The sequence below is a fragment of the Squalius cephalus genome (assembly GCF_949319135.1).
Source record: "Squalius cephalus genome assembly, chromosome: 13".
Taxonomy (NCBI): domain Eukaryota; kingdom Metazoa; phylum Chordata; class Actinopteri; order Cypriniformes; family Leuciscidae; genus Squalius; species Squalius cephalus.
Genome location: NC_137134.1, coordinates 36467371 through 36716432, shown reverse-complemented (window position 1 = coordinate 36716432; position 249062 = coordinate 36467371). Strand labels below are relative to the sequence as shown.

The window sequence follows — 249062 nt, the reverse complement described above, 5'->3', positions numbered from 1 at the left end:
TGCTCTTGATATGCCATTTTGCTGGAGCTGTCAAGGTAGCCTATCATGCCAGTGACGTCACGGACCGCTGAAGCTCAAAATGGCGGCACCCTAGTAACAAAACAACAAACTAAAGGGCCGTACACACCGGGACGAATATCGGCACGCGTTATTCGCCAGCGTTTTTCAGCGCGTTTTTTGTGTTCACACCCAAGCGATTTTCGCTGACGATGAGCCGAGTGAACATGCAAATTCATTCCCTGACATTAGATGGCGCTTAATGTAAAACAGAAACCACTCCATAACAGTTCTCTTTTATCAAGATGTTTGTAGTCGCTGTCGCGTTTGTCATATAGTTCATGTTCCGACATCAACGAGACCAGCAGCTCTACAATCATCTTGCCTTGCATCTTCCTCGTCTTATTTCTTCCCGGCAGTGTACTTCATAGATATCATATAAAGGCTAGATGTCTCGTGCGCGCTGCTGGCCAATGGAGCTCGACATCCGCACACGGCGGCCATCTTACGACAGGATGCTCGCTCACTCATAACATGGTGCATGTACTTTTAAATAACCATAACTTGCTCAATTTTCTACCGATTTTCAAACGGTTTGGTTTGTTATAAACGTCAGAGATGTAGCTATTATACTGCATACATATGAATAATTATGTTCAAAATGTTTAAGCATTCAGAATTATAGCCACGTTAATAACGTTTGTAAGAAACCAAACCGTTTGTAAATCTGTCCAGATTTCAGCGAGATAAGAGGATTTGTGTGCGTGCTGCTCACTCACCTTAATTCACAGAGTCCTGTCCTAAGATGGCCGCCGGTGATGCCGGAAGTGACTCCGCCTTAAGACATCTAGCCTTTATATGATATCAGAGCCCGTCTACGGAGAGCCTGCCCACTCCCTATTAAGCTCTATTGTACCGAATTTTGGTTGTAGTACCACCAGAGTTCCACTGGGGGCGATCGCCATGAGTGCAAAATGAATGGGAGTCAATGGGGCTAGACGGCTAAATTTGTCTCTTTCACCCGATTGCCGTTGAGAAATCTCAGATCTGATTGTAGATTTTGCAAGTTCAACATGGGTTTTAGGTCGAAAGTTGAATGAACGAGTACTTATGTCCTTTTGATTTCTTACAGGTTGAGTTGTTGTTGCCCATAACACGCTAGCATTCTGCTAATGAACGCTGATTGGTCAGTGAAGGACTGATTACGACCAGAGATACCGCTTGATGGCATCGTGTCATCCGCAGCGGGACCAGAAACAAACAAAACAAAAACTCTTCTAGCACGTGTATTTACCTGTGTCAGCTGTGTTGTCGATGCCTCGAGAGAAAAGAAAGTGCAGAGCGCGAACGCACCAGAGTGAGTGAAGGATTGCCGTGAAGCAGTATCTCTGGTCGTACATGTGTATGGCGTCATTGACACTTTAAAAGACTTTTTAAAGCAAATAAGTGACTCAAAAAAATCTAACACCCAGCAATTTGTAATTTATTTGCATCTCCTTTCGAATACAACATTCAAATTACTAGACAAAAAATTATATCCTGAGAAAAGTGGATTTTTATTGGTATAGCTCCATAGACCTCCATTCATTCTGCACTCGTCCTGTGAGCGCCCTCATTTGGAATCAGAGAGGAACTGCAACTAGTTCAGAAGCCGGAAGTTTACTGAGAGTGAAACTTCTCGCCATATTAGACATTCTCTGATGATATCTATGGTGTACTTGGTGTATATCTTCTTCTCCGTTACGTATGTGTGCTCGGCAAGACCGTTTTGTGTTTGAGCGCCCCCAAGTTGTGTTTTACTGTAACTTCAGAAGCTCCAGACACGTGAACAAAAGCGCCAATCTCATTGGTCGGATAGTTTTTGACGCAGCGCGTCAAACCAAAAAAACTAACCCGAGGCGTTTTTAAAAAAATGACGCTTTTACGCGTGCCGTTTTTCGCGCCGGTGTGCACACTCACATTGGCGCCCTTTGTTTAGTCACGAGGCGTTAAACGTCGGCGAATATTGCAAGCGAAATTCATCCCGGTGTGAACAGGCCTTAACATCACTGTTTTCTATGGAAGCTTGTTTTCGCCACTGAATAATAAATAAATAATAATAATTGCGACTTTTTATCTCACAATTCTGACTTTTTTTCTCACAATTGCAATATATCAAGTCAAAATTGTGACATTTTTTTTCTCAGAATTGCGAGATAATAAAGTCGCAATTGCGAGATATAAAGTCACAATTCTGAGGAATAAAGTCGCAATTGCGAGATATAAAGTCGCAATTCTGAGAAATAAAGTCGCAATTGCGAGATATAAAGTCGCAATTCTGAGAGAAATAAAGTCGCAGTTGGGAGATATAAAGTCATAATTGCATGATATAAAGTCGCAATTGCGTGTTATAAAGTCAGAATTGTGAGATATAAACTATTCTGAGGTAAAAAAAAAAAAAAGTCCATCTTTTTTTCCTTAGAATTGGACTTTATATCTCACAATTCTGAGAAAATATGTCAGAATTGTGAGATATAAACTCGCAATTATGTGTTATAAAGTCAGAATTGCGTGATATAAAGTCGCAATTGCGAGAAAAAAAGTCAGAATTCTGACTTTATAACACGCAATTGCAACTTTATTTCACGCAATTCTGACTTTATATCTCGCAATCCTGAGAAATAAAGTCAGAATTGCGAGATGTAAACTCGCAATTGTGAGATAAAAAGTCGCAATTATCTTTTAAAATATTTTATTTTGTGGCGGAAACAAGCTTCCATAGTTTTCCCCTCTTGTAACTACTTCAGCAGTTTTAAGTGTCCTACCACAAATAACAATAACACATCTGTTATATCACCTTCACTTCCTATCTCGTTTCAGTTCCCCTTTAATAGTTTAATCAATTACTTCAACATTATTTTAAACATCATTTGTAAATTTTTACATTATAATTAAACTCATTATTTTATTGTACAAAAATAATATTTGTATTAATTATTACTATTCTTTTTTATTTTTCTACTTCTAAGATGTTTGGAGCAAAACACACAAGGGTAAAACAAACTTGGGGGGGAAAAAGGTATTTGTTTTGTTGTATTTTGTATGTTTTATCTGTGTCACACAGTGAGAAATAATACTATATTATCAGTGTTCAAGTAAGACCAAAAATAAATCATTCTCAGGACAACAGTTTCATAATGACTTTCAATTTTACAATGCGTATAGCTCCAAAAGTTGGACCCTTAGAAACTTTTTATTGTCTGTTGATTCTACTTGTCTTAAGAAATGATCAATTCATAATTTTGGGTAACTCTGAAAGCCATTAACTATTATGATTGCTATTGGTCTTTCCATGTTTTAAATGTAATGATAATTAAAACCTTTAAATAAATCCTTGAACTGTCTAATATATTATTTTTTAACCTACACATAACTGAGATTAAATTATTGTTTACATGAACTTTAAGCGTATGTTATGAATGTTATTTTGTATAAATAGTTGTTAGCGATATTTGGCGCGTTTATTTGGCATCACCGCACAGACGTCATCAGTAGTTCCCTTCCTCGTTCGGCGCGTTTGTTGTGTCTTCTGAGGTGAGTTCTGCAGTTCAGATATTTCGCGTATTTACACACCCATGAAATACACTTTACACAGTTTGTTTCAGCAACATTTGCAGGGTTATTTCTGAACTGTTTTCATCGGATAAAGCGCTAAATGTGCGTCTTTTCTGGCGTCTGTAGACTGATTTAGTTCAGCACGAAACGAACATCTGAGGAAAATGTTGAAATCATTCAAACATCAACGATTTTGTCATATGTTTCATTTTGAGAGTGATAATGTTAGTGTTATTAAATGTATAATCTCAAACTTTTGTAAGTTTTGATCTGTGAGGAAATTTCATAGGGATAGAAACATTAATTGCTGTCTTGGTCTTTAATGTGGCAATAATTTTAATGATGGACATAATCAGTTATGTAATGTTAATGACAGGAATCAGAAAAAAAAAAACTCTAAAAATGGGTGTTATATAGGTAGTTTGTATGTTTGTGTTAGATGTGAAAAGTAATACTACAATCTTTTAAATAGAGATGATTTATAATATTTAGCGTTATATTCTGGCTGTCTGAACTCACGTTTTCTTTTTACCACAGAGACCCAAAATGACCACAGAATAACTATAATGCCCAAAGTTTACAGTGCAAATACAAACAATAATGTCAAGATATGAATGAAACGCGCTGCCGTTTCTCATGTTTTTTAACGGAATTATTATTTTACTAATGCTCTCATCAGTTCACAAATAAATGATAGAATATTCCCATAAGCCTTCAATATACCTCATCTGTGGTATCAATTAATAAAAATGCACTAAAACTATTATTTTTATTTTCATTTCAGGCCTGATGGAGGAAAATGAGGAGATTGAAGAGGAGAATCATCATGTCAAAACTGAAGAAGAAACTCCCTCACAGACTGAAAGTATTTATTTGAAAATGAGAGACAAGAAATATTTCATCTGCCATCAGTGTCTGAGTAGTTTCACACGACAAGAAACCCTTCAGGAACACATGATCAGCCACACTGTTGAGAAACTGCATGAATGTGATCAATGTGGTAAAACATTTTTGTGTGCTTCATCCCTAAAGAGCCACCTGAGAGTTCATTCACAGGAGAAACCACATTTATGTTCTTTGTGTGGAAAGAGTTTTAAATACAAACTAAGTCTTGAGACTCACACAAGGGTCCACACTGGAGAGAAACCGTTCATATGTGATCAGTGCGGGAAGAGTTTTAATCGATCATCAAACCTTCAGGAACACATGAACATCCACACTGGAGAGAAACCGTATGAATGTGATCAGTGTGGCAGAGGATTTTCGAGGGCTACAGGCCTGAACAACCACATGTTAGTTCATTCACAGGAGAAACCACATTCATGTTCTTTGTGTGGAAAAAGTTTTTCACATCTGCACAGTTTAAAACTTCATCATAAAACACATACTGGTGAAAAAGCTCATGAGTGCATGGAGTGTGGGAAGTGTTTTATTACCGCTATATATTTGAAACTGCACTGGAGGACTCACACTGGAGAGAAACCTTACAAGTGTTCACACTGCGACAAGAGATTCCGTCGGTCAGATCATGTGAAGACACACGAGAGGATCCACACTGGAGAGAAACCGTATCACTGCACTCCATGTGGGAAGAGCTTCACTCAGATATCTTCTCTACTCAGTCACAATAAATACAATCACAGAAAGTAGATCATCTTCAGATCCAGCTCTTTCAGGTCTAATGCCGCATCCTCACCAAACGTGACACAATAACACCGTCAAGCAATAACATCTCTTCAAAATCTGTCCTAACCAGCCACAACGAGCAACAGGACAAAAAACATCATCTAAATTTGTCACAATAAATAAAGTTCATCTTCAAGACCAGCAGTTTCTACTGAGATTCAGATCAAAGAACATCATCCAGATGTTTCATTCTTGTATATAATTTTGCTTCATGGTATAAATAAATATCGTTGTACGATATTATGAGTTAAATGTTATGTCCATTTTTTATGATGCATTTTTATCGTAGTTTATTTATACTTTTATGAAGGAAAAAATGTTTTTTTTTTACAGTTTCAAACTGTTCTTGTTATTTTTTTTGTAGATATGTCACATTTGTGTACTCTTTGTATTTTACAAGCTAACTTTCATCGTTAATTTTTTGTCTACTTGTTCTTCTTGCATCAAGAACAAATAATTTCACAATTTTAGTTACATTTAAGCCATTAAAATATCGTGATTGCTTTGGGCTTCAAATTTCACGATAAAGCTTTTAAATGTCTAATATATTTCATGACTGAGATTGAACGGACTGCTGTCTGTCTACGTCTGTAACCGTTTTTAATTTTTGTTTGATAATGTTTTATTGATGTCTTGCTGTTTTATACAGTATTTGGCGAGTTTTTGATAATCTAACGTTGATTTCAACTCGCGGTGATGACGACATCACCAGCGCGCGCTCCTTCAGTCAGTCAGTGGAGTCGAGTCTTCTGAGGTGAACAGTTCGCGCGCTTTCGTGTTACGCAGTTTAAAGGGGAACTGAAACTAACAAAATATAATTCTATAACGTGGTTATAAAAATTGTAAATAAATTAATTCAAAAATAATATTAAAAACAAAACATATATGAAGTTTTTCCCAATACTGAAATTTACATTTGTTGTTACCAGAGCGCAGCCGTGTTTGATGACGTCACTGGCATGGCACCACTGTAGGCTACTAACGTTATGACAGGCTACTCTGACTGAACTGATTGATTTTAACAGTATGGTAATACAGATTAACTGTACAAGTTAACACTAAAAACAGCATTTAAGTAAGAAATTGAATCCTCAAATGAAATAATAAAACTGCATATTTTTCACTGTATGAATGACACCTATACTGATTCTTATATTGGATAGCATCCTGGATGTCAGATTAATTTAGCTAGGTGATCTACGGTGAAGGTGAACATCTTGATAACAACTAAGGGGTGAGTGGAACTTGTTTATGTGAGTGGAAGGTGTTATATTCGCTTGTTGGACAGATCACAATGCAATAAGATCCCCTCTCGATCTGTTATGCTCTTGATATGCCATTTTGCTGGAGCTGTCAAGGTAGCCTATCATGCCAGTGACGTCACGGACCGTTGAAGCTCAAAATGGCAGCGCCCTAGTAACAAAACAACAAACTAACATCACTGTTTTCCACCCTTGTAACTACTTCAGCAGTTTTAAGTGTCCTACCACAAATAACAACGATAACACATTTGTCATATCACCTTCACTTCCTATCTCGTTTCAGTTCCCCTTTAATAGTTTAATCAATTACTTAAACATTTGTTTTGTTGTATTTTGTATGTTTTATCTGTGTCACATAGTGAGAAATAATACTATATTATCAGTGTTCAAGTAAGACCAAAAATCATTTTCAGGACAACAGTTTCAGAATGACTTTCAATTTTACAATGTGTATAGCTCCAAAAGTTGGACACTTAGAAACTTTTTATTGTCTGTTGATTCTACTTGTGTTAAGAAATGATCAATTCATAATTTTGGGTAACTCTGAAAGCCATTAACTATTATGATTGCTATTGGTCTTTCCCTGTATTAAATGTAATGATAAATAAAACCTTTAAATAAATCCTTGAACTGTCTAATAAAATAAACCTACACATGACTGAGATTGAATTATTGTTAAACATGAACTGTAAGCGTTATTTTAGTGTATGTTATGAATGTTATTTTGTATAAATAGGTGTTAGCAATATTTGGCGCGTTTATTTGGCATCAGCGCGCTGACGTCATCAGTAGTGTCCTTCCTCGTTCGGCGCGTTTGTTGTGTCTTCTGAGGTGAGTTCTGCAGTTCAGATATTTCGCGTATTTACACACCCATAAAATACACTTTACACAGTTTGTTTCAGCAACATTTACAGGGTTATTTCTGAACTGTTTTCATCGGATAAAGCGCTAAATGTGCGTCTTTTCTGGCGTCTGTAGACTGATTTAGTTCAGCACGAAACGAACATCTGAGGAAAATGTTGAAATCATTCAAACATGAACGATCTTGTCATATGTTTCATTTTGAGAGTGATAATGTAGTGTTATTGAATGTATAATCTCAAACTTTTGTAAGTTTTGATCTGTGAGGAAATTTCATGGGGATAGAAACATAATTGCTGTCTTGGTCTTTAATGTGGCAATAATTTTAATGATGGACATAATCAGTTATGTAATGTTAATGACAGGAGTCAGAAAAAAAAAAACTCTAAAAATGGGTGTTATATAGGTAGTTTGTATGTTTGTGTCAGATGTGAAAAGTAATACTATAATCTTTTAAATATAGAATATTTAAGGGTAGAGATGCACCGATTACATTTTTCTAGGCCGATTCCTATTTTTCATTGCGTTTGACCTGCCGATACCGATTTTAGCCGATTCCGATTTATTTTTTTCTAACCACTTTACAGCACACACAAATATTTATTTTCGATCTTTTCTTTAACCCTTTCGTAAGTTTAAAATATTCTAACTGACGCCCCACCCCACCCCCAGAGTGAGTTTTTTCAAGGCGAACGTTCCCTTTAATGTTTCCATGGCGACGCGTCACGCGATACACAGCCACAATAATACTGTATACATACAACCGGCGTAGCGTCATAGAACGTCTCTGAAAAGGTTCACGCCCACTTTTAGGGGAAAACAATCCGGCGAGCGCCATACACAGTATCGGATTGAGGACGTGTACTAACCCTTACAAACATGTAATTTGTATTTAAACATTTTTTTTCCACACAGTAGGCTACCCCTATTATGTATTTGTATTTAATTAAATTTTTCCACACAGTATTTTGTATTTTTATTTTATTTTAAATACATTTCCATGTATTTATGCCCATCTCTGCCTGCCATCATCATCAATATCTTGCTGTTATGGAAATATCATGAATTACGGATGATGCTATCGAAAGCTAAATCAGGCTAGTTGTATGGCTGGACAGAAAAGTGCACTCAGTAGCTACTCTAAATATAAAGACATAATATTATACATTTAAAGATGTTTACTTCTTAAAACCGTAGTAAAATCATTCACTGGCTACCTGGTGACTCGATGAGGTACGAGTAAATTTCCGGGTAATACACTTCTGGCCAATGGGTGGGGTTGTTAGACCAATTTGACGCTGATAGAATGAAAGGGACATGTTTTTAAGTTGCCCAAATTAAGTTTATAAATGTATCGTTCACGCTCTATGGAAGGCAGGGTGGACATATAATTACTCAACATATTTCATCTAAGTGATTTCGGAAGTTATACACGTCTGCCGGCTGTGTACGGACGTTGTTTTGTGCCGCTATTTTGTATTGAAGTCTATGGGAAGTCTGGCTTGTTTTCCCCTAAAAAGGGGCGGTTACGAAATTGACAGTAAGGTTCCCGGATGTGCCGGTTGTATGTATGATAGATGTGTCGCTTTTATTTAGCTTTTCCTTTTTTATTCAAAATATTCACAAACTTGCTTACCATGTAATCAACTAGCCTATCTGATATTCCGATTGTCAAACACGTGTAAGTGAGTGTGTTTGGTCGTTTAAAAACCTTTATAAATAATCTTGATCTATAACATGAGATTGGCGCCGCAATGTTGTCCTGTCAGTCGTATTTACAGCACGTGAATTCATCAGTTTCTCCCGAAATAAATGCAAGAAAGTGGCCGGTGAACTGAGAAGAATAGAGTAAACTTTATAGTTACTTCCACTATGTCTGTCTGATATGAATAACACGTCGGCAAATTACATTTGAATAGATTGTTATTGCTGCTTCCACAGACATCAGTGTGTATTTTACCAACTGCAAATGTATTGTTTTACTCGTGCTTATGTGTATTTAAATATCTGAAACCTAAAATAAACATTATGAGATTGAAAACACTGCTTAGTTGTGATATATGACAGCGCTGAACACGTCCGACTCTGGCTCAGCGCCAGCAAACGCGCGAAAGCACAGTTTGAATCTGGCAGTTATGCGACGTCACTGAACATTCTAAATGTGGGGCCGTACTCTCAGGGGCACAGACATAAAAATCCTAAATATGAGACCGTACCGCTCAAAAGGTTAATCATGCGGCGCCCGAGTGTATTTGACCGGCATAAAATCGGCAAATATCAGACTAAACATGTGAAAATCGGCCAATTCCGGTCACCAGCCGATCAATCGGTGCATCTCTATTTAAGGGTATATTCTGACTCCATCTGAGTGGTATTTTTACCACAGAGACCCAAAATTACTAGCCTGGATGCCAGCCGAACTTAGCCCCGCCCACAACATTTTTAGGTCGGGAAGTTCGGTCTGGACTCGATCCGTTGAGGAGCTATTATGCCTGAACAAAAATTGTTCGGACCAATCAAATTGTCAGGGCGGGCTTTATACGATGATGGACAGATGAGCAACGGTAACGTAATCATCCACGTCATCAACAAGCGCTTGGGTTGAATTCAAATGACTGCCGCTGGAGAACTGAGATTTCACGAGTTCACGCTTACAAATAAGTCAGATCGAATAAATGCTTATTTGGCGTGCTGTCTGAGGAGAGGGCTCGGTATTCGGCCCAAACCCAAAGTACTCCCCCCGTATTCCTGGCTGTGGAAGAACAAGCCGAGAGTGAGTGAAGGGATGCTGAAAACTGTCAAGGAATGTTTGGTGAGTTGACAGTGAATATATGCTTCCTCTCATGCTGATAGTGTAGACCGTAGACGGTTGATTGGATTGATTATTTGAATGTGCTCCTCCTGAACTTTGTTTATGAAACATCATGTGTAGATTCCGCCATCGCGTCTGTTATAGAAGATGTCGATAGCGCATTAATTTTAAAAGAGGAACAGAGAACCGCGATCAAGGCATTTGTCGATCGGAAACATGAATGAAAAACATACGTCACTTACTCCGTTGCTCTGATTGGTTGTAGGTCTATTCATGAGTGCAGAGGCATTTTCTTTCCTGGTTCAGTTGAAACACGCCCAATAATCAAAGCTCAATGGAGCAGTATCAGACTCACATTCTGACTAGAATCTGAGTATGACGACGTCAGGCTACAAAATTACTACAGAATGAGTATAATGCTCACATCAGTTAACAATTAAATGCTGGAATATTCCCATAAGCATATAATATACCTCATTTGTATAAATTATTTTATAAAAATTAGGGGTGTAACGATACACAAAACTGACGGTTCGGTACGCCCCACGGTTTTGACATCTCTGTTCTGTTCGGTTCGATTCGATGGGGTCCCCCAAAAATTGCTTTTTTTCTTTCTTTTTTTTTTTTACAGTGGTTTAATGAACAAATTATGTCTTTAAATTAATTCAATTACAATGAAACTTTTCGCAAGGATAAAAAAAAAAAAGATCTGCTAATGCTGTAAACTATATAGGGAGCCCACACATTACTATAACCTTAACCCTCTGAGGTCGGCAATCACGCCGGCGTGATCTGCTCGCTTTTTTTCTTATCAGTTGAATTGAGACCCGAAATACTCTTTTGACTTTGATTTTACAAACAAGTTTCATACATCAATCGATTCTGTTAAATGTGTATTATTTTTGTGTATACTCACAATAAAAACAAAGTGTTGTGCTTTTTGCCAAATTAAGGCACAGCTCGCAAAAAGACAGTTTAAATTTAAATCGCGTGTGTGAATGAATGATGATGTTTTAGCAAACTGTATTGCTATACTGAGATGAGTAAAAATCGACTGAAATATGTTGAAATAAAATGTAGGCTATTTGTATAAGCAATGTATTAAACTGCAAATTAACATTTATATGCCCTAATATTTCATAAAAACAACGTTACAGTCAGGCGAAATATGAAAGACAACATTTTGTTGACTAGATTTGGGTACAGTTTTTACTGTAGAATATACTGTAAGATTACACTTGAATTGTTGTTGTAATTGTAACCTTTTTAATAAAAAAATATATTTACAAGGTAGATGTAAACAAACTATTAAAAGGTAAATATAATTTTTTTCTTTTAATAATTTGTATTGTGTTTTATTAGTAACAAATTTGGGGAGAGGATAAATATTCCAAAACTGAAAATACAGTATGATAATTAACTGCACAATTACTAGACATGTTTACCTTGGATATTATACAATTTGCAAGCACAATTTGTGAAAAAAAAAAAAAGTATATAAAAAAATATAAATAAAATTTATATTTGTGTATAAATATATACACATATATATATATATATATATGTGTGTGTGTATGCATGCATATATATATATATATATATATATATATATATATATATATATTAGTGCTGTCAATCGATTAAAAACTTTAACTAGATTAATCACACATTTTTTCTGTGATTAATCGCAATTAATCGCACTAAAAAGAAATGTTTTTGTACGTTTTTAATATATTTTATAATGTAATAATTTCACAGTTAATCAAATGAATGTAGAAACAACATAAAGACAGTATATTTTAAATACTTGTTTAATGGCATCTTTTTATGAATGAAGGCCAGTATTACTGATATTAATACAGCTACTGATTTTTTTTTTTTTCACATTTATTAGGCTTCAAAAATATAACAGTAGTTTTTCATTTAAGTGAACTTAAAACAATGCTAACATAAACCCATAATAAATGTCATATTTACTCGTGCCCTTCCTGTCTTAACAGTTAGGAAATATACAGAAATGTAATAAAGTTATCAGTTATATGCAGTCTGCTCTGCATAAATTATAAATTAAATAGTTAACTTTTGTAGCTTTAATAAGGATTATTTAGTCAAGAGCAGTGAGTCATATTCTCTGTTCCCTTTGTTCTTTAACTTTACTGACAGGAAGCTTTATTGGCTGCTGTCCCTTTAAGAGCAGACAGACACGCGGATCTCACCGTTTATATACTGTCTATGGATCTCACACGCGCCTCATTCTCTCACAACTCTTTTTGTTCATTTTAGACTTTATATAAATCATTTAAAGGAGAACTTGGTAACTTTTTTAACTAAATAAAACTGTCTAGAATTCATTTGGATGGTTAAACAACCTTTTCTGGTGATATTGGTGACTTTCCCCGCTCCCCCCAGCGTTCCCAGGCGGAAAACCAACCTTGCAACTTGGGGACTACCGTCCCGGCAAGATAGAAATTGGAAGTCTCGTGAGAAGCTAGAACGAGAACGAGAACGAGCGCGAAACACGAATTGCTTTACGGCAATTCGACATAAACACACACGCATGTATGAAGTATTACCCACCTCGGTAGACATAGCTCCACACGATACAGTTGGCTTGCTCCGATCAAAACAAACGCACATGAGCAGCGGTGGAGAGGGGGAGGAGGCCGCCACAAGTGAGTTTTTTACGACCGTGTTGTGAAATATACGTCCCCCCACAGCTGTAGGGGGAGCTCGTGGGGAAAACATGCGACAACAAAAGGAAAAATCAGCGAAGAAGTGACTAGAGTTCGCTAGAGTTGCCGAGTTCTCCTTTAAGACTGCTCTTCTGAGGATAATCGACAAAACTGACATTTTGGGATTGTTATTGTTAGTTCAAGCGCGAAAGAGAACTGGATTCTGGCGCCCTGTCTATGCATTGTGTGTGTGTGTGTGTGTGTCTGTGTGTGTGTGTGTCACATAAAGACATTCACAGACAGCGCATTCTCTTTTGTCTTGCCACGCTTGAAATGTTTAAAAGCATTTAAATGAATAAGAGCGTGATCATATCATGTAAATCTAGCCAACGGATGGCAGAAAAGACGGATGCTGCGTTAAATATTTTAACACGTTAAACCAGACAAAAATTAATCGCATGCGTTAACGCGTAAACGTTGACAGCACTAATATATATATATATATATATATATATATATATATATATATATATATACAGGGTGCGATTTGCCGGGGGGGATGCGTGGGATTTCCCCCTTTCTGGTCAATGTATCCCTGCCTCTGCTTACTTATTTTTATCCCCGGTGGGGATAAATTTATCCCCCCCTCAAAGTGATCAGTGCTACTACATAGTGGCGAGGCGGATCACAAAACTTATCACGGGTGACGGATCCGTGGTTTGATTAAAGTCCATTTTATTTAAAAATGCGCTACTTTGGCTGGCTCCGCAGCCTCTCTGTAATCACCACTCTGCAGACTTGCTCAATCTCAATGTCCCGCCCACGGCGCTGGTTACACCTCACGAGTAATAGCCTATCAACACTTGCGAGACGGTTGCAGGTCTTTTTTACGCCGCATATCAACATATTACTTAAGCGGGAATAAACATCACAATCTGTTTCTATGATGACGAGCAGAGTTAGTGTCCCAGTCACACCACTGAGAATGGCCGAAGTTACACACGGTGTTTTACTCAATTGAGGCTAAAGCAAAGTTTTTTTTTATTACTCACTCACTTCTGAGTGTCTGGCGCGAGTGATTTCAATCAATGTAAAGACGCGTTTACGCGAGTCTAGAGGTCCTGCGGCGCGAAGGCGTTTCGCGCGGCGCGGTATCGCGAAGCCCGAATGAGGCGAATTGACTTTGTCGGTCCGGCCCGACACATTAACTGTAATCATGAGCCCGAGCCCGATTTAAACACGACCATTTTTTAAATACGTGGGCCGTTATAACCAGGGGTACGTGGCGCCAGGGAAGGAGAGATGAAGCAAAGATGAAGTTGACGATCGCCATCTCCGTGAATGCGCATATATGGAGAAATGCATGGATTACATCAGAGTGTTGCATATTTCTTTTCGTTTAGAATTGTTTCGTTTAAAGACATTTCAAGCTTTCTTTAGATATAGCCTATTTCTTAATATTCTCTGTTAATTTATGATGAGATGCACTCCAGTTAACGTGCAGTGCAAGTGACCGCGGCGCGCCTCCATGATTATAGCCTATTGTCTGCTATATTTGCTTCTTATTTATTAAATACATGCAATTCGTTGATGAAACATGTATTAAAATTAAGATACAATTTATACAAAACGAAATTCACTTTAAAGAAAGGCTTTCTGCAAAACAAAACTTAATGAAGTGGTCAAAATCATGTCTGACTAGAGCCCTGCATTTCAGCCCGAGCCCGACGGGCCCCGACTTTTTTACGCCCCTAGGGCCGGGCTTCGGGCCAATTTTCACGTCATAGTTCACATGCGGGCCGGGCCTCGGGCCTTTTTTGAGTTATCCTTCTTTTTATATTTTTAGACATTAATAAAAAAAAATATGAGAAATTGACGTCGATGATAGAAAAACAAACATAGAAAGACATTTAATAACCTCATAACTTTAATAATCTTATAATTATTTACACTGACATATGATTGACATGACAGTCGCACGCACGCACGCGCGCGCACACACAAGTGTTTTCCCGTCAGCGCAACCAACGATTCACCTCATGTGCAAATAATGGAGAATATTAAGAGAAAAATCGCGAGTGATAAAAGAGAGGACTGGGTTCAAATCTTCCACTGTGGATGCTATTATTTTTCTCCACGATGCTCTGTAAGAGACTATTCTAAATTTTCGTTTGATTGGACTTTATTTTCGTTTAACTGTTGGAAACTTCTGATGTTTTTCGTTTTTCGTTCATTGGACTTTATTTTCGTTTAACTGTTGGAAACTACTGGAAAAAAGAATGGCCATGTTCTGTGGTGCATTTTTGAGGTAAGATAACCTGCAAGTTTGTTTTTTATTTATTTTACTTTATTTGTTTAGATTGACTATTGCTCATTTCGTTTGTGAGCGCTGTTGCGAGCAGCCTGAGCCTGCCTCAGTATTTCAAAAAAAAATTACTCACTGTGGTTTAATAAATAAACATTAAACTAACTGTCTGTGTGATATGCTTGAAGTGCTTTACATCTATGGATTTTATTGTAGCTGAGTAAAGTATTAGCGTTGATTTGAGAGGCTAAATTGATCAAACATGTTTTACTCGCTGTTGGCTCGGCTGCTTGGTCGTCATTTTTTTTTTAAATGCTCCCAACATTTGTCTAAATTAGCTTAATAAAGAAATGAAAAGAAAAGAAACATAACTAACAAAACGAACATATTTTAATGGCAGTCTGCCGCTGTGAAGAAAAAAAAAAAAAAACGGGCTCGGGTCGGACTCGGGCTGATAATTCTGATGAGCTGTCGGACACGGGTCGGGCTAGGGCCTGAGCGTCTCGGGCCAGGGCCGGGCTCGGGCCTAGATTTGAGGCCCGTGCAGGGCTCTATGTCTGACTAGTCTGACAAGTCTCCTGATATACTGCACATCTTATCTTACTCGTGCTGTTCACTTTTCATAAATCAACATAGATGGAAAAAAAAAAAACATTATAATATTTTAACAAATATTAAACTAAATTAGCTTATTTAATGGCTACAACACATAGGCCTACAGAATCTGAAAGGCAGAAGTTGAAAGGCAATTGTGCATAGTAAAACATATACATTTATCAAGTTCACGGGTAATTGAGCGTGCATTTATTAATTATTATCTTAATGAATAATGCAACCAGGACAAATCATGTAAACTGCCTTGTTTGTTTATTCAGAATGAAATGGATCGCAAATGGGTCCGAATGAAGAAACGTAAAAAAAAAAAAAACGTGAACAATGATGAACACAGAAAATGAACAAGAATGAACTTTGGATGGCCAAGTAGGCTACAACTCTAATTTAATTCAACAAGGTTTTAGAATATAGAATAATTTTTAAACAAAATAAATATTTTTAAAGTTTATTATCCCGGGCCGGTGTGATGCGTGCGAGTGGAGGAGACGCTCGCTGAGCATGACACGTGACGTGTTGCATTTTGTAACACAAGTGCTCGATCAAGGGCCCGGCCCGGGTGAAGTTCGGGCTCGGCCAGAGAATCTAAGCTCTGATTTATCTGATCCTGTCCATTAGCTTTGATCCATGTACGGCTTTTCAGAATGCCACCAAGTACAAATATTTATGTATTTTTTCAGCGCGAAAACTAGCTAGCTAGCTGGGAACAATGACATATAGGTGACACACCTGAATGAATGGCTCATTAAGTATGCAGGGGCATTGTCTCATCAGGTGTGAACTACTAAATAGGCATGATCGTTTACGCCCCATCCGCATATTGCCTTTCCAAACTAAAAGTGTTTCACAAAACTTAAATCAATGTATCGTTTTATGTGAATGATTAGGCAGGATGATTTTCACATCATTTTGAAGAAAAAACTCTAGGCGACGACATCCATTAGTCAAAAGTCTTATTGACATATATTTAGTATGTGTTTTGTGGCCTTATTTCAGAAACTTTCATTTTTAGTTTTTTCAATAACCATGCATAAACATTATTCTCTCAAAAATGAAAACATGTACATACATGTGGCTCACATATCATGGTAGTCCTGTTTGTGCCAAATAGAGTGTAATTTTTTTTGCCATTGATATGTTTATAAGCAACTGAAAAAAGCACAAATGTCAGGGCATGTCAGAACATCTCAAGGACCCCAAAAACACCCCAGACCTCAGAGGGTTAAAGGTTAACAACAGAGCCTAGACTTTTAGCCTAATTTCAGATACTATTTATTTTTAGATATAATAATCAACACTCAACACATTGTATGAAAACATGTAAACTGCACATAAGGCAGTTTTCTCATTAACTTATGTTTTGTACTCTAATTTGTTATTGAAATATAGATATTTACACAGTTGCTGTCATTTTCATGACAGATATTTAAAACATAAGCTACATTAAATAATCAAGATATCAATCATTAACATGTTAAGTAAAATATATTATATAGGCTAATATAGTGCATTTATTTAGTGCAAGAGTTCATTTAGGAACCAACAAGCTGTGGGCACTGAATGACTTGCCTGAGGTAACTATAAGGCTATGTGACAAACTAAGACGTTTTATTGGCGTCTTTCCGCCAAAGAGCGCCAAAACGGCATTTATTGTTTGAATTTAGTGATCAAATAGACAGAATTTTAAAGATTACACCTTGCTTATTATCGAAAGTAACAAAATACGGAGCTTGCTATTATAGGGTGTTAATGGTGGTTAGGCTATAACGCTGTATTCGTTGTGTACTCATAAGGCATGAGGTCCATTGAGCCGGGGCGTGGGTGGTGTATCGCGTTTTTTCGGTTTGGTTTGAATATCGTTACACCCCTAATAAAAATGCATTAAAATTAGGATTTTTATTTTCATTTCAGGCCCGATGGAGGAAAATGAGGAGAGTAAAGAGGAGAAACATCATCATGTCAAAACTGAAGAAGAAACTTGCTCACAGACTGAAAGTATTTCTTCACTGAAAAGAAGAGACAAGAAATATTTCATCTGCCATCAGTGTGGGAAGAGTTTCACACAACAAGCAAGCCTTAAGAATCACATGAACATCCACACTGGAGAGAAACTGCACGAATGTGATCAATGTGGTAAAACATTTTTGTGGGCTTCAGCCCTGAAGAGCCACCTGAGAGTTCATTCACAGGAGAAACCACATTCATGTTCTTTGTGTGGAAAGAGTTTAAAATACAAACAGAGTCTCGAGCTTCACATGAGGATCCACACTGGAGAGAAACCGTTCACATGTGATCAGTGTGGGAAGAGTTTTAGACAATCATCAAACCTTCAGGAACACATGAACATCCACACTGGAGAAAAGCTGCACGAATGTGATCAATGTGGCAGAATATTTTCCAGGGCTTCGGGCCTGAAGAGCCACATGTTAGTTCATTCACAGGAGAAACCACATTCATGTACTTTGTGTGGAAAAAGTTTTTCACATCTGCACAATTTAAGACTTCATCAGAAAACACACACTGGTGAAAAAGCTCATGAGTGCTTTGAGTGTGGGAAAAGTTTTATTACAACTGAACGTTTGAAACTGCACTGGAGGACTCACACTGGAGAGAAACCTTACAAGTGTTCACACTGCGACAAGAGATTCCGTCGGTCAGGACATCTGAAAACACACGAGAGGATCCACACTGGAGAGAAACCGTATCACTGCACTGCATGTGGGAAGAGCTTCACTCAGATATCTTCTCTACGCAGTCACAATAAATACAATCACAGCAAGTAGATCATCTTCAGATCCAGCTCTTTCAGGTCTAATGCCGCATCCTCACCAAACGTGACACAATAAAACCATCAAGCAATAAGATCTCTTCAAAATCTGTCCTAACCAGCCACAACGAGCGACAGACAAAGAAACATCTAAATTTGTCACAGTGAATAAAGTTCATTTTCAAGACCAGCAGTTTCTACTGTGAGATTCAGATCAACTCAAAGATGGAGTTCCTCCCCAAAGAACATCTAGACTTTTTATTCATGAATATAATTTTGCTTCGTGGTATAAATAAATATCATTATACTTTATTATAAGTTCAATATTATGTTAATTTCTTTTATGCATATGTATCACTTGTAGTTTTTCGTACTTTTATGAAGGAAAATATTTTTTTTGCAGGTCCAAACTGTTTTATTAAACTGCTTGTGTTTGTGTTTTTGTTGTTGTGTAGATCCGTCTAGCTTAATTACATTTTGTATTTGCTCCACCAGTTAACTTTTACTATCCATGTATCTATTGTCTACTTATTCTTGCATCAAGAATAGATAATTTAATCATTTTAGCTACATTTAAAAGTCATTAAAATATATTGTGATTGCTTTGGGCTTTACATTTTTCGATAAAGCTTTTAAATGCCTATAACATCTTTCACCCCACATATGACTGAGATTGGATGAGACGGCTGTCTCTCTACACCAGTAACTGTTTTATCCTTATTTTTGTTTAGATTTTTTATACAGATATTATAGTTTTTGGTTTGTACCGTTGATCTCGTCTCGCGGCGATGACGTCATCATTCGCGCGCTCCCTGCACTCGATTCTTCTGAGGTAAACAGTTCACGCTATCAAGTAATTGTTAAATACTCTTTACACAGTTTAAATAACATTTTACACGGTCATTTCTGAATGGCTTCTCTTCGTGTGTCTGCTAACTAAAACACTTGAAGAACACGATATGTGTGTTTCTCACGTACAAAACGGTAGGATGCAAGCGAACGGGTTTGTTATGAATGTAATTATTAGGAAATCGAACTATATTTAGATTCATATCGGCGAATTACAATGATAAAGTTGAGTGTCAGTGGTGTCTTGTCTTTATATTCCTACAATTGTACGGTAGCATTTGAGAAATAAGTTTAATATTAGAGCACTTTTAGCATTTATTCTTTTTAGCAGCAAATACTTATAATAAAGTGAGATGATCTGCTGATCCTGAATGGCTTGTTGAATGAGTATTGATAGTCTATGGCTCATCATTATTATCAGAGCAGCTGAAAAGCCTCTTTATTTCATGTCAATAGATCCTGTTTTCTCCTCATTCATTATGCTGATGTCTTCAGATCTGTAAATTGACACATTAAGCTCATTTTATTGTCAACAGATTTGAGCAAACGACACGATCAGCTATTGTGACATCTGCGAGATATAGGTAAGTTTCATTTATTTCAGTAATCTGTGATAAACCATGTTCCATAAAACAAGTTAAGTCAGACTCAGTTGGTGGATCGTTTGTTTCTGTCACATTTGTACATTTGCTTTTCTACGTTTTTTTCTTCATTTTTTATTTATATTTGGTATCTGTTCGTTGTTGTACTTATTTTTTTTTCTATAATCCAATATGTTAATGAGAGGTAAGATCCTAGGAATAAAGGATGAAATTCTTAAAAACAAAAAGGTAAACACTTTGCCATGGTTTGCCTAGTCCAAGACTAAAATACATTTTTGAGCTGTTTTAACTGAAAGCAACTTGAACTGACATCATAAAATATGTCAGTGCCATTGTTTTGTTTCAAGATGCACATCAGTAATGTTTTTTTTTTCTTCTTCTAAGATTTGTTTTTAAAGGGCCTTTACAAAAACCCACACTTGCAGTCTTTGCACTTGACCACTTGTCTACTTGCACAATGTAGGTATTTCCTCTATTTGGCCCAAGTGTTCAAGTAGGCGTGAAGACTGTGTGTAGCCTAGAACTTTTGATTACCCGATGGTACACACTTATAGTGATACAAAAATGCAAGTGTTTATAGATTTTCAATTCTTTGCATTTTAAAATAAACAAGTGTCTGGTTAGTAGTCCCTATGTAACAGAAGACACAATTTAAAATGATGGTGCTTCTAATTAAGTGCTTTAAAAAGCAGTTGCAAATGTACAAAATACACATAGCCTACTCATCTTTGCACTAGGGATGTTAACCGATGACCGTTTGACCTATGGTTGACCGTATCAACGTTAACCGATCAAAGTTGTCTGTAGTCGGTTAAAAAAAAATTAGGCTATTATAGACAGTGGACTAAACGCTACTACAGTTAGCCATCTCATTCCAAGATCTTTTTGTGTGAAGTGAACAAATCCCTCACTCTCAATTTTTCATAACTCGCCTGTTTGTACTTAATAAACCAATAAAAACATTTGCAGGGTGTCCGCGCGGTAGTAAAAAGAATCTACCAAAATTAAGGCCCTTGAAAGGTAGTAAAAGGTAGGCTAACAAACGCAATTTGACTTGGTAGTAAATTTTTCATCACCACCTCAATATATGAGTTTCCATTTTTCGATATATTTTTGAAATGCGATATGGAATTAGACCATATCGCATATATCGATATAGTTCAAACGCGCTGTGATCCTTGCTCCCCGCGCCCCTCCTTTTCCACTCTGCGTGCTTGTTTAGAGCGTTATGTTATGAGAGGCGAATCATGACTACTTCAGAAAACCCAGCACAATAGGAACTACCAAAGTCTTTCACCTCAGAAAAACGGACTTTCTTGTCCTGTCAGCCGTTATCCTGTTCTCGGAGCGCACACTCAATTGCACGCGCAAATGCGGCGGCGCGCGCTGTGTATCGCCTCACTGTATATAAAGTGCAAAAGAAACTACGAGCATGCAACGCCGTTACGTTGTAAATTACACGAATTAAAAGTAATGCAGGTATGATTTTCATTCTATTCACCAGGAGCAGTTTCCATGTTTCATTAACAGTTATTGTTACTATTGTGTATTCACCATGGTAACAGTCGTTTCCATATTAACCCCAAAATGACAAATTATTTTTCTTTGTGTTATTTTTTATATTTTTAAATGACTAGTGGCTCATACCAACATTGTATTAACAAAAGCTAGTTTGGGACTGCTATTTAATAGCTTTAGCATAGGCCTAATATTTATTTATTAGTACATAGTCATTACTATTAGTCATATTCTTACAATTTATGTTAAGTAAAGGGGGACAGTACTTGTGTGTGTGTTAACAAATTTTGTGTAAACGTGTTATAATTTGCCTATATATATATATATATATATATATATATATATATATATATATATATATATAGGCAAATTATAACATGTTTACACAAAATTGGTTTATATATATTTAATGTAAACTTTAATAATCATAATTAATAAATCACAATTACAATTCCAAGGGAATAATCAGCAATTATGATTTTTGTCATAATCGTGCAGCCCAAAGGTGAAGAAACCTGTTTATTATTTATTCATTTGATTTTGCAACTGTTCACTGAAATAGCCGATTTCAGTTAAACTACTTGTGACATGTCATATTTGGCTTTGACTTTGACTGAACATTTGCTCTCAGTTTGCGGAAACAATATTGGGATATATATCGTATATCGATATTCAGCCTAAATATATCGGGATATGACTTTTGGTCCATATCGCCCAGCCCTAAAGGTCAGTTGTCGTCGCACCACCTCAGCAGCAAACCAGTGCCACCAGCACCACCACGGCAGCGAGAGCCAGACAGCAGACCTCAGGGCTGAGGTTCTCTGGTGCCTGAACATCGCAGCCAACCATCATTCATATAATTCGAATGAGGGCATTGGGGAATTGTTCGAAAACATGTTCACTGACTCCGATATAGCCAAAAGTTTTGCGTGTGGCAAGGATAAAACTAATATGTATGATGGGTGTGACAGTGTCACACTTATACCTTATAGTAAGTAGTAAGTGGTGCTTTGCATACCCCTCCCACACCCCCCAAAAGAGGGCTGCTGCTTGATGTCGTGTTGGTAGTAAAAAATATTGTGGAGGTAGTAAAAAAGGTAGTAAATTCATCTCTATGATTCCTGCATATACCCTGATTTGGCGTGAGGTCACAGCGTTTGGGTTCGCACGCTCACAAGGTTTGCGAAAAGTAAAGGCTACAAAGGCTACAAATTCCTGGCTTAATCTAAGCCCTGTCTGTGAAACCGGACCTTTGAGATTAATTTACTTAAAAGTTACTTTACTAGATGGATAGGTGAACATAAAAATGTAAAATCTGTGAATTAGTATGAAAACAAACTCAGTAAGTGATTTATTGTTCTGCTCCTCCTCCTTCAGTGAAGCTCCTCCCACTGCAATCCACCAATAAATGCTGGAATATTCCCATCAGCTACAAGTGAAGACGCGCATCAAACCATCAGGAAGAGCTGAAATCTGCAAAGACAGAGTTTATTGAAGGACAGTGAGAACATGAGAGATCCAGAACACTGCCAGAATGAAACACACTGAAGAACAAAGAGGTTGGTGTTTATTCCTGATTCTTCATTAAAGCCACAGTATGTCAGTTTCGCCACTAGAAGTCGCTTATTCAAAACAAAGGCATAGCTTGATGATGCCGTGAATGAGCGTGGAATCATTGGAGGTGTCGTCTTCACTTCCACAGCGGATGTAAAACAATCCGACGGGACTCACGCAGAAATCATGTTAATGAGCTAATGTATTATAGTTTTATTAACATTATGGACCGAGAGCCGAGGCAGCTGGAGCGATTGCTAATCAGAGACACCTGCGCGACACACTGGGCCTTGCGTTCCATTTACAACAGCGGAGCTTTTATTATTAGATTAGATTAATTGTTCCTTTCGTTCATGCATGTGTTGGGTAACAGTGCTGTTTTACATGGTTAAAACAATCATACTAAATACATTTGAGTATGTTGAAACTTATGTTATGTCGTTACTCTGTGCGTTCACTCGGTAGCTGCTATGAGACATTTTCTTTTAAATAAATCGCTTTTTAAGGACTACAACAAACGGCTGGTAGGGACTACACGACATTCCTCCCTAAAATGTACATAAACCCCGCCCCCAGAACGCGAATTATAGACTATCAAGACTAATATGCTAATCAATGACTAGAAGATAACTACACATAAGCTACATAAACTCACCAACTAACAATTCAGAAATTTTGTCTACATGTTGTCACTTATTCTTGAGTCTCTCCATCTTTGTCTGACTCCGGTTTGAACATAAAAGGCTAAAAGTTTTTGAAATTTTCAGTGCGTGTCTGTGTGAGTGCAAGCTGTTGAAGCTCCGCCCCCTGTGCCGGGAGCAGCAACTCATTTGCATTTAAAGGGACAGACACAAAAACGGTGTGTTTTTGCTCACCCTCAAAAAGTAAATTAAAACTTTAACATGCTATATAAAAATATCTGTGGGGTATTTTGAACTAAAACTTCACACACACACTCTGGGGACATCAGAGACTTATTTTACATCTTGTGAAAAGGGCATTATACCACCCTTTTAAAACATGGAGAAAATGCTGTATTAGTTGATTCTACAAATAAAGCTCTTTCCGGTTATGCTATGTTAGTGCTATGTCACTTTTTTATAGGGGCTTTCGCACTGGAGGAACCTTTTCATAGTTCCTAGAACTATTGGTGTGTTCGCACAATTTGAGCTCTAGGAACTCCTTTTGGAGGAACTAATTTACTCCTACTTCAGAGTCGGTCTAAACCATCACTATAGGAACTATCCATGATGTTAGTGTTCGCTGATTGGCCAAACGCACGCGAAACACCAGCACTCGCCATTTTAAAAAAAGGCTGTGTAAACACACAGATTATAGCCTTTATATTTACTCCAGAAACTAACTCTATGAACATGGAAAACAGTGATAGATGAAGCTCTTAATCTTTACGCTGAGGAGAAAATCCAATGCAACTTTGAGGAGACCAAGAGAAACATGATTATGTATTTCTGCTCAGCAACACTGGACATCAAACACACGGCATACGGTAATAACTTTTTACTACTGTCTTCTTTCTATGCATCTATCTATCTAATGACGTATTAGACAGGACCGTTAGAAAGATGATGATCCGATCCTGATCCGAGCACTGTGTGGCTCTGGCGTTCTCAGCGCCGTCAAAATAAAAGCCACAACAAGCGCGGCTTACGTCACTTCAGAGTTCCTACTGGTGCTGCGAATGCAGGAAAACGTTCCCTAGGGCAACCATTAGTTCTCGGGAAAACCATCCTGGTGGCTAGTCCCGAGAACTACCCAGTGCAAAATTCCCTATTGGTGTTGTCTCTAAGGCATGGTAAAAACATGGTACTCGCTGTAATTCAAGAAAACAAGGGATTCAAACGATAAGACTAAACGTTTTGAGCTATTTTTATTTATTTATTTAATCGGGGACAGTTCACAATAATAGTACATAACGATATGTAAAATGCGTCAGATTTAGCCAACACTGGCTAATTTTCATCCATTGTCCCTTTTGCAGGTTGATGTTAAGGACATACACAACACAAGAATAATAATAAAAAAAAAAAACTACCATACCAGAATATCTATAAATGTTCACCATTTTGATTCAACATTAACCATATTTTCAGCTTTTTTGAGAAACCACAATGGCCTGTTATTTGTTTTAATTCTTTATGTGGAGCTATATAACAATGATTAATTTTATGTCAATGAAGTTATCCAAACAGTTGCTCACATGTCTAATCAAACACACAATAATATTAAAGTGTCTTTAGTGTATCCATGGTTTTTGTGAAATTGAGGGTAATGTGGGTATGACATCACTGACATGCGACGAAATGAGAACGGCCGTTACACGAGTTAAAATTGCTGATTTCTCTGGATTTAAACGTTGGAAACATTTGGGATTATGTAAGTACACAAGTAAACAAAGTAGTGTTTTTGGGATAATTTCATCTAAAAATCATGCATATTGTGCCTTTAATGAGGCTGAACAACATTATAGTTATAAAGCAGTTCATCAGATTTAGTATTTGTAGTAGGAAATAAAAACGTAAGAAACGGTTTAATCGATAAATATTATCGGGGAATAAATATCATGTTTACATTTTACTTGTTTTTTTACTCAAACTTCAAACACACCAACATTAAACAATATTGAGAATGGCAGATTTAGCATAAACCAATCATAAATTTCTCTTATAACTTTGGTAACGGAGTTGATGAATGCACTCAACATTACAATGGATTGAGATTATTTTCCCATCATACTCTAGAAAGAGATAAGATGATGTCACTTCCTGGGTCTCGCAATTGTAAGAAATGCTTTGTTTTTAAAAAAGGAAGGGAACTGTGTTGTAACCGTGTTGAGTGAAAAATGTTGGGTAGCTAATTAATAGTTCATTCAACATTGGCTCATAATTAGGACATTTGCATTAAAATAAATTAAATATCCATCTGAGACAGTCAGAACTGTAGCATTATTATATTTGTTTTTTAATGTTAATAATTGTGGAGTTGATGAAATATTAAAAGATCTCACTACAGAAACATGGGGTTTGTGCCTATTAGGTTTTAAAAGTAATAACTGGAAGATGAATGCATGGAAAGAGACGATTTTAACGATTTATTAAAATGTAACTTTCTTTAATCTCAGACGTGATGCTGGAGAATGAGGAGAGTGAAGAGGAGAAACATCATGTCAAAACTAACGATAACATTCACTCGCAGAATGAAAGTATTTCTTTACAAAGAGACAAGAAATGTTTCACTTGCCGTCAGTGCGGAAAGAGTTTCACATGGAAACCGAGTCTCGAGATTCACATGAGGATCCACACTGGAGAGAAACCGTTCTCATGTGATCAGTGCGGAATGAGTTTTACACAACAAGGGACACTTAAGGAACACATGAGGATTCACACCGGAGAGAAACCACATCAATGTGATCAATGTGGCAAAACCTTTTTGAGGGCTTCAGGCCTGAAGATCCACCTGACAGTTCATTCACAGGAGAAACCACATTCATGTTCTTTGTGTGGAAAGAGTTTTTCACTTCTGCACTGTTTAAAACTACATCAGAAAACACATACTGGTGAAAAAACATATGTGTGCTTTGAGTGTGGGAAGAGTTTTGTTAGAGCTGGACATTTGAAACTGCACCAGAGGATCCACACTGGAGAGAAACCTTACAAGTGTTCACACTGCGACAAGAGATTCAATCAGTCAGGAACCCTGAAATCACACGAGAGGATCCACACTGGAGAGAAACCGTATCACTGCACTGCATGTGGGAAGAGTTTCAATCAGTCATCTGCTCTACACAGTCACACAAAAAACAATCACAGTAAGTAGATCATCTTCAGATCCAGCACTTTCAAGTGTGAAGCTTCATCCTCACCAAACGTGACACAGTAACACCTCTGAGCAAAAAGATCTCTTCAGAATCAGGGTATGTTTGCACAACTACAATGTACTAAAACTGAAACATTTTTCTGTGCACATACAGACAAAAATGTTGTCAAAATGATTCCCGTTCACGCGGATCCTCAAAAATGACTAAAAACGCTGTATCCTGCTGCCAGGCCAGTAGTTGGCGATGTCACTTTGTAAAGAAACACTACGCATCTATAGACTGAACACGTGATACGCATGCGCATGACGCTACCGTTTTTCACAGATTCATGGTTTTGTAGTTTACATGGAGGTGATGATGGTATTATTTTAAAAACTTGCACTTTAAAAAAAAGAAAAGTTTGTTTCATGCCCCCAAAACACCGTTGTCATGTAAATGAACGGCTAAAACGCATTAAAAGTGTTTAGTTGAAACGATGTCGGGTAAATGACCCCTTAATCCGCCCTAACCAGCCACAATGATCGACAGGTGAATAAAGTTCAAATTCAAGACCAGCAGTTTCAACTGTGAGATTCAGATCAACTCAAAGATTTATTTTTGTGTATTAGTCTTTGTTTACACTTTTATAAATCTCTTCCGTTACCTCATAGGGAAAAAAATGTTTCCTTTTCCTTGAATCCCTCCATTGTCTGGCTTATGCTACTCAAAGCAATGTCTGAAACTTTGTATTTTGAACACTTTACTTCTTTGCCTTTTCATGATGACTCTATTCCTCATTTGTAAGTCGCTTTGGATAAAGGCGTCTGCTAAATGACTAAATGTAAATGAAAGTAGAAGGTTTTTACAGGTTCAAACTGTTCTTGCACAAGAAGCTGAAGAAGAGGCTGATTTATTTTTAACTTGTTGTTCATCGTTTGTAAACCAACTAGTTATTCTTCCTGTTAGTGTATTTAGAAAACACAGATGTAAGAAATACTGTCATGTCGGTTTGAAACTGGCCTTCACCTTTGTTCTCTTGAGATGCTATGCTATCGTGTTAGTCAATAGAAATCTGTGTCGTTTGTATCCAATTTTACTTTTTGTATTTGCTTCACCAAGTATAAAACTTTTGTTGTCAATCTAAATCTAAAATCCATGTATTATAATTTCTTTTGGGGCTTTTTTAAAATGTCTCTATAAAGCTTTTAAATGCCTAATAAAATATTTCACCCCACACATGACTGAGATCGCTGTCTGTCTACATCAGCAACTGTTTTACCCTTACCCTTATTAAACAGCGTTTATTTAATCTGTGATAAACCATGTTCCATATAAAAAACAAGTAGTTAAGTCAAACTCAATGGGTGGGTTATTTGTTTCTTGCAAATTTGTACATTTTTCATTAATAATATTATTATTAGTGTTTTTGTTGTTGTTATTAATAATTGCTCAAATACAAAGTATCGTGTGTGTGTGTGTGTGAGAGAGAGAGAGAGAGAGAGAGAGATTATGACTGGTGTTGTTTATTGAAAGTGTTTGTTGCCTTTTTGGACTTGTTGCCTTCCACCTGCACTGTCTCCTCCTCTAATGGATCTACCCTTTTCGGCACCTTCTCTGGGCCAGCATCCTCTAACCTGGCCTTTTTAGGGCACTTTCCTCTCAGGGCGAATGAGAGGATGCTTAATTGCTTTTTACCTGACATCTTTGAAAGACAGATGCAATGATTAATGCATCCATGGCCAGGATATAATTATAAAATATGACATGATTTTAAAAGTGACCTATAACATCGACTATGCAATACACTAATTTATTTAGTGCTAATAAAATTATTAAGCCTATTTGGAGAGAGAGAGAGATGTTTATAATGTGACAATATATCAGTCATCGTGTGATAACGAAAATATGACTAGGCTTAGACTACTTGTTCTGAGCAGGTGTCAGTGAACAGGCTGTAAAACTGTTGGCTAAGTTACAGACACTCACGAAAAACTGATGCTAATTATCTGGGAAACATTCTCTAACAGCAGTCAAGTTGTCACTGTTTGTGTCAAACAAGTTGTGAATTTGTTGTAACATTAAAACAGGAGATCATCATGACTTACTCTGTGCTCGTAGTGATGCTCGGAGCTCCAGTGGTTTCCTCTATGGGTGAACGAAACTTTGAACGAAGACGCTGTAGCAGAATCACGTTAACAATTCCAGGATGTGCTTTTTTTCATTGGTTGTTGCGTTAAATCTTACCCAGATACAATAGTGCTATTTTCTGATTGGCTATTGTGTAGCCCCTTAATTTTTTTTTGATTGGCTGATAAGTGGCAGGCTCAGCTAGGGGAGACGCGCTTGATTCCTGGCTGCCGGTTCCATAGTGAGATCGGCACGGCCAGAGAAATTTTGGGGGCTGCGGCATAAATAGTTTTTCCGCGTGAGAAATACAATGTGTGGCGGGAGTGCGTGACAAAAGACCGAAATGAGTGACTGTCACGCTCAATGCGTGACACTTGAGAGCCCTGGTTTCACCAAAGACAAACTACTGGACATTAAGAAACACATACCAGACAACTTTTTTACAGTTTTTGATTATTCAGACGTTTTGCTGGACATTCTCGTCGCAGGGGCAGCGGTGTTGTTCAAACGCGCGGTCAGACGCAAGCGATGCGGCACGCTGGTTAAACTCTGCGAGCGTGGCCTCCGCACTGCACCCCCCAGTGTTCACCTTGCGAATCTCTGATCTCTTCCTTACAAAACGGACAAACTACTTCTCCTCACCCGCACTAACAAGGATTTTTTAAACTCTGCTTCTCAGTGCTTCACTGACACCTGGCTGAGTGAAGCCATACCGGACAACGCACTACATCTGCCGGGCTTCTAGCTGTTCCTAGTGGATCGCATCGCAGAGCTAATGGGGAAAACAAGAGGTGGTGGATTGTTTCTACGTTAACCTGTTAAGCTGCAACGCCACTTTTGAAAAATCCCCAGAAATGACATACCCAAACTTAAACAGATACAGTTCATGAACCCTTTGTACTAAAAGCACAAGTATGATCTCATTTGAAAGCTGACACCTGCCAGTTTATTGTAAATGTAGAATTAATTATTGTCATAATGAAAAAAATTTGTTATAAATAGCTTCAAAGTTTTGTAAAGTTATTAGAAATTAATTTTTATGAAACATCCTCATGAAAATAAAATTGAAGTTGGCACTGTAGCAATCTAGAAATGCACTACAGCTAAAGCCACATGTCTAAACATTTTATGTTTAAAATCTGAAGATAATAAGTCCAAAACTCTGTATTTAGTTACATGTTTTCCAAGACCATGTCAGATGACTTTATTTTGATTTGACGCTAAAATGCTGCTGATGTTTAGTCATCTTCTAAGTCATCCATTCAGTCTTATTGTCTCTATTGTTTTGTGGTGCAAACGAGCCCAATTCAGTCTCAGTCTCCCCCTGCACACATTCACACCTCTCCAGCCTGGTTATGGCTCGAAATATGCATTTCTTTTGTCTGCATTATAGTTACTAACGACTGGCTATTCACAGGGTTTCAATCCCTAATTTCTTTTATGAAAGTTCTCACTTAACATTTAAAAACTGGATCAAATGCCCTGCTTGAATAATGAAACATTTCAGTAAGCACATTTAGAAAAAAAATCATAAAAGGATAACTGCCAAATGTGGCAGGTGCACCTAGAGCTAGCTAGCATGTTAGCTTAGCACACCATCAATACACGACAATTTATGAGATTAAAACCATGTTTGTGCTTCAAACTTAATTTATAACGCAAGTTGAGTGTTTTAAATAATCTTCTGTGATATAATTTCGCTTCAGATAAAAAAATCAGACAGAATTTTTTTATTTTTTTTTATTCTGCACAATGATAAAGTCTATATCGATTAGCATTACATTATAAATATAATCTATTATTATGGAAATACCTGACATTACTCGAAGAACACAGGTAAACCAAATATCATTTCAATCATGTTTATTGTCTTCAAAATGTCTTTATCTGCATGTTACAGCGATCTCTGATAGCTTTGAATGTGTTCGAGACTTCCTGGAATGTCACATGATCATGGCTCTTCTTCACGTTCCATAAATGGACTATTATTGTGAATGTAGCGCCCTCAGGCTGTTGGTATGGATTGAAAACACAATACATCACAGTATCCAGCGCTCATAATGATTACATCGACGCATTTGGGCATAAATTCAATAAATATTATTCCTGTCTGGAATAAATAAAATATAAATCTGCAAATTTTTGAGCTAAAGCCCTGAAGGACGTTGTTTTGTGTATCGCTGTCATGACGACAGCACGGGAGTTTTTTATGAATGAAAGCGGCTGACGCGCATAATTCATATTAAAGGTATCGACTCATTTTTTCATTTCATAACTCCTGACACAAATTAAGACATAACTGTCACTATAAGTTTCTCAGAATACAATAGTGGTCAAATACTGAAACTTAAGTCTTATAAGTTTTAAGTCTATTGGGGCGGCAGTGGCTCAGTGGTTCATGTAGATTGTCTACAAACCGAAAGGTTGGTGGTTCAATCCCCGGTTCCACCTGACCAAGTGTCGAGGTGTCCATGAGCAAGACACCTAACCCCAGCTGCTCCTGACGAGCTGGATGGCGCCTTGCATGGCTGACACCGCCGTCGGTGTGTGAATGAGTGAGTGAATGGGTGAATGTGAGGCTATGTAAAGCGCTTTGGTGGCCATAGGTCTGTGAAAGCGCTATATAAATGCAGTCCATTTACCATTTATATCTTTTTAATGATGTATAGTTTGTCAATGTATAACATTAAATCTGATAGTAATTTTTAACTAAATAAAAAAAAAAAACGCTTCAGTGCGCCGACGCACTGGTGAAGCTTAACAGGTTAACAGAAGTTGGTGTTCAGATGTAACAACGCTAAAGATGTGCTCTCCTAAAGGCCTGTTCACACCGGGACGTTTAACGCCTCGTGACTAAACAAAGGGCGCCAATGTGAGTGTGCACACCGGCACGAAAAACGCCACGCGTAAAAGCGTCATTTTTTAAAAAACGCCTCGGGTTCGTTTTTTTTGGTTTGACGCACCGCGTCAAAAACTATCCGACCAATGAGATTGGCGCTTTTGTTCATGTGTCTGGAGCTTCTGAAGTTACAGTAAAACACAACTTGGGGGCGCTCAAACACAAAACGGTCTTGCCGAGCACACATACGTAACGGCGAAGAAGATATACATCAAGTAGCGTCTACACTGCCGGGAAGAAATAAGACGAGGAAGATGCAAGGCAAGATGAATGTAGAGACTACAAAAATCTTGATAAAAGAGAACTGTTATGGAGTGGTTTCTGTTTTACATTAAGCGCCATCTAATGTCAGGGAATGAATTTGCATGTTCACTTGGCTCATTGTCAGCGAAAATCGCTTGGATGTGAACACAAAAAATGCGTTGAAAAACGCTGGCGAATAACGCGCGCCGATATTCGTCCCGGTGTGTAGGGCCCTTAATTTAGATGCCCATTTCATAAACTGTAAACCTTTCTACTCGCTGTGGGAGTTTTCCTCTTTCATCCTCGTGAATGTGTACATCCCTCCAGACGCGCGTGTGAGCGCAGCGCTACAACAGCTGGCTGAACAAATAGCTGAAACGGAACAAAGGTACCCAGACTCTCTTTTAATTATTCTTGGGGATTATAACAAAGCAAATCTCTCCCGTGAACTGCCAAAATACAGACAGTACGTTACATGTCCAACCAGAGACAGTAATATACTGGACCACTGTTACATCACAATAAAGAAAGCATCCACGAGCCTTCTTCAGCATCTCCCTAAATACTCAGACCAAGGCAGAAACCTCTTTTCAAATGTAAACATGAGTTCACAGTGGGACCTTTGTACCAGTCGCACTGAGACATTTCAAATGATACCAAAAATACTGTATGATAATTGTTCAGATTAACCCTCTGGGGACCAAGGTGTTTTTGGGGCCCTTGAGATGTTCTGACATGCCTTGACATTTGTGTTTTTTTCAGTTATTTATAAACATGTTAATGGCTAAGGTGTAAATTCACTCTATATAGCACAAACAGGGCTACCATAATATGCGAGCAACTTGTATGTAGATGTTTGTATTTTTAAGAGAATAATGTTTATGCGTGGTTATTGGAAAAAATAAAAAGGAAAGTTGCTGAATTAAGACCACAAAACACATATTAAATATGTGTCCACAAGACTTTTGACTAATGGATGTTGTCCCTTTCAGTTCTAGCTTCAAAATTATGTGAAAATAGTCTTGCTTTATCGTTCACAAAAAAAAATACATTGATTTAAATGGTGTAAAACAGGTTTTGCTTGGAAATCCATTATGCGAGGGGGGCGTGGAGGAGGAGTAGTTTGTCCCACCCACTCTGCATAATGACTCTGCCTAATGCCCATTCATTCAGGTGTGACACTGACTGAGCCACAAGAATAAATGCAAGGACAAAAGATGTATTTAGAAGAAGACTTATATTGACCATTTAAGATTTCGCTTACATCTCTCTTGTAAATATGTTTTGCTATTTTATTAAAAATGTTACAATTACAACAATAATTACAATTTCAACAATATTTCAAGTGTACTCTTTCTTTGTAAAAAAAAAAAAAAAAAAAAGATTATAGGCCTACATTTTATCATATGTATTCATTAGTTTGAATATAGCCAACATTGGAACATCTAACATCTTAGTCTATGACTTTATTTTTGACAAAAATAGTGTATATATATATATATATATATATATATATATATATATATATATATATATATATATATATAATATATAATATATTATATATTATATATTAGTGATGGGGACGAGACCGCCTATGCCGAGTCCGAGTCAAGACCGAGTCTTTGAAGGGTCGAGTCCGAGTCGAGACCGAGTCCGTTGGTTAACATGGGAGGATTTGAACTTGAAACACGGAGTGTACTGACGCCGTGGTTAAAACAACATTGCTTCTTATGTTTGTTCATGTTTATTTGAGGCTATAAATTAACTAGAAGGAAGAGATGATCGGTTCACGAGCAGCTTTAACTGATGCTCTACAGCGATCTGTCACTACACATTTAAGAGCCACAAAACGGTATTTATTGTTTAAATTTCTTTTAAAAAATGACCAAATTTGAAAGGCGAGACTTTGTTTAATATGTTTAATATCAAAAGTAAACGAAAAGTAACCTGGTCTGTCCTGTCTGTCAGCTTGTTGTCAGTCTCCTCTCTGCTCCGCGATGTATTTTTCACTGCATGAGAACATGGTGTGGCGTGAGAACGGCGTAGCTTGTCGGACATAGCGACAGTAACGGCGGCGGCGGCGTCATTATTTAATATTTTAATTATTTAAATATTAAATGACGACAACAAAAAAGGGTTAATTCAATTCAGTTCATTTTTATTGACACGCACATATTTAATTGACAAAACTAAAGTCTAATAACCTTACAGACTAGCTACAAATCTTGCACCCTTTGTTTGGACATTTCATTTTTTGCGGCTTTTTGAAAAAATACTCCAATGCCCTATCATAAGGGAAGGCCTCAGGACAGGGTCCATTGATTGAGATCCTCAAACAAGCAGCCAGGTGTTCTCCTTGCAACTGATTTCTGAGGTCTGTTTTCACCTAAGGACAGAGCAAAAAAAAAAAAATTTACCACAAAATGCACTAAAATAAATAAAATGAATAATTATTTGCTGTGCTTGTCAAAATGAAGTTCTTGCCCTGTTCATTGCTGAAAAATCGCGTTCACAGTTTACACTGGAAACTGGAATTACAAGTGCAATGCCTGCAAGAAGGCTCAGGCAGGGGTTGAGTTTGGCCCACTCATCAATCTCACTCGCCAGCAGTCTTAGGATCTCCTCTTGGTCTTTGTTCTTGAAACAACATTTGGTTTACCATCATGGCATTAGTGTGTTGTGTTGGTGTTGTGAACCATAGTTTAATTTAGTAATCATTTTAATACACCCACCTTGAATGCCCCAGTGAGAACATGATTCTTGAAAGAGAACCACTCCTGCAGTACCTCATTTTCCTGTTCAGGGCAAAATTTCCTGGCAAGAGTCTGCAGCTGAGAGATCTTTATTATTTCATCTTCTGGAGTAGCTCTACCAAGTGGTCCCAAAACACTAAAGGCCCCAAGGATGTCCAGATCATGGAACCGTCTGTCCAGGTGTGTTTCCAGGCCAGTGATGTAAGGGTGGATGACCTACAATGAACAGACCATCAACATCTTTTTAGGAAGAGCCTACACCCACCTTACAGTCATTAAAGGATTAGTTCACTTCAAAATGAATAAGCATTTCTGGATGTTTCTCCACAGAATGGGCTTAAATGGCAACCAAATTGTAGAAGTCCAAATCAATGCAGTTTCAAAGGGTCATCCAGAAATGTTTTCCTACAACAACGTAATTTCTCTACCACTCATATCTGGGTGGCATTGGGGTGAGTAAATGTTTAGGAATTTTTTTTATTTTGAGGTGAACTAATCCTTTAAGGGCCAGGCCATAGAGGACAATTTAGAAGAGGAAAAGGAAAATGTATTAGTTTTAAGGCATTTACCTCTTGCTGGAATCTGGCCCATAGCTCCTCCCTCGACACTTCGTGGACATCTCGCCCTCTCCTTTTCCTCTCCTCCTCATGCTGTATATTGAAGGCTCCAAGTCCTTGTGGATCATCAAGGTCCTGGTGAAGGCGAGACAGGAATGATCCAGGCAGTGGAGTCAGTCCAGCCTCTTTGATGCTCCTGAGTGTCTGAATTGTGACAGGAACCTACATTAAAATAAAAAATAAATAAATAAAAGAGTAGCTTCTGTTTAGTAGACCTGCAAACAACCCTCATTTCAATATATCAAATTAAACTGATTTACAAAAAACATACCTGCTCCTTGATATGTAGAAAGTTGACATGTGCTTTTTGAAAGACTTTGGACAGGCATGCGAGGTGTGGTAAAACATCAGCTTGGAGGTAAACTGCTGCCACAAATCTGTATGTAGCACAGAATGTGTAAAGGCCCTTTGCCCCTGGACATCTTCTCACCTCTGCCTCTTCTGCCAATGCTCCAAGGACTGCGCACAGGTTCCTCTGTAGGGTCTCGATGGCTTTGTGCTGAGAGAGCCAGCGTGTGTCCTTCACTTCCTGGAAACGTTGCAATTAAAGACTGATTATTGGTTATTAATTGACAGAAGTTAACTACAATGGTATCAAATTACTATTACCTTTATTTTCAAATCACTGACACCCAGGGTGGCGGATGCTGCTTTGAGTGTAGCAGTACGATTTGCACTGTTTCTAAAATATAAATGAAGTTCTTGGAGGTGGTCCCTGAAAGTGGCCATGTACCTTACATCATTTGATGAGTCCTTGCAGGCAAGGGCCAATCTGTGGGCAGCACAAGCTACAGACACAATCTTTGGAAAACTGTCTTTAAGTTGCTTTGCAACTCCATTCACACGACCTGAATATAAATAAAATAATTTAGCGAAAATCATGGGATACAAAAAATAAAACAATCTCACATGAGCATCAAATAATTACCTGTCATAACGGCTGCCCCGTCAGTCCCGAGTCCATATAGTTTTTCTGTTGGGAGGCCTTTCTTCAAGATAACATTCTTGACAGCTGCGACAATAGTGTCTGCTTTGCCATCAGCAATAGAGACTAAATCCAGGAAGTGATTAAACACAAGTCCCTCTTTATCTATGGATCTGAGAGAAAGCATAGGCAAGTAGAATTCACAGTTCATTAACAGCACCCAGAATTTATGGGATTTACATCAAACAAAATAAATGTTCCCATACCGGACATGCAAGTCAAGTTGCCTGCCGACTGACACATCTGTAGTCTCATCAACTTCCAGGCTAATTCCCTGTGATGATTTAATCTTGGTGAGAATTGGCTCCTCTATGACCTCTGCTAAGACCTCAAGCATGTCGTCAATAATACGATGAGACCTATAGTTATTCCTCCTGTCAATCTTGACATTGGGAAAAGGGAAAAAATAACTAATTTTTATTTATTAATGTAAAGATTAAATGTAATCTTAAGTAATGCCTAGGTGACCTTTACCTTTAATTTCCTGAAGTAGTTGCACCCTAGAAGCTCAGCCAGGCTCAAAAGTTTTGGATAGTTTGTGTGGTGGGCTAGTTCATTTTTTACGAGCCAGTAAAGGCACTTGAATCCACCAATGACTGCCTCATGCTCCAAAACAATAGTGGGCTCAAACGAGTTTATGACTGAGATGCCTGTGACAAAATTATTATAAAACTATTTGAAAACTAAAAGTTTATACTTGTTTTTGAAATTGGAACCTACCAGAGGCAAGAGATGCCTGGCATCTGATACTGTCCTGGTGGTGCTCCATAGTGATGTGACGTTCCAAGTAGTCTTTTCTGTATATAACAGCTCCAACCTCAACAAAAGCCCTATTTGCGCGGCCTGTCTTAGGCGCAGGCTTGTGTTGTCTGCATAGTCGACAAAACATTCCTTAAAAAAAAAAAAAAAAAAAAAACAGCAGTCAAAGAGTTAAAAATTAATAAAATAATGAAATAAAAATATTATTTTTATTATTGTTTCATGATTACACAAATTATGCAGATATTAAATTTACCATGCTTTGTGAGGTACAGCCAACTCTTAAATTGAGGCATCTTTAGCCACTCTGGATCAAATCCAGTGCCTCTGTGCTTGCTGCTTGTGCTTGCTGTCCTGTCTACAAGTCACAGACAAATAGAAATGGGACTGCTTTTCCTGAAACATCTGCTTTTCTGACCTGCCCTGCTTCTACACCTCCCTGTGTTTGCTGTTAACCTCACCTGTTGCTTCAGCCCTACCTGGCTCACCCACAGCAGCAGCATGTTGGCTGCTGCAGTCCTCCTCTCCTACATCTCTCTCTACAGCTAACGTTCCCTGCGCCTCTCTTGCTGCTTCAGCAGCACTGAATGAAGCCTGGAAATATTCAAAATAAATTAACCGAATAGCTTATCACAAAGGTCGGAATAATGATCTTCCACATGTGTTTCTCTGCTTTGCTATTACCTCTGGTCCAGACTGTATTTGCTCCTCTGGACGAGTCTTTTTAAATCGTTTAAAATAATTTTCAATATTCATCTGGATTGAGGGAGCAAACAGTCGGCGTTATGATTAAATACTTAAACATTAACGTTATGTAGTAAGGGCAGTCGATATTAACAGCTTACAGCGTGTTAACATTATGTATAACTTACATGCTGTAACTGTTATTCTTATGTAAACATAGCTAATTATTAGCTAGGCTCCTTAATGCTTGCTAATGCGTTTCCATTACCCTTCAAATCGCGCAAATTGAAAATTAAGCTCGATGGAAACGTCAATTTCGCAAAAAAGACTCCCATTTATTGCAAAAAGGTTTTACGCTCGCGTGAGGTGGAAATATTTTACAAAACGGCAATGGAAACAGTTTTTGCACATTTACAGTCAACTGACTTGTAAAGCGCGTTTACAAGTTGAGCGCGGTGTGTTTGAACAGATTACAAGACTTCTTTAATTCATAAAAGACAAAATAATTAGAGGAATAACGTTACTGGATTCTAAACCTTAAAGAAATGCCACAATCAAGACCTCCGAGCAGAAATGAGCGAGAAAATACCTCATATGTGCCGCTCACAGTATAAGGGTCTTTCCTTGTCATTAATTAACACGCTTAGGCCTAACTTGCGTCTCTTTACATTAATATTAATATTAATAATGTCTAGTGCGGTGGCTGAGATATATATAAATATAGCAGCTATATAAACCTACCAGCGTCCGTTGCCATGATTTTTGGAACGACTGATCGCGAGATGGAAAAAATTACGTTTTAGTCGCATAACATGGGCCTAACATCAAAATTTTGCGAGAATCTCATGCTGTAATGGAAACGCGACAACTACATAGACTAACTTCTCGGGGGTTATGTTGTGCAAAAGTGTTTATTACTAACCATTCAGCTCCGGATTGATTCTGGAATCTTCGAGCACCGGAAACAATCCGTCCTCCAACGCATGCTTCTTCTTCTTTGGACGTTTGTGCTTTGATTCAGCTCGTGCTCGAAGAGGAGGAGCTATTCGCTGCTCCTCCTCCGTTTGTCAGTTTGTGAGTGAGGGAGAGAAGTGAGCAAGCAGCGCGCAGATCTACAATAAAATACAACTTTACCCATATTAGTAAAAAAAAAACCTGAAAATCAATCCGTGGCGGCCGCGTCGATGCTGTGGCGGGCCGCCACAAATTAATGAACATATGGGAAACCCTGGTTAGATATGAGCAGAAATTGCTAAACAAAAGCTTTTTTGATGTGGCGGTATATTCTACAGTAGCCTAAAAACTGTACCCTAGTCTAGTCAACAAAATGTTGTCTTTCATACTTCGCCTGACTGTAATGTTGTTTTTATGAAATATTAGGGCATATAAATGCTAATTTGCAGTTTAATACGTTGCTTATACAAATACATTTTATTTCAACATATTCCAGTCGATTTTTACTCATCTCAGTAGGCTATAGCAAAGCAGTTTATTATTTTACACACAGACGCGCGATTCATATTTAGGCTAAACAGTCTTTACAAATATGTCCCCTTCATTCATCTCACAGAAAGGCGAGTCATATTATAGAAATGGGATTCATCTTTTTGCGGTTTACATAGGCCTACACTAACGTTATTCCATAACGTTATTCCACACGTGAGAAAAGAAAACAGCCTACCTCACTCCTCAGCGGAATCTGCTCCTCATTTCAGGAGATATTGCTCCTCATCAGCACTGTTCTGAAGAATCTTTTCTCCATAAGGTAGGCTATAATGTCTCACTCGCGAGGAGTCGCGACGCGCTTTGTTTACAGCTGATGTGGGCGTTTCACAGCTCTGAAATAGTTCTCAGAATTTGCGTTTGAATAGCACGCGCTCTCCGGGGCGTGGTCACATTACTGTGAATCATCTCGTAATGAGGTCGACTGGAGTCGCTCTCTTTTTATACAGATTACAGAAGCTGAGAATATTTGTTTTTTATATAAATGACTTCATTTAAAAGATGCGATCTCAAGCTTTATGCCCGTGGGTCTGTTTGCCTGTTTGACTGAATTTTCGCGGAGTTATAGATCATTTTCGAACGCGTTTCAAATGGGAGTTTACTGACAGAGAGAAGGCAGAAATCGCATCATGTTAATTTTTCTTTATTTGTCAAAAAGCAAAACACTTTATTTTTATTGTGAGTATACAGAAAAAAAATAGACACTGAACAGGATCGATTGATGTATTACACGAAAATGAAAGATCAAAATTAACAGAGCATTTAGTGTTTATTTTCATTGCTAAAAAAAAAAAAAACGAGCAAAACGCGCGGGCGCGTTTTTGGTCCCCAGAGGGTTAAAGCATATAGATTTTTGGGTGAATTCATGTAGGAATGGGTCAAGGGAATGATGTGTAAATTGGGAGGTGATCAACTCAAGTGTGATCGTGTCTCGAATGGGGATGGTACTATAGCAAGAGAGTTCAAATGTTAATGTCCTTTGTTTTCTCAGAGAGTTGCCCTCTCTTCCAGTTCTTCCAGTTTCTCAGTCTTACAGTCCCATGGCCCTAAATCACCACAGACCATGAGTGTTCACTCATGCTTTTTAACAAACAACGGTCTCAAAATTGCTGCCAATAAGCTAAATTGATCACCATTATTTACCGCACATGTATCTTATGTATCATGTATGCTTTATATAACCTGTGGAGTTCTTTCTGTGTGTTTAACATTTATTACAGCCTATTCGTATGGTAAATGGACTGCATTTATATAGCGCTTTCACAGACCTATGGCCACCAAAGCGCTTTACATATAGCCTCACATTCACCCATTCACTCACTCATTCATACACCGATGGCGGTGTCAGCCATGCAAGGCGCCATCCAGCTTGTCGGGAGCAGCTGGGGTTAGGTGTCTTGCTCATGGACACCTCAATACTTGGTCAGGTGGAACCAGGGATTGAACCACCAACCTTCTGGTTTGTAAACAACCTACATGAGCCACTGCCGCCCCGTATGCTTTTCTTCCTCAATTATAGGAACTAATCACCAGCATTTGCCTCATATATGTATATCTTTTGTATCATGAATGCTTTATATTAACTGAGTTCTTTCTGTGTGTTAACCCTCTGAGGTCTGAGCTGTTTTCTGGGCCCTGGAGGTGTTCTGACATGCTCTGACATTTCTGGTTATTTCTGTTACTTGTGACATTTTCATGGCTAAAGTCTAATTACACTGTATTCAGCACAAACTCTGCTACAATAATATATCAGCAGCATGTATGTAAAAGTTTGTAGTTTTGAGATAATGACATTTATGCGTGGTTTGTGAAAATACAAAAAAAATTCTCACTGAAATAAGGCCATGAAACCCATACTGATTATTTCTTCACAAGACTTTTGAAAATTGTATGACGTAGCCTAGAATATTTGCTGCAAAACTATGTGAAAATCACTCTGACTGCTCATTCAGAGAAGACAATATATTGATTTAAAAATTTTACGACGTGTTTTGTGTGAAAAAGCTTTATGCGGGAGCTCATTAATATGTAAGCTTTTTACACCTGAGAAAGACAAAGAACCTCCCCTAACGGCCCTATTAGGAGCTATCAGGCCCCTGTCATTCTGAGCAACCTTGCACAATACTGTAAATGAGGAGATTTAAAAAAGAATGGCTTTTAAATTGTTTGGATTTATTTACAACACAACATAATCCAAAGATACACAACAAATGCCAAAAAAGCATTTGAAAGACAGAGACCTTTGTGCCATTCCTAAAAACATTGTACATACCTTTCATTTCCAAGATTTTAACTTTACCATGTTCACGTACATAGACTCATGTGAATGTTGAAGTCCTCAGTGGCATCTGGGCCCTGAAAAAAAAAAAGTGAACTGTAAGAACAATGGGTCGTACATTACTATTAATATTAGCTCAAATGATCTATAGGGAATTTTAATAATTAATCATGAATATGATTAATATTTTGTATGTTACAGTTACATTAATTTATCGCAGCTGAACTAGATTGATATATGAACGATTACCATAACGGGTTATGGTTCGTCATTAATACATCAATTGTTCTTATTTCAGCTCGAAGTTATGGGATAACTTTAATGGAATTAATTTAGTTATCAAACAATCTGTTTGTCCAGCGAACAGATTGTACGTAAGATTAAATTAACTCTCAAGGAAAATTATCCTTCTTACAAACACGAGAAAGAGTATCTTTTCCAGGCCTTGAAAAGACACTCTCGGTGTCTGCAGACTAAAATTAGGTTACTTAAATCGTAGCCTACCAAGATAAAGCATATAGCTAAGATCGAACATTTCAGGGACTAAGTAACATGGGCAATTAAATCAGAGTCAGTCAATATGGAATTTAATAATTGGACCAATACATCGAACTAAGGAATATATCAAACTACACAATACACACGGATTATATGTCTATGTACATAAAATACAGTTAAACAATACAAGATAACGAATAACGAAAATGAGAGAGAGAGAGATAGATAGATAGAGAGAGATCGGAAGATGCGAGAGATGGAGAGGATGAGCGAGCGAAAGTGAAAGCAACCTGTGCGATCAGAGAAAGCACAGTTTTAGGCAGACTCACAGACAGCAACCTTTTGACAGACAACAAGGAATCAGATCACCTTGAAAAAGGGAAGATACAACCTTAAACAGCATTTAGATTTCGAGACTTGCATGTGGTCTGTTGTGGTGCTGAGGCAGGCGCGCGCGCATGGGCCTTTGTTCTCTCATGCGTCTTCAGGTGAGCGCGGCCGCGGGATTTTCAAAAGAGTCTTTTCTTTGAGTTGAAGTTGCTTGCTGCGTTTGCTTCGCTGAGTCCGAATACGAAAGAATGCTCCCTAAAAGGGAGCCATGGGTCTTCTGAAGAAGAGGGTTCGTAAAAGCAGGAGAGAGAGAGAGAGGATTTTCTGAGTCGGTCTTTTATGGACAATATGGGTTGACGCCTCTGTTCGCGCGAACAACCAATGAACGTCCAAAGGTCTGAAGCGGGAAAAATGTCTTTGTCTCTGGGGCCACGCCCACTCGGATGAGTCATGAGGAGATGAGCTTTGAGCTGTTCGGCTCCCGAAATATGAAAAAGTGTGAAATAATGCACATTACTTCATTCTGCTATCGAAATTCGACTCTGTTAGATTGAGAGAATTTCAACGATATCACACACGTCATATGAAGATTAAGAAAATCAAGTTACATAAGATATGCATATTTACAAGCATTTTAAAGTTCGTTACATGTCTAGAAATAAGATTTACCCAAAATGTGTTGTACCCTATAGGGTACAAATGGATATGAAGCTTGAGGAACTAAACACGGTACACACCTGATTTGTCTAACCTTATTACCAAAGTTTACCAGAATACACAAACTACACCACGTAAAAGAAAAATTATGAGATGGGAAATTACATCCATGTTTACATTTCTTCGGTGGTTATGCATATAGAAAATTTAGGATTTAAGTAGAAAATGTAGGATTTAAGTAGGAGTAAAGATTACCACGTTAATTCTGCTCCACTCCTAAAAACCCAGTTGACATTCCATTAGGCAATAAAACAGCAAAGTGGGGGGAAGGCAATTGCCAGAGAATATTGTTGAACATTCTCTAACTAAAACACTATTGATTAAAGAATACATTTCAAAACCACACCTCTATTATAAAGCCAAACTAAATCACACATGCCTAATGTAATTGTACATAAATTAAAGTATATTCTATCCTAATTTAAACACAAAGGGATGTTTGTGTGTGTGTGTGTGTGTGTGTAGAAAGTTTCAAGTTTCGTTATCTCTCTGTGGTCCAGAGAGGGAAAGGGGGGGGTTTGGAGTCCAGAACTTATCCTCCAAGGTGCAATTTAGGTCGTAAAAGTCAATTTGTTCCAGTCTTTATGGAGCCTGGCGTATGATTTGTAATTTCGAAGTCAGGAGGTTACAAGCTCTGATAAGCTTAGCAAAGAACGTTTTGGGCAGGAATGTGCTTAGAAAACACAGAGAGTCCGAATTTGTTAATTCAGAATCAAACGAGCGAATGATTCAAATAGCCAATGTTGTTACAGAACATACTGATATCAAGAGAAAGGCCTGCACGATAAATATTCGATTTTTCTGGTTAAAATTGCTTTTTAAAATTCCTTTTTAAAATTCACAGAATACACACACACACACACACAAATGTTTCCAACAATTATCCGTTATGATGATATGAAATGAGATAATAATAAAAACATGAAGCCGTTTGGTGCGTTTTGCTTTCATCCAAAATATGATACAGTACATTCAAACGCGATCGCGCTGCAAAATATGATACATTCAAACGCGATCGCGCTGCAAAATATGATACATTCAAACGCGATCGCTATCCAAAATATGATACATTCAAACGCGATCGCGCTCAAATATAAAACATTATGGTTACCATATTGAGCAGATATCCACAAACACAGTAACAGTAAACACGGGTCTAAATATTATAATATTCCCCATATATCTAGCAACAGTTCAACTGCAACGTGACATTTATGCAACAATAACAAACTAATATGTAAGAATTTCTTACCTTACATCTTTCTTGTCTTCAAATTGCGCTCTTCTTCTTCTGAGGTAGCCTAAATCCAATGTAAGCTCAGGCACGTCTTTCAAACTCGACGAAAAGTGAAGTAAAGTGTTTTGTTGTTGAGGTAATGAGCGAGTTCGCGTTCCATGTGGAGATTTGCATGTCAATCTCTTTTGCGCGAGTGGGCGTGTTCAAATTAACTGTAATGAGCAAGCGTTTGAGAAGCTGGACATCTTGTTGGTTTTATACAAATTACTTAAACAGAGAATATTTGTTTTCGTTTTGAATCCGATCATTTAAAAGTACACACTTAAATGTTTATAAAGGTATATGGCTCATAAATGTGTGACAAGTATTCGCTGAGTTTTGTTTCAGTTTATAGACGTGCTCAAGAAAAAAAAGTTCACCGCGACGGAGAGGCAGAACGCACACCCTGTTTATTTTCTTTATTTTACAAAAGCACAATGTTTTGATTTGATTGTAAGTGGACACATACAAAAGTAGAAATATCACAGATTCTTTTTTTATATTTCTTTTTTCTGTATGACCATAAATGACGGAGTAATTTAAGTTTATAGTGCTACAATGTGGAGAAAATCCAGCAAAACGCGCCCGCGCGTTCGTCGACCTCAGAGGGTTAAACATTTATCACAGCTAAATCCTTATTACCTCAACTATGGGAAATATGTAATGTTATTTGGTACCTACTTGATAGGCAAATGGTTTCTAGAATATAAAGTAGATTTGTGTAGGATGCACCATATTTAAACTACGAAAGTTGGTTTCTTAAAGTGTTTAACTAAACTCTTAGAAGTTTGGGCTCACGCGATCATGTGGACATTATGCTAATTGCATGCAAGAACAGGAGAACAGGGCGTAGGACCCGCCCAAGACAATATCTGATTGGATGACACCCTCGGAAGGATGGGTCCGATGGATGCGCTATAAACCCAATGACAAGCAGTTTTGCTTTGCTTTTGCAGTGACTTTTGCTCTTGCTTTGATTTGTGCTGACTTTTCCATCGTCCAGCTTGCACGTTAAACTTCCCCAAAGAAAACCCTCTCAGAGTTGCTCCAGCAGCTCATCCAGACTCAGAGGAAACTCACAGTGCGTCCCAATTCGCATACTATCCATCCTAAATAGTATTCAAAGCTACCCGGATGGTCTACTTTTTCCGGTTAGAATCTGAGGTGCAGATCCGTGAACACTCTAATTAATAATATTGTTTACAACCCATTGCGCGTTGAACAAGGATTCGATTAGAACTACAAACACAAGTAAAAAGTGTTGAAAAACTACAGACATGGAGGATGCATTAGTCCGGCAGTTATGTAGAGAGGTTCAGATAAAGGGGTTTGAGTGATTAATTATCAGTATCTATAACCTGACAAAAATGTATTTATTCAATGTTGTCCACATTATATTTCATCTGCAGCAGCATTGTGAACTTTTGTAAAGATACTATTAGCCATTAACTTTTAAATGCATCATTATATTCAAATTTCAAACACACGAGGAGAGTCTCCAGTAATACTATTCAATGAATAGTTGAATAAAAGGCGTTATTTTTGTGTGGTAGAAAAAAAACAACTTGCTTAACAATAGGTGTAATTGTCAAAACATTTGGTAACTAAAAATAATTTTACACAATTTTCACGATTTCAATTCAATTCTTGGGATTTGATTTCAATCTTGATTCAATATTGACTCTTTGGATAAATATTAGGTAGGCTACCGATATAAGAAAGAAAAAATATATCTAACATAATGCTATCAATATAATTTGGTTTTTATTACAATTATGACACAAGTAAAAATATAATACAAATGTAATATAGTGCACATATTTAGCAAAATACTCTATAGCTATTTTTTCTAGTCAACTAACGTGTTGGTCATTAAATGGCTTTCCTGAGGTAAATGTAACATTCTGTGACATAATTGTTGTCCTGCAGTTTTATTGACCTCTGTCCGTGGCTGAAAAACACTGACTGATCGATATTATTTATGAGGCATAAATACATTTTGGTAAGTTGTACTGTATCTTTAAATAAAAAGTAACAGATGATTGATTTACTTGATCTGAGGCGCTACAGCGATCTGTCACGTCACATTTACAACCGCCAAAACGGTATTTATTGTCTGAATTTCATAATAAAATGGACAGAACCTGAGAGCTGAGAATTTTTTTCATATCAAAAGTAACCTGCTCTGTCTAGTCTGTCGGTATCAGTGTCTTTGCTCCGCGATTTTTCTCTGCGTGAGAAAATGGATGTGTGGCGCGAGAGCGTCTGAAAAGTGTCGATTGTGTGAGTCTCACACTGAATGCGTAGAGTTGAGAAGGGGGATAAATCGTCGGCAGTGTTCCTCCTTCTGCCATGCTTCTTCTCCATGTGAGGATTGTTTACATTAGACTAGAGTGCGCACTGTGCCGCATGCACACAGTGCTTCATGTGGGGATTGTTTACATCTATTTTTTACAGTCTGTGGTTTACATCAGAGCGCGCACGTGTTTTGCGCAGTATATATACGCAGTGTTTGTTTAAACGGTTGATGGAAAATAAGCTAATGCGCGTTCTATAAATATAAATTCTGATCTATTATTTTTCACGGTATTTTGAAGTGTCCACGATAACAATATCGTGCATATTCATTACCGCGATTTATCGCATTACCGAATACCGGCACATGTCTAGTCACAAGTCACTGGCAAGTCATACAAACGTTTGATGATTTCACTGAATTTATATATTAAAATAAGTTAAAACTACAGAAGTTGGGTTTCCGGTTCCGCTAGCGAGAAGATGGCGGCTTAATTTGTTATCTCCCGACGGTGTCTTAAAATATACCCCTAAATTACTCTCTTTGCTAATACCTGGGAATTTTTGTCAAGATGGAAAAGGGGGTCTCTACCAGAAGTAGGAAAACCGCAAATTTGGTTGAGGACGAGACCACTTCGAGCCACGTTGACCGAGGCAACTCCCCGGAGTTAAGCCCCCAGGGCGGTGATACACCTGAGCCCAGCCTGCAACGTATCCTGGACGAACTACGTGAATTTAGAAAAGATAATAACGTGCAGCTGACGGACATTAAACAAGAAATACGAGGTGTTAACGACAGACTGGATGAAGCGGAGGGTAGAATAGAAGAAACGGAGACAGTGCTACAGGCGGCATCGATGCTAATTAAGAAGCTAACTCAGCGTCAAGCTAAGTTGGAAGAGAGACTGATAGACCAGGAGGGTCGCGCGCGTAGGGAGAATCTGCGGATTTACGGTATACCAGAAAATAAGGAAGGAGCTGACATGGTTCATTTTCTGGATAATTTGTTTAAAAAAGCGCTAGACCTTTCGGAAGAACGAGACTTGGGAATTGAACGAGCACACCGAGCACTGTCTCAAAAGCCTGACAGTGCGCAGGGGAAGCCACGCTCTATTGTGGCAAAGTTTGGGAGCTACCGCACAAAAGAGGAGGTTCTCCGGAAAACATGGCAGAAAAAAGAAGTATTCTGTGACGATATACGTTTTTTTGTCGACCATGACTTTCCAGTTGAAGTGCTTAAAAAACGCAACGAGTACGCGGGTGCCAAAAAAATACTGAAAAATGAACGTATAAGATTTCAGACCCCTTATCCAGCGAAGATGCGGGTATTTTATGAGGATGGCACTCGTATCTACCAGGATGCAGCAGAAGCAACGAGAGATATGGCAGCTCGCGGGTTCCCTGTTACCGTTGTTCCGTCCGCAGCGGCCCCGAATCAGGAGGAGATTCAACAATTGTCTTCGTGGCAGACGGCGAGAAAACGTCAACAAGTGCGGAGCGGCGTCCAAGAACTCGGTGCAACAGTGGACAATACACAGAAAAGCCATCACGCACGATTCAAGGAAAAGCTCCAGGGATTCAGAAGACCTCATACAACGGAGGACTGATGCTTCAAGGTCACCCTATAAAGTTGGTTAACTTCTAATGGCTTCAGAGGTAATTTAATTAAAGGGTTCCTACTTCCCTCCTCTAGTTAATAAGGAAGGGTCGGGACAAACAAATTTTGAATATGCTTATGTTTTGTTCGGCACAAAATCTTGCTAGTGAGTGGACAACATATAGGGCCCCATCTCCGCGACGAGGTGGGAAATTTCCCTATTTGGGCCTAGACTATTCAGGTCCTTGCAGGGCTCTCTCGATACGAGCCTCAACCTTGGAACGCGTGTTTTATTTTGTTTTCATCATGATAACGTTGTCATTGTTTACTTTGTTCGTTTTTCGTTTAATACATGTTCTATGGGAGAGATTTTGTTTGTGTATAAGCTTTATAAAACTGGACATGGGATATATGGAGGAGGTATTATATACGGATACCGGATAAAAAAAAAATGAATATACAGGACGTTAAGATAGTATCACTTAATGTGAAGGGCATTTCAGACCCAGTTAAGAGAAATAAAATTTTATCAAAAATGAAACGAGAAAATGCCCAGATTGTCCTCTTACAAGAGACACATCTGTCTGTAACTGAACATGAAAAAATGAGAAGAATGGGATATACAAGGGCTTATTATTCTTCCTATAAATCTGGTCGAAGAAGAGGGGTAATAATATTAATCTCACAAAAAATACCTTTTGAGTACATATCGGAAATCTCTGACAAGGAAGGGAGATATATAATGGTTTCTGGAAAGATAAATAATACAATAATAACAGTATGTAATGTTTATGTTCCCCCTGGAAGCAGTTTTGGTCTGTATAGGAGCATGTTCGATTTAATGGTGAAAGCAACAGGACTTGTAATCTGCGGGGGTGACTGGAATCTTCGCCTTAACCCTGAATTAGATGCATCTAAAAAGGTACCTACTACCTCACTATATAAGAAAGTTAACAATCTCATGGGGGAATTGGGCATATTAGATCTTTGGCGGGACTTCTATCCACTAAGACGTGACTACACTTTTTATTCATTCCCTCATAACACATATTCTAGAATAGATTATTTTTTTGTATTTAAAAGAGATCGCTCCAAAATAAGTTTTTGTGATATAGGCACTACAGACCTGTCAGATCATGCATCTGTTTCTTGTGGGGTCCATATCAGTGATAATCCATGTAAAACATTGTGGAGACTGAACACAAGTGTTTTAAACAGTCCATCATTTGTGGCTCAGATGAGAAGGGAAATAAAACAGTTTCTGGAGGAAAACGATAAGGGAGAGGTTGATGCAGTAATAGTGTGGGATGCCTTAAAAGCAGTTATTCGCGGAAAAATTATATCTTGGTGTGCTTACAATAGAAAAAATAAACAACTAAAACTTACAGATCTTAACAAAGAATTAAAAAACCTGGAAGTGCAACATAAAAGGACACCAACCTCTAATTTGCTGACCAAAATTAAGAAAATCAGAAATGAAATTGACCTAATATATACCCAAGAAATAGAAAAAAAGATGATTTTTGTTAAACAAAAATACTACGAATCTGGACCTAGATCGGCTAAAATTCTTGCAAGGAGGTTACAAAAACAAAGAGCAGATAATACCATATACAAGATAAAGCACCCAGCTTCCAATATTTTACAGTATAAACAAGAAGAGCTACAAAAAACATTCGAGAAATACTACAAAAGTCTTTACTCACAACCACCATTAGAGAATGAACAACAAATTGAAGCCTTTTTAGAATCACTTAATTTACCAACTGTCTCAGAAGAACATAATACAATTTTGACTGCTGCAATAACTGAAATCGAATTAAATGGTGCCATCTCTAGGTTAAAGGCAAATAAGTCGCCGGGCCCAGATGGCTTTCCGTCGGATTGGTATAAAGCATTTCGAAATGAGCTGATACCCAGTCTTCTAGGGGCCTGCAATACGGTTCTTAAAGATTCAAAGATGCCGCCCACCTGGAGGGAAGCAGTAATCTCTGTTATTCCTAAAGAGGGAAAGGATCTTTCAGACTGTGGATCATACAGACCTATTTCGGTGCTAAATGTCGATTATAAGTTATTTACGGCTATTTTTGCTAAAAGATTAGAGAAAATATTACCCCAGCTCATACATACTGATCAAGCCGGTTTTATCTTACAAAGACAGACGCATGACAATATTAAACGCTCATTGCATATTATGAATCATATAGAACAGAACAAATTAACAGCCCTTTTGGTAAGCCTTGATGCAGAAAAAGCCTTTGACTCGGTCAGTTGGGCTTTCTTACACAAAGTTCTTGAACGATTTGGCTTTCATTCAAATTTTTCGAATGTCATACGGTCACTCTATGATAAACCATCAGCTCGAATAAAAATTAATGGTATTCTTTCAAACACTATAACATTACACCGAGGGTCGCGACAAGGGTGCCCCATCTCCCCTTTACTCTTCGCTCTCTATATTGAACCCCTTGCACAATGGCTGAGACAGACAGAAAGTATTAGGGGAGTTAGTATAGAAGGGGAGGATCATAAGGTAGCTTTGTATGCAGATGATATCTTGATATATTTAAGTGACCCTTCTAATACATTTCCTGATTTAATGAATCTATTACAAAAATTTGGTAGTTATTCTGGTTATAAATTGAATGTACAAAAGACTCAATTGTTGGCTTTTAATTACTCCCCTCCGACATGTCTTACTGACAATTTTCAGCTAAGTTGGGATAATTGTTCATTGAAATATTTAGGTATACACCTACCAAATAATGTTTCACGGCTTGCAGAAATGAACTATGGTCCACTCTTAATAAAAATTAGAGAAGATATCAAGAGATGGAACTCTGTCTCCTTTCTTAGTCTGAGTCATAGGATTGATTGTGTGAAAATGAATATCCTTCCACGATATCTTTTTTTATTTCAATCCCTTCCAATAGAAATCTCCTTAAAAGAATTTTCGGAAATAGATAAAATCATTTCTAGGTTTATTTGGCAAGGGAAGAAACCTAGGGTTAAATTTAAAACATTGCAGCTCTTGAAGGAAGAGGGGGGAATGGGGTTACCTTATTTTAAAGGATATTACTACGCTGCCCAAATTAGACCCTTTATTAACCTATGTTCTCCAAATTTTCAAGCCAGGTGGAAGGATATTGAACTATCAATCATGAAGGACCCTCCAATTCAAGCACTACTGGCCTGTACGAACCTAGACAAGCTTATAAAAGATACTCAAAATCCGTGGATTAAAACCCAATTAAAAATTTGGAATAAAGTAAAAAGAGAGTATCACTTAAATGATAAAATACAGATAATCCAATGGTGTGCTTTTGACCCTGGTTTCAGGCCAAATTTGACGGATAATCGTTTTAAATCATGGATTTCTAAAGGTATAACAACTTTCTATACACTTACAGAAAATGGGAAATTAAGGGATTTTGAGGATCTGAAAAAGGAATACCATCTTGAAAACTCTGATTTTTTCCGTTACCTGCAAATACGCAATTATTTTGAACACAGTATTAAACCTAAATCAGATCTTAATGACCCAATATTAAAAACAATTTTGGTTGCATACAAAAACGTTTCTGTCAAAGGGGTTATTTCTAAGTTTTATAAAGGTATAATGGTGAAAAATACCCATTCCACAGACTACATAAAAGAAAAATGGGAGAAGGAAAGCAATGTGTCAATATCTAGAGATGATTGGTTAAACATATGTGAGTTTCAATGGAGATGTACAAACTCACATATATGGCGTGAATTTAATTGGAAATGTCTTGTTCGTTTTTTTATAACACCGAAACAAAAAGCGCATTTTGACCCTGGTAGTAGTAAATGCTGGAGGATGTGTGGCGTCTGGGAGGCTGGTCATTGGCATGTGTTTTGGGATTGCCCAAAGATTAAACCATTTTGGGCAGAATTTCACAAGATCTTAAATACTATTCTCAACAGTAGGGTACCTTTAGAATTTTCCTCTCTTTTTTTAGGGAACTGTGAGTTTTTGACCAGAACTGCTGATAAGTATTTATATGCCATTCTTACTTCTGCCTGCAAAAAAGCATTTACAAGACGCTGGCTGCTTCCCGACCCTCCCAAGGTCTCAGAATGGATAGATATTGTAAATGACATATATGTAATGGAGGCAATTACCTTTTCCATTCGTTTAAAGAAAAGTACTTTTGTTAGCTGGTGGTCTAAATGGGTCAAATATGTAAAGCCTTTAAGATTGGACTTTGTTGAGGTGCTGAATTAATGATCCTGTGCTTTATACTATATTTTATTTATCTTTTTATGTCCCAAACATTGTAGTAATTTGCACATTTTGTAATGCACACAATTTTTTTTTTTTTTTTTTTTTTTTCTTTCCTTTCTTCTCTCTCTCCCTAATTGTTGTATATGTTCTGTTAAAAATAACAACAGCAAATTGACAGCTATTGTTACTACTTGTGTACTGTAACTCAATGTTCCTGTTTGAAAATAAAGAATATAAAAAAAAAAAAATAAAAAAAAAAAACTACAGAAGTTGGACTATGGTTTTATTTGCAACATTTGTTTTTAAAGTCGGCATGAAATCAAATTTGACAAATCTTCTTTTTATATGTAATATTGTAGTGTTTATTATAAATGATTTATCTGTGCACTTCATTATTTTTTTAAAATTCATGTACCCTTATAATCTTTAATCAAATACATTACCCTACCATCCCCCCTCGAAACGACCTCTCTTCTCTTTCGGTCACGTGCCATGGCGAAAGGGTGCGGCCAGAGCTGATGAGGGTGCGGCTATCGGTGTCTGTCTCGTTTCTGCACCGCCTCTCAGAGAAACCTCCACAACTGAATGTAAACTGGCATTCAAATCTGCCTCCATTTTGTTTGCAACGCCCAACCTCCAACGATCCAATCAATTCCCGATGGACGAAATCAAGCCCCGCCCTACATTTTTTTCTAATTTCAGAAGCCGTTTCACTCGGATATACGTCACAACAAGGAAAAAAATGACAATCTCAACTTCCGTTTCATGCCGACTTTAAATATGCATTTCCACATACAGCTGAGTGGTTACTACAATAAATAAAAATAAATAAAAAATAAAAATTTCAAACTACATAGCCTAAAATGTAAATGTAACTGAAATTAGGCCAACATTAAAGCGTGAAAAAATAAATATGCCTCAAACATTGCAGAAGACCATTAAAAGGTATTAAACGATTCACAATTCAAGTATAATGGTTCCTATGCCACCAAATGGCATTCTTCAAACTGGCATCCCCTTTTATATACACTCACCGAAAGGATTATTAGGAACACCTGATCAATTTCTCATTAATGCAATTATCTAATCAACCAATCACATGGCAGTTGCTTCAATGCATTTAGGGGTGTGGTCCTGGTCAAGACAATCTCCTGAACTCCAAACTGAATGTCAGAATGGGAAAGAAAGGTGATTTAAGCAATTTTGAGCGTGGCATGGTTGTTGGTGCCAGACGGGCCGGTCTGAGTATTTCACAATCTGCTCAGTTACTGGGATTTTCACGCACAACCATTTCTAGGGTTTACAAAGAATGGTGTGAAAAGGGAAAAACATCCAGTATGCGGCAGTCCTGTGGGCAAAAATGCCTTGTTGATGCTAGAGGCCAGAGAGAAGAATGGGCCGACTGATTCAAGCTGATAGAAGAGCAACTTTGACTGAAATAACCACTCGTTACAACCGAGGTATGAAGCAAAGCATTTGTGAAGCCACAACACGCACAACCTTGAGGCGGATGGGCTACAACAGCAGAAGACCCCACCGGGTACCACTCATCTCCACTACAAATAGGAAAAAGAGGCTACAATTTGCACGAGCTCACCAAAATTGGACAGTTGAAGACTGGAAAAATGTTGCCTGGTGTGGTGGGGTCTTCTTCCAAACTCCTCACAATAGGGAAAAACACAGGCGTAGTCGAAAAATAGTGACGTGCTTTTTATTATGCCGGCCTCCAAAATACAAATAGTGAAAAAAAACTTGCAAGAGGGAAAACATTTTTTTTTGAAAATAAATAAATAACTCACTATAATAAAGTTACAACATCCTCAATAACAAAAAAAACATCCTCAATAACTCTATTTTTCTTTCCTCACGAAAAATGCAAATTACTAGTTGCCTCCTCTGTAACCAGGCCAAGACTGACTTCACAGGCCCAAAGCTGCGACTTTTAAAGCCAGTAGCCCCTCCCTTTAGGCTTAACCATCAATTACACAATATCATCAACACATTGTACTAACTCCAGAAAAGGAATTATATCTATTACACTTCGACATATTTTCAACAATTACAACCATCTCCACAAACATTTTCCTTCCCCTGAAACAGTTACTTGCATCCCAAATTATTATTACAACCCAAAAACCCATAATTATGCAGTTCACGTAACCATGAAAGCGCGCGAGAATCACGCTATTTAAAAGGCGGAAATGTAACGCTTCGGTTCTGCCAAACTGAATGGGAAACAGAGCAAACCTGCGATGCATCTCAGCACATAGTAAGTATTTATGATGTTCGTTTAAATGTATGCTTAAAGAAGAGTAGAACTACCAAGTGTGCACCCTTGATCGCGCTACTTAAACAGTAGAAGAAAAGTACTTAACAGCGAGGTTTATGACCGGCTTAATTAAGGCTGGAAGGGAGCGGGGAGTGAGTATGTGCATATGTGTGTGCGTGTATGTGTGTGTGGCCCGCACTCAGTGACGGAGCCACTCCGTCACACCTGGTCTGATGAGTCTCGATTTCTGTTGAGACATTCAGATGGTAGAGTCAGAATTTGGCGTAAACAGAATGAGAACATGGATCCATCATGCCTTGTTACCACTGTGCAGGCTGGTGGTGGTGGTGTAATGGTGTGGGGGATGTTTTCTTGGCACACTTTAGGCCCCTTAGTGCCAATTGGGCATCGTTTAAATGCCACGGCCTACCTGAGCATTGTTTCTGACCATGTCCATCCCTTTATGACCACCATGTACCCATCCTCTGATGGCTACTTCCAGCAGGATAATGCACCATGTCACAAAGCTCGAATCATTTCAAATTGGTTTCTTGAACATGACAATGAGTTCACTGTACTAAAATGGCCCCCACAGTCACCAGATCTCAACCCAATAGAGCATCTTTGGGATGTGGTGGAACGGGAGCTTCGTGCCCTGGATGTGCATCCCACAAATCTCCATCAACTGCAAGATGCTATCCTATCAATATGGGCCAACATTTCTAAAGAATGCTTTCAGCACCTTGTTGAATCAATGCCACGTAGAATTAAGGCAGTTCTGAAGGCGAAAGGGGGTCAAACACAGTATTAGTATGGTGTTCCTAATAATCCTTTAGGTGAGTGTATATGTATACGGTGATAGGTGTCTTATTCCTATAGGTAGATGTGGATCAGCTGAGAGTCACTGATGCGAGCTTGACTAACGTGACCTGCCAGAACTGACGCTATGCTTGATATGATGATGTTCTTGATGGGAGATTCAGAGACAGACTGAAGCTGGACAATCAAACTGGATCTCTGACCATCACAAACGCCAGAAATGAATATGCTGGAGATTAGGAACCACTGATGGTTTCAGCAGGATTCTCATCAAAAGAATTCAGAGTTTCTATCTATGGTGAGTAAAGATCATTTGTATTGTCCTTCAGATATACTTATTTTATTTTCTATTTACATATTGAATTGATGAATCATTTTATAGTTTGACATGACAGACTGTATAAAAACTCAAATATAAGATAATAATAAATCAGTGTATTGTCCAGCATCAGTGCATCTGATCTCAGCATCAGTCTCTCTCTACCTCTGGAGTTGGAATATCAGGATAAAAACACCTACAGCTGTGTGCTGAACAATCCCATCAGCCACCAGACCACACATCTGGACATCACTCAACTCTGTCACACATGTTCAGGTACGCCAGCGCTGATATTAGTTGATGTGTTCATGTTTTGTTTGTTATGCTCTGTGTAGCATGCGGTTCATGTTTACATCGGCCACATGCTTTCATGTCATGTTTTGTCTTGTGCTGTGTAGCACGTAGCTTGTTTTACACTGGCTGTGTGCTTTCATGTTGTCATTTCTGTGGGAACACGCGGCTTATCAGTTCACATGAGCTGCGTGTTCATGTCTCGGTTTGTGTGAGCACATGGCTTGTGATTGTGCTTGTGTTTTTGTCATGTTTGGTGTGAGCACATGGCTTGTCATGTATGTTTCCTTGTGCCCTCCTGTTGATTGTCTAGTCTAACCCCCCCCCCCCCCCCCCCCCCGATTAACCCATGAGACCCCCTGAAAGCCTCAAAAGCAAAATTTAAGCCTCAAATTTTGTCAAAAAAATAAATGATAAAATATTTTGTCACCAGTGTTAATTCCGTTAACGAAAAAATGTACGTTGATGACCTTTTTCCCCCTGACCAAGACAAGGCGATGAGAGACGACACCCACGTCATTAAACGATAACAGTGACTATATCAACACATGCAATATCGTTGACAAAAAAAGACGAGACTGAAATGTGTTTTTTTGTCAAAAAATGAGCAGACAACACATTACAGACTGTTTTTACGAGCGTTCATGCTTACGGTTGCCAGATTTCAATAATTTAAACCCCAGTCAGAGCTTTTCTGTTAAAAGAGCATGTTTTCTACCCGGCCTTTTCAATAGTATCTGGCAACCAGAGATTCTGGCAACAGTGCTTTCTAGAATCTAGATGATCTGGATGAAGCGCGGATGATCTGAAAAAAAAAAAGCTGGAGTTCCGCGATCTTCATTTGAGAATTTCATTGAAAAGATTTTCTCACAAACCCCCCACCCCCACATATTTTTTCATCGGATTTTCAAGTCTTTATTTTAAGATTTTATTTTATGCTTACTAAAATTACCCTTGCTCTGCATTTGAGTAGGGTTGGGTATCGTTTGGGGGATTTTTTTTATACCGGGGCCAAATATACTTTTAAAACGGTACTGGTGCCTGAACCGATACTTTTAAAAAAGAGAGCCTCAAAATTATGGTAACTTCATTTTCCAGCAGGACTTGGTATCTGCCCACACTGCCAAAAGAACCAAAACCTGGTTCAATGACCATGGGATTACTGTGCTTGTTTGGCCAGCAAACTCGCCTGACCTTAACCCCATAGAGAATCTATGGGGCATTGCCAAGAGAAAGATGAGAGACATGAGACAGAACAATGCAGAAGAGCTGAAGGCCGCTATTGAAGCATCCTGGTCTTCCATAACACCTCAGCAGTGCCACAGGCTGCTAGCATCCATGCCACTCCACACTGAGGCAGTAATTCATGCAAAAGGGCCCCAAACCAAGTACTGAGTACATATGCATGATTATACTTTTCACAGGGCCAACATTTCTGTATTTAAAACCTTTTTTTTTATTATTGATTTCATGTAATATTCTAATTTTCTGAGATTTTGAATCTGGAGTTTTCATAAGCTGTAAGCCATAATCATCAACATTTTAAAAAAATAAAGGCTTGAAATATCTCACTTTGCATGAAATGAGTCTATATAATATATTAGTTTCACCTTTTAAGTTGAATTACTGAAATAAATTAACTTTTGCACAATATTCTAATTTTTCGTGTTTCACCTGTAAGCGGCATCGAAATCTGCGCTTTGATTCGGTCCGATTAGATACCGGTTACTTAGGTACCGGTTCCATATCGGTGAATATTTCGGTACCCAACCCAACATTTGAGTCCTCGCTACTTTCATAAACCCAAACCCTGACAGATATACATTGAAGCAACAGTTGATTCCAGAATCCACTCCCTTCACCAAAGTCTGCATTCAAAAGAAAAGCATCTGATTATGAACTAATTTCTCATCAAATTCTGCCAAGACCAAAACTGTCTGGTAACCAAATGATATTTCTCTAAATGAACGATTACATTTACAGGTTACTGTATGTTTGCATTAATGTTCACTTTTGTTGTAACAACACAGGCAAACATTATACATGTGATTTACTGGCTTTTGAGTCATATGAACCATGTGATGTTTTTCTCTTTTAATGTATCTGTTCCCTCATCTGTGTTTCTGCTTTGATCTGTCGGTGGATAAACAGCTTCTGCTGGATGTTTGTCGTCTCTGTGTGTGTCAGTAGTTTGTGGATGAAGCGTTTCTTCATTTCCTCTCCTGCTAATAAGAAGCTCACAATCTTCCACTCCACACAAAACATCTTTACACTGAAATAAAGTCAATCCATTTAACAGTCAAATAAGAGTCAGAGGTCAAATATGATTGACAGCTCACAGCACTAAATAACACACCAGTAGATACAGATATCTAATCCAATATTTCACTCTTCTGCTATTAGTTTTCATTCAGGGCCAGAATTCATTTGAAAATGTAAGATCAGCAAAAGCTTGTTGATTTTCATGATGTTAAAGGAGACGGATGTGTGAGCGGAAACTAACTGAGGTTGGGGGAGGATTTACACACTAACAGATAAATATCACAGTTCTGTCATGTTTCAAGTCAATCGGAGGGTTTTCAGACATTTTAAGAGTCAATATCGTGGACCTTTCAGTGAACTGATGAAAATGTTTCTCAAATTATTTTTGTTCTGTTTGTGGCGTCTGGTTGGTGAGTTTTAAATGTGTTTTTATGGCTTCACTTGTTTCTGTTCTGATGTGATAAATTACTGGTTAAATTAGACAAGATTAACATTCACTGTTAGTGTCAGCAGCGGTGGTTGTAGTGAAGTGCAATACTCAGGAAATAACTCAAAGAACAGTTTTTAATCTAATAATACACACAACACACAGGAGAATCATGACGAAACGTTGAGTTGTTTCCACGTTGAGGAAATAACTCAACGAACAGTCTTAAATCTAACATTAATCTAAAACTGCTAGAAATTGTAATTGCTTGCTTTAATAAAAATTCACTATGTGACAATAGATCGCTTATTAGATCAAATAAGTAGCAAAAGGCCAATTTTATTTTGCCATTCACATAAAAGAAACCCATTCTGCTCGAGCCTCTCTCGCCGTTCTGATTATGCGCGCGGCTACGGATGAAACACAACGGGCCGGGAGGTTGCCGCTTCAATGAACGTTGGCTTGAAAACAATACATACAAATTATGGTTGAAACGAAGACCGAATCTTCGAGTAGCCTCCTGCAAAGTCTATAAAAAAGACATTCAACTTTTCACCATGGGGGAGTCGGCGCTTTCGAGCAACGTAAAAGGTAAGCCTTGGGGAATTTTCATTACACTTTGTTTGTTTAAGCTAGCTTGCAAATAATAGTACATTTTTGGGAGGGATGTAAAATGTATTAATTTTGCCAGTCAATGAAGAGAGTAAATGTCATTGAGTGTTGATAAACTGAACCTGGTGTCAAAAGAGAAAAAGAAGTTATTCAGCCATTCATTAACAGATATAACTCCACGCATGAACACTAGGAATCACACATGAAATTTGCAGTTGTTGTTCTGTCTTTGTGAGTTCCACCGTACAGGATACACCGTACATTACAGTTCGGCTGTAATGAAAGAATATTTTATTTTCTAATAAATTATGTTTAATATATTATTTAATAGAATATAACATATTTTTAAAAAATTCGAATAATTATATATATATATATATATATATATATATATATATATATATATATATATATATATATAAATTATGTAAAATAAATAAATTTATAATTAAATAAATAAAACTTCTCATATGTAGTTGGTACAGGCAAGGGTTAAAAAAGAAAAAGAAGAAAAATAGGGGAATCCAGAGGCAACATTGTCCCGCTCAAAAACCTCTTATTCATCAGTCTCAACAGTCTGAACCCCAGATGCTGTTCTTTATATTATTGACTGCATTGCATTTTTTTAAGGACTACACAATAACACAAACAGTGACCGAGCTGATTGACAAATATCATTTTAGCATTTTACTGATAATTGGAAATCAAATTGATTTTTTTCTTTTAAATAACACTTTCCTCCTTTTTTTGGAGTAATTATTCAGGGAAGAAGCATCAAGATCTGATGAGAAGACTTGTTAATTCAGGTCCTGCATTGGGGGATTTTTTCAGCAGACAAGCAATGCATCAAGCAGCAACAGAAACTGCTCCTCTACCATCCCCAGGTTTATCTAATCCACACCAGTCAACCAGCAACTCCATAGCAGTCAGAGGAACAGAAACAGGTCTGAATTAATTAACCCTCTGGGTTCTGAGCTGTTTTCTGGGCCCTGGAGGTGTTCTGACATGCTCTGACATTTGTGCTTATTTCTGTTACTTGTGACATTTTCATGGCTAAAGTCTGATTACACTGTATTCAGCACAAACTCTGCTACAATAATATATCAGCAGCAAGTATATAAAAGTTTGTAGTTTTGAGATAATAACATTTATGCGTGGTTTGTGAAAAAACAAAAAACAATTGTCACTGAAATAAGCTCATGAAACCCATACTGATTATTTCTTCATAAGACTTTTGAAAATTGTATGACGTAGCCTAGAATATTTGCTTCAAAACTATGTGAAAATCACCCTGACTGCTCATTCAGAGAAGACAATATATTGATTTAAAAATTTTACGACGTGTTTTGTGTGAAAAAGCTTTAGAGCTCATTAATATGTAAGCTTTTCACACCTGAGAAAGACAAAGACACTCCCTAATGGCCCTATTAGGAGCTTATCAGGCCCTGTCATTCTGAGCAACCTTGCACAAAGAATGAGGAGATTTAAAAAAGAATGGCTTTTAGATTGTTTTTAATTTATTTACAACACAACATAATCCAAAGATACACAAATGACAAAAAAACACATTATTTAACACACTGAACTAAAGACAGAGACTTGAACTGTCACACACCTTTGTGCCATTCCTGAAACATAGTACATACCTTTCATTTCCATGGTGTTTGATTTTTCACTTTAGCATGTTCATGTATGGAGACTTATGTGAATGTTGAAGTCAGCAGGACTTATTCAGTGGCATCTTGTTCCTCTAAAAACAACAACAACAACAAAACAGCTGTGAACATGCTGATATCAAGAGAAACTATACTGCACAATTTGGGGAATACATTTTAGATTTTTCAGGTTAAAATGGCTTTTTAAAATGTACAGAATACACACACACACACACATATATATATATATTAGCCTACGTTTACCATGCTGTGTTTTATTATAGAATATAAAAACATCCTCATGTCGAACATGCATACAAGCACTGAAAGGTTGCCTACCATTTTAGTTCACATTTCATGTTTCTGTCTATATATACATGTACATATATGACATTAGGCTTAGTTCATGTTTTTACTCCAAACTCATTTCATAACATACATTTTAATCTGGCACGACCAGTTTAACATGTCTTACCTTAAAAATCGTCTCATCTTCAAATCGCGTTCTTCTGAGGTAAATCCGAGGTAAATTCAAGGTAAACAGCACAGCACAGCACAGCACAGCTTACAGTCTTCCAACTCGTTGAAAAGCAGAGAGGACTAAGTTACGAAGTCTCTGCTTCTTTGTTTTGAGGTGATGAGGGCGTTTACAGGTCTGCGTTTCTCCGCATGGATCATTTGCATGTCAATCGCTCGTGCGCGCGTGGGTGTGGTCACATTATAGTTAATTAGGACGCGTTTGAGAAACTGTACATGCCGCTGCTTTCGTATGGATTACTTAAAAATATAATATTTGTTTTTTATATAATTTACATACTTTAAAAATAGAGATTCCAAGCGTTGTATAGACATGCGTTTTAAGTCTGTGTGACAAACATTTGCTGAGTTACAGGTCATTTTCTGTCGCGTTTCAGAATGAGTTTCACATTGAGAGAGACGGCAGAACGCGCATCATGTTTATTTTCTTTGTGTTACGAAAAACACAACATTTTGTTTTTATTATGAGTGTACACAAATAAAAGAAGACATTTAACAGCTTTGAATGATGTACAACACAAGTATGTAAAATCAAAATCAACAGAGTATTTTGCACTGATATAAAAAAAAAAACGAGCAGATCACGCCGGCGTGATTGCCGACCTCAGGGGGTTAACTAATGATAGACAGGGTTCATACGGAGCTGGAAATTCGTGAAAATGCTAGATTTTTTTTTTTTTTTTCAAGGTTTGAAAAGTGCTTGTGAATCACGCCCTCTAATTAACCAATCACTGCAGCTGTGTGCTAATTGGTCTTGATTTATAAATATCTGCATTGTTGCACAATAGACTGAGACTTTGGAGCTGCCTGATGCTTGTAACTTGTGTTCATGAGAAATGTAAGTTTATTTTCCTTTGTTTGTGTTGTGTTTTCTTTTTCTTGTGTACTTTGAATAAGATTTATCTTTATTGAAGTGTTTATCATAGACTATGTAAAGTAGTGATGGTGAGATGAAGCCTCATGAAGGCTTTTCAGCCAAGTGGTTCATTTCTCGACGCTTCATTTGCTCACAATACCACCTGGTGGTCAAAGAGTGTAAAGCTAGCATATACATTACAGATGACCTGATATGATCTGTGATACACTGTATTATTCTAAAGTAAAGCCAGTAAAAGCTTAGAAATAACGGTGAAGAAAAAAAAATCAATTTCCACATAGACAAATCTATTTATATGAATATAATGTGTATTTTCTGGTGGTATATAATGGTTGTATAACTTAACTGTGTAATAAACGTATTTGACATGAAATGAATGGGGCATCAAATGTGTGTAAATTAATTATTTGGTCATAATAGGCAGGAGGGGCAAAATTATTATTTAAAACTGAAAAGTGGCTGGTTTTAAACCATGGGTTTATATATCTGTCAAAATGTTGCAATAAGATTCGAACAGCTTCCTGAACCAGTCAGGCCGAAGCAAGGCAATCCCATAATGCCGTTTATGAGTGGGGATCTCACCAATTTGCTGAGGAGTCTAATAGTGAAGTTTATCCCAGTGTCATGAAGAATGAAACTACCACTGTAAAGCTCCTGCAAGTTGAGTGTGCTGACCCAGTCAACCACATGGATGTTCCCAAACTGAGAGTGAGATTTGTCACCGAGAGTCCTGGAGGAGCACATGAAGAAGAACTCGGATGCTGAGAGGATGAGGTTGTAGGTCAGGCAGAACTACAAGCTGTTCAAATATGTTCTTGTGAGAAGCTTGTCTGTTCTGGATCCAAGGGTGTCCCGCAAGAGCAAAGAGGTAAACACCCGAAAACTCTGCAGCTCCTTGTGGAAACATTGAAGAGAAATGCTGAGATGTGATTCTGAGGGAGTTTGATCACTTCTATGAGCTCAACCTGATGTCAGCGTCAGTCAACTTCAACCCAGAAAGTGGAAGGTTAGATGAATTCTACCATGAAAGTTTCTCCAACAAAGCAGTGTGTCGCCATCTATGGGAGGCAGTAAAACTCGTCCTGATCCTTTCACATGGTCAAGCCTCTGTTGAGAGAGGGTTTTCTATCAACCGGGAGGTGATGGTGGAGAACCTCAAAGAGCATTGATTGATTGACCAGCGGGTTATTCATGACCATGTGTTGGAGGGCAGAAAGTATCACCTGCATCTTGATGACCAAAGACGCCTAAAGCAAGATGAGCAGAAGGCACAGAAGAGGAAAGGACTAATGGTGGAGAAAACAGAGGTTAAAGCCAAAAAGAAGAGAATGAAGGATGATGTGAGAGTCTTCAGTCTGCTGATCACAATGCAGAAAAAGCTGAGTCACAAGGAAAACTGACCTTCATTTAAAAGCCCAATTGCCTTCGAAGAGCTGCAAAAGAAAAGGAAAAAAGTCTGGAGGCTTTGGAGAAACAGTTAACTGATAAATTGTAGTGCTGCCACTAATGACTAATTTTCTAACAACTAATCTTTCAACAAATTTTTTGATTAGTCGACTAATCTAAACGTGTGTTCATTTTATTTTGAACTCAGCTGAAGGGCCAAAACATAAAATGTTTTTTTTTTTTTCTTCAAATACATTATTAATTTCGTTTATATAACTTTTGGTTCATCTTTGTTTTTGGACATTTGTTTTCTATTTAAATTGCTGAAGGTCATTTGATTGAAAATATGCGCTGCTTACGCGCTGCTAATGCGTGCAGTGTGAAACTGGCGTAATAATGAATCGCACTGAAGGCAGGCAGGCACGCAGCTATGCTGCTCGTGTTTACACTTGCGTGCATGGCGGGGTTTAACCCTCTGGGGTCGGCAAACGCGCGTTTTGCTGGATTTTCTTCACATAGTAGCACAATAAACTTTAATTACGGGGTTTAAAACATAAACATTACTGCCAAAGTCTAAGAGTTCTCTTCACTCCCACAAGCCATTCTGAATCATCTTCACTCTATGAGACGAGCGGCTCTTCAGTGTGTTGGTGCGACGGCGCGTTCCAGCGAGATTAGCCTTAGCCTGGCGTTCACTTTGTAAACTGTGCTTCCCACTGAGGCCACCTCCCTGCAGCTCCTCCCCTGCGGCTCCTCCCCTGCGGCCCCGGGCAGGAGGAGGTCGCAGGAGGGCAGCACCATTTACAAAGTGAACGCCAGGCTAAGCAGCACTCATGAGACGGGCAGCTTGGAGTTAGGGCTCAGTTCTTCTCAGGAGCTGGTAGCAGGACCACTCCTTCCCCTGGTGGAGGGCCGGGGGAGAATCTTTTGTTTTTAAGAACTGATGCCTCTTCCTCCAAGCCCCCAGAGGTTCCGGATGACAGTGTGTGCCTCGCCTGCTCAGACCCCTGTCAGAGCAGGCCCCCGTGGAATGCCGGTCCTTCTCTGGCCTCCTCTGTCAGGACACAGCAATGACTGTGCCCCCACACCGGGTCGCTACGCCGCCACGTCCGGGCCGGTCATTCTGCTTCGCTGCCCCACTGAGGGTAGGTCTGTGGTTCCCATGACCCTGCTGGTTCAGTTCTTGGGAGCCTGGCTAGAGCTCCCAACCTGTCCTGCTGGGTCGAGAGAACCATCAGGTTCGGCTATGTGATTCAGTTTGCACGATCTCCTCGCCGCTTCCAGGGAGTCCGTTACACTATGGTGGGTGGCAATGCTGGTGGGTGGCTGGCGAAAGGTGCGGTCGAGTTTGTCCCTCCAGCCGCAATGAAGTCCAGGTTCTACAGCCACTACTTCATTGTACCGAAGAAATCCGGTGGGTTACGGCCAATCCTGGACCTGCGCATCTTGAACCGATCCCTCCACAGGCTTCCGTTCAAGATGCTCACGGCCAAATGCATTATCGAATGTGTGCGGCCACAGGATTGGTTTGCAGCGATCGACCTGAAGGACGTCTACTTCCATGTCTCCATTCTTCTTGGACATAAACCGTTCCTATGTTTGCTTTCAAGGGGCGGGCATACCAGTACGCGGTTCTCCCATTCGAGGCAGCCCTTGTTCCCCTACGGGAACACAGGGTTCGCATCCTGAATTATCTCAACGACTGGCTGATCCTAGCTCACTCTCAAGACCAGGTTTGCGAACACAGGGACCTAGTGCTCCGGCACCTAGCCCATCTGGGCCTTCAGGTCAACTGGGAAAAGAGCAAGCTTTGCCCTGTGCAGAGGTTGTGCGACTCAGTCGCTATGTGCGCACAGCTTACGAGCGAGCGCACGCAGTCAATGCTAACTTGCTTGAGACAATTCAAGGGCAAGAGTGCGGTTCCACTGAAACTATTTCAGAGGCTCCTGGGGCATATGGCATCCGCAGCCGCAGCAACGCCGCTCGGATTGCTTCATATGAGACCGCTTCAGCCCTGGCTTTGCGATCGAGTCCTGAGTTGGGCATGGCAACACGGCACCCTCGTCCCGATCTTTGGAACCTCCACGTGTGGCTCCTGGACGGAACGAGGCAAGTTTGAGTACCCTACCACCAGCAGTGGTGGCTACCATCACTTCCGCTAGAGCATTGTCCATGATACATGCCTATGCATTGAAGTGGAACCTCTTCGTCACCTGGTGCTCTTCTCGCCGAGAAGACACCAGGTAATGGCCGCCACCCCCTTTCGAGACCAGGTGGTAAACCTGCAAGTGCTGCCCTTGGAGGAGGCAGACCCAGCCTTGGCACTGCTCTGACCAGTACGTGCCCTCCATGCTTACGTAGACAGAACGCAGTGTTTCAGGACCTCAGACCAGCTCTTTGTTTGTTATGGTGGGAAGCTGAAAGGAAAGGCTTTCTCCAAGCAAAGGTTGTCTCACTGGATAGTGGACGCCATAGCTTTGGCATACCAGCAGCAAGGTCGACCATGCCCCCTTTGTGTGCATGGCGCATGGCGCCTCGCTAACAGACATCTGCAGAGCTGCAGGCTGGGCGACACCCAACACATTTGCGAGATTCTACAATCTCCGAGTGGTGCCAGTTTCTAAAATGTTGAAATTATATTTTTAAGTTATTATTATCAGTGTTCTCCTTTTAGAAATTACAGAACCCAATGGTTCTTGAGGTCAGAAAAGTAATAAAAATGTTAGATTCTCCCTGAAAAACTACACACAAAGCCGCCGCAAAATCAGTCTGTAAGATTAATAAGGGAATTAAGATCAATATAACTCAAAGGGGATTGAATTACAGGAAATAAGAACCGAATTATTATGCAAACTATTCAGAATTAATATTTAACACTTTATCAACTATTCGTCCACCGATAAATTGAGATTAGGGTATTTTACCAATTCTGGACAGAATATTATTCCGTGGCCTACGGTAATAATATCATAAAGTTATGATAACTGATTAATATGAGCAAGGTAGCAAAATCTTCAGTTTAAGGCAGTAACTTGTAAGCACACAGCACAAGACGCTTGTATGTAAAATCAACCAAGACTTTATTGAACTACTCTAATACACACAAACTAAACTAACACAAAAACACACAAACATTCATTCAAACAGTGACAGAGAGTGATGTTATTAACGGAGTGTGAATGGAGTCCCAAATGTCTAGCGTTAGACACTATTTCTTGACCGCAACCTGAGAGAATCAATCTACTAGCACTTTAATCTTAGTTCGTTTTCTTAATAAGATTTGCACCAGTTCAACCAGAATTAGGAGATATTGTGTACTTGCGTTTAGATGCTCCTGAGCGCGTGCGTTCCCTGTGACGAAGTTGCTGGAGAGGGAATCTCTTCGCCGCTGATTGGCTGGCAGTCGGTCGATGATGCGTTCTAAGGGACAGCACTCGATGGTGAGTGGTTGGTTGGCTTTGCCGGGTGGCGCTTCGTTCGCGGGATTTCCTGGATTGCGGGTTGCTATGCAACGGAGTTTCCTCTGAGTCTGGAGCGACTCTGAGAGGGGTTTCTTTGAAGAAGTTCAACGAAGGATCTTACGGAAGAGTTGATGAGTTTTGAGTGAGCTCTTGGTGGTTTGAAGAGTATGTAAGCATACACGCTGGACGATGGAAAGGTCAGCAAGAGCAAAAGTCACTGCAAAAGCGAGGCACAAGGCAGGCAAAAAGCAAGGCAAAAAGCAACTCATAGCTGCTTGTCATTGGGTTATAAGCGTGTCCATCTGACCCGTCCTTCCTAGTGCGACAGCCAATCAGATATTGTCTTGGGCGGGACCTACGCCCCGTTCTCCGGTTCTTGCATGTAATTAGCGTAAAGTCCACATGATCACGTGTGCCCAAACTCCTGAGAGTTTAGTTAAACGCTTTAATAAGTAAACTTAATAGTTTAAATATGGTGCATCCTACACACATCTACTTTATATCAACATTCTAGAAATCATTTACCCATCAAGTAGGTACCAAAATACATATACTTCCCATAGTGGAGGTGGAACTAAATAAGGATTTCGCTGTGATAAGTGTTTAACACACAAAATTAACTTCAGTAATATACAGCATACATACTACAGAGAATACACATGTATGAGGCAACTTCTGGTGATTAGTTCCTATAACTGAGGTAGAAAACCTTACAAATAGGCTGTAATGAAAGTTAAACACACAGAAAGAACTCCACAGGTTACATAAAATATACATGATACTTAAGATATATGTGAGGTAAATACTGGTGATCAATTCAGCTTATTGGAAGCAATTTTGAGATCGTTGTTTGTATTAAACCACAAGTGGGTTAATTTCAGTCTATTGGTTTTGGAGACAAAAGTCTCTGGAATTTACAACTGCAGAAAGGGGGGTGTCCCCTGGTTTAGGGTTTGTGGTGATTCTGGGCCATAAGAATGCTTTAGCATCCTTCGTTTCCTGATAAGGCTGTGGATTTATGCATTGGGGTCACCACAGGGTTCTTGGCCATTTGGTCTTAAGTTTGTGGAACAAAGAGGAATCTTTTCCTGCTGTCCTGGCATCGCTGGTTTGAGATTAGACACACACAACAAGGGAAAGGGGGGTGACATCTCCTTTAGCCATCTCGGCACCATGACTGTGTTTTATGACTTACTAATGATTCACTGGGGAATCGTTCCGAACTGTGGAATGTGGTGTTGGGTTAATATGAAATGGACTGTTCAAGGATAATCCTACAGTCATTTTAACACTAGAACTCCCAAGGCGGTAATTTTGACCGTTTTTAAATTTTACAATGTAATAACTTTGTTAAAATAAAATAAATGTGGCTGTAGGACTCTGACTTTTCCTAAATATGTGGATATTTTATTCTGACACTGTTATTTTATTAAAATCATAAAACACACAACAGTTCTGACTATTTCTACCTAGAACTACCATAATGGTCATTTTGACCGCCCGCTTTATAGATATCATAAGTCCGCTACATTGCAAGTTTCGCAGAGGGACTTCATCATACGACTGGCGAGCGAACTTCACTCCGACCACATGGAAGCAAAAGCCATACAACTGGAGGAACTGCAAACAAAATAAAACCAATGAGATGTATCAAATGTCACAACGTGTGTGGGAGCTGCACGCGAAAGGCGGTGTTTACCTGTGTGGAATGTGCGTAAGCGTCAATGATGCGGTATGTTTGCGCCGTTCAAATGGGCAGTTAACCTGATTTTGTTCGTTAATATTTTTTGTTCACTGAAACTAATCGTTCTGAAGCAGTTCGTTTTCTTGTTTAGCTAATGTTCATGTTTTTTTCTTAGCCTGTTTGCGTGTGTACATTTTCACATTCATTTGAATTAAAATTGTGTGTCCTGTTTATCATTACCTATCATTGTAGATCCATTTATTTTTAGATTTTGTATTGATTATTGAACTTATTTACAAACAGGGCTGTAGGCCTACTAACTGTATGAAGCTTTGACGTTTCCTAACTTTTGTGCGTGTCTATTCACGTGGTGAGTGCGGTGAAAAAAAATATTATTTTGATGCAAAATGTTCCTCAAATAGAGGCAGCACCTGTCGGGGCAATCTTTCTTTTGTGCTTGTTTTAAGGTCTATGACGACAGGAATTAAAAGCTTCATTGGAAAAGAGAAGGTTAACATGTACAATAGATATTACATGACGAAAATGACGTTCAGTACGGCCATATGAACGTCAAAGTATGAACGGTCAGAATGACCGCTATGGTCGTTCTAGTAGTTATGGAATTCCGGTAGTTCTAGTGTTAAGCTGCAAAAATCTGAAAAAAGTCCCGCGAAATCCTGGAAGGACTTATATATATTTTTTGCATATTTCGGAGCCTTTGTGTGCCAACTTTTTTCTGTTTAAAAAAATAAATAAAATAGTATAAATCTGAAGCTCATATACTCAACAGCATTAGTTTTAGTGTGACACTAAACATTAAAGTAAAAGTTTATTTTTTAGTTATTGTTCCATATATAAATCTATTTTTTCTTTATTGCTGCAAAATATTATTAACTTCACATTTAAATGAATAATTATTTAGTGAAGATTCATCAAACATCAAGTGATTTTAAAGCTTTAATCTGTGAAAAATTCTGTTCTTCAGGAGTGTTTGGTGATGATGAACCCTCTTTATGGGAGGGAGATTCAGTCACTTTTAGCTCTCGTCTTACTGAAATGAAGGATGATGACGTGATTCGGTGGAGGTTTGGAGATGAAAACATTTTAATAGCTGAAATCAATAAACGGGCCAACAGAATCACTGCATATGATGATGTTCTTGATGGGAGATTCAGAGACAGACTGAAGCTGGACAAACAAACTGGATCTCTGACCATCACAAACATCACAATTAAACATGCTGGACGTTATAAACTTAAGATCAACAGTGTGAGAAAGAAATTCATTCTCAATGTCTTTGGTGAGTTTAATATCATTTTCACCTGTTTTATATTTTAATCAGCGCAAATATTCAATTATTAATTCAAAGTCAATTTTGCTTCTGTTGTTTAATGATGATATTCATTTCAAATTTAAATTTCAAACCATTTACTTTTGTAAATTATTGTCTTAATCTGTGTTGAACCCCAATTCTGTTTGTTCTTTATGTGTGTGTTTGATGATACAGCTGAAATATCAGTGATGGAGGGAAAGTCAGTCACTCTAAACCCTGATCTTAGTGAAATGAAGGATGGTGACGTGATTCAGTGGAGGTTTGGAGATGAAAACACTTTAATAGCAGAAATCAATGTAACGGCCGACAGAATCACTGTATATGATGATGTTCTTGATGGGAGATTCAGAGACAGAATGAAGCTGGACAAACAAACTGGATCTCTGACCATCACAAACACCACAACTGAACATGTTGGACGTTATGAACTAAAGACCAAATATATTATGGTTTATTTCTCTCTCACTGTCATTGGTGAGTTCAAAAACATTTACACCTGTTTTTTTTTATGTCGAAATTGAAACAAATTCATACACCATTTTGTTTCCTTTTGCTGTTTTATGATATTGTTATTATAATCTGTTTATCTGTGACAAACTGTTTCTGTTTGTTCTGTGTGTTTGATGATTCAGTGTCAGTGACGGAGGGAGATTCAGTCACTCTAAACTCTGAAATGAAGGATGAGGATCTGATTCAGTGGAAGTTTGAAAACACTGTAATAGGTGTAATCAATAAACGGGACGACAGATTCACTGTATATGATGATGTTCTTGATGGGAGATTCAGAGACAGACTGAAGCTGGACAAACAAACTGGATCTCTGACCATCACAAACACCATAATGAAACATGCTGGACGTTATGAACTAGTGATCGACAGAGTTTCTGCCTTTATTGACAAGAGGCCATCTTTATATTATTTTGGTCTCACGGTCTACGGTGAGTTAAATATCAGTTTCACATGTTTTATTTTTTACAGCTAGATCTAAAGAAGTATCTTATCGTGACTTAATTAGACTAATTCCTTTACTCTTCTTTCTTTTTTTTTTACATTAACAGCAGGTTTATATTTAACTTTCTATTCAATAGTTTTAAATGCTCTACTTTTGATCATCTCAGTTCCTCTCAATGTTTCTTCCTCTGCATGAATAACTTCATTCATCCTCATTTATCTTTATTCTCTGATGTTTTCAGCTCGTCTGCCTGTTCCTGTCATCAGAAGTAGCTCTTCACAATGTTTATCATCATCATCAACATCATGTTCATTGGTGTGTTCATCAGTGGTGAATGTGAGTCATGTGACTCTCTCCTGGTACAAAGGAATCAGTGTATTGTCCAGCATCAGTGCATCTGATCTCAGCATCAGTCTCTCTCTACCTCTGGAGGTGGAATATCAGGATAAAAACACCTACAGCTGTGTGCTGAACAATCCCATCAGCAACCAGACCACACATCTGGACATCAACACACTCTGTCACACATGTGCAGGTAATATTAGTTGATGTCGGCGCTGATATTAGTGTTTATTGACTGATCTGATCTCAGTTTGATGTGTTTATTCCTCAGACTCTGTCCACTGGTGTGGTCCTACTGAAGCTGTGATCCGATTGGTCCTCTCTGCTCTGGTGGGCGTGGCTACTGTCATTCTTGTGGTTTATGAGATCAGATCCAGAAGAGCTGAACGAGATCAAGCACATATTCACACATCAGGTACATTATGTCATTTCTCACAAACAGATTTTTCGTGTATTAATATTTGTGAGATTTATTAATTTATCCCTTTATATGTTCATCTTTTTCAGGAAGTGCTTAAATCTAAAGCAGAATGCTGAACTTTAATGGTTCTTCAAGTGTTTTTGTCATAACAAATACTAATTATTATTTGCTTGCTCTTTCTCCTTCAGTATCAGAATCTAAAAATGTCATTTAAAAGGCTTTATTGTTTATACTTCACTACTACAGATATCTATTTATCATATGTATTTGCTTGCCTTTATCAATAAAGTTTTCTCACTCTGAGGTTCAAAGAGTCTCTCCATGTTTTATTACATTTATTATGTCGAGCGACTGCTGGAGGAATAATAACTTTATGTATATTTAAACCATTTCAAATGGCAGTTAATTAAACAAATGACAGTGTGCCACATATAAAGCTTCACATTATAAAAACGTTAAAGTAACTTTGCTTTACTTTTTGCACACTTGTTTAGTCTATTAAAAATAGTCTCTAATGAGCTCCAATGCATATATATTCTTTTAGTTAAAGTTCTTGTAGTTGAGTTGGTGGGTCTCAACCTTTATGACTCCAAAGCCAAAATTAGGCTTCCTAATTTTTCCAAGTTTTTCTAGAAATAATATAAAAAATATCTTGATTTTTAAACTCAGCAGCCACAATGATTCAAATCTACAAACTGATTCTGATGCAAAGGATTAGCTTTTTACACACTGTAACTCTAACGTCTCTCTGGTGATAAAAACTGATACTAATGAATACTTATACATGTGGTTTGAAGTATACAGATAAACAAAAGTTACACAATAACTAGTAGTTACTAAGGCCCTAGTGTGACTTTATATCCTAGTTTAACTGTGTGCTACTGCTGTTCACACTAACCCAGAACCAAGAAAGTATGTAGTAATAATAATAATGCCAAATCACTGATCTTATGATCTGCAGGCTCAATTAGAAACCTCCTGGTGTCGGTGTGTTCCTGTCTTATTTAACTCCTTCAGATCTGATGTCATAAACCACTGCAGTGACAGTAGCCACACCCATCAGAGCAGAGACGACCAATCGGATCACAGCATCTGTAGAACCAAGTATGTAGTAATAATAATAATTGTAGAACCGCATTATCAGCATTTTAACATGTACGTTTATATTCAGTCAAAGTAATACCACAGAAAACTGTTGTTATGTGTCTTTATTTACAACCCTACTTTAACTACCAATTTATACTGGCATAATTTATAATAAATAATTACATTACATTAAAGGTGCAGAAAGCGATTTCTGAAAAACGCTGTTGATATTTAAAATCATCAAACAAACACGCCCTTACCCAAAAGGATCACACCCCTTTCTTGATAGCTCCGCCCCCAATTTCACAAACATGCTATGCGACACAGGCACCTCCCCCCTCATGAGTGGACACACCCCTTACAGCTGATTGGCTACGAGTGTGTTTTGGTGCTCGGCCCGATCCACTTCGACTCAGAAATCCCGTACTGCATCTTTAAATAATTATATTGAAATAGAGATTTTAAACTGTTTCAAACTGCATATTTATTGATTAAAAATAGTCTACGAACAATACAAATTATTTACTAGTACTCACCAAGCTGGATGGGAAAGAAATTATTTCTGATGCCACTTTACACTTCATCACTTAACCCTCAGAGGTCGGAGATCACGCCGGCGTGATCTGCTCGCTTTTTTCCTTATGAGTTGAATTGAGACCCAAAATACTCTTTTGACTTTGATTTTACAAAACAAGTTTCATACATCAATCGATTCTGTTAAATGTGTATTATTTTTGTGTATACTCACAATAAAAACATAGTGTTGTGCTTTTCGACAAATAAAGAAAAATAAACACGAAGCGAGTTCTGCCTTCTCTCTGTCCGTGTAGTCCATTCTGAAACGCGTCCGAAAATGAATCATAACTCAGCGAATACTTCTCACTAGGGGTGTCGCAATATACCGGTATTGACGATAATCGTGATATTCAAAGCATGAAATATCGACATCGTGTTAATTTAGAACAATACAATATACCGGTATTGGCGATATTGACGTTTTCTAGACGCAGCGCTCGTCCGCGCCCGCGCAGCTAGAGTGAAACACTCTGTCCATACCCGAAAAAAGTAAGCTGAGCTCGCCAGTATTAACAACAGAGTTCTTCGGCTTCAAAGAAAACAGCACCTTAGAGGTGGTCACACACCGGACGAGAAGCGCAGCGCCACGTCTTTAAAATTCGAACACATTCTGTATGAGTGTACACACACCGGACGAGAAGCACAGCGCGGTTCTATTCGGCGTCTGTCCGCGGCGCCCAGCAACGGCTCAGGACCTTGTTCAAAATCCTGCCGCGACACAGAGCGCAGAAAAAAGTGTTCAGATCACAGACTCAGCAACTATTGTATTTAATTGTACAGTATAATCATAACATAGTACAGACATTATCTCAATTCCATAATGTCCTTAAACATAATGATATTGCTGGCCATAAACTGAGAAAGTGCGTGTCCGGTGTGCAATACCTCGAGTTGTCATAGACGCGACGCGGCTATTATTTTACTAGTCATCATGGAATGGAAAACGTGACATTAACTGTTAACAGGGGGTTTCTGTGTTCATATATTTAAGGGTGATTATTAAAATTAATAACCCCGGTTTCTTTACTCATCTTGTTTTTGTATTTGTATTTGCACTTGATTTTTTTATTCAAATCTGCTATCTGCATGACTTTATTGGCGCTGGTGCAACAATAGGTTTAAGAGCTTTTCAGTTCTTCAGGAAACCTTCAGGAAACCTTCAGATAGTGTTTGAAACCAGATAAACTTCACATGCTTGTCTTCCTTCACAAAAATTTGCCATAGATTGAGTACGCAAGAAGTAAAAATGCATGTGCCTTGTGTTTATCAGTATCCTTATGTTTGTTGGGTAAAAAAGAAAAACTATATAACCCCCCCCCCCCCCATAGATTCTATAGATATCGTGATATATCGATATCGTGAATTCTTTTGGCCACAATAACCGTGGTGTGAAAAATCTAACATCGTGACAGCCCTACTTCTCACACAGGCACGTGAGATATGTCTTTATGAAGCTTGAAATCTCCTCTTTTAAATGAAGTAATTTATATAAAAAACAAATGTTTTCAACTCATGTAATCCGTTTGAAAGCAAGGAGAGGTACCGTTTTTCCTTCTGCTTCATTATCTCTATAATAAGCTGCGGCCGCCCCGCCCCCGGCGCGATTCACATGTAAATAGTTAGATGATCTAGTATGCATCGCATACGCCCCTCGATCAATGCCATAAAAAGTTTCTTCATCAGACTTACTGATAGTTCATCGCGTTTTGAGTATGAAACGCTTCTCCGGTAATAAAGATGCCCTTCAGATGATTCTGGACGGCGAGGAAGAATGCACCTTTTCCTCAGAGGAAGATTGTAACTCAGACGACAAACGGCAGCATATTGAAGAGCGAATTCCGCCGAGAACACAATTTCGGAGTAAGTTTTACTTAAAAGTCTTTTGTCTTTTATTTTTCGTGTTCGCATTTATGAGGAAAAAACAATATTACGTGACAGTTCTCCATTATGGACGTGAGCGCTCTAAAAAAAGCACTAAAAGACTTTCAAACTTTCACAGAGACCTCAAAACAGAAAGTACAAATCCTTTCTTTAAAACGAATTCCGTTTTGTATCAATTGTATCTTAATTTTAATATTTTTTTCATTAACAAATTTCCTGGATTTAAACTGCAAATTAACATTTATATTTCTTATAATAAAAATGAAAGACCTATGTTACAGACATATGAAAGACAACATTTCGTTGATTAGTTTTGGATAGATTATACATTTTTAATGTAAAATATTTGCCACCTCAAATAAGCTTTTGTTTGCCAATATTTGCTTATGTTAAATATAATATGTTTTGTCAAAAATAAAGTTATCAAATAATCAATCAAATCCTTAACTTTGAAATATGTATGATAAAATGTATACTTTAGTTTTTACAAAGAAAGATTACACTTGAATTGTTGTTGTAATTGTAACCTTTTTAATAAAAATATATATTTATAAGGTAGATGTAAACAAACTATTAAAAGGTAAATATAAGCCTTTTCTTTAAATAACTTTTATTGTGTTTTATTATTGACAAATTTGGGGAGAGCATAAATATTCCAAAACTGAAAATACAGTATGAGAATTAACTGCACAATTACTAGACATGTTTTCCTTGGATATTATAGGCCAAATTGCAAGCACAATATGAGGAAAAATAAAAAAGAATTGAGATGCTTCCAACTGTTGCTCTTGCATTCTTGTGGCTCAGTGACTCACCTGAATGAATGGCTCATTAAGTATGCGGGCCCCATTGTCTCCAGGTGTGAACCACTAAATATGCATGATCGTTGACGCCCACTCCGCATATGGCCTTTCCAAACAGAAAGTGCTTTGCAAAATTCAAATCAATGTATTGTGTTATGTGAATGATAAGGCAGGGTGATTTTCACTTTATTTTGAAGAAAAAACACTAGGCGATGACATCCATTAGACAAAAGTCTTATTGGCACATATTTAGAATGTGTTTTATGGCCTTATTTCAGAAACTTTAGTTTTTAGTTTTTTCAATAACCACGCATAAACATTATTCTCTCAAAAATGCAGACATGTACATTCTTGTTGCTCACATTTCATGGTAGCCCTGTTTGTGCTAAATAGTGTGTAATTTTTTTTTTGCCATTAATATGTTTATAAGCAACTGAAAAAAGCAAAAATGTCAGGGCATGTCAGAACATCTCAAGGACCCCAAAAACACCTTAGACCCCAGAGGGTTAAAGGATTAGTTCACCTTCAAAAAACTGTTTGTGGATAATTTACTCACCCCGATGTCATCCAAGATATCCATGTTTTTCTTTCTTCAGTCGAAAAGAAATGAAGGTTTTTGAGGAAAACATTCCAGGATTTTTCTACACAGAATGGACTTCAATGGCAACCAACTATAGCAATGTTCAAAGAAGGTTCAAATGTCCATCTCAATGCAGCTTCAAAGTCTCGACACGATCCCAGTCGAGAAATACGGGTCTTATCTCGCAAAACGATCGGTCATTTTCTAAAAAAAAAAATAAAATAAAAAATCACAAATGCTCATCGTGTACCATCTCTGAGATGCGCCACGTATTGCGTCATCACGTTGGAAAGGTCACGCGTCGCGTCATCTAAGTTATTTGTCTGTGTGCTCCGGTTCAGAAAGGAAGGGAAGGGCGAAAAATGTCATCTCATTTTCTCCTCCAACTTCAAAATCGTCCGACATCTTTGTTTTAATTTATTATTATTATTATTATTTTTATTTTGTTCGTGACCTTACCAACGGGATGACATAATACGTGGCACATCTCAGAGATGGGACAAGATGGGCATATATATATATATATATATATATATATATATATATATATATATATATATATTACGGGTGGAGCCGAACCCGAATACGGTATTCGGAAAGGTACAAATAATGTGTTTTTTCCGAATACTTATTTCGAACAAATACTTTAAAAATATTTGTATTCGGGAACAAGAAAACCTTTATATCAAAAAGCTGCGTTTCCTCATGAGACATGGCGACCGGCGGTGCTGCTGATGTGGTGGCTGTAAATCCACTTGTTGATAAGAAAGGAGGAAAGAGCCACATATGGAAATATTTTTGGATTAGGCTAATGTCACGTTGTCATAAGCGGGCGTTCACATAGCGCGTTTTTTTTGCGCGTGCAGATTTCAAATGTAGGCGCGCGGCAAGCGCGCTTATAATAGAAGCGAGCGGCGCGCTCGTTTTTCCAGGCGCGCCTATGTCCATGTTGCATAGTAACGACAGACGCCACGAGAGAACAAGTGCTTGTGGAAAGGAGAAAGCGGTGCGAACTGCGCTCTCCATGATGACGAGGAAGTATCAGCAAAGAATTAATTGATTTCTAGCTCTGCATTAGCTTTAGATATATTTATGGAGATGAGAAATTAAATAAAAAGCCGTCATTATGTCATTAATATCAGTCCGCCAGAAAAGCAGTTCTAGGCTTATTCTTGGCTGGATAACTCTAAGCAGGTTTAAAAAGCCCTTTTAAAATTAAATATGAATGCAGTTTTGGATTAAATAAAAGTACAGTCAAGTCAAATAAAACACTCTTTATCTCCTGTATAGTTTGGTAACACTACAATAAGATACCTTTCATTAACATTACTTAATGCGTTATCTAACATCAACACATTGAGTGAACAATATATTTTTACAACATTAATTCATGTTTGTGAATGTTATTTAATACAAACACTTGATTGGTCATGTTTGTTCACTTCATTCATTGTGCATTAAATAATGTTAACATAAACAATGTTAACTTTTAATTTAAAAAAATTATTTTTAAATTAACCCCAAGGAGAATAATTGTGACAGTATATAACTATTGTTTATTGTTAGGTCATTTTATCTAATGTTATCTAACAAATGGAATCTTATTGTAAAGTGTTTTTAATACTACAGTTTCCATCTTTGTAACCGTGATATACACTTTAATATATGTAAATTTAATCTAAATTAAGCTTTGGTACCGAAATTGGTACAGAGAACCGTGGATTTTCACTGATATTGGTACCGAATACTGAAATTTTGGTACCGTGACAACACTAGTTAGCTCTGTTAGCTCGGTAATTTAGACAATAGGCTGTTGACAGAGTAACATTAAGTTCGTAGGTAACGTTCCTTGTTACATGTTCATTGCTGGATTAATGGAAAAACATCAACCAATATTGCATATCCATAATTATTATAATGGATATAATTAAAGAATACTTACACAATAACGTAAATTAGAAGTGTAACGCAAAAAAACTGGATTTTTACACCTATTTTGAATTTTACTCGAAAACAAATACAAATACTTTTCCCCCCTCAACAAATACAAATACAGATACAAATACCGGCTGCTTTGCACACCCCTAATATATATATATATATATATATATATATATATATATATATATTTGTTTTTGGTTTTTTTTGTTTTTTTTTTTAAAATGACCGATCGTTTCGCGAGATAAGACTCTTATTTCTCGACTGGAATCGTGTCGAGACTTTGAAGCTGCATTAAGACGTACATTTGAACCTTCTTTGAACATTGGAATAGTTGGTTGCCATTTAAGTCCATTCTGTGTAGAAAAATCCTGGAATATTTTCCTCAAAAACCTTCATTTCTTTTCGACTGAAGAAAGAAAAACATGGATATCTTGGATGACATCGGGGTGAGTAAATTATCAGCAAACATTTTTTTTTAAAGTGAACTAATCCTTTAAGCAGGTTTTCGTAGTTAACTGAAACTATAACTAAAACCTACAAAATCATGTTATTAGAAAGAATGAAGCTCAAAGTATACTTTGTTTTTATGCGTACCCTAGCATATGCGTATGGTCGAACGCACAGCTTTTCAAAGTATATTCCATTTGATAGTGTTTGTCCGTGGCGTACGCATAAAAAACAAAGTATACTTTGGGCTTTAAGATAAAACTACCAATAGATAATTCATTCACAAGCATAACTTAATAAAAAAAAAAAAAAAATATATATATATATATATATGTTTGGTTCAAAATTACTTGAGTTAGACAATAATCTGTAAAACTGTACAAAAACTCTTTTTTTTGCAATTATTTTACGAATCTATATAAATCAAGAGTTTGCAAAACAGTGGTAAAGGCTACTGTTGTTTGAAGTGTAGACAAGCTTTTTTCGGCAAATTTCATGTTAAAATGTTTAATATTTTTTTATTTATCAGCACTTAATTGTGTTTTGCAAATGCATTCTTAAATTGATGAGATTTGGTTTATTCTATTTTCTCTAAACAGGCCGGAATGAAGATCAGCAGTTTTGGAAGACTAACTTTTTTTTTTTATTGTAGCTATTATTACAATGTGGCATAGTTGCAATGTTTTGTGAAAGTGCCATTTATACACAACCTTGTACTTTTATTTGCAATTATCTTTTTCCCTTAGTCTCCCTCTCTTTTTCATTAGCAAACAGGTCCTAAAGTATAGTGCCACCTAGGGCTGCTCGATTATGGGAAAAATCATAATCACAATAATTTTGGTCAGAATTGAAATCACGATCATGTAACACGATTATTTCACGTGTCTTTGGGAACTTTTGTTAAGACACCTTTCAACAATTCTTTAAAAAAATCTAAATTTTAACATATATTGAGGTGCGGATGTGCGCGTGTCATTCAAAACACAAGACAAAAAAAGAGCGTCCTTGCAAAACAGAATATGGCAAAATAATATTTTTTATTTGATTTTAGTATTTTGGTTATCGTTGGGAATCGAAATCGAAATTCAATTAATTGCACAGCCCTAGTGCCACCTGCTCATTAAATATTTTTGCTATCTATTAAATAATATATTACTTAAGCAGGCTTGACTGTTCTTTGGCTCATAGGTGTTAGAAGAAAATTCACATCTGACAACAGTAGAACAAACTCAACATTTTTACTCAGTGTAACAGGATAAATTACAGTAGACGTCTGATGTGATGAACAGTGTTTTTCGTAACTTTAGGGGTTTGTTGCAACTTAAACCAGTCAAACAGATTTAACGTTTAACCATAATATGTTTTGTGACGGTAAAGTATGGTTTACAAAGAGTCCATATCAGTGCTGTTTTTTATGTCTGTCAGTCTTCAGAAGTTTTTCCCTTGGGCACCCGGAAACGTGCCTTCTTGGAGTAAAGTAGATTCCTGCTGAACAGCAGTGGGATGTTTCCCAAATACAGGAAGAGCGCAAGACTCATGCCTGGAAAATACATGGTGTATGGCATTTAAACAGTAAAATTCATCACATTGACTAAAAAGTTTGAATGCATTATTTGAATACTTGGTATTTTATGAATATTTCTGAAATTTACAAGGACTTACCAATAAGAGGCCCGAGCCAGTAAACGAGAGAATACGCTAAGAAAGAGTGTCCAGGACAGGTGAATGTTAGCGCATAAGCGAGGGACGGATTCACATATCCAGACGTGTAGTTGTTTCCTAGTGTGAGAGAGAAGTTTGTGAGGATGAAGGCATTAAAAATAACACTTCACCAAATCATTGCCATTGTACCTCAAGATGTTCTCCAGAGTAACACAAAACTTTAGTGTGTATTATAAAATATGCAATTTATTTTGTGCTAGCCTCCCCCTAAATAAATGCATTTGAAATCTACAATCCTTATTAAATATCTTCATACTTTTGTAAACTATGCAGTTAAATTGCAGTAACTATTTTATATAATACATGCATTTGAAAGCTACAATCCTTATTAAATATTTGCATTTTAATTGCTGTCATTATTTGATTAATGCATTTGAAATCTACAATTTTTAATGTAATATATGCATTTGTAATCTTCAATATTTAAATTTAAAATGCAATCCTTATTTAACATATGCATTTGAAATCTAAATGTATATATTTTAATATATGCATTTAAAATCTACATTTTTTTATTTAATATATTCCTTGTGTATATAATCCTTGTGTAAAATATGCATTTTAATTGCACAGTCATTATTTTATATATGCATTTTAAATCCACAATTTTTAAATGAATGTGCATTTAAAAATCCTACAAGCTTTATTTAATATATGCATTTTAAATCTACAAATATGTGACCCTGGACCACAAAACCAGTCATAAGTCGCACGGGTATATTTGTGGCAATAGCCAATATTTGTGGCATTGTATGGGTCAAAATTATCGATTTTTCTTTTATGCCAAAAATCATTAGGATATTAAGTAAAGATCATGTTCCATGAAGATATTTTGTAAATTTCCTACTGTAAATATATAAAAAATATATTTTTGTGAGTGAATGCAGCACAATTGCAACAGAATTGAACAACTTTAAAGGCGACTTTCTCAATATTTAGATTTTTTTGCACCCTCAGATTCCAGATTTTCAAATAGTTGTATCTCGGCCAAACCATACATCCATAACAAACCTTACATCAATGGAAAGCTTATTTATTCAGCTTTCAGATGATGTATAAATCTCAATTTAAAAAAAATTTACCCATAAGACTGGTTTTGTGGTCCAGGGTCACATATGCATTTGTATTTAATAGAAATTACAAAATATTTTTTTTAAATATGCATTTTAAATCGACAATTTCTATTTAATACACGCATTTAAATGTACAATATTTGATATATGCATTTTAAATGTAATCATTCCGACCACAACTGTCCGACAGCAAACCCACCTGCGTATGCGATGAACGTCAGCAGCACAGCGAATATTGGAATCGTCAGCAGCTGCGAGCGGCTCTTCAGGACGAGGTAAACCAGGTGAAAGGTCACGGCGCCGAGGGCTTCGGCTAGCGCTCCCTGTAGCGCCGAGACCCGCAGTGACGTACTGCACTCGGACATCATCAGATTCTTGATCATGTGCATGTCAGTCAGCTCCATTTCCCAGTACTTTCCGGCGACTACGAGTGCGAAGTGCGCGCCGAGTAACTGCGCCGCGACGCTGAGGACGCCTGCCACTGCGCCGATGTCTTTCTGGAGGATTCCCATTAACGTCACCGATGGATTTCCACTTACGCCTTGCATGATGATGCCGTGGATAGTGATGGATAGGAAAAGCATAGTGATGGCCACGTCAGGCCCAAGCGCCCCGGCCCACTGACCGACCTCCGCAATGGTGTCCACTTCAAGTCGACATGCGGCGAGCGCGAATGCGGCGATAAACTCGGTCAGGAAAGTCCATCGCAGCCTCGATCGTGCAAGCATCACCCTTCCCACCGCACTCACACCTACTATAGTTATGAAGTAGCCCAGCGAGGCATTAAGCCCTGACATGATGTTTCAAACGGTGTAGTGCACAGCTAGCTGTGCTGAACAGAGAGAAAGACACGAGCTCACTAACGCTGTATTTGCTCACAGCATGTGATAACGTGGCACACGGAGATGCCGTGTTCTTATCAAAAGGGGATTTTTGACACAAACCTTAGGTTGGAAAAACACACTGACCTGTTCAAGGCCACCTTTGAAAAGTGGGCGTTCGCTTTGGCTCCCTCTAGTGGAAGCGCATGGATCTCATTGTTTTAAATTGTTTCTCAAATATTTTTGCACAAACTAGCTTTAGAGATTGTAGTAGATGTGCACATAAATCTATGATGTATAACTGTAGCTGAAATAAAAACTCAGCCTTACCTGATTTAGTTGGAAAATCAGCAGCTCGTGTAACATGAGGAGACACTGCTTACTTGGACATCAGGCCTCGTTGGCGCAGTAGGCAGCGCGTCAGTCTCATAATCTGAAGGTCGTGAGTTCGAGCCTCACACGGGGCAAGATTTTTTGTTTTGCAGAATCAATGAGATTCGCTTATGTTGTTTGATGTTCCAGTCTGTGGAAAATGACCAGAGCAAAATTCTGACATTTCTACTTAAGCATTTGGCATTGTTTTATGGTTTACTGATAAACACTGCCACCTAGTGGCTCTCTTAACTAAAACCATTAAAAAAAAAACACATTTCTGTTACTTGAAATAAAAATAAAATGGTAACACTTCACAATAAGTTTCATTAGTTAACATATTAATTAACATTAATTAACAATGAGCAATACATTTGTTACAGTATTTATTAATATTAAAAATCCAGCTGTTCATAGTGTGTTTTATGTTAGTTCACAGTGCATTAACTAATGTTAACAAATACAACCTTTGATTTTAAAAATGCATTAGTAAATGTTGAAATTAATATTACCTAAGATTAATAAATGCCGTAGAAGTATTGTTTATTCTTAGTTCATGTAAACTAAGGTAGTTAACTAATGTTTTCAAATGAACCTTATTGTAAATTGTAACCAATAAAATATAAAAAAAATATATAATATAAAACTTATTTTATTTTAGCTAACTGCCAAGACAACATATCTCAAAAATACAAATTATTTCTCGAAAATAAAGAAACGTGAAATTAACTAAAACTCATTTCAATTCAAAATATTAATTAATACTAAAGTATATTTATAGTATTTGATAATACTAAAATAGCTCAAATTGAAATAAAAAAATAATAAAAGCTATACAGACAAATCAAAAAACAAAAATGACAAAAACACAACAAAATTATCGAACTCAAAATAAATTAAAACGAAAACAGAAAGCAGAAAATTAAAAATAAAACGAGATTAATAAATGATGTAAAAAATATTTCTCATTATTAGTTTACTGCATTAGCTAATGTTAACAAATAAAACCTTGTAAAGCGTTACTGAGTTTCCAGTAAAATCACACATGACCTGTTCAATTCTACCTCGTATTATTGTAAATGAGAATTTCACAAATCAAAAAGTCGCAGAGACAAAAACACTGGCCAGTACGGGGATCGAACCCGCGACCTTGGCGTTATTAGCACCACGCTCTAACCAACTGAGCTAACCGGCCTGGGAGAACAAACACAAAAATCAGTGGTCAAAAATAACACAGTAGTGTTGTTTTAAACTACTGATGTCCAAATAGGGGTGGGCGATCTGACGATTTTATATGGTGATCGATCTTGAAAGACGCCAACGATCTACTTTTCAAGTGAATCGTAGAGATCACGATCTGATATCTCATCATAATAGCAGGACTTTTATTTTGATGGCGCGTCTGACTTTTATTTTGACGTTGCTGAGCACACAGTGCTCCTATTATCCGTCTTCATTAGCTTATGGTCTCAGTTTTGTCTAATACATTACTGGATAGAACTGTTAAACAAAGAAAGTAAACTATATACGAAAAAGTATTTATTTTATATTATTAGTAACAGAAAGGCAAATGCTATAATACTTTCTAATTTACCATCAGCATTCAGCAAAAGCGTATTTATATAATTAAAATAAATCTTTGAATATCTAATAAACATTTAATTTTACACACCTTGCATCAGATATTCTGAAGTGTGCATTTGTAGCATGCATGAACGTGTTAATCTGTGGAACACACGATGGACAAACTTTAAACTCCTGATTTTAAACTATGCTGCGCTATATTTAGTTGCTATGGAAGCTTGTTTCCGCCACAAAATAAAACATTTTAAAAGATAATTGCGACTTTTTATCTCACAATTGCGAGTGTACATCTCGCAATTCTGACTTTATTTCTCAGAATTGTGAGATATAAAGTCATAATTGCGTGAAATAAAGTCGCAATTGCGTGTTATAAAGTCAGAATTGCGAGATATAAAGTCATAATTGCGTGAAATAAACTCGCAATTGCGTGTTATAAAGTCAGAATTGAGTGTTATAAAGTCAGAATTCTGACTTTTTTTCTCGCAATTGCGACTTTATATCACGCAATTCTGACTTTATAACACATAATTGCGAGTTTATATCTCGCAATTCTGACATCTTTTCTCAGAATTGTGAGATATAAACTCACAATTGTGAGATGTAAAGTCCAATTCTAAGGAAAAAAAGACAGATTTTTTTTTTTACCTCAGAATAGTTTGTATCTCACAATTCTGACTTTATAACACGCAATTGCGACTTTATATCATGCAATTCTGACTTTATATCTCGCAATTGCGACTTTATTTCTCAGAATTGCGACTTTATTTCTCACAATTCTGACTTCATATCTCGCAATTCTGAGAAAAAAAGTCACAATTCTGACTTGATATATCGCAATTGTGAGAAAAAAAGTCAGAATTGTGAGATAAAAAGTCGCAATTATTATTATTTATTTATTATTCAGTGGCGGAAACAAGCTTCCATAAGTTGCCCATTGTCATATTCGTGTAATTTTCCCTGTGCTGAATGTAAAATTAGAGTTACCTTGTCTTTATTTGAAAAAATATGATTCCTGAGTGCCCAGTTGGCTACACTTTCTTTTTATTCATATTTTTTCAAAAAAAAAAAAAAAAAAAAAACAAATTATGAAATATACTATAATACAATTACAGAATCAAGAAGTTACAAGTTACAAGTCTTAGTTTAAAGATTTAATTTGTTTCAGATTATTTAAATATTAATTCATATATATATATATATATATATATATATATATATATATATATATATATATATATATATGTGCAATATAAGTCCATTCGTGAAATTTCCACACTACTAAATATTCCACGGTCAACTGTTAGTGGTATCATAACAAAGTGGAAGCAATTGGGAACAACAGCAACTCGGCCACAAAATGGTAGCAGAAGTGCCAGATTTGCATAATTGGGAAGAATGCGTTTCAGATCGTGGATTGTGATTGTTTCTTATAAGATTGTGATATGAAATTATGGGAAGATCGGCCACCCCATGTCCAAGTACTTTTTTTTTTTGCCTCCCAAGTACTTTTAAAGTTACTTCTTTAAAGTCAGTGGGAAAATTGCTAGAAAAACAAGTCAAGTAAAAGAGTAGCAAGTATCTTTTTCTTTTCTTAAGTAAACTGATCTACTAGTGAGATTTTATCTTTAATGTAAAAATGAAACAATTTGTTATTTTTCAGTGATCGTAGGTTTATATATACAAAGAGAAGTCTAAAAACGAGAGTTCTCCTGTGAATACACATGGAGAAAAAGTGTAATCTCCCCGTCGGGGAATCGAACCCCGGTCTCCCGCGTGACAGGCGGGGATACTTACCACTATACTAACGAGGAGTGATGATGTGAGCTTCACACAGCCCATTTGTTTCAACACTAGGGTTACTGTCTTCAATGTCTGATTTTAACTTGTTTAAAGATTTTGTTGTGATATAAAAAAAAAATAGGCAGAGCAAGTTTTGCAGTGTTATAGTGACAACATAACACTGTTTTAACTCAAATCTTACCTTAAGGTTGTATTGCGGCACTTCTTATGTTGGGGGCTCCTGATCTGAATCTCTTACTTTGAAGCGCTCGTTATTTCTAATCAGGGTCTGAAATAGAAATTAGCACAATATGTAACTTAACATGCAATTTGATCAAATATTTGTTGTTAGAACAGTAAATGTAATGGGATCTCAATAGAAAGTCCCATACAGTGACGTGATTTATGGATTAATGAGCGGTCAGAACATTGACCACTGTTTACAAGTCTCAACACCACACACTTGAACACAAATAAAAAAAGCATTTGTTTTTAAGTGTGTAAAAGATCTTCAAAAAGATCTACTGCATTGGCCGGGAATCGAACCCGGGCCTCCCGCGTGGCAGGCGAGAATTCTACCACTGAACCACCAATGCTCGCATGATGGTCTCTTTTGCGCAACACATTTTGTGTTGTAACAGTATCAGTACTGCATTACTAAAAACATGTTCACTGTATATCCATTACTATAAATCTCAGCAGTCAACGCATGAAGACTAACTAAAAAAATACTCACCTCCAACAGATACTCAATGTCCCAACAGGGAGCTCCCCTTTGAGAAGAGAAAAAATACATGAACAACGTATGAACTTAGGCCTACATGAATGCAACTTATAAAGAATAGCATAATGTCCCTGAACTTAAACACTGGAGTCCCAGACCTATAGACAGTTGTTAAAAACTGTAGCCTAAAGAACAAGTCAAGCTATCTTTACAGAGAAACGTTTTTGGAATGAGTTTGGTATTAAACAACCACTAGGTGGCGCAACAACCCAAAGATTTATAGCCTACCGGTATGTTAATGCTTATAGCACCAATAATTCTATTGGATTAAGGTCATTTTTTACTTTGATTTTGAAACAGTGATTAATTTTTCACTCAATATTAATGGTTTTCACAAACTGACAGAGGTTTTGACAGCTCAAGATCAAGAGTTCTGAGATCAAAGGTTGCAATTTGATCTACTGAGCAAAATAAGCTTTACTTAAACATGCATCAATGCTAATATCCAAGAAAGCCTGCTGTAATAACAATAACTATAACTATATATATATATATATATATATATATATACATACATATATATATATATATATATTAGTAAACGAAAACACATAATTTAGGCTACGTTAAATTAAGGTTGAAAGATGTTTGTGTGCTGGAAACTGCACTTCGGCTGATCTGACAAGGATAATACTGACACCCAAGTTAAAAACTCATCAATTTACATAAGAAAAACAAAAATAAATATTTTTGGTTTGTTGTGTGGGCCTAATGGGATAACTTATCTTGAGATTGAGCTCGCTATTCGACAACTTGCTCAAGAACAAGTAACATAGAAACATAGACATAGAAACTTATCTTAATAAAATAAAGAACGTTTAAGAGTTACTAGTACAGATGACTAAATCGTTAAAACTCAAACTTTAAAAAAGGTCACGACAAATAGGCCTATAACTTAGCGTAGCCTATACCCACCACAGCTTGAGCCGAAATTGAATTTCGTTTTTATGAAATGAAGATGAAAATCTTGGATGAAAGCCTTTGTATAACAGAAAACCCTTTAACTAATAAAACTTTGCCACTTAGTCTTCGAACAAATGTAAAAATTTAACTTAATACGTAGGCTACTCACCAACAAGAAGCGCCCGTAATGATCATGTAGTTCATCTCCACCCAAAAAGCTGTTTTTAACGCCAAATTACTTAAATAACTTTAATGTTTCCTTCAGGAGTGAATTCCAGATCAGAATGGGCAACTTTAAACAGAAATAATCGATGACTTCGATCTTCGCTGGGCTTCGTCATGATGCTCGTCCTCCTGACTGCTTGCGCGACCGTTGAGGTTTGTATTTTTGCGGCGGGAAAGAAAATAGCGCCCCCAAAATGTACACAATTGTGCAGATTTGCTTATAATACTGCTCGTCTGTGTGTGTGTGTGTTTTTTTTTATAGTGTAAAACTTAATAAAGGAATTGCTTATTAACATTAAAATGGATTATTAGCGAATTTCAGCTATTTAGTACCTTTTCATGATCCTATCATGTTTGAATAAATTGGGGTAAAAATATATTTAAATATTTATACATTTGGAAATCATTTTACTTTTCTTTAATTAAAACACAAGTGAATTTAAAATAATTTTGCTTTGAGCAGATGTTTTTAACTAACAAGCTAGGTCCAGATCAACCTCCAGAAAATCTAATAATTTTTGATCGAAAAACAAGTATTGATTTGATGAATTTCCTTATGATTTGTGATAGTTTTTGTCCCACTCTAAAACAGTCCACACCCTGTTAGATGAAATTACATATGTAAAGATATCAAATTCAAAGAAAAGTCAAAAGGGTAAAACACTAAAAATATTAAAGGTTAAAAATAGCTTCTAGTTGACATTCAATTTAACTCTGAAAATCACTCACTAAGCAAATTATTGTGTAAATATGGTCAAGCTTAAGCACTTAAACTTAATGATAGCTTGATTAACATTTCTGAAAGGCTACTAAACCATTTTAAAGAAAAAAATCCTTACATTTCAACACATGCAACATATTCATTTAGTTGGACAAGTCAAAGAGCTCAAATGTTGCTGTATGACAGGAATGACCCCATTAACTCATGAGAAGGTTTAAACAGACTACAAAAGAGCCCTAGAGAGAGTTTATTCTAATCTCAAGTTTCAAGTCCTCTTTTAATGAAGAACAAGAGATGTACACAATGTTGCAATGACTGTACTGTTCACAGAATTTGCAGGAATCCGGCTTTTACTTGCAAAACAAGTGACTGAAAAGCATAAAAATAGTTATCAATTCTTACATCAAGACTTATCGACAACTGCATTTACTTCATAATAAACTGTTAGTTACTAAAACAAACAAGAAAGTGTTCATGTACACAAACATACACATCTAATCTACGTGTCCTGCTTTCGGTTAACTACATCAACTGAAATGCTACGCTTCTTCGAAGTACGTCATATACACATTTCATCACATGAAAGTTTCGTCTCAGGTTAGAGGAAGTTCAATGGCAAAAATCTGCCTCTTTAGACAAAGTATAAAGGTGTTTGCTGGAATAACAACAAAGGCACAAGTGACTACAAAAATCATTCACTGCTCGCAGTTGGTGTGTATTAGTAAGGTGCTCTTCCCTTCGGGTCAAGAACAGGAGTAGGCTTACACAGTTTTCAGTCATGATTCTGGCTACAGAAAGACTAACAAAAGGTCTCCAGCTGGATAAGAAATCACCATAATTGATTTGTGTCATCAATTATGGAGCATATGAGGTCTACAAAAGCCAAAGATTGGAAGAGTTCACACATAAAACAGATAAAGTCCAACAAGAATCTAATGAGAGCAGGAGGACATCTAATACCCCCCAATACCACAGCGGTTTAAAAACAGGCAAAGACCCAAATTAAATGCTTGGAGTTTTGTTTTGGCAACATGGATATGTTGTTGACACTGGTAAAAACACCTGGCACAGATTTCGAGAGTGTTCAGCAGTTCGCGGTGCTTTCGGGCACAGCTCGTTCGTAGCGGGAGGCTAGCGGTTGTTCTTCATGGCGTCCTTGGCAGCCAAAATGAGAGGAGTGAGACTCGAGAGAGGTTTGGCCAACTTCAGGAAGGGATGCTGAGGAGACACAAGGTTTGATCAATCAATAAGTTTACACAAGTCATGCTATTCCTTAATCGCTAGATTCTGCTTATCAATTCCGATTCCTAATTTTGATTCCAATAAGGTAAAAAAAAAAAAACCCCAACAACTTAGATATCATTCACATTGCAAAACATTTAATTGTAACTGAATATCATGAACAAAAACCAACAGGCTAAAGAACACTTACACAAGGAATTTTGCCTATGGTTTAAAAATACCATAGAAAAACAACTAGCCAAACTAATATAAATTTCCAGCATTATTAAATTCAAGTAAACACTCAGTAATTAAAAAAGAACAAGTAAAAAATTAACAAATCGCAAACAAAGTTATAACTGAACAAAGATACGATTGAAATAAACAGTGTTTTAAGATTTTCAGTTATTCAGGTACAGAAACTGTAATCAAATGTAAAATAACACTGTACTTTTTACGTAAAAAATAAATTACAAATATATAGTTACAGAAGTTATTCAATCAAAAACGAGTTAATTTTCTCTTTGTCTTTTGTTGTTTGACTATAGTTATTATAGAGACGGCAACAGGAATATTAGGCTGCTGTCACTTTAAGAGTTGCCCATGGTTACACACGCCTGCAGAACTGAAAACAACACCCGAAACGTCTCGCGATCTTGAATGGTTTAAAATCACATTTTCTTGGACGTGTGTGACGTCCCGCCCTTGAATTGTTTAAAGTCCTTTTGAAATGCTCACAAAGGAATCGATAAGAGGAATAGAAATTTAAATTTTATAACAAGTATCCGATTCCTGACCTCAATTCTGGAATCGATTTTCAATTCCCAAACCTAATCGCTAGTACTATAGTTGCTGGCTGGTTTACCTGCAAAAGCTCTTTGCTTCCACCCCTCTTCTCCACGTCCATTTCCAGACAGCGACTCAGGAAGTCTCTGAAGATGGGCGATAACTTTTCAGGACTCTGCAACTCTGGAGTCCCATTGGTGGCAATCAGATAGAGCGCCTGAGGAAGAAAGAGTTCGAGACTTTAGTAGGGCTGCCCCCTAATAGTCGACTAACCGTTAGTCGACTAGAAGAGGCTTAGTCGACCAAAATTCTATTAGTCGTTTAGTCGCAGAAAACAAACTGAAAAAGTGGCGAAATCACGCAGGCTGTAACGGACAGATCGTTAACGGTAGGAAATCCAAAAATTAATTTATCGACCTCAAATACGGCAAAGACGCTTTGTTGCTGCGTCGATCAAAGTGGAGCGCAGTATTGGCGAGCTCGCGGGCACGCCGCGGTCAAAGTTAAAAATAGTTCAACTTTTGCCGCTGCGCTCAGTGACGATTACCCGCGCTGCCTATAAAAACGGGGCATCCAAACAAGCGCGGAAATCAAAATGAAAACTCCGCCTACTTTTGCTCTGGCCAGCGTAGCGCTAATCGCTCTGTATCTGAAGGGCTACATTTTATTTCTCCATTTAATAAACAAACTATTCAGTCAGATAGGTATTTGTTGTGAAAGAAATACAGTTACAATTTCAAGCATTTTATCCAAAATTTAAGCACTTTTCAAACCATGAAAACACAACATCAAAATTCAAGCATTTTCAAGGATTTCAAGCACCCGTACGAACCCTGTAGGCGATACGTATCATTTGAGTTTAACTTAAAATACTAAATTTTTGGTCATACAGATAAGAGTAATGCAAAGTGTGAAGGGTTTACCTTTATTTTTGTAAACTCACAAAACGTTGTTTTTGTAAAATAATGGTGCTTTCTGTCGATTCGGTCTTGAACTTGAGCACATCACAGGCATGAGAAATAAATCTATAGAAAGCTTGAAATTTTTACATTTGAATGAACATAAATATTCTACGATTATGTAATCCGCATGAAACGTGCATATAGGCACGTCCACCACTGTGGAGATGACGAGGCAGGATCGTCGACTTAATCTCTGCAGCCGAAAACAGAAAACATTACCAATAAATTTGTGCGCTGATTAGGCTATACGTATTTTATATAGGCAACTAAAGGTGCATTATTTTGATTTATGGCTTATTAATGTGAACGAGCGATTAGTCGAATAGTGGCTTAAATGAACGACTAATAGTCGACAAGAAAGATCTTTAGTCGAGGGCAGCCCTAGAAGATTCTAGTTGCATTGTCAATGGACTCAAATCGGCAATTCAAATCGAACCTCAAACAAGTTGTTGGGGAATCAGTGGCACCAACATACCCTCAGTGGGTTCTCGTTGAGGTACGGCGGTTCTCCCTCCACCATCTCGATGGCCATGATGCCCAGGGACCAGATGTCGACTTTGGGTCCGTAGGCTTTGCGCGTCACGACCTCCGGAGCCATCCAATATGGCGTGCCTACCATAGTGCTCCTCTTACTCTGTTCAGGAGTGATCTGGGCACAAAACCCAAAGTCCGCTGCAAAGGAGACAATAGAAAGTTTAGAGACATTTCTAGACCTGGTTTGTGTAATTTCATTGTCTTGAGGATTTCAATATCGTGAGCAAAATCCATTAATTCCTATAGGAACCCTTGCAATCGGGAGTGTCATGTGAGGGCGAAAAAATTCCCCACACGGATTTTGTTCATGTTCAAGTTGGTTCGCTAATCAACAGAAAGCTGCCTGGTTTGAAAGTGACTTTGAGTGAGCAGTGCTTAATGCATCTCTACGCTTTTGACAATGGACCTTTTTTGCATGCTAAATGTCACTAATGCACCTTTAGATGGAACCTATAGACCTTAGTATCAGTAGATGCCATATTTGAAGCCAATAAAAACAAGGATGGGATAGATTGAAGAACAGCTAGTTTAGTAGGTCATACGGTTGCATACTTTGGTGTCGTTGATCAAGATGGTGCAACACCAAAAATACATCATTCCAAAACAATTCCAATGGACTTTGGGAGGGGATAAAACGTTATGGAAACTAGATGTGACCCAAAAACTTAAAGGATTAGTTCACTTCAGAATTAAAATTTCCTGTCTTTCTTTCTTCAGTGGAAAAGAAATGAAGGTTTTTGAGGAAAACATTTCAGGATGTTTCTCCATATAGTGACTTCAATGGGGTCCAACAGGTTGAAGGTCCAAATGTGAGTTTCAGTGCAGCTTCAAAGTCTCGACACGATCCAGCCGAGGAATAAGAGTCTTATCTAGACAAACCATTGCTGATTTAAAAAAAATAAAAAAAAATAAAATTATATTAGGGCTGTTAAACGATTAATCGCATCCAAAATAAAAGTTTGTTTTTACATAATACGTGTGTGTACGGTGTATAATTATTTTCTATATATAAATACGCACACATGCATGTATACATTTAAGAAATATTTGCATGTATATACTGTGTATATATATTTATATTATATATAATTTAAATTATATATAAATATTTTATATATAAATAACACATTTTTCTTAAATATATATGCATGTGTGTGTATTTATATATAGAAAATAATTATACTCCGTACACAGACATAAATTATGTAAACAAACTTTTATTTTGGATGCGATTAATCGCGATTAATCGTTTGACAGCCCTAATTTATATACTTTTTAACCACAAATGCTAGTCTAGCACTGGCTGTGATGCATCACACATTACGTAATCATGTTGAAAGGTCACGCGTGACGTAGGCAGATGAACCGACCTAGTGTTTACAAAGCGAACGTTCAAAGACTAAGACAAACGTTATTTACAAAAAAAAAAAAAAACACGTATAGCAACAATTTCGGACAATTTTACATCACAGCTAGTGCAAGACGAGCATTTGTGGTTAAAAAGTATATAAATGTTTATTTTTTTTAATAAAATGGCGGATGGTTTGTCTAGATAAGACTCTTATTCCTCGGCTGGATCGTGTCGAGACTTTGAAGCTGCACTGAAACTCACATTTGGACCTTCAACCCGTTGGACCCCATTGAAGACACTATATGGAGAAACATCCTGGAATGTTTTCCTCAAAAACCTTCATTTCTTTACGACTGAAGAAAGAAAGACATGAATATCTTGGATGACGTGGGGGGGGGGGGGGGGTAAATTATCAGAAAATTTTAATCCTGAAGTGAACTAATCCTTGAAGGAATACAGTTATCGGCCCCATTTATGAAACATGAGCAAATTGCTCGGAAAACCTGAATTACGTCAATTAAATGGAACAATTGACAAAAATGTTGTTTCATAACAAACTTAGACAGAAGTTTGTTTTGCTTGTTTCATGATTAACAGCTAACAGTCTTGTTTTCATTTGCATCTAATTAAATGCCACCTACCATCAAGCCAATTACAGATTTTATTAGTTTAGGGCTAGTTTGATTCACACTGCATGTCTTGGGTGAAAAACTTCTGAAGAAATGCTGAGATGATGAACATGACGCAGGCGTGCACTAAACATTATCAGCGTACATCAAAATACTATCATCTCTTCACATGCATTTTAAGTGCTGTTGGGTACTTTTTTCACTTGAATATCTGTCATTAGTCTGTTTGTACATCTATAGTTAACAGCCTTCTTTGCCGTTTCTTTAGTCACCTAGTTTTGGCTCACAAGAGCTCTACCGTTCAGAGCGAGCTGCTAAACCAAGCCAAACCAAACATGACGCTTCATGCGTCTGAGAGAGCCATGTGTGAAGGCACCTTTCAGTGAGAGTGTGCCTAACCACAATCAACATCTTTGTTCTGTGTTCTGAACTTCATGCTCACTGCAAAGTCGTAAAAACCGAGAACATACTGAGCTTGACAGAACCGTCCATTCCCAGAAGCACGTTGTCACTCTTGATGTCTCGATGAATGACCTGATTAGCGTGCAGAAACTCCAGTGCTTGCAAACACTGTGAGATAACAGACAAGAGGAAGGTCATTAGTTAAGCGCCTCGGCTACTTCCTGAACACAGCTCAGTTGTGCTTTAATCATCAGGGTTTCCCCCTAAACCATAAGTCGTAAATCTAGCTTCAACGCACCTCTCGGCACACAGCGGCGATCTGAGCCTCGTCCATGCACGTTTCTGTGACGACATCTGTGAGCGAGCCGCCAGCCAAGTACTCCATCACTACAAACAGCTCCTCACCTACCAGAAAACTGGAGCACACACACAATGAACACTCTTAAAACTTCACGGCATCATTAGCGGTTTACATCCAAAGTTACGAATTTAACTTGTGCTAAATCGCATAAAACATTCGTGAGCACTGTTCCCATCCCATGTGTTCAAGAGAACAAAACGATCACTTCCTGGAAAACTAGTGCGAAGTATTAAAAATGGAAGTTTCTGTAGCTCTTTTTTAAGCACGTTATAAAGTACACAATAACAATGCTTTCCTACACAAATTACGCAGTAACATTTTATTCTTGCATAATAAAATTATGCAAAAACGCAACAAGAAACAGAGTTATCCAATCAAAGATGTGTTGAGGTAAAAGGCACATGAGCTTTTGTTTTACATGGAGGAATTTATTCGTTAAAAATAGGGGTGTGACGATCTCTTGTTCCACGAGATCTCGCAATATTAAAAGGTGACGATATTTCTCGTTGATACCAGCATTAGTGAGTTGAGTTTGTGGCAAAACCTTTTACAGTGCTTGCATTATATTATTCTGTCTTTTACTGCATATGAGAAATAAACATATGCGCTGCAGGTTTCAGAGTGAAGCGTGGCGCTTTATTTACATGCCTATATGTTACGCGTTTCTTCCAGCAACCCATTCACAGTAATAATTCTCCACACAAACTCAAGTCTCTGCATTTGCTGTTTGTTTGGGTTTCAAATAACATGCATTTGGGAACTCATATAAAACTCAAGACTGTATATGAGTTTCCAGATGCATGTTATTTGAAACCCAAACAAACAGCAAACACCCTTTTGTGTTTCATAGTTATCATTTTCATGGTTGGAGCGTCTCAAACTCAAACTTGTATAACGTTGATCTGGCGATGCAATGTGTGCCATTTCACCAGATTTGTAAGATAAATAATTTATAAACGTATGCCAACACATCAATATATGTTTCTAAATATGCAAATTAACGCGATTTCAAAATAAAAGTTTAAATTCTTGCTCTAAGTTTGCATGTTTTAATGTCCACACGTTCAAGAAATTACAGTGGCTGTAGCATTTCTATCGTAAAGTGGCAGCCAAATATTAAAGGAACACTCCACCTGGTCGTGTAACTACTCATGTAACTATTTAAATAGGGAAAACGTGGAGGTGTTTGGTCGCTTCTAACTTCATCTCTGTTTGGATCCTAATGAATGAACTGGGCTAAGCTAAGTGCTATCAAAGTGTCGCCGCGCGACAGAGCGATTGAGTGCACGCACTGAGATGAGAGAGGTATGTATCAACTCGTCTTAGTTAAGGGAATAACAGTTTAATATGAAAAAAGAGTGGAGTGTTCCTTTAAAGATTAAGTTAACATTTGATTTAAATGTTGTTTGGCCAATATTAAACAAGGATTCGATCTGCTGTAAAGCGTAACAATCATGGCCGCCGGCGCCCTCTGCAGTATTTGTCATAATACGTGATGCACATAAGATAATTATGTATAATCAGGAAACATTAGCTATTGTTCAAAAGGAGTTTCCAAATGATGAGGTCTGGAGGTCAAGGTCAAGTTGATGTTGTTCCTTGAAGAAGGTTTACCTGTCTAAGAAGTTGACAATGTTTGGGTTTTTCAGCTCCTTCATCACGAGGATTTCATTGATGATTAGCTCTTTCTTGGGCTGCTTCTGCAGGTTGATCTGCTTGATGGCCACCTGAGAGACAAGACACGCATTGCAATGATGAGAATGTGGAAAAACTAAGAAAAACAAATCCATTTCTCTCTCTTTTGCGTTACCTCCTGTCCAGTGGCGACGTCGATGGCGGTGAACACTGTTCCCGAAGCTCTGTGGACAGAAACAATGATTAATTTCCATTCAATGAACATGAACATGAACATGCAAAATTATCGGACCTACCCTTGTCCGATCTTCTCGTATCGTGTATATTTCTTTTTTGGATCTCCAATACTGACGATGGTTCCTGTCGGAGAACAAACAGAGGACACGTGATTTGAGTCTCGCTAAAAAAGTGAAACTGCGCAAATAACTACGTATAAAGTGACGTACTGAGCTTGTCCATGATCTCCTCGTCGGTCATCTTGCCCTTTTTGGGTCTCTGTCGGTCGGTGGCCTTCGACGCGACCTCACTTTCTGGAGACGTCACGGGGGGAGGGAGGGGGTCGATGACCGATGGTCGAGTGTATACCTGAAATCATAAATGTGAATAAAAACAAGAATAGTATTTTAGTGATGCACTAATTTATATTATTAGGGGCTTTTGCACCGGAGGAACCTTTTCATAGATCCTAGAACTATTGGCGGAAGTTCCTGGTTTTTGGCGTGTTCGCGCCGCAGGAACTAGGAACGATTTTAGCTCTAGGAACTCCCTTTGGAGGAACTAATTTACTCCTACTTCAGAGTCGGTCTAAACCAGCACTATAGGAACTATCCATGATGTTAGTGTTCGCTGATTGGCCGAACGCACGTGAAACACCAGCACCCGCCATTTTTAAAAAAGCTGTGTAAACACACGGATTATAGCCTTTATATTTACTCCACAAACTAACTCTATGAACAAAACAGTGATAGACGAAGCTCTTAACCTTTAAGCTGAGGAGAAAATCCAACGCAACTTTGAGGAGACCAAGAGAAACATGATTATGTATTTCTGCTCATCAACACTGGACATCAAACACACATCATACACTAATAACTTTTCATTACAGTCTACTTTCTATGTATAACAGTTCTAATAACGTATCAGACAGGACTGTGAGACAGATCGTAAACTAATGAACACGGAGAATGTGAGCACTCAGTCGTTCTCAGCGCCGTCAAAATAAAAGTCACAACAACAAGGGTGTCTTTCATCACTTCAAAGTTTCTACCAGTTCCTACTGGCGCTGCGAACGCAATCAGGAAAAGTTCTCGGGGAACCACCCTGGTGGCTAGTTCCTATAACCAAGTTCCCAGAACTATCCGGTGCGAAAGCCCCTATAGACTATACTTGTATTTTTAGGTGAACTATTCCTCTAATGGCTTCTTACGCTCTTAGTGTGTTCTGGTCGAGGTGCGACAACAGGCGGTGGCGCCTCCTCATCGTCATCTTCTTCATCATCATCATCCACAGTTTTGATTGGGGACGAAGGCTCTGGTGTTTTTTTGACAGGCTTAGGTTTTAGGGAAGGAAAGCAGTGTAATTATATTCGGAAAGGATCAGGTTTAGTCAAAAAACCTGTAAAAACATTTTTGTTGCTTGAAATAAAATAAACATTACATTAAAATGATTTTTTTTATAATTATTTATTTTATAAACCTAGTTTTTATTTATTTATTTTTAAATTAAATTTAAGTTGATAAGTTCAATTAAAAGTTTAAGTCTAAGGGTTATTATTGTTAACTAAAACAAAATCGTAAAAAAAAAACATTTTGTAGCAGTAAATAAAATAAATGTTATCTGAATTAAAATAAAGTATGAAAAAAATTTTAATTACTTTATTTCAGCTAGTTGCTAACATTGCTAACAACTCGATGTACTAAAATAAATAAAAATGAAATAAAAATGAATAACAACTATAGACAATTATAGTTTAAGTATAAATAAATTTATACATATAAAAATGACCAAAAAAACAACAAAATTACTATACGTTACTTGAAATAAAATAGATATTAAATAAGTGTATATTAGGGTTATCCATAGTTAAATTAAATAAAAAATTGAAATAAACCATAAAACACATTGTTGCTTTAAATAAAATACATTTTAACCAAAAAAAATAAAAAATAAAATTAAACTTACTTTATTTCAGCTAGTTGCCAATATTGTTCATTATTTAGCTTAACGATGTACTAAAATAACTAAAACTGAAATAAAAAAAATGTATAAAAACTAAAGACAATTTAAAAACAAAAAACAACAAAATTACGACACGTTACTTGAAATAAAATAAACATTAACATAAAATGAATAAGAAAAATTAACTGAATTTTTGTTGCTTTAAATAAAATAAACATTAACTGAAATAAAATAAAACGAAATATAAAAAACTTAATTTATACCAGCTAGTTGCCAACATTTTTCATTACTTCGTTTAACTTGTACTAAAATAAAAAAAACTGAAATAAAAATGAATGAAAAATGTATATACATTTATAAAAAAAACAAAAACTTTTGTGACAACAAAATAACAAACTTTAATCAAAATTAAAACGGAAAATATAAAAATAAAAACCAATTCAAAATATTAATAAAAACTATAATAAGATACTAAAATAACACTGGTTTATATTTCAGCCAAAGCAACATTTCACCTTATCATTTAGTTTAACATGACGTGCATAAAAAAAGAAATAATAATAAAAAATGAATAAATAAATGAACGAATAAAAAATTACAAAAAGACACTTTTTGTTACTAAACCTTTAAAATGCAAATGAAAACAGAGAATCCACAACTAAAAACTGAGTGTGACTCTGGATCACAAAACCAGTCACGAGTCGCACTGGTATATTTGTGGCAATAGCCAACAATACATTGAATGGGTCAAAATTATAGATTTTTATATTATAGAGAATTATAGATGCCAAAAATCATTAGGATATTAAGTAAAGATCATGTTCCATGAAGATATTTAGTAAATTTCCTACCGTAAATATATAAAACATTTATTTTTGTGAATGAATGCAGCACAATCGGCAACATAAATGCACAACTTTAAAGGAGATTTTCTCAATGTTTCGATTTTTTTGCACCCTCAGATTCCAGATTTTCAATAGTTGTATCTCGGCCAAATACTGTCCTATCCTAACAAACCATACATCACTGGAAAGCTTATTTATTCAGCTTTTAGATGATGTATAAATCTCAATTTCAAAAAATTGACCCTTGCGACTGGTTTTGTGGTCCAGGGTCAACAAATACAGCATCTCAATGAGTGTAAAACAACATACCGATTGTTCACCAGAGGGAAATCCATCCTTCTCTACACATAAACAAGAGGAGAAAAGCGGGTCAGTACGACATGCCGTGACACTGGAGCTCATATCACCACACACACCGGCGCTCCGGCAGACCTGAGGAGAAGCTGAGGTACTTCTGCCGGCCGTTGCCCGTGGAGTCGTAGAACTTCAGGACGTCCAGAACGGCTTGTGGGTTCTTCTTCTGCTCGGACTTGGTGATGTTGGAGGTCTGCAATAATCTGGCCCACTGCTCCGGCATTCCCTGCGGGACACGGAGAAACCACACTTAAGTCACCATTTATACAGCGCTTCGTCAAAGCAGAGACCAGGAGACGTTGGGATATCTTTCAACAGAAATTGCTCTTTATTGAGAACTCGCTGTGCATTGCTGTAGTCAAGTCAAGTCTAACTCAAACAGTATACATTGTAGTTTATATATATTCCAAGGGGGAGGGATTTACATAAAGGGCGGGGGCATGTAAATGAAGTAGCCTACATGAGTCAGCTCGTTTACAGAGATTTCCTGATCTCATCCGCATAACAGTGTCATTCAAATGATCCAATCAGCCTGACAGTATCACCCATACCTTCACAAAAACGTTATCATCTCCGCGTAAACTTCAAAAACGCGAATCTGCGAAAACACTGACGCACATGCGTATTACGTCTTTAGTCTATAGGAATGTGCGTTTGAATATACACTAACGTTCAAAAGTTTGGGGTCAGTAAGATTTTTTAACGTTTTTAAAAGAAGTCTTCTGCTCACCAAGGCTGCATTTATTTGATAAAAAAAAAAAAAAAAAAAAAATAATATTGTGAAATATTATGACAATTTAAAATGACTGTTTTCTATTTTAATATATTTTAAAGTGTAATTTATTCCTGTGATCAAAGCATCATTACTCCAGTCTTCAGTGTCACATGATCCTTCAGAAATCACTCTAATATGATGATTTGATGCTCAAGAAACATTTATGATTATTATCAATGTTGAAAACAGTTTTTTACATTTTTATTCTTTGATGAACAGAAAGTTCAGAAGAACAGCATTTATTTAAAATAGAATATTTTGTAACATTATAAATGTCTTTACTGTAACGTTTGATCAGTTTAACTCATCCTTGATGAATAAAAGTATTGATTTATTTTATTTATTTTGAACGGTAGTGTTTAATGTTACAAAAGCTTCTATTTCCGATAAATGCTGTTCTTTTGAACTTTCTATTCATCAAAGAATCCTGAAATAAAAATGTAAATAACTGTTTTCAACACTGATAATAATCATAAATGTTTCTTGATCATCAAATCATCATATTAGAGTGATTTCTGAAGGATCATGTGACACTGAAGACTGGAGTAATGATGCTTTGATCACAGGAATAAATTACACTCGACTATATATTCACATAGAAAACAGTTACTTTACATTATAATAATATTTCACAATATTACTGTTTTTGTTTGTATTTTTAATCAAATAAATGCAGCCTTGGTGAGCAGAAGAGACTTCTTTTAAAAACATTAAAAATCTTACTGACCCCAAACTTTTGAAAGCGCAGGCGTGTAGTCTTTCTTTACAAATTGACGAAGTAAAGTGCGGAGGAGGAAACAAACGGGGGCTCGTCCGGGATCTCTCGGGACAATTAACATTGGCACGAACTTTGTGGGATCATATCTTCGCATGAGAATGTCATAGAGACTTGCGGGTGAGCTCATTTGACTCTCCAAGCAAGAAGCCAATAAGCAGTGATGTAACAACGACATAGCCACGCCCTAGCAACCAGTTACAGCACCCTAGCAACCATCCCATAGACTTGAAAAAAGGTGAGGGATAACTCTGGATCAGAACCTGTTTTGACTCAGACTGGCAAGTAGTCTTTAAATATCCAAATACACACCCAGTCTATTAGTTTCAGCAGGGAAACTGTCTAGCCACGCCCTAGCAACCATTTACAGCACCCTAGCAACATGAATAAGCCATATTTCAGCACCAGAGACAGGGATTGGCAGTTTGTTTCTGGATAGGCCTATAAAAATGTTGATAAAATGTAAAGTATTTTCTCGGGCTCTTGTTTTAAATGTTTTTGTACAAGCAGGACGTGGCGGTTGGTCGGTGTGGTATTTGCCCCGCACCTCCTCCACTGTGATTGGACGGCTGGGTAAAAGGTGACAGTGATGCAACGCTCACATTGAAAACAGTTGAAAAAATACGGCCGTAAACTTTGTACAACATTACAATAACAACTATATTGAATCTTTAGGTTTATATTTGATAGAAATAAAACATTACAACATTATAACAACAACAACTACATAAAACCTTTCCGTTTAATATTTGATAGGAATTTTTAAAAAATATATGTTTTTACATTGGGTATATTATTAGATTTTTTTTTATTAAGCTAAAATAAAGAAAAAGAAAAAAACATACAACTACGCATCTTAACAACTACATAAAATCCCTCAAACTCATGTTTAAAAAGCAATCCTAAGAATTTCCACATTGAAACTTTGAACAACCACTAAAAACATTGATTATTGAAATTTCTGAATGAAAATGTTATCTAGCAATAATTAAAGGTGCAGTGTGTAATATTTAGGAGGATATGTTGACAGAAATGCAATATCATATCCATACCTATGCTATGCTTTCAGTGGTGTGTAAAGGCCTTACATAATGAACCGTTATGTGTTTATAAGCTTAGAATGAGCATTTCTCTCTACACACACCACGGGTCCGCTTACATCGACATGTTTCTACGGTGGCCCTGAACGGACAAACGCGTTTCATCACTATGTTGTTCTCCGTGTGAAGAAGGAAGCTAAAGTCAGAGAATAAAACACTGACACAATTAGGGCTGGGTATCGATTCAGATTTTACAAATCGATTCGATTTCGATTCTCAAGCTCTCAATTCGATTCGATTTCGATTCTCGATTCTCGATTCGATTTCCGATTTCGATTCTCGATTCGATTTTGATTCTAAATTCGATTTCGATTCCACTCAATGAATAGCCTATATATTTAATACAAATCCTATATTTATAAAAAAAAAAAAAGAAAAAAAGAAAGTAAAGTGAACATAAGTTTGGAAGTGGTTAATTAATAAAAAGAAATTAAGAGCTACCAACCTGTATATTAAACATACAATAAATAGACAGGGTTTTGATGCAAGATGAAAAATTTATGCTGAAAATTGGACAAGTCAGAACAGTCGCATGCCTTGATCAAACAGGTTAAAAATCCTCATATAAACCCATAAAAAAAACTTGCATATATTTTATCTGTCTAGGTAGGACATATAGGCCTACAGAAATTGAATAAAGTTATCAAACAGTCTGCGATGCATTAATTCTAAAGTATATATAGACTAATCCTTATTAAAGTTACAAAAGTTATTTAGTCAAGAGCAGTGAGTGTTTTTATCTGTTCCCTTTGTTCTTTGATTAACTTTAATGACAGAGATAATTAGTGGCTACTGTGTACTGTCCCTTTAAGAGACCAACTGCTGCTAACAGAGACGCGGATCTCACACGCGCCTCATCATTCACGTTCATCATAAGACTGCTCTTATGTTATGAAGATACTCGACAAAAAGACATTTTGGCATAATTGTGTGTGTTATTGTTCGTTCAAGCACGAAAGAGAACTGTATTCTGGGCTGTCTTGTGCGCACGCACGATATCAGCTCGAGTCTTTCTGTGTCACAGGACATTCGTCATTGCGTAGGCTTGACATCGCGATTGCGATATGATTAATTGTGCAGCACTAGTTGAGGTTATTTTATGATTAAGATAAAACAAACATAAAATCTCACAGCATTAGCTATAAAATGGAGTTTGCAAGCCTATGAACAGTGGAGGAAAACTAATACTGGCTTTTGGGTAATAGATAAATAAATATGGGAAAAAATCGATTCGTGGCGTTTGAGAATCGATTTTGAATCGACCACATTTTAAAAAACGATTAATCGAAAAATCGATTTTTTTGCCCAGCCCTAGACACAATGATGAACAAGAAGCAATTACATATCGATTTACTGAATAATTAAGTAAACCTAGTTTCTTAATTGATCTTTGTAAAGAAACTTCATTGCTGAACTGGCTACGCTCTGCCGTCTCAGACGACGACATCACTTCCTGTCGGCCACCGTAACTTCTGTTGTGTGCAATTCGCAACCTCACCACTAGATGCCGCTAAAAATCACACAGTGCACCTTTAAAGCAGGAATAATGTATAATCAATAAGAAAGTAATTAAATATCAATTAATATAACTCATTATTCAGGCTATATTTGCTGATATAATATGTATACTAACCGTAAACTCGCCAGTAACCGCGTCGAATCCCACGTGGATGGTGTGCTCGAAATCTGAGGGCGGCGAGATCTCCGGCCGCTCTTTATCTCGGTCTTTCCTCCGGCCACCTGTAAAGCCACACACACACACACACACAAACACAGCGTCTCATGAGCATCAGAACTCAGAGATTCACTTTGACCCAGAAAACATGACACGTCTCTGAGATGCGACGCTAATGAAAGTGAGGTGTGAATCGAGGTGATGCATCTCCAGAGACCACGATACGTACAGTAAGATATGAAAGTCAAAGCCAAAGCGTGTCTGTGGGTTTGATGAGCCCTGAGAATGTGACGACGGGGGTAAAAGGCACTTAGAAACGTCTTAATGCAAATGTGTATAATGGTTTATTTAAGAGGAGACAATAAAGAATAAACACACTTAAACTTATTTTCAACATCCACATTTTAGGTTTAAATATTGAGTAATTTAGTTGAAGTTTTGGTGCACTGTCACGTTTTCCAATCATATTTTTGTGACGATTGCATTTTTAAAAGTACAAATGAACTAGGTAAGCCTCTGAAAATTAAAATCAGTTCCTAAAAACTGCATGTATAATATCACGACAAACAATAATGCTGATTATTATTAAAATGCGTCCTAAAGTGACAGCAGCCTAATAAACCTGATGCAGTATGCCATTAATGTTAAACAAGGAACAAAAGAAAAAGAAACAAAACAACTCAATGCTCTTGACTGAATAACTTTTGTAACTTTAATTTTAAATTTAATTTAATTTATAAATTATGCAGTGAAGACTCTGAAGTGTTTGATAACTTATGGATATTTCCTAGCCTGATTAAAACCAGACCATTCTCAGTAGTAACTGAGTTATGGTCTGGCAAAGCTTCATTAATAACTCATTTCCAACGGACGTCGCTCAAATGCCTCTGGGCGCAATTGGATAGACCTAAAACCAATCAGAGCGATCGTCATCGTGTAAAGCCATATGCTGCGTCCCAATTCGCCTAAGTTACACTACGCCATAAAAGTATGTACTCTTTTTGTGAAGAAAAGGTATTTACTTTTGAATGTGTAGCAAAAAAGTAGGCAAGCTTTGGGACATACTACTTCGTCATCTTTATCGGACGGATCTGTCGCGTGCATCCCGTCACGTAAACTGCCCTGTCAATCATCGTGTCACAGTTAAAATCCTCTATTAAATCTAATTTAACTTCCTACCGTTTCGGAGAGAAATGTAGTAGCACGTTCATCTGCCAGTGGGTCTTTCATGGAGACTGTCCTCATGTGTTCGCAATTTGAATATAATAATGCATTTAAAAGTTGAACGGACGTCGCTCAAATGCCTCTGGGCGCAATTGGATAGACCTAAAACCAATTAGAGCAATCGTCATCGTGTAAAGCCCGCCTCAACGTTTCTGATTGGTGCCACGATTTCGACGGCATGGAAATGGGCTTGAATGAGAAGTATCCCTTTAACGTTAGATGCGATTAACAGCAATTAATTACGCCGTGCATCATATCATATGCGGTATGACTTGGAAGTGTTTACGTTTATGCTTTGATACCATAGACTGTAAAAAAATATGTTCGTAGTGTGCGTGACGTCACCCGTAGTGTTTCTGAAGAACGTTTCTGAAGCCTAAAGTAGGCGGAGCCAGCAGCCGCCATCATGGCAGCGCGTCACTCCCGGATAAACGAAAATATGCGGCGAGGCGGATTAGCTGAGGAGACGTGACGCTAACAGCAGACAAACGGCTAGTAGTGACCACCTGTCACTCAAGTGGCCACGCCCTTAATTATGCAGAACTTTAAGGCTTAATATAATTTAAACGGATGAGTTATAAAAAAGCTTCACTGCCCTCAAAGTCGTCATGAAGGGCATTTTCTGCTGTAAAGTTTGGCATTTTAAAAAATTAAGTAACCAAATTGGCCGGTGAGTGAAAAAGTAAATTTTGATACGCACCCTTCTCGGCTCCGGAGAAGATGGAGATGATCTTGTTGCGCTTGCGCTCCTCCGGCACCGAGGGAAGAGGCTTTGAGCTGTGATTGGCTGCGAGCGCGTGGTCCTTCCCGCCGCCGCTGAAGATCGTGCTACTCATCCTCACGGGCGGAGCGGGCGGCTTGTCCTCCAGATCCCCATTATCACACATGGTCCAGGACGAGAGGAGAGGAGGAGAAGAGGAAAGAAAGGAAGAGTGGGAACGTTTGCAGGTGGAGATAAAGAAAAGGAGGAGTTAGAGCTGGAAGAGCAGAGGGAAGCACAACGGAGAGATGAGCGACACACACGCAACACACACTCGACAGCAGCACACAAACACATTCTGCACAGCTGCCCGTTTATACTTGCACGAAAATAATACGTAAAGGAATTAGACATTAAAAATATATATTTTGCTTAAAAAAATGTTCTGATTAATTTTAGGACCATTTTATAAATATAAATAATTAAAAAAACAATAATATTTTGATAGTTTTTTGTACATGCTTGTTGATCATGAAAATAATGTCACAATAAAATAATAATAATAATAATATAATTGTCATAAAATTAACATTATTTAATTAATATTAAATAGTAATAAATTCATATTAATGGAAAAAATGGAAAATAAATTATATTTTGAATAAAGAATTTTCAGATTATTTTTTAAGGACTATCAGATCCATTTTATAAATATTTAATTATCATGAAAATAATGTCACAATAAATTAGTAACTGCGGTAAAAATGAACAATGATTATTACTGTTAAAAATGTATAAACGAATATAAATGGGGAAAAATAAAACAAATAAATTAATATTTTGCATACAAATATTCAGACGATTTTTTAGGATGGGAACCATTTTATGCTTGATATTTATAAAAAAGTGAGGAAAAATTAACAATTGTTGTCCTTAAAATTAACAATAATTAATTAGTACTATTAAATAATAATAATAATAATAATAATATGTAAACCAACTTTAAAAAAAAAGGTTTAATTTATGCAAAATATAATTTCTTGTTTCTTTCACCAGTTTGCTTAATTATAATGAAAATAATAAATAAATATTAAAGGAAAAACATTTTTGGATAAATAATTTTCAGATGGTCATTTTATGCTTATTATTTATCATGAAAAAAATGGCAAAATAAATTAATAATTGTTCTTACACTTAGATGACTTAGCAATGATTATTACTATTAAATAATAATAATAATAATAATAATAATAATAATAATAATAAGTATATATGGGGAAAAAACAAAACAAATAAATTTATATTTTGCATACAAATATTCAGACAATTTTTAGGACCATCAGAACTAATTCTTGTCCTAGTACAAATAAATAATAATAATAATAATAATAATAATATTAAAAATAACAACACAATGTAAACCATAAAATCAACATTAAAATTGAATTCATGAAAAATATATTTGTTTCCTTTAACCAGTTTGCTTAATTATAATGAAAATAATGTCAGAGTAAATTAATAAACTGTCTAAAATGAATAATTATTTCATTAAATAATAATAATAATAATAATAATAATAATAATGACAATAATCTTCCAAATTAAACTATTCTCTTTTTTCCCATTTGTATTTAAATCCTGAAGTAAATCTAATGACATGAAGCCTGGACTCATTAAACCTTCTATATAACTCAGTCTTCAACTCATTAGCACTGTTTAATTATCATATTTAAAGAGATTTTTTGTCTTTATTATTCTTTGCCATGAACAGCCAGGACTGAACCCAGTAAAGCTGAAGCACACACACACAGGCAGAGAGAAACCTGATACAGAAGCAGCAACTGCATTTAAACACACAGACATATGCAGAATATAATAACAGAGGCTTCTCAAACCCTACTGAGCACTGAAGGACACCACTTACACACTCATATCGAGGCTCAAACGAGCTGTCTAGATAGGCAGCACACTAGGCTTTGAGACGCGGCCAGAGAATCTCGGGTTTTGTCGCGACTCACCTGTGAAACTGAAGTCAAACTTCACTTTAAACCGCTCGAACGGGTTCAACAGGAGCGGATTTGTCCGCGTAGAGGCCCGAGGTGACGCGAAAGCCCCGTCTGGCGCTTTCCAGGCTGTTTTCTGCTGTCCACGGGTTTATTTTCTATAGTTTTTTGTGTTGGTTTGGGGAAGGGGAGGCGCCCAGCAGCGTCTCTTTCTGCCCTCGCCTGCAGCAAACAGCCAGAGATCGTTTCCGGTGCGAGTGCATTGTGGGGGAACGACCGACAAAATAAGAGTCTGGCGAATTAAAAATCAATTACTTTTTAATATAACGTAATTAATATATATTGCTATTAACAATTATGTGTATTACAATAATTGATTCATCAGATCAAATACATTAATACGTTAATTTAAGGGTTTATACATGTTTATATTTCAAATAATTAAAGTCTCCCTGTAGTCAATAATTGTAGGCTTTTTAAACTCATCTTTGATCACCAAAATTAGATTTAAGCGTTTGTTTTCCTTGAAAATAGAATAAAATAGCTTTAATGTAACTCGACACGCTTGCCTCATTTTGGTATATGTGGTTCTATGAATATGCAAATGAGCCCCGCCTCCACTCACTCACTCAGCTCAGAGATCCACTGGTTGAAGATCACACGTTGATCTGATTGGTTACAAGGTAGTTTGTGACGTCAGAAACACCAGCGATTTCAAAGCGTGTTTTTGAGACTGTCTTTGGTTCACTGCAGTTTTAAGGAGGAAATACTCAGCAATGCTGTCGACTTATGAATTTACACATGCTTTGTCTTAAAGCATATTAAAAACACCACATAGACACATAAACAACATTAAAAACTGGATTTTCACCACAGAAAAAAATAAATATATATATATATTAGGGCTGTCAAACGATTAATCGCGATTAATCGCATCCAAAATAAAAGTTTGTTTTTACATAATATATGTGTGTGTACGGTGTATAATTATTTTCTATATATAAATACACACACATGCATGTATAAGAAATATTTGCATGTATATACTGTGTATATATATTTATATTATATATAATTTATATTATATATAAATATTTTATATATAAATAACACATTTTTCTTAAATACATATGCATGTGTGTGTATTTATCATAGACTGTAAAAAATATGGACAAAGCGTCTGTGACGTCACCCATAGACTTTCTGAAGAACGGGTTTGAAGCCGTTTATGGGGGGTATGGGCGGCGCCATCTTGGGAAATCCTAACCCCGCCCACCTTCTAACGCAGCGCGCGTCACTCAGCTCGCCTGCCTGCTACTCCGGTTATCTCAGTGTATATTTCAGGCAACGAACTATTTTTTACAGTCTATGGCAACGAAATATGTTATAAAACACCATACTAACTCTTTTCGTTTTCATTTAAAGAAATCTTAAACATTATAGCCACACAAATGTGGTTCAGGCAACGCATATTGATTATATTCAACTGCACATAACGTTTGCCTATTTATGAAAAACAAAACAAAATATAACACAAACCTGCCTCTTTTCATTTTAAATATAATATAAAAATATTAAACATTTTATGGTCCAGGCAATATGTGCATTTGTACTAAACAACAGATTTTGCAGTAAACAACATTACATATCATCTTCGTTGTATTAAAATTTAAAATGACAAAAACTCAACACAGTCTCTTTTTGTTAAATTTCAGTTTTATCAATGTTAGCCATTATAAAAGTATAAGTAAAAGGTATAAGAAGCTATACAAATAAAGCAAACAATTCAATCAAACATACAAAGTCAGCGCGAGTCTATACATCGGTAAAGTTAAATAGCTTATAAAGTTATGAAACTTCCCCTCAGCCAAAACGATTGCCCAGGGAAAAAAATATAGATTCACGAGACCAAAAATCGCCCATTAGATATACACAAGATGAATTATATCTCATGTTTAACCACTACAGAGACGCCAGAGTCCGCGGCATTGGCGGCAAACCTCAGAACGTCAAGCCGATGAAAGACTGCTCCAGGCGGGGTACATCGCGCCGAGCACCCGGTCATCGCTGGATCAACTGGATAAAATTTTCATAAATCTTTAAATAAACCACAGATTTGAGCTTTAAACAACTACATTCTCGCCTGAAAAACTCTTAAAACTACATTTCATGATACAGAAACAGTAGTATTATATGTCAACTGTATTAAAAAATGGCGCTTCTTATGTTGTCATTCTCCGTGGCGCTGCCTTGTCAGCTGTCAATCAAGCTGTCAATCAAAGTTAACCACGCCCTTATTGTCATACATTTTATATCTAAATACGATCTAAACTAACGAGTTAGAAAAAAATTCACTACCCTCACCGTTGTCAGGCACTCGGAACCTATCGAAAAATACAATAAAAGTCCATGGGACCAACCTGTAAAGACATGAATTTATGCTGTGAAAACGGACATTTTAACATGGGGGCTATGGACATTTGCTCCCTTTTGGGACCTTCCCCTAGCGGATTTTCGATGTATTGCAGTTTTTCGCACTTCCGGGTAGGCTTCATTTTTCAGATCAGAATGTTGCCGCTTGGTATTTATATATAGAAAATAATTATACTCCATACACACACATATATTATGTAAACACAAACTTTTATTTTGGATGCGATTAATCGTGATTAATCGTTTGACAGCCCTAATATATATATATAAAATACTAATATACCAATATACTAATATATATTATACATATATATGCTAATAATTATAGATTTATTCACAAAGTATTGATGTAATAACAGACAACAGACAAAATTTTGTAATAAAAGTAATAATCAGTTTTATTCACAAATGCAACAACACGTTTTGCAGTAACAATAATCCACTATGATGACATGAACATTCCCCTAAGATATCGGCCAGTACATCAACAGGAAACAGAGAGAACAGAAAGGCTTGTATCTCAGTATACAGACATCATCAGCGGGTCACATGACGCCGTGAGTCTCGTCTGCAGGGGTTAAAGGTTAAAAGGTGCCGTGTCTCCAGATGGAGCGGAGCAGGAACACACAGCTGAGCGCCGCGGTCAGGACCGTCCCGACACACACACAGAGGGTCATGGAGGAATCTCCCACTGGGATCTCCAGACTCACCGGCCCAGTGTCCTGATGGAGAGACACCTCAATATAATACATGTGGAACAGCAATATTACTATAAATATCACACTACAGTTAAATATTATTAGTTATATATCATTATAAATATTACATTATAATAAAAATATCATAATATCATATGACATGAAATATAATGTATTATTTACTATTATTGTCATTACATTGTTTTATAATATTATAAATATTACACTATATTAAAATATGATTTGATATTATTATTTTTACATTACAAATTTCATATTATAAATATTACTTATATTAAAATATTACTTTTTGCTATTACTATAGTTACATTATGTTATAAATATTACAATTATGTTAAAATTATTTCATATTATTATTCTTATGTTATATATATATAATATTGTTATAAATATCTCATTATATGTAATATTTACTATTTTAATTATATTACATTATATTAGCACTATTATATTATATTAAAATTGTATTTATTGTTGACTTACTATTATTATAATTATATTATATAATATTATAAAAATTACATTATATTTAATATTGATATATAATATTATAATTATTATAGTATTACTATTATATATTTACTATTAATATTATAATTAAATAATATTATAAATATGATATATTAAAATATTACTTATATACTATTATTATATACTATTATTAGAATAATTACATTACATATTTTATAATATTTACTATTGTAATTATAAATATATTATATTATAAATACATTATCTGCAAATATGATTTAATAATATTGTTATTATTACATTAAATATTACTATAAATATTCCGATATTAGAATATGATTATATTATGAATATAACCTTATAAATATCACATTAAATATTTACTATTACTTTTCTTATAATTATATATTACATAAAGTTAACATTTTATTTATCATTTACTACTTTTATTAAAATTACATTATATATTTTATAATATTATAAGTATTACATGATATTAAAATATAATTTAATATTATAATTATTATTACTAACTTATTTATTAGTATAAATACATGATATATATATATATATATATATATATATATATATATATATAACACAATTTATATTATACAATTTACTATTATTGTTATTATTACATTATAATAAAACATGATTTACTATTACTATTATAATCATTATTATTATATTTAATGTTTATTATTATTATTATTATCATAAATATTACATGGTACAGTGCTATGCATAAGTTTAGACACCCATGCTAAAGTTGACTAAAAAGAGGAATAAAAAATCATCTTTTGGAAATTGAACTTAATGCTTTAATTTAAAAAATTAGGAAAAATCCAACCTTTAAGGACACCAATTTTCTTTGTGAATGAATAATGTATCGTAAATAAATAAATGTTCTTCCTTAAAATACAGGGTGCATACGTTTGGACACCCCTATGTTAAATTCCAATAGAGGCAGGCAGATTTTTATTTTATGGTGAAGGCTATGTGATGATGTGGGGCTATTTTAATTCCAAAGGCCAAGGGAACTTTATCAGGATGCATAATATCCTGGATCCATGAAGTAACTGGCCTTTAAAAATAAAAATCTGCCTGCCTCTATGGGAATTTAACATAGGGGTGTACTCACTTATGCACCATGTATTTTAAGGAAGAACATTTATTTATTTACGATACATTATTCATTCACAAAGAAAATTGGTGTCCTTAAAGGTTGGATTTTTCCTAATTTTTTAAATTAAGGCATTAAGTTCAATTTCCAAAAGATGATTTTTTATTCCTCTTTTTAGTCAACTTTAGCATGGGTGTCTAAACTTATGCATAGCACTGTATTTAGATGATAATATGATATTATACTACATTCTATACTATTACAATAAATTCTAGACTCCCCAATAATTAGATTGTGGTTTAAAAATATATTTGTTGAGACATATTTATTGTTTTATACAAATAAACAATCAAAAATTTAGTTAACCCAACTGTTGGGTTACTTTTAACCCAATGCATTGTGTTAAAATAACCCACAAGTTGGGAAGGTGCTATACCACCCCATAGTTGGGTTACTCGTTGGGTTATTTTTAAGCCAACATTATTGAGTACATATTACATGGTATTCAGATATTACTTGATATTCTACTACATTCTATACTATGTTATTTGACTGTTGTACCTCCAGACGCCGGATCTCCAGCCAGGAGCAGATGCTGTGGTTTCTGACGGTACATGGAGCTTCAGTCGCTTCATGATGAGGTAAAACACCTGTAATGGGAGAACACATGAGGTCGAGTTCATTATCTCAGTGTGTTTATCTGCATTTCTCCAGCTGACTTACACTGATCTGATCTGAGGAGGAGCCTGGGCGGCTCGATCTCTACGGTCACCCACTTCTGGCTGGAGTTTGAGGGTCTGTGATATCGGCCGTGAACGGGAACCGTTGCCTCGTGTTTTCCAGAGAGAAAAACCAGTGCGGTGAAACCAGAAGACAAATATTCAGGAGCTTCCAGATCAACCTTCGAGTCCAGAAGAACCTACAAAACATGTTCAGCTTGATCTCACTTAAAGTGTATAGCCAATAACACATTCACATGCAAAATATCAACACTATTATTTTTTTTATTTTTTTATTGAGAACATTTATTTTGAGAATTTTATTCTTGAGAACATGTTTTATTCTTTGTATAAACAAAGAAGGAAACAGACACCATGTAAAAAAAAGGAAAACAAAACAAAAATAGGAACAAGACGTAACATACAGTATCCAATCAGAAAAGATTCTGATGATTTTAAAGCCTTCTTGTTAAACGAGTTAGAGATAGTCCCAAAGTAATGTTGTACTTCAGCAAGTAAAGACATAAAAAAGTGGCTTCTGACCTGAAAATGTACATTTATGTATAATTTTAACACTATGGAAAGCGCTCACCTCCAAACCCGTGTCGTGTTTTAGGGTTTCCAGCTGATATTCATCCATGTAAACTCCACTCGGCATCTTCTGGACCAGTAAAGCTTTTACATCATGATCTACTTTCCCCCATTCAACACTGTATAGGAGATCCCTATAAAACAAAACAACATTGTCAATGACAAAATCATTAACATGAACGAATAAATAAATAAAAAATCTCAAAAGTAAGAGGAGACCTGTGGAATCCTGCTTTGGTAATCTTCATAGACATCGACAATGACTCGAGGAATTCAGATGGAAAACAATGATCTGCTGAATGGGAATGCAGAAGTTTAGTTTAGGTTTATGTCAGTGTTATATTGGTGTTTTTTTTTCCTTATTGATCCTTATTTACCAGCATGTTTTGCATTAAAAATACCTTCTTGCGAGTTTCCATTGTGGATAAAATACAACACAGCTGATAATAAATAAAAAATTATGCATGTTCGATCAGCGCTCATGCTTTAATCCCGATTAGTAGCTCCATTTGCTTCCGGGTTTAATAACATCCGTCCGACAGGTGGCGCTAATGAGCGTCTCGTGCGAGAGACTCCCTCGTCAGAAGAAAAGGATACAGGGGCGACGAGGAAGCATGGAAACCTCAATCAAATAACCACAACAAGAGTATGGTTTTGCCTTATTTACAAGCTAATGTATTGCGTATTAAATGTGAGCCTGTGCCTTTAAGAAAAAAACCCGTCTCGATAGAATCAGCGTGAATTAAGCGATAAATATTCCGATAGTCTTTGTGCAACACATCTCACTGTTACTATGGTTACTAATACTAATATTAGGTAGATAGATAAATGGATTAGAAATATTATAGACAGATAGGCTAGATAGATAGATGGATAAAACTAACTGTAATCATATTTGTTTTACTAACACACACACTGTAATATTAATGAGAAAATAAATGATTTATTTAGCACAGCAATAACTTTAATATAGCTGCAACAATTTATTTAATTTATTGATTTAATAGTAAATAAAATATTAATCATTTTAAAACATCTTTCAAATAAATATTAACATAATATGTACTATCTATTCTACTATCTATAAGATGGATTTGTGTGCATATACAGTTAGAAGATTTTCTAATATTTTTTTTAACTACGTGCAGTGATATTTTATTATTATATAATAACTATTTATGGAGAACTATAACTATTGGTTGACTCTTTGTGGACAATATTTCTCTTTTGATTCTGCAGCTGGACATGCAAGCGTGAGTGAAAATGTCCATAGTAGCAAAGCAATGTGGAGTGAAATTTGTTCCACCTTCAATCATCCTCGTATATGAGAACAAGAACACCAGCAAGATGCGAAAAAGAATCATACCTGTGAGGAACTTCTCTCAGTATTCAGGTAAGTCTGTTTGAAATATGACATAAACTTGTTCTTGACAAGTTTTGTGAGGTTCACCCAAATACATCTCTCTCAGAACAATAACGAAAGTGGCCCTCATCTATAACCCTGAGGGACGCCCCAAAGAAATTAAGTTCGAAGTGTGACCTAGACATTTTATTGAGGGGTTTTGTGAGATTCGCCCACATACATTTCTCTAAAAACAAGAACAAAAGTGGCCCTCAACTATAACCTTGAGGAACGCCCCAAAGAAATTAAGTTTGAAATGTGACCAAGACATTTTATTCAGGGGTTTTGTGAGATTCGCACACATACATTTCTCTAAAAAGAAGAAGAAAGAAGACAGATCTAGGCAAACCATTTTATCTGTGTCAGAGAGACTATCAAAGCAGGTTTTGAGATTGTAATGAACAAACCATTATACTTGCATGCATATGAAATACTGACTTAAAGGGATAGTTCACCAAAAATGAAAATTAGCCCATGATTTACTCAAACTCAAGTCATCCTAGGTGTATATGACATTCTTCTTTCAGACGAACACAATCTGAGTTATTTAAAAAAAAAAGTCCTGGCTCTTCCAAGTTTTAAAGTGGCAGTGAATGGCTGTTTCTGTTTTGAAGTCCATAAAAGTGCATCTGTCCATCATAAAAGTGCATCTGTCCATCATAATAGTGCATCCGTCCATCATAAAAGTGCATCCATCCATCATAAAAGTGTATCCATCCATCATAAACGTGCATCTGTCCATCATAAAAGTGCATCTATCCATCATAAAAGTGTATCCATCATCATAAAAGTGCATCCATCCATCATAAAAGTGCATCTATCCATCATAAAAGTGCATCCATCCATCATAAAAGTGCATCTGTCCATCATAAAAGTGCATCCATCCATCATAAAAGTGAATCTATCCATCATAAAAGTGTATCCATCCATCATAAAAGTGTTTCCATCATCATAAAAGTGCATCTATCCATCATAAAAGTGCATCTGTCCATCATAAAAGAGCATCTATCCATCATAAAAGTGCATCTATCCATTATAAAAGTGTATCCATCCATCATAAAAGTGTATCCATCATCATAAAAGTGCATCTATCCATCATAAAAGTGCATCTGTCCATCATAAAAGTGTATCCATCATCATAAAAGTGCATCTATCCATCATAAAAGTGCATCTATCCATCATAAAAGTGCATCTGTCCATCATAAAAGTGCATCTGTCCATCATAAAAGTGTATCTATCCATTATAAAAGTGTATCCATCCATCATAAAAGTGCATCCATCCATCATAAAAGTGCATCTGTCCATCATAAAAGTGCATCTATCCATCATAAAAGTGCATCTATCCATCATAAAAGTGCATCCGTCCATCATAAAAGTGCATCCATCCATCATAAAAGTGCATCCATCCATCATAAAAGTGCATCCATCCATCATAAAAGTGTATCCATCCATCATAAAAGTGCATCCATCCATCATAAAAGTGCATCTATCATCATAAAAGTGCATCTATCCATCATAAAAGTGCATCTATCCATCATAAAAGTGCATCTGTCCATCATAAAAGTGCATCCATCCATCATAAAAGTGCATCCATCCATCATAAAAGTGCATCCATCCATCATAAAAGTGCATCTGTCCATCATAAAAGTGCATCTATCCATCATAAAAGTGCATCTGTCCATCATAAAAGTGCATCCATCCATCATAAAAGTGCATCTGTCCATCATAAAAGTGCATCCATCCATCATAAATGTGCATCCATCCATCATAAAAGTGCATCCATCCATCATAAAAGTGCATCCATCCATCATAAAAGTGTATCCATCCATCATAAAAGTGCATCCATCCATCATAAAAGTGCATCTATCATCATAAAAGTGCATCTATCCATCATAAAAGTGCATCTATCCATCATAAAAGTGCATCTGTCCATCATAAAAGTGCATCCATCCATCATAAAAGTGCATCCATCCATCATAAAAGTGCATCCATCCATCATAAAAGTGCATCTGTCCATCATAAAAGTGCATCTATCCATCATAAAAGTGCATCTGTCCATCATAAAAGTGCATCTGTCCATCATAAAAGTGCATCTATCCATCATAAAAGTGCATCTATCATCATAAAAGTGCATCTATCCATCATAAAAGTGCATCTATCCATCATAAAAGTGCATCTGTCCATCATAAAAGTGCATCCATCCATCATAAAAGTGCATCCATCCATCATAAAAGTGCATCCATCCATCATAAAAGTGCTCCACACGGCTCCAGGGGTTAATAAAGGCCTTCTGAAGCGAAGCCATGAGTTTGTGTAAGAAAAATATTCCTATTTACCATGTTACAAAGTAAAATAACTAGCTTCCGGCCAAACACAAGTCTCTACTTACGCCTAATGCGCAACTTACGCAACTTGTGACGTCAGAAGTAGCGTAGTGCGTCATGGAGTAGCGTAAATATCAGCAGTGCGTCGCATTACTCGCATAAGTTGCGCTTTAGACTGAAGTGGAATCCATATGTTCGTTTGGCCAGAAGCTAGTTATTTTACTTTGTAACGTGTTAAATATGGATATTTTTCTTACACAAACGCATCTCTTTGCATCAGAAAGCCTTTATTAAAGGAGAACTACTTTAGCCAGCGCACATACCTGTATTTACTTCCTGTTTTCGGTTGAAGTCCACAGTAGTCGATTGTCGAGTTCACGCACATGATCATAGGTAGCTAAGCAACAGTGGAGAACTCGACAATCGACTACTATGGACTTCGACCAAAAACAGGATGTAAATACAGGTATGAGCGCTGGCTGAATTAACTTCACTTTTATTCATATCTTTCACATCTACTGCAGTCAGATTCACCCGTGTTCACTCTAAAGGAATCACTCACATGACCTGTGCACTTGTAATGACACATCAAGGATGTTAAGAGGCTAAAAGCAGGTTTAAAACTTGCCCCATTGAAGTCAACAGGGTGCAAATTTTAAAAAGAGGATAACACGGTGTAGGCAACACCGATTTTTGTCGTTGTTCTCTGTATTGACAGCACTCCAAATTTTACAAAAAAAATGAGCTCAATGTTAAAATTGACCGGAGTTCTCCTTTAACCCCCCGGAGCCTGTGGAGCAATTTTATGATGGATAGATGCACTTTATGGACTTGAACAGAAACGGCCATTCACTGCCATTATAAAGCTTGGAAAAGCCAGGACATTTTTTAATATAACTCTGATTGTATTCGTCTGAAAGAAATATGTCATATACACCTAGGATGACTTGGGGGTGGGTAAGTCATGGGCTAATTTTCATTTTTGGGTGAACTATCCCTTTAATGTACTTTCATAAAGTGTTGCTTCCATCTTTCCAGACTGCAGTCGAGCAGCAGAAAGGATGAAGCATCATGTCCGTCACAGCGTCTATCTGGAGTCCGTGTCTTTGGTCCAGCTTGAGAGACTTCACCTCATCCTCCGGGATCATCTGCGGGGCCTCAGCCTGGACCAGAGTCTCGCTGCCCTACAGGGGCCCGACCTCAATGACGAGGACCTGAACAAACTGAGCGATGAAGAGCTCAACCGCAGGAAGGCCCAGATGGACGAGCTGTTCGAGCGCAACCGCAGACGCAAAGAGGATCCGGACTTCGTGTACGATCTGGAAGTGGAGTTTCCAGAGATCAGCGTGCGAGAGACGTGTAGCTGGGATGGGGAGCAGTCCGATGACGAGTTTTAGAAGATCGCAGACACTTTAGTAGAAGTGATTCAGTCATTATGGGGGTTTTATGTTGTTGAAGTCTGGTGATGAACATGCTGTTTATTTGGTCTATGCATTTCCCATGGTGCATATCGCTTTTAAGGCCACTGTTATAGTTTTAACCTTTTGGTTCTTTGACATCACAAAATTGTAAATATTTAATTCAATAAACAAAAAATGGAGGGCATGAAAAGTCTAAACCTCAAAGTTTTTTTACAACTATGAATAAAAAAAAAAAAAAATCTATTATCAGCTTACAAAAACATGGATTACCTCTACTAAATAAATCCTAAAATAGTATAGTAATGATCAGAGTTGAGGGTAACTCATTACAAGTAACTTGAGTTACTTTTTCAAACAAGTAATGCAAGTTACTTTGTTTTCCCATTTTTTGACTGACAGCTCTCTTGTCCAGAGGTATGTGTGTGTGTGTGTGTATAAACGTGATGGTTATTGTAGTTATAGACTAAATGTGAGTGTGCATTTACTCATCTCACTTGCACACAAAAAAGATTCAATATTCCTCAAAATGAATAAAATCAGTGAAATGCAGGATCAGAATACTATGCAAACCTCCAATAACTAAATATGTTAAATAAAACATTCATTTTTATGCATTTAATCTCACTTTATTGACCAATGTACTTGCTTCTGACCTTCGCTGATTCAGTTAAACCATAAGCAAAAATTACTATAGATTTCTTTGTTTTTATTGGTAAAGTGTTAAACTTTTTTCTCCTTCATCCTATTCTTGTGTTATTCAGAATAACAGCAGCTGAAAGGTTTGTTTGAGCTGTTCCTCTACTGTACACTCTCTCTCTACTGTACACTACTGTATTCTCTCTCTACTGTACTCTACTGTACACTACTGTACTCTCTACTGTACACTACTGTATTCTCTCTCTACTGTACACTTGTGTATTCTCTCTCTACTGTATTCTCACTCTACTGTGTCTGTACACTACTGCACTATATCTCTACTGTACTCTCTCTACTGTACACTACTGTACCCTATCTCTACTGTACACTGCTGTACTCTACTGTACACTACTGTATTCTCTCTCTACTGTACACTACTGTATTCTCTCTCTAATGTACACCACTGTATTCTCACTCTACTGTACACTACTGTACTCTATCTCTGCTGTACTCTCTCTACTGTACACTACTACACTATATCTCTACTGTACACTACTGTATTCTCTACTGTACTCTACTTCTACTACTGTACTCTACTGCACACTACTGTACTCTACCTCTACTGTACTCTCTCTACTGTACACTATCTCTACTGTACTCTCTACTGTACTCTACCTCTACTACTGTACTCTACCTCTACTGCACACTACTGTACTCTACCTCTACTGTACTCTACCTCTACTGTACTCTACCTCTACTACTGTACTCTATCTCTACCTCTACTGTACACTACTGTACTCTCTCTCTCTACTGTACTATACCTCTACTGTACTCTACCTCTACTGTACACTACTGTACTCTATGTCTACGGTACACTACTGTACACTATATCTACTGTACACTACTGTACTCTACCTCTACTGTACACACGTGAATCTGCATTCCCTTCAGCCTGAGGCTTATTATTTCACTTTTGGTGTGAAAGGGTCTTTACATTTGCCCAAAAATACAACTTTTTTGTTATAAGCAAAAGTAACGTAACGCATTACTTTTCTAAAAAGTAACTAAGTAACGCAATTTAGTTACTTTTTAAGGGAGTAACGCAATATTGTAATGCATTACTTTTTTAAAGTAACTTTCCCCAACACTGATAATGATACTAAAACATCACAAAACTTGACATACATTTTAAACGACAAGACGACTTTTAATGGTAAATATTTATTTGTTTTTACGAAAAGCTGTACGGAACATATATCCAGGGAAAGTTAAACATGAAAAAATAAAACGCTACTTGATTGTCACACTTTCAACCCTGTGGATTCTCTACCCACTACTGATGACACGATATAAAGACGTACAGGTACGTGTGTTCAATAAGGTAGTCTCACGTCAATATGATAGAAGTAATATTTCATGTTTTATATTTGGATCACATATAGAATCATAAAATAACACAAGAGCAGCGTTAACACCGCTTAATCTCACTTTGGTAGATCCTCTTGACATTTTGTTTGCGCATTAAAAACGGCTTTGAATCGGAAAGCGACAAGCCACAAGTGCCGAGTCCCGTCGATTAAAAAGTGCATCAAAGCTGCTGGAGAAAAGACGGCAGATACTGCCAAAATCACACGTTTAAAACATTCAACAACGAGACGTCGCACGTGTACTGTCGCTTTGAAATGCAGTAGTTAATCGCTTTGAGTTCGGCAAAAGATTCTCGGAAATAAAGCGAAGAATGAAGCGGAACTTGATTGTCCAACTCGAGCGGAAAAGCCTCAAATGACGGCAGTTATACCTTGAGATTTTGGGTTATTATCTGCAATTGCACGATTAGGAACGATTAAATACGAAATCTTGTCTCCGCTACAGAAAAAAGAAAAGAAAAAAAAGTTAATTGCAAGTTTATATCACGCAATTGCGAGAAAAAAAAGTAAAAAATGTGGGATAAAAAGTCGCAATTACCTTTTTTTTTATTTTTTTATTATGCGACGGAGACAAGCTTCCATTTATAATCGTTCCTAATCGTGCAAAAGTTTATATCTCGCAATTACAAGAAAAGGTCAGAATTGCGAGAAAAAACGTCAGAATTGCGAGAAAAAACGTCAGAATTGCGAGTTTATATCTCACAATTCTGTCTTTATTTCTTGCAATTGCGAGTTTATACATCCCAATTCTGACACTATATCTCGCAATTATCTTTTAAATGGTTTTATTCCATGGCGGAAACAAGCTTCTATAATAAAACACTTTACTTGCACTTCAAAGTTTCACTTCTCTCTAACAACAGAGAGAGTTTCAAAGCAAATGGGTAGTTTCAGGAAAAGTAGTCGTATTGGACTTTAAGTGCAAGAGCGGGAAATACAATCGTACGTTGGCTGCCGAATTCAGCGTCTTAAAAGTGAAACCGTGCCGAACGACTTGTTGCCGCGCTAAAAACATTTCATGAGCAAAGCACAAGAGTTTGGATGCTTGAAGCTTCATAAAAATAATCAGTAAGTAAAGAGAGGAAAATATATATAGACAGCCTATATCATATATAATATATCCGAAATTGCCTAAAAAGACAATTTGACAACACAGAATGAAACTCAAACAAATGGAAACATTTCAAGTACTTTGAAAAATAAAAACTTTGTTTTTTCTCGTGACCCTCATATATTTCATCATGGCCATATAAAGGAGTATATATTATCCTATTTTACCACTTAGACAAAATACATATATATGCATATGTATATTCATACAGAAACGTAATCTCAACATCTCATTTTTTCTTTCGATCCTGGGTGCATCGTGGACAGAACCTGGAAGAAAGAAAAGAAAAGCTGTTTGGTGATCTTCAAAAACAAAGATATCGACGGTTCCTCGTTGAGCAACTCTGAACAGACCGACGTACCATTTCCCTTTGGGTTTTGTTGTCAGATCAACACAGGCGAAGTGAAACCACTCAATGGGACACTGTGAAGAAAAGCAGTTTTGTTTGTTTGTTAAAGAAATACATGAGGAAAGGCACAAAAAAGAAAAACAGTTTAAAGTGAATGGATCCGCTCGTACATCCATGTTGTCGCATCCGATCATTTCTCCGTATGACACTTGGTGACACAGGCAGTACGTGGGTTCGTTGGGATCCACAGGCATGTCTAAGACGTCTGATGGGTGAACTGGTAAGACGGATTCAGAGAACTCAGGGCTGCGGAAAACAAAGTGGAAATAGTAACGTGTCCATCAAACATTACGGAATATTGCATTAAAATCTGCGAATAAAGCAGCGTTTCCATCTCATGTGGTCAAGGGAACAAAATCATTCTGATGACAGACTTTGACTCAACCAACATTTGAGATGCTGCGATGTGATTGGTCCGCTGGTTACTCCAGTTATCCAATCACAGCCTCTGCTGAGGCAAAGACATGTGAGGTTTATGTTGAGCGTCTTGGGATTTATTCAGTGTTTCCAATTGAGCGCATGCGCATTTTTAGAATTTATCTCGGATTTTAATCCAGCGTTGTTTTAAGAGGTATCCCAAAATTTGCATAAAAATGGATGGAAACAAATCTGATGCTGCTTCTCACTTGTATGATTGTCATTTTTGGGGCGAAGCATTTCCTAAAGTCGACTCTCACCCGTTTTTCATTTTCTTTTTCCGTGGCGAGTCGTCGTCTGAAGATTTCCGTCCTCTTCCTTTCGGTCGTCGTTTCTCCTTCAGGCTTCCTCTGCCACTCACCTCTACAGAGGACAACAGTTCATATTTATTTGATCATGTACAGTACGACACGCGATGTATTTGTCCAAAACGAGCCACGCTGGGTCTTACTCTTGGGCGTTCTGTTGTCTGGACTTTCGTAGCCGCTGACGTCCAACTTCTCCTTCAGCTCGTTCTCGAAGCGAGCGAGGTCAGCATCCAGCCTTCGGATGTGTTTGTCCACCTAGTGAGAAGAAGCTCGGGGTTATTTTTTATAATAATACCAAAAAATTAAACAAAAAGTTAAACAAAACAATATGCAAATCAAACTATTCAAAATAACACCGCAGTGATTGACTGGACAGGGTTATTATCGTTAACTAAAACTATTAAAACATTTCTGTTCATTTAAATAAAGCTGAAAAAATGTAAATATTAGTTGAAAAACTTAGTAAATGATCATTTGAAATGATGCCTTGGCAATAAACTGAAATAAGTTGAACTGCTTGGATCTAAAACTGAAATAAAAATAAATTAAACCTAAATAGCAATATAAAAAAATAAATGCAATGACAAAAGCACATAAGCAAATTACTCAAAATTATACAAAAATATCATAACCAAATAAAATTCAAAATATTAATACAAGTATAATAAAACAACCTTATTATACACACCCTCTGGTGCTTTTCTGAAACTAGATTTCAGTTTTTAAGATATCAAACTCAAATTTGGAACACGACTTGTTATGGCTCTGATTTTCTCTCAGTTTTAGAGAAAAATGTGTTTTGGAAAAATATGCATTTCACATAAGAATTGAAAACTGTTTTTAGAGCATTTTTCATAACAAAAAATGTAAAATTGTGTAAGTTCACTTTTTTACACTTCAGCCAAGTGTCGTCTTTAAAAAGAGACCAAACTTCAGTCTGTTGCTCCAAAGCATTGAAGATTTACGAGTTTAAGTTAGAAATTTCATTTCAGGGTCTATGCTCAAAAAGTGAATATATAGATTATAACTATTGCATAAATATAATTTAGCACCATAAAATCCCCTAAAAATACAAAATATTAAATAAAAAACATTATCAAACTAAATTATAGTACATTCATTTAATTTAAATAAAAAAACAAAACAAAATCAGGCCATTTTTGACAAACATGGGAAGATAAATGCAGAAAATTTTAAATAAACATGTTTGAGGTTCCCACACTGTAAAATTCATTTTAACTTTTACATTTTTAAATTGCAAAAATCTCCTCAATAATTAAATTAAAATACAGAAAATTATATTTACTATAAAAACAAATTTCCATCTTTTCTGACAAACTGAGAATAGAAATTTCCGTGTAAATCACACATTTGAAATTCCCATATTTCCAGGTTTCCACCCGGTCTGGGATCGCCGGCACTGACCATCTCGTACGTCTGCATGGCGAGCTGCACTTTGTCGTCGCTGTATTCTTTGCATTTGCTGAATCCGTTCTGAATCTTTTGCAGGTGCTCCACTCTCTGATCGGGGGCCAGGTTTCGGACGTTAGTGATGTATTCTTCTGCGAGCTTATCGATTTCGCATTTCTTTTCTGCAAAAGAAGGGGGGGACCAAAAACACATCCATCAATTTCATCCATTTTCATGACACTTCTCTGGGACTGGGTCACGATACTGAACGCCCTATAATACCCAAAGATGCTCCCTAGGTAGACGGCACAGTATGATTTAGGATGTCATCTCACCCTCCGCTCTGTTGTCCAGTTCCCGCATAAGTGTGAAGTTTCTCTGGAGCTCACAGGGCAGGTTTTCAATACCTAGGATCATAAAAATATCTCAATTTAAAAAAAAAAGTACTGTTTACATACAAGAGGAACGTTCTAGACCACCATCTTCTATTTATCTAGACAGATACCTGAGTACAAATACATATACACACATAAAATCTCACATAACATGACTTTGTTGACTTAGCATGTTGTTAGCATGCTGGCTAACTACTTTCTGTAATGCATTTACAACTTGCTTTAGTTTCACAATAGATGTACATAACACCACTTAAACAACAAAATAAAAGAATCACGTAGATTTACGCAGTGTTGTACAGTAGAAAACAAGCTAATCAACCTGTTGGCTGACTAGCTGAAGCTCGCTAATGCTAATCTGACATTAGCCATCAAAACATCCTCAAACTGGACCTCTTAAAACACCTTAATCCCGCGTTAAAAAAAACGTTAAATCCGCTGTATTTGTTCGGAAGTGAATTATACTCACTATCGAGATAATGTTCGAGATAAATCGCTGTCGCCATGGTGACGATCTTCACTCGTTTCCAGTATGTTTTTCTCCTCCGCCAGCCCGCGTGAGGTGGAACAACATTGGCATGTCATGAATAATTAATGAGCTAGTTCTCTGCTACTGGCTGACAGGCGACGTTTTTGAATGCCGTGGTTTGATTGGTTGGCGGTGGGGCTTGGCTCATTAGTGCTCTTTCGACGTCACTCCATCTAGATCTTTTTTCTTTTTCTTTTTTTACTCCATCTAGAGAAAACAGACTGGCAGATAAAATAACAATATAACAGATAACAATAAAAACATTATTATAATTAATTGTAATAACATTCAATAAAAACATACAATAAATATACAATTAATAATCAAATATAGTTTTTTTTTTTTTTTTTTTACATTTTAATGATTTAGAATCAATATAATACTATCCAATATATAATAACGAAATGGTGATAAAACATTTATATTATATATTGGATAGTATTATATAATATATAATAACGAAATGGTGATAAAACATTTATATTAGTAATATAAGAGCTTTTAAAGAAATATTATTAATATTATATTTATTCCAAATAATATGGACTTTTTATTCTATCATATTAATAATCGAACACAAATATATATCAAACGTATATAATATTACTAATCAAATCAATTATTTATTTTTTAGAACTTCAATAATTTAATGTAGCAGTGAAATATTATATTTAATATATACATTTAATCTACACTGACATTAATAATTAAAAATGTAAAAAATATATATATTAATAAATAATTCGAATACATGATTAAAATAAATATTATTAATATAATACTTATTCCATATGGATCTTTCTATTAATATTCTATCATAATCAAATACAATATCAAAAGTATATATAATATTTTATTAAATTATTTTATTTTTTAGAATACGTCAATAATGTAAAGTAGCAGTAAAATATTATATTTAATATATCCATTTAATTTACATTAATACCAGTAATTAAAACATTTAAAATAAAAGTAATGAAAAATATTAATAACTTGAATACACTATCAAAGTAATATTTATTCATTATAATATGAACCTTTTACTCTGTATGTTTCACATCCAAATACGTAAAATACATATGTATAATAACACATTATGCAAACATACAATAATTATCAGATGCCCACGTGACCCCCTGCTCTAACCCGGAAGCACTGTGCGTGTGTTGTTTTGAGACTTTCCCACTTCAAGACCACGTGCGTTTTATCTGTCACTTTGAATATATAAATGTACTTCTCACAGTCTCAATCGATCGGTACATTATATTCATATACATATTAATAAGGCGTATACATATTAACAAGTCTGACTTTAACAGTGAAATCTGTGCGCAACAGGAACTTTTCCTCAGCAGTCATGTGTTGATTTTTTTTTTTTTTTTTTTTAGTCATGTGTTGAACTCGATGGACTCATCAGAAGAGAGTAGTGATGCTGACCTGCAGTCTCAGGTACATAAGCCTCGTGTTACTCTGTCTTATGATAATGAGCTGAGCTGAGCTGATGTTTATCACACAGATAGAGGAGATTGAGGCGCTTTCCTCCATCTATGGTGAAGAATGGTGTGTGATTGATGAAGCTTCGAGAGTTTTCTGCATCAGAATATCAGATGACACCCAGAAGCCCTCATGGACGGTGTGTTTACAGGTATACGAAACATAGATCGAACTTATGAATATGCAAAACGCGCTCATGAATATTAAATAGGGCTGTGCAGCGATCAATCGCATTCAAAATAAAAGTTTGTGTTTACATAATATATGTGTGTGTACGGTGTATAATTATTTTGTATATATAAATTCACACACATGCATGTATATATTTAAGGAAATGTGTTATTTATATATAATATAAATATACAATACATGCAAATATTTCTATGTGTGTGTTTATTTATATATACAAAATAATTATACACAGTACACTACACACACATATATTATGTAAACACAAACTTTTATTTTGGATGCGATTAATCGTTGCCCAGCACAAATATTAAATGCATGTTAATTTTTGTTTGAAGATCATACTTCCTCCAGATTATCCGAGCTCAGCGCCTCCGATATATCAGATCAAGTATGTATATTGCTTTCAGTGCAGATAATAAAGAAACGTGAAGTAAATGTGCAGTGATTGGTGTGTATTCCTCCCGACAGCGCGGCTTGGCTCCGGGGACCCGACAGAAGGACCCTGTCCAACAGTTTAGAGGAGCTGTATGTGTGAGTGTGTGTCATTTCACTCTCAGATCAGTGTATCTGTGTGGATATGAAATATGAAATGTGATTGTCTTGTTTAGGGAGAATACTGGGGAGAATATTCTGTACCTCTGGGTGGAGAAAATAAGGGAATTCCTCGCAGACAAATCACAAAGTGCTGGTAAGATTGGAGAATCTGTCTAGATATTAACTATATATATGTGTGTGTGTGTATATATATATATATATATTAGGGCTATCAAAAGATTAATCGCGATTAATCGCATCCAAAATAAAAGTGTGTACTGTGCATAATTAAATTTGTATATATAAATACACACACATGCATGTATATATTTAAGAAAAATGTGTTATTTATATATATATATATATAAAAAAATTATATTTATATTTAATATAAACTATATAAACAGTATATGTATGCAAATATTTCTTAAATATATACATGCATGTGTGTGTATTTATATATACAAAATAATTATACACAGTACACACACATATATTATGTAAACACAAACTTTTATTTTGGATGTGATTAATCGCGATTAATCTTTTGACAGCCCTAATATATATATATATATATATATATATATATATATATATATATATATATATATATACTACCTTGATCATCAAATCATCATATTAGAGTGATTTCTGAAGGATCATATGACACTGAAGACTGGAGTAATGATGCTGAACATTCAACTTTTAAAATTGTGATAATATTTCACAATTTGTACAGTTTGTTTTGTATTTTTAATCAAATAAATGCAGACTTGGTGAGCAGAAGAGACTCTTTCAAAAACATTCAAAAACGTACCGTCTAAACTTTTGAACGGCAGTGTATATTTATATATATATATATTACCATTCAAAAGTTTGGGTTGGTAAGATTGTTCCTCTTTTGCTTACCATTTATTTGATCAAAAATACAATAAAAATTGTGGAATATTATTTCAATGTAAATAAGCTGTTTTCTATGTGAATATATAGTGAAGTGTAATTTATTCCTGTGATCAAAGCATCATTACTCCAGTCTTCAGTGTCACATGATCCTTCAGAAATCACTCTGATATGATGATTTGATGCTCAAGAAACATTATGATTATTATCAATGATGAAAACGGTCGTGCTGCTTCATTGTTGTGATTGATGCGAGATTTATTTGAAATCGAAATCCTTTGTAAAATTATAAATGTCTTTACTGTCACTTTTGATCAAGCAATGCATCCCTGATGAATAAAAGTATTAATGACTTGCGCCCGAAGTTTTGCACAAAAAATTTATTTATTACATTTTATTTACTGTATTTCATATATTATATTGGTCACACTTTAGACTAGGGTCCAATTCTCACTTTTAACTACGACTTTTGCCTCAGTTAACTCCTAATTATTGCTTATTAATAGTTAGTAAGGTAGCGGTTAAGTTTAGGATGTAGAATATGATCATGCAGAATAAGACATTAATTATGTGCTTTATAAGTACTAATAAACAGCCAATATCCTAGTAATATGCATGATAATAAGCAACTAGTTAATAGTGAGAATTGGACCCTAAACTAAAGTGTCACCATTATATTTAAACATAAACTTTAACGTCAATTTGTTGTTTATTGTATTTTTAATAATGATCATTCAGCATCCAGAAGTGTGGGATTGATGTTTGACACATAAACCCTATTTTACCTAGCTAGCTGGTTTATATTAGGGCTGTCAAACGATTAATCGCGATTAATCGCATCCAAAATAAAAGTTTGTTTTTACATAATATATGTGTGTGTATGGAGTATAATTATTTTCTATATATAAATACACACACATGCATATATATTTAAGAAAAATGTGTTATTTATATATAAAATATTTATATATAATATAAATTATATATAATATAAATATATATACACAGTATATACATGCAAATATTTCTTAAATATATACATGCATGTGTGTGTATTTATATATAGAAAATAATTATACTCCATACACACACATATATTATGTAAAAACAAACTTTTATTTTGGATGCGATTAATCGTGATTAATCGTTTGACAGCCCTAGTTTATATACATAATTTATATACACATTGGCATAATTGTGAGTTGAAGGAGCCTGATGGATTGTTTCATGTCTGTGATCATATGTGCTTTTACACTAGGGGGCAGTAAATGGACACACCAATTGTCTCATCTGAAATGTTTTATGAGGATGTTCAAAATCAGTCTTTATTATGCAAAACTGATGCATATCTAAAGTCTGTACAAATACGTCTATGTCTTGGGTGAGAAATTAGACAGTGAAGTCAGGAATATACCTGGAGTATTAAACTTACCTGTTGCACATACATCCCAAGCAATCTATCATACACCACAAAAGAAGATGTGTTGATTTCGTTCACACAATGAAAGTCAATGGGGTCCAAAGTAACGTTCTACAAAATATCTTCTTTTGTGTTCAGCAGAAGTTTGGACAAACTATTCGTCAATTTGCATGTGAATTGCACGTCATGGCATGTGAATGCATTTGGCAGGGAACGTGATTGTTTCTTGCATGCTTTGTAAACCAAATGTTGATTTAGTTTTTTGCGGACAGTACAAGCCGTTCTCCCATTGAAGTCACAGACTGAGAGTGTTTCAGCTTTTGGATTTCGTCTCGGTACGCGACGCTCCTTCTCTGGACTAATTACCTGTTGTGTTAAAGCCACACTTGGGTTTTGTTGTGTTTGTCCTGGGCTTTTTTGTTTTGAGCTGATGCCTCACTAGAAAAAAAACATAATAATTTGTGTATAAAGCGAACTCTGGAATGGGGGGAATTAGAGTCAGGAAGGGTTTCATGCTGTCCTTTATTCCCTCCAGCTTTAAAGGAACACAGCGTTCCACCGGCAGATGGAAATTACACATGACCATTTCTGTTCCCAGAGAAAAAGCCTCGGCGAGGAATCAAGCAAACATTCAGGTCTGTTGTTTCATCCGCTCTTTCAGAAGAATAGCAGGCACACTGCGTTCTCTGCGGAAATATACAGAAAGAGGCACGACTGAAACAGGTGCACGAGGCCTGCCGGTAATCAGGTACACGGCCTGTCATTAACCTAGACGTAATAGACCCTTCAGCTTGAGGAAAGATGCCTCTTTTGATTGTTCAAAGCTGGAAGAAGCATCTCAATGCTCAAAAACTCGGCATGCACTGCAAAAAAATGCTTTTCTTACTTAGTATTTTTGTCTTGTTTCCAGTCCAAATATCTAAAAACTCTTAAATCAAGATGCATTTACTAGATGAGATATTATGTCCTGTTTTCCAGAGGAATGAATCTAAATGAAGTGAGTTGATGCTTAAAAAAAGCTAAATGATCTGCCAATGGGGTAAGAACAATAATCTTAATTCAAACAGAAACAACATTATTTTTCTGACCCCATTGGCTGATAATTTTGCTTGTTTTAAGCAAAAACTCACTTATTTTTATTTATTTCCCCAGAAAACAAGACTTAATATCTTATGGCATTTTACTCATCTAGTAAATGCATCTTGAGTTAAGAGTTTTTAGATATTTGGACTGGAAACAAGACAAAAATATTAAGTAAGAAAAGCATTTTTCTGCAGTGTAAATGCTGGCGGAGTCGAGAGGATTGGGGTGTGTAGTTGCTGCGCGTGGGAAAAAGATAGGATTAAAAAAATATTCACACATTTATTCATTAAGCTGGCGCTTTTATCGAGAGCGGCTTCCAGATTGGAACATCCCAAGCCATTTATCATATATATATATAGTTCACAAAGGAAGATATTTTTGAAAAATGCTTTTTTTATCCATACAATGAAAGTCAATGGGGTCCAAAGTCGTTCGGTTTGCAACGTTCTACAAAATGTCTTCTTTTGTGTTCCGCAGAAGAACGTTATACTGGTTTTGGAGCGACGTTGATTTATTTTGCTGATGCTTTTATCAAAAGCAGCTTCAAAATAGGAACATCCCAAGCAATTTATCTTGAAAAATGTGTTTATTTCGTCAATACAATGAAAGTCAATGGGGTCCAAAACTCGCTCTGTTCCCAACGTTCTACAAAATATCTTCGAACGTCACATACAGGTTTGTTAAACCAATGTTAAACTGATGTGGTTTACTGACGTCACGATAGAAATAACCCTGGATATACCGAGTGACGCTTGACAGGACCTCCACACCTAATAATAATAATATTAATAATATTAGAGTCCGATCTCTATCCTCTCTGGACTACTAGTTCCTGCGCTTTCCGGCATATTGAAAATCTTGCGAATCGTCGCATGCTGGTAAAATGTTGGGATGCTTTTCACATGAGTAGCTCATTCTCAGAGTCATTTCTCCTGGTTATCCGCCTCTAATCTCTCTTGCCTTTGAACATACTGTTTGGCAAAATTATTGCACGCCGGATATTGGATCCATGCCTTTGATCTAGCGTCTGGATAAAGTCGAATTGTCTGGATAAAATGAGCTGTCGCGGGCAGAGGTAGATGTGTTTTTAAGAGCGCTCCTTCTCTCTCGCCGTCACAGAGATCTAATCGTAATCGATGAAAAGACTCGCGCTGCTTTGACAGAACCTGTTAATCTTTTCCTCTAAAAGGCCCCGTGAGGTCAGTGCCAAGTCCAGCATTGACCCTGATGGGTTTTGACACTCAACTCTTTTCAGAAGGTGGAGAAAATCTTATTTTGAAACCTTCGTAAAAGGAAGGAATTTGCCGTTTTTGGCACTTAAAATGTCCACACGGCGTCCTGAGAGATCACTCTGGTCTCCATGATAGCCCTCGGCTCTGTAAAGACTCTGAGTGCTGGTTATGCTGGTTTATTTTTGGCTCTATCAAAAAATTGTGTAGGCGGTGTCGGCCTGTCAATCATTTTTGCTCGTTGAGGATTGGCTGTCGTGTTCTGGAAGGAGGATAGTGGCAAGTGGAGAATTTTTTCTGTGGTCTTTTTCTGTTGTTTCTCAGTGCAAACCAGGGTTAGAAATGAACACCCACCAAATGCGTGTAAAAATCAACTGTGGTGTGTAACGCTGTCAAATCACGAGCCAATTTGGCGTGTCATTATTATGTTTACTCACTTCATGGGGAAGTTCGTGTAAGGCAAATCTGAGCAGATTTAGTGCAAATACTCGTGAGTCATCATGATATATTAAATACGGCGTATTGCACAGAATCTGCTCATATCTGGCTTACTTGAACACACACGTCACTACACAACAAATAACGGCACGCTTGTTAATTTGCACTGAAGCAATAGCGAAGATTAAAAAGCATTTGGTGAACAGAAAAGACATTGATATTTATCAACATCCTACATTTTTTCTGATGTTCTTTGTCCTGTATTGATCTGTCCACCTAAAACACATTTTTTGTGAAAAAGATGTGGATGAAAGAGGAAGAGGAGATGCTGGATGACAATATTTTGTTCTAATAAGAAATGAATGTAGGCTATGAAATCCAAATATATATATATATATCCATATATATATATATATATTAGGGCTGTCAAACGATTAATCGCGATTAATCGCATCCAAAATAAAAGTTTTTTACATAATATATGTGTGTGTATGGTGTATAATTATTTTCTATATATAAATACACACACATACATGTATATATTTAAGAAATATTTGCATGTATATACTGTGTATATATATTTATATTATATATAATTTATATTATATATAAATATTTTATATATAAATAACACATTTTTCTTAAATATACATGCATGTGTGTGTATTTATATATAGAAAATAATTATACTCCATACACACACACATATATTATGTAAACACAAACTTTTATTTTGGATGCGATTAATCGCGATTAATATATATTATAAACGCTGTTACGTAGTGGTTTATTTCCCTTTTTCATTTTTTTGGCTAGTTGAAGTCCTGAATGGCCGGTAACTTAAAAATATAGGAGCCAAAATGGCCGATGAGTGAAAAAGTTAATTTATAACTGATCTGTCTGTAAGCCCCTCCCCTCGAAGGCAGATGAGCCAATGGCAGTCGAGTTTCAGTTGCACGGGGAACTCTGACATCTTTAGGTTTCAGCGCCATAGAGAAACATGGGAAGATCCGAAGCTCTCATCGTTTTGATGGTGTTTATGCTACAAAAATTGGTAAAACGATGTGCAACACTGATTCCCGGTGTCCTGAGAGGATGAGCAATGGAATTTATTTTATTCCATTTCCCAAACCCAAACAAGACAGAGCAAAATGTCTGCTTTGGATTAAGATGTGTATTAATCCAATGATGTGAGACAGTAATCTGGTTCCCTAAGGATTCGACCCCAATCCCAATGAAGACGAAAACGTTCATTTTCTGGTCTCTCGTTAAGTTACTTTTAAAGTCCATGCTAACGTACAAACCTAAATAGCTAAGTGTAGGTCAAAAACACATTAACGAAGGTCTATACTTCAGTGCCTTTTCATATTAAACTGGTTAAATGTACATTCACTTAATCTTACCCTTATCCAAATTAACTTTTTTACCCACTATATTTATTTTAAAATATTTTATATATATATATAGTCCCACATGAATGCTCCTCGACGAGAGGTGGTCCTTTTGTGTCCAAAATTGGGACGAGGTTTTCACACCGACGGCTGTCATTGTAAGACAGTTAGCAACTAACTCTGTTTGTTTGTCCGAGTTAGCAACAGTAACTAAGGGGGGCGGGGCTTACCGATAACGGTAAATTTCCATTAGCATCAGCCCATAATTGCAAAGTTTAAGTCTTTGATTTGTAGTTCTGTCTCCCAGTAACATGCTTCAATAGAAATTACCCATTGATGATCTTGCAATCTACAAATAACGCCAATTGGTTATCAATTTTAATTAGTACTTGTTCCATACAGTGTGTAATTTACACCGCCAGACCATAGTCCACTTCCAAACGCGGCTGTATAAATCCTTTAAAAGCTATTGTTTTTGAAGGACAGCTCTCCCACGCCTTTTGCTGAATGTGATAATTGCGATTTTGAATTATGTATGTATGTCAACGGTTTTAATATGCAAATGCATTTCCATGAATGGCGCGCTTGAGAGGGAAATGGATCTCCAACTGAATGCAGGGGGAAAAAAAATGGAAATGGGCGCGTGACTAGCCGTCCTGTTCATTAGCCAAGTCCCATTAATTATTTTAAGTCTCGCACGAGTCTTTCGTAAGGTGCCACACTCCATAAACTCAGATGTGGCTGGAGAAGGACAGGCTTGTGGGTTGGGGAACGTATCCGACCGCGCTTCATTACAAGCTTTTAATAGAAACTAAATTACAGACTGAAGTTCGATTGATCAGTCTTTCTAAGCTGTACTGTCAACTGTTCAAGGTGACAGAGTTAAAGGACGGTAATCAGGACATAATCACAGTGATAGTGGGCTTAAATAGACCTTCTGATTTGACCTTCACCCATCTGTAACCGTTCTGTACGTTAAGTCTTGACACCTTCACCTACAAGACACTTCCCTGCTGGCAGAGTCAATCTGAAGGTGCGGTGCAGACGGTAATCCCCTGCATGAGCGGCGATGAGAAACCATCAGCACTGAAACTCTGTGTCCTCAGGCAGAATGATGGAGGTTTGCTGGACTAAACACACTTTTTTTCCTTGCAATTTCATTTGTTTTGGTTTAAAGTCCCCCTTTAGTCAATCATTTTATCCTTTAAAGGGGTCATCGGATGCAAAATTCTGTGGACACAGCCACCATACAATGAAAAAAATCCATTCACTCCTTTTTTTATATACTCAAAAAGTCTAAACACGCAATAATCAAGGCATCACTTTACATGTCTTGTGTCGACACGCCTCACGGAAGAGCAGTTGCTCTATCATTTAAAGAGACATGCACCGAAACGGTAGCCTGGGAAAACCCAGACAAACTTCTGGCAAATTTAGATTTGAAAGAGCCCATTCAAGCCCATCAAGCCCTGAGCTTCCAAATCGAGGCACCAATCAGAAACGTTGGGGTGGGCTTTACACAATGACGATTGCTCTAATTGGTTTTAGGTCTATCCAATTGCGCCCAGAGGCATTTGAGCGACGTCCGTTCAACTTTTAAATGCATTATTATATTCAAATTGCAAACACATGAGGACAGTCTCCATGAAAGACCCACTGGCAGATGAACGTGCTACTACATTTCTCTCCGAAACGGTAGGAAAGTAAATTAGATTTAATAGAGGATTTTAACTGTGACAAGATGATTGACGGCAGTTTACGTGACGGGATGCACGCGACAGATCCGTCCGATAAAGATGACGAAGTAGTGTGTCCCAAAGCTTGCCTACTTTATTTGCTACACATTCAAAAGTAAATACCTTTTCTTCACAAAAAGAGTACATACTTTTATGGCGTAGTTTAACTTAGGACGCAGCATATGGCTTTACACGATGCCGATCGCTCTGATTGGTTTTAGGTCTATCCAATTGCGCCCAGAGGCATTTGAGCGACGTCCGTTGGTGACGCCCCTTTGGAAATGAGTTATTAATGAAGCTTTGCCAGACCATAACTCAGTTATTACTGAGAATGGTCTGGTTTTAACCAGGCTACCGAAACGGGTCACTGTGAACAGAGCTGTTTTTGAGGAGGTAAAAGGGTGTTGTTTTACAAAACCATTGAGAAATTTTAACCAAAGTATATTACAAACTTTACATGGACACCCTAAAGAATCATACCAACTTATGGGCATCCGATGATCCCTTTAAAACTCATCTTCGATCATCAAAATGACATATTTAAACGTTTTTTTCCTTTCTTTGTGCCTTAAAATATCTTGAATGTAACTCGACACCCTTGCCTCATTTAGTATGTGCGGTTCTATGAATATGCAAATGAGTCCCGCCTCCACTCACTCACTCAGCTCAGAGATCCACTGGTTGACGATCACACGTTGATCTGATTGGTTACAAGGTAGTTTGTGACGTCAGAAACACCAGCGATTTCAAAGCGTGTTTTTGAGACTGTCTTTGGTTCACTGCAGTTTTAAGGAGGAAATACTCAGCAATGCTGTCGACTTATGAATTTACACATGGTTTGTCTTAAAGCACATTAAAAACACCACATAAACAACATTAAAAGCTGCCTTTTCACCACAGGGGGACTTTAAAAGATAAGTTTACAGATTTTTAAGCACCTTTGTGTTGTTACAATAGCTAAAAAGGAGATGGCGGTCCACAATCTTGTTGACGTTTTTTTGGCAAAAGGGAATGACAAATCTGGCATATATTTCAGAAATTGTTTGCATAGACAGCCAGTTTTTATTAAGAGCCCATTGTGAATGACCCCTTTAAATTTGAAGAGAAACGTTAAATAAAGGGATGTAATGTTGCTAAATAATGAGATTCTCTCTGTTTATCACACTTATCATTATTTGCTATGCTCCTTTTGATTCTTTATTAGGCTGCCGCAGGGCATAATTTCATGACACTAAGCTTTGTTAGATTCGTTGCAAAGGTCAAACTAATTGATCAAAGACTTCACATATTGGCTTAGTTGTTCTCAGGCAGCAAAATCGTTGCCCAATTTGTAGTATGAACAAGGCTTAAAGTCCCCCTGTGGTGAAAATACAGCTTTTAATGTTGTTTATGTGTTTATGTGGTGTTTTTAATATGCTTTAAGACAAGCCATGTGTAAATTCATAAGTCGACAGCATTGCTGAGTATTTCCTCCTTAAAACTGCAGTGAACCAAAGACAGTCTCAAAAACACGCTTTGAAATCGCTGGTGTTTCTGACGTCACAAACTACCTTGTAACCAATCAGATCAACGTGTGATCGTCAACCAGTGGATCTCTGAGCTGAGTGAGTGGAGGCGGGGCTCATTTGCATATTCATAGAACCGCGCATACTAAAGGAGTCAAGGGTGTCGAGTTACATTCAAGCTATTTTAAGGCATGAAGAATTTTTTTTTTCAAGGAAATAAAATATCCTGTTTTAAAGGGTAAAATGATTGACTACAAGGGGACTTTAAGTGAGGTTAGCTGGTCTTCCACAGTAACCAGCTGACAAGTGCACAAAAACCCTCTAAAACCATAGAAAACTACGGTTTAAACTGGTCTTTGGAAGGGATTTTATGCAGGAAATCAAGTCCCATGAACTCAAGTTCTGCTGAAACCAGTGTGTGCGGATTTAAAAGGTTTGGCAAAGAACCTGCATTCAGTTTGTTGAGTTAATTGAAAGCAATTGATGCCAGCGACCCTTGTGTTGTTTTACTACATCGGTTGTTTAACTCCCAATCTCGAGATCACGACTTCGACAGGTTGCTCGTGCCCTACAGAGAATCAGTCTTTTGAATGATTCATTAGTGTTTTGAAGACACGGACGCCCCTGATTACCTGTTTTGAACATCTGTTTCGTTCCAACTTGATTTCCTTTGTTTTCAAATGAACGTTTTGGATTCGACGACTCTGCGTGTGTTTCCGAAACCCCCATTGTTTCACGGTGATGTGCTCAGTATGCGTGCAGTCGTTTCTTTTTTGTACTGCGAATATTACATTAGCGATGCTAATTTGTTCCCCCCACACATTTTAGTAAACAAACAGGCCTAAATACACACGGCTCCCGTGCTTGTCGGTGACGTCACTCCGGAAGAAGTAACTTAATCTAATATCAAACTTCAGAGGGAATGTAATTAGCGTCTTCCCTCATCAACGAAATGATTACAGGCCTAATACTTGACGGTGTCATGAAAAGTGCCGCCTCCCTTCATACTCTGCAAACATCAGCTCTGTTTCTACAGTAATTATGTAGATGAGATGCTAGTTACAGCAGGTTGTGCGGTGAAGGCCCCTCAGAGAGATCAAAAGGTTGTTTTTTTGTATATATTTCCGTTGGGCATGAATATTCACGTCTGACACTGAGATGTGGGGGCGTTGGGGAGAAATCGAAAGCAGTCGAAGGTCGTTAAAGCTTTGGAACCAGTTTAATTTTCAGACAAGCTATAATTAAATTCCCAAATTGATTTGCCTCAGTTTTGCTAAATAAAAACGGGGATGAAAAGCCAAGCACACAGAGGTATTTTCTGATGAGCTCCCTTACTTGTTGTTTAAATATGGTTAATTTAGTGGTCAACAGGGCATAGGCGGTAATATGTGCTTAAAGGTACAATATGTAAGCATTTTGGGTAACACTTTATTTTACGGTGCCCTTGATACAGAGTAATTACTTAATTAATTACTTAGTAATAGACTTTGTAATAACATGTAACAAAATGTACTTAACATGTAACTAAGTTATGGAACAGCCTATACTTACAGAATGTAATTACGCACATGTAATAGGCAGCTACTGTTACACATGTGTAACAAGCCGAGTCTGTTACATACGTGTTACGGACTTGGTACACTGTAATTATGTAAGAAAGTACTTAGTATAACACAATGTAACAACAAGTACTTAAATATGTTAGGCTACTAAGGTCTGCAGTTACACATGGTAAATGTGTATGTTCTGTAGCATTACTTGTATGTAACATAAAATAAAGTGTATCAAGATTGTACTTAAGTGCACTTCCTGTGTATCTACATATGTTATCCATCTGAATTAACCCACTAGTTCACAGCTTAAATACATGCATTAGCTTCCTAATTACATTGCAATTACAAAATATTACACAGATATAAGCTACTGTACGTAAAATAAAGTGTATCAAGAATATACTTAAGTGTACTTTGTGTATACATACCTTATCCATCTCTGCCTTAGTTTGATTTTACTCACTAGTTCACAGCTTAAATGCATGCAGTAGTTTCCTAATTACATTGTAATTACATAATATTACACAGGGATGAGCTACGTAAAATAAAGTGTATCAAGAATGTACTTAAGTGTACTTTGTGTATACATACCTTATCCATCTCTGCCTTAGTTTGATTTTACTCACTAGTTCACAGCTTAAATGCATGCAGTAGTTTCCTAATTACATTGTAATTACATAATATTACACAGGGATGAGCTACGTAAAATAAAGTGTATCAAGAATATACTTAAGTGTACTTTGTGTATACATACCTAATCCATCTCTGCCTTAGTTTGATTTTACTCACTAGTTCACAGCTTAAATGCATGCAGTAGTTTCCTAATTACATTGTAATTACATAATATTGCACAGGGATGAGCTATGTAAAATAAAGTGTATCAAGAATGTACTTAAGTGTACTTTGTGTATACATACCTTATCCATCTCTGCCTTAGTTTGATTTTACTCACTAGTTCACAGCTTAAATGCATGCAGTAGTTTCCTAATTACATTGTAATTACATAATATTACACAGGGATGAGCTACGTAAAATAAAGTGTATCAAGAATGTACTTAAGTGTACTTTGTGTATACATACCTTATCCATCTCTGCCTTAGTTTGATTTTACTCACTAGTTCACAGCTTAAATGCATGCAGTAGTTTCCTAATTACATTGTAATTACATAATATTACACAGGGATGAGCTACGTAAAATAAAGTGTATCAAGAATATACTTAAGTGTACTTTGTGTATACATACCTTATCCATCTCTGCCTTAGTTTGATTTTACTCACTAGTTCACAGCTTAAATGCATGCAGTAGTTTCCTAATTACATTGTAATTACATAATATTGCACAGGGATGAGCTATGTAAAATAAAGTGTATCAAGAATGTACTTAAGTGTACTTCATGTGTATCTATAAACCTTATCCAACTCGGCTTGTTACACATGTGTAACAGTAGCTGCCTATTACATGTGTGTAATTACAATCTGTAAGTATAGGCTGTTCCATAACTTAGTTACATGTTAAGTACATTTTGTTACACGTTATTACAACGTCTATTACTAAGTACCTAATTAAGTAATTACTCTGTATCAAGGGCACCGTAAAATAAAGTGTTACCCCCAAGGGTTCCCAAAGATTTTTAATTTCAGAGAAATTCATAATTTTAAATAATGGCTTGTCCCTGTTCATTGTCACCTGTCAGTGACGTAATATCCGCGTTATCTCTGGTTTCCGCTCGATCTGCCACAGTAACCATGGCGACAGACGTGGACAACTGCGTTGCGTCTAGCGCTGTTGTTGTTTCTTTTTAACATTATGGACCAAGACAAGCAGACTTTGGGACAAAAGGAGAACTAAAACGAGGATCAATATCAGCGTGGCGTTTTCGAGATGCCGAGAGCTAGCGTCCGCGACTAACTTCGACTCGACAGAGACACTCTTGCATGTACTTTATTAGACAGGTGAGCAAATGTACATAAAACTAATCAATGTTATATAGCTCAACATGATGAAATGTTAGAATATGATCAGTGTGTTATGCTAATGTTGATCTAGCTCACTGCTAGTCTCATACAGACAAACTAACACATAGAATAACATCATAACTTTATAATGACTTTATAACATTATATACACACTCAAATGCAGTTTAGTGTGATAGTGTAGACCGAGTGAAACAGCGCTGCGTTACCTCACACGTTTCATTTGTCTAATAAACGGACCTGTGTGAGTAGTAATACAGCACTTGCGTGTAGTTCGGTAGAATGAAATGTCCTTATTCGTTTATATCCGCGGGATTCTCGCCTCTTCTTCCGCGTTTAAAATCATTTGAATGTGTAAATTGGCAAGACAAAACACGTCCAAATTATAAACTTTCACTCTATGATGGTTAAATTTTACAGTTAATCCATGAATCACATGCATGCCGAACCGTGGGGCTGCTGGTCCGTACGCGTCACGAATCAACTGCAATCTGTTGACCTTTATTCTTAACATTTCCATGTTTTTCAAGATTTCCACAGTCATGGACAAATTTGTGATTTGTGATTTCCAGACATGTAGAAGTGATTGAAATCCTTAAAATCATGTAAATGTCAAGGTGCTTGGGAACCAAGAAAACTGCTTCCCCCTTTCAGAGTTCATTCAGAACTCAGGATATCTTTGACATTTGCACGTTGGCATTTGATCGCAACCACTTGAACTTTCAAAAACTGGTCTCCCTCACACTTTTTGGGATATTGCTATGATATTTTAAAGAGGTTGGCTTGGCTTGATGTAAAACGTCAACTTTATGATCAAGCAGAAACCTCTGCCAACCGTCACAGAATGCGATTAATATTCATTATCCGAGACACATCTGGCGCTGAACAAACTTCCCGAGGACAGAGAAGGTGAACAACAGATGTGAAGAAAAAAAACTTCTGCAAATTATGCATTTTTTATATTCCTAAAGCTTTAGACCTGATCAATGAACTTATTTAGTGTTTAAGCTTTCAAATAGTGTCTCGTAAATGTCAACTAGGCGTTTAAACCATTTCGTGCTTCTGAAGAGAGGCTGGTGAGATTTATAATGCCTTCCTCCCACTTGTTCCAATGGCCCTGATGCCAAGACCTGATACCTGACGGCATACAAATGAAAATAAAAAGGGATTTTGAAACATCTTTATCCAGTATAAGCCTATGTAATAGAAATGAATTCCTTGGACGAAATGTGTGGGAAAGCTGTTTTTGTCACTGAATCTTAATGCTGTACTTCAGAACAGCTGGAACGGCTGATTGCGACTTCATTTAGTTCTCATTTAGTTTCTCGTTTCAAGTTGCCAAAATGACGCATGGAAAATGGCTGCCAGTGATTTGAGTCTTAGTGTACTTTAGATTATAAATAAAAGTGGCTAATTTCAGAACGGTTTCCCATCTTTCATCATTTGTGTCAACATTTTTAGAAAAAGGTAGTTTTCTATCCATTGATTACTTAGGCACACACCGAAAGAACACCACAGACACAGTACAATCAACATGGGAAAATCTCACAGTAAAACAAGCAGCTGTGAAAAATATTATACACCGGTGTTTTTCCAGATGAGAAATGTATCTATGTATCATCTTTTTACTCTTTTAATTCCTTTTATAACTGTTTTACTTTCCCTTGCTGTTATTTTGTGATTATTTTAATTCCTTTCTATGTAAAGCACTTTAAATTACCATAGTGTATGAAATGTGCTAAATAAATAAACTTGCCTTGCCTATCAATTACACAATTTCTTTAGAAGGAAGTACGATTTTCAAAACTTACCAGTCTGGTTTTACTCCATTTGACTGTGATAGCCCGCGTGAACGTTTTTAATGACTTGCCATTGACCGAAGATCCAATTTTATTGGATTTAACTTCTGCTTTTGACACAATAGATCTCACATTGTTCTGATCTTGCTGTTGGAGCAGTATGTGGGGATCCTGGGAAAGGCCCTGAAGTGGTTTAAGTTTTATCTGACTGTCCGTTCCTCTAGATCAGCACCTCTTACTTGTGGTGTGCCTCAAGGCTCGATCCTTGGCCCTATTTTGTTCTCACTTTATATGCTCCCACTGGACTCTATTTTAAAGGAGAACAACATTGTGTTTCACTGTTTTGTGGACGATATAGAGCTTTATTTGCTGCTGATGCATAAAAAATGGCTTGGATCCTGGATGGCTTCAAATTTCTAAATGAAAGTAAGACAGAGATTATTGTTTTTTACCTTAGTAAAGCCAGTATATCGGATATAGATTTTGGGCCCTTGTCATGTGTGCATGTGTGTTTTTTTGTAGTGTTGTGTGCTGAGTATTTGTTTTTGTGTGTGGACTGCGGACGTAAATTAGCAATGTTGCTATAATCCGGCTTGTTTACATTGTGTATTTTGTGCAAATGTTCATTAACATGCTTTGTCCCTATCAAATAAAAACAAACTGAACTGAACTGCATATTGACAGCGCCCTTAAGTTGGATAAAAAGATTAATTCCATGGTAGAATCATGTTTTTTCCACTTATGTAATTTATCCAAGATGAAATCGTGTTTGACGCTTAAAAGTCTTGAAATTGCTATCCATGCTTTGATCTCCTCAAGACTTGATTATTGCAATGCACGCTCTACAAGGGAGTTAGTCAATCATACATTTATCTCTCCATTGCAAAAAGTTCAAAATGCTAGACTCTTGATGGATATTAAAAAACAAGAACATATCACGCCCACCTTGCTTTCATTGCACTGGCTATTTACCTAAATTTGAGGTGATATGTTCACTTTTTCATAAACTTGGTACACTTGTACAGTTTGGGGCCCTGAACATTTTCAGAAATGGAGCAATTGCAAAAATGCCTCGTGGCGGCCATTTTACTTTCTCCCATAACCAAATTTTGCATTATATCTCCTGAACCAAACATGATAACATGGAAAAGGTGAGGTCTACCCCTGTGTTTTGATGGTCAGTGATTACATTGATACCATGTACACAACATCATAAATCGTTCAGGTGAATAGTTAATGTTGAATTCAATGACATTGTGAAAAGGATTACAATGAAATCGCAGTATCTGAGAAGATGCAGAATGAAATTAAGCATATTTCATGTACTCTTAATTTACTATCGCAAGCGCTTGAGCGTGCACCAAATTTCATGCTTTTATGAAAAAGTGAACATCGTTTTCACCGGGACTATCTGGTCCGTTACAGAGTTGATTTTAAACTCCTTTTATTAGTATACAAATCCACTCGCAAAATCCTATCTTTTGCATCTCCTGACTAAATATCAGTCTGGAAGAACGTTGAGACCAGCGCCCCTAAACCCACTAAACATTCCCAGGTCTGAACAGAATCAAAGAGGGGGTCGTGCTTTTGCTGTAGCTGCGCCTAAACTCATTATATCATTATTGCATATTCATTTAAATCACAGCTTAAAACTCAGTTGTTTTTTATAGCTTTTAACCATCGACTGACTGCTTTATGTGTCTTACATACAGTACAGGCCAAAAATTTGGACACATTACTATTTTTAATGTTTTTGAAAGAAGTTTCTTCTGCTCATCAAGCCTGCATTTATTTGATCAAAAATACAGAAATACTTTAAATTATCATTTATTTCGGTGATGCAAAGCTGAATTTTCAGGATCATTACTCCAGTCTATCACATGATCCTTTAGAAATCATTCTAATATGAGGATTCATTATCAAAGTTGGAAACAGTTCTGCTGCTTAATATTTTTTCATAACCTGTGATACTTTTTTAGGATACTTTGATGAATAAAAAAAAGAAAAAGAAAAAAGAAAAGAAAAAAAAAGAAGCAAATGTTTTCAAGATAGAAATCTTTTATAACAACAATATACACTACTGGTCAGTAATTTGGGGTCAGTAATTTTTTTCTTTATTTTTTTTTAAATAAATCAATAATTTTATTCAGCAAGGATGTGTTAAATTGATAAAAAGTGATAATAAAGAAGATTTATTATGGAATGGAAAATTTTTTTTTATTTTGAATAAATGCAGTTCTTTTTAACCTTTTATTCATCAAATATATTAGGCAGCAGAACTGTTTCCAACACTCATAATAAATCAGAATATTAGAGTGATTTCTAAAGGATCATGTGATAGACTGGAGTAATGATCCTGAAAATTCAGCTTTGCATCACCGAAATAAATGATAATTTAAAGTATAATAAATTGAAAACCAATTATTTTAAATTGTAATAATATATCACAATATTACATTTTTTTCTGTATTTTTGATCAAATAAATGCAGGCTTGATGAGCAGAAGAAACTTCTTTCAAAAACATTAAAAATAGTAATGTGTCCAAACTTTTGGCCTGTACTGTATATATTTAACAAATGATGTAAAGCACATTGGTCAACATGTGTTGATTTAACTGTGCTGTACAAATAAAGTGACGTTGACACTGACAATAAAAGAACCATTTTTCTTAATGTGAAGAACATTTTAACAATCTAAAGAACAAGTACCATGGATGTTTTTAATGAAACCACATATATACCAATAAAGAACCTTTATTTTTTTAGAGTCTTGATTGTTGCATTCAACATTTTAAACATTAATGTATTTATATTCAGCTTAAACAGATATTCTGCTCGTGTTTCATGAAAGAGGCTCATTGGGATGTTTCCAAGCAAATGCAATGTTCATGTTATTAGCTATTTTGCTCTTGATGGAAGTGCTTGAACGTGCCCTTTGACCCTTTCGAAGTGCGTGCCGTATCAAAAGAGACGTTGAGGATTATTTCCATTTAAGTATGTTTGCTGATTAATAAAGGAATCTTGTGGAGGGATGTCACTGACCTTTCATTATTTACACTCATCTCAAAACATCTTATTTTAATCATTAAACATCACAAGACTCAAATGTCTTGCATGCTTCAGCGCGTGTCCTTGTGTAATTGATTGAAATGTGTAATGGTTTGTTAAATTGTTAGGTTACGCCGCTCTTACATCCGTCTACGCTTGTCTCTGTTTTTAGAAAGACCAGAAACGGGGAAGACGATGACGACGGAGGAAGAAGGGCACGACTACGACGAGGACGGTCTTCCAGACTACAGTGTTTTGAAACTGACCAGCCAGTCAGCTCAGCACTTCTCCGACGCTGCCGATGGTGCGTCACAGTTTTCCACTGTTCATTCACTAATCCAGTGCAATTCATAACGAGAATCTGACATTAAACACTGCTTCTCATTCATAATAATTCTGCCTAATTTACAACATGTGCATATGCTCTTGAATATGTTCTTAACCTTGTTCTGATTTTAATGAATTTGAGTATTGTAAATGAGAGACTGTTTGCCCAAGGTTAGTCATTTGCATAAATCCTTTACAGCCTTTCATCTGTCTCAGCAAACATATGAATCTCTCTAAAGACATTCATCAAAATCCTTGATCAATGCCAAGCTTGTCATTCTCAAAACCTGTGTTCAAGCACAGTTGCAGACCTCTTGTACATACACACACTCGAGCTGTAATGCACTGTCAGTGATGAAATATATGTAAGATTAAATATCTCTGTATGAAATCCAATGTTCTCACACTTATAAGGCCACTCACAGTCATTCTTGTGTACATTTGGTAGAGCTGCACGATTCTGGATAAATTGAGAATCACAAATTTTTTTTTTTCAAACAAAGATCACGATTCTCCCACGATTCTAAAATTAACATGTGATTTTATTACTGCTGCTGTCTATTCAATGACGCTCTCATAAATACTTCACTTGATTCATTACTGAACGAATCAGCACTTTTGAACGAATATCTTGAATGATTCAATGACTCACTCATAAATACTTCACTTGATTCATTACTGGATTAATCAGCATTTTTGAACAAATCTCTTGAATGATTCAATGAATCTTAGTACGTTATTGGGGAATTTTGTTAGTGAAAAGTTGAAAATTCTGCACGCTTTGACGCTTTTGACTTTCAAAGTCCCTTCAAAGCACCACTTGTCTTATGTAAAGCAATCCTAGTTAATTAGTAATTAGCGGCTGACCAGTCATTCAAAGGACTGATTTTATTTGGTTTTGTTGTTTGTTTTTGTTGAAGATGAAGAGCTGCCGCTGATTAAACACGGAGAGACAATCACGGATAGACGGAGCACGTTCCAGCCTCATTTGGCCCCAGTGGTGACTCCTAAACAGGTGCGACTCATTACCCGCTTTATCACACCGCACGTTCCAAATAAACTTTTTTTCTTGCCAAAGATATCAGGCCCTTAGAATCTGTGTTTGACAACAGCCGTCTCAATATCAGTGCGGCCTCTAGAGTCCTCAGCGCTCGCTCTCAGCTCTTCTGGAATTCATCATGGACTGATGGATGGATGGATGGATGGACTGTGGGAGTGATAGATGGATGGAGGGATGGACTGATGGAGTGATGGATGGACTGAGGGAGTGATGGATGGACTGATGGAGTGATGGATGGACTGAGGGAGTGATGGATGGACTGATGGAGTGATGGATGGACTGAGGGAGTGATGGATGGACTGATGGAGTGATGGATGGACTGAGGGAGTGATGGATGGACTGATGGAGTGATGGATGGACTGAGGGAGTGATGGATGGACTGATGGAGTGATGGATGGACTGAGGGAGTGATGGATGGACTGTGGGAGTGATAGATGGATGGAGGGATGGACTGATGGAGTGATGGATGGACTGAGGGAGTGATGGATGGACTGATGGAGTGATGGATGGACTGAGGGAGTGATGGATGGATGAGGGGGAATGGACTGATGGAGTGATGGATAAATGGATGGATGGACTGATGGAGTGATGGATAAATGGATGGATGGACTGATGGATGGATGGAGGGATGAGAGGGGGTGGAGTGATGGATGGATGGAGGGATGAGAGGGGGTGGAGTGATGGATGGATGGAGTGATGGATGGACTGATGGAGTGATGGATGGACTGAGGGAGTGATGGATGGATGAGGGGGAATGGACTGATGGAGTGATGGATGAATGGGAGGGATGGATGATAGATGTTAGAGGGATAGATGACGGAGGGATAGATGATGCAGGGATAGATGATAGAGGGATAGATGATGGAGGGATGAGGGGGGTGGAGCGATGGATGGATGGAGTGATGGATGGACTGATGGATAGATGGATGGAGGGATGTATGGAGGGATAGATGATGGAGAGATAGATGACGGAGGGATGGATGATAGATGACAGAGGGATAGATGATGGAGGGATAGATGATGGTGGGATAGATGATGCAGGGATAGATGATAGAGGGATAGATGATGGAGGGATGAGGGGGGTGGAGCGATGGATGGATGGAGTGATGGATGGACTGATAGATAGATGGATGGAGGGATGTATGGAGGGATAGATGATGGAGAGATAGATGACGGAGGGATGGATGATAGATGACAGAGGGATAGATGATGGAGGGATGGATGATAGATGTTAGAGGGATAGATGACGGAGGGATAGATGACGGAGGGATAGATGATGGAGGGATGGATGACGGAGGGATAGATGATGGAGGGATAGATGATGGAGGGATAGATGATGGAGGGATGGATGACGGAGGGATAGATGATGGAGGGATAGATGACAGAGGGATAGATGATGGAGGGATGGATGATAGATGATAGAGGGATAGATGACGGAGGGATAGATGACGGAGGGATAGATGATAGAGGGATAGATGATGGAGGGATGGATGACGGAGGGATGGATGACAGAGGGATGGATGATGGAGGGATAGATGACGGAGGGATAGATGATGGAGGGATAGATGACGGAGAGATAGATGATGGAGGGATAGATGACGGAGGGATAGATGAAGGAGGGATAGATGATGGAGGGATAGATGATGGAGGGATAGATGGAGGGATAGATGACGGAGGGATAGATGAAGGAGGAATAGATGATGGAGGGATAGATAATGGAGGGATGGATGATAGATGACGGAGGGATGGATGATAGATGACGGAGGGATAGATGATGGAGGGATGGATGACGGAGGGATGGATGATGGAGGGATAGATGACGGAGGGATGGATGACGGAGGGATGGATGACGGAGGGATGGATGATGGAGAGCTGGATGATGGAGGGATAGATGATGGAGGGATGGATGACGGAGGGATGGATGACGGAGGGATGGATGATGGAGGGATAGATGACGGAGGGATAGATGACGGAGGGATGGATGACGGAGGGATGGATGACGGAGGGATGGATGATGGAGGGATAGATGACGGAGGGATGGATGATGGAGGGATAGATGACGGAGGGATAGATGACGGAGGGATGGATGACGGAGGGATGGATGACGGAGGGATGGATGATGGAGGGATAGATGACGGAGGGATAGATGACGGAGGGATGGATGACGAAGGGATGGATGATGGAGGGATAGATGACGGAGGGATAGATGACGGAGGGATGGATGACGGAGGGATGGATGACGGAGGGATGGATGATGGAGGGATAGATGACAGAGGGATAGATGACGGAGGGATGGATGACGGAGGGATGGATGACGGAGGGATAGATGACGGAGAGATGGATGGAGGGATATAAGATGGAGGGATGACTCACTCACACCTGCTCCTGACTCCACGGCTCTCGTCTCATTATTACAGGCTGCATAAACCCCTGCACACTGTATTGTGTTCTCGCTCGTGTGAGATCTTGACAGTTGTTCTCCAGAAACTGGCTGCACAGGTGTTGGCACTGTGTGTGTGAGCGTGGGGACGTTACAGGGCGCTTGTTATTGAGTATATGAATGACACCCTGCCCTCAAGCAAGACGTTGACATTTCCGACACTTGTTCCACTTTCCTTCATGTGATTGACAGCCTGAAGCCAAACGCTGACTGTTTACAGCTTCATTCGTCCCGCAGATTAATATGAGAAGAGGAGTAGAAGTGCATTGGTGAAACACACAGTGGGTTTATGAACTCGTACAGCTGGTGATTTGAAGATGCTGTAATGCAGTATTCGAGCTTTAATTCATGATCATAGCACAAATGATGCATTGATAATGAGATTTTTTTTTTTAGCGAAAACTGTTTTCGAACAGGTTTCCCTCAATGCTGTTTAGCTAGTCAATATTTCTTTTGTACTCACGAAACTCACTCCATTCTTGCATTTAGATCACTTAACAACTTTGCTTAAATAATAATAATTAATAATACTTTTTATCAGTAATAAAATATTTAAATGAATATTTTTTTAGTAGGCCTGCACAATTAATCGAATTTGAAATCGCGATTACAATTACGGATGCCACAATTATATAAATCATTCAAAGGCGCAATTACACAAAGTCCTCTTACATTATTCTGTGTTTTTCTTTCTACAGTTTATCTTAAGGTTTTTTTTCTTAATTTATTTGAATTTTAGTTTTAGTATAGCACTATAATACCATGCATATTTTTACTTTGATTTGGTTTCTTTAAAAAAAAAAAAAAAATGCATATTTGACATTTGAGGCTTAATGCTGTAGAAAAGCAGAAGTTTTTCAGGAAGAGTGTTTTCATCTTGTTTATTTGATATTACAATATGGCATGCAGTCGCTTTAAACAATATTATAAAGCTATTCAAAACATAATTCAATCTAAACTGTGAAAATCGTAATTACAATTTCAAGGGAATAATCGACAATTATGATTTTTGTCATAATCGTGCAGCCCTAAAACATAAATAAAAAAAATCAGCATTTAAATTTTTTACACTTTTCAAGGAAATCAACCAACGATTGCATAAAGCTGGGATAAGAAAAGTGTTTTAACATAAAAAATACACTTTTCCTTTCCCGCAATTGACATAATTTTCCGTTCCCGCTGTCATACTGTAGGTGGCGCTATTACGCATCAAGAGCACAGAATCACAGGAGGAGAATCAAGTGATAAAAGCATTGAATTTATGCACGTTGTAGTCTTTGGAAAAACACAATTTTCTCAGCTTTTTGTTCAAAATGTTGCTTTTTTAATGAAACCTGCATTCAAGTGTTGATTAAAAAAAAAGAATGCATGAAGCTAGAATAAATTATTATTTTTTTTAAAGCAGAGTTCTTTCTTTTGATAAATTGCACGTTCAGATATTCATACAAACAAAATATTCTGGTGGCCGTTACATTCAGAAACGCTGGTGTGGAAAGAGTTAAGATGGAGATGAAACGCATCATTCTGCTGAATGGAGTGGCGTGAGGCATAATCATGTTCAATATCAAGTTAATCTGTCACAGTGTGTTTTGTTCACATTGTAAGTGTGCTGAGCGCAGATCTTGTTCTCTTCTTTAATGCTGTGTTTTTATGCACAGGTGTGTTTAAAGCATTTGTGGTGAGATGAGTTTCAATATAATACGGCTAAATGCAAATGAGGAGCTTTATATAAAAACTGATTTGAAATCCCCCAGACAAGTGAGGAATTAAATTACAGTTCTTTCTGTGAAATGAGACGGTAGATGATGTTTCAGACAGCTTGATTAACGTCATCTGCTCTAGATGTCTTTATATATATATATATATATATATATATATATATATATATACAGTATATATATATATATATATAATTCGTTTGGATAGAAGACCCATTAGTGTTCGCTATTATCTTTCCTTTTCTTCTTCTTTTTTTTAATTCCTCATTGAGTTTTTCTGATTGGGTTTGAGATGTGATGTTATTCTGGGAGCTTTAAAACCCTTTTAATCCCACCGGACACAATCGTGACCGTAAAGAAAGTGTTCATTTATGAAGATATCAAAATGTTATCAACTGCTGTTTTAATGCATTTCCAGCAAATATGCAGAGAATAAAAGTGTCTCCGTTACATTTGTGTTGTTTCACAGTAAGATAATGTGTACCAAAAATCATTGTAATGTCTTTAAGGTGTCTAGTATTAATATATGAATTCACAATTATTCAGTTTTGTTGAGTGTGGTCACAGAATGAGTAAAGATGTTGATGACAACAATAGTGACGGTGGGAAAATACACATTTATTATTATTATTTTTTGTCTATAAGTGTTGTATAAAGGTTATTATGTTTAATAGTAACCCTAAAATGATATGAAAGAGTTTAAAATGTGTTAAATAACTGGACTGATATAGGCTATAGAATTTTGGTATCACTTTACAATAAGGTTCATTAGTTACTAACTAACAATGATCAATACATTTGTTACTATATTAGTTAATCTTTGTTAATATTAGTTAATAAAAATCCAGCTGTTCATGTTTGTTCACAGTGCATTAACTAATGTTAACAAATACAACCTTTGATTTTAATAATATATTAGTAAAAGAAGCTGAAGAATGAATAAATGCTGAAGAAGAGCAGTTCATTATTAGTTCATGTTAACTAATGAAACCTTATTGTAAAGTGTTACCAGAGTTTACATAAAACACAACTTTTCCATGAAAATGTAAAAAAAAATAATTATTGATTTTAAGTGGCAACTAATGACACCTCATTTGGATATTTTCATGTCTGGGAATTTTTTTGGGGATTAAACGGGTTAAAGGTGATTTTATCCATGTTTGAGCCACTTCTGATGAGCAGAATGTAATCGTATAGTATATGGTATTTTTCTCTGAATGAGTCCTATAGATTCTTGCTGGACAATCATCAGTGTTATGGCGCAGTGCCATACAGACGCCCTGAAGCGAACCGAACAACCTTATCACACTGAAATTAGCCAGACAAGCTTGATATAAAATCAATGTATAAGTTGAGTTGAGGCGAACAGCTGAGAGGGTTTGTCTGAGTGCTTTAGACGCACAAACAAGGCCACGAGAAAGCATTCGCAAGGCATTTCTCTCATTCACTTTGTAGTTCTGTTGGGATTTCAGAGGCCTTTTTGATCTTTGCTTGCTTGATATTGTGTTAACAGCAGGAACTTCAAAGTTTGGCTGCGCTCTAATTTTCATAAAAGGTTATTGTTGACAGAAGTTTTGTAAATGAGTTTGTCTATGAACCGAAGACGCCGGGGAACAACACACACCTGTTTGTTCAGGGGAAAAAACCTCAAGGATCTTCACAAGCTATAGATCTCAAAACATTTAATTCGATTTCCGTTCCACACTAAGACGTTTCCACAATAGACGAGCACAACCTCAGAGGAACTATCAATGGGGTTTTTACTTTTTAAAGGATGTGTTTTCTGCCATTTGGTTTAGATCGACGCTGATAAAAAGGCAACATTTGCACATTGCATTGAAAAGATATCTCATTATCCTCCGCCTGACACAGGTGTTCACAGAGAGAGTATTAGCCAGAGAGAAAACAGATGAATCGTGCTGATAGGGGCTTCAATCTTTGGGGAAGTGCGCCGTCTTAAATATTCATTAGCACTGGGCTTGGTGTGTTCTTGATATGTGAATGATGATGCTGTCGTCCTTTTGTGCTGTGGCTTCAGACCGGCTGTACGGAAAAGCACTCTGGATCATTTTTGACTCTCTTTCTTGGTCAATAATGGAGGGACACTCAGCACAAATAGGCTGAAACCCATTTTGATGGACAGAAAGGCCTTCCCAAGGTTCTCACGGCAATATCTGAAGTCCTTGGTGTTGTGGACAATTTACACTCAATATCTGGTCACTCTCGCCCAGCTGGTTCTTTTAGCAAAGCTTGAGACATGGCTTTTACTGGTGAGACTTTTAGTTTTGTAATTAGGCTCTTAAAATTATACAAAACTTTGGATTTACATTTATATATATATCGGTTATCGGCTTTCAAATATGTGACTCTGGATCACAAAACCAGTCACGAGTCGCACGGGTATATGTGTGGCAATGGCCAACAATACATTGTATGGGTCAAAATTATCTTTTATGCCAAAAATCATTAGGATATTAAGTAAAGATCATGTTCCATGAAGATATTTAGTAAATTTCCTACCATAAATATATTAAAAAATATATTTTTGTGAGTGAATGCAGCACAATCGCCAACATAAATGCACAACTTTAAAAGAGATTTTCTCAATGTTTCGATTTTTTTGCATCCTCAGATTCCAGATTTTCAATAGTTGTGTCTCGACCGAATATTGTCCTATCCTAACAAACCATACATGAATTGAAAGCTTATTTATTCAGCTTTCATATGATGTATAAATCACAATTTAAAAAAATTGACCCTTGTGACTGGTTTTGTGGTCCATGGTCACATATAAAGAATTATCAGTTATCGGCTTTCAAATAAAAAGAATTAGCAGTTATCGGCCTTTAAATATAAAGAATTATCGGTTATCGGCTTTCAAATAAAAAGAATTATCGGTTATCGGGTTTCAAATTTAAAGAATTATGAATTATCGTTCTTTAAATATAAAGAAATATCAGTTATCGGCTTTCAAAAATAAAGAATTATCGTAATCGGCTTTCAAATATAAAGAAATATCGGTTATCGGCCTTCAAATAGAAATAATTATCGGTTATCGGCCTTCAAATATGAAGAGTTATCGGTTATCGGCTTTCAAATATAAAGAATTATCGTTATCGGCTTTCAAAAACAAAGAATTATTGGTTATCGGCTTTCAAATATAAAGAATTACCGGTTATTGGACAAAATTTTAATTTCAAAGCCAGATATTGCCTGTAAGTCCGTGTAAAGTCTACTGTGCTGTGCTTGTGAAAGCCAATTATAAAATAAGCCTATTATAAAAACAAAAGGCTCACCATGAAAAGCCATGTCCCAAACACACTTTAACAATGATGTTCTCATTATAATTGTATGTAGCCGATATGACAGACTTGTGTTGCACATGTTGCACTGAACTGTATTTTTCCTTCATATTTCAAGCTATTTAAAAGCATTATGGTGAACAGTGCGAATCTGAAGTGTCTCAGCTGAAGGAAATAATCTATTATTGATTGGCTTTAATATATCGGACACATTTTTATGTTAATGTTTTCATTACTTTGGAAGGTAATCTGATTACATGGCGTTGCCCCCAACACTGGCAAACATTCACATAAACAGTTTTGCATTTTGCTTCCAAATTAAACCTGCTTTCAGTTGTATCCATACACGAATAAATGTATTGGTTATCTGGCTTATTGAAACGCTCTTGTATTTAATATAACTCCAGGTTGTGAGTTTGTTTTACGCTGCTATATTTAATTGAATGTTTTGTAGTCGTACCGTATGCTCAGACCTGTTGCGGCAGGAATTGGTCAACGGCGCAGTAATAAGTTGCGCTTCAAGTCCACTCGTGTTTTTTTGAAATAGTGTTTTATGAGCATCAAAATGTTGTGCACACACTCATCTAACACATACATTCTCGACATAATGTCATCTCCTGTTTATGAAACAACCCTGCAGTCCTTTAAAGATGAGCAGAGACTGGAAAATAAGCCTGTGCCGGTGTGTGTGTGTGTGTGCGGTCGGTGTTGCATCACTGTGAAATGTTCTGTTGCTTGCAGCCTCTTTCCTCTCTCAGTCGATGTGTGAATATTTTTATATTCTGACTCCAGTTATGTCGGAACAGTGTCTGCTGTGGAGTGCACATATGTTTTTGGACATGTTTTCATATTTATTTTCCTACAGGTTCAGAGGGTTCTGAATAATTTATATGAAAACAAGAAGATTGCAAGCGCCACTCACAATATCTATGCATACAGGTATTTCTGTTTTCAATTCATTAAAAAAATCCTTTGCCGTTGCTAAGCAAATATTTTTTTCTTTTAGACAAATTAGTTCAACCCTAACTTTACATACTCCGTTTAGTCATTTGTGCAGTTTGTTTTATGTATATAGCCTCTGCCTTAGATTTGCATGTTTTTTTATCTATGAAATTCTATAGCTACTTTTTAAGATATTTAAAGAAAAATAGCAAGTTTTTGTATGTTGTAAATTTTTATGTTTACACTTTAAAAAATCCAATGTCGTAAGTAAAATAAATGTAATTCAAGATAAATTAATGAAATATTTTAATATTACAAAGCAATTTTGCTTATCAAGTAAATTTATCTTGTTTTAAAGTCCCCCTGTGGTGTAAATCCAGCTTTTAATGTTGTTTGTGTGTCTATGTGGTGTTTTTAATCTGCTTTAAGACGAAGCATGTGTAAATTCATAAGTCGACAGCATTGCTGAGTATTTCCTCCTTAAAACTGCAGTGAACCAAAGACAGTCTCAAAAACACGCTTTGAAATCGCTGGTGTTTCTGACGTCACAAACTACCTTGTAACCAATCAGATCAACGTGTGATCGTCAGCCAGTGGATCTCTGAGCTGAGTGAGTGAGTGGAGGCGGGGCTCATTTGCATATTCATAGAACCGCGCATACTAAATGAGGCGAGGGTGTCGAGTTACATTCAAGATATTTTAAGGCATTTTTTCAAGGAAAAAAGTTTAAATATGTAATTCTGGTGATTAAAGATGAGTTTTAAGTGATAAAATGATTGACAACAGTGAGACTTTAAGGAAGTTGAGATGTTTTTGCCTAAAAAACATCCTTAGAACAAGATCAAAATCAGATTTACAGATTTTTTTCTTAGTTTGTTATTCAATTGCAGGCAGTATTTCAATTATTTGTGCATTCGTAATGTTTGTGAGTGACGTGTGTGTTGTTACGCGAGCGTACCCCGGGGCGGTTCCTCAGGACATGATCAGTGACATACAGTATTGGAGGAGTGTGTGTGTGTGTGAGATTAAACCGCAGGTGATATTGACATTCAGCATGTTCCCGAAGCCCCTGGCGTATGAGGACATGAGGGTTTTCCGTTCTCAACCCAGTTTGGGAAGGTGAAGCCTGGAGCCGCCCAAAGCCTCAAAGTAAAGCTGATGTTTTAATTACAAGTTACAAGATCATTGGTGATTAAATATTGACTGCTGTCTGTCATTAACTTCAGAAAGATTGGATTGTTGTTTATTAACAGCTTGAGACTTTAAGGCAGGTATTCTTTAGCTAAATTTGCTAAAACAGGAGACTCACAAAAAATGGTAAAATAAATGTTCAAATGCAGATTGTAAAACACATTTGTAAGTAATATTGTTTTGTTTTGTTTTTTGTGGCTGTTTTTTGTTGCTAGTGTTAAGTTTTTTCATGCACTAGTCAATTTTAAGTTTTTGGGCTTTTCATAATGTAGTGGAAAGATCCAAAAACACATTTAAGTGTTTATTTTATTGCACTTTATCTATTTGCGTCTGTAGGTTTCCATTTTACACCGTGTCCTAACCAGACGCGATGCGATAAGATTCCAGCGGCAAATAATTAGTCTGTCCACACTAGACGCGGCACGACTGCGAGATGCGTCAAAATCAATCAAAACCCACAGCCAATCAGAACAGCGTGTGGGCGGAGTCAGCCAATCAGAACAGCGTGTGGGCGGAGTCTCGCGGCACCAGAGAGTAATCTCGACAGCACTCGCAAGAAAATGGATAAGTATCTACATAATCAAATTCACAAATATTACACCATTTAAACATTATTCAAATACTTAGGCTACTGAGTTACTAAAACAATCTTTGTCAAAGAATACACTTGTTTGTTCACAGTTTGAACGTTCTTGTTTCCATGTGTTTAATTTCAAGATCTGAGGTGAATTATCCACTGTTGCTTTTACAGCCTCAAAGCTGGAGCACTAAATGATATTCAAAGTCACATTACATGCTTTTAACATTAAATAAAGCACATAAACAGCACCCGAGATTATCATCGCCACACTTTGTGTTTGTTGTTCCAGCGCGACGTCGCAGAAAAATAGAAACCGTTTCTAAAATAGAATCATTGCGTGTCGCCGTCGCGGCTGGATAGGACAAGGACTGTCTTTGGTTCACTGCAGTTTTAAGGGGAAAATACTCAGCAATAGTGTTGACTAATGAATTTACACATGATTTGTCTTAAAGAGTATTAGAAACACCACATAGACACATAAACATCATTTGATTTCACAACATGATTTTATCTTGAATTTAGAGTCTATCGCTCTATCGGCCCCTTGAAAATTAAAGTTCAGTACCACCATATTAAGTACGTACAGTGAGACTGCATTGTTTGTGCCATGGACTTGAATGATAACACCAATACTTAAAAGAGCTTAGCAACTTTTATCTCATGAAAGGTGTTGTTGCTTTGTTACAACATTAATCTGGTGCTCTTCAGTCATTTTTGACAGAAAAAAATTACATTTTGTTTTTTTAGAATTTTCTACTTCATTGGAATGGTACGAAACTTGGTAAAGGTTTTGGCACTTGCTGTGATTGAACAAAAAAAAAAAGAATAATGGACATGATTTGAACATTTTAAATAGTCACACTTGTGCTCCTCGCGGTCATTGGAAATGAATGGAGACGAATTTCATCTAGTGGAAGTGTTTGGTACTGCAGCCAAACAACATCTTAAGGAAAGATAATTCTTTGAGATCTCAAACTTGTTTAGGTTTATGGCTTTGATTTTCTTGCAGTTTTAGAGTAAAACGTGTTTTTGAAAATATATGTTTCATATAAAAATTGAAAATAGCATTTTTCATAACAATAAATGTACAATTCTGTAACTTTTTTTAAAAACATTTTTCACGTCAGCAATAATCTGCCAAGTGTCGTCTTTGAAAAGAGATCAAACTTCAGTCTGTTGCTCTAAAACATTCAAGATTTACCACAGTTTAAGATGGAAATGTATTTTCAGGTCAATGCTCAAAAAGTGAATAAATGGATTATAAATATAATTTGGTTCCATAAAATCCCCTAAAAATACAAAATATTAAATAAAAAACATTATCAAACTAAAATATAGTACATTCATTTCATTGAGAGAAAAAATCTGTCATTTCTGACGACACACGAAGAGGGTTAATAGGAGACTTGATTTCCACTGTGACTTAACACCGATTGGCCACTTTATTCACATGAGATTATCTGCTCTCGTCTACGACACATATGATGAGCCGTGTGTGGTGAAAGGTCTCTCTGGGCAGCGATGTGTCTGTTGGCTGTTAGCGAACTGGCTGTCAACACTGGGTGTCATTCACTCCACACAACTATTCCCCAAATGATGGACCTTGTGGTCTCAAAACCCTCAATGTCGAGCCCAAAAACCTCAGCGGGGCGCCTACTTTCCCACACTCCTCCCTGTGCCTGATATTATTCCTCATCCAAATCCTCTTCCTATTTCGCTCTGAAATACACCCACAACCACAAAACCGCAGACGCCTCGCAAACACAATTATAATGCGAGTGAAAGTCACTGCGGGCTGTTTTGAGGAAAGTGGCCACTGAGGGCTCGCATGATTCTCGCCAAGTTTTTCCCACATTCATTTCACAATCCCCTCATGTTTTCATCAGGATCTACTTGGAGGATAAAAGCTCTTTCCTGCAGGACTGCGAGGATGATGGAGAAACCGCAGCGGGGGGGCGATTGCTGCATCTTTTGCAGGTAAATGTGTGTTTGCGTCAGGTGACAGATTGGCTAGTGGATGTTAATCAAGATATTATGAGTTCTATTGGGTTTTCTTTGTTCAGTTCTTTAATTATTTAACCCTTGTGCATTGTTCAAATTCACCACCCTTTCGTTATGTTCATGGCTGAAAACAGCCACTACTTTAAACTGCTGTAAAAATGTATCAGGTAAATATTTTTTTACATTTTTTTTTGCATAAATCTATTAATCAACTTCAGTCCTGTTCAAAACTACTAAATGTTTTTTAAAAAATCAGGATTTTAACTCTTTAATTGCCAAATTCATAAATGATGTCACTGATTTGGGGAAAAAAACATACAAAATGACTTATTTTCAATATAACGTGAATGTGGACTGGATTTTTTTTACCTTTTATCACAGTCTTGGACATGTCAAAGATTAGAAACAACTTTGGTTTTGATGCATTGTTAGTTTTTGTGCAGCATCAGATTTTAACTTTTTCTCCCTCATTTACTGTTCATGGCTGTTTTTGCCCCATTGACTTCCATTATAACCACATTTTTTGATTGCAAAGCCATGACACCATATAATCATGCATTTTTGATTGCTGGTGGTTTTCCCGGTTGGGAAGAGGTAAAATTGGTCATTTTTACTGTTGATAACCAGGTGGCACCATTAACCCTTTAGATAGGCCTGTGCAAAAAAAAAGCTTAATTTCTGGCTTTTACATGGAGTTATATGGAGTATAATAGGATATTTGTGTGTGTGTGTGTGTGTGAGAGAGAGTATGAGAACTCACCTATCTAAAGGGTTAATGGTGCCACCTGGTTATCAACAGTAAAAATGACCAATTTTACCTCTTCCCAACCGGGAAAACCACCAACAATCAAAAATGCATGATTATATGGTGTCATGGCTTTGCAATCAAAAAATGTGGTTATAATGGAAGTCAATGGGGCAAAAACAGCCACGAACAGTAAATGAGGGAGAAAAAGTTAAAATCTGATGCTGCACAAAAACTAACAATGCATCAAAACCAATGTTGTTTCTAATCTTTGACATGTCCAAGACTGTGATAAAAAGTAAAAAAAAAAATCCAGTCCACATTCACATTTTATATTGAAAATAAGTCATTTTGTGTGTGTTTTTTCCCAAATCAGTGACATCATTTATGAATTTGGCAATTAAAGAGTTAAAATACTGAATTTTTTTTAAAACATTTAGTAGTTTTGATCAGGACTGAGGTTGATTAATAGATTTATGCAAGAAAAATTGAAAGAAATATTTATCTGATACATTTTTACAGCAGTTTAAAATAGTGGCTGTTTTCAGCCATGAACATAACGAAAGGGTAGTGAATTTGCCCACAGTGTACTGTTTTCCCAAAATGTGTGTCAAAATAAGATTTGTCACCAAAAATCATTCCATTTGCTGAAACACGGAGAAAGTTATGGCCAAATTAAGACTCAAAAATACCCCGTAGTGGATGAAAACATCCCCAACAGCAAATAAGGGTTAAAGGTTTCACCCAAAAATGTACGTCTTTCAAAAGGAGAATGTTTAAACGATGTTCAAGCCGTCTTTTCCATACAGCCAAAGCATAAGAACCAGTATACAACCAAAGAACATGAAATGTCCAGTTCAAATATATATTTTACAACATATAAAATGCTTACCAAGGCTGCATTTATTTGATGAAAAATACAGTAAAAACGGTAATATTTTTACTATTTAAAAGAGTGGTTTTCTATTTAAATAAATTGTGAAATGAAATTTATTCCTGTGATCCAAAGCTGAATTTTCACAGGAATGAATCGTCATATTAGAATGATTTCTGAAGGATCATGTGACACTGAAGACTGGAGTAATGATGCTGAAAATACAGCTTTGATCACAGGAATAAATTTCATTTCACAATATATTAAAATAGAAAACAGTTATTTTAAATTGTCATAATATTTAACAATTTTTTTTTAATCAAATAAATGCAGCCTTGGTAAGCAGGAGAGGTTTCTTTTAAAAACATTAAAAAATCTTAGCGATCTACAACTTTTGACTGGTAGTGTATAAAATCATCTCCAAGGCTGCATTTATTTGAGGAAAAATACAGTAAAAACAGTAATATTGTGAAATATTTTTTACAATTGAAAAGAGTGGTTTTCTATTATAATATATTGTGAAATGTAATTTAGTCCTGTGATATAATAGGTTACATTTTTCAATATATTCAAATAGAAAAGTTTTCTCAAAATGTAATATTATTTCCGTTTTTCATCAAATAAATGCAGAACACAAGAGACTTCTCTCAAAACTATTCAAAAAAATCATGATTATTCTAAACTTTTGAGCAGTAGTAAGTGTATATCACCTAAACTCTGTGCCTGCAGGACTCAGTAAAGGCACCATTGCCTGGAAGCAGTGCTTTAAAGCACACGATCTTGAAGCATTCTTCAGGCTGTGCACGTATTAAAGTCAATGGATCATTTTAGCAGGCTTGTTGATATGCTGTGGGATTATCCATGCACTCCTCCTGTCTTGATCCCAATTCCATTCTTGCGATGTCAGATATTTGCACACGGATATGTCATTCATCCATAATCTTTCCTCTTATCTCCCCTTCTCTGATTAAAGGCATCAAAACCCTCCAGTGTGAAATACGACATGACACTGTAATCTCGAGACAGCATTTCCGTCAATAACCTTAGGCGAAAACGGAGCATCTGTGGTGGCGTTTTTCAAATGATCTTCAATGAAGTGAGGTTTAGTTTGTCGCAGGTGGTTTTGATTGGAACATCATGTATTATGAGTTTCAGTTGACAGACACGTCATTTCTAATTTTGCACAGATACTCCAGCGACTTCACTTTTCGCATCCGAGTGAAACGATTTCATTTATTGTTTTATACTTTATACAGTCACACAAAAATGATTCAGACAGCAGATTCAAATGTTGATTTTTTTTACTAGTGTGTGCAGGACACTATAGTTCATCTATTTAAGTGAAGAGAGCTAAATAAAGTAAACTGTGACATATTATACCTAAAACTTCTTCATACAGAGACTACCAGTGACATTTATAAACATTGGGACCAAAAATGATCCAGACACTTTGACCTGATCATGTTTTGCTGAAGTGTTTTTTCTTTAATTGCTAATACTCTTTTCACACACAGACTGAACAAAATGAAGCATTGCTTGGTGATTGGTTGAGCTAAACTGGTATTATCTAATTGTGTAGTTAAGTTTAACAGCTGACAGATATTCAACATAATTCATGTGTGAGACAGTCTAACAGAAGGACGGACAAAACCAGTCAAATATCAACTGAGATTACCATTTTCTAAACTATCGCGAATAAACTGTGATAATGTGAGAAATGTTGAAGATGTCTGAATAAATTTTCAGGCCTCGTCAAAATTTCGAAAGGATTCGATGGGAAAAATGCTGTAAGAATATAAAACATGGCCTGTTCGAGAGCTTCTTTGACCTCTTTCTTGGTGCATGAATGAAAACATTCCAGTGAAAACGAACAGCCGTTCACATGCGATCATTCAGCCTTTTGGAGTTCATCCCACTATTTCCTGTTTTCCGAATGTGACGGCATGTTTGAAAGAGAAAAGACTATTAATAGAGGTGGCATGTGCAGATGGCAGTGATCTTCCCCTTCTCTCCGGCGTTCATCCAGCTTCATCCCTGCGGCGCTGGGAAAAATACAACAAGCGAGGGCTGGAAACGCACTTGAGAGCTGTCATTCTTTTCAAAGGCCATATTTTGTCTTTTCTGCGCCTTTAAGCGACTCCTTTCCCAAACAGGGACTGACAGGCTACGTGCCGTCTCAGGGAAAATGTGGCATGAAGGAAACATTTGTGAATCTTTTCATGCACAACTTTTGTTTCAGTCGGACTGAATTCATTCCGATTGATGAATCTGATTAGTGTTTACATGAATGCAAATCGGAATAGATATTTTGACATGCATGAATATTTCAAGGCTTTTCAGTCCTATTGAGCCGTAAATCGGATTATTTGGTTGCATGTAAACGTAGCCAGTGATGCATCATTAAATGTAGTTTTTTTACTGTGGCAAACGCCGCTCACATTTGCTGATCATTCTGTCTCACAGATCCTGGATGTGCGTAACGTGCTGGTGGTGGTCTCTCGATGGTACGGTGGGATTCTGCTGGGACCCGACCGCTTCAAACACATCAACAACTGTGCCAGGAACATCCTCATCCAGGAGGGTTACACAGACTCAGTAAGACTAATGTACAAACATGTACAATGCAGACATTCAAGAAATACAGAGTTCTGTCATGAAACTCTGGTTCAGGATAACAGGTCCTTAACTCACATCGCTATCTATAGGGCACAGCTGATTGGTTCCTGCTGTATCAGTATCAGTAGTAGGGATGTGACGGTGAGGATATTTTTTTTCACCGGTTAATCGACACGTGACAACAACGGTAATATCACTGGCAGAGGCTTTTAAATCGCAAATTTAAAGGCGAAAGTAAAATGCGCGAGTCTCCGCATGTGCATTCATAATGGTGCGGAGCAGAGCGAGCGTTTTTCTATAGGAATGAACGTGGACACGTGCGCATTTTAGTTTCGCTTTCAAATTAACGCCAGTTTGGGGGCGGATTGCTTGAATTGAAGAGTTCAATAGCCTATTTTCTTAATGAAAAACACAACAAAACAGTACAATGACAAATTCGCTTAAAGGGGTGGTATAATGCCCTTTTCACAAGATGTAAAATAAGTCTCTGATGTCCCCACAGAGTGTGTGTGTAAAGTTTTAGCTCAAAATACCACAGATATTTTTACATAGCATGTTAAAGTCGTCACTTTTTGAGGGTGAGCAGAAACACACTGTTTTGTGTCTGTTCCTTTAAATGCAAATGAGCTGCTGCTCCCAGCACAGGGGGCGGAGCTTCAACAGCTTGCACTCACACAGACATGCACTGAAAATTTCTAAAACTTTTAGCCTTTTATGTTCAAACCGAAGTCAGACAAACAATGATGGAGAGACTCAAGAAGAAGTGACAACATGTAGAAGCAACAGGACATTTCTGAATGGTATTTATGTGTAGTTATCTTCTAGTCATTTATTAGCATATTCTGTCTTGATAATCTATAAATCGTGTTCAGGGGGCGGGGTTTATGTAAATTCTAGGGTTTGTGATGTCACTAACCCGGGAGGAATGTGGTGTAGTCCCTGCCAGCCGTTTGTTGTAGTCCTTAAAAAGTGATTTCTTTAAAAGCAAATATCTCCCTTTGCTTTGAACTTTGAGCGTTGTAACTTTGCAGATGTTGTTTATGCTCAAACAGCAACATTACACACTAACTAAAGTTAGAAAAGTCAAATCATAATCAACCACCCCTTTAAATTGGCGCTTTTTCACCAAATATTCCACCATCATCTTGTCAGTAAGCTCCTCACTCTCGTGATTAATGAAATCTGACTCCTGCTGCTGATCTTTGCTGCGACTCTCGTTCAGCTCACGGTTTATTAAGCAGACACGTTCAGTTTTTAATTGTAGTGTCTGTTCTCTAACTGAACTAAATGATTTTATTTTTAAAAAAGTATCTAATCGACGGTGGGGTGAGTTGCCGCGGTGGGCAAGTGGTGATACCGGTGTTGGTTCTGAACACCGCCAACACCGACTATCGTAGCATGATTAGGCAGTAGCCAATGAGTTTGCATGTTCAACCTTCATATACTTGGTCAGCATTTGTGCGTTAGCAGTGCAGTGCGCTTTCAGAAAATCCTCCACCGTCCCCAGCTCCACCTGTATAGATCTGTAATTCATGTCTGATAAATTGTACAGCATGTCGTGTATGTATTGGCAGTAGAAAATCCCGTATTTGGTCCCGCAAGACCAAATATATCAACATTGCCATACACATTACCATGCCAAACACTCTGAGGGCCCTATCTTGCACCCAGCGCAATTGACTTTGTACACCAACGCATGTATCATTCCTATTTTGCACCCGCGCACAGCGGACTTTTCCCTCCAGAGACGCATGTCGGTAAACTAGGAAATGAACTTGCGCTCCCGGGGGTGGTTCAGCGAAAAGAGGAGGTGTGTTCCGGAGCAAACGTTCCCTGGTGCTATTTTGCAGTTTCAGAAAACAATTCCACCACAGACCAGGAGAAACCTCGTCTAAAGTCAGTGGCGCGTTGCGCATGTTATTCATATGCTATTTTAAGGGCGCATGCTTGGCCATAATCAATGTAGCGTGTGCACAGCGCGCATACACTTTGCTTCTCTCATCTACACACAGACGCAGCAGTTCACATTTTTAGAAAACCATACATTATTACAAGGAAAAATATTACCACACGAGGGAAATTATTGTTGTGTCCATGAAGATGTGAAAAAATAGGCATAAATCTAGCTTACACATTTACCCAAATTATCATACGCCTGTTTAACTGAAGATAATTTGGGTGTGTTTCTCCATCCCCAATGTCACTTCTCTGTGTTTTACGGCCCTGACGAGAACGTCGGTCTCCTCGGCTGTGAACCGCTCCTGGCAAATCCGCCGTTATAATAGCAATCCGCCATGGAACAAGCACGCCTGCTCTTAAAGGGAATGTGAGATGTCGCTCTGATTGGTTTATTTCACGTTACGCCCAAACCACACCTATGAGTAATGAAGCGACTTCAGACCAACACATTTTAGATTTGCGTCGGACGCAAGAGTCATTTATCCCGCCGGTACAATAGCAACATCACCCGAGACCCGCCCACAAAGTTACTTGCGTTTCACGCTTGATACTTGCGTTTCAGATCGTTAAAATAGGGCCCTGAGAGTTATCATGAGAGAACTTTTAACAAAACCAAACATCATCATGAAAATCATTCTGTTCTAGTATGCTTTTTACTGGAAACACCTCTGCCACCTTTCTCTCTTGCAAAGGTTTCTGTTGACGCATTTATAGTTTTCTTTCTGAGATTTGTCTCGGGGACGTTTTTGAGTACTAAATGTTCAATATTCAATTTTTTGTTTACTTCTGTGAATTTCTATGAAGAGAAGCTCTCCTCTTGAGTGTCCAACAATCACAGTGATAAGGTCACACAAAAACCAGTTCTGAGGAGATTTGCCGGCACGCGCCTGACTTCTTCTGAGGATTCATTTGTTTGTTGTTTTCTTTCATTTCTGTGCAAATGAGGACTCGCGCACAGCTGTGGGGCTGCTATGGTTACCCGCATAATAGGGGCGCTTCGGTTTATATGCAGACATACAATTACACGCATGTGTGATATGATTGTTTAAGATTTTGCTAGAATTCATTTAAAAAACCTCGACTCAATTAAAGCAGCATCACATGGCTGAGGAAAACACAAGCGCAGGAAACCAAAGCTGTCACGTTTCATGAGCGCGAGATCCTATTTTGTGGCATGTCTTTGAAATTGGTATCACATCGTTACAGTGATTGGCGTTAGAAGCAGCTAAAAACACACCTTTCTTCTTCCGCTTCTATTTTAAGCCGTGGACTTCTGTGATTCCTTTGATTGTGGACTGGATGAGTTTGTTTCCGAACTCGACATCCTCAGAAGTTGTTTAGTTGAACCATCAAACCAACACCGCATTTTTTTGTCTAGTTTCCAGTCCAAATATCTAAACATTCTTAAATCAAGATGCATTTACTAGATGAGTAAAATTACATAATAAATTATATCTTGTTTTCCGAAAAAAACTAAATTAAGCGAGTTTTTGCTTAAAACAAGCTAAATTATCTGCCAATGGGGTCAGAAAATAATCTTTAATTCAAATGGAAAACAAGAAAAATAATCTTAATTCAAATGGAAAACAAGAACAAATAATCTTAATTCAAATGGAAAACTAGATTATTTTTCTGACCCCATTGGCAGATAATTTTGCTTGTTTTAAGCATCAACTCACTTCATTTAGATTTTTTTTTTTTATCGGAAAACAAGATTTCTTATGTCAATTTACTCATCTAAATGTTTCTTGATTTAAGAATGTTTAGATATTAGGACTGGAAACTAGACACAAAATACTAAGTAAGAAAAGCATTTTAAGCCGTGCACCACCAATACGACCAACATGCCTATTAAAGACCAGTGTGTCTTTTGTAATAAAAAATCTTAATCACTGTAATTTGAGCTTTTGGCTAATTTGCTTTGCTATTCCACTCTAGAACTATAACAGTAAGTGAATGTAGAGTCAAACCACTGCTTTAAAATGCATTAGCCAAGAGAGGAAATGTCCATGCAACACTAACCGTAGAGAATGCATTAATGCATCTTCCCTGTAATGTCAGTTCATCTGTAAAAGCTCAAAAACTCATTCTCACTGCCGTAATTGCGTGTATATTATACCGTCAAACCAAAATGTATTCAGACACCTTTAACATTTCTCACATTATCACAGTTTATTCGCTATAGTTTAGAAAATGGTAATCTCAGTTGATATTTGACTGGTTTTGTCCATCCTTCTGTTAGACTGTCTCACACATGAATTATGTTGAATATCTGTCAGCTGTTAAATTTAACTACACAATTAGATAATACCAGTTTAGCTCAACCAGTGACCAAGCGATGCTTCATTTTGTTCAGTCTGTGTGTAAAAAAGAGCATTAGCAATTAAAGAACAAACACTTCAGCAAAACATGATCAGCTCAAAGTGTCTGGATCATTTTTGGTCCCAATGTTTATAAATGTCACTGGTAGTCACAGTATGAAGAATTATTGGGTATAATATGTCACATTATTTTGCTCTCCTCACTTACATAGATGAACTATAGTGTCCTGCACGCAAAAAAATATCAAAAATGATATCTGGTGTCTGAATAATGTTTGGTTTTACTGTAGTTCTTGGTTGCGTCATGCACATTTTGTCTTCAAGAAAGAATGCAAGAATCAGATTTTGTGCTTTTAATGTTGTAGTTTTAGCCTGAGTAATACACATGATTGTAGACATTGATTCCCTGACGCTGGGATACATCACGCTGTTCTGTCAGTGTGAGGATGAGTGTTACGTTATCGTCACAGTTTGAGCCGCCTGATCATTATGTTCTGTCCACTGCGGCTCTACAGTCATTAACATACAATGCATAATAACAGCATTGCTGAGCAGAATAGCCAGAGACGTCACGCGTGGATTCATAAAAATAGACTCATTCATTTGGACACTATTGGGTCCCTAGAGACACAATTTAAATAAGAAAACAGTTCAGAGCAAGTTAACAAGCCTTATACTCGCACATGTTGAGAATTGGTCAAAATGACAATGCCATGATTTGTGGCACAGTTGCTTTATATTGCATCAGCAATGCAAAATTTCATCCTTGTACTCGCAAATTTATACCTCGAATGATTGAATTTGAAAACTTATGTAAGAAACCAGTTTTTCACTGGATCTGATTCAGGAAATTGTACATTTTTACCCTTTGTGAAGGCGTTTTGTCTTTCTCCTTAACCGTGTTAAAACACACTCTCACGTTTTTATGTCAGACCCTTCAGTTTAATCAAGCAAATTCTTCTTAACACGAATGTTTGATTATTTAATTACTTTTGATTATATGATTTAGATATTATTTAATCAAATAGATCGCTTCAGACACAATGACAACTTATCTCAGATACTTGATATATCTACATTGCCATTGTGATGCCCATATGACGTGATATATGAACAATATGGTAACACTTTACAATAAGGTTCATTAGTTGACATTAGTTAATGTATTAACTAACATCAACTGAGCATTTGCTACTATATTAGTTAATCTTTGTTAATGTTAGTTAAGCTGTTCACAGTGCATTAAATAATGTTAACTAATACAACCTTTGATTTTAATAACGTATTAGTAAATGTTGAAAATAATACTAACTAAGATTAATAAATTCTGTAGAAGTATTGTTCATTCTTAGTTCATGTTAACTAATGAGCCTTATTGTAAAGTGTTACCAACATTATAAAGAAATATCACGTAAATTACTAATAAATAAAAGATATGCTGATTTTTTTGCCCCCCAAAAATAAACTATAGCAAAAATATTGTTCGGCATCATAGCTAGTTTTTGTTGCTTAATTGTAAATACTGAACATTCATGGGTGACGTGAGCATTTTTTTAACACTTTTAACACTGATGAAGCATCTTAGTGAAATTTAAGGTTAAAAACAAATGAATGTTTTTGACGTTATTATAAAAAATATATATATAATGTTACAGATTTCTCAGTTTCATTTCAGATTTCCTTTATACACGAGTTTTATTACTTCTCTTTTATGATTTACTTTTTATTTTTCTCTATCAGGAGGAAACATCCAAAGCTGGAGGGAAGAACAAAAGGTCGAAGGGCAAGAAGGCAAAGTGAAAAACCCCAAACACCCCCAACCTGGAACAGATGAAGACTGGAAACCGGTTTCAGACTCATACAACTCATGATAAACTGAGGATTAAACATCCTGGATGTCCTGAACTGGTTTGTGTATGCAATCGAGTTTAATGCTCTGTTGCTACGAATTATGTCACACTAAGTGCTCTGTGCTTTTGTCTTATGAATAAAGATTTTTATGAAACACAAATTGATTTGCAAATGAGAGTTGCCTGAAGTCACAAGGACAAACGAGTGTGAAACAGGTAATACATTCATCAGCGACCTTTGAACCTTTCTCCAGTTTAATGATGCTCTAATAATGTAATTTGATAAAGCCTGACAAAAGCAATCTAAGCTTTTTCCGTGAGCGTAATCCCGGGAATGTCCGTTTTAGATTGACTCATTTTTTTTTAACACCAAATGTCAACGCAAAAGTGGTTTGATTGTCAAACGTCCATTATGACAGTCTATTTAGTCCCTCGACGCTCTCTAATTTAGCGTTTTCACTCATGCTTAACCTTTTGAATATTGAACTCCGTTATTTTACCAATCAATCTTTGCAGGCCAAGAGTCCACCGCCACCTGGTGAGCTTGCTACGCTACGACTAGCATGCTAATTGTCCTTAATGAGCTCATGTGAGAATAACTTGATGGCTTTGGCGCTCAGTGTCCTAATAAACAGATGCTAGGTCATGGGGGAACCAAATGAAGGCTGGGTTGGAGTTGGAGGCACTTGCAGAGAGGTTTGGTGGCGTGTCTCGGAAAGAAACTTGTTGGTTTGCGTTCAAGCATCCCTGAATGATTTCAAGTCTTAAACCTCTGATGGTCTTCGGGGTTTTTTTGACCCGCAAATGACTTTTGCTCAAATTAAAAAAAATGTTCCCTTTGTCCAAATGGTATGAAACCTTCTACGGCTCTCAACACTTTCTAGATCTACAAAAAATAAATACATTGGAATGATATCTGTTTTTATGTTAGCGTGACAAAATTTGTGACACTCGTGGTCTTCGGGGTCTCTGGAGACCCCGCAATCAAAATAGACAAAATTCATCATCAAAATCAGAAACAACGCAGAACACATCGACAGAAATGGCACAAATAAAGTGGCACACTTCCACCAATGCAAAAAACATCCACAATGCTAAATTATATTGCTCACAACACGCGTACACACACAGACACACACATATATAGAGGAATACATTTTTGAGACTGCAGAAGTCATGCGGTTTACCATGCTTACTGCCTGCAATGCATTGACGCATAAACACCTGCAGTGCACTGTAAACGAGACTGTATGAGATGAAACCACCAATTATTGTTCCTCGTTGTTTGATTTTTTCCCCATTTACTGATTTCTTTTACTAAATTTTATCTTTTTACTGCTTTATTTGCTCACTTGTTATTGCTGTTCAGTTCATGTGTTCATATGTAATATAACTGTTCATTTCTGTTCATTTTTGTTCTGTTACAGTAAATGTTGATTAAAATTGTAGAATTATATTAAAAATAGATAATTGAAATAAATGATAAAATCTTAAGACTCCAACATTTCTCTTTGTAACATTTTGTTCAGGTTTGATTCTAATCATAATGTAACATTATTGAAAAACTGGGGTTTTTTCAGTACAAAAAAATACTAAACTTTGACAAAAAATATTTTATTTTTGTTATAATTGTGATTTTATTATATTTAGATATGAATTCAACAGAATCCAACTTGTGAAAAGATATCTTTCAGGTAGTCAAATAGCAAATAGCATATAGTGGAGCTCTATAGCCATCTAGTGGTTAAAGTGATTTTTTTTTTTTTTTTTTTACTGCATTTTCCAAAAAATGGGTATAAATGTTACATTAAACCATTTAAAATTATCCATGTTATCCCCATGAATGAAAGTTAGAAATCTGGGTCTTTTATAAAGTGAATTTTACATCAAATGCTGTTTTTTTGTAAAAAGCCTATTTAAATAAATGTTTATTTATTTATTTATTTATAGAAATTTAAAAGATATCATAAATCCTCCAAAAACTGCACAAATGTTGAGTAAAAACATTAACAAACAGAGTAAAATTGCATTTGTAAAAAAAAAAAAAACCTATTATCTTGTTACAAAATTAAATGTTATTGTCTGGGGTCTCTGGAGACCCCAAAAAACACGAGTGTGGACAGAAACGAAGACCATCAGAGGGTTAAACCTCCATTTTGTAACAGACGCACGTTTATTCGAGCACTTCTGTCAGTGAAACACCACACTATGCCTGTAAAACATTGAGATAAATATCAGGAAATATTGGTAACCTAAATAATATAAGAAAGTTACATATTGTTTAAAAAACATGTTTTATATTTCCCGACAAGGATGTGTCATATAGAGGGATGTAGGACACGAAAGTCATTCTCTTTTCTAATATCTTCATGTTTTCTCCTGAAGTTCACTTGTTATAAAAGGTCTGAAGAGAGAATTGCATCTTCTGCAGTGTCATTTAGGCCATGTTTGATTTTGTGCTGCCGGAGAAAGCGAAAACTAAAATCCCAAGCGTGTGTGAAATGCGCTATACAAATAAACTTGAAGTGCCTTACCATAACACATCTAAATAACTCTAACCCTGCTTTAAATCACATGCAATTTGGCTTCAGGAAGAACTATTGCACAGAAACAGCCGTTCTGCACTTCACAGAAAAAGTAAGAACACAACTTGATAAGGGAGGAGTTGTTGCCGCTGTATTCTTGGACTTGCGTAAAGCCTTTGATACAGTGAATCATGATGTCCTTATTTCCAATCTTTCTAATTTTAATTTTTCAGCACAAACACTAGCATGGCTCTCATCTTACTTGTCAAATAGGATGCAGTGTGTTAGAATTAAAGATGCACGCTCCAGCTATATGAAAAACGCAATGGGCGTGCCTCAAGGTTCTGTATTAGGTCCTTTACTGTTTTAGTCTTTATATTAATGATCTTCCACAGCACTGTTACGGTGTTGATATACAATTATATGCCGATGACACTGTTTTGTACACCCATGCAAAAAAATGCTCAGCTAGCAGCTGAGAAATTAACTCATGCCATGCAAGGTGTTGATGAGTAGCTTGAAGAATCTTGTCTTACCTTGAATATCAGCAAGACAAAAGGTATGTTCTTTTATAAAACCTCAAACTGCAGACATTTTTATTAAAAAATGAATCAACTGATATAGTTACTGATTTAAAATATCTTGGTATAATTTTAGATTCGAATCTTAACTTCCAAGAAACATATCAAGAAAATGACAAAAGTGTTATTTGTATGTTTTTTTAATGGACTGCAGATGTAAATTAGCCTGTGGCTAACTCTGGTACAATGCATCAAAAGGTAACATTTATGTTGGAAATTGTACATGGTCCCTAATAATAATAATAAATAAATAATAATAATAATAATAACAAGCACAAACTGGGTTAAATAGAATTTGATGTGCAGCAAAAAGAAATCAGGCCTATTATATTCGCATTTCTACTGTGGTAAAGTAGAGAAAAAACGCTGTAGGACAAATTAAAAGCGAACCAAAGGAGGAAATGTTTATAATCCCCTGCGAAGATGAGGACGTGAGTGAAGATATGGGGAACAGAAGCAAGATATTCCATGTCCATCGTATTAACTACTGGAATATTGTCAAATTCGCTGATGACCAGATCGCAAAACAGAATACAAAGCCGACAAAGCTTAAATTTATGGGCTCGTTTATGTACCGCTGTTCGGCACGAATCCAGATGTTTCCACGGCTGCGATGTAATATTTAATTGCTAACCTATTATTTATTTAGTAAACAAAGCTTTCTGCTTCACTCGTTTCTTTATATTTAAGTAAAACTGTAAAAAAAAATTTTTTTTTGATTTTAGCGGTAAAAGACTGTAAAAATGCTAAGGTGAAAACCTTTTAATTGGTTAACAGAAAGTTTCCGTACCACATACGGTGAATAACTGTCATAGATCTAACCGTACATTTAATGTAATTTTACAGCAAAATACCGTTAAATTTAAGTTTTTGGAAGTGAAAAAGAACAAGTTATTGTATAATTTACAGTGAAAAAACGTAAATTGACCACAATTCCTTGCGTGACACTTCACATTTGATGTATTCTTCGTAGTTTTTCTTCGTTTTTTATAATCAGTTATGTACATTAGGGTTTTATGTTACATTTAATGCTCTTAAATGAATGTTTATTGCATTTTTAAAATGTCATGTGTGTTACCATGATGGTGTTTATAGTATTTGTGTGAATGACACTGTGCAGCTTCTATAAATAAGTTTTAATTTTCTCAGTTTGTGGGAAAGCTGCTTGTGATGAGCTTTGATTCATCATGTGACTCTCATCACTGCTGTGATTGGTGGTTGTCAGTGTATTGCAACGGTACAAAACAGATATTAGATCTTCAATAGATTGGTAAATTAACATATCGTAATGAAATACCTTTTTTACTGTAAATTTAAGTGAAGTCTGTAAAACCTAAAATGTTGCTACCGTATTTTTTACAGTAAATTTCTGATCAATCACAGCTTTTTACCGTAAACTTAACGGATTTTTTTTTTTTAGAGTGTACATTCAACTGTCACTTTAATCAATATTCATTTATTCAAATCCCTTGTTTTTGAGCCGGATAAATACCGCTCTGACTGAATTATGAATAGCGTTAGTGTAGTTTGTTTGTAGCTTGTCATGTATCTAACTAGTTTTGAAGGAGTAGCTGCCCATCGATTAACTCCTACTTTTTAACCTTAAAGGGTTAGTTCACCCAAAAATGAAAATTCTGTCAGTAATTACTCACCCTCATGTTGTTCCAACCGCGTAAGACCTTCGTTCATCTTCGGAACACAAATTAAGATATTTTTGATGAAATCTGAGCCATGTCTCACTCCTCCATAGGCTGCTATGTGACCGAAACTTGCTGGCCCAGAAAAGTTATTAAAGAGATCGTTAATATAGTCCATGTGACTCCAGTGGCTCAATCTTAAGTATATCAAGCGACGAGAATACTTTTTGTGCGCAAAAACAAACAAAAATAACGACTTTATTCCACTTTTCATTTCCTTCTCTCTGGGCCTCGTAGTGTTTTTGCGCAGCGCGTCTGTGTTGCACGTCATCACGCATCACACACATGACCGGCGTCGGCCAATAGTGAGCCTACGTGGTGACGTGAACACAGACGCGCTGCGCAAATAGACTACGCGAACCAACTAGAGGCCCAGAGAGAAGGAAATGAAAAGTGGAATAAAGTCGTTATTTTTGTTTGTTTTTGCGCACAAAAAGTATTCTCGTCGCTTGATATACTTAAGATTGAGCCACTGGAGTCACTTGGACTATATTAACGATCTCTTTGATGACTTTTCTGGGCCAGCAAGTTTCGGTCACATAGCAGCCTATGGAGGAGTGAGACATAGCTCAGATTTCATCAAAAATATCTTAATTTGTGTTCCGAAGATGAACGAAGGTCTTACGCGGTTGGAACAACATGAGGGTGAGTAATTACTGACAGAATTTTCATTTTTGGGTGAACTAACCCTTTAACTTTAACATAATTTTTTTTTTACAGTGAGCATTCACGTACAAAAAAAAAGTGTTTTGGCGGATCACCACCAGTGATGAGGTTGCACAGCCCCATATACTCAGAATGGTTTGCGACCGGTGAATCTTCTGTGGGAATGAGTCATTTAGAGAAGATACTCAAGTGATTTTTGAAGTCTTGCCTCATTCTCCAAGGCACACACACATTTCATCCTCTTAAATACCTTTGGGTCTTTGACATCCCGGCCTCAGCACTAGTCGAACTCCTCTTATTTTCACCCTCATGCATGTGTCTATTCCCTTTTCTCTGGACTATTCTTTCATCCCTCTCTCTCTCTCCCTGTGTTCCTTCTAATGAATATTAATGCATTTCTGACTGTCAGCCCCTACCCTTTCAGATTCAGTTGCTTGCTTCGACTCGAGGGACGTTGCTAAATGCTTTGGTGGGCTTTTGCTGTGACATGCTTTCTATGTATAAGGGATAAATCTGCCTTGAATGCGAATCTTGCTCAGGGCCTGTTTGTCATCTCTTGTTTGCCCTGATTAACGAGTGCCTTTTATTCGGTCCAGAATGAATATGAAAACTGTTTCCACAAAGGACAACTCAGTTTCTGGCAAGGAATCAAGCTTCTTTCTAAATAACCCTAAGAAAACACTATGATGCTTCTTAAATTGACTAAACCAACTTGCTGTGTGCTCAGGCGTCTCATCTGTATTCGACTAACATCAGTTCTGTTACACATTTAAACATCCTGAGGGCCAGATTTACTAAACAGGGCAAATTAGTGTGAGAGCGCTATAATCCCATAAAAGCGAGTATGTGAGTGGAAAGTTCAGCGCTTGATCTACTGACGACATGCAAATTAAAGAACACATACACAGTCAGATCATTTCCATAATCACCAGTGCAATCTAGTTAGGGTCTGGTTTAAAGGGGTAGTTTACCCAAAAATGAACATTACACCATGATTTACTCACCCTCAAGTCATCCTAGGTGTAGATGACATTCTTCTTTCAGACGAACACAATCAGAGTTATATTAAAAACATGTCCTGGCTCTTCCAAGCTTTATAATGGCAGTGAATGGCCACTTTTATGGACTTCAAAAGACTTCAAAGCCATTATAGAGCTTGGAAGAGCCAGGACATTTTTTAATATAACTCTGATTGTGTTCGTCTGAAAGAAGAATGTCATATACACCTAGGATGACTTGAGGGTGAGTTAATCATGGGGTAATTTTCATTTTTGGGTGAACTATCCCTTTAAGACGTGGTAAATAAGGGCGTAAACGAGCGCAAACCTTAGTAAATCACCTTGCATGATTCATTTAAATACTCTCCTCACATAAATACTGCGTCTGAAAGGGAAACTCCTACAAATGCATATGCAGTAAGATCAGCCGCAAAAACAACCCTGCCCACGCCTTTTCAGCGCTCATTTTTCACTGTGTCTTTTGCAAGTCCGGACAGTAGGTTTTTAACGCCAAAAGAGGGTTTGCGCTGGAAGCTGTTAGTAAATCTGGCTCCTAGTGAGGAATCTGGCTAGAAATAACTCCATGCTGTGCTTTGGCACAGATCTGTAACATGCTAATTGGCAGTTTGATGGAGAAATACTTTATGGTGACATGCAAGGATTAGGTCGACTTGGATTTCTGCCGCGGATTCAATGTTTGGTACAAATAACTTGAAAACGCAATCCAATCAATGCTCCAAATCACCAATGTCTTTTATTTCCTCCACTGTAAGAAGAGTTTGCCCAAAGGGAAACTACAGTCAAACCAAAATGTATTCAGACATCTTCAACATTTCTCACATTATCACAGTTTATTCGCTATAGTTTAGAAAATGGTGATGAAACATGAGCAGAACTCAGTTGATATTTGACTGGTTTTGTCCATCCTTCTGTTAGACTGTCTCACACATGAATTATGTTGAATATCTGTCAGCTGTTAAATTTAACTACACAATTAGATAATACCAGTTTAGCTCAACCAATCACCAAGCAATGCTTCGTTTTGTTCAGTCTGTGGTTAAGAAGAAAAAACACTTCAGCAAAACATGGTCAGGTCAAAGTGTCTGAATCATTTTTGGTCCCAATGTTTATAAATGTCACTGGTAGTCACAGTATGATGAATATTTGGGTATAATATGTCACAGTTTACTTTATTTAGCTCTCTTCACTTACATAAATGAACTATAGCTAATCCGACATGCTAATCGTCTGTTTGATGCGACCGACATGTGAGAGTAAATGCAATATTGAACTTTGGGACTCGACTTGACCGGATAATATCCCTCCAAGCACAAACCACAAGAGAGAGCCATTAGCATTGCATGAAAGTGGCTAATTTGCATGGAGGATAAGAAACTCTTCGCTTTTGTGTACTGGCCGACAACAGTATCAATGCATAATATTAATCGTGGGAGAAATCAAATCAGCACATTAGCTGTTCTCCGCCGAGACCCCGAGGAGCGAGAAGACCGGAGCAGAATAGAAATTCATGTTGTTTTCTGGTCTGAAGTGGCTTTGGGAGACGGACGCTGTTGTTTGTTCAAACGAGGGTCAGGGCTCTTCATCTCTGGAGATCAGACATCAGAAGGCTTGCTTTATAAGAGTCTCTCCTACTTCTTTACAAGGTGAGAGAGCAGATCCCCATTGAAAAGAGCTGTAGCTCTCGCTCTGGGCGTTAGGAAGACGACGAATACTACGAGAATAAAGCAACAAAGAACTTGATTGCTAAAAAAAGCCACTTGGCTTCTTTTCCATGTTATCTTCTTCTGGCACCTGCTTCTGTTACTGCAAGTCCAAACACTTTAATGTCTGAAATTCATGCTTATTAGCAACATGACAACCTGAAACAGGACTATCAAGGCTTTAACCCTTTCAATACCACAACTCACTAGCAAAAAAAGCTGTGGGTTGGGGCACTAGCATGGTTGTTGGACATGGTTCCTATGTGTTATTTTGAACAATATTGCTAACCAAATTGACATTTCCTCAAGAAGCAGAAAGGCATTAGTGCTTGTTTTCAGAGAATCCATCTTGAATAGAGGTATTTTTGGTTAAAAAGACATTGATAAATCAGTATTTAGTCTAGTTTGCCCCAAAATGTTTAATTCTGTCAATATTTAATAACCCTCACGTCGCTGCAAGTTTTTGGAACAGAAGATATTTAGAAAAATTTTGCAGTGCTTGTGCCAATGGGATCCAATGTCGTTCGTTTGGACCGCAGATTAAAATAAGTCATTCCTCTGTTCTAAAATATCACATTTTTGTGTTATACTATGAGTAAATTCTCATTAAGACTAGCTTCGAATGATCTAACCATTGGCATTTCCTCAAGAAGCAGAACTGCACACAACATTATCACTTGTTTACAGAGAATCCATCTTGAATAGAGGTATTTTTGGTTCCATTGGCAGATTAAGCGTAAAATCAGTTTAGATTCTTTTAGCAAATTGCTTTTTCAACAGAGAAAATGACATTGATAAGTCAGTATTAAGTCATTATTTATTAAATAACCCTGCAGATCTGTTTGATTGTCTTTGGAACAAGACATTTTGAAAAATATATTTTGAAATTGGTCATAGGTCGTTTGGACCCCAAAAACTTTTTTTTTGTCATTCCTGTTTTAAAATATCTCATTTTTGTGTTATACTGTGAGTAAATTCTCATTAAGACTGGCTTCGAGTGATGAAGAAAAGCTAGTGTACTGTATGTGCACTTGTACTGTTCAGTGGTTTCAGGACCACGGACAGCAACTCATGCGATCCACCCTTACTTTCTTCAAAACATCCCTATATCCAGTGTTTGTGCCTCACCTATATACATCAAACTATGTCTGCTTTTATGAGACTTGATTTTCTAGTCGCAAAAAGAGAAGCATTTAAGGGGAAAAAAGTAATGTAATGCCTTTAACATCATGTTTTGGCTGACCAAATGGGTTTGGTTACCAACATTCTTCAAAATAACAGAGGAACCATTGACTTTCATTGTATGGATAAAAAAACACAGACATTTCTCTCAATATCTTCTGTTATGTTGGAAACAGTTTTGGAACGACATGACGGTGAGTAAAAGCTGACAGAATGATCATTTACATTCATCTGTAATGACAGATTGAAAAGACAAAGCTATTCTTGGATGCTTGTATCAGAGAGTTCCTCCATAAACGATATCCATTTATATGATTTATACATTTGTTTCACTGCACTTTTTTAAAGCCACACTTGAATGGCTCCCCGGCCTTTCAAGTGACCCTCTTAGGAAGCAATTGGTATCGCTGTCGGGGACTATAGACAAGAAATCCAGGGTTAAGAGCCCAAGGGTTAATTTTCACTCCATAATTAAAGAAAAATGGCACATTTAAAAGGGTTTTAGAGGAATTTAACCACACAACTGCTGGAACTAATGGAAGCTAAAGGAGCTGCACCATGCAGTGCTGCTAAACTGTATTTCACAGATGCACCGTTGTTTCAGTATCAGTGTTGTGCACGTGTGTGTGTGTGTGTGTGTGTGTGTGTGTGTGTGTGTGTGTGTGTGTGTGTGTGTGTGTGTGTGAAACTGCTTTCGTCTGCTGCACAGCTGAGAAGGAGCTCAGGGCTAAAGTTGTCTTTTGTGTCAGTGGGGAAATGACTCACGCAGGAAAAGAAGACCACATCTCTGACAGCGAGTGTAATTAAGGATTTTTTCTAACTTTGGTGAGTGTGTTTAGAGAGAGGAGGCGTACTGTACATGATGTACAATTTAAAAACTTAAGTGCAATTATGGAGTTTATTTGTAGGCTGATGGGGTTTATTTGTTAGCGTGATGTTTTGGCTGGCAGAGTCATTCATGTTTGTCTTTTTTTACTTTACCCTCTGGTGCGCTTCGGTCATTTTTGACCGAAAAAATTACTTTTGATTTGTTTTTGGGGGTTTTTCTTCATTGGAATTGTACAAAACTTGGTAAAGGTTTTGGCACTTGCTGTGTGAACACAAAAAAATTGAAAAAAATAAATAAAAATAGACACACTTGTGCTCCTCGCAGTCAAAAATGAATGGAAGACGAATTTCTTCTAGTGGAAGCGTTTGGTACTGCGGCCAAACAAAATCATTTTTTTCTTCTCATTTTTTTGAGATATCAAGCTCAAATTTTGAGCACAATTTGTTTAAATTTATAGCTTTTATTTCCCACAGTTGTAGAGTAATACAGTTTTTGAAAATATATATTTTCATATAAAAAACTTTTGCGCATTTTTCATAACTATAAATATAAAATTCTGTAACTTTTTTTTAAGTTCACTTTTTAAAACTTTTTCACTTCCGCAATAATATCCCAAGTGTCGTCTTTGAAAAGAGATCAAAATTCAATTTTTAAAGTTTACGACAGTTTAAGCTGGAAATTTAATATTCAGGTCTATGCTCAAAAAAGTGAATGAATGGATTATAAATACAGTGTAAATATAATTTAGTGCCATAAAATCCCCTAACAATACAAAATATTAAATAAAAAAACATTATTGAACTAAAATATAGTACATTAATTTCATTGAAATTAAAAAAATTATTTCTGTCATTTTTGACCGACACGTGAAGAGCACCAGATTAAATGCTTCTTTTTGCGACTAGAAAATCACACCTTGGAAAAGGAGACTAAGTATGTAATGTATATGATGTAATGTAGTATGTAATGTATATAGGTGAGGCACAAACACTGGATATAGGGATGTTTTGAAGAAAGTAAGGGTGGATCGCATGAGTTGCTGTCCATGGTCCTGAAACCACTGAACAGTACAAGTGCACATACAGTACACTAGCTTTTCAAATTCATCACTCGAAGCCAGTCTTAATGAGAATTTACTCAGTATAACACAAAAAATAGATATTTTAAAACAGGAATGACAAAAAAAAAGTTTTTGGGGTCCAAACGACCTATGACCAATTTCAAAATATATTTTTCAAAATGTCTTGTTCCAAAGACAATCAAACAGATCTGCAGGGTTATTTAATAAATAATGACTTAATACTGACTTATCAATGTCATTTTCTCTGTTGAAAACATTCTTAAAGCAAGATAATTTGCTAAAAAGAATCTAAACTGATTTTACGATTAATCTGCCAATGGAACCAAAAATACCTCTATTCAAGATGAATTCTCTGTAATCAAGTAATAATGTTGTGTGCAGTTCTGCTTCTTGAGGAAATGCCAATGTTCATTCGTACAGTGGAAAACAACTATTCAAGGATACAGTCCTGCACAATTAATCGAATTTGTAATTGCGATTACATTACGGATGCCACAATTATGTAATTGTTTAAAGGTGCAATTACAAAAAAAAAAAAAAAAAAAAAAGTTCACTTACATTATTCTTTGGCTTAAGGTTTTTTTTATATTTTTTATCTTAAGGTTTTTTTTCTCCCCATTGTATACATTTTTAATACGAAGCATTAAGTTTCTTTAAATAAAAAAATATATATATATTTGACATTTGAGGCGTAATGCTATAGAAAAGATTGTTTTTTTAGCTTGTTTATTTTGATATACAAATATGGCATGCAGTCACTTCAAACAATGTTATAAAGCTATTCAAAACATCATTCAATGTAAATTGTGATAATCGTAATTAATAATCGCAATTACAATTGCAAGGGAATAATCGACGATTTAGAATTCTGCCATAATCGTCCAGACTTAATATAGTGTATCACATTGTATGATTGTATAAAAATAATAAATCAATATTCTTTGTACTCGTACAGATGCACAATTGATGATATAATTCTTCAATCAGATCCTCACAACAACAAAAAAAAAGTAAAGTTGCAAATCTCGTATGTTTATCTGCGCGCGGGAGGGAAGCGCGAGTGCGCAACAGTGCGCGCGCCTGACGCGAACGCGCAGTTCGGTTGGGAATGAGAAAGTCATAGAGCAGAAACTCAGCCTCAGTCTCAGTGAACACGGACTCGACTTCACATCTCCATGGAGTTTCCCACAGGAAAGAGTCGTTTCATGGCACGCGTTTCACGGGAATCTTGAAAGATGAGGCGTTTGGAGACTCCAATGGGAATGCTTTTCTTCCGAAGTTAACGCGACCCTAAAGGGATGAAAACTCACTCGTCCTCGGGTTCACATGATGTCTTCAGACCTGTTGCTGGCTCTCCAGATGCCCTCGATCTGACGATGGTTACCTGTTTCAACTCTTCCAGCTCCAATTCGACCGTGAGCTCGGATGTGGCTCCTTTTCCCGGGATCACGATGGTTATCCTGGCGATCCTGATGACTATCCTGGTGGTCGTGGTGGTTGGCGGGAACGCGCTGGTTATTCTCGCTTTCATCGTGGACAAGAGCCTCAGAAATCAATGCAATTACTTCTTCCTTAATTTGGCTATCTCAGACTTCCTTGTTGGTATGTGTTTAATTCTTCAAATGCACTTGATTTTTGTTTTTGTTTTTTGCATTGCAAATGAAATGCATGTCATCGAGCATATACAGTCAACCCAAGAATTATTCTGACAGCAGATATCATCTTTTCATATATTTTGTACTAGTGGGTGCAGGACACTATAGTTCATTTATGTAAGTTAACATATTATACCCAAAAATTCTTCAAACAGTGACTACCAGTAAAATGGGACCAAAAATTATTCCAGACACTTTGAGCTGATCATGTTTTGCTGAAGTGTGTTTTCTTTAATTGCTAATGCTCTTTTTACACACAGACTGAACAAAATGAAGCATTGCTTGGTCACTGGTTGAGCTAAACTGGTATTATCTAATTGTGTAGTTAAATTTAACAGCTGACAGATATTCAACATAATTCATGTGTGAGACAGTCTAACAGAAGGACGGACAAAACCAGTCAAATATCAACTGAGTTCTGCTCATGTTTCATTCCCATTTTCTAAACGATAGCGAATAAACTGTGATAATGTGAGAAATGTTGAAGGTGTCTGAATAGATTTTGGTTTGACTGTAGGTCCGCTTTGTTCTATACGATCAAAGCTCACTGTAAATCCCAATGAGATCTTCGGGAATATTGGCTCTGACAGACAAGAGTTGCATAGATTAGACTTCATCTAATGCCAGATCGATCGTACAGATGTACTGTCAACAGTGCAGCACGGCTGATCTCTACAGAATGACATTTTTAATATCAGATATGCACAAAATGACTGAAATTAAGTGTTAGTTTTGCAAAATATTTACTCAAAATTGACAAAAATAAAGTTTTATCCATAAACAACCAAGGTTGTCGGTACATCTTGAAACTAGCTCTTCTGTTAATCGGCCAAGGCATAATTCAATAGTCGATCAACAAATAATATATTATTCTAGTTATAGTGCATTGCTTTCTTGCCAAGTTTTGTTAGTCATTACTCATGCGGATGTAAATTGATGAATGTAAATTCTTGTCATTTTTAGAGCTCATTCATTATCCTGATCACGGATGACCTGCGGTCCTACACCACATCATTGATTTGTAGGAAATGGATTCTGAGTGATTTTTTAACTAAGCCACATTTCTCCGGCCTCGTCTTGAAAGCTAAAAGAGTGATTAGACCGCTCTCAAGAAAATAAAGATCATTTCCGGCCAGGAACACAAGACCAGTGGGTCAAACCTTGTCAAATCCACTGAGATACTCGTGCAATTAAATTGAATTATTTATTTTTATTTTCTTGTAATTCTATTATTAAGTGCGTTGGTCTGATAACCGGTTTACATATAAACATATTTCTGAGTAAATATTGTGTGAAATATGCATTTGTCTCCTTTGCTTTTGACTACTATATCATCATATTGGGCAGAGAAACCCTCACAATGCTTGACCTAAAGCTAACTAGATCCAAATTTCTCAATGATCCATGCATTTTTTCCATTCATATCTATGTTCTTGCAATGCTTTCTTTGGTTCTGAGGTTTAAAGTGAACGATTACACCCGTCCATCATGCAGGGTTCGGACAGACACTGTAAAATGAAATTCCAGGACTTTCAAGGACTACAATCAGAGATCTCACTTATCAAACAATATCTTAAATATCTTTCAAAATCTAAAAAAGGTAAACGGATTAATACAAAATATAGTAATTAAACAAAATGGTATGAATAAAGTGCAGCAGAAACTTTAACCACTGAAAAGAAACTATGACAAAGATATCGCTTTCCTCTTTCAAACTGATTTTTCTTCATGAATATATGATTGAGCTGAAGAATGAAAGCTGTATCATGTACTTGGATATTAATATGAGCAATATCACGCTCATATATAAATCTTTATATCTTTATCAGACGGGCTGCAATGTGAATTTTGCATGAAAATATTGTCTCATCGAAAAACTTAAGCACTAATTTCATATTGTCTTTGGATAATTCAAGCACTTTTCAAGTTCCTCTTCATAAATATGGCTTTTTTTCCAAGGGTTTTCCAGAACTTAGATTTCAAAAAGTCAAATTAAGCACCGTGTACGAACCCTGTCTTCTGTTGTGTTCTGGCATCACAAATCATTGGCTTGGATTAAGAGACGAGATCATTTCCAGATCCGTCTCTTCTCCAAGCCCTCTGTGTCGGCTCGAGTGTTTGTTCGGCTCACGAGTTGTTGTTACTCCTCGCCCATGTACAGTCAAAGCAAAAATTAATCAGACACCAGATATCATTTTTGAGATTTTCTTTTTACTAGTGTGTGCAGAACACTATAGTTCATCTATATAAGTGAGGAGAGCAAAATAAAGTAAACTGTGACATATTATACCCAATAATTCTTCATACTGTGACTACCAGTGACATTTATAAACCAGAAATGATCCAGACACTTTGAGCTGATCATGTTTTACTGAAGTGTTTTTTCTTCTTAACCACAGACTGAACAAAATGAAGCATTGCTTGGTAATTGGTTGAGCTAAACTGGTATTATCTAATTGTGTAGTTAAATTTAACAGCTGACAGATATTCAACATAATTCATGTGTGAGACAGTCTAACAGAAGGACGGACAAAACCAGTCAAATATCAACTGAGTTCTGCTCATATTTTATTACCATTTTCTAAACTATAGCGAATAAACTGTGATAATGTGAGAAAAGGTGACTGAATAAATTTTGATTTGTCTGTATATAGTGCTGGAGGCTATACAGTGGAAGTTCCTTGGCTATATCTTCACTGGCGAGAGAGGAGAACGCAACTCTACCTGAAAACAAGCCCACGCCGCTTAGATAAAAGAGTCCAACCGAGCGAGCGCTGCTTTTTTCTTCTCAAATGCCAACCAGCTGAAAAAAGCTCTGTATATTTGACAGTACGATAGATGTGAATCTCAGCGTCCTTCAAAGACAAGGATTGCTGCTTTGTATGCCTTGGTGAAAAAGCTTTCTCTTGATGCTTTCAGGTACAGAAAAGAGTCAGCGCTCCCTTTGCTACTCGATGGCTTTCTAATAATGGCTCGGGTTTATCTGTCATATTGTGAAGAGACTCCTTCATGACATGATCCATTGATGTGGTGCTCTAAAGGGCCTATTAGATCCCGTCCAGGAGAAGCGTGTGGTTATTAATGCAAGCCTTGTTATAACCAGCCAACGTCCGTATAATACAGTAAAGTGTGTCTCTTTGCAGGGGCGTTTTGCATCCCGGTCTACATGCCCTACATCTTGACGGGCCGGTGGATGCTGGGTCGAGGACTCTGTAAGCTGTGGCTCGTGATGGACTACTTGTTGTGCACGGCGTCAGTCTTCAATATCGTTTTAATCAGCTACGATCGGTTCCTGTCCGTTACCAGAGCTGTGAGTATCAACACCCGATTGGCCTACTCGCTTAATAATGTTGGGTTAAAAATAAGCCAACGAGTAACCCAACTATGGGGTGATATAGCACCTTCCCAACTGTGGGTTATTTTAACCCAATGCATTGGGTTAAAAGTAACCCAACAGTTAGGTTAACTGTTTATCTTTATGTATGACATTATTTTAATAAATAAGAATACACTTTGTTTTTATTTGTATAAAACAATAAATATGTCTCAACAAATATATAAACATATAAATAAATATATAAATATACAAACTAACTATTGGGGAGTCTAGAATTTAATGTTAATTTACAAATTCAAAAATACGTACATACAACATGTGTAACTCAACAGCCCAACTGTTAACCCAACAGCCGGGTTATTACGAGAAATTACCCAACGATTTTAAAAATGACCCAACTTTTGTGGAAACAACACTGTAAAAAGTGATCAGTTAACTTAGAGGGATATTTCACTGCTGGAAATATGAACGTGTATTTAAATTGGGTCATTTATGTAGTAGAAATGTGAAATTATTTTAGAAGTTGGTGCCTTCTAGACTGAGAAAAGCCAGAAAATGTATTTTTGGCTCATGTGGATGAAAGACTACAACTCCCAGAATGCACTTGCTTCGCTGCCCTACGAGGCCACGCCCAAGCCACGCCCACCGGTTACAGAGGGCAGTATCGGGAGAAATGATACAGTTAGGCTACTAGTCGACTCGAAACTGAAAAGACGGCGTTTTATCGTGAGATCCCCCTATGGGCGGGTTGAAGACATGCGGAACGAGCTCCTCCTACTGGCAAAAGAGCCTCAGATAATGACGATTTTTACGTCATCTGAGTTTTTTTTCCAGACACACGATACAGAAATCTCTGGTCTCAGGGGGACATGAGGGAGGGAAGCACGGTCACTCCAGAATACTACCGGGTTTCTACTGATACAAAGCTTAATGCTAATCGGTGAAGTGTCCCTTTAACTTAAAAAAATTTGAGGAACCCCGTTGCCTTAAAATTAGTAAGTAAATAAACTTAATGTTAATCAAAAAAATTAAGTAATTTTGAATTGTCAAATTAAGTTTATTTACTTAGTAATTTTAAGGCAACAGGTTTACAATTTTTTTTTAAAGTGAACTCAACACTTTTTACAGTGAACCCAACATAGTGACCCAATATGTGTATCCCAACGGTTGGGTTAAAAAAATAACCCAACGTTTTTTTACTGTGTACTATAAACACTGATAAAAATGATTCTGTGGTGAAGTAAATGCTACAGAAAAAAAAAAAAGTAATTTCTACATGAAAAAGTTAGTTCTGACAAGAATTAACAAAAAAAAAAGAAGAAAATCCTATATTAGTTCTCAATTCAAGCTTGCAGAAATTAAAGCGGAAATATCAACGATATAAAATTAATTAAAACCTACTTAACTTTTCTAATACTGGTGTTCCCATCATGCACTGGGGCGTGAATAATTAATAAGGTTGATTTTTAACTGTTTTCCAGCTGTATTTACACCGTTTTATCAGTCCATTTTGTGACATCTGGATTAATTGTCTGCCCAAAATAACACTTTCATACTCAAAAACACACACACACACACACACACACACACACACACACACACACACACACACACACACACACACACACACACACACACACACACACACACACATATATATATATATATATATATATTATAACTATAAATAGTTCACCCAACAAAGGAAAATTCATTTCAGGTCAAACCAATCTGTTGTTATTTAACCTGTTATACTGGCCACTGTTTTTCTAGAAATTGCAAGTGAATCCAGGTTGTTGCGGGTCACTCGATTGAAACACTGGTAAACACTTTATTTCTTCTTGAAATTTAGTGACTTTTTCTCTTGAATGTGCGTGCAAAGTTTCAACACATAGATGTGTTTTGGAAAGGCTAGGGTTAGATCGATTGTGTTGGGGTTAAATTAAAACCCTTTTTGTTTTTCATGCAATTAACCAAAAAACAGCCCTTTGAAAAACAGCAAAGAGTCAGATCAAAACACAGAAAACCTTAATTGTAGCTTGTCAAAAAGACTCAAATGTGAAATGCGTGAGAACTTTAAATTGTCTTCTGAATCATCCAGGGAGATTTCACAGGGAGTTTAACAAAAAAAGATGTTTTTGATTGTTAGGTTTTTCTTTATCTCAGTTTCTAGTCTGTTGCATCATTGAAAATAAGCTTGAGAAACACATTTTACCCTCACAAGGGGTTGAGAAACACATAAAAAATGCAGAAGCTATATACACCAACATTTATTTATTTTTTTACCACAACAGGGGTTCGTCATTTCCCATATTTTATATCTTTTAGTCTCTGACAAGCTACAATAGAGGTTTTCACTCATGGATTTTGGCATATACTTTCTCCAGAAGAAAAAACATAGTAATTTTGCCCTGAAATGACAGAAGTTTTCCAGGCGTTTGAGCTGATATCATAAAGGAACATACGCCCTCCAACCAGAAACTTCTCTCAATCAAAAACAAGTCATTTTTCCTCAACAAAAATGCAGTTTCACTTTTATCTCGTGAGTTTTGTGAACTCATTTGTTTCAATGGTAACACTTTACAATACGGTTCATTAGTTGACATTAGTTAACATGAACTAAGAATGAACAATACATTTATTAATCTTAGTTAATATTAATTTCAACATTTACTAATGCATTATTGAAATCAGAGGTTGTATTTGTGAACATTAGTTAATGCACTGTGAACTAACATGAACAGCTGGATTTTTATTAACTAATATTAACAAAGATGAATAAATACTGTAACAAATGTTTTGCTCAGTTCATGTTAGATAATAGATTAACTAATGTTGACTAATGAACCTTATTGTAAAGTGTTACCGTTTCAAACGAAGGGAAATTTCCCAGTGCATCATTTGAGACACCAAGCAAAACTTGTTTGTGTGCATATTAAAGTAATTTGCAATATTTAAAGTGTTTGCAACCCATTTTTTTGTCTGTAGAGCTGCACACAACATTTTATGTTCTTCAAATATTGCATTTTCTTTAACACAAACACACACCAGTTTTGCTTAATGCCTCAGATGATGCACTATGAGACAAATGAGTTAAGAAACCCGCAAGACGCTGAAGTCAGTGTTATTGCAATCAGATGAGTAACAAGCGAACGAGTCAAGCGTTCAATCGCTCTATGATCATGAATTTTTCAGTGCAATTCACTGCAAATATCCGCTATGTCAGTCACGGACTGCATCATCAATTTATATTCATACTTCATAGTGACTCAACCTTAAGATCAGTATGAATTTGGCCATTTCATGGCCGTATAATTAACCAGCACTAATTTGCATAAAAAAGGCATATTATTGCCTAATTCGATGATGCTAAGTTCAAAAATATAAAAATTAAATAAAAAAAACCTTCTGTACAGTTTTTCCCCGAAATAAGAATGAAGATCTTTCAAGTTATAGTGGGAAAAGATGTTCAAATATATAGGTATACAAATTAGTTCAAATGTATATACAAATTAAGCGTCCTTGAGCCCTGGAAAGGCGCTATATAAATAAAGTGTATTATTATTATGATTAATAATAGTGCTGTCAAAACCGATTAATCGCGATTAATCGTATCTAACAGAAGTTTGTTTTTATAATATGTGTGCACACACACACACACACATATATACATATATATATATATATATATATATATATACACGTGTGTGTGTGTGTCTATACGTATATATAATACACACACTCATATATTATATAAACAACGTTTTATATTAGATGCAATTAATCATGAATAATCGATTTGACAGCAGTGATACAAATACATTTAATGTCGAAGAGCTTTGCATAAGCACAAGTTTATAGATAATCTTTTTTCTGTGGCTGTTTAGATGCATTAAAACACCCACAGATGTTTTAGCAGAAAACATGTTTGCATTTTCTTCTGCCACTGGCCATAATTCTAACCTTGAAATTCAGCAATTAAAAGAAAGTCTCTTAGAGCAGCTTTTGTGTGTCAGAAGTGCACATGCAATGCCTTGAAACGCTTAAAGGTTTGTTTTGTAACGAATGTTTAAAGCGCAGGAAGTGCTCATTAGTTCTGCATTGCATTGCACAACTGTATTGTATTGTGAGTGTCACGTGACACTCATTTTACTGCACATCTGTAGTGACGGGACTGAGTTCAGGTGTATTCTGAACACTATGGACTGTAATGACTCACGGTGAGTGACTGAAACAAAACCTGACCTTTCCTCCTGAGAGAGGCTTCAGATGAACACCACATGACTAGAAGTCACGTTTCTGAAACAGGAAAGCTGGCTACTGGAAGGAATCCAAATATAGTATGTCTTTGTTATGATTTAATTGGAGATCTGAAGAGGATTGGGGAGTAAAATAACCACCTTTTCAGTAGCAAGCTGCTTTATTTTTTACAACCGCAATCAGAAATAATCAAAAATTGTTAACACTTTAGAATACTGTTCCTTCATTAATGAATAAATACACTGGAACAATTGTGACCCTGGATCACAAAACCAGTCATAAGTCACACGGGTATATCTGTGGCATTAGCCAACAATACATTGTATGGGTAAAATTATAAATTTTTCTTTTATGCCAAAAATCATTAGGATATTAAGTAAAGATCATGATCCATGAAGATATTTTTTAAATTTTCTACCGTAAATATATAAAACATGTGTTTTTGTGAGTGAATGCAGCACAATCGCCAACATAAATGCACAACTTTAAAGGAGATTTTCTCAATGTTTCGATTTTTTTGCACCCTCAGATTCCAGATTTTCAATAGTTGTATCTCAGCCAAATATTGTCCTATCCTAACAAACCACATATCGGTGGAAAGCTTATTTATTCAGCTTTCAGATGACGTATAACTCTCAATTTCAGAAAATTGACCCATGTTTTGTGGTCCAGGGTCACAAATGAGTAACACACTATTAACATTCTAGTAACTACTATTAACTAACAAGAAACTTTGATTAATGAATTAGTAAGTAATAGCGCTCAGTTGAATGTAGTTCACTATTAGCTAATCAGTAACTGCTATTTTTATTTTTTTTCAGTCAATATTAGGTAGTTATCATGTTTTTCACTTCAGAATACTGATCCAAATTATTAGTAGTACCTTAGTAATAATAATTAGTAATAGAAGGATGTAGTAAAACTTCATTAAAAAGTCATTATTAGTGGGTTACCATTACCTTTTATTATACATTATGCATTATTCATGTTCCTGTATTAGTGGAGCGGCTAAGTGCTTATGTTTGGCAGAATCGTTCAGTTTATGATACAAGCGTGAAAATTGGCATGAGCAGTCTCCATGGGTCACTTGACAAGAAAATTGTCCGAGCCACTTGAAATTTCAAGATGGCGGCAATTTTTCAAGATGGCCGACACCTTAGTGGAGCAGTTAAGTGATATAGTGGTTTATTTGGTGATACAAGCATGAAAATTGCCATGAACCTAATTGCTGCACTAAGGTGGTGGCCATCTTGAAAAATGGCCGCCTTCTTGAAATTTCAAGTAGCTGTGGGTGGCTTATTGTCTAGTGACCATCAGAGACTGCTCATGCCAATTTTCATGCTTGTATCACCAAATAAACCACTATATCACTTAACTGCTCCACTAAGGTGTCGGCCATCTTGAAAAATGAAAAATCTTGAAATTTCAAGTGGCTCGGACAATTTTCTTGTCAAGTGACCCATGGAGACTGCTCATGCCAATTTTCACGCTTGTATCATAAACTGAACGATTATATCACTTAGCCGCTCCACTATATATAGTAGTTCTCTGGGAGGTATGAAAAAATAGTAGTTAATAGTGAACTACCTCATTCAACTGAGCGCTATTACTTATTAATAATCTAATTTAATAATCCGAGTTTATTGTTAGTTAATAGTAGTTACTAGAATGTTCATATTGTGTCACTCATTTGTTCCTGTGTAGTTATTCTTTAATGAAGGAACAGTATTATAACATGTTACCCAAAGATGTATACTCTCTAATATATAGCATTGGCAAGTCTGATTCGTTGTAGTGAATCAGTTCGTTCGGATGTGTTTTAGTGTACATCAAGATTCATTCATTCAAATCCCTTGTTTTTGAACCGGATAAATACTGCTCTGATTGAATTATGAAGTGCTTTATGTTGTTTGTTTGTAGCTTGTCATGTATCTAACTAGTTTTTAAGGAGTAGCTGCCCATCGATTAACTCTGATTAAGTGACTGTAAGCTTTGAAAACCTCACGGCTGCACATCAGCTCTTCTCCTGAAATCAGAAAAGGAAGGGGAAGGAAGTTCAATATTTTTTTCATTCAATGTGTGCATTTATCTCTATTGCAAACAGCAAAACGATGTTGAATTTGGGTTCTCGAGGTCCCTTAAATAACCTCTCTTCACATTCACAGAAACCGTTGAGCAAAATAAGCTCGGAAAACATGGGATTGATGTGAAGGACTAAAGAAAACACAGTTCCCAGCCCTCGTTTCAAGCCCTTTTGAGATCCCCGAGCGGTATTATGTAGCGCAAATATTGATTTCCTGCATAGAAATACAGCATCAGAATTGCTAAAAAACATTAAGGCGTAGATTTGCGTTTTAATAACACATTTACGAGATCTCGCAGATGTGCTGAAAGCTAATTTAGCCGCTTGTGACTGAATATCTGGATTAACTTTTAATATGCGACGACATCTAAAGAGTGTATTCACACATAATGCATTGAAATTTGCGAATAAATTTGGTATTCAGCTCTTTTTGAAGTTCTCATTGTTTAACGGTTTTGGCGCCACTTCTTGTTGACAACATGTCAATGGGTTTATCAGTAATGGCTTCTGAAAGAGTAACGACCCATCACGCAAATGACAAAGTGAAATGCTTTTCAAATTCCAAATGACATTTCATAAAGACTTGTGAGTGACTGAAAGTAGCGGTTTATGTAATAGTATCAGTTTGGCATTTGACAAGCATGTCTCACTTTGTTTGCCTTTAATTATTTTCCTTGGTGTGGTGAATTTTCCTTAATAAGTGTGTCCTATACAGAATAATCCACTGCGTGTTTTTCCATTACAATATTATGGGCGTTATCATAACAACAGGGTTCGTACAGAAACTGTAAAATGAAATTCTTTAAAATGAAAGGACTTTTCAAGCACTACTTTTTTGGTTTTCAAGGACTACAATCAGAGATCTCACTTATCAGACAATATCTTTATTATTTTTCAAATTCTAAAAAAGGTAAATAGATTAAAAAAAATTAACTTAAAACAAAATGGTAAAGCGCAGCACATGCAATGACTGTGGAAACTTTAACTATATTATAACAAAGATATCACTTTCCTTATTCAAACAGATTTTTCCCACCATTAATATACGATTGACCTGAAGAATGAAATCTTGGATATTTAAATGAGCAATATCACGTTCATAGCCATGCAAAATGGCTCTATGTCTGTATCAGATGGGTTACAGCTTTGATTTTGTGTGAAAAGATTGTTTTATCAATAAAATTAAACAATAATTTGACATATATTGTCTTTCAATAATTCAAGCACTTTTCATAAATATGGCTTTTTCAAGGGTTTTCCAGAACTTAAATGTCAAAACGTCAAGTTCATCAAGCAATTTAAGCACCTATTATGAACCCTGTAACAATGATCCCTAACCCTAATTTTGGGGTAAAATACAATCATGTGATTCATCCGTGTTTTTACAAAAGCTGGCCCTCCATTAAAACAGTAGTATATGTTGAAGGGGTCTCAGCAAGCAATTTTGTGTTTAAAAGAAGTCTAATAGCTAATGGATGCACTTTTATGATGGATGGATGCACTTTTATGATGGATAGATGCACTTTTATGATGGATGGATGCACTTTTATGATGGATAGATGCACTTTTATCATGGATAGATGCACTTTTATGATGGACAGATGCACTTTTATGATGGACAGATGCACTTTTATCATGGACAGATGCACTTTTATGATGGACAGATGCACTTTTATGATGGACAGATGCACTCTTATGATGGATAGATGCACTTTTATGATGGATAGATGCACTTTTATGATGGATAGATGCACTTTTATGATGGACAGATGCACTCTTATGATGGATAGATGCACTTTTATGATGATAGATGCACTTTTATGATGGATAGATGCACTTTTATGATGGATAGATGCACTTTTATGATGATAGATGCACTTTTATGATGGATAGATGCACTTTTATGATGGACAGATGCACTCTTATGATGGATAGATGCACTTTTATGATGGATAGATGCACTTTTATGATGGATAGATGCACGTTTATGATGGATAGATGCACTTTTATGATGGATGGATGCACTTTTATGATGGATGGATGCACTTTTATGATAGATAGATGCACTTTTATGATGGACAGATGCACGTTTATGATGGATAGATGCACTCTTATGATGGATAGATGCACTTTTATGATGGATAGATGCACTTTTATGATGGATAGATGCACTTTTATGATGGACAGATGCACTCTTATGATGGATAGATGCACTTTTATGATGGATAGATGCACTTTTATGATGATAGATGCACTTTTATGATGGATAGATGCACTTTTATGATGGACAGATGCACTTTTATGATGGATGGATGCACTTTTATGATGGATAGATGCACTTTTATGATGGATAGATGCACGTTTATGATGGATAGATGCACTTTTATGATGGATGGATGCACTTTTATGATGGATGGATGCACTTTTATGATGGATAGATGCACTTTTATGATGGACAGATGCACGTTTATGATGGATAGATGCACGTTTATGATGGATAGATGCACTTTTATGATGGATGGATGCACTTTTATGATGATGGATAGATGCACTTTTATGATGGACAGATGCACTCTTATGATGGATAGATGCACTTTTATGATGGATAGATGCACGTTTATGATGGATAGATGCACTTTTATGATGGATGGATGCACTTTTATGATGGATGGATGCACTTTTATGATGGATAGATGCACTTTTATGATGGACAGATGCACGTTTATGATGGATAGATGCACTTTTATGATGGATAGATGCACTTTTATGATGGATGGATGCACTTTTATGATGGATAGATGCACTTTTATGATGGATAGATGCACTTTTATGATGGACAGATGCACTTTTATGATGGACAGATGCACTTTTATGATGGATAGATGCACTCTTATGATGGATGGATGCACGTTTATGATGGATGGATGCACTTTTATGATGGATAGATGTACTTTTATGATGGATAGATGCACTTTTATGATGGATGGATGCACTTTTATGATGGATAGATGCACTTTTATGATGGATAGATGCACTTTTATGATGGACAGATGCACTTTTATGATGGACAGATGCACTTTTATGATGGATAGATGCACTCTTATGATGGATGGATGCACGTTTATGATGGATAGATGTACTTTTATGATGGATAGATGCACTCTTATGATGAATAGATGCACTTTTATGATGGATAGATGTACTTTTATGATGAATAGATGTACTTTTATGATGGATAGATGTACTTTTATGATGGATAGATGCACTTTTATGATGGATGGATGGATGCACTTTTATGATGGATAGATGCACTTTTATGATGGATGGATGCACTTTTATGATGGATGGATGCACGTTTATGATGGATAGATGCACTTTAATGGACTTCCAAAAACAGACACCTATTTCACTGCCATTATAAAGCTTGGAAGAGCCAGGACATTTTCGTCTGAAAGAAGAATGTCATATACACCTAGGATGACTTGAGGGTGAGTAAATCATGGGCTAATTTTCATTTTTGGGTGAACTATCCCTTTAACATGATCATTGCACTCAATATTTCGTCTGATTAGTGCAAACAACTAATTTGATTTAGTAATGACGTTTTTTCAAAAAAAAAACAAAAAAGAATAAGTAATGACCACTTAAAATGTTTCATTAACACAAAATCCAGGTTTAATATCATACATCTCACAAGTTATTTTGGCAAAAATCACATGAAACCAAATCAAGGTAATCTTGTCTAGAATTGTGTTACTCATAGCCAGACTATATCGGGTCTATAGTTACACTAGACGGTGAAATGCCGGCTATTGCTTGTGGGATGTCACTTCAAAACTAAGATGAGCATTGTGCCAACAAAACATATTTGCCATCTCTGATGCCCCAGAATGCAATTTAAGGGCAATAGAAGGTGTGAAATGCTGTGATGTTTGTCATGTGGTGCTCGTGTCCCTCACTCCCTAAAGACAGCTATTATTTGCAGTAATATCAGAGCTGAAACGGCATTGGTTCATAACAAGACACCCTTGAGGAATCCTGTCTTTTACGAATAGCTGATTCCTTTCTCTGGTTGTCATCTTTCCAATTGTGATTTTCAAATGACTGAAATGAAAAGTGTTTGAGGCGGGACTCTAGAGAGTGAGGTGCTAGACCGAAGACACACTTATTGACACACTGTCCATCACTGGAGGAAATTATGCTTGTCAGTTGCATATGCCAAAAGATATACAGCCTACAGTATTGTATTTGATACGCCATGATCAAAACTTTACAAAAAAAAAAAAAATTACACACGATCTACTACATTCCTTCTGTCGTCTGATTGATCATTTAGACTTTTTGTAGCAAGTAAAAGTCTTTTAGTATAACTGTACAAACGTCCTCCTTCAGCTCGTTTCTTTAAATCTGCACTGATTTTTATCAAGTAAACGTAAAAATAACTTTTATTTTGTTAGTAATATTTCAAGATGAACAATTACCGGACTGAAGCAACTTCGGTTTACTTGATTATATTAAAAATCATGGTAACACATTACAACAAGGTTCATTAGTTAACATTAGTTAATGTGTTAACTAATATGAACTATCCATTAGCAAATATGTTACTGTATTTGCTAATATTAGTTAATAAAAATCCAGCTGTTAATTGTTTGTTCATGTTAGTTCACAGTGCATTAACTAATGTTAACAAGATTTTAATAAAGTATTAGTAAATGTTGAATTTAACATTAACAAAGATTAATAAATGCTGTATAAGTGCAGTTCATTATTAGTTCATGCTAACTAATGCAGTTAACTAATGAACCTTAATGTAAAGTGTTATTAAAATCATGTTCAAATGTGAGTATCAAATATTTGTTCATTGTATTGCATTGCATTATATGTTTTAAAACTACAGAGATTGTTTTTAAGACTAAGCGTTTAAATATCATCTTACTAAGACATATTATTGATAATGATATTATATGCATTTTATCTAAGTATCTGTTATACCGTTATAAATCTCATTGATCTACGCTACAAGCCTCAGAATTTCATCACTTATGTCCATATAAATATCAGCATCTGCAGCAAAATGCATATTTGCGTCTGAATATTGGCGTCTGAATAAAACGTAGGTGTTTGTCTCCTCCTCGAGTGTCATCTGCATATTCTCACTATCATATGAGCCATAAAAGCCTGATGCATCAAATATGATACTTGACAATTTTATTTAAGATTTTGTCTAAAGGTTCAATAAACATTTCCATTTAAAAAAGAAAAAAAAAAAAGATTTTTCAGGCCATTATTTTTCATGTCAGGCTTTACGGGGTTAAAATGTCTGAGAGCATTTGTGAAAATGCTTCATTTTTGCATTCTCTTTTATGAATGCAGTCGGCAGCTTTCCAGGTTTTGAAATATATATGTGTCAACTCATATTAATCTGTACACCATTTTTCACGATATGAATAGTTTCAGAGCAGCTTTACAGGACGTTTTTGCTTCAGACACAGAAATTGAACAGGGTAGAAAAACGGTATTCGTGGCTCAAACTCGTCTTGATCTTTTTCTAATTGACGGTAAATTGCAATTTCACATGATCGGATTAATCGGACACACTGATTAACTTATAACAGCTGCATTAGTCCTGATCATTATCTGGCAGTGTAAGCGATCAGTTCTGCAGGGTCGAGATAGGCTAGATTCGTTCTTTCCCCCGCTCTGCTCAGACTTCTAGGCTGTGAATTGAATAAATCATGAAGAAGAAGAGGCAGTCACACTGTGCATAGATGTTATTGAGTGTGATCGCTGGCAGGGATTGCTCCCATGCCAATTTATGACTGTTATCTATGGCTATTTTATTATGGGACTTTAACCGTCATCCTTCCCTCGCGGGTCAAAATGACCCGAAGCCCTAAAATTATACTTAATTTTATTTATTCTTTGTCCAGAAGTCTTATTTCATTTTATTTTGATAATATTTTTTCTATTTTTAATGCAATTTTTCAATCTTTAAATTACTAGATTTGATCAATAAATAATAAATAAATAAATTTACATTCCACATTCCTCACCAGTGTTGGTCAAGTTACTTGGAAAAAGTAATTAGTTACTGATTACTGATTACTTCTCCAAGAAAGTAATCCAGTTACTTTACTGATTACTTATTTTCAAAAGTAATTAGTTACTTTACTAGTTACTTTACTAGTTACTTTTCCAAAACATGATGCACGAAATTAATACGCTATAAAGCAATAGACCTTTCTGCTTAATTCTTATTCTTTCTGCATATTCCATCATCTAAAATTGAATCAAATGAAACATTCTTTTTTAAAACTTGTTTTATTAGTTTCAGTATTTTAACTTTATGCACATTGCATCAATGACTCACTCATTAAGATGGTCGCCTGCCGCCTCCTACTGGCGGTTTATAAATATTATTTCTATGCACAAATAATATTTCTTATTTGTATATTCAAAAAATATTTTAAATAATCTCATTACATTATTTAATGCAATTTATTTGATTGGTAACAGCCCTTTAGCATCTTATTATTCTATTGTAATTTATTGATCAAATTTAAGAATTATAAATGAAAGATGAAGCAAACGATTAGGGAAAAATGCCCTTTATAAAGGTTAAAATATCATAAATATGCCGATTTATATATGTTAAAGCTGACTGAACTGATGAGAATACTGATTCGGAATAAATTATATTTACAACACACACACAAAAAAATCTAAATTTTTTCCTGTTCTAACAAATGTTTTTACTCGGAACAAGTGAATGACCGACCTAAGGACAAATGAAAAGGCTTGAATGTTGAGGTATATATATATATATTATGGTATATATATTTATATATATATATACTGGTATATATATTTTATTATTATTCATTTATTTACCCATAAACCTGTCTTTAGGAAGCCATAAGTTACAGTGGCAAGAATACCTTTGTAAAACCTTTGGGGGTGGTGGACAGGGTTTACATTAAGACAGGAGTTTACCTTAATCTAGTTGATCATGCATTTCTTTTCTTTTATTCCACAGCTGGTGTGTGCAGTTTTTTATTGCTTGCATTAAAATAATTTTCTCTTGTTTTGTTTTTTTAATTGCAGTCTTTTTCCTCTGTCATTCATGCTTATCAGCTCCATGCAATCTTAAGCTTTTCTTGGTTCAGCTGCACACAGTCTGAAAAGGTTTTATGGCAGTTTGCTAAAATAAAAGACCCATTTTAAGAGCCATCGTTTAAACTGTTGACTTTTCTACCTTGGGAAAGAACGTAAACGAACAACTTAAAAAGGCATGACAAATCATGACATAAGACTGACATCACTCACATCGCACCAATGCATTATCCCTCATGAACAAATATAACGTCTGATGTTTGCACGTGCATACCAGTTTACCATTACGACATCGTTCATGAATAAACATGACGTCTAAACACGGACAAACGGTGCGTGTTGACGCGTCAAAATTCACGCGTTTCAACGCGATCGCTTGCCATAGTGTTTACCACTAACTTCGCGGCGCTCATGTCATGTCATAAATGAGCTGTTCCGCTGGGTCCTAAAGTCAGTTAATTTCAGTTTGCATTCAGATACACATGTAGACATTATAAAAAAAGCATTTTAAGTTTGAATTATGAGCATTTTTAGGGTTTTCAATGTGTACTGAAGCATTCCTCGCATTCCATTCATTACTAAGGGGGTCAAATTGACCCGTGAGGGAAGAATTTGTAACTTTTTTTAAAATTTCAACCACAAAACTCCTCGAATCCATTCAAATGTTGTTGTTTTTTTGTGTATTCGTGTTTCAAATGTGACAAAAGTCCTAGAGTCTCGGACCGCTCTGATGAGCACTCGATTTTTGAATCATTTTGAAAGATGAGTTTCGGGTCAAAATGACCCGAAGGAAGGATGTTAATCTATATACAGTCAAACCAAAAATTAGTCAGACACCAGATATGTGTGCAGAACACTATTTTGCTCTCCTCACTTACATAAATGAACTATAAAGTAAACTGTGACATATTATACCCTATATTATACACTTTGACCTGACCATGTTCTGCTGAAGTGTTTTTTTCTTTAATCGCTAATGAAACCTTTTTGTATCCGCGCCTGAGGCATGCACAGCGTCAGGGAATCAATGTCTACAATCATGTGTGTTACTCAGGCTAAAACTACTACTACAAAAAAAAAGAAAATCGATTCTTGCATTCTTTCTTGAAGACAAAATGTGCCTGACGCAATCAAGACAGTCAAACCAAAAATGATTCAGACACCAGATATCATTTTTGATTTTTTTTTTTTTTTGCTAGTGTGTGCAGGACACTATAGTTAATTTATGTAAGTGAGGAATGAGGATAGCAAAATAATGTGACATATTATACACAAAAATTCTTCATACAGAGACTACCAGTAACATTTATAAAAAAATTGGGACCAAAAATGATTCAGACACTTTGAGCTGATCATGTTTTGCTGAAGTGTGTTTTCTTTAATTGCTAATGCTCTTTTTACACACAGACTGAACAAAATGAAGCATTGCTTGGTCATTGGTTGAGCTAAACTGGTATTATCTAATTGTGTAGTTAAATTTAACAGCTGACAGATATTCAACATAATTCATGTGTGAGACAGTCTAACAGAAGGACGGACAAAACCAGTCAAATATCAACTGAGTTCTGCTCATATTTCATTCCCATTTTCTAAACTATCGCGAATAAACCGTGATAACGTGAGAAACGGTGTCTGAATAAATGTTTATACGTGTGTAAATAAATGACCGTATTCGTGTGTTATCCCGCAGGTGAGGTATCGAGCCCAGCAGGGCGTCACTCGTCTGGCGGTCCTCAAGATGCTAGCGGTCTGGGTTTCAGCGTTCCTCCTCTACGGTCCAGCCATTATATTCTGGGAGCTTCTGGTCGGAGAAAGCATCGTGCCCGAGGACGAATGTTTCGCCGAGTTTTACTGCACCTGGTACTTCCTTCTCTCCGCGTCAACATTCGAGTTCTTCTCTCCGTTCATATCCGTGGCCTTCTTCAACTTCAGCATTTATCTCAACATCCAGCGAAGGAACCGGACTCGCATGGCGAACATTGAGGTCGAGAAAGAAGACGGTTGGAGGGTCATAGACGGACAAACCTCTTCTGTATTCTTCGTTAAAACGCGCAAGGTTTCGTCTAGCGAACCGGCGACCATTTCCGCCGTTATCCGAGACGACAACGACGACGAAGTTTCGCCGTCATCAAGCGGGGATCCCAGTAGCACACACTCCGTGTCTTTAACAATGAAAGCCACTATTAAGAAGCGAGGATTGTTAAGTGGTTGGGTACGAACGCGGATAATACGAGCGCAAGATGCTTCGAACGCATGCGCACCTTCCAGAAGCGCAGGACAAGCGCGTCTCTCGAGAGATAAGAAGATCGCTAAGTCATTAGCAGTTATAGTGTGTGTTTTCGGGGTGTGTTGGGCACCGTACACACTCCTCATGATCATACGGGCCGCTTGCAGTGGCACTTGTGTGGGACATCACTGGTACGAAGTCACTTTTTGGCTTCTTTGGCTAAACTCGGCCATTAACCCTTTTCTGTACCCACTTTGCCATAGTAGCTTCCGCCGGGCCTTCGCTAAGATTTTGTGTCCTAAACGTCAGTCTGTTCGACCACACGAGGAAAGCCCTTCTTGTCAATGATAATCTGACTGTAACGTACACTGCCCCCCCCAAAAAAAGCTTTTTTTACTCAGTGTTTTTGTGTTGTTTCCAGTCCAAAATATCCAAAAAAATTCTTAAATCAAGAATCATTTACTAAAGTAGTCAAATGCTCTAAGCAGGGTTTGAAATTTGCCAGGGCCAGGAATTTGCGTTCCTGTAGCTCAAACAGTAGAGCATTGGCGCTTGCAACGCCAGGGTCATGGGTTCGATTCCCAGGGAAATCAAGAACTGAACAAAATGTTAAAATGTGTATCTTGAAATGCAATGCAAGTTGCTTTGGATAAAAGCGTCTGCCAAATGCATAAAAATGTAAATTTGGATTTCATGCATTAATTTCTTACTCAAAAACAAAATCCTGTCATCCAGCATCTCCTCTCTTCCTCTTTCATCCTCATCACCAAAAAAGTGTTTTAGGTGGACAGATCAATACAGGACAAAGAACATCAGAAAAAATGTAGGATGTTGGAAAATATCAATGTCTTTTCTGTTCACCAAATGCTTTTTAATCTTCGCTATTGCTTCAATGCAAATGAACAAGCGTGCCGTTATTTGTTGTGTAGTGACGTGTGTGTTCAAGTAAGCCAGATATGAGCAGATTCTGTGCAATATGCCGTATTTAATATATCATGATGACTCACGAGTATTTGCACTAAATCTGCTCAGATCTGTCTTACACGAACTTCCCCATGAAGTGAGTAAACATGATAAGTAACACGACAAATTGGCTCGTGATCTGACAGCGTTTCCCGCCACAGTTGATTTTTACACGCATTTGGTGGGTGTTCATTTCAAACCCTGGCTATAAGATATTACGTCTTGTTTTCTGGGGGTAAAAATCTAAATGAAGTGAGTTGTTGCTTAAAACAAGAAAAATTATCCCCCCCCCCCTCCCTCCCTCCTCCCTCCCTCCATCCCTCCATCCCTCCATCCCTCCATAAAACAAGACATAAAATCGTATAGCATTTTACTCATCTAGTAAATGCATCTTGATTCAAGAATTTTTAGATATTTGGACTGGAAACAAGACACAAAAAAAAAGAAAAAAGAAAGAAAGTGTGTTCGACCACACAAGGAAAGCCCTTCCTGCCAATGATAATCTGACAGCAACACAAGGGATTTAAGACTTTCACGCTGAATATTAAAAGGATGAAATAAAAGCACCAAGCGAAACATTTTTACACACAAGCAATTCAGCAATGGAAATCCATGTCATTATTTGATGGAGTAGCATGTTTAATTCTTTGTCTTCTTCGATGAAACTTCCATAAGAAACATAAATGAATTGTGAAGAACTGCATAAACAATTGATTGATATAAATAGAAAAACAAAGCTGTTGTTATGCGTTCATCTCTTATCTTGAAGTAACAGTGTAGGAATGGAGTTGTTTGACTCTTATTAGCTAATGTAAGTTGCATGTCTTTGGGACATCTGTGGTGAAAAGTGATGCAGCTTGTGTTCAGAACATATTCAGTTGCCCATTTCAACATCGTTTATTGACTATTGTAAGAGCTGATGTATGTGAGACGCATTACAACTCGTGGTGTATTCACAGTCAGATCTATATCACCTGCTATGGACAAGATTGAAACTAATATGTTTTTTTAATTGGAAGTTTTGTGAAATGTGTATTAAGTTATTGATATGTCAGTTTACAATACAGAAAGGAATGCATTTTAAAGGGTTAATTTACTTGAAAATGTGAATTCTGTTGATTTTCCATGGTATTTTTTCTCAAGTCTCCTAATTCCCATCATTTTTTATAAGATGAAAATCAATAAACTCATATATGACGAGAGCTGGAATGTAGCACAAGGGTCATATGGACTATTTTTATGGTGTTTTTTTAGTGATGTTTACATTGCAGCCCTAATCCCTATTATGAAAAACAAGCCCTCTGGACATTCTGTGCAATGCATCTCTTTGTGTTTCACGGAAGAAATAAAGTCACACAGCTTTCGAACGACATGTGATGAAAAAATGTCAATCTTTGGGCCTTTGTTTTTTATTTATTCATTTAAAAAATAGATTAATGGTTACAATGTCATTGTACAATCATTAAAATGGCCTTTTTTTCCACAAGTATAACTGAATGTTTTGAAACTTTTACTAGAATTTCAATGTTTTTTTATCGTAAATCCGTATAAACACGAGACACTTTCTTGTTTTGTGCATGTCAAGTTTCCTTCTTCACACAGTCAAACTGTGTGAATTCAATTTCACAGTAGTCAAGAAAGAGACTTTACAATTCATGTTTTGTATGGATTTAACCAGGTTCTCCAACCGAGACCAAGTACATCAGTGCCTCCCAAGTTCTCTGAGATTATTTTGACTGAATTTGAGGCCAACATGGGTAATGTCCCAGAAAAAACAGCAAGGTTTTAGTTTCCTCCAGAACAGACCACCTTTCATTTGATATTCAAACCATAATGATCAATAATAATAATAAGTCTAAATGTAAAAGCCCTAAAGCAATCACAGTAGTATTTTGCATACACCTCTAAAAATCAGGTCTTATCCCTGGAGAAAGCCGCTCCGCTTCTGCGGCTCGGGTCTGCTTTTTGCTTCAGTGAATTAGCAAATGGCTTTTTTTTCCAGATGGCTTTGAGAGCACTTCATTTATCAGTGCTGTTTGGAGCTCAAGTTAATTAAACCCCGATGACAAGCATCCTCATCAGATCCTTGAATTTGACAATCTAGAATCTCTTAACCAGGTGAAGCTGTTGCGATATACGGCGTCTAATGTAAAGTGAACAAGACGTGGTTATTCACTTGATCAGTGGTTCCAGCATTAGAGAGCGGCGTTTGAAGTGAATTTTCTACTTGACACTTCAAGAAAAGATTGCTTACATGTTTCCTTTCGCAGTTGTGCAGTAAATATAAGCAGAAAATGGACATGACGTTTGGGGAGCGGAAATGTTGGTTTTAGATTATTAGGCATTGTGCATATGCACAAAAACTATCAAAGGAAACGGCTGGGAAACGGTCATAGCATCACTGAATCAGATCAGCGTGAACCTTTGCTCTGAGCATCCCATTGCTCATGGATGATAACCTCCCACATAAATGTGTGGATGTGAGGCTGTCCTGAATTTACGCTGATGCACGGAGATATATCTGTGGCCAAATTCCTTTGAAGATGAAAATGCAAATGTCTGACTCAAGCTGTTAGCAAGAACTTAGCTTAAGGGTTTTTAACATTACAGTGCAGTGTTGGGGACACGTTTGATTAGGAGCTTATATCATCACTTTCTTTGTGATTAATAATCTAAGAAGGTAATTTACTCTACTGAAAAAACAACAACAGTTTAGACCAACATGACCATGAATTTCCTTTCTGGTCCAAGCTGGTTTATGCTGGTCAAGACCAGATATGTGACCCTGGACCACAAAACCAGTCACATGGGTCAATTTATTTAATGATTTATACATCACATGAGATTTATACATCACATGAAAGCTGAATAAATATTATTTCCATTGATGTATGGTTTGTTAGGATATGACAATATTTGGCCGAGATGCAACTATTGAACATCTGGAATCTGAGGATGCAAAAAAAAAAATGAAACATTGAGAAAATCTCCTTTAAAGTTGTGCATTTATTTTGGCGATTGTGTTGCATTCACTCACAAAAATAAATGTTTTATATATTTACAGTAGGAAATTTACTAAATATCTTCATGGAACATGATCTTTACTTAATATCCTAATGATTTTTGGCATAAAAGAAAAATCGATAATTTTGACCCATTTAATGTAATGCAATGCAATGTACTTTGGCTCTACGCTTAATCTGACTCCAATTTCAAATGATTTTCAAATTTAGATTGTGTTTCTGATTAGAAAATAATCATAAATATTGATTATGACTTAATTATGATTGTTGATTATTCTGAGTATCCCATACTTTCAATTATTCGGATCGTGTTTCTCACGGACACAAACTTGTCAGTTCTGACTAAAGTCAGAGGGTGCAGGGTTTGCTAATAATTCTTAAGTCGGTTGCTTACTGCTCACTCGTACACAAAAGTGTAGTTTATTTAGCCACTTCAATGCAACTTGCTAAATCAGTGATAGACTGAAATCAGAAGGTCTTCAGATGACGTGCCTACCGCTCCGTTCATACATGCGCCTTTAGTTTGACCTATCCTGGACACAGAGCTGCGGGAGCGCCAGCCTCCTCATAGTCTACTACAGTAATGATTTCAGAATAAATCAAATATAACATTTTATTTGTCAGGTAAAACTGTATCATGCCAATTACACAAGTAAATGATTAAAAGCCAATTCAGAAATAATAAATACAAGACATCACTTGCTCAAATATGACTCCAAGAGAAGATGTGCATTCCTGACAGAGACACGCAGTGGTGTGTGAGTGTGTTCTGACGGGAAAACACTGAAACGGCACTGCATGGTGGGTTTTCCTGGTTACAGGTTCCCAAAGACTGCTCTTCCACTTCCCCTTAAATACCCAGACCAGAACAAAAGGCTTGTATAAATATTTTTTAGAGTTGTTTTGGGTCAATTCATGTAACAACTGGTTTCGGGGGAGGGGGGATTATCAGATATCAGATTATATTATCAGATATCAGATTATATTATCAGATATCTTGAAGAGACACTACCCAAAATGGAGAACAGGATTCTCCTAAGTTTTCAATCTTTCTCATTATACCAATGACTGCAATGAAACTAAGACCATTTTACCAATCGCACAGACATTTAAAATGATACCAAACATGAAAAGGAAAAAAAACAGATACATCATATGTGGTATATAGACAATCTCAGTGAACTTTTGGTGACTTGACTAGAGGAAGGGAGGAGGGAGAGGGGGATGCAGAGATAAGGAAGGAGAAAAGTTTGGACAAGACGATGTCCTGTGCTTTGAGATCTTCTGTCCAGGGTGCGTTTTATTGCTTTATTGTAGAGTGAGTTTGATCTCAGCTTTTGTCTTGGAAAAGCAGGAAAATCAAGTCTTTCATTACCATGAAAGTTTTGCTGGCTTTGCTAGTTAAGCTAAGTTTTTTCTGGAAGAGTAATATATGTGCATACATTCAGAAGTAGATAAGTTAAAATGAAGCTAATTGAGCATGGAAGTTTGCTGACGAATGACTTGTGTAGAGGAACACATAATGCAAACAGTCGCCAAACAGAAGTAGATTAGTTAAAAGAAACCTGTTTCTGGTTTAGTGGTTGGATATACTTGAGCCTTAGGCGCTGTTTAAACGGCACCGCTTTCAACTAAAAACGTAAAACTTTTTATGAGTTTCGGTCGTTAATTTGCACAACAACGGCGTTTTGGGCGCCTGAAAACGCGAACTTTTGAAAACGGGTTTCAAAGTGCAAGTTTTTGAAAACGGTCTCAGTGTAATCTCAGTGTAAACAGTGTAAATGCGAATCTCTGAAGACGATAACATCATGCACATGCGTATTACGTGTTCAGTCTATAGAGTTTCATCGCCATCTACTGGCCTGACAGCAGAATAGAGCGGTTTTAGCCCTTTTCGTGGATTCATGTGAACGGGGATCGTTTTGACAATGGTGTCGTCTTTACATGGAAAACTTCTCCATTTTAAGCACATCGTTGTCGTGTAACACCGTGTCCTAACTACACGCGACACGCTATAAAAGGTTCTTTTCCATGTTAATCAGAGTGTTTGTCCTAACCAGCCGCGACGGCGACACGCGGCGATTCTATTTTAGAAACGGTTTCTATTTTTCTGCGACGTCGCGCTGGAACAACAAACACAAAGTGTGGCGATGATAATCTGAGGTGCTGTTTATGTGCTTTATTTAATGATAAAAGCATGTAATGTGACTTTGAATATCATTTAGTGCTCCAGCTTTGTAGCTGTAAAAGCAACAATGGATAATTCACCTCAGATCTTGAAATTAAACAAATGGAAACAAGAACGTTCAACTGTGAACAAACAAGTGTATTATTTGACAAAGATTGTTTTAGTAACTCAGTAGCCTATGTATTTGAATAATGTTTAAATGGTGTAATATTTGTGAATCTGATTATGTAGATACTTATCCATTTTCTTGCGAGTGCTGTCGAGATTACTCTCTGGTGCCACGAGACTCCGCCCACACGCTGTTCTGATTGGCTGACTCTGCCCACACGCTGTTCTGATTGGCTGTGGGTTTTGATTGATTTTGTCGCATCTCGCAGTCGCGCCGCGTCTAGTGTGGACAGACTAATTATTTGTCGCTGGAATCTCACCGCGTCTCGTTGGAACAATGGGTAAACATACCCTTAGTTGATGAGGCTTTGGGGGTAGATATATCTATATCTCCTTTCTCAGATTACTAATATGAAAACTCTTCATTCCTAGCCTTCCGCAATCCTAGAGATTTTAACAGCTAATTACCGGAAGCACCTGCGGCTCCGGGATTATGACCCAGATTTTGCGAGACCTTTGCAGTGAATGTCACAGGCGCTCACCCTATTGTTCACCTTCCGGCACAGCAGGCACCATGACAGTCATTAAGGCTAACACACAGAGGAAAGATGAATTCAGAGGCATGATAGGGCAGTAAAGGACACAGTTTGTGCCAATTTAAAATCATACACGCACAACAAACCCCACAGCGGGGGACGTGCTGTGCTGTGCTTAATGCGCTATGCATTGTGTTCATACCTCTACATTATGCATTGCCTTTGGTCAAGATTAAGATGTTTTGATTGATTTTATCTTGCACTGGAGGTTTGGAGCAGACATGAGTGTTAGTTTGGTTTTGATTTTCTTCAGTCACGCCGCGTTTGCAATCTTTTCTGTGGCAAAATGCAAGCTTGATTAGATTCATAGTGGGCAATTGATTTTTGCAAGTCCACAATTTCAATTTGATCATGTGGTGGATTTTTAATAGATACAATAGTAAACTGTATATTAAACTAACCATGTCTCTAACATCTAACCTTACTTCTCTTTTCAGGCCTAACATGATAACACTTTGAAACACAATGTACTAAAACGTTCTGTCCTGTGTTTTTGGATGTTGTATTTTTGCCATACCCCTTTGACTTTGGTTGTGTGAGTGTATAAATAACAAGTTTGGGAACTGAAACTAGACAGATGACTAAATTTGAATCTTGTGATTAACAATCAAGTAATCATTAAAACAAAGTTAGCTTTACCTGGTAACAGAAGGGTTTGTCTATGAAAACCAATCAAATTGTGGGGAAATTATGTAATGCGGTATGACATTTTTGCCATACCTCCTTATTCTATAAAAACTGTTGTATTATTTTAGCTGGTGGGATTCTCAATGGAATTTGTCTGAGATCCTCCGGCCTTGCTTCTTCTTGGGGGAGATTCTCTGAGAACTGCTCGAGAGATCCTCCGGCCGTGATTAAAGCATTTAAAGGACATTTGCTAAGGTCTGTTTGTCAGTTATTCCTGCGCAGGAAGTAAGCTAGTTAGGGAAGCAAGTTAGTTAGGTAGCTATATAGGGAATGTCGATTGGAGACAACCCAGGGATTGTCGATTGGAGACAAACCAGTAGAATAGAAAGGGAATGTCGATTGGAGACAACCCAAGGAATGTCGATTGAAGACAACCCAGTAGAATAGAAAGGGAATGTCGATTGGAGACAACCCAGGGAATGTCGATTGAAGACAACCCAGTAGAATAGAAAGGGAATGTCGATTGGAGACAACCCAGGGAATGTCGATTGAAGACAACCCAGTAGAATAGAAAGGGAATGTCGATTGGAGACAACCCAGGGAATGTAGATTGAAGACAACCCAGTAGAATAGAAAGGGAATGTCGATTGGAGACAACCCAGGGAATGTAGATTGAAGACAACCCAGTAGAATAGAAAGGGAATGTCGATTGGAGACAACCCAGATAGTTAGGTTTAGGGAAAAATCTACAACAATCATTATTTGGCATTATCAGGACCCAGTAATACTCCCCCATTGCATTATTATACATTATATTCAACATTATATATAGCAGATTAATGCAGTACTGACACTAAAACTCTGAAAACTTGAATTTTTTTCTCACACAGTAATTTCCATTTTGGGTGAATTATACACAATACATGTCGGCACTTGTATTGCGATATATTGTTACACCCCTACTTGACATTGTATTTGAATGTAAGCTAACACAAAACATTAAATTACACTAGAATTATTTTTTCCCCACAGGATTGTCACTATCATTAGTATGCTGTGGATATCTGGTCACTTTGGATAAAGTCTACTAAATCTATCACTAAATGGCTGCGTGCTTACAAATGTTAAGAGATTATTTATACTTTTATTTATGTTTATGAATGATGGTAACTTATTCTGGCACCAGATTTTCTACACATCCAACACACCCTCCCACACACACTCTGCTGTAACAACTAAAAAGAACACTTTTCTTTAGACAGATGGACAGTTAGTTTCATCTGTGACTCTTTTGTTCTCTATTAGTTGCAATTGTCAGGTTAATTTAACTGTCTGTTAAAAGATAAGAATATTTCAGCTCTGTTTTCATTCCCAGTAATATTGTAGATCAGTGCTTGTGCAGTCCTTTGAGGTGAAGTAGAACCTTTGATCAAATCACATCATCAAGTTTACTTTCATTTTTCCCAACATTGAATCTATTGTCATTTCTTTGAGTGCAAGCTTAAAGCTGATGCATTTTTTTGTTGTTAAAATACTCTTGTAACCCGCTAAACCCCTATGTGTCAATTAAAAACAGGTACAAATGAGGTCCATGTCAAAAAACTTAAAACTTAAGTTTGGTCTCATTTTAAAGAAGACAGATTGTTATTGAAGTAAAAAAACCTGAGTTATAGAGGTTTAAGTTTATGATAAATGATTTATGAACAACATTTTATAGAAAAAAAAAAATATATTTTATGAAACATGCTGAACTCTAAAACTGCTAGAAAATCAAAGCCATAAATCTAAACAAGTCCTGTTCCAAATTTGAGGTTGATATCTCAAAAAATTAGCTTTCAGTCAGATTTTGTTTGGAAAAATACAAAATTTTCCCTATTAGATGCCAGCAAAACTCCACCGGGACACACAATGGTGGGATTAGAGATGTGCTGTAGAGTTTTTCTCTCTCAAATATTAAAATCGCACACACAAACCACACTCGGACATCCATACCAACACACCCACACAATTATCGTTGCATAATTGATCCAATTGGCTCTATAATATGCATAAGCAGAAAACAGGAGTAAAGCGAGTATTTGCTTTATAAGCCAAACCTAAGAAAATGGCACCATCTTGTAAAAAATAGTACAAGTTTGAATTTTGAAGCCTTGCCAACAGAATGAAAGCCTATTAACAAAGATTGCATAATTTTATAGTTAAATGGCCCTGGGATTAAAAATTGCAGTTTTAATGGGTTTCAGTGGGGACATTTTGTCTTTAAGGTCCCGAGTGGAACTAACTAGTGCAAAATCAATTTATTAAAGGAAATGGGGGTGAAATAGTAAAATTCCAATAAAAATACACACCTGTACCAAATTGTATGCAGTTGGCACTAACACAGGCAAAATGATCAAAAACACTAAACTGAAAAAGACAAAAATGTCCATTAGGTTGCTGTGTTTCTGCATCAGTGAATGAGTTTGTTGTGGGAATAGGAGGGAATTTGAAAACAGACATTATTTATGCATTATTTTCAGACCAGGCCTTCATATTGACACCCTCCGGGTCCTCATGTAATTGAAGGTAAGCAAGACACTTCTAAAAGAAAAGTACAGTAAAGTTGTTACTGCAATGTACCAGCAAAACCTGTTGAAACAAAAATCAGAGTTCCTTTACTTCATCATTCAGACGTAACCTCTGTAAGTTTGACTGTCATACAGATTCAGTTGAGACTTGATTCCTTGCCTACAAGGTGAAGACTTGCTGTCTCAACCGAGGACGAGGTCGGCTTTACTGCGCAACGGAGCGAAACGTGGTCAAGTGCGCACTCAAGAATACAACGGAAATGAAGGAAATATGAATCGAGGTCATGGGGATTCGTTTAAGAGTTCTTACCACAGCAGGAAGATCCAAGGACATGCTGTGATTGTAGAAGAAAAAGGGTTAGCCTGCTGTTGTGTAGTTGTGTCAACACCAAACTTTCTCAACAGGAGACCTGTCCCCGGTGACAACGGCACGATTCGCCCCATGCTCCCAAGCCCAGTTATTTATAGCACCAAGCTGCCACACTGAATTTTAAAATGGTTTTGAGACTGGATAGTGTGCAAACGGTTGAATAACCAATGCATTTTTATTCATGTACCTCAAGATTAAGTCCCATTCCTCTTTTGCGAGATTATCAGTTTAAGTTTACATTCAGATTTGGAAGACATTTTTTTATATTGAGCCTTTAAAAGATGCCTGAAATTGGACCTTTGGGGACAAAATGCAATCTGTGAGAGCCATTTGGCAGCGAAAATGCTCTTCTCAGGATATTTGAAGGCCAAATGCACAAAAAAATGCAATGATTGTGTGAAAAATGCCTAGTGGGTGACCTTTATTGAGCAGATACATAATTAACTGTAAGTTGTCAACAGCGCTTGAGGTTAGAGAGCACCGGATGAAATGGAAGAGGGCAGAATAATGAATGGGATTGTAAAGGGGTGTGTTGTTGTGTTGTTTTGTTGGTAAACAGCAGGTGAAAGATGCCCCATTCTCACTCGCAGTGGGGGTGCTATCAGTTGGTTGGTGGGCGTTCAAACTGGACATAGAAATGTGACAACACAATAGCTTTCGGCTGGACTTTCAATGCAATTTGAGGCAAGACAGTCAACAACAAGCCTGTGATGTTCTTTTGCTTCAGCTGGCATTAACAAGTAATTGGACATTGGATGTGCACTCAAAACAAACACAAGCACAGTGGATTAACTCTTTACAACGCCATAATCCACTGATGCATCGAAAATTAGCGAGATTATCCTTATATCTTTTCTGATGATATAAAATTAGGGAATATCATGTGATATGTTAAAAGTTATGCTTATAAAGAGATTAAGCCAATTTCACTCCACTTTTTGACAACAAACTATGCACAACCATTGCTTTCAAATGCATATTAGCGTGATCACTCTGAAGAGCATCAAATGTTTCTGTTTACTATGTGGTTTTGCAGCCAATCACATGCAAGTCTGTTGAGTGCGTGAACAAAATGGCCAATCAAAGGCGTTTGAGTTAGTCAGTGGTGCATCCAGTCAAAACGCTTGAAGAAGAACTGTGTTCTACATGTTTTCTGTTTGTGAACCATTCACTATTTGGATAAAGGTTTTATTTTTCAAGTCACAAATATTGTTATCTGTCATAATTCATCAAAAATTTTAATATTAACCCTCTGGTGTTCTTCGGTCATTTTTGACACATTTTACGTTTTATTTTATTATAATTTTTTACTTCATCGGAATAGTATGAAACTTGGTTTCTATGATTTGAACAGGTTAAATGGTCCTGAAAAAAAGTCACACTTGTGGCTCCTCAGTCAAAAATAAGCACATTGGAAATGAATGGGAAACAAATTTCATCTAGTGGAAGCGTTTGGTACTGCGGCCAAACTAAATATCACTGAAAGCTAATTTTTTTAGATCTCAAGCTCATTTTTGGAGCAGAACTTGTTTAGATGTATGGCTTTGATTTTCTTGCAGTTTTAGAGTAAATCATGTTTGGGAAAATTTTTGAGTTAATTTTTGTAAACGTTTTTTTCACTTCAGCCAAGTGTTGTCTTTAAAAAGAGCCCAAACTTCAGTCTATGCTCCAAGCATTCAAGATTTACCACAGTTTAAGTTGGAAATTTCATTTCGAGGTCTATGCTCAAAAAGTGAATAAATGGATTATACATACAGCATAAATATTATTTAGTACCATAAAATCCCCTAAAAATATTAAATAAAAAACATTATCGAACTAAAATCTAGTACATTCATTTCATTGAAATAAAAAAAAAAGGCCATTATTGAGAGATAAAGAGGGGTTGAGATACATTTTTAGCAATATCATGGTACAAATTATGATGTAGAATACTACAATAGCACTATGGCAACAGTACAACAACGATACTTAATGATGCCAGTAGGAAGGGTTTGTTATAGTACATGTTGTTCGTGTATAACATTTGATCTACTTCATGCCAGGCATGCAGTGATCAATAGCACACGCTCCTCCGATGATTTGTTTACTTATATGAGCCAGAGTCGTCCAGTGCAGAGTACTTAACACGCTTCGGTTATCAGCGCACAGTGTGGGTGTTGAAATCGTGGGTGTGTGGGAGACGGCCAGCGTTTGTGTGATGGGGGTGGGTGGGTGGAAGAAAGAGAGAATGAAAGAGAGAGCGAGAGAAAGAGGGACTAGACGATGGGGTTTCTGCTGCAGGCAGAGGCGCACTAATGACTGAGAGACAGTGGGAAGAGTGTGTGTGAGAGGTCTGGAACAAACACACACCGAAACCCTTTCCTCTGGAACAGCCAAGCTGTTGATCTATCCTTTCTATCGCTGGCTGTGCAAAGAACATAATATTACAGTTTTCTGAGGCGTTGCAGAAAACAGCCCCAAATATATAGAGGTCAACAGAACTAGGAAAAAATAATTATCAATAGAGAGATCAGACGATGCGAAAGCTGTACTTTAGGGACGCGGCGCGCTCTAGTGGTGAAATGGGTTTGGTGTTTTAAATGCCAGCTCCCTAACTAAAGCCCTGCATTTCAGCCCGAGCCTGACGGGCCCCGACTTATTTACGCCCCTAGGGTCGGGCTTCGGGCCAATTTTCACGTCATAGTTCACATGCGGGCCGGGCCTCGGGCCTTTTTTGGGTTATCCTTCTTTTTATATTTTTAGACTTTAAAAAAATATGAGAAGTTGATGTCGACGATAGAAAAACAAACATAGAAAGACATTTAATAACCTCATAACTTTCATAATCTTATAATTACACTGACATATGATTGACAAGACACGCACACACACAGAAGGTTTCCCGTCAGCGCAACCAACGATTCACCTCATGTGCAAATAATGGAGAATATTAAGAGAAAAATCGCAGAGTGATAGAAGAGAGGGTTAAAATCTTCCACTGTGGATGCTATTCTTTTTCTCCACGATGCTCTGTAAGAGACTGTTCTAACTTTTCGTTTGATTGGACTTTATTTTCGTTTAACTGTTGGAAAATACTGATGTTTTTCATTTGATTGGACTTTATTTTCGTTTAACTGTTGGAAACTACTGGAAAAAAGAATGGCCATGTTCTGTGGTGCATTTTTGAGGTAAGATAACCTGCAAGTTTGTTTTTGATTTATTTAATTTAATTTGTTTAGATTAGCTATTGCTCATTTCGTTTGCGAGCGCTGTTGCGAGCAGCCTGAGCCTGCCTCAGTATTTCAAAAAATTTTGTTTTACTCACTGTGGTTTAATAAATAAACATTTATTAAACTAACTGTCTGTGTGATATGCTTGAAGTGTTTTATATCTATGGATTTTATTGTAGCCAAGTAAAGTATTAGCGCTGATTTGAGAGGCTAAATTGATCACATTTTACTCGCTGTTGGCTCGGCTTGCTTGGTCGTCATTTTTTTTTTTTTTTTTAAATGCTCCAAACATTTGTCTAAATTAACTTAATAAAGAAATGAAAAGAAAAGAAACATAACTAACACAACAGACATATTTTAATGGCTGCAAATAGGGCAGGCTGCCTCTGTGAAAAAAAAAAAAAAAACGGGCTCGGGTCGGACTCGGGCTGTTAATTCTGATGAGCTGTCGGACACAGGTCGGGCTAGGGCCTGAGCGTCTCGGGCCAGGGCTGGGCTCGGGCCTAGATTTGAGGCCCGTGCAGGGCTCTATCCCTAACAAGGTGAAATACCAAAAAAAAAAAACACTTTATAATGTTGGGTTAAAAATAACCCAACGAGTAACCCAACTATGGGGTGGTATAGCACCTTCCCAACTTGTGGGTTATTTTAACCCAATGCATTGGGTTAAAAGCCAGTTGGGTTAAGAGTAAACCAACAGTTAGGTTAACTTTATTTATTATGTTTGACATTATTTTAATAAATAAAATACACTGTTTTCAAATACAGATTGATTATTTGTATAAAAACTATAAAAATGTCTTAAATATATTTTAAAATTATAAACTAAATATTGGAGAGTCTAGAATTTAATGTAAATAATATACATAATTGTGTGCATAAATTCAAAATGCACAAGTGTACATACAACACGTGTAACCCAACAGCCGGGTCACTACTAGAAATATCATCAATGTTAAAAATGACCCAACATTTTTGGAAAACAACCAAACATAGTGACCCAATTATGTGTAACCCAACGGTTGGGTTAAAAAAAATAACCCAGCGTTTTTTGACTATATACACAAGGTTTGTTTTACAATTGATTCAGTGTTCAAAATATCTTTTAAAGTGTTTTCAGAGGAATATAATTTCCTGAGAAATGGGTGGTGGGTAATGAGTTCAAAAGACATGCATGCACAATACATTAGTGCTGGATAAGTGATCGATACTAAGTATGATGTATCATAAGTATGATGCAACGCTGTTTGTGGTACAATATTGCAATGCCTTAGTTTAAAAGCTTTCTAGTTGCTTTTGGTGCAGCATCTGTATTTCCAACGAAACATAAAAATTTGTTGAATTATTCATATCTGCAACATCTGATTCTTTGATATGTATACACAGCTGAATAATTCATGCATCAGGCTTAGGTTGAATGTCGCAGATATCCTGTAGATCGTGTCACACATCAGCCAGACATGTTTTCATACATATATTTTCTCCAAGGGTAATGAGTTGTCTTTGGCACAACATTAAGTCCTGTTTAGAGTCCAACTTCAAAAAAACTGTGAAAATTATGTTTTACTTCAGAGCAAATTTGACAGACTAGAGATGCACCGATACTAAATTTCTCAGCCGATACCGATTATTCAGAATGACAATGGCCAATGCCAATAGTTTGATTTTTCATTTTAAATAAATAAAAAAAATCTCTCCTAAATAATGCTGTTATAGGAACACTATAATATTAGGTTAAAATTAACTACAGAGCTGTTATATTCAACTGTTTATTTCCAGATATAATATTTACACTCAAATGAAAAAAGCTGAAATGTTTATATACAACTCAGTTGCAGATGAGGTAGTTTTCATAAACACTTCTTCATGGCAAATTTATTCAAACATACATATACAATTAACAGTAAATAAGTTTTACTGTATCATTCAACATACCTTCTGATGTTCATGCATGTTTTTCTAGATATAACTTGTATTAAAGTCAAAGAAAAGACACTTGAACTGAGGCGTTATAGCGATCTAACGCCACATTTAAGAGCGTCAAAACACCATTTATTGTTTGAATTTCACAATAAAATATACAGAACTTGAAAGATGAGACTTTTATTCTTTATCAGAAGTAACAGAGCACAAGCTCTTTGTGATTATTGGGCATGAGGCGCTATAAATGACGTTTAATGTAGGGAAAACTGTAGATCTGGCAACCCTTCACAGGGTCAAATAAAGCCTGCATTAACGTCGCTATTTTTTAACTGTTTTAAAGCGTTATTGTTGCGTTAATTTGCCCTTAATTCAACACGAGAGATTTTCTTCACACACAGTATGAGTTGCAGTCGGGCACCTTTTTCCGCACCCTTTTGATTGACAGGATATAATCGGCACTGATCATCGGCTGTTTTTAAACAATCGGCCGATAGCGAAAATAATCGTCTGTTACCGATTATTGGCCGATACATCAGTGCATCTCTCAAACAGACCCCAGATTTGTATTCATTAACAGACCCACAATGGCACAACGTAATATGTAAAACATTTATTGGATAATGCATACAAAAAAAAAAAGAAATCAAAATCACAATTAATGAGACACTTTTGGCATGCGCCTTTCTCTTATAGCCCTTCAAAAGTCCTCGTACAATGAAGAATTTTTACCCCACAACAAATTTGATTCATAGTTCACAATTTATGGCTCAATTTCTACTCACATTTCTGTACTTTGATGGCAGTTCAAATAGCATTTTGTTTTTACTTTACAGTAGATCGTTAAAATGACAGATTGACAATTTCGTATCAAATACACCAAAGCACATTGTATCCGCTACATTAGTCACAGCCCTGTCTAATAAAACCTGAAAAGAACAAGGAAATGACTTTCCTCATGAAAACAGTGTTTGTAACTAACAGAAGCTAGATTAAAAATTCACAGATGTGGAGTGTTTGGATAGAAAACAGTTTCCATTCGCGTCACATGAAGTAAAAAAACTAAACGAAAAGATCGATTTTATTAGCTCAGAGGCCAAGTAACAAATGTACACAAATACAACTTTACTTGAGCTCGATTTCACTTAAATTTGACACAAATCTGTGTCCCAATTGAGGCAATTCGTTCTCACAGAACCTTTAGAAGAACCCTAGAAAGTAAACACGAAGATTACGATACCCCCATTAAAATAACCTTACAAAGAAAGAAATGGTAAAAATGTTTCCCCAAGTCAATTATTTGTTTTGTACACACTGCACTGAATATATTCACAAGAAAGACATTTAATCTAAATATTTAAAATGCATGTAAAGATTGCTTGTGCACTAGGGTTTTAAAAATCCTGAGGACAAACCTATCAAAAATATACGATTATAGCTAAAAATCAAACTGCTGTCCTGCGAAATGTACGCGTCACCCTAACAACTCCGATCCATTCGTTGATTCATATAAAAATATTCGCTGCATGCATAATTGTCCGAGAAACATTTTAATTAAAACAAAAGTAAGTTTTAAAACTTTTAAAAAAACGCAACAGAACTGACAGGGTGGATGGATGCAGATTTACTCAACTATTATATGGGCTTCAGTTTATCTGGAGTGTCTCGAGAAGTTGAGCAAAGCAAGCAAGAAACAAGGCAAATCTGACCAAGTCAAATTGGTTTCATTCGTCGTCCATGTCTTTGGTAAATCTGCGTTTTTTTGTAATCGTGTTGATTAAAGTCAATTAAAAACACTGATCACATGATCAATTCAACACTACATTCACATGAATTGTAAAAATGTTTTGAACATTTTTAAACATGTTGTATGTGGACATACATTTTCTGTACGCCCACTATATAGCATTCGCTCGTATGAACTTCGACTAGATTATGGGCTTGAAAAATGTCTTAACATTCACTGATTTAATACATAATACTATGTAAAGCACGAATCAAAACCAAAAACAATAAGATATACGAAGATAAATGGTGGGAGAGTTCATTACGAAGCAATTTGATTTAGTTTCCACCCTGTTTGTCTGGTTGGCGAAGCAAAAAAAACACAAGATTGACAGCTGTCAGTTACGGGCTATAGTGCACTACAGAACATGAGCTCACCGTCATAATAATAACCCCATTCATAAGTGACGAGAACACATGATTCATAGACATGAATATGCAGATTCCTTAGTCACCGGCTCGCACTAATACTTTCTAATTTCAGGTCGTTTGACTCGTTCTCCGATGATTCGCTGATGAGCCGTGGCATTTTACTCAAGATTGACTGGCTTTACAAATGAGGTCCGTAGAAATAAAGGACTGAGGGAGGGGGGTGTTATGAACTCATTATCGAGGAATACAAAAAGTAGTGGCTCTACAAAAAAGACTGAATCGTGGGAAGGAAAATACTAAAAGTGCTCCATCACATGACGGCACATTCTCTGGATCCGGTCTTTGGGTCGCCCTGAAAATAAGAGCAAATTCAGCAAAGGTTATTACATTAAATCTAATCAAATTTCATTTCTATGGCCTATAAATGATCAAAACTTTGCTGAAAAACACAGTCTACGACTGATTGATGGTTTAGACTCTTATCAAGTAAAAGTCTTTTAGTGTAATTGTACAAATGTCCTCCTTCAGCTCGAGCTTCATGTGTCTTTATGCTGTCAAATCTGATTTTTATCAAGTGAATGTAATATCTTTGATGTTGTTAGTAATACTGGAGCAGATTCGCTTTATTTGATTATCATACATCATTTTTTTTGAAAAATCATGAGTATCAAATATGATCATCAGGCTTTTAAGGAAGGTTTATTTGTTCATCTCTCAATCATCCTTGTATTGCATTGCATTATATGATTTAAAAATCCAGCTTTTAATGTCGTTTATGTGTCTATGTGGTGTTTTTAATCTGCTTTAAGACAAACCATGTGTAAATTCATAAGTCGACAGCATTGCTGAGTATTTCCTCCTTAAAACTGCAGTGAACCAAAGACAGTCTCAAAAACACGCTTTGAAATCGCTGGTGTTTCTGACGTCACAAACTACCTTGTAACCAATCAGATCAACGTGTGATCGTCAACCAGTGGATCTCTGAGCTGTGTGAGTGAGTGGAGGCGGGGCTCATTTGCATATTCATAGAACCACATATACTAAACGAGACAAGGGTGTCGAGTTACATTCAAGCTATTTTAAGGCATGAATTTTATTTTATTTTTTCAAGGAAAAAATTAAATGTGTCATTTTGGTGATCAAAGATGAGTTTTAAGGGATAAAATTATTGACTACAGGAGGACTTTAAGATTACAAACAGAGCTGTCATTTAAATATCATCTTACCAAGACATATTATTGGCAGATATTGATATTTATATACATTTTATGCAAGTATCTGCTATACTGTTCTCATTGATTTACATTAAAAGCATCAGAATTTCATCTTACTGTTTGTGTTTGGTCAAATAAATATCAGCATCTGCACCAATTTGCATGTTTTTGCTCTGAATCAGAGTCTCTTGTTCTCTTTCCTCCATATTCTCACTATATCAGCCATAAAAGCCTGATGTATCAAATATGGTACTCAACATAGTCAAACTTTAATTTAAATATTTTGCCTACAGTTTCAAAAAACTTCTGTTTCTGTTTACAGTTTCTGACTATTACCTGCTGATGGAAAAGATCTTCATCTCCAAAGTCTCCATCCTCATCATCACCATTCTCTATTTCCAGCATGCTTTTCGTGACGGTTCGCTTTGCCACTTCCTGCAAATAAAAGTTCAAGTTTCGTTAGCGCATTCGCACACAAAAATCAGCAAAGGCCGAACCCTGCTGGTGTTCCTCATACCTCTCCGCTTGAGTTGACCAATGAGGTGAGGATCTTCTCTCCGGTTCCCCAAGAGCTCTGGCTCTTCCACAGCAGGTCTGAAGGAGGACTATGGGACACGCCGGCGCTGGCGCTCCACACCTTGCAACAGAAACACACAGTTTAACATCAAGAAAACATCCTGAGTTGGAGCAAAAATGAGATACGGTCCAATTCGCTTACCGTTACCGTCTGACCGGCCTTCAGGACAAACTTAGGGCTGAATTTGTAGGTGATTTCCTCTGCATCGCCAATTTGTCTCTTTAGTCGCCAGCTGCCCAGAGATTGATCCTAAATGTGGGATAAAATTATGAAATACAAGTTGTTTTTTTTAAAGCAACACACCACAGGTGAACACGGTAAATAATTAATGTGAATAAAGTATGTTTTGAATGACAAATGTTGTTTAAATATGCAAATGAGTTACTGTCTTATTTTCTAAACACTGGATAAATCCAGATTCAAACTTCTTGTTTCAATGAAAAGGGATTTTTGATTTGTCTTTATCACTCCATAAATCAAGAATTACTGTCGCAGATTTTTGAGGAGGTAAAAGGGTGTTGTTTTACACAACCATTGAGGAATTTTAACCATAGTATGTTACAAACATTACATAAAGGCCCTAAAGAATCATACCAACTTGTGGAAAATAGGCATCTGATGACCCCTTTAAAACGTGAAGTGAAATTAGATTTTTTTTCTAAATTCATAGTACCTTGTCCGAGTTGTTCCTGAGGGTCACCGATTTCCCCTCCAGGTCGATCTCCTCGACACTGACGCTCCCCGTGGCTTCGGCCTCCTGGCTGAACTGGACTTTGGGGCCGGTGATGGACTCTTCCTCGAGCTCCACACGCTTTCTCTTAGTGCGAGAGCTTCGTGAAGACGCAGAAGTGCTGCTGGCTGAGGTGCGGGTCACCGTGACCCGAGAGGACGGGCTGGGCGACAGCTTCAGCCTAGAGGAGACGGGACACACAGGCAGATTACGCATCCCAAATCAACAGGAACACGCGTATGATAACAAAAAGTGAGGCCCGTTCACGCCAACAACGATGAAACAATATATTGTAATATATTGTCTTTCGATAATTCAAGCACTTTTCAAGTACCTCTTCATAAATTTGGCTTTTTTTCAAGGGTTTTCCAGAACTTAAATTTCAAAAAGTCAAATTCAAGCACTTTAAGTACCTTGTACGAACCCTGATTAAATGCAACTATATAAAGCACCTATTACGCTTCTGCATCTTCAGCTGTCTTTAGTGTGTAATGTTGCTGTTTGAGCATGAAAACGTCCCTCCAGTGTGAGTTCTTCTGTATATCAGTGTCAGTGTTTCTGAACTCCTGAAATGCCTCCATTGTAGTCTTTGAGTTTCTTCCGGGAACGAACACGTCACAATATTCCTCATTTAAATAATTAATGCGAATAATAAAGGGGCGGGGCCTTGAGTTAGTTAGTAGTGTGTTACACTGGCGGTTATGGTAAGGCAGTCATTTCCCAAACACACTCGAAGCGCTCGACCAATCACAACACACTGCTCCAGCTGACCAATCAGAGCACAGTGTGCTTTTCAGAAGGAGGGGCTTCATAGAGACAGGAACTAAACGGAGCGTTACTGACAGACTGGGAAGAGAGGAGCCGCAACAATGGAGAATATGAGGAGAATAATCAACATTCAAGCTAGGGCTGGCACTTTTGAGAAAAATCTAATTTGAACGGGTATCAAATATCAAGCAATGTATTCGAATATCTACGTAATATTTAATTGTTCGCTCAGGCTGGCCGTTCTGTGCATTATCTTCCATTTTCAAAAGAGGGTGGCTATTGGCTATTATTCGCTTGATTTGGGCATGGGCCTACGCTACAATACGTTTAGAGCGGCCGCTACTGGATGAGATGCCAAACAATAAAATAACGGTCTAATCATAGACTGTAAAAATGCGCAAAACATGGCACTTTAAAAACCGGATAGTTTATTTATAGTTCGATTACGGATATTTCACGTCATGTTCGAATGCATATTCGAATATCGAATAAAAAGTGACAGCCCTAATTCAAGCAGGAAAACCTGTTCTAGTAGAATCAAGACTTTGTAAAAGGGCGTAAAAGGACCTCTTTAAAGTTAGATGGAATCTGATTGGTTTTCAATGGTATTTTTTGAAAGAGATTCCAACAATACCATTCATCAGTGTTATCATTATAGTTGTAGTGTGGAGTTTCTCACCCTCACACAATTATTAAAACTATATTATAGTTATTGTTCTTGGTGCGAACGGACCATAAGAACGATGAATGGGCAACCGCACCATGAAAACACAATGTTTATGCGACTGTGCTTACCTTTCCTTCCTATCATCTGTCCTCAAAATATCTCAACTGCAGACTATCCTTCACTGGTCTCAATCTTCGAGATGGTCTAGCTGCCTTCTGGTCTCCTCGTCCTCGTGCTAAATGAGCTCTCTGACTTATTTCTTGACAACTCGCTCTATCGTATCGCTCACGCACGAGCAGGAAACACAATTATCATTCCGGCGTGACATTTTACAACCTACCTTACACATTCCAGAACCGCAAGTATGTCAAGTATGAAGCGCAAAAATGTGAAGTGGAGCGTTCCTGAACATGTTTATGGGCTGCAGACGAACAACGATAATAATCAGCTGCCAGAATCACATCAGCAGCGAAAAACTAGTGCAAAACACTCACGAACAGCCAGTTTGTGTGCATCATCAAACTAAATGCATGAATGCGTCACAAAACCGAGTTAGCGTCCTACCTTGAAACACAAGCTTGTCCGATCGCTAGTCTGCCAAGCAAGACATCTCAGCCACGTTTTAAAATGCTTTCTTGCCTAGTTAAATGCTTTCTTTCCATTAAAACTGGGTTTGTACAGAGACTGTAAATCTGGCTTTTCAAGCACTTTTTTTTGGCTTTCAAGGACTACAATCAGAGATCTCACTTATCAAAACAATATCTTTAAATCTTAGATTCACTTCAAATATTGACATCTGACATCAAGAGGTCCTTGAAAGTGCTTCAATTATTTAAACGCAATATACGCATTTAAATAATTCAAGCACTTTTCAAGTACCTCGTCATAACCATGTCTGTTTTCAAGGGTTTTCCAGGAGTTAAATATCAAAAAGTCAAATTAAAGTACTTTAAGCACCTTGTAGTAAGCTAATCAAAAGCTTAAAGGCCCTGAAAATGCTGTCTAGGTTGGCATTCCTGTCATTTTTGGATGATTGTCGGTTCGAGTGTGTTCAGGAATGCGTCAGGTGCTCACCTGTCTTCCTCGCCCTCCAGCAGTTTCCGATAGGCGTTGATCTCCATGTCCAGGGCCAGCTTGACGTCCAGCAGCTCCTGGTACTCGTTCAGCTGCTGCTGCATGCACTCCCTCATCTCGGCCATCTCGCGCTCCTTGGCGTCCAGCTGCCGCCGGTACTTGTCCCTGTCACTGGACAGCATCTCCTCCAGCTCACGGACGCGCTCCTCGGCGGCGGACGCCTGTGGAGGGGGGGACAAGTCGTGAATGACAGGTAACATCTATGAGGCTGAACAAGACGTTTTCTTCTAATACTATACAAGGACTCAAAGAGAACAAACTTTTCAGGATTATCATGGAAATAAAATTGGCTAAATTCAACCAACCAACGTACATACGGCAATGTAGATCAGGGATGCACGGAAAAAAAAATTTTGGTCGATACCGATAATCTTAATATATGAAAGCCGATAACGGATATATTGGCCGATAAATCTAAATTTTTATATAATTTTTGAGAGCCTGATTACAAAAACAAAAGTCTCACCATAAAAATCCATGTCCCAAACACACAATTATAATGTTCTCATAATAATTGTATGTATTCTATATGACAGACTTGCTAGAAAAAAAAGTTTGAGACAAACTTTAAGTTGGCTTGAGAAAGCCGGACCAGAGTGTTTGAAGAAGTTTAAAGTAGTTTGAAGTTTAAAGTAGTTTAAAGTTTGATAGATAGATTAGTTAGAAAGAAAGAATAGTTAGAAAGAAAGAAGTTAGAAAAAAAGGTTAGAAAGAAAGACTTAGAAAGAACGAAAGAAAGATTAGTTAGAAAGAAAGAACGAAGAAAGAAAGATTAGTTAGAAACAAAGAAAAAAGATAGAAAGATTAGTTAGAAACAAAGAAAGAAAAAGATTAGTTAGAAAGAAAGATTAGTCAGAAACAAAGAAAAAAGATTAGTCAGAAAGAAAGATTAGTTAGAAAGAATGAAAGAAAGATAGATTAGTTAGAAAGAAAGATGGATTAGTTAGAAATAAATTAGTTAGAAAGATTAGTTAGAAACAAAGAAAGAAAGAAAGAAAGAAGGGAAAGATTAGTCAGAAAGAAAGAAAGAAAGAAAGAAAGAAAAGAAAAAAAGATTAGTCAGAAAGAAAGATTAGTTAGAAAAAAAGAAAGAAAAAAGATTAGTCAGAAAGAAAGAAAGATTAGTTAGAAAGAAAAAATGAAAAAGATTAGTTAGACACTGAACTGTATTTCCCTTTAATAAGTGATTCCAATCATATTTCAAGCAATTCAAAATCATCATGTTGTCATCAACAGTGCACATCTGAAGCGTCTCAGCTGAAGGAAATAATCCATTATTTATCGAATAATACAAATCCTCAATTAATAATAATAATATGAAAATAAGTGCAATGACTTAGACAAATTTCAATTACAATATTATATTATATTTCCATAAAAAAAAAAAAAAAGGTTTAGGTACCTGATTAATTATACACAGTAGTGGTCGACCGATATGGGATTTTTAATGGCCGATGCCGATGCCGATATTGAGAAAGCAATCTGGCCGATTGGCCGATACAATACATGTGAATACAGTAAATGAGAGACATAAAGAATATTGGTGAAACTAAATGAACATTTATTGTACATTATTTATGCAAAATTCTTTTAGCAATAAAAAATATTTACTAAGAAATTAAAATGTAAACAAAAAGGTAAGGTAACACTTCAATAAATAAAGTTTTAGTGCAGCTTCTTGTCTGCTTTAATATTTACAGTCATTTTTTCAGTCACATAAATAATTACTGCTGCTTACTGCAGGTTACAAATAACATTTATCATTAATGAACCAATCTAAACAATATTCATAAATGAATGACAAAATAGTATGTGAAATTACATACATTTTATGTACAATACATAGTTAAATATAAATCTCACATAGTTTATTTACACTATTTACTTTAAACAGGTTGTTTTACTTCAAGTATATTTAAATAATAATGATTTATGTGTTTAGTTTTGCTTGTTTGTTTTTTTAAAACGTTGCAAGCCGTCACATGTATTTGCATGACATACATGAACATATGAAAATGTATACTACACACGATATTACTCCAATCATGGATAAATAAATACAGTAGAGACTGTAGTGCATAACATTTTCAAGGATTTATTTTTAAACGTAATATTATTGCATAGTGTCCTCCTCTCATCCACCTCACGCGACCACTGATCTGTAATGCACGCGAGTGACGCGACCCAGCTTTTCCGTGCACGCGAGTCCGTTGGAAAACAGCGTCTAGTTTAAATGTAACCCGAGAACAACGCGCGTATATGAGGAACAACCAGTCACAGGATTTTTGTTTGTTTGTGAGGTAAAATGTTTTCCGTTTTGTTTGAATTCGTTTACATCACATCTGTGACCCCCACTGGAGCTACCGCTGGGCTGCGGATCTGACATATCACGGTACTGTTTGACTAGACTCTGCTGCACGCCGGAGTGTTTTTGTGTGTAGTGTAACACAATGTAGCGTCAGGTTAGAAAGCGAATGCGAATGGTCATATACTGTGTCTGTCAGATCTCTGCTTCACTTCTGAGTGGCTTGTCTTACGGTGCTGGGCGGAGCAGAGCGAGTGTATTCAGTACATTCACGCTCGCTCTGTTCGCGTCAGTGGAAAAAAGCGCTAATGCACAGTCACAAACTGTTTTGAAATATATCGGCCAAACGGAAAGATTTATCGGCCGATGCCGATATCTAAAAAAATCAAAATATCGGCCGATATATCGTCCTCGGCGATATATCGGTCGACCACTAATACACAGTACACACATATTATGTAAACGCAAACTTTTATTTTGGATGCGATTAATCGTTGCCCAGCACTAATTAATACTTACATTTTTTCCTGCCAAACTTATGTTGCTACCGTATTATTATGGTAAACTTATGGAAGGGCTAGTGAGCAATATTAGCAGTGTAAACATGTTCAGGTACCTGTTTCTGCAGGGCGTTGAGCTGATAGCTCAGGCCCTCGATGCGCACATGGGCCTCCTGAAGCTCCTCGCGCGCCGTGAGAACCGCTTTATCGTTCATGTCCGACGACACCTTGGCATTATCCAGCTGCAGAGAGAGGACTCAGTCAGAGAGCAAACCACGTTTCCTAACACCATGGAGTGCAGAGCTCCCACACATCGGTTCACTTCAAATTCAAGGACCTTTCCAGGTCCAACTCCCTCAAATTCAAGGACTTAATGTGGGGACACATTTCAAACGAGAGCAAGGTTACACCGTGTTATCTTGTAAGATCCTTGTTACAGTTCATGGCAACGTACAACAGTGTTTGTTCTCTAACTGAACAATGATTTTATCAAAAAAATAATAAATAAATCAACTGTGGGGGGCGGTGATGTAACGTTGCTTCTGAACACCAGTAACACAGTCAACACCGACTATCATAGCAAGCCTATTGGCTATAATGACCTGGATCACAAAACCAGTCACATGTCACACTGGTATATTTGTGGCAATAGCCAACAATACATTATATGGGTCAAAATTATCGATTTTTCTTTTCTGCCAAAAATCATGAGGATATTAAGTAAAGATCATGTTCCATGAAGATATTTTGTTCATTTCCTACCGTAAATATATAAAACATGATGTATTTCTGTGAGTGAATGCAGCACAATCACCAACATAAATGGAAAAGTTTTTGATTGATTTCGATTTATTTGCATCCTCAGATTCCAGATTTTCAATAGTTGTATCTCAGCCAAATATTGTCCTATCCTAACAAACCACACATCAATGGAAAGCTTATTCTGCTTTCATGTGATGTATAACTCTCAATCTCAAAACATTGCCCATGTGACTGGTTGTGTGGTGCAGGTCACCTGTGTAACAGTGATGTGTGTGTCTGACCTTGGCCATGAAGGTGTTCTGCAGCTCCTCCTTGTAGATCTGCACCTGCTGCTCATGTTGCCTGCGCAGATCCTGCAGCGCCTGCCCCAGCTTGAACTCGTAGTCCTGCTGCAAGCCTGAGTCCACCTCCACCACACGCCTCTCCTGACGCCTGCGCGTCTCACGCACCTCCTGCACACACACACACTCCTGTTAGAGCTCACACACACACACCTCCACCACACGCCTCTCCTGACGCCTGCGCGTCTCACGCACCTCCTGCACACACACACACTCCTGTTAGAGCTCACACACACACACCTCCACCACACGCCTCTCCTGACGCCTGCGCGTCTCACGCACCTCCTGCACACACACACACACTCCTGTTAGAGCTCACACACACACACCTCCACCACACGCCTCTCCTGACGCCTGCGCGTCTCACGCACCTCCTGCACACACACACACTCCTGTTAGAGCTCTCACACACACACACCTCCACCACACGCCTCTCCTGACGCCTGCGCGTCTCACGCACCTCCTGCACACACACACACACTCCTGTTAGAGCTTCACACACACATCCACCACACGTCTCTCCTGACGCCTGCGCGTCTCACGCACCTCCTGCACACACACACACACTCCTGTTAGAGCTTCACACACACATCCACCACACGCCTCTCCTGACGCCTGCGCGTCTCACGCACCTCCTGCACACACACACACACTCCTGTTAGAGCTCTCACACACGCCTCTCCTGACGCCTGCGCGTCTCACGCACCTCCTGCACACACACACTCCTGTTAGAGCTCTCACACACGCCTCTCTTGACGCCTGCGCGTCTCACGCACCTCCTGCACACACACACGTCTCACGCACCTCCTGCGACACACACACCGCTGTTAGAGCTTCACACACAGACACGTCTCACGCACCTCCTGCAACACACACCGCTTTTAGAGCTTCACACACAGACAGACACACACACACACACGTCTCACGCACCTCCTGCACACACACACACAGCTGTTAGAGCTTCACACACAGACACACACACACCTCACGCACCTCCTGCACACACACACACCGCTGTTAGAGCTTCACACACAGACACACACACACCTCACGCACCTCCTGCACACACACACACAGCTGTTAGAGCTTCACACACAGACACACACACACCTCACGCACCTCCTGCACACACACACACCGCTGTTAGAGCTTCACACACAGACACACACACACCTCACGCACCTCCTGCACACACACACCGCTGTTAGAGCTTCACACACAGACACACACACACACGTCTCACGCACCTCCTGCACACACACACACACACACACACGTCTCACGCACCTCCTGCGACACACACACACCGCTGTTAGAGCTTCACACACAGACACACACACACACACACACACGTCTCACGCACCTCCTGCACACACACACACACACACGTCTCACGCACCTCCTGCGACACACACACACACCGCTGTTAGAGCTTCACACACAGACACACACACACACACGTCTCACGCACCTCCTGCAACACACACCGCTTTTAGAGCTTCACACACAGACACACACACACACGTCTCACGCACCTCCTGCGACACACACACACACAGCTGTTAGAGCTTCACACACAGACACACACACACACCTCACGCACCTCCTGCACACACACACACACACACACACACAGCTGTTAGAGCTTCACACACAGACACACACACACACCTCACGCACCTCCTGCACACACACACACACACAGCTGTTAGAGCTTCACACACAAACATCACAAATTCGGTTTGTTCCGCTTCGATTTTCCTGGGCTCAGATTTACTGGTAAAGTTAAACGCTAGTAATCAAGAAAAACACATTAAATGTTTTAAAGATGCTCATTATAAATTGTTAATATTAATCTACAATCATTGATTATTGGAATGCTAGTTTTCCCGCATGAAACGTCTACAGGTTTCTCGCACCGACCTCCTCAAACATGCTCTTCCTGAACTCCAGGTCCTCGGACAGACTCTGGCAGCGGTTCTCCAGGTCCACCCGCATCAGCGTCTCCTTCTCCAGCTGCTTCTTAGCCACAGCGTGAGCATCTTCAGCCTGCAACACACACACACACACACACACACACACACACACACACACACACACACACACACACACACACACACACACACACACACACACATGCGTTAGACTGAGGTGTGGAGGAAGGGACTTGGGCTTGCTTAGTTGGGGACATTTAATTTAATATTCGCCAATATTATTGACTCCATTACATGAGAACTGAACTGAGCTGGGGTGTGTTTCCCTAAAGCAGCGTTAGCCAACTGTGTTCTCAAGTTCAGTCGTTATCACCAGTTCAACGAGTCTATTTTCACTATTTTCTTCTGGAAACAAACTTTGTTGCATTATTTTCCTGTCATCTCTGTAAAGCTGCTTTGAAACGATCTGTGTTGTAAGCGGTGTGTGAGTAAACGTGACTTGCTTTGGCTAGCTGAGCCTTCAGGTCGGCTAGTTCTGCAGACAGCGAGCCGTTCTCGCGGAGCGCCGTGTTCAGAGACGCCTCGTTCTTGTTGAACTGCGCTTCCAGATCCTTAATCCGGGCCAGAGCCGAAGCCAGATCCCCATCCTTCTTCTTGTAGCTGGAAAACAGACTCAGTCAGTATATATACTGTTATATATAACACAGGCTGGGTCTCCATCAGGTGTTAGAGTTCCAGTCGATAGCTCTCAGATCTCGAGTCGACTCAATGATTATAGATTTAATACAAATCCTATATTTATAAAAAAAATTATCAAGTGGTTAATTATTAAAAAGAAAACACATATAATCTCACAGCATTAGTGTAACATGAGGCTGAACAGCTTATTATTATATTGTCTCCTATATTTGCTTTTTATTTATTAAATACATGATGAATTGGTTGATGAAACATTTATTAAAATTAAGATACAATTTGTACAAAACGAAATTCGCTTTAAAGAAATGCTTTCTACAAAGCAAAACTTAATGAAGTGGTAAAAATCATGTCTGACGATTTACAAAACAAAACTTCATTAAGTGGTAAAAACCATGTCTCCCGATTGCAAATGTTCATTGCAAATGTTTATTATTGCAAATGTTTTTCATTTCTTTAATAAATCTCATAATGATGGCACATCACTATATCATAGCTTTTATTTCTATCTCAAATGATTGGCGGTCGCTTGGCAAAGAATCAAATACAGTTGGAAACGACGTAGACCATTAATAACGACGTAGACTGTTAACAATTGTTTTTAATTAGTATTTAAACAGTCTCATTTCTCTATGATAAAAAATGTTTGTAAAAAATATTTTAATAACACGGTTTTGCCGGTTATAGAGTTGTAATGACGGTATTCAACTATAACCGTCGGTCTCACGGTTATATGCTAACCGTCACACCCCTAAACACTAATACTGGCTTTTGGGTGATGGATAAATAAATATTGAGAATCGATTTTGAATTGATCACATTTTAAAAAACGATTTTTCGAAAAACATTTTTGCCCAGACCTAATACATATTTTCATTATTCAATCTTTAGAAATGGACGTCAGCGGATTATACATCTTTTTTAAAAATTACATTTTTACAATTTAATTAAATTCTACTATAAAAGTTCCTATCGAAACGTCCTGTGTCAGTTAATGCAATTTTTATTGCAAGTTAAAGAAAATGTGTGATAAAGATGCCATGTTTTATTGATGCAAAAGGGCAAAATGTTTTTATTTTTTATTTTTTTTATTGCATTTATAAAATGTTTAATTGAAGATTAAATATGTTGATCTCATTGATTTAAAGTCTATAAACTTTGACAGTCCTAACTTCATTCAAATATCCAATAATAGCAACAACAAAAAATAAACAATGATAAGTTGTAAAAATGTAAATTATTTAAATAAATTTGAGCAATAATAAAAATGCTATACAATTAATAATAATAATGTGAAAATAAGATAAATGACAAAATCTTAATTGTAATGTTATACAAAACAAAAAAATATATAATATTATTTTATAATCTTGCAAAAAAATAAAATAGACAATATAAATAATAGTAGTTGTCTATTATTATTGCATTACCAATTTAATTAAAAATAGTTATAAACACAACTTATATAAATTAGGGCTGTCAAACGATTAATCGCATCCAAAATAAAAGTTTGTGTTTACATAATATGTGTGTGTGTATGGAGTATAATTATTTTCTATATATAAATACACACACATGCATATATATATATATATATATTTAAGAAAATGTGTTATTTATATATAAAATATTTATATATAATATAAATTATATATAATATAAATATATATACACAGTATATACATGCAAATATTTCTTGAATATATACATGCATGTGTGTATTTATATATAGAAAATAATTATACACCATACACACACATGTATTATGTAAAAACTTTTATTTTGGATGCGATTAATCGTTTGACAGCCCTAATATAAATATAAATGTGAGCAATAATACAAATGATATAAATACGTAAAATATAATTAAGATAAAGCCATAATATTATAAAACACTAATTGTGTAAAATGCATATATAGTATTGTTGTTAGGGATGCACCGATCCGATACTCAGTATCGGAATCGGCTCCGATACTGCCATTTTTGGCGGATCGGGTATCGGTCAGACGAGGCCGATCCAAATCCGATATTGTGCGTATAGACCAACGCTACTTTTGCGTCATCGAAGGGTAACGCCCCTTTTTGGGGGAAAACAAACGGATTCCCCTAAGAACAGAACTCGCTCGCTCTAGACCTGCAAAGTTTCTTGATAGCAAAAATCGCACAAACATACACTCTCTTTGCCGGCCGAGGACCGTGAGCGGTATTTAAAGAAGCTACTGGATAGGGAGTTACAGAGGTGTCCCTTTGAAATGGTCGAAAACTGGATTAATGACCCCACGCAGTGGCCAAATATGGACTATTATTCAGACATCTACCACTATCTCGTGGAATCACCAAGTAAGTAACGTTAGCCTATTTATTTATTTTTGTCATTAACACACTCACAGTATGACAAACTAGACGATTGAGGCCATGTCAAGAGGAGTCGGTGGTTTACTTGGACCATATTTCACTTGATTTAAGCTATTGACAGTTTTGTTGTCGACTAGCTATACTAGTAAGAAACCCTCAAACACTGTACAGAACATGTCAGATGCTAAAAACATAAATAGTCCGTACCTTAAGTGGGGTAGAGACAATGAAAAACATGCCCCATACATAGGTCCCATACATATTTTGCCGTACACTGTAAACCTTTTTTACAACTTTCAAAGTCCTAGCACTTTCTAGACACTTAGCAGAAACCAGCCAAGTCCACTTTAGTCCTAGCCTGCCACTATTTCAACAGTAAAATCAGTTAACAGCCAAGGTAGCGTGCCTAGTGAGAGCTAACGTTAATCACGTAGCTGCTAGCAGCTTCGTCTTTCTAACTAGTAAGTTATAGCTAGTCGACAACAAAACTATGTCAATAGCTTAAATCAAGTGAAATATGATCCAAGTAAACCACCGACTCCTCTTGACATGGCCTCATCGTCTAGTTTGTCATACTGTGAGTGTGTTAATGACAAAAAAAAAAAAAAAAAGGCTACTTACTTGGTGATTCCACGAGATAGTGATAGATGTCTGAATAGTCCAAAGAGAGTGTATGTTTGTGCGATTTTTGCTATCAAGAAACTTTGCAGGTCTAGAGCGAGCGAGTTCTGTTCTCAGGGGAATCCGTTTGTTTTCCCACAAAAAAGGGGCGTTACCCTTCGATGACGCAAAAGTAGCGTTGGTCTATACTATTCAGTGTTATTGTTAAGCCCCACAAACATTATAAAGCACCATAAGTTTTCGTGCACAATATTTTAAGTGTTCTGAAGCCATTATATAGTATAATGTGAGATATAAATTAATATTTAAGTGTTAAATTCAAGATCACGTAAACGTTTCCCTCAGCTGCGGCTGTCAATCATTCTTCATTCAGCATTCAAACAGCGCGTCGCGTCCGGTTACGACAGAACACACGATGAAACTCTCTCCAAGATGATTCAATGTTACTATTATTATACTTGATCTGTAGATAAAGGTCTATGGTTTCACATAAAACAACTTTATCTTGCTGGACTTTATTGCTGTACCTTAATCATGTTACTTTCTACCGGGTGTCTGTTAGATCACAACACTGGAGTAAAGTCAGGTACTATTTGTTCTTCACGCGCACAGTAACTGAAATTTAAAAGAAAATGCTGAATAAACTATTGCATAGATAGATACTGTATAATACACCATGCATCATATGTATTTTCTTTGTGCTTTAAACTTTTCAATGCGGACTCGACGCGCTGCGCGCTGTGACTCATGTTGCTTCAAGCGCATCATTCTGCGCTCGGGATGCGCATAAGCGCTTTGTGCCGCACTGCATTGGAGCCTTTCATATCATAATACAGCGACGCAGTGAAAGATTATCAATAGCCGTTCTTGTCCTGTCCTATCTATTATGTTGCTACCTTATTAAACAGCTGTGCTATACATTTAAAAAATGTCTCAATTTTATAGTAGGATATAAAATAATTGCTATTTTTATCTTGTTTTTCATGAATGTATTTTACAACAATACAAAGAGCAATGTGTAAAGTTTTACCAGATTTAGTGTTACACTTATTGTCTCTAATTTGTTCTCCACTAAACATTTTTTTCACAAAATGTTCAGATTTTATACAAATTAATTGTGCACTCGTGATTTTTCTAGACTAAATTTTATTGCTGAATTATCCACTAATCTAGTTTATTATAGCATTTATGTCAGATTATGATCATATTTTTTGTTGGTGTTTTTCTTTTTTTCAGTTCTTATCAGTTTAACACAGAGTAATAGAAATTCTACTTGATTAAAAAAAAACTGCGCTGGTATCGGTACAGATCGGTATCGGCCGATACTCAGAATTTTTGGTATCGGATCGGTTCTGAAAAAATGGTATCGTTGCATCCCTAATTGTTGTCATTAATTTTAATAAAAAAATAAAATAAAACAAGAAAAGAATATTAAAATCCACAATCACAATAATATTAACGTGAGCTGGGTTTTTAAATCGTTTCTACAAGCCTATTTCAGTGAATCAGTCATTTAATCACTTCATAATCACTTATAGGTTTGCTAACGTCATACACCGTTACTGAGGTTCTCTGATTGAAACGAGTGAAATCTGCATCTGTGACAAATGTAGGTTTGCATCACGACACAAGTCTCTCTCGTGGTTTAGAGCAGCCGCCCGCAATCTGACACACGCGACACACACTTCCTGTTTGCATGCGTTCGTTAGCAACCAGATCAACCAGAGATGCTGCGTAAACCGCAAAGACTCGTTACAGAAACTTTCTATCTCAAGTCCTAAATTAAGATCTGACAAGTTCATTTAGGATTTTTCACAAACTTGTATTCCAGAAGCAAATCTTATGTTGATTTAGGATTCACATCCGATCTTACAATGGGAAAATGGGAAACCTTAAACCAATCCATCGAGTTCGGTACTCAACTCTCAGGTCTGTTACCAAGCAACCAACGACACGCAAACAAACAGCAGCTGTGAAGCGCAACGGAAAAACTCCGATAATAGAAATAACTGAGATTAAAATAAGAAGCAAAATTGGTTGTTCAGAGTCTTTCCACCATCAAACATCGCTGTTCATCTTCTATTATTAATAATAAACGTGAGGTCATTCTCAGACAGGACTATTTTTAAGTGATTTTTATAGTTGGCTTTTAATTAGGGCTGGGAATCGATTCAGATGTTCTCAATTCAATTCGATTTCGATTCCCGATTCGACTCAATGATTATAGATTTAATACAAATCCTATATTTATTAAAAAAAAGAACAGTGAACACTGAGTGTACAAGTGGTTAATTAATAAAAAGCCTCAAACCTGTATATTAAACTGTGTATTTTAGGTACACTTGGGTACATTAACACAGAACTCAACTCTATATTTGGTATAAACTCTATATTGGTCATGCTTTGATCAAACAGGATCAGGTTATTTTATGTTTAAGATAAAACACACATATAATCTCACAGCATTAGTGTAACATGAGGCTGAACAGTGGAGGAACACTAATAATGGCTTTTGGCTGATGGATAAATAAATAAATAAAAGGAAATTTATCAATTCTCGATTTTGAATCGACCACATTTTAAAAACGATTTATCGAAAAATAGATTTTTCTGCCCAGCCCTACTTTCAAACACTTCTGAAGTTAGGACACCATTGGGGTTGTCCTAAAGTTATGACAGTTATGATGCTTCTGTAATGCCCTTTTCATATCTGTGGTTAAAATAAGATTATGCACTTAAGAAACGTCATTTTATAATAGTTGAACTTGGGTTACCACACAGATTCCTAAGTTAGGATCTTTCTGATGAGGAGGAGACTCATTTACCCAAATGAGCAGATGGAGCCGGATTTAAGTCGAGTTAAATAAGCCCAACTTAAGTTTAAAGACGACCTCTGACCTCACAGGTGATTAAAAGAGGGGGATAAGTGACTGGATTCCAGTTAAGAGAGACGTTTTCTGAGCAACACTTACTTGCGGGTGACCTCCTCGAGATCAGAGTTGGCTTTTCCCAGATCGATCTGAAGTCTGGCTCGTTCGCGAGCGGTTTCGTCAAGAACGCGACGGGCGTCGGCGAGCTCGGCCTCGTAAAGAGACTTAATCCCAGACACCTAAAACAAAAAAACAAAAAAACAGATTTACACGTCTCCAAGAGACACGGAGATTAGAATAAAGCACGACTGAACGGATTTAGGATGCTACAAGTCTCACATTTAAACCACAAGCAGATATTAGCTATTATTTGTAAAATAAACTCCGGTTAAGTTGAAAATTTGTAGCGTGTGCATGCAGAGATGTTTCTATAGGATTGTGCGTGGTATTAAAGATTAAAGCTATTACGGATTCAACAAGTCTCGCATTATTAAAGAGATAGTTCACCCAAGAATTTAAATTAAAGAGTATTTTTCCCCCATACTATGGAAGTCAATGGTGCCCAAAAGTGTTCGGCTACACACATTCTTCAAAAGAGCTTAATTTTAAAGAAATATTTACCAACTTAAGGATGAGTAAATGACAAGTGTGTTCATTTTAGGGTGAACTAATCCTTTAAGTCAATAAGCTGCTATTATCAGACATTATTTGTCAGTAAATCCTGTTGGAAAGTTGGAAAAACGGCTGAAATGTTTCTATAGGATTGTGCATGATATCAAACTGCGTTCAAACTATTTCTTTAGGCATTTCTGATGTATGAGGGCTTCAGTTTGATGTGGTCAACATTCAAAACAAAAGGGGACAGATGGAGGGGGACCAGATTCAAATTTGAAAAGAGCATTTGGCCACTCCCAAAAAAAAAAAGTTTGAGGAAAACGCCCAAACACACCAGGACAAACATTTACAGACCTGAACTCATAGTACTACTTGGAAAAGTTTTACATTTGCTTTTAACACATAAACGCACAACTAAAAGTCTGGCACGTGCATACATAATGCAAATTATACAAATTGAAGCCATGCGGACACACTTTAACGGCCACTCCCTGAAAGCATTTCACTTTACCCTATTGTGCAACGCATTTTTGTATAACGTTAGATGTGCACATGCTTTACTATATAAGCTAAAGGCTATTATAAACGCACATGGTTGATAAGTTAGTGTAAAAACACTCGACTTCCTCGCGCGATTTTTCAAAACGTTTCATCGCGATGACCCGTTTAAGTCTTAAACCTCAAGAACAACATGAAATGTTAACTATTTAAAAAAAAAATCTGATTTACAATATAAAATGGTAATAAACGTAAATAAAAAGACAAAAAAAAACAAGATTTATGACAACACGTGAAATTGACGCTAGCGGGCAGATTTATCGATCGTAAAAGCAGCACAAAGGAAGGGTTTGCACCTCTCTGGTCGTGACTTCCTCTTTCTCGGACACTTTGACGAGCAGCCGGTCGTTCTCGAGCTCGAGAGACCGTACGCGATCGATGTACACGGCCAGGCGGTCGTTGAGCGCGCTCAGCTCCTGTTTCTCCTGCAGTCGCGAGATCCGCGTAGGGCTCAGGGGCGTCTGCGCGGCCGACGCGCGGCCAGACTCGCGGCTCGGGGTTGCGGTCGCCATATTCACGCTACGGACCCACTTTACCTAGAATAAACACTCCTTTTAGTGTTCCACTTCGGCCCGGTGTGTGAGCAGCGGCCTCTGAGTCGTACTCGGAACGGTTTTCCGGTGGCGTTTGGAAGTTTTTGTTTGTGGAGTTTTTTTGAATGAAACCGTGTGTTTGTAGTCCGAGAGCTGGTTGGCTGTCTTTGAAACGGAGGAGGTGTGAAAAGAAAATGGCCGCCGCCGCTAACGTAAAACCGCGCCAAAAATCCGCCGAAGTGCTCATGGGATTTGTAGTCTTTTTAAATGTATTTTTTATTATTTAAAAATCCATTTACCAGAACGATACAATGAGACATTCATTCCAAGTAAAATATAATGGACAGAGGACAAGAACAAAATTATAACAGACAAAAGGAAAAGGATACCACTTTATACAACATCGTACAATGTTATTTAATAGTTATAAGCTCTAATCGCCTTTTTACTTGTGCAATTACACAAACAATACAACTTAAAATAATTTTTAAAGTAAGAAAAATAGGTTTGGTGTCGCACCATTTCATTTTATGAATGTTAAAATGTCCCATTAATATCAACAATTGTATGAATTATCATGCCTTATTATATATCTTTATTATCAATTCCGTGATCATTGAAGTGTATTATTATATCACATCCACTCAGTTGCAAAGCATTTACATTTTTCAAAAGCCCTGATAAACAAGGGGGAAATTAAATATTATTAGAAATGATTTATATAATTATTATTATAATTATTTTATTATTATTCTTTTTGAAGCACATTAGTGTGTGTGTGTGTGTGTGTGTGTATATATATATATATATATATATATATGTGTGTGTGTGTGTGTGTGTGTGTGTATGTATGTATATATGTATATGTATATATATGTATATATATATATATATATATATATATATATATATATATATATATATATATATATATATATTTATGTATATATATGTATATTGTTGTTGTTGTTTTACTATTATTTAAATGACTATGTTGCTAAAAATATACAACAAAATTATATAAATAAAATAAAATAATTTGTCAAATATATATATTAATAAATAGGAACATTAATAAACGTGCCATTTCTTTGAGTTTTCGAGGAAAATGTAGAATGATAATGCAATAATGTAATTTGGTTGTTTTATTAATTGTACTGGATCGAATCGTTTTGGTATTAGAAAAAAGCAAACATTAAAAATAACAACTCTCCAATCAACCAGCTGTTTATTATGTAGAACATGTCATCTATGGACGCACCGGACTACAAGCTTCAAAATATATTTTGTTCACTTCTAGATGGCGCCAATCGTTTTTCCCGCGAACTCTTCTCTTTTCGTCGCGTGTGAAAGTTCAACTTCCGCCTAGAAGCGGTCCTTCCGGTTTGGACGCCATTAGCAAAACGCAGGTATGAATCGCCGGAGAATCGCAAGCATTAAAATCACATTTGTATCTAATACATCTTACTTCAAATCATCACAAATGTGAGCGCGTTTGTAAATATAAACCTTCTAAAGTGATTTCCAGCGATTATTGGGAACAATTAGCGTGATGTTTGTGTGTTTTGGAGGGTTTCACTCAGAGTGGATGCGGTGAAGCACTCTGAGGTGATTCTCAAACACTGTCATTATAAATGAACTATATATGGGAAGCTTCAAACCCGAAACGTGTTTAAAATGTTAACTGTATTCTCCCTCATCATGAAATGGTGATATATAATGACTTTGAGCTCTTGTATAGACCACTAATAGCACACATGCTTCTCATGTTTTCATGTGTAACGTTATCTGTATGTTTAATCACATTTGTTCTCCTCAGAGATGGCTATTCGGTATCCTATGGCAGTTGGCCTTAATAAAGGCCATCCAGTGACCAAAAACGTGTCTAAGCCCAAGCACAGTCGCAGGAGAGGGGTGAGTGAGTCCATGTTTCACTGTTTTGGGTAGTTAAAATCAGCATTTAACCTGTTACCTGCCAGTGTCACAGTAGCGCACTTTTATTAATAGGTTTTTCCACGTCACACATTTTAATTCGAAAACTTGAGTCAAAATTCTTACCGTGAAACCGTTTTGAAATTGTCCCCTACGGTACGTTACTTTTAGCGCACAAAATTTGAGATGTCAAGTTTAAATTTAGAACTCGGCTAGACGCATGGTTTTGATTTTTCTGGCGATTTCAGTCCACATTTTGTTGTTAAACGTTTTGTATTTAATTTTTAGTTAAGTACATTTAATTTCTATAACTTTTTATGCTGTTTTTTAAAATTGCTTTCAATCTGCAATCTTACAACCATTTAAGTTCAGATCTATGCCCCGTTTAGCAGGTTAATGTGATTTTACACTCATTTTGGTGACTTTCTCCCATCATGCACTGCTGTATAAACCATATGCCAGTGCAGTTGTGTGTAAAGTAACATCGCTGTTGCGTTTCAGCATCTGACCAAGCACACTAAGTTTGTGCGCGACATGATCCGCGAGGTGTGCGGTTTCGCGCCCTATGAGAGGCGTGCCATGGAGCTGCTGAAAGTGTCCAAGGACAAACGTGCCCTCAAGTTCATCAAGAAAAGGGTATGTTGATCCCCATGAGTTCCTGGAAAATTAGCTTTTTTTTTTTCTTTTTAATTAAATGAGATTCCATATTGACTTATATGAAGATACAAATTTAATGTATTAGTGCTTTAGATTTTTGCTTTAGGTACAAAATACCACAGTAATCGAATATAAAAAAAATACTCTACGTTGTCTTTACTGTATAAATTATCTGAGCGTGCGCTTCAGGTGTCATGGGTGTTTTTCTTCCCTCATTGCGTTTTTTTTTTTTTTTTTTTTTTTTCTTTCAAATTTTTTTTGCAGCTTATGTCTAATAACTTTTAGTACTGCGCTTTTTGTGAATGTTAGTGAATTGATTTTGCTTTTAATCGCGAAGAGAATCGTTAATTCAGTTCCTCGCGATTAAAAGCAAAATATATATACTTTTTTTCGGTATTAAAGTGTATATATATTTAAATATTAACTTGGTTTCATGATGCTTTCAAAGAAAACTCTTCAAAACGTATTTATATGATTTGTCTATTTATATAGTTATAGGATATAGACGCGCACATAACTTGGTTAGACGATACTATAAAAGAAATAAAAAAAAGTTTTTCAAAACAACTAGTTTTTAAAAATAACTAAATGGACCATTTCATTCAGTCCAGATTTTGATCGGCAGGTTTAATTTCTGCATCTTCAGGATCTGGTTGTTTCCATCCAACTATTCATAAGTGCATTTTAGGATATTGCATATAAAAACTCTAGATGGAAATGGTAAGATTCGCATTAATTCTAAAAATGAATGAATGAATTTGCTTAATTGAGACGGATAATTGTTCAATCCGATAAGACATGCGTATAAACTAGGATAGAGACACGTTTACCGGATAAATCCCTCAAAACCTCGGGTGACTTTTCCTCAGCGGAGGCTGTGATTGGATAACTGGACTAACCAGTGGACCAATCACATCGCAGCATCTCAAATATAGGTTTAGTGGCTCTGAAACGCAGAATGATTTGTTTTAATTGAAATGAAAAGGTTTAACATCTGAACATGAGCGTTTGTTTCGTCTGCGACTCAACTCATTTATGATGGAGGGATGAAGAGCCTCATTGCAGCAACTTAGTTTCATTACTGATATTTTGTGCCAGTTTCCCAGGAAGTGACAATTTTGTTCTCTTGAACACATGAGATGGAAACTTTGCTTTATTGGCCTAAATGCGCAGATTTGAGTCTGGTTTTCCTCATTGTGTGTGTGTGTGTACAGGTGGGAACTCACATCCGAGCCAAGAGAAAGCGTGAGGAGCTCAGCAACATTCTGGCCGCGATGAGGAAAGCTGCTGCCAAGAAGGAGTAGCCTGAATTATGACAAATAAATTTGTATGTGTAAAAACAAGCATTGGAGTGTTGTGCTTCATTTGAACCTGTCAATCGTTCTGCTCGACTGGAGTAACGAATGTTTGCAGGAAAGCTGTGGATCATATCAAAGTGTGTTTAACCAAATGCAGAGTTGCTTGAGTAAATGTGCCTGTTTTTTGTCATCGGTCACGGGTTGTGTGTGTGTATATATATATATATATATATATATAATAATTATTTTATTTTTTTCTGATTCATCAAATTATTTAATTATACCGATGAATTAAGGACTTTGTGTATTTTCATGGTTATTTCTGTTGTCTTTGAAATGTTCACTACTGAATGAGTCTACAAGCATTCATGGTCAACTAAAATATACTAATGAAACTCGTTATAAATATACTAAATATACTCGTTTGTCATGCATTTAAACATATTTGTAATGAAGTTGCAATTTAGTACAATTAAAATATCAACTTTAAATGTAATCTTGAATGACACTACGGTTAAAAAAAATCATGCTTTTGCAAATCATCAAAATTAGTCATGAGAAAGAAAAGATACAATTATGACATACTAAGTCATATTGGAGAAATTAATAATTACGTACCAAGTCAAAATTCACATTCATTTATGAGTCAGTTACACTTTCATGTTTTCCAAACGAAAAGTTGAATTTGACAGTTTATATTCTGAAATTAATGAACCTTTTCAACCATTTAAATATCAATTTTAAGTGCAATATTGAATAACACTGATTAAAAAAATCATACTTTTGTGTAGATGTCAAAATTACACTTACTAAGTCCTACGAGATAAAAATTAATAATTATGACACAGTATGTTATAATTTCAAGTATGTCATGATTATAAATGATCTCATATGACTTGCTATGTGTAATTTTGACAATTGATTTACAAAAGCATAATTTTATTAACCAGTGTTATTCCATATTACATTTTGATGTTGTAATTTCAGTCATTAAATCATATTTTTTAGAAGAAGAGTTGAATTTGAGATCGAAAACAGTTGAAATTGACGAAAATTCTGACGTACTACTTAGAAACTATGAAGTTGTAATTAACAAACCTTGTTTTTCATCCATTTAAATGTATTTGTAATGAAGTTGAAATTTACTACAATTAAAATATATCAACTTTAATAAATTCACACATCACTAAAAAAAAATTGATAAAATTGAATGACATTTCAGAAATGAAAGTCATTTTCTCCAGATCGAGACTCACACAAGCCGTGTCATAATTTATATATTTATTGTAAATGATTTGAGGAAACATGTTTAAGGCAGTTATTTACACATATGACGAGATTATGAGTATAAAATCTTCAGTAGAGTCTCGAGTAGCAGCAACAGAGTCTCCAGCGCTCCAGGGATCATGATGATCCGCGTCCCATGATTCAACAGTCTCACACGGGGAATGACTCGTCCTGCTTCTCTGTGTGTGTGTGTGTGTGTGTGGTCACGGAGATAAACCGGCGGGACTGCTCAGTGTCCCGGGAACACGATTGGGAAGATCTGGCTGTAGTTGTCCACGAAGTGCACTTCCAGTCCTTCTGTGATGTAGTCGGCCAGATCCGAGAAATCCTTCTTGTTCTCGACCGGCAGGAGAATACAGGTGACGCCCGCTCTCTTCGCCTGACACAACACAACACACACTTCACTGAATACACGTATACATCTATAGTATAAATATACAATATACAGACACAGTAGTCAACATTTGAAGTGGATCAAAAAAGTTAAAAGTTGTCCTAAGACAAGAACGGGTATTGTTCAAGTCTATAAATGTATCATCACAATCTTGCTTAAATACATTAATAATTTATATCTTGTCTATACAAATGTGTGATATTGTGATCAAACATCCTTAAAATAAAAGTGATTTACTTTTAAGGCAACATTGTGTAAGATATTGGTTACAATACGGTTCATTAGTAAACATGAACTAATAATGAACTGCTCTTCTTCAGGATTTATTAATCTTAGTTAATATTATTTTCAACACTTCCTAATATGTTATTAAAATCAAAGGTTGTATTTGTTAACATTAGTTAATGCACTGTGAACTAACATGAACAGCTGGATTTTTATTAACTAATATTAACAGAGATTCATAAATACTGTAACAAATGTATTGCTCATTGTTAGTTAATACATTAACTAATGTTAACTAATGAACCTTATTGTAAAGTGATAACATATTAATGTATATCATACATAATGTCTGAACAAATGTGTGATTTTCGATGAATAAATCAAGTTTTTTAACATTAACTGAGATCAATAAATTAAATATTGTTCATATTAACAAATGTAGTTGAGTAATATTAACTAATAAAACCTTATTGTAAAGTGTTACCAAATAAGTGAATTAATTTAGCCCAATGAAACAATCATTCTGTCACACAGGGGAAAAAAATATTAAGTAATATTTATGAGATTAAAAAAGTCTAAATAATGACAAACGAAATCAAATTTATGAGATGAAAAGTCAAAATGACGACAGTCATATTTATGAGATGAAAAAATATCTTGAAGTCAAAATAATGACAAAAAGTTGAAATCATGAAAATTATGAAAACTCATAGTTTTGACATGTCAAAATTATTACATTAAAGTCATCATTTTTACAGATTTTTTAATCTCATAAATATGACTTAGTATGTCATGAGATGAAAAGTCAAAATTATGGCATACTAAGAAAAATCAGTCAAAATGATGTCAAAAAGTTGAAATTATGAAAGTTATATTTAAAAAAAATCAGTTTTGACAAGTCAAAAGTATGACTACTTTAAATATCTTAATCAGTATGTCATACTAAGTCATACTAAATATTTTGCCTTTTTTATGTCATAATTAATGTGCTAATGACGGCCTCTCCACACACAGCGAGTGAAGGCCAGTAACTCACAGCGATGGTCTTCTCCTTGATCCCCACACAAACACACACACACAAACACACACACACACACACACACACACTAAGGCAGTTAAAGGGATAGTTCACTTTGAAATTAAATTTTGGTATGTTTTAGCTTACCTCAAGGGCATCCAAGATGTAGGTGTCTTTTTTTCCGCAGTAGTTTCAATTTTGATATTTTTAGGTCAAACCGTTCTTGTCTGTCAGTCAGATAATGCAGGTCTATGGTCACTGTCTCAAAGAGCATGCACAGAGTCCAAATTAAACAATTCCTCATCGTAAGTACACACTGATGGCCTAAGACACGAAACGAGCGGTTTGTGTGAGAAAACGAACAGTATTTATATCGTTTTTACCTTTTGTACACAGCCACGTCCAAGTGATCTGAGGGCGCGCGCGCATCCTGCTGTGTGACGTGTGCGCAGACTGGTGCATAGATATATATATACACTAGGACGTGGCTGTGTATAAGAGTTAAAAACGATATAAATACTGTTCATTTTCTCACACAAACCGCTCGTTTCGTGTCTTAGGCCATCAATGTGTAAAAAGACACCTACATCTTGGATGCCCTTGAGGTAAGCTAAAACATACCAACATTTAATTTCAAAGTGAACTATCCCTTTAACCCCCAGTAACTCACAACAATGGTCTTCTCCTTGATCCACACACACACACACACACACACACACACACTAAGGCAGTTAACCCCCAGTAACTCACCGCGATGGTCTTCTCCTTGATCCCCCCCACCGGCAGGATCTTCCCGGTCAGGGACACTTCTCCGGTCATGGCCAGGTTCTGCCGGGCCGGGGCGTCGAGAGCCAGAGACAGCAGTGCCGTGATGATCGTGACGCCCGCGCTCGGCCCGTCTTTAGGAGTCGCTCCCTGAGCACACCAACAACACACACACACTGTGTAAAACAATGTCGTAAAGATCGTATTTACGAGTCGAACGCACACGAACGCCACCACAATGTCGTAACGATCGAATTACGAGTCGAACTGGCCCAAATTGGCACTAATTTGAAAGCGAAACTAAAATGCGCACGTGTCCACGGGTGCGGAGCGAGCAGAACAGAGCAAGCGTTTTCAGTTCATTCCTATAGAAAAACCAGCCCGATCTCATGTAAATGCGTATCTATAGCACGAATTGGATTTATCGTGCAATTTATTTGCAAAAAAAGTTTTTACGTGCATGTGATACACACTTTATGCCGTGTAATACGCACGTACTCCACATCACTAATCCTACTCAAGGGGTTTACAGTGCGTATCAATATGCACGCAAAAATATTTTTTGCGTATAAATTGCACGATAGAAACAATTCGTGCTATAGATACGCTTTTACATGAGATCAAAAAACACTCATTATGAATGACCTTGCAGACTCGCGCATTTTACTTTCGCTTTTAAATTAGCGATTTAAAAGCCCCCGCCGGTGATACCGGTATTACCGTGTTGTCACGCGTCCATTAACCGGTGGGAGAATATCCTCACCGTCACATCCCTAGCTTGGACCAAACACATTGTTGCTATCGGCTTGGCTGAATAATCACATGATCTTCACCTCGGGAACGTGCAGGTGTATGTGGGATCCCACCAGGAACTGGTTCTCTGGCCGCTTCTTCATGAGGAATGAGCGAGCGAAGGTGTATGCGATCTTAGCGCTCTCCTTCATGACGTCTCCCAGTTGTCCCGTGAGCTCCAGCGATCCTTCTCTGGGCCCGTCTTTGCCCACCGGATCGCTCGGGCGCCGCATCGACGTCTCGATGAACAGCGTCGACCCGCCTGAGGACAGGACAGGGGCACATGAGAGAATGCTGAAGCTAATGATCCATTAAAGTGGTAAAAATAGGGGAGAAAAAAACAAAAAATAAAAAAATAAACAGTAAAAATGTATATAGTATTAAAATGTCAAAAAGCACCAGCTGAAATTTAATTAAATTATAAAAGTAAATTATGTTAAAATAAAGCAAACGAAAATAAAGCACTAACTAAAAATGAAATCATAAAAATATATTTTTTTAAAATTCATAATTTTAAGATAAAAACAAATATAGCACTAATAAAACTAATTAAATTATAAAAATGAAAAATAACAATAAAT

General features: G+C 36.8%; 12 protein-coding genes and 1 long non-coding RNA gene across 27 annotated transcripts in view; 6 read left to right on the top strand and 7 right to left on the bottom strand.

The window, feature by feature from the left end:
• The first annotated feature begins 19169 nt into the window (after positions 1–19169).
• On the top strand, positions 19170–28207 carry LOC307170070. 2 transcript variants are annotated; one of them, XR_013823280.1, is made up of 4 exons: positions 19170–19552; positions 19954–20001; positions 22915–23096; positions 26231–28207. It is a non-coding gene; the product is annotated as an uncharacterized lncRNA (long non-coding RNA). The 2 variants fall into 2 exon arrangements; XR_013823281.1 differs by having other exon boundaries at positions 19954–20005.
• Positions 28208–35428: 7221 nt separating this feature from the next.
• Positions 35429–36903, bottom strand: LOC307170287 (zinc finger protein 862-like). Of its 2 annotated transcripts, none has more exons than XM_079891374.1 (5): positions 36739–36903; positions 36476–36645; positions 36157–36395; positions 35819–36076; positions 35429–35709 (listed from the first exon to the last, which is right to left on the bottom strand). In XM_079891374.1, the coding sequence occupies exons 1-5, from the start codon at positions 36867–36869 to the stop codon at positions 35431–35433; spliced, it is 1077 nt and encodes a 358-aa protein (XP_079747500.1). In that variant the 5' UTR covers positions 36870–36903; the 3' UTR covers positions 35429–35430. The 2 variants fall into 2 exon arrangements, with proteins under 2 accessions (XP_079747500.1, XP_079747501.1); XM_079891375.1 differs by having other exon boundaries at positions 36157–36335.
• Positions 36904–54970: 18067 nt separating this feature from the next.
• Positions 54971–72673, top strand: LOC307169654 (uncharacterized protein; the record flags this gene model as incomplete). Its single annotated transcript, XM_079890385.1, has 8 exons — positions 54971–54987; positions 56253–56401; positions 70303–70617; positions 70825–71124; positions 71283–71588; positions 71844–72137; positions 72216–72359; positions 72452–72673. The coding sequence occupies 8 exons, from the start codon at positions 54971–54973 to the stop codon at positions 72460–72462; spliced, it is 1536 nt and encodes a 511-aa protein (XP_079746511.1). The 3' UTR covers positions 72463–72673.
• An 8227-nt stretch (positions 72674–80900) lies between these two features.
• aqp12 (aquaporin 12) lies at positions 80901–83462 on the bottom strand. Its single transcript, XM_079891397.1, has 3 exons — positions 82674–83462; positions 81342–81458; positions 80901–81219 (listed from the first exon to the last, which is right to left on the bottom strand). The coding sequence occupies exons 1-3, from the start codon at positions 83269–83271 to the stop codon at positions 81101–81103; spliced, it is 834 nt and encodes a 277-aa protein (XP_079747523.1). The 5' UTR covers positions 83272–83462; the 3' UTR covers positions 80901–81100.
• A 6436-nt stretch (positions 83463–89898) lies between these two features.
• Positions 89899–109406, bottom strand: pak2b (p21 protein (Cdc42/Rac)-activated kinase 2b). Of its 2 annotated transcripts, none has more exons than XM_079889565.1 (15): positions 109189–109406; positions 107171–107333; positions 105205–105311; positions 101000–101147; positions 100877–100908; positions 98971–99093; positions 97991–98129; positions 97841–97904; positions 97720–97768; positions 97524–97636; positions 95847–95964; positions 95617–95716; positions 93108–93304; positions 91750–91887; positions 89899–90881 (listed from the first exon to the last, which is right to left on the bottom strand). In XM_079889565.1, exons 2-15 carry the CDS (start codon positions 107304–107306, stop codon positions 90795–90797), a joined length of 1551 nt encoding a protein of 516 aa, XP_079745691.1. In that variant the 5' UTR covers positions 107307–107333; positions 109189–109406; the 3' UTR covers positions 89899–90794. The 2 variants fall into 2 exon arrangements, with proteins under 2 accessions (XP_079745691.1, XP_079745690.1); XM_079889564.1 differs by having other exon boundaries at positions 107171–107447; positions 109189–109403.
• A 2576-nt stretch (positions 109407–111982) lies between these two features.
• pigx (phosphatidylinositol glycan anchor biosynthesis, class X) lies at positions 111983–115777 on the bottom strand. Of its 3 annotated transcripts, none has more exons than XM_079891325.1 (6): positions 115610–115777; positions 115452–115524; positions 115234–115366; positions 114646–114841; positions 114484–114572; positions 111983–112328 (listed from the first exon to the last, which is right to left on the bottom strand). In XM_079891325.1, exons 1-6 carry the CDS (start codon positions 115713–115715, stop codon positions 112191–112193), a joined length of 735 nt encoding a protein of 244 aa, XP_079747451.1. In that variant the 5' UTR covers positions 115716–115777; the 3' UTR covers positions 111983–112190. The 3 variants fall into 3 exon arrangements, with proteins under 3 accessions (XP_079747451.1, XP_079747453.1, XP_079747452.1); XM_079891327.1 differs by having other exon boundaries at positions 115634–115777; XM_079891326.1 differs by having other exon boundaries at positions 115452–115527; positions 115634–115776.
• Positions 114826–122221, top strand: cep19 (centrosomal protein 19). Of its 3 annotated transcripts, none has more exons than XM_079891330.1 (3): positions 114826–114876; positions 116472–116625; positions 119997–120472. In XM_079891330.1, exons 2-3 carry the CDS (start codon positions 116496–116498, stop codon positions 120353–120355), a joined length of 489 nt encoding a protein of 162 aa, XP_079747456.1. In that variant the 5' UTR covers positions 114826–114876; positions 116472–116495; the 3' UTR covers positions 120356–120472. The 3 variants fall into 3 exon arrangements, with proteins under 3 accessions (XP_079747456.1, XP_079747455.1, XP_079747457.1); XM_079891329.1 differs by lacking the exon at positions 114826–114876 and adding an exon at positions 115801–115878 and having other exon boundaries at positions 119997–122221; XM_079891331.1 differs by lacking the exon at positions 114826–114876 and adding an exon at positions 115841–115883 and having other exon boundaries at positions 116485–116625.
• A 3-nt stretch (positions 122222–122224) lies between these two features.
• Positions 122225–127084, bottom strand: ing5a (inhibitor of growth family, member 5a). Its single transcript, XM_079891328.1, has 8 exons — positions 126962–127084; positions 126433–126504; positions 126113–126279; positions 124831–124942; positions 124640–124742; positions 124073–124208; positions 123915–123976; positions 122225–123822 (listed from the first exon to the last, which is right to left on the bottom strand). The coding sequence occupies exons 1-8, from the start codon at positions 126996–126998 to the stop codon at positions 123783–123785; spliced, it is 729 nt and encodes a 242-aa protein (XP_079747454.1). The 5' UTR covers positions 126999–127084; the 3' UTR covers positions 122225–123782.
• Positions 127085–128145: 1061 nt separating this feature from the next.
• On the top strand, positions 128146–172743 carry impact (impact RWD domain protein). Of its 8 annotated transcripts, XM_079891319.1 has the most exons (13): positions 128175–128218; positions 128360–128387; positions 128421–128470; positions 128538–128666; positions 129043–129095; positions 129176–129238; positions 129316–129395; positions 147490–147621; positions 148565–148659; positions 157030–157103; positions 160764–160854; positions 164961–165092; positions 171134–172743. In XM_079891319.1, the coding sequence occupies exons 3-13, from the start codon at positions 128426–128428 to the stop codon at positions 171191–171193; spliced, it is 954 nt and encodes a 317-aa protein (XP_079747445.1). In that variant the 5' UTR covers positions 128175–128218; positions 128360–128387; positions 128421–128425; the 3' UTR covers positions 171194–172743. The 8 variants fall into 8 exon arrangements, with proteins under 8 accessions (XP_079747447.1, XP_079747443.1, XP_079747445.1 ...); XM_079891321.1 differs by lacking the exon at positions 128360–128387 and having other exon boundaries at positions 128146–128218; positions 128410–128470; positions 129176–129232; XM_079891317.1 differs by lacking the exon at positions 128360–128387 and having other exon boundaries at positions 128146–128218; positions 128410–128470.
• A 10803-nt stretch (positions 172744–183546) lies between these two features.
• LOC307170351 (histamine H3 receptor) lies at positions 183547–203694 on the top strand. The gene is made up of 3 exons (XM_079891445.1): positions 183547–184125; positions 187322–187488; positions 202665–203694. The coding sequence occupies exons 1-3, from the start codon at positions 183822–183824 to the stop codon at positions 203547–203549; spliced, it is 1356 nt and encodes a 451-aa protein (XP_079747571.1). The 5' UTR covers positions 183547–183821; the 3' UTR covers positions 203550–203694.
• A 17045-nt stretch (positions 203695–220739) lies between these two features.
• Positions 220740–240316, bottom strand: lmnb2 (lamin B2). Its single transcript, XM_079891434.1, has 12 exons — positions 239877–240316; positions 238510–238646; positions 232368–232524; positions 231854–231979; positions 229871–230041; positions 228944–229069; positions 225963–226183; positions 223397–223634; positions 222865–222972; positions 222664–222783; positions 222483–222581; positions 220740–221284 (listed from the first exon to the last, which is right to left on the bottom strand). The coding sequence occupies exons 1-12, from the start codon at positions 240090–240092 to the stop codon at positions 221243–221245; spliced, it is 1761 nt and encodes a 586-aa protein (XP_079747560.1). The 5' UTR covers positions 240093–240316; the 3' UTR covers positions 220740–221242.
• Positions 240317–241413: 1097 nt separating this feature from the next.
• Positions 241414–244045, top strand: rpl36 (ribosomal protein L36). Its single transcript, XM_079891433.1, has 4 exons — positions 241414–241522; positions 241933–242027; positions 242547–242681; positions 243917–244045. Exons 2-4 carry the CDS (start codon positions 241935–241937, stop codon positions 244004–244006), a joined length of 318 nt encoding a protein of 105 aa, XP_079747559.1. The 5' UTR covers positions 241414–241522; positions 241933–241934; the 3' UTR covers positions 244007–244045.
• A 1440-nt stretch (positions 244046–245485) lies between these two features.
• lonp1 (lon peptidase 1, mitochondrial) overlaps positions 245486–249062 on the bottom strand; it is a 19570-nt gene continuing 15993 nt past the window's right edge. Inside the window, exons 16-18 of the mRNA XM_079891043.1 lie at positions 248523–248743; positions 247675–247839; positions 245486–245666 (exon numbers count right to left, since the gene is read on the bottom strand). Coding sequence (XP_079747169.1) covers positions 245517–245666; positions 247675–247839; positions 248523–248743 — 536 coding nt within the window. The 3' untranslated portion in view covers positions 245486–245516. The remainder of the gene's footprint in view (positions 245667–247674; positions 247840–248522; positions 248744–249062) is intronic.

Excerpts from the sequence above, each read along its gene's own strand:
- LOC307170287 (XM_079891374.1), bottom strand. The coding sequence starts at position 36,869 with ATGCTTGAGGTCTTAGCAGAGGTCATAGAGGAGCCAATTCTCACCAAG. Across the intron at positions 36,646-36,738 it reads CAACTTGACTTGCATGTCCG|ATCCATAGATAAAGAGGGAC; the intron begins GTATGGGAACAT and ends GCTTTCTCTCAG. Across the intron at positions 35,710-35,818 it reads TTCTACATATCAAGGAGCAG|GTTCCTGTCACAATTCAGAC; the intron begins GTATGTTTTTTG and ends ATTTTAATGTAG.
- aqp12 (XM_079891397.1), bottom strand. The coding sequence starts at position 83,271 with ATGTCAGGGCTTAATGCCTCGCTGGGCTACTTCATAACTATAGTAGGT. Across the intron at positions 81,459-82,673 it reads GACGTTCATCGCATACGCAG|GAAACAACTACACGTCTGGA; the intron begins GTGGGTTTGCTG and ends CTCTCACACTAG. Across the intron at positions 81,220-81,341 it reads CTGGCTCGGGCCTCTTATTG|GCATGAGTCTTGCGCTCTTC; the intron begins GTAAGTCCTTGT and ends TGTATTTTCCAG.
- pak2b (XM_079889564.1), bottom strand. The coding sequence starts at position 107,357 with ATGTGTGATAATGGGGATCTGGAGGACAAGCCGCCCGCTCCGCCCGTG. Across the intron at positions 99,094-100,876 it reads TTCCCTCTGGTGAACAATCG|CCTGTCAAAAAAACACCAGA; the intron begins GTATGTTGTTTT and ends CTAAAACCTAAG. Across the intron at positions 93,305-95,616 it reads GGACGGTTCTGTCAAGCTCA|CGGACTTTGGGTTTTGTGCC; the intron begins GTATGTTCTCGG and ends TCTCCTTTGCAG.
- pigx (XM_079891325.1), bottom strand. The coding sequence starts at position 115,715 with ATGAGCGCTGATCGAACATGCATAATTTTTTATTTATTATCAGCTGTG. Across the intron at positions 115,525-115,609 it reads TTTTAATGCAAAACATGCTG|ATCATTGTTTTCCATCTGAA; the intron begins GTAAATAAGGAT and ends CCCATTCAGCAG. Across the intron at positions 114,573-114,645 it reads CCTCCTCAGATCAGATCAGT|GTGTTTTACCTCATCATGAA; the intron begins GTAAGTCAGCTG and ends CTCCCATTACAG.
- cep19 (XM_079891329.1), top strand. The coding sequence starts at position 116,496 with ATGTCCATAGTAGCAAAGCAATGTGGAGTGAAATTTGTTCCACCTTCA. Across the intron at positions 116,626-119,996 it reads GAACTTCTCTCAGTATTCAG|ACTGCAGTCGAGCAGCAGAA; the intron begins GTAAGTCTGTTT and ends CCATCTTTCCAG.
- ing5a (XM_079891328.1), bottom strand. The coding sequence starts at position 126,998 with ATGGCGACAGCGATTTATCTCGAACATTATCTCGATA. Across the intron at positions 126,505-126,961 it reads TCTCGAACATTATCTCGATA|GTATTGAAAACCTGCCCTGT; the intron begins GTGAGTATAATT and ends TTATGATCCTAG. Across the intron at positions 124,743-124,830 it reads AGACAACAGAACGCCCAAGA|AGGTGAGTGGCAGAGGAAGC; the intron begins GTAAGACCCAGC and ends TGTCCTCTGTAG.
- impact (XM_079891317.1), top strand. The coding sequence starts at position 128,426 with ATGGACTCATCAGAAGAGAGTAGTGATGCTGACCTGCAGTCTCAG. Across the intron at positions 128,471-128,537 it reads ATGCTGACCTGCAGTCTCAG|ATAGAGGAGATTGAGGCGCT; the intron begins GTACATAAGCCT and ends TTTATCACACAG. Across the intron at positions 157,104-160,763 it reads CACAATATCTATGCATACAG|GATCTACTTGGAGGATAAAA; the intron begins GTATTTCTGTTT and ends TGTTTTCATCAG.
- LOC307170351 (XM_079891445.1), top strand. The coding sequence starts at position 183,822 with ATGAAAACTCACTCGTCCTCGGGTTCACATGATGTCTTCAGACCTGTT. Across the intron at positions 184,126-187,321 it reads TATCTCAGACTTCCTTGTTG|GGGCGTTTTGCATCCCGGTC; the intron begins GTATGTGTTTAA and ends GTCTCTTTGCAG. Across the intron at positions 187,489-202,664 it reads TCCTGTCCGTTACCAGAGCT|GTGAGGTATCGAGCCCAGCA; the intron begins GTGAGTATCAAC and ends GTTATCCCGCAG.
- lmnb2 (XM_079891434.1), bottom strand. The coding sequence starts at position 240,092 with ATGGCGACCGCAACCCCGAGCCGCGAGTCTGGCCGCGCGTCGGCCGCG. Across the intron at positions 229,070-229,870 it reads AGAACACCTTCATGGCCAAG|CTGGATAATGCCAAGGTGTC; the intron begins GTCAGACACACA and ends CTCTCTCTGCAG. Across the intron at positions 223,635-225,962 it reads CTGGAGGGCGAGGAAGACAG|GCTGAAGCTGTCGCCCAGCC; the intron begins GTGAGCACCTGA and ends CGTCTCCTCTAG.
- rpl36 (XM_079891433.1), top strand. The coding sequence starts at position 241,935 with ATGGCTATTCGGTATCCTATGGCAGTTGGCCTTAATAAAGGCCATCCA. Across the intron at positions 242,028-242,546 it reads AGCACAGTCGCAGGAGAGGG|CATCTGACCAAGCACACTAA; the intron begins GTGAGTGAGTCC and ends GTTGCGTTTCAG. Across the intron at positions 242,682-243,916 it reads TCAAGTTCATCAAGAAAAGG|GTGGGAACTCACATCCGAGC; the intron begins GTATGTTGATCC and ends GTGTGTGTACAG.